Raw genomic sequence first — 288,358 nt, 5'->3', positions numbered from 1 at the left:
TGCCCTTCCTTGTATCAATTTAGAGGACACTGTGGAAGCTGCACTCTGAGCTCTTTCCCTGGGCCTGTCCATTGTTCTTTCCAGCAGATTTGATGTACAGGCCTCTCCAGGTCGAGATTCAAGGCTGCAATGAGCAGGATGTGGATGGAGAGCAAGATCAACCCGCTCCTTTAAGAACTGGCCGGCACCATTGTGTCTGTGTTCCATTGCTGACTGACATCACATGAGCTTCGCCAGTGCTCTGAGGTAGCGCCTCGCTCCTCGGCCTTTGCGCCTTAAGACAGGTGTGTAGTGCCTGATTTAGCACTCCAATCATCTCCAGTGGTGATAAAAAGCCAAGTTTGCAGTCGGAGGTGATAGTTAGCGCCAGGCACTAAACTTTGCGCCTGGCCGATAATTGCGCCCCAAATGGGGAGATACTGAATTTCTCCCCCCAGATTCTTTAGGGAAAGCTGAACCGTATTATGGTTTGAGTCTGCCCTCAACCCGTGCTGCCCTCTGCTGTCTTTGTTCTTTTCCACTGTATTTGGTGTGTTTTCCACCATCTCCATCCTATTCTCTGCTCCGCAATTTTCTGCCTCTTCCTGCGCTCTTTTCTCCTTCAATTTACCAGCTGTGTCCTCTGACTGCTCCGCTCCTCCGGCCGTTCCACTCACACCTCCTGCTCCTTCTCCCATCTCATCACTCATAGAGCTACCTTTGCCTCACACTCACAGCGGGTGGGGCCTTTGTGACACACCCCACAGCCCTCCGCCTTGCAGCTCCAAGCGATGTGTCCAGACTTGCCGCAATTTTAACAATACAAGTCCAGACAGTTTCTTACAAGATGGTCGTGTCCAAGACAATAATAACAAACCTTCACTTGGTTATCATGCAGTACTCGGAAGTAATGCTCGCCATCCATTGTCTCGAATTTCATGCTGTATGGTAATGACTTCACCCCCTCTGGGAACCGTACCTTTACGTTAACGGGTTCCATGTTCCTGGATAGTACCTCCTCTTTATTGCTGAGCAAATTTTAACGTCCCACGACTCCAACTTTTTGATTAGCACATCGTCCTCAATATAAACTGGCAAGTTTAAGAATGAGACCACCACCTCTTCCGAATATAGCAGATACCTCCAAGAACTTATCGCCAACCTTCAAACTGAGTAAAAGTCTTTCCACCTCCTCTCGGCCACTGACCGTCACCTCGAACCCAACATTCGGCTTTGGTTGGCAGGCAAAGCAGCTTCCCTCGCCACAGTCCTCATGTACCGCTTGGATAATATCCCAAGCTCGTATCTCCTTATCCTCGCACTGAACCACCACCGTGTTTTCTTTTCCAAACCTCCTGGGGTCCCGGCCCAAATCTTTGGGCCTTTTTCTTTCCCTTCCAACCACAGTTTCTCCCCTGATTGAATTCATCTTGGGAACACTGTCCTCCGAGGGGCCGGCATTCCGGACCCCTCAGCAACCATTTGGCTGCTATTTATGGGCCAAAAAGGCCCTAAAACCTGAAAAAAAAACTTTTTACAAGCTCACTCCAACTCCTTGCAGCAATCAGGCAGCCAGCAGCACCTGCTCACTCCTAGCCCCTCCCACCTAGAGAGTGCTACCCATTGAGCAACAGCTGACACTTGAGTGGAGGAACCACCCTGGAATGCAGATGGTTCCTCTTGTAATGGATGGCATTGGAGCAGTTTAGACCAGAAAGATAACAATATTTTACCTTTAATAATCTAATATTTTTGAAATGTACTGGGGAGGGGTGCTAATACTCTCAACGGAAAGTATTCCTTCTAGACATTCCTTTCTCTTTAATATCATAAATAAATACTGAACATTCTAAGTTGGTTTATAACAGGGAGATTTTCCTGGCTCTGAGCATCAGCGCACCAGATCACTGCTGCACACCAGATCACTGCTGCACACTAGATCACTGCTGCACACCAGATCACTGCTGCGCAGTGGATCATTGCTGCGCACTGGATCACTGCTGCGAATAACAGAAAATCGGCGGGGTTAGAGCGCACACCTGTGAAGGATCCCACTCAAATTTTCTCCCAATTAAACGAAAACAGCAAAACTGTACGGGTTCCCTAACAGAAATGCATTCCGACGCACTCGATTCTGTGATGTTGGCTGCTCCCAGGCGATTCAATGCACCAGAGTGCAGAGTCAGGAACATCTCCCCTTATATCTTACACAATGGAATTCATTAGTCTGCATAGGTTGGAACAGACAGAAAAACAGACCTAGGAATAACAACAGAAAACGCTGGAAAAACCCAGCAGGCCAGGCAGCATCCATGGAGAGAGAAACAGAGTTAACGTTTCAGGTCAATGACCCTTCGTCAGAACTGGAAAAAAGCAGGAAATGGAAAGCAAGTTTAGGGGCTGGGAAAAGGGAGAGGGGATGAAAGAACAACAGGGAAGGTCAGTGATAGGATAGAAAGCAGGAGAAATTAAGAGACATTGAGAGACACTAAGAGATATTCAAGGCAAGAGGAGGTGGTAATGGGACAGGTTAAGGAACAAAGGATGGCTCTAGATGAGGTGTGAATTGCGCTGGCAGAATGAAGAACAGCTGCCATGTGGGAGGGAAGAAAAAAGGGGCCAAACAAAAAGTGTGGATAAAAAAAAAGAAAATATATATATGTGACAGGGGCCAAGGTTATGATCTGAAATTGTTGAACTCTATGTTGAGTCCAGAGGGTTGTAGAGTGCCTAATCGAAAGATGAGGTGCTGTTCCTCGAGCTTACGCTGAGCTTCCGTGGAACAATACAAGAGGCCGAGGACAGTGAGGTCCGAGTGGGAATGGAGTGGTGAATTAAAGTGTCAGGCCACCGGGAGCTCGGGGTCCCCCTTACGGACTGAACAGAGGTGTTCCGCAAAGTGGTCACCTAATCTGCATTTGGTCTCCCCAATGTAGAGGAGACCATCGTGAGCAGCGTCTCTGTTCCGTTTTTGTAGGTGAAATTGTAAACATGTCCTTTATACACACGGTTACAATTTCACAACTAATATCAAACAGAGGACATCTCCTCCCTAACGTGACTACAGACCAAGATAGATAATAGCTTTGACCTTTATCTTAATAACTTTCCAGAAATTATACAGACTCAACAGAGCTGCAAATTTAATATGGGAATTTGAATTGTGTAAAGGTTTGCTTTATTTGAATCTGATTAACAATGCTTTTATATATTGGAGAACAAAACATGATTAGATTGCATGGGTCAGATTTCTGTCCTTGTCATCTGAGCATTATAAAGAATGCATGGCCCGAGTGGAGTGCAGAGAGGAAAATCTGTCGGGGAGACAGATATTGGGATGTCTCACACAGGTATTGGGAACCCCCCACCGCCACCTGATTTTCCTTGGCAGGAAAAGCAGAAGGGTTCTGTAACAAAAGCAAAACACTATGGACGCTGTAAATCTAAAATCAAAACAGAAAATGCTGGAAATACTCAGCAGGTCAGGCAGACTCTGTGGAGAGAGAAACAGAGTTAACGTTTCAGGTCGATGACCTTTCGTCAGAACTGGAAGAAGTTCTGTAACAGATGCGTGAGCCTCACCACCGGATTTTTCTCAATCTGCTCCACCGAGGCAATGCTTAACACTCAGGCAATAAAGACAAAACTCTACCCCCATATATCTGTAGAGGTACAATACTGTTATAAATGATTTTTAATTTTTATTTTTTAACAGAGGTCAGTGCAGGATGGGAAACGAAAACCTCGGAAAGACAGGTAACCTCACCGTATTCTTCCAATCTAAGAGCACAACGCAGTTATACTACTTGGAATCCTGCATGGGGAAGATTTCCTCTGTTTGCTATCTGTAGTGAAACTGTAAACATATTATTTATACATGAATTCATAAACTTGGTAAAAGTAACAAATGGAGGAAATCGCCCCTTCAGGTCATCGAAACTTTCCCTTTGTAACATGTAGCATTTCCTCACGAAATGATACGGGTAACAAGAATACATTTTCTTCATGGCACACTGGCTCAGGGTCAGTGCCACACTCCTGTGATTCTCCCCACACAGTAGGTTTCTGATCTTGGCTAGGTTGTCAGAGACAGGCTGAGAAGAGCGAGTGCTTCCCTTTCAGGATAAAAGGAACACTGGGATGTGAGCCGCTCCAGGATTCTCCCAGCCGTTTCCTTGTGGCCAGGTAAATGCATGTCTTACAAAAAACAGATAGCAGCATGGGGGAGACAGCAAAATTAGTAGGAAGAAGAGAATTTTCCTTTTAGAAAATACAATGTTGTTTGATGAGTCTAGTGCGTTTAGTGAGCTCACGGAATCAGTCTCTGATAATGGTGCCTAACTATATAACAGGAAAAATCTTCTAAAATCTTAATTTGGATATTAAATTACACCATGGTAAAAAGTAAGATTCTGGCAGATTTTCACCACATGTTTAGAGTTACATAATTAAAAAAACACTGTTAGTGGTTAACTTTATATTTTGTAGAGGTTTGTAATAATTTCCGAAATTTAACAAAAAGCCCTCCCCCAAAGTGAAAACGATTGATTCTGGCTATTTTATTTTTCAATACATGTATCTCTGCAAATAAATTCTAACGTGAACCATTAAATAATATTATGATGTTGCATCTTAACAGTAGATCTCAGGAAATAACTCAAGGAAAGGAACTTGAACTAGCAAGAAGAAAACTAAATCAAACAGCTTACAGTCCCATATGAATTCCTTCCCAAATCTTAATTAGAGTAAATGCTTTAAAGTTTTAGTGTTGTGTAGCAATAATTTCTTACGCAGAATGAATCCCTTAGTAATTCCATTTGTTTCAGTGCGATCTGCAAGGCTGCACCTTTTCTGCACTCATGCTCTTCCTGTTAGTTATGATTTCTTTATTAGTATTTTTCCTCGGATCGTTACGTGTTGACCATTAGCGAAAGCTTGTTGGGATTTCATATTGTAGCTTCACTTGTTTTCTTATGGATTTCCTTCCCAATAGTTCACCGAGCTGAGCCAGTAAATAGTGAAGTCATATGGACCAGGAAAGTCCTATTGAATTCTGTATTGAATTGACTGCTCTCAGCCAGAGTGGCAGTAGAGAGGCTACAATTAGCCTCAGCAATCCTGGCTTAGGAAGAGGAAAATTGAGCAAGGTCCCTGCCCCTGATCTGACTATTTTCTCCGATAGCGACTCAAGCTGCATATATACATATGGATTTCAGGTGGGGACAGAACCAGGCTTGGTTGTGATATCTACAAGTATCAAATAGCTGCAGACAATCACTGTCTATGCTCCCACTTGAAGTATGCCCACTTGGGAGAGGCGCCTGAGGTCAATCAGAGACCACAGAACTGTACCGTCAAAACGAGTCAATGCTGTCAGGAGAGGAGTGGAGGAAAATAGAAAAAAAAACTTAAATTTTAATTGCTGGATTCCTAAATACTTATATTAAGGAGAATAATTATCCTTCGTAAGAACATGTCAGTTGATAGCTAATGAATTATCAACAATGTGCTAAGCGTTTAGAGATTGTCAAAGTCACCAAAGAGCCCAAATAGCCTGTGGTGACAGATGAATAATCTCACTTCAAATGTACAGAACATTCCTCTTAACTTACAGTTTCGTTGAGAATTGAGTGCTCATAGGCTGTTTGATTTACTTTTTTTTTGAAACTTTTTGATTTGTGTTTATCAAAGTGAGCAACTCTGACTATTTCCGGTACCCGGTGTCAGCATCAAGTATTCCCAAGCCAGGTATATCATAGTTACGTGCAGAGTAAAGCTCCCTTTGCCCAGTGAGGTGCCTTAGCTTTAACCTCGGAAGAGCATCCTCCATTGCACCAGCGTGAAATGGTTTCCATTTGCCACATTTTATCTGAGTGAGGATGCTAAATTGGCGTTGAATAGTGATATGGGGATAAAATTCAGTTTCGACAAGGAAGCAAAATGGGTGGTACTAGATTGGCCATCCATTATACACCCCACCCATATTTCCTTTCCATTGACTTCAATCTGTCAGGGTGTCTAGCAGGCAGCTGAGTCATGACCACCCGTTTTAAGCCCCCCGTCAAAGCTGAATTTCACCCCCATGGACTCATTTCACATTAATGCTTCATAAGGCTAGTCCAGGATAAAATTCTGAACTGTTAGTTCATTCTTACAGGCCCAGTTTTAATTGTTTGCTTCACTTACTCAAATATGTGCATTACCATTCCCCTAGGAAGTTGCAAGACGCAAGGAATGAATTAAACAAATTAACTAAGGTGATATAATTACAGTTAATATATTCATTATTTTCTCTGTAGCCAAGTTAAGTTGCTGGATGCAGATGATCGTTACTACAGACAAATTACACCCAGTGATTCAATCTCTAAGGATAACGATATTGAATCAACAGAGAGAATGCCATCTTCAAAACTCAGATCCACAACACCCACCCGCTCCAACAGGTAGATCTCCAGACTAGTGAAAATGTGTTACAAGTTGTAAAAATGTAAAATCCATTTAAAATGACCATTAATGAGAAAGCAAGTTTCAAGTCAACATGTCCTACCCTAACTCATTCTTATCCAGGCCTCAAAACCGTGGGACTCTTTGCCGCTCTCAGTCTCACCTTCCTCCTACAATCTACTGGCTTTTAAAATCCAAATTCGAGCACGGATTTTAACTCGGCCCACCCTGTAGAAACGGGAATAACGTGGGCCACAGCATCCAAAGGCTCCAACCCCTCCGCGATCAGCTCCCTCGCCCACCCCACCCCCCCCCCCCCATCCACCCCACGGACCTATTTGCCTGCCACCAGATATTGCACCAGCCCAAAGCCGGCAAGCTGCATGCATCAGGATGCCCGCTCAGGATGTATATCTCACCGTCGGCATGGTAATGAACTGCGGCCCTCAAGATGGACTGGGCCTCCCACCAGCAGGAGCAGGTGGGTGTTCTGCCCACAGCCTGCCTCTTCATTGCCTGGAGTTAAAATCTACCCCCATCGGTGTCCATTAACCACTACTTCTTGATTTATTTTGGGAAAGTGAACTTGTCACTATAGAAAAGAGTTCCATTTTGTTGAGAAATGATTATCATGAACTTCATTAATTCAACCATAAAAAACCATCATTATAAAGTTATCAGTAGGTAGAAAATTCTGTCAAATGGATTCATGTGTGTTGTGAAATTTTACGTCTGCATGATTTTAGCTCAACCAGAAAAATAGATTTCAAAGCAATTGACAATTTTGATCTTATTTGCACACATTTGAGTGGCAGGAATCCTTTACATGAAGTAGCATCAAACTTTATATTTTATGTGACTATCATGGATTTCTTTGAGTTCATAGACTTGTTGAAACCATTTTTGCTGTAGCAGTATCGGTAGTGTAATTGGTGCATGACAGTTTGAAATATTGGAAGGATATTCTGGCCAGTTTTGTGAAGATCTTGCAGGCCCAGACCATGTTCAAATTACTTTTAGTTATATCCGTTGACTGCAAATAACCTTACGATTTCCAAAAGACAATGAAAATGGGAGCGAACCCATTAATCTGTCGAGAGGTATTCTGAGACAATGACACCCCACCCCTCTTCTTCACAGAATGAGTGATTGGTAGCAACCTGTAGTACCCTAAATTATAGAAAGTTGTGGTAGGGTCCCAGAATATTCTTACTTTTGTTTAGATTTTTTCCTGTTATTACTTTCTTAAAGATATATTAATGAACCAAACCAAATTTATTGGAGGTAATTTTAACTTGTATCATTGGGTGAGGTGTAAAACAGGCTGCCGATTCGCTATTGCCTGTTTTTTACCTGGGGATAAAGGTTAAAATTAACCCCAATTGTATTTTTCTTTTCAATTCTCTTTTTCACTGTATTAGCCTGGATTCACTTATATTAGCCTGGAAATCACTGTTGCCGATATTAGCGGGCAAACACATAGCATGTTCTTATGCCATTCCTTGGTCTGCTATTTTAATGCAGGCATTAACACATTTATATATCTTAAAAGAGTTAAAGCCCAAGTTAAAATAGCAGACCAAGGAATGCTATAAGAACACATTCATTATTTGTCGCTAACTGTCATTCAAGGCTCTCATGCCTCTGATTTATCTTTGTAATAGCCAGACGAAACAATGAGCTGTAACTTTCCATTTGTGAGTGTATGTTTTGTATATTTTGTTTTAGGAAAATAATAAAGTGGTTTAATTCCTCTCACAGAAAAACACGTACTCCACAATATTCCCTTTAGTTATCAGTAAATGGTTCCCATGACAATGTGTACGTTTTCTATATGGACTTAGACTCTTTCCTCCATGGACAAAATGTGAATCATAGATAATCCAATCTATTTTATCGTCAGGGAAATAATACGCTTATTCTGTCAGTCAGAAAAATATGTTTCAAGGGAACATTGGGGCTTTCTATTAAGATTATCTTGAAGTCAATTATAAAAGGGTGATAACCACATCTGCACAGCTGTAGGCTGTGTTTCACTGCACATTTACACAGGAGGGTTCATTACCGCATGATATCTCCCTGCAAACATCTAATACAAATGTAATTGAGCATGTGGCTAGATATATGATAAGCTCAGACTTGAATCTTTCTTGGGATTTTCATTGGTCCTATGGACATAGAAGTGCTGGTGTCAATAATCGCTAAATTTGTAAAAGGTAAACAGCAAATTTGTATGTTCTTTTAAACCATCTCTGTATATGCATCAACAGGATTGTTACCTAAACTGACATTTACCAACTTCCTAATTGCAATGGCCAACTAATCTCACAGTGTTACATAGGGGCAGATTCTGCAAAGCTTTGTGCCATGACAGCAAAGTGCCACAAGTGCAGGAGATCGCAGAGGTGGAGGAGTAGGCCCAGTGCCCATTTCTTATTGTGCTGCAGTTCTGCAATCTGCTGCATATTATGTGCTAATTTGCTTGCCCTGTTTCATGCCTGAGCCTCATTAAGGCCCCAGATTTGATGCAAAAATATTTAAATGAACACCTGCCACAATTCCGAGGGATTAGCCTCAGTTTTGCTCTTTTTTTCTTTAGCACCTATTCGGAATGGGAGCAAGGGGAACTCTGTGGGTGATGGAGCTCTAATATGGTAGCGGGCTTTGTATGCTTTGTTTTTAATCACCAAATGTTTCCATATTTCTGACATTATAACTATTTTTTAAAAAACCTTCCATACCTTTTTTTAGCTCCTAACAGTCAAGTTTTTTCAAATCGAGTACTTCATGGTTAAGGTGGTACAAGATGAAAGAAAGCATGCCAGGGAGATTAGCAATCACCAAACCATATTTGCTGATCTTGGCACAACCACCAACCAAAGCCCATGGACAACTGCCTCAGCCAGCTTCGGGTCAGCAGGGAGCCATTTGCAGCTCTTTGCCATCTGCAGCAAGGACACCTTTCAGCTAAATTGCCACATAGGGAGAGCACTGCTATCACTGTTACGCCTGCAGCTCATTCACAGCGAGCACTACAATATCAGCAAATGTGCTGCTCACATATGGATGAAACAGGTGACTGATGCTTTGGTCAGCATGGCCAACATTTTCATCTTCTTTTCGACTGAGTAACATGACATGGCTGTCCAATGAGACTTCCAGCATTTAAGTGCTACTGCATTACCCAAAGTACAGGGGTTACTGGAGGCTGCCATATGCTCAGCCTGTCAGTAAGCAACCACAGTTGTGTTACAGTGCTTTGGTACTGAAGCCCTTAGAACATGTGACTGTGATCAGACTTTAAAATGTATGTTGCAGCTTGAATGTGTGCCCTGCTGAGGAATGTCTATGTATGAGATGCACTGAGAGAGCTGTAAGGCTGTGAGAGAGCCTGGTATGGGTGAACAATGCATGTGAAACAGGTTCACAGACAATATTTTGTGCCATACACTCTTGAGTCATCTATCTGATTTCTTAAAGTATGTTGTCTTTTCCTGCATTTGTTCCTGGATCCTGAAGGTACAGTATAGTGTTAAGCCTGACTGCTACCTCCTATCATACATGGTGTACAGCTGTCTCATGGAGAAGATGCTCAGGCGGGGAAAACAGAGCAAGCCTCACCTTACACCCATTTCATGCAGCAACAGATTCAGTTCTCCACACATCGGACATGAATTGGGTGCTTTGCCCACAGACTCTGTTCCATGTTTCTACATTGGGTTTATATGTCTTTGCTTTTGTCCTGTCACGTCTTTACCCTCCATTCAATCTTCGAAAAGGCTGACTACATTCTAAAACTATGTTCAGCTTTTCCAAAGCTTAGAAGAATTTTTGACCCTCTGTGCAGCTAATGAACAAGTGTCTGCCTTCCTTTCAGCTGGGCGGTGCCAGCTATCCTACACTTTTCATCTGCATGTTTTCTCCACCAGGATAAGTTGTGTTGGAAGAATATTATAATCATATAAATGAACTAACCTCATGGCCATGATATTTACAGGGAAGCGTAGAGGGAGCGGAGGGCGCGTGTTTGTGGCCAGGTAGCCCAGAAAAGCTTGGTATGCAGAGGTCATGCCGAATTTAATGGCAGGATCTTATTAGCCTATTTTTACTCTGTTTCCCGCCCGGCAGCTTGCCAGATTGAGAGGCTGGTCGACTGCCGGGCTGCTAAGCCAGCGGTAGAAGATCCCCAGCAATCGGAGAAGATTAAGAACATAAGAAATAAGAGCAGGAGTAGGTCATACGGCCCCTCGAGCCTGCTCCACCATTCAATAAGATCATGGCTGATCATCGACCTCAACTCCACTTTCCCGCCCGATCTCCATATCCCTTGATTCCCCTAGAGTCCAAAAATCTATCTATCTCAGCCTTGAATATACTCAAAGACTCAGCATTCACAGCCCTCTGGGGCAGAGAATTCCAAAGATTCACAACCCTCTGAGTGAAGAAATTCCTCCTCAGTCTTAAATGGCCTACCCCTTATCCTGAGACTATGCCCCCTAGTTCTAGACACTCCAGCCAGGGGAAACAACCTCTCAGGATCTACCCTGTCAATTCCACTCAGAACCTTGTATGTTTCAATGAGATCACCTTTCATTCTTCTAAACTCCAGAGAGTGTAGGCCCATTCTACACAATCTCTCATCATAGGACAGTCATCTCATCCCAGGAATCAATCTAGTGAACCTTTGTTGCACCACCTCCAAGGCAAGTATATCCTTCCTTAGATAAGGAGACCAAAACTGTGCACAGTACTCCAGGTGTGGTCTCACCAAGGCCCTGTACAGGTAGACTATCCCTTATCCGAAAACCTTGGGACCAGCTGTGTTTCGGTTTTCAGAATTTTTCGGATTTCAGAAGGTTTTCATCTCCGTATCTGACAACAAACACTGTTGCTTAGCAACAGCTTGTAAACACTCGGGCCCTGCCTTGGAAGCATCTCTGAAGTTGTTGCTAAGCTACAGAGACTCTTTCCACAGCCTGACTGTTTAAAAAAATGCTAGGGGAAGAAAAAAAATGCTAGGGGAAGATAAAAAACCTAACAAAACGGCTGCTGATTTCTGCCATTAGATCGAGGTTTCCGGCTCCCCCTGCTCCGTATCTGAATTCCTTGACTTAGCGGGGGTCTGGGGCTCGACTGCCACCGCCAGTTGTGGGAAAGCCGGATATCGGCTGACTCCTGCACTAAGCTGGCCCGCAAATCAGGTCGGAGGGGGGGGAAGAAAAGACTATCAGATGGGCCGCTGTATTGTTGGGTTCACTCTCCCGGTACCTCCTTCACACTGCCCGGCTCGGCCTGCAATCTCCTACCCAGGAGGGAACTCTGTGACCCTCTGCCCTGCTCACAAGGAAAGGCAGAGCTCCCGGACCACTACTGTCATGTTTGGCGCCACTCGGGTCTTGTCGTGCGCACGACTTACACGCCACAAAAAAACTTTCGGTTTTTAGAGGTTTTCGGTTTTTGGAAGTGCGGATAAAGGATAGTCTACCTGTACAATTGTAGCAAGACTTCCTTAATCTTATACTCCAACCCCCTTGCAATAAAGGCCAACATACCATTTGCCTTCCTTATTGCTTGCTGTACCTGCATGATAACTTTCTGTGTTTCTGTTCTTCCTACCAAAGTGAATAACCTCACATTTCCCTACATTATACTCCATCTACCACCTTACTGCCCACTCACTTAGTCTATCTATATCCCTTTGCAGACTCTTTGTCCGGAATTTTGCCGGTCCTCAGAGTGTGGGATTGGAGGCGGGACCACTGTCAAAATGGCAAAGATTGACAGCGGGCAGGAAACCCGCTGTCAACCTGCCTCCAATCAATCTTCCCAAGTGTCGGGTCCCCGATTTGCACATGGACCCGACACCTAGTGGCGGGATGAGGATTATAGCCACTTACCTGGCTGTTAACAGGTACTTGATACTTGTTAACAGGCTCTTTTTCAATTTTCAATTTTGCCGCTTCTGCCTCCCCGATGTCCGGACACCACATTTGCGACCTTCCAATTCGCTGGGACCATTCTAGAATCTAGGGAATTTTGGAAGATCAAAACCAATGCATCCACTATCTCTTCAGCCACCTCTTTTAGAACCCGAGGATGTAGGCTGTCAGGTCCAGGGGATTTGTTGGCTTTTAGTCCTATTAGTTTCTCTAGTATTTTTCTCTACTTTTATTAATTACGTTAAGTTCCTCACACTCATTAGACCTTTGGTTCCCTACCATTTTTGGTATAGATTGGGGCCTGGTCAGGGGGCTCAGAGCAAGGAGGGAGAGTCCAATCATGGGAAGGGGGAGATCGCGGTGGGGGAGATCGTGAGAGGGAGAGATTGCAGTGGCGGGGAGAAGAAACTCGGGGTGGTGGAGATTCTAGGGGGGAGAGATCGCGGGGAGGAAGATCGATGGGTGGGAGATCGCGGGGAGGGAGAGATTGCATGGAGGGAGATCGGGGGAATGGGGAGATTTCAGGGAGGGAGAACCTGGGGAGGGGGCGATTGCGGGAAGGGGGCGATTGCGGGAAGGGGGAGATCGTGGGGAGGGGGAGATCGTGGGGAGGGGGAGATCGTGGGGAGGGGGAGATCGCGAGGAGGGGGAGATCACGGGGAGGGTGATCGTGGGGAGGGGGTTATCGCGGGGAGGGGGAGATCGCGGGGAGGGAGATCGTGGGGAGGGGGTGATCGCGGGGAGGGAGATCGTGGGGAGGGGGTGATCGCGGGGAGGGGGATCGTGCGGAGGGGTGATTGCGGGGAGGGGGAGATCACGGGGTGGGAGATCGTGGGGAGGGGGTGATCGCGGGGAGGGGGAGATCGCGGGAAGTGAGATCGCGTGGAGAGAGATCATGGGGAGGGGAAACCGCGGGGTGTGAGATCGCGGGGGGGAGATCATGAGGAGGGGTGATCATGGGGAGGGGGAGATCGCGGGGAGGGAGATCGTGGGGAGGGGGAGATCGTGGGGAGGGGGTGATCGCGGGGAGGGAGATCGTGGGGGAAGATCGCGGGGAGGGAGATCACAGGGTGCAAGATCGTGGAGAGGGGGAGATCGCGGGTAGTGGGATCGCGGGGAAAGAGGGATCGTGGAGAGGGGAGATCGCGGGAAGTGAGATCGCGTGGAGAGAGTTCATGGGGAGGGAAATCGCTGGAGGGAGATCGCAGGGAGAAAGATCACGGAGAGGGGGAGATCGCGGGGAGTGAGATCGTGGGGAGAGAGATTGTGGGGTGGGAGTGACGTAAGAGGCACTTGGCCTGAGTATTGAACAAAGCTTTAATCAACTGTTTTTCAACAGGGAGATCTAATTATGTCCTTCACTAGTTCCTGTTAAAGAATGTCCTGAGCAAGCTGGGCCCATGCCTGAGTATTTATACTCTCCCTGGACAGCGCCACCAGTAGGCCGCCCAGGATTCCTTCATAAGTCATTTCCACATGAATGACAAGATTCATGTCAGGGAGTGATCGTGGGGAGGGAGAGATCATGGGGAGGGGGAGATTGCGGGGAGGGAGTGAGCGCGGGGAGGGAGAGATCACGGGGAAGGGGAGATCGTGGGTAGGGGTAGATCGTGGGGGGGGAGAGATCGCGGGCTGGGAGATCGCGGGGAGGGAGAGATTGTGGGGTGGGTGATCGCGGGGATGGAGAGGCCGCAGGGAGAGGGAGCTCATGGGGAGGGAGATCGTGGTGTGGGAGATCGCGGGAAGGGAGTTCGCCGGGATGGGGAGATCGCGGGGAGGGAGATCGCAGGGAGGGAGAGTTGTGGGGAGGGAGATCGCAGGGACGGAGAGTTTGCAGGGAGGGGGAGATCACGGGGAAGGAGATCGTGGGGTGGGAGATCGCGGGGACGGAGAGTTTGCAGGGAGGGGGAGATCACGGGGACGGAGATCGCGGGGAGGGAGATCGTGGGGAGGGAGATCGTGGGGTGGGAGATCGCGGGGAGGGAGATCGTGGGGTGGGAGATCGCGGGGAGGGAGATTGTGGGGATGGGGAGATTACGGGGAGGGAGATCGCAGGGAGGGAGATCGTGGGGTGGGAGATCGCGGGGAGGGAGATCGTGGGGAGGGAGATCGTGGGGAGGGAGATCGCGGGGAGGGAGATTGTGGGGATGGGGAGATTGCGGGGAGGGTGATCGCGGGGAGGGTGATCACGGGGAGGGAGATCGCTGGGAGGGAGATCATGGTGAGGGGAGATCGCGGTGAGGAGAGATCGCTGGGGGGAGATCACGGACGGGGAGATCGTGGGATGGGGAAATCACGGGAGGGAAATCTTGGGGAGCTGGAGATTGCGGGGAGGGAGATCATGGGGTGGGAGATCGCGGGGAGGGGAGATCGCGGGGAGAGAGAGATCGTGGGGTGGGAGATTGCGGGGAGGGAGATCACGGGGAGGGAAGATCGCGGGGAGGGAGATCGTGGGGAGGGGGAAAAACGCGGGGAGGGGAGATCGCGGGTAGGGAGATATCGCAGGCTGAGAGGTCATGGGGAGGGAGATCACGAGGAGGGGGAGATCACGGGGAAGGGAGATCACGGGGTGGGGAAGATCGCGGGGGCGGGGAAGATCGCGGGGGCAGATCGTCGGGAGGGGTATCGCGGGGAGAGAGAGATCGTCGGGAGGGGTATCACGGTGGGAGAGAGATCGTGGGGAGGGTGAGATCGTGGGGTGGGGGAGATCGCGGGGTGGGGGAGATCGCGGGAGGGAGATCTTGGGGAGCGGGAGATCGCGGGGGGGAGATCGCAGGGAGGGGAGATCATAGGGAGAGTGTGATCGTGGGGTGGGAGTTTGCGGGGAGGGAGATCACGGGGAGGGGTGATCGCGGGGAGGGAGATATTGCGGGTTGAGAGATCGCAGGGAGGGAGATCGCGGGGAGGGGAGCTCGCGGGGTGGGGGAGATTGCGGGGGGCAGATCGTGGGGAGGGCTATCGCGGGGAGAGAGAGATCGTGGGGAGGGGGAAATCATAGGGAGGGTGAGATCGCGGGGAGGGCGAGATCGTGGGGAGAGATCGCGGGGAGGGGGAGATCATGGGGAGTGGGAGATCGCGGGGAGGGAGATCGCGGGGAGGGAGATCGTGGGGACGGGGAGATCGCTGGGAGAGATATCGCAGGGGAGAAATCACGGGGTGGGAGACATCGCGGGGAGTGAGATCGCAGGGAGAGAGATCATGGGGAGGGGAGATCGCGGGAGGGAGATCGCAGGGAGAAAGAGATCGTGGGGAGGGGGTGATCGTGGGGAGGGAGAGATCGTGGGGTGGGAGAGATCGTGGGGAGGGGGAGATCGCGGGGAGGGGGAGAACGCGGGGAGGGGGAGAACGCGGGGAGGGGGAGAACGCGGGGGGGGAGAACGCGGGGAGGGGAGATCGCGGGGAGGGAGATCGCGGGGAGCGGGAGATCGTGGTGGGTAGATTATTGGGTGGGGGAAATCGTGGGGAGGGGTGATCGCGGGAAGGGGGAGATCGCGGGGAGGGGGAGATCGCGGGAAGAGGGGATCGCGGGGAGGGAGAGATCGTGGGGAGGAGGAGATCACGGGGAGGGTGATCGCAGGGAGGGGGAGTACGCGGGGAGGGGAGAATGTGGGGAGGGTGATCGTGGGGAGGGAGAGATCGTGGGGAGGGAGAGATCGTGGGGAGGGGGAGATCGCGGGGAGGGGGAGAACGCGGGGAGGGGGAGAACGCGGGGAGGGGGAGAACGCGGGGAGGGGGAGAACGCGGGGAGGGAGATCGCGGGGAGGGTGATCGCGGGGGGAGATCGTGGGGAGGGGGAGATCGCGGGGAGGGGTGATCGCGGGTTGGGATTCGTGGGGAAGGGAGATCGCGGGGAGAGGTGATCGCAGGGGGGGATTCGTGGGGAAGGATGATCGCGGGGAGGGATGATCGCGGGGAGGGGGAGATCGCGGGGAGGAGATCGCGGTGAGGGGAGATCGCGGGGAGGAAGATCGCGGAGGGGTGATCGTGGGGTGGGGGTGATCGTCGGAAGGGGAGATCGCGGGGAGGGAGATCGCGGGGAGGGAGATCGCGGGGAGGGAGATCGCGGGGAGGGAGATCGCGGGGAGGGAGATCGCGGGGAGGGAGATCATGGGGTGCAAGGTCATGGGGAGGGGGAGATCGCAGGGATTGAGGTCGCAGGGAGAGAGATCGTGGGGAGGGGGAATGCTGGGAGGGAGATCACAGGGAGAGAGATCGCGGGGAGGGGGAGGTCTCAGGAAGTGAGATCGCTTGGAAAGAGATCGTGGGGAGGGGAAATCCTGGGAGGGAGATTAAAGGAAAGAGATCACGGGGAGAGGGAGATCGCAGGAAGTGAGATCGCGGGGAGGGAGATCGTGGGGTGGGAGTGACGTAGGAAACTACAAGGCACTTGGTCTGTGTATTAAACAAGGCTTTAATCAACTGTTTTTCAACATGGAGATCTAGTTGTGTCCTTCACTAGTTCCTGTTAAGGAATGTCCTGAGCAAGCTGGGCCCATGCCTGAGTATTTATACTCTCCCTGGACAGCGCTACCAGGCAGGCCACCCAGGAATTTCCACGTGAATGACAAGATTCATGTCAGGGAGTGATCGCGGGAAGGTAGAGATTGTGGGGAAGGGGAGATCGTGGGGAGGGAGTGATCGCAGGAAGAGAGAGATCGCGGGGAAGGAGAGATCGTGGGGAGGGAGAGATCGCGGGGATGGAGAAATCGCGGGGTGGGAGGGAGAAATCGCGGGGTGGGAGAGATCGCGGGGAGTGAGATCGCGGGGAGAGAGATCGTGGGGAGGGGATATCACAGGAGGGAGATCGCAGGGAGAGAGAGATCGCGGGGACTGAGATCGTGGGGAGGGGGTGATCGCGGGGAGGGAGAGATCGTGGAGAGGGAGAGATCGTGGGGAGGGGGTGCTCGCGGGGAGGGAGATGGCGGGGAGGGAGATCACGGCGGGGAGATCGCGGGGTGAGTGATCGCGGGAAGGGGGAGATTGTGTGGGGGTAGATCGTCGGGTGGATGAGATCGTGGGGAGGGGGAGATCGCAGGGAGGGGAGATCGCGGGGAGGGGAGATCGCGGGGAGGGGGAGATCGCGGGGAGGGGGAGATCGCGGGAAAGGGAGATCGCGAGGTGGGAGAGATCGCGGAGAGGGGGAGATCGCAGGGAGAGAGATCGCAGGGAGGGTGAGATCACAGGGACTGAGATCATGGGGAGAGGGTGATCGCGGGGAGGGAGAGATCGTGCGGAGGGGGAGATCACGGGGAGGGTGATCGCAGGGAGGGGGAGTATGCGGGGAGGGGAGATTGTGGGGAGGGAGATCGTGGGGAGGGGGAGATCATGGGGAGGGGGAGATCGCGGGAAGGGGAGGTCGCGAGGTGGGAGAGATCGCGTAGAGGGGGAGGTCGCAGCAAGAGAGCTGGTGGGCAGGGGCAGATGACGTGGAGGGGTATTGCAGGGAGAGTGATTGCGGGGAGGGTGAGTGCGCGGGAAGGGGGAGATCGTGGGGTGGGAGAGATCGCGGGGAGGGAGATTGCAGGGAGAGAGATGGTGGGGAGGGGGAGATCGCGGGGAGGGGGAGTTCACGTGGAGGGAAATCGCGGGGAGGGAGATCGCGTGGAGGGAGATCGCGGGGTGGGAGAGATCGCGGGGATGAGCAGATCACAGGGAGAGGGAGATCGTGGGGAGGGAGATCGCGGGAAGGAGTGAGATCGCAGGTTGGGAGATCGTGGGGAGGGAGATGGCGGGGAGGGGGAGATCGTGGGGCAGGGCAGATCGTGGGGAGGGAGAGATAATGGAGGGAGAGATCATGGGGAGGGAGAGATCGCAGGAGGGAGATCATGGGGAAGGGGAGATTGTGGGGAGGGGGAGATCGCGGGGAGGGGGAGATCACGGGGAGGGGGAGATCACGGGGAGGGGGAGATCATGGGGAGGGGGAGATCGCAGGGAGGGGGAGAACGCGGGGAGGGGAAGATCACGGGGTGGGGGAGAATGCGGGGAGGGGGAGATCACGGGGGGAGATCGTGGTGACGGGGAGATCGCTGTGAGGGGAGATCGTGGTATGGGGAGATCGCGGGGAGAGTGATCACTTGGAGGGCGAGATCGCGGGGGTGTAGATCATCGGGTGGGGGAGATTGTGGGGAGTGGGAGATCACGGGGAGGGAGATCACGGGGAGGGTGTGATCGCGGTGAGGGAGATCGCGGGGAGGGGGAGATCGTGGGGAGTGGGTGATCGCGGGGAGGGGGTGATCGCGGTGAGGGAGATCGTGGGGAGATTGTAGGGAGGAGAGATTGCGGGGAGGGGGTGATCGCGGGGATAGAGATCGCGGGGAGGGTGATCGCAGGGAGGGGAGTTCGCGGGGAGGGGGAGATCGCGGGGGGGAGATCATGGGGAGGGGTGATCACGGGGATTGAGATCGCGGGGGGGAGATCATGGGGAGGGGTGATCATGGGGATTCAGATCGCGGGGAGAGATATCGTGGGGAGGGGAGATCGCGGGAAGTGAGTTCACGTGGAGAGATCGTGGGGAGGGGAAATCCTGGGAGGGAGATCGCAGGGAGAGAGATCGCGGGGAGGGGGAGATCGCAAGGAGTGAGATTGTGGGGAGAGTGATCATGGGGTGGGAGTGACGTAGGAAAACTACTTGGCACTTGGTCTGAGTATTAAACAAAGCTTTTATCAACTGTTTTTCAACATGGAGATCTAGTTGTGTTATTCACTCGTTCCTGCTAAAGAATGTCCTGAGCAAGCTGGGCCCATGCCCGAGTATTTATACTCTCCCTGGACAGCGCCACCAGCAGGCCGCCCAGTATTACTTCATAAGTCATTTCCGCATGAATGACAAGATTCATGTCAGGGAGTGATCATGGGGAGGGAGAGATCGTGGGGAGGGGCAGATCGTGGGGAGGGGCAGATCGTGGGGAGGGAGATCGTGGGGAGGGAGAGATCATGGGGAGGAGACATCTTGAGGCGGGAGAGATCGTGGGGAGGGAGAGATCGCAGTAAGGGGGAGATCGCGGGGAGGGGGAGATCGTGGGTTGGGAGATAGCGGGGAGGGAGATCGCGGGGACGGAGAGATCGCGGGGACGGAGAGATCGCGGGGAGGGGAAACGACGGGGTGGTAATCACGGGGAGGGGAGATGGCGGAGAGGGAGATCGCGGGGTGGGGGAGATCGCGGGGGGCAGATCGTGGGGAGGGGTATCGCGGGGAGAGAGAGATTGTGGGGAGGGTGTGATCATGGGGAGGGTGAGATCGCGGGGAGGGTGAGATCGCGGGGAGGGGGATCATGGGGAGGGTGATCGTGGGGAGGGAGAGATCGTGGGGATGGGGAGATCGCGGGGAGGGGCAGAACATGGTGAGGGAGATGGCGGGGAGGGAGATCGCGGGGACGGGGATGGCGGGGAGGGAGATCGCAGGGGGAGATCGTGGGGATGGGGAGATCGCGGGGTGAGTGATCGCGGGGAGGGGGAGATTGTGGGTGGCAGGTCGTCGAGTGGGGGAGATCGTGGGGAGGGCGATCGCGGGGAGGGGGAGATCGCGCGGAGGGGAGATCGTGGGGAGGGGAGATCGCGAGGAGGGGTGATCGCGGGAAGGGGAGATCGCGGGACGGGGAGATCGCGAGGTGGGAGAGATCGCGGAGAGGGGGAGATTGCAGGGAGAGAGATCGCAGGGAGGGTGAGATCACAGGGACTGAGAACATGGGGAGAGGGTGATCGCGGGGAGGGAGAGATCATGGGGAGGGGGAGATCACGGGGAGGGTGATCGCAGGGAGGGGGAGTACGCGGGGAGGGGAGATTGTGGGGAGGGAGATCGTGGGGAGGGGGAGATCGTGGGGAGGGGGAGATCGCGGGGAGAGATCACGGGGAGGGAGATCGGGAGGGAGATCAGGGGGAGATCGCGGGAGGGGGAGATCACGGGGAGGGTGATCGCAGGGAGGGGGAGTACGCGGGGACGGGAGATTGTGGGGAGGGAGATCGTGGGGAGGGGTAGATCATGGGGAGGGGGAGATCGCGGGAAGGGGAGATCGCGAGGTGGGAGAGATCGCGGAGATGGGGAGATCGCAGCGAGAGAGATGGCGGGCAGGGGCAAATCACATGGAGGGGTATTGCAGAGAGAGTGATCACGGGGAGGGTGAGTTCGTGGGAAGGGGGAGATCGCGGGGTGGGAGAGATCGCGGGGAGGGAGAGATCGCGGGGAGGGAGATTGCAGGGAGAGAGATGGTGGGGAGGGGGATATCGTGGGGAGGGGGAGATCGGGGGGAGGGGGAGATGGCGGGGAGGGGGAGATCACATGGAGGGAAATCGCAGGGAGGGAGATCGCATGGAGGGAGATCGTGGGGAGGGAGGGATCGCGGGGACGAGCAGATCACAGGGAGAGGGAGATCGTGGGGAGGGAGATCACGGGAAGGAGTGAGATCGCAGGTTGGGAGATCGTGGGGAGGGTGATCGTGGGGAGGGGGAGATCGCGGGGAGGGGGAGATCGGGGGGAGGGGGAGATGGCGGGGAGGGGGAGATCAAGTGGAGGGAAATCGCGGGGAGGGAGATCGCGGGGAGGGAGATCGCGTGGAGGGAGTTCGCGGGGTGGGAGAGATCGCGGGGACGGGCAGATCACGGAGAGGGAGATCGTGGGGAGGGAGGGAGATCGCGGGAAGGAATGAGATCGCAGGTTGGGAGATCGTGTGGAGGGAGATGGCGGGGAGGGTGAGATCGTGGGGCGGAGCAGATCGTTGGGAGGGAGAGATAGTGGAGGGAGAGATCGTGGGGAGGGAGAGATCACAGGAGGGAGATCACGGGGTGGGAGAGATTGTGGGGAGGGGGAGATTGCGGGGAGGGGGAGATTGCGGGGAGGGGGAGAATGCAGGGAGGGGGAGATCGTGGGGAGGCGGAGATCGCGGGGAGGGGGAGAATGCGGGGAGGGGGAGAACGTGGGGAGGGGAGATCATGGGGCGGGGGAGAATGCGGGGAGAGGGAGATCGTGGGGACGGGGAGATCGCTGTGAGGGGAGATCGTGGTAAGGGGAGATCGCGGGGAGAGTGATCGCGGGGAGGGGTGATCGCGGTGAGGGATATCGTGGGGAGGGGGAGATTGCGGGGAGGGGGTGATCGCGGGGAGGGACATCGTAGGGAGGGATATCGCGGGGAGGGGGAGATCGCGGGGAGGGGGTGATCGCGGTGAGGGAGATCGCGGGGAGGTGGAGATCGCGGGGAGGGTGTGATCGCGGGGAGGGACATCGCAGGGAGGTAATCGCGGGGAGGGGGAGATTGCGGGGAGGGAGATCGCGGGGAGATTGTAGGGAGTGGAGATTGCGGGGAGGGGGTGATCGCGGGGATGGAGATCGCGGGGAGGGTGATCGCAGGGAGGGGAGATCGCGGGGAGGGGGAGATCGCGGGGAGGAGATCATGGGGAGGGGTGATCGCGGGGATTGAGATCGCGGGGAGAGATATCGTGGGGAGGGGGAGATCGCGGGAAGTGAGTTCACATGGAGAGATCGTGGGGAGGGAAAATCCTGGGAGGGAGATCGCAGGGAGAGAGATCACGGGGAGGGGGAGATCGCAAGGAGTGAGATTGTGGGGAGAGTGATCGTGAGGTGGGAGTGACGTAGGAAAACTGCTAGGCACTTGGTCTGAGTATTAAACAAAGCTTTTATCAACTGTTTTTCAACATGGAGATCTAGTTGTGTCCTTCACTCGTTCCTGTTAAAGAATGTCCTGGGCAAGCTGGGCCCATGCTCGAGTATTTATACTCTCCCTGGACAGCGCCACCAGCAGGCCGCCCAGTATTACTTCATAAGTCATTTCCACATGAATGACAAGATTCATGTCAGGGAGTGATCACGGGGAGGGAGAGATCATGGGGAGGGAGAGATTGTGGGGAGGGGGAGATTGTGGGGAGGGGGAGATCGTGGGGACGGGGAGATCTTGAGGAGGGAGAGATCGCGGGGAGGGGGAGATCGTGGGGAGGGGGAGATCTTGAGGAGGGGGAGATCGCAGGAAGGGGGAGATCGTGTGGTGCGGAGATCGCAGAGAGGGGGAGGTTGCGGGGAGGGGGAGATCGTGGGTTGGGAGATAGCGGGGAGGGAGATCACGGGGACGGAGAGCTCACGGGGAGGGGGAGATGAAGGGGTGGGAAATCACAGGGAGGGGAGAGGGCGGAGAGGGAGATCGCAGGGTGGGGGAGATCGCGGGGGGCAGATCATGGGGAGGGGTATCGCGGGGAGAGATCGTGGGGAGGGTGTTATCATGGGGAGGGTGAGATCACGGGGAGGGTGAGATTGCAGGGAGGGGGGTCGTGGGGAGGGGGAGATCGTGGGGAGGGAGAGATCGTGGGGAGGGGGAGATCGCGGGGAGGGAGATCGCGGGGAGGGGGCGATCGCGGGGGTGAGATCGTGGGGACGCGGAGATTGCAGTGAGGGGAGATCACGGAGAGGAGAGATCGTGGGAAGGGGGAGATCGCAGGGAGGGGGAGATCACAGGGAGGGGGAGATCATGAGGGGGAGATTGTGGGGAGGGGGTAATCGCGGGGAGGGGGAGATCGCGGGGACGGAGATCGTGGGGAGGGAGAGATCGTGGGGAGGGGGAGATCGCGGGGAGGGGAGATCGCAGGGAGGGAGAGAACGTGTGGACGAGGAGATCGCGGGGAGTGAGATCGCGTGGAGAGAGATTGTGGGGTGGGAGTGATGTAGGAAACTACAAGGCACTTGGTCTGTGTATTAAACAAGGCTTTAATCAACTGTTTTTCAACATGGAGATCTAGTTGTGTCCTTCACTAGTTCCTGTTAAAGAATGTCCTGAGCAAGCTGGGCCCATGCCCGAGTATTTATACTCTGCTTAGACAGCGCCACCAGGCAGGCCACCCAGCCATTTCCAAATGAATGACAAGATTCATGTCAGGGAGTGATCGCGGGGAGGGAGCGATCATAGGGAGAGATCGCGGGGACTGAGATCGTGAGGAGGGGGTGATCGCGGGGAGGGAGAGATCGTGGGGAGGGAGAGATTGTGGGGAGGGGTTGATCGCGGGGAGGGAGAGATCGTGGGGAGGGAGAGATTGTGGGGAGGGGTTGATCGCGGGGAGGGAGAGATCGTGGGGAGAGATCATGGGGAGGGGGAGATCGCGCGGAGGGGGAGAACGCGGGGAGGGGGAGAACGCGGGGAGGGGAGATCGCGGGGAGGGGGAGATCGCGGGGAGGGGGAGATCGCGGGGAGGGGAGATCGCAGGGAGAGAGATCGCGGGGAGGGGAAGATAGCGGGGAGTGAGATCTCGGGAGAGAGATCGTGGGGAGGGGAGATCGCGGTGAGGGGAGATCGCGGGGAGGGTGATCGCGGGGAGGGGGAGATCGCGGGGAGGGGAGATTGCGGGGAGGGTGATCGCGGGGAGGGGAGATTGCGGGGGAGATCGTGGGGACGGGGACTTCGCTGTGAGGGGAGATCGTGGTGAGGGGAGATCGTGGGGAGAGTGATCGCTTGGAGCGGGAGATCGCAGGGGGTAGATCATTGGGTGGGGGAGATCGTGGGGTGGGGTGATCGCGGGAAGGGGGAGATTGCGGGGAGGGGGTGATCGCAGGGAGGGAGATCGTGGGGAGGGTGATCAAAGTGGGAGATTGTGGGGAGGGGGAGATCGCGGGGAGGGGTGATCGCGGGGAGGGGTGATCGCAGGGAGGGGGTGATCGCGGGGAGGGAGATCTCGGGGAGGGTGATCGCAGGGGGAGATCGCGGGGAGGGGTGATCGCGGAGGGGGGGAATTGTGGGGAGGGGTGATCGCGGGGAGGGGTGATCGTGGGCAGGGGGAAATGGCGGGGAAGGGGAGATCGTGGGGAGGGGGAGATCACGGGGAGGGTGATCACGGGGAGGGAGATCATCGGGGGTTGATCGTGGTGACGGGGAGATCGCGGTGAGCGGAGATCGCGGGGCGGAGATCGTGGGGAGGGCTGATTGCGGGGAGGAAGATCGCAGAGGGGTGATCGTGGGGTGGGGGTGATCATGGGAAGGGGAGATCGCGGGGGGTAGATCGTGGGTGGGGGTGATCGTGGGAAGGGGAGATCGCGGGGCTAGATCATGGGGTGGGGGTGATCGTGGGAAGGGGAGATCGCGGGGGGGAGATCATGGGGAGGGGGTAATCGCGGGGAGCAAGATCGTGGGGAGGGGGAGATCGCGGGGATTGAGATTGCAGGGAGAGAGATCGTGGGTAGGGGGAATCCTGGGAGGGAGATCACAGGGAGAGAGATCACGGGGAGGGGGAGGTCTCGGGAAGTGAGATCATGTGGAAAGAGATTGTGTGGAGGGGAAATCCTGGGAGGGAGATCACAGGGAGAGAGATCGCGGGGAGAGGGAGATCGCGGGAAGTGAGATCGCGTGGAGAGAGATCGTGGGGAGGGAGTGACATAGGAAACTACAAGGCACTTGGTCTGGGTATTAAACAAGACTTTAATCAACTGTTTTTCAACATGGAGATCTAGTTGTGTCCTTCATTAGTTCCTGTTAAGGAATGTCCTGAGCAAGCTGGCCCATGCCCGAATATTTATACTCTCCCTGGACAGCGCCACCAGGCAGGCCACCCAGGCATTTCCACGTGAATGACAAGATTCATGTCAGGGAGTGATCGCGGGGAGGGAGAGATTGTGGGGAGGGGGAGATCATGGGGAGGGAGAAATCGTGGGGAGGGGGAGATCGCGGGGAGGGAGTGATCGCAGGAAGAGAGAGATCGCGGGGAAAGAGAGACCGTGAGGAGGGAGAGATCGCGGGGAAGGAGAAATCGCGGGGTGGGAGAGATCGCGGGGAGTGAGATCGCGGGGAGAGAGATCGTGGGGAGGGGAGATCGCAGGAGGCAGATCCCAGGGAGAGAGAGATCGCGGGGACTGAGATCGTGGGGAGGGGGTGATCGCGGGGAGGGAGAGATCGTGGAGAGGGAGAGATCGTGGGGAGCGGGTGATCGCGGGGAGGGAGAGTTTGTGGGGAGGGAGAGATCGTGGGGAGGGGAAGATCACGGGGAGGGGGAGAACGCGGGGAGGGAGATCGCAGGGAGAGAGATCGCAGGGAGGGTGAGATCACAGGGACTAAGATCATGGGGAGAGGGTGATCGCGGGGAGGGAGAGATCGTGGGGAGGGAGAGATCAGGGTGAGGTGATCACAGGGAGGGGGAGTACGCAGGGAGGGGAGATTGTGGGGAGGGAGATCGTGGGGAGGGGGAGATCGTGGGGAGGGGGAGATCGTGGGGAGGGGGGATCGCGGGGAGAGAGATCGCGGGGAGGGAGATCGCGGGGAGAGGGATATCCGGGAAGGGGAGATTGCGAGGTGGGATAGATCGCGGAGAGGGGGAGATCGCAGCGAGAGAGATGGCGGGCAGGGGCAGATCACGTGGAGGGGTATTGCAGGGAGAGTGATCGTGGGGAGGATGAGTTCGTGGGAAGGGGGAGATCGCGGGGTGGGAGAGATCGCGGGGAGGGAGATTGCAGGGAGAGAGATGGTGGGGAGGGTGAGATCGCGGGGAGGGGGAGATCGGGGGGAGGGGGAGATCATGTGGAGGGAGATCGCGGGGTGGGAGAGATCGCGGGGACGAGCAGATCACAGGGAGAGGGAGATTGTGGGGAGGGAGATCACGGGAAGGAGTGAGATCACAGTTTGGGAGATCGTGGGGAGGGAGATCGCGGGGAGGGGGAGATCGGGGGGGAGGGGGAGATGGCGGGGAGGGGGAGATCACGTGGAGGGAAATCGCAGGGAGGGAGATCACATGGAGGGAGATCGTGGGGAGGGAGATCGCGGGAAGGAGTGAGATTGCAGGTTGGGAGATCGTGGGGAGATAGATCATGGGGAGGGGAGATCGCGGGAGATCGCAGTGAGAGAGATCGCAGGGAGAGTGAGATCGTAGGGACTGAGATCATGGGGAGAGGGTGATCGTGGGGAGGGAGAGATCGTGGGGAGGGGGAGATCGCAGGGAGGGAGTGATCGTAGGGAGGGGGAGTACGTGGGGAGGGGAGATTGTGGGGAGGGAGATCGTGGGGAGGGAGATCGTGGGGAGGAGTAGATCGTGGTGAGGGGGAGATCGTGGGGAGGGGGGGACCGCAGGGAGAGAGATCGCGGGGAGGGGAGATCGTGGGGGGGGGGGATCGCGGGGAGAAAGATCGCGGAGAGGGGGAGATCGCAGGGAGCGAGATGACGGCCAGGGCAGATCGCGGGGAGGGGCATTGCAGGGAGAGAGATCGCGGGGAGGGTGACTTCGCGGGAAGGGGGAGATCGCGGGGTGGGAGAGGTCACGGGGAGGGAGATCGCAGGGAGAGAGAGATCGCAGGGAGGGAGAGATTGCGGGGAGGGAGATCGCGGGGGGCAGATCGTGGGGACGGGGAGATCGCGGTGAGGGGGTGATTGCGGGGAGGGAGATGGCGGGGAGGGAGAGATCGTGGAGTGGGAGAGATCATGGGGAGGGAGATGGCAGGGAGGGAGAGATCGCGGGGATAGAAATGGCGGGGAGGGAGAGATCGTGGGGAGGGGGAGATCGCGGGGAGGGGGAGATCGCGTGATGGGGAGATCATGGGGAGGTGGAGATGGCGGGGAGGGAGATGGCGGGTAGGGGGAGATCGGAGGAGGGAGATCGCGGGGAGGGGGCGATGGCGGTGAGGGGGAGATCACGTGGAGGGAGATAGCGGGGAGGGACAGATCGCGGGGAGGGGCAGATCACAGGGAGAGGGAGATCGTGGGGAGCGAGATCGCGGTTAGGAGGGAGATCGCAGGTTGGGAGATCACAGAATCACAGAATCACAGAAATCACACAGTGCAGATAGAGGCCATTTCGGCCCATCGAGCCTGCACCGACACATATCCCACCCTATCCCCGTAACCCCACGTATTTAATCCCCCTAACACTAAGGGTCAATTTATCATAGCCAATCAACCTAACCCGCACATCTTTGGACTGTGGGAGGAAACTGGAGCACCCGGAGAAAACCCACGCAAACACGGGGAGAATGTGCAAACTCCACACAGACAGTCACCCGAGGCCGGATTCGAACCCGGGTCCCTGGCGCTGTGAGGCAACAGTGCTAACCACTATGCCATCGTGGGGAGGGAGAGATTCTGGAGGGAGAGATCGTGGGGAGGGACAGATCGCAGGAGGGAGCTCATGGGGTGGGAGAGATCGCAAGGTGTGAGAGATTGTGGGGAGGGGGAGATTGTGGGGTGGGGGAGATTGTGGGGAGGTGTGATTGTGGGGAGGGGGAGATTGTGGGGTGGGGGACTTTGTTGGGAGGGGGAGGTGGTGGGGAGGGGGAGACTGTGGTGAAGGGTACATAGAAACATAGAAACATAGAAGATAGGAGCAGGAGTAGGCCATTCGGCCCCTCGAGCCTGCTCCGCCATTCAATGCGATCATGGCTGATCATCCAAATTCAGTACCCTGTCCCTGCTTTCTCCCCATATCCCTTGATCCCTTTAGCCTTAAGAAATATATCCAACTCCTTCTTGAATATATTTAATGAATTGGCCTCTACTGCCTTCTGTGGTAGAGAATTCCACAGGTTCACCACTCTCTGGGTGAAGAAATTCCTCCTCATTTCTGTCATAAATGGCTTACCCCCAATCTCTCCTCATACGTCATTCCTGCCATAGAGTCATAGAGTCATAGAGTTATACAGCACGGATAGAGGCCCTTCGGCCCATCGTGTCCGTGCCGACCATCAAGCCCTGTCTAATCTAATCCCATATTCCAGCATTTGGTTCGTAGCCTTGTATGTTATGGCATTTCAAGTGCTCATCCAAATGCTTCTTCAATGTTGTGAGGGTTCCTGCCTCCACAACCCTTTCAGGCAGTGAGTTCCAGACTCCAACCACCCTCTGGGTGAAAAAGTTCTTTCTCAAATCCCCTCTAAACCTCCCGCCCTTTACCTTGAATCTATGCCCCCTAGTTATTGACCCTTCTACTAAGGGAAAAAGCTCCTTAGTATCCATCCTATCTATGCCCCTCATAATTTTGTACACCTCAATCATGTCCCCCCTCAGCCTCCTCTGCTCCAAGGAAAACAAACCCAATCTGCCCAGTCTTTCTTCATAGCTGAAGCGCTCAAGCCCTGGTAACATCCTGGTGAATCTCCTCTGCACCCTCTCCAAAGCGATCACATCCTTCCTGTAGTGTGGCGAGCAGAACTGCACACAGTATTCCAGCTGTGGCCTAACCAGTGTTTTATACAGCTCCATCATAACCTCCTTGCCTCAGCTAATGAAGGCAAGTATCCCATATGCCTTTTTTACCACCTTATCCACCTGTTCCGCCGCCTTCAGGGATCTGTGTACTTGCACACCCAGATCCCTCTGCACCTCCATCTTGCCTAGGGTCTTACCATTCATTGTGTATTCCCTTGCCTTGTTAGTCCCCCCAAAGTGCATCACCTCACACTTTTCTGGGTTAAATTCCATTTGCCACTGTTCCGCCCATCTGACCAACCCATCTATATCGTCCTGCAGACTGAGGCTACCCTCCTCACTATTTACCACCCTACCAATTTTTGTATCATCCGCGAACTTACTGATCATACCTTTCACATTCATATCCAAGTCATTAATGTATCCCATCCCAGGTATCAGCCTGGTGAATCTTCGCTGAACTCCTTCCATGGCAAGAACATCCTTCCTCAGATAAGGTGACCAAAACTGCACACAATACTCAAGATGTGGGCTCACCAAGGCCCTGTACAACTGCAGCAAGACATCCTTGTTCCTGTACTCAAACCCTCTCGCTACGAAGGCCAACATCCCATTTGCCTTCTTAACCGCCTGCTGCACCTGCATGCTTACCTTCAGCGACTGGTGCACAAGGACACCCAGGTCCTGTTGCACTTCCCCTTCTCCCAGTCTATTGCCATTCTGATAATAATCTGCCTTCCTGTTTTTGCCACCAAAGTGGATAACCTCGCATTTATCCACGTTATATTGCATCTGCCATGCTTCTGCCCAATCACTCAACCTGTCCAAATCATCCTGGAGTTTCTCGGCATCCTCCTCACAGCACACACGACCACTCAGCTTTGTGTTGTCTGCAAACTTGGAGGTATTACATCTAGTTCCCTTGTCTAGATCATTAATATATATTGTGAATAGCTGGGGTCCAAGGACCGATCCCTGCGGTACCCCACTAGTCACTGCCTGCTACTCGGAAAAAGACCCGTTTATTCCAAGTCTTTGCTTTCTGTCTGCCAACCAGTTCTCTATCCAAGTCAATACCTTGCCCCCAATCCCATGTGCCTTAACTTTACACGCTAATCTCTTATGCGGGACCTTATCGAAAACCTTTTGAAAGTCCAAATACACCACATCCACTGGTTCTCCCTTATCTATTTAACCAGTTACATCCTCAAAAAATTCCAGTAGATTAGTCATGCATGATTTACCTTTTGTAAATCCATGTTGACTTTGTCCGATCCTATCACTATTTTCCAAGTGCTCTGCTATTACATCTTTTATAATGGACTCTAGCATTTTCCCCACTACCGATGTCAGGCTTACCGGTCTATAATTCCCCGCTTTCTCTCCACCACCTCTTTTTGTGGGGAGGGGTAATTGTGGGGAGGGTTGATTGTGGAGAGGGGTGATTGTGGGGAGGGGAAGATTGTGGGGATGGGGAGACGCGGGGTGGGGGAAATCGCGGGGAGGGGGAGATCGAGGTGTGGGAGAGATTGTGGGGAGGGGGAGATGGTGGGGAGGGGGAGATTGTGGGGAGGAGGAGAATGTGTCGGGGGGAGAGATCGTGGCGGGGGAGAGATCGTGGCGGGGGGATAGATCGTGGCGGGGAGAGATCGTGGCGGGGAGAGATCGTGGCAGGGGAGAGATCGTGTCGGGGGGAGAGATCGTGGCGGGGGAGAGATCGTGGCGGGGGAGAGATCGTGGCGGGGGGAGAGATCGTGGCGGGGAGAGATCGTGGCGGGGAGAGATCGTGGCGGGGGAGAGATCGTGACGGGGGAGAGATCGTGTCGGGGGGAGAGATCGTGGCGGGGGAGAGATCGTGGCGGGGGGAGAGATCGTGGCGGGGGGAGAGATCGTGGCGGGGGAGAGATCGTGGCGGGGCAGAGATCGTGGCGGGGAGAGATCGTGGCGGGGAGAGATCGTGGCGGGGCAGAGATCGTGGCGGGGGGAGAGATCGTGGCAGGGGGAGAGATCGTGGCGGGGCAGAGATCGTGGCGGGGGAGAGATCGTGGCGGGGGGAGAGATCGTGGCGGGGCAGAGATCGTGGCGGGGAAGAGATCGTGGCGGGGAAGAGATCGTGGCGGGGGAGAGATCGTGGCGGGGGAGAGATCGTGGCGGGGGAGAGATCGTGACGGGGGAGAGATCGTGGCGGGGGAGAGATCGTGGCGGGGAGAGATCCTGGCGGGGGAGAGATCCTGGCGGGGGAGAGATCCTGGCGGGGGAGAGATCCTGGCGGGGGAGAGATCCTGGCGGGGGAGAGATCCTGCGGGGAGAGATCGGGGCGGGGGGAGAGATCGTGACGGGGGAGCGATCGTGGCGGGGGAGAGATCGTGGCGGGGAAGAGATCGTGGTGGGGGAGAGATCGTGGCGGGGGAGAGATCGTGGCGGGGGAGAGATCGTGGTGGGGGAGAGATCGTGATGGGGGAGAGATCGTGACGGGGGAGAGATCGTGGCGGGGGAGAGATCGTGGCGGGGGAGAGATCCTGGCGGGGAGAGATCGTGGCGGGGGAGAGATCGTGATGGGGGAGAGATCGTGGCGGGGAGAGATCGTGGTGGGGGAGAGATCGTGGCGGGGGAGAGATCGTGGCGGGGGAGAGATCGTGGCGGGGGAGAGATCGTGGCGGGGGAGAGATCGTGGCGGGGAGAGATCGTGGCGGGGGAGAGATCGTGGCGGGGAGAGATCGTGGCGGGGGAGAGTTCCTGCGGGGAGAGATCCTGGCGGGGGAGAGATCGTGGCGGGGGAGAGATCGTGGCGGGGGAGAGATCGTGGCGGGGAGAGATCGTGGCGGGGGAGAGATCGTGGCGGGGAGAGATCGTGGCGGGGGAGAGATCGTGGCGGGGGAGAGATCGTGGCGGGGGAGAGATCGTGGCGGGGAGAGATCGTGGCGGGGGAGAGATCGTGGCGGGGGAGAGATCGTGGCGGGGGAGAGATCCTGGCGGGGAGAGATCGTGACGCGGGAGAGATCGTGGCGGGGGAGCTATCGTGGCGGGGGAGAGATCGTGGCGGGGAGAGATCGTGGCGGGGGAGAGATCGTGGCGGGGAGAGATCGTGGCGGGGGAGAGATCGTGGCGGGGGAGAGATCGTGGCGGGGAGAGATCGTGACGGGGGAGAGATCGTGGCGGGGAGAGATCGTGGCGGGGAGAGATCGTGGCGGGGAGAGATCGTGGCGGGGGAGAGATCGTGGCGGGGGAGAGATCGTGGCGGGGGAGAGATCGTGGCGGGGGAGAGATCGTGGCGGGGGAGAGATCGTGGCGGGGGAGAGATCGTGGCGGGGGAGAGATCGTGGCGGGGGAGAGATCGTGGCGGGGAGAGATCGTGGCGGGGGAGAGATCGTGGCGGGGAGAGATCGTGGCGGGGGAGAGATCCTGGCGGGGGGAGAGATCCTGGCGGGGGAGAGATCCTGGCGGGGAGAGATCCTGGCGGGGAGAGATCGTGGCGGGGGAGAGATCGTGGCGGGGGAGAGATCGTGGCGGGGGAGAGATCGTGGCGGGGAGAGATCGTGGCGGGGGAGAGATCGTGGCGGGGGAGAGATCCTGGCGGGGAGAGATCGTGACGGGGGAGAGATCGTGGCGGGGGAGCTATCGTGGCGGGGGAGAGATCGTGGCGGGGAGAGATCGTGGCGGGGGAGAGATCGTGGCGGGGAGAGATCGTGGCGGGGGAGAGATCGTGGCGGGGGAGAGATCGTGGCGGGGAGAGATCGTGAAGGGGGAGAGATCGTGGCGGGGAGAGATCGTGGCGGGGGAGAGATCGTGGCGGGGGAGAGATCGTGGCGGGGGAGAGATCGTGGCGGGGGAGAGATCGTGGCGGGGGGAGATCGTGGCGGGGGGAGATCGTGGCGGGGGAGAGATCGTGGCGGGGGGAGAGATCGTGGCGGTGGGAGAGATCGTGGCGGGGGGAGAGATCGTGGCGGGGGAGAGATCGTGGCGGTGGGGGAGATCGTGGCGGGGGGAGAGATCGTGGCGGGGGAGAGATCGCGGCAGGGGAGAGATCGTGGCGGGGAGAGATCGTGGCAGGGGAGTGATCGTGGCGGGGGAGAGATCGTGGCGGGGGAGAGATCGTGACGGGGGAGCGATCGTGGCGGGGGAGAGATCGTGACGGGGGGAGAGATCGTGGCGGGGAGAGATCGTGGCGGGGGAGAGATCGTGGCGGGGGAGAGATCGTGGCGGGGGAGAGATCGTGACGGGGGAGCGATCGTGGCGGGGGAGAGATCGTGGCGGGGGAGAGATCGTGGCGGGGAGAGATCGTGGCGGGGGAGAGATCGTGACGGGGGAGCGATCGTGGCGGGGGAGAGATCGTGACGGGGGGAGAGATCGTGGCGGGGAGAGATCGTGGCGGGGGAGAGATAGTGGCGGGGGAGAGATCGTGGTGGGGGAGATATCGTGGTGGGGGAGAGATCGTGGTGGGGGAGAGATCGTGGCGGGGGAGAGATCGTGGCGGGGGAGAGATCGTGGCGGGGAGAGATCGTGGCGGGGGAGAGATCGTGGCGGGGAGAGATCGTGGCGGGGGAGAGATCCTGGCGGGGGAGAGATCCTGGTGGGGGAGAGATCCTGGCGGGGAGAGATCGTGGCGGGGGAGAGATCGTGGCGGGGGGAGAGATCGTGGCGGGGAGAGATCGTGGCGGGGGAGAGATCGTGGCGGGGGAGAGACCGTGGCGGGGGAGAGATCCTGGCGGGGAGAGATCGTGACGGGGGAGAGATCGTGGCGGGGGAGAGATCGTGGCGGGGGAGCTATCGTGGCGGGGGAGAGATCGTGGCGGGGAGAGATCGTGGCGGGGGAGAGATCGTGGCGGGGAGAGATCGTGGCGGGGGAGAGATCGTGGCGGGGGAGAGATCGTGGCGGGGAGAGATCGTGACGGGGGAGAGATCGTGGCGGGGAGAGATCGTGGCGGGGAGAGATCGTGGCGGGGGAGAGATCGTGGCGGGGGAGAGATCGTGGCGGGGGAGAGATCGTGGCGGGGGGAGATCGTGGCGGGGGGAGATCGTGGCGGGGGGAGAGATCGTGGAGGGGGGAGAGATCGTGGCGGTGGGAGAGATCGTGGCGGGGGGAGAGATCGTGGCGGGGGGAGAGATCGTGGCGGTGGGAGAGATCGTGGCGGTGGGGGAGATCGTGGCGGGGGGAGAGATCGTGGCGGGGGAGAGATCGCGGCAGGGGAGAGATCGTGGCGGGGAGAGATCGTGGCAGGGGAGTGATCGTGGCGGGGGAGAGATCGTGGCGGGGGAGAGATCGTGGCGGGGGAGAGATCGTGGCGGGGGAGAGATCGTGACGGGGGAGCGATCGTGGCGGGGGAGAGATCGTGACGGGGGGAGAGATCGTGGCGGGGAGAGATCGTGGCGGGGGAGAGATCGTGGCGGGGGAGAGATCGTGGCGGGGGAGAGATCGTGGCGGGGGAGAGATCGTGGCGGGGGAGAGATCGTGGCGGGGAGAGATCGTGGCGGGGGAGAGATCCTGGCGGGGGAGAGATCCTGGCGGGGGAGAGATCCTGGCGGGGAGAGATCGTGGCGGGGGAGAGATCGTGGCGGGGGAGAGATCGTGGCGGGGGAGAGATCGTGGCGGGGAGAGATCGTGGCGGGGGAGAGATCGTGGCGGGGGAGAGATCCTGGCGGGGAGAGATCGTGACGGGGGAGAGATCGTGGCGGGGGAGCTATCGTGGCGGGGGAGAGATCGTGGCGGGGAGAGATCGTGGCGGGGGAGAGATCGTGGCGGGGAGAGATCGTGGCGGGGGAGAGATCGTGGCGGGGGAGAGATCGTGGCGGGGAGAGATCGTGAAGGGGGAGAGATCGTGGCGGGGAGAGATCGTGGCGGGGGAGAGATCGTGGCGGGGAGAGATCGTGGCGGGGGAGAGATCGTGGCGGGGGGAGATCGTGGCGGGGGGAGATCGTGGCGGGGGGAGAGATCGTGGCGGGGGGAGAGATCGTGGCGGTGGGAGAGATCGTGGCGGGGGGAGAGATCGTGGCGGGGGGAGAGATCGTGGCGGTGGGGGAGATCGTGGCGGGGGGAGAGATCGTGGCGGGGGAGAGATCGCGGCAGGGGAGAGATCGTGGCGGGGAGAGATCGTGGCAGGGGAGTGATCGTGGCGGGGGAGAGATCGTGGCGGGGGAGAGATCGTGGCGGGGAGAGATCGTGGCGGGGGAGAGATCGTGGCGGGGAGAGATCGTGGCGGGGGAGAGATCCTGGCGGGGGAGAGATCCTGGCGGGGGAGAGATCCTGGCGGGGAGAGATCGTGGCGGGGGAGAGATCGTGGCGGGGGGAGAGATCGTGGCGGGGAGAGATCGTGGCGGGGGAGAGATCGTGGCGGGGGAGAGATCGTGGCGGGGGAGAGATCCTGGCGGGGAGAGATCGTGACGGGGGAGAGATCGTGGCGGGGGAGAGATCGTGGCGGGGGAGAGATCGTGGCGGGGGAGCTATCGTGGCGGGGGAGAGATCGTGGCGGGGAGAGATCGTGGCGGGGGAGAGATCGTGGCGGGGAGAGATCGTGGCGGGGGAGAGATCGTGGCGGGGGAGAGATCGTGGCGGGGAGAGATCGTGACGGGGGAGAGATCGTGGCGGGGAGAGATCGTGGCGGGGAGAGATCGTGGCGGGGGAGAGATCGTGGCGGGGGAGAGATCGTGGCGGGGGAGAGATCGTGGCGGGGGGAGATCGTGGCGGGGGGAGATCGTGGCGGGGGGAGAGATCGTGGAGGGGGGAGAGATCGTGGCGGTGGGAGAGATCGTGGCGGGGGGAGAGATCGTGGCGGGGGGAGAGATCGTGGCGGGGGGAGAGATCGTGGCGGTGGGAGAGATCGTGGCGGTGGGGGAGATCGTGGCGGGGGGAGAGATCGTGGCGGGGGAGAGATCGCGGCAGGGGAGAGATCGTGGCGGGGAGAGATCGTGGCAGGGGAGTGATCGTGGCGGGGGAGAGATCGTGGCGGGGGAGAGATCGTGGCGGGGGAGAGATCGTGGCGGGGGAGAGATCGTGACGGGGGAGCGATCGTGGCGGGGGAGAGATCGTGACGGGGGGAGAGATCGTGGCGGGGAGAGATCGTGGCGGGGGAGAGATCGTGGCGGGGGAGAGATCGTGGCGGGGGAGAGATCGTGGCGGGGGAGAGATCGTGGCGGGGGAGAGATCGTGGCGGGGAGAGATCGTGGCGGGGGAGAGATCCTGGCGGGGGAGAGATCCTGGCGGGGGAGAGATCCTGGCGGGGAGAGATCGTGGCGGGGGAGAGATCGTGGCGGGGGAGAGATCGTGGCGGGGGAGAGATCGTGGCGGGGAGAGATCGTGGCGGGGGAGAGATCGTGGCGGGGGAGAGATCCTGGCGGGGAGAGATCGTGACGGGGGAGAGATCGTGGCGGGGGAGCTATCGTGGCGGGGGAGAGATCGTGGCGGGGAGAGATCGTGGCGGGGGAGAGATCGTGGCGGGGAGAGATCGTGGCGGGGGAGAGATCGTGGCGGGGGAGAGATCGTGGCGGGGAGAGATCGTGAAGGGGGAGAGATCGTGGCGGGGAGAGATCGTGGCGGGGGAGAGATCGTGGCGGGGAGAGATCGTGGCGGGGGAGAGATCGTGGCGGGGGGAGATCGTGGCGGGGGGAGATCGTGGCGGGGGGAGAGATCGTGGCGGGGGGAGAGATCGTGGCGGTGGGAGAGATCGTGGCGGGGGGAGAGATCGTGGCGGGGGGAGAGATCGTGGCGGTGGGGGAGATCGTGGCGGGGGGAGAGATCGTGGCGGGGGAGAGATCGCGGCAGGGGAGAGATCGTGGCGGGGAGAGATCGTGGCAGGGGAGTGATCGTGGCGGGGGAGAGATCGTGGCGGGGGAGAGATCGTGACGGGGGAGCGATCGTGGCGGGGGAGAGATCGTGACGGGGGGAGAGATCGTGGCGGGGAGAGATCGTGGCGGGGGAGAGATCGTGGCGGGGGAGAGATCGTGGCGGGGGAGAGATCGTGACGGGGGAGCGATCGTGGCGGGGGAGAGATCGTGGCGGGGGAGAGATCGTGGCGGGGGAGAGATCGTGACGGGGGAGCGATCGTGGCGGGGGAGAGATCGTGACGGGGGGAGAGATCGTGGCGGGGAGAGATCGTGGCGGGGAGAGATCGTGGCGGGGGAGAGATAGTGGCGGGGGAGAGATCGTGGCGGGGGAGATATCGTGGTGGGGGAGAGATCGTGGCGGGGGAGAGATCGTGGCGGGGGAGAGATCGTGGCGGGGGAGAGATCGTGGCGGGGAGAGATCGTGGCGGGGGAGAGATCGTGGCGGGGAGAGATCGTGGCGGGGGAGAGATCCTGGCGGGGGAGAGATCCTAGTGGGGGAGAGATCCTGGCGGGGAGAGATCGTGGCGGGGGAGAGATCGTGGCGGGGGGAGAGATCGTGGCGGGGAGAGATCGTGGCGGGGGAGAGATCGTGACGGGGGAGAGATCGTGGCGGGGGAGAGATCGTGGCGGGGGAGCTATCGTGGCGGGGGAGAGATCGTGGCGGGGGAGAGATCGTGGCGGGGAGAGATCGTGGCGGGGAGAGATCGTGGCGGGGGAGAGATCGTGGCGGGGGAGAGATCGTGGCGGGGAGAGATCGTGACGGGGGAGAGATCGTGGCGGGGAGAGATCGTGGCGGGGGAGAGATCGTGGCGGGGGAGAGATCGTGGCGGGGGAGAGATCGTGGCGGGGGAGAGATCGTGGCGGGGGGAGATCGTGGCGGGGGGAGATCGTGGCGGGGGGAGAGATCGTGGAGGGGGGAGAGATCGTGGCGGTGGGAGAGATCGTGGCGGGGGGAGAGATCGTGGCGGGGGGAGAGATCGTGGCGGTGGGAGAGATCGTGGCGGTGGGGGAGATCGTGGCGGTGGGGGAGATCGTGGCGGGGGGAGAGATCGTGGCGGGGGAGAGATCGCGGCAGGGGAGAGATCGTGGCGGGGAGAGATCGTGGCAGGGGAGTGATCGTGGCGGGGGAGAGATCGTGGCGGGGGAGAGATCGTGGCGGGGGAGAGATCGTGGCGGGGGAGAGATCGTGACGGGGGAGCGATCGTGGCGGGGGAGAGATCGTGACGGGGGGAGAGATCGTGGCGGGGAGAGATCGTGGCGGGGGAGAGATCGTGGCGGGGGAGAGATCGTGGCGGGGGAGAGATCGTGACGGGGGAGCGATCGTGGCGGGGGAGAGATCGTGACGGGGGGAGAGATCGTGGCGGGGAGAGATCGAGGCGGGGAGAGATCGTGGCGGGGGAGAGATCGTGGCGGGGGAGAGATCGTGGCGGGGGAGAGATCGTGGCGGGGGGAGAGATCGTGGCGGGGGAGAGATCGTGGCGGGGGAGAGATCGTGGCGGGGAGAGATCGTGGCGGGGAGAGATCGTGACGGGGGAGAGATCGTGGTGGGGGAGAGATCATGACGGGGGAGAGATCGTGGTGGGGGAGAGATCGTGGCGGGGGAGAGATCGTGGTGGGGGAGAGATCGTGACGGGGGAGAGATCGTGGCGGGGAGAGATCATGACGGGGGAGAGATCGTGGTGGGGGAGAGATCGTGGCGGGGGAGAGATCGTGGCGGGGGAGAGATCGTGGCGGGGGAGAGATCGTGGCGGGGAGAGATCGTGGCGGGGGAGAGATCCTGGCGGGGGAGAGATCCTGGCGGGGGAGAGATCCTGGCGGGGAGAGATCGTGGCGGGGGAGAGATCGTGGCGGGGGGAGAGATCGTGGCGGGGAGAGATCGTGGCGGGGGAGAGATCGTGGCGGGAGAGAGATCGTGGCGGGGGAGAGATCCTGGCGGGGAGAGATCGTGACGGGGGAGAGATCGTGGCGGGGGAGAGATCGTGGCGGGGGAGCTATCGTGGCGGGGGAGAGATCGTGGCGGGGAGAGATCGTGGCGGGGGAGAGATCGTGGCGGGGAGAGATCGTGGCGGGGGAGAGATCGTGGCGGGGAGAGATCGTGACGGGGGAGAGATCGTGGCGGGGAGAGATCGTGGCGGGGAGAGATCGTGGCGGGGGAGAGATCGTGGCGGGGGAGAGATCGTGGCGGGGGAGAGATCGTGGCGGGGGGAGATCGTGGCGGGGGGAGATCGTGGCGGGGGGAGAGATCGTGGCGGGGGAGAGATCGTGGCGGTGGGAGAGATCGTGGCGGGGGGAGAGATCGTGGCGGCGGGAGAGATCGTGGCGGTGGGAGAGATCGTGGCGGTGGGGGAGATCGTGGCGGGGGGAGAGATCGTGGCGGGGGAGAGATCGCGGCAGGGGAGAGATCGTGGCGGGGAGAGATCGTGGCAGGGGAGTGATCGTGGCGGGGGAGAGATCGTGGCGGGGAGAGATCGTGGCGGGGGAGAGATCGTGGCGGGGGAGAGATCGTGGCGGGGGAGAGATCGTGGCGGGGGAGAGATCGTGACGGGGGGAGAGATCGTGGCGGGGAGAGATCGTGGCGGGGGAGAGATCGTGGCGGGGGAGAGATCGTGACGGGGGAGCGATCGTGGCGGGGGAGAGATCGTGACGGGGGGAGAGATCGTGGCGGGGAGAGATCGTGGCGGGGGAGAGATCATGGCGGGGGAGAGATCGTGGCGGGGGGAGAGATCGTGACGGGGGAGAGATCGTGGCGGGGGAGAGATCGTGGCGGGGAGAGATCGTGGCGGGGAGAGATCGTGGCGGGGAGAGATCGTGACGGGGGAGAGATCGTGGCGGGGAGAGATCATGACGGGGGAGAGATCGTGGCGGGGGAGAGATCGTGGCGGGGGAGAGATCGTGGTGGGGGAGAGATCGTGACGGGGGAGAGATCGTGGCGGGGAGAGATCATGACGGGGGAGAGATCGTGGCGGGGGAGAGATCGTGGCGGGGGAGAGATCGTGGTGGGGGAGAGATCGTGACGGGGGAGAGATCGTGACGGGGGAGAGATCGTGGCGGGGAGAGATCGTGACGGGGGAGAGATCGTGGCGGGGGAGAGATCGTGGCGGGGGAGAGATCGTGGTGGGGGAGAGATCGTGGCGGGGGAGAGATCGTGGCGGGGGAGAGATCGTGGCGGGGGAGAGATCGTGGCGGGGGGAGAGATCGGGGCGGGGAGAGATCGTGGCGGGGAAGAGATCGTGGCGGGGAAGAGATCGTGGCGGGGGAGAGATCGTGGCGGGGGGAGAGATCGGGGCGGGGAAGAGATCGTGGCGGGGAGAGATCGTGGCGGGGGAGAGATCGTGGCGGGGGAGAGATCGTGGCGGGGGGAGAGATCGTGGCGGGGAGAGATCGTGGCGGGGGGAGAGATCGTGGCGGGGGAGAGATCGTGGCGGGGAGAGATCGTGGCGGGGGAGAGATCGTGGCGGGGGAGAGATCGTGGTGGGGGAGAGATCGTGGTGGGGGAGAGATCGTGGCGGGGGAGAGATCGTGGCGGGGGAGAGATCGTGGCGGGGGGAGAGATCGGGGCGGGGAGAGATCGTGGCGGGGAAGAGATCGTGGCGGGGAAGAGATCGTGGCGGGGGAGAGATCGTGGCGGGGGGAGAGATCGGGGCGGGGAAGAGATCGTGGCGGGGAGAGATCGTGGCGGGGAGAGATCGTGGCGGGGGAGAGATCGTGGCGGGGGGAGAGATCGTGGCGGGGAGAGATCGTGGCGGGGGGAGAGATCGTGGCGGGGGGAGAGATCGTGGCGGGGGAGAGATCGTGGCGGGGCAGAGATCGTGGCGGGGAAGAGATCGTGGCGGGGAGAGATCGTGGCGGGGGAGAGATCGTGGCGGGGGAGAGATCGTGGCGGGGGAGAGATCGTGACGGGGGAGAGATCGTGGCGGGGGAGAGATCGTGGCGGGGGAGAGATCGTGGCGGGGGAGAGATCGTGGCGGGGGGAGAGATCGTGGCGGGGGAGAGATCGTGGCGGGGGAGAGATCGTGGCGGGGAAGAGATCGTGGCGGGCGAGAGATCGTGGCGGGGGAGAGATCGTGGCGGGGGAGAGATCGTGGCGGGGGGAGAGATCGTGGCGGGGGAGAGATCGTGGTGGGGAAGAGATCGTGGCGGGGGGAGAGATCGTGGCGGGGAGAGATCGTGGCGGGGGAGAGATCGTGGCGGGGAGAGATCGTGGCGGGGGAGAGATCGTGGCGGGGGGGAGAGATCGTGGCGGGGGAGAGATCCTGGCGGGGGAGAGATCCTGGCGGGGAGAGATCGTGACGGGGGAGAGATCGTGACGGGGGAGAGATCCTGGCGGGGAGAGATCCTGGCGGGGAGAGATCGTGACGGGGGAGAGATCGTGACGGGGGAGAGATCCTGGCGGGGGAGAGATCCTGGCGGGGAGAGATCGTGGCGGGGGAGAGATCGTGGCGGGGAGAGATCGTGGCGGGGAGAGATCGTGGCAGGGGAGTGATCGTGGCGGGGGAGAGATCGTGGCGGAGAGAGATCGTGGCGGAGAGAGATCGTGGCGGGGGAGAGATCGTGGCGGGGGGAGAGATCGTGGCGGGGGAGAGATCGTGGCGGGGGGAGAGATCGTGGTGGTGGGAGAGATCGTGGCGGTGGGAGAGATCGTGGCGGGGGAGAGATCGTGGCGGGGAGAGATCGTGGCGGGGGAGAGATCGTGGCGGGGAGAGATCGTGGCGGGGGGAGAGATCGTGGCGGGGGAGAGATCGTGGCGGGGAGAGATCGTGGCGGGGGAGAGATCGTGGCGGGGAGAGATCGTGACGGGGGAGAGATCGTGGCGGGGGAGAGATCGTGGCGGGGGAGAGATCGTGGCGGGGGAGAGATCGTGGCGGGGGAGAGATCGTGGCGGGGGAGAGATCGTGGCGGGGGAGAGATCGTGGCGGGGGAGAGATCGTGGCGGGGGAGAGATCGTGGCGGGGGGAGAGATCGTGGCATCGTGTGGAAAGATCGTGGCGGGGGAGAGATCGTGGTGGGGGAGAGATCGGGGCGGGGAGAGATCGTGGCGGGGAGAGATCGTGGTAGGGGGAGAGATCGTGGCGGGGGAGAGATCATGGTAGGGGGAGAGATCGTGGCGGGGGAGAGATCGTGGTAGGGGGAGAGATCGGGGCGGGGAGAGATCGTGGCGGGGGAGAGATCGTGGTAGGGGGAGAGATCGTGGCGGGGGAGAGATCGTGGCGGGGCAGAGATTGTGGCGGGGCAGAGATTGTGGCGGGGAGAGATCGTGGCGGGGGGAGAGATCGTGGCGGGGGGAGATCGTGGCGGGGGAGAGATCGTGGTAGGGGGAGAGATCGTGGCGGGGGAGAGATCGTGGTGGGGGAGAGATCGGGGCGGGGAGAAATTGTGGCGGGGAGAGATCGTGGTAGGGGGAGAGATCGTGGCGGGGGAGAGATCGTGGTAGGGGGAGAGATCGTGGCGGGGCAGAGATTGTGGCGGGTGAGAGATTGTGGCGGGGAGAGATCCTGGCGGGGGGAGAGATCGTGGCGGGGGGAGATCGTGGCGGGGGAGAGATCGTGGCGGGGAGAGATCGTGGCGGGGGGAGAGATCGTGGCGGGGAGAGATCGTGGCGGGCAGAGATCGTGGCGGGGCGCTATTGCTGGAGGATCGGCTGATTGTGTGACAGGTTTGGTTGAGTAGCTGGGGGGGCAGCACTCCTGCTCATCCTGGCCCACAAGCAGTGCTTGGATAAGAACTTACCTGCTGGATCTGGCAGCTTCCGCCTCCTTTTAGCTGATGTGTTTCCCGACTCCTGGGAAACCCGGCCCGCAGCCGTTAAATTCAAATGGCTTCTTAAATCTGTGGAACGGAGCCTGATTTAAATATTATAATCAGAGACTTGCCTGATCAGATGAATTAGTCAGACCCCCTCAAACCCACCGCGGTTAAACCGGAAGTAGGTGCGTTCAAGGCAGACTTCCGTTGGGTTTCACATTTTTACCAATTTAAAACCCCCCAACCCTCTCTTGCCCATCAAGGGGGTTAAATTCCCCCCATAACTAAACCGAGGTCAGATCACTACATTACCTGGTGGTGCCATTACCATTGTAACGGAACAATATAATCAGCTGCATAGTTCTGGAATAATCTGATACTAAGTGTATACACAAAGCCAGGAATCCTTAAATCATAATTCAGTCCCAAGCAAGGGGCTGGATTTTAATTCAGGAGTGGGTTGGGGTCGTGTAATCTGCATTTCGTGTTATCCACACGAATCTAAATCTATGTGGGAGATTGATGCGATTTTAACTTAATTGGCCAATTGAGTTCCAGCGTGTGGGAACCCATGGCAAATGAGTTTTTCCAGTCTGAAAATCGCCTCCGATGATGTCATAATTGCTGCTGCATTTAAGGTCTGCAACAAGCCTTGCTTCTTCTGCAGACTGCCAACCTTTTGGCCTTTCATGCTACAGGGACCTGGAGGCAGAATGGTCAGTGAAAGACCTAGGTCTGCTCCAAGGTTTGACGACGTTGCCCTGCAGGCTTTAGTTGAGGGAGCAAGAGCTCATAAAGAGGTGCTCTTTCCTTCTTCAGGGAGGAAGAAGCCTCCCCAGCAGACCAAGGCTGAGTGGCTGCAAGTGGCAGAGGAAGTCAACTCCTTATCAGTTACCCGCAGAACATGGATTCAGCGCAGGAAAAGATTTCATGACCTTCTGCGCATTGGAAAAGTGAGTATGAATTTCCCATCATCCGCAATCTGATCCCCATTGCCTTTCCTCACCAGCACTCAGCTTTAGCAATCTCTTCCTCCACATCCCACTTGACACTGACATCCATGCACCCTTACCCATTCCCTTTCTCCCTATGGTCACATTCACCTAACTATTCGACTATGCAGCCCTCACACTCCCTATCACTGTGATGCAATTACAACTTACAACACACAGGGAGGGCCCTGGGTCTTGCCACCTCACTCCATCTTTGTCTCCTTCTAAGTATCTATGCTATGGATTCTCTACACTCACTCCTTCATTCTCACTCACACTCCACTTGTCTCCCTCATTGCAGGAAAAGAGAGCTCACAATAAGAGGGAAAGAGCGAGGACAGGAGGAGAGCCACCCTCAGTAGCACACCTCACCCCCTGGGAGGAGGCTGTCCTGGAGATTGTCGGAGTGGAGGAAGAGGCGCAGGTGGAGGATGGACAGACAGGTGCATCACAACAAGCTGGTGACAGAATAGTTTTCCATCTCACTCAATGACATTGCATGAGTCGCTGATAATGATTCTGAAGCTCTAACAGATGGACTTATGATCATCTACAATATGCAATATGCATGTAACCTTGGCATCACATCTCTGACTCCTTTACTCCCCCACAGGACCATCGCAAGCACCCATCCCCACTATCCAGGAGGAACAGCCTGAGCCTCCAGACTCCTCAGAGGAAGCTGCAACCTCTGAGGGCGCAGCGTCAGCAGAATTCAGCACACCCAGCACCAGCGCAGGCACTCACACCTCAGTGGGACCATTGCGAGATAGAGTAGTGTTGTCACCTGGTGTATCACAGCTCACAAGTGAACATCAGCAGATTGTGGAGACAGGGACAGCAGTGGAGAGTCCTAGTCAGAGGGCGCAGGACTCTGCCAGCTCGGCTCAGCTGCATGTTGACCCTCTGCCTTTGGGTCCATCCATAAGATCAGCGGTGCTTGAACTCCAGGAACAGATGCAGGAGTCTCTGGCAGGTTTTGTCTCCAGGGTCGCTGCGAGTGTGGAGCGAATGGAGGTGAGCAGAGCCTTTGTGGAGTCATTGGCGCATGAATGCATCACCATGGAAAGGATGGCAACCTCCATGGAGGTGCTAAGTTGCCAGAGTGCAGAAAACATGGTGAGTGTTCAGAATAGAATGACATCTCTGGAGGAGCGATGGTCATCTATTGAACAGAGAAACCAGACCTTCATGGAAGTCCTTCTGAGTAGGACTGCCAGTGCAGACACGGGTCCCCATGGCCCCCCCCCCCCCCGCCCTGATGTACAGCAAGGTGCTCTCAAGCCACTTGCAAGCGCTGAGGGGGACCTGACCCATGAGAGGGAAGTTGGTGGCAGACATCAAGGAAGTGGGGGCTCCTCTCCAAGCGCTCACACTTCCATGCCACTGCAGAGCCCTCGGTCAGAGCCCCACCACAGTCCACACCCAACTGAGATCAGCGTCTCAACCCCTGCACAGCCGCAGGAGCAGCAGACTGTTGACGAGCCCTCACAAGTTCGCAACCCCAGAGGACGCCCGCCAAAGGTGTCGAGACAGGAGCAGCAGGAAAGTGAGCAAGGGGCCTCCACATCTGCTGAAGCCACAGGGGAAGCACCACGTAGGAGCATGCGTAAGAGAAAGATAATGCACAAATAGTCACATGGGTAGTCACTTGGGTGAAATTTGATGTTTTCTGTGAAAAAGCCATCAGATGAATAATGTAAATAAAAAATCTGATGGCTACTGCTGTAGTTGTGACGTGTGTCATTTCGCGAATGGGACTTTCACATTGAGGGCTTAGGATTACTTGCAATTGTCAGTATGGTGGTCAAATTGCTAGGAATCCGCTGGTCCTTGGCCATTGTCGATGCTCAGGTAAGAAGCTGCAAGGCAAAAGTGCTTGATTGGCTAGGCTAAGCAAATCTGGCCAAGATGTGTGCGTTCCTTGCATCCCGGGCAGCAATGTGGTCGCGCGCTGGCGTCTTCTGGCCTGTGCAGCTTCAGATGGGTGAGCAGCAGCTTGGCGCTCCTGCTGTTGCTGCTGCTGTTGGTGGTACTGTTGTTCATGGTTCTGCTGCTGCCAGGGCTGGTCTTCGTCTGAAACTGATGTCCAGGAGGAAAGGAAATAAATGGTTCCCATGCTTCTGGTATATGCCTCAGTTGAGGAAGCGCTCAGTGAAGGTGGTGAGAGGGGTTTCCCAGGAGGTCACACTGGAGATGGGTGTCAGGCTCCAAACATCCACAGCTGTGGTTATGCCTTCTAAAAGTTCCCCCAGACCTGAGACTACAAAGTCCTGCCACATGCAAATGATGGCTGATCAAATCGCTTCTTTAATGGTTGACCTGCAGCTGATAGTCAGCAATCCAATTGTGCTCCCGCCAGGTTTCACCGTCGTGTTTCAGAACAGGCGTGTTTGGTGTGGGAAAAGGGTTAAAATCGCAATGGCCTTTCAAAATAGCCTCATAGAGGCAATTCAGTGCTTGTTAAGGGCTTTAACGGCCTATCCTGCCTCTTGGAGGCGGGACGGAGACGGGACCATTAGACACGAATTAATGAAAATTGCGTGAAAATTGGTTGGGCCCACCCGCCAGTTTTTGCAATTTTAACCCCCCACACGCCTCCAATCTCGCCTCCATGGCCCAATGAAAATCAAGCCCAAGGTGTCAAGTATGCAGGTGTCTCCAGAAGAATCCATTTAGACCTAGACACAGAGAGCAAACATTTTCCTCACATCCACATCTATCCATGCTCAGTTACCAGTTTGTGCTGTTTGTTGATCTCGTCCAGATGGTACAATCGACTTCCATGTTCCTGGGTTAGAAAGGGGAAAATTCAGCCGATTTGACAACATCCAAGAAGAATATGATTGGGCTTGGGTATGATCCTATCCATGACTGAAGATGCTGTCGACATTCATTGTCTGGACGCACAACAAAAGTCAGAGAACATCTGTGGGTCATCTATGCCAACTTACTTCAGTGCCTTCATGAGAGAAAGGCAGCAAAGTAAAAGGTGGAGTGGGTTATAAAAAAAAGGGGAAGCACCAACTTCAAATACATGGCTAATAATTGCAAATCTATAGTTGATTGACTGGCAGAGTCCAAGGGGTCAGCCGTGGATAGGTTGAGGGGGGCAGGAAGGAGGTTGGCAAGATTAGCCCCCAACAGGCAGACTGGATGGGAAGTTCAGCAAGAAAGGAGGATGGGGCATTTGGCTTTGCTGCTCATAAGGAAGCAGCAATGGGTGCTTCAGTGGCCTTTCAGAGAAAGCCAAGAGAGGCACAGATGATATCTGTGGGCTTATCAAGGGGGATTCAAGCCTGGGAATGTGGCAGGAGCGTAGGAAAGCAGAGGAATAGAGAAGGGCTGGTGTAGGGATTTGGGGTGGCAAAGTACCCAAGAGGGGAGAAATGAAAGGTGGCATGACTAAGGGGAGGAGAGAAGGGCCTGAAAGGGGTCAAGGGAAGAGAAAAAAAGGGAGATGGCGGTTATGGGCTCGAGTCCAGAGTGGGAGCCAAAACGAGCACGTGAATGGAAACAGGAGAAATTCAGGTTACACAGGTACGGCAAAGATTAGGACCGCTATGTCTTGGTTGTAAACAAAGGATAGGGAGGAGACGATATAAGAGAGTCCAAAGTTAAAGTCAGAGGTCCCGTGATGGGATGAAGTTAAGGGAGAGTTAAAGTGGTGATCGCTTTGCCAAACACCTTTCTTTCTGCAAGTATGACCCTGAGCTACCTGTAGCTCACTACTTTTAACTCCCCTGTTTTAATTTAATTCTCAAGTTTTCTACCTTTTCCATCTCTCCCATTCTCTTGCATTTCCCCAGGCCTCCCACTTCCTCAGCTATTTACAAAGCCTTTGTCCCCAATAATAACCCAGACGCGTGTTGGGAGCGGCGGGGTCCGATATCGCATGCGAAACCCAGATAAATTCATCGCGTCTGTCAGTGGCATTTTAACATTGCCATCTCACCATCGTTTTACTTCTGGGTTTGGCGTCGATTGTGCGGCAGCGGGCGTGTGCGAACCCGCGTGACGCGATCTCAACTGGAGTATTTAAAGGGCCAATCCAAAGATGGAGTTTGGAGGATTTGGGAGCTGGAAGCAAGAGAAGATGAACTGTGAGAACGGATTCAGTACGGTCAAGGGCTGAGCCCTGCTTCAATGATGCCTCCCTTGATGTACTGCTGGGGTAGTGAGGAGCCGAAGAGAGCTACTCTCTCCGATGAGAGGAAGAAGCTAGCTGTTGCCACAAAGAAGCATGGCTGGAGGTGACCGAGGAGGTCAACAGCAGGAGCATTGTGCCACTCTCCTGGATTCAGTGCAGGAAGTGCTTTAATGACCTAAGCAGGAATGAAAAGGTGAGAACAGTTGCACATTTTCCTATATCCTGCCGTGCGCATCAACACCCCCCCCCCCCCCGCCCCCACCGCAACAACTCTGCCTTGTCAAGCCTACTCCATCACTGCACTCCTCACATCCACTTAACCTGCAAGCGCACCCATCCTTCTCTTTCTATACACTTCCTCACATCACAATTTATCCATCCATCGCCGCAACTCACCCTCATCCTTAAGCAATTTGATGCCTCTCCTTAATAGTCACCCTCATCAAAGGCACTCCATCCATCGGGTGAACATAGGCCATTACAGTCACTCATAGGTCTGCTCTTTCCCCCATTGCAGGAGAAAAGAGCACAGAACAAAAGGGAGAGGTAGAGAACTGGAGGTGGTCCTCCACAGATCACACAACTGATAACTGCACAGGAGAAAGAAAAGAAAGACTTGCATTTATATAGCACCTTTCACGAGCACCGGACACCTCAAAGTGCTTTACAGCCAATGAAGTACTTTTGAAGTGTAGTCACTGTTGCAATGTGGGAAACGCGGCAGCCAATTTACACACAGCAAGCTCCCACAAACAGCACTGCGATAATGACCAGATAATCTGTTTTTAGTAATATTGATTGAGAGATAAATATTGGCTAGGACACCGGGGATAACTCTCCTGCTCTTCTTCAAAATAGTGACATAGGATTTTTTACGTCCACCTGAGAGAGCAGAAGGGGCCTCAGATTAACGTCTCATCTGAAAGACGGCACCTCTGACAGTATAGCACTCCCTCAGCACTGCACTGGAGTGTCAGCCTAGATTTTTGTGCTCAAGTCCCTGGAGTGGGACTCGAACCCACAACCTTCTGATTCAGAGGCGAGTGTGCTACCAACTTTTTTTTTTTTATTAATGTACTTTATTGAACATTAAGAACATTTACAACATCGTGATCATTTCATTGTATGATACAAATCAAATCTGCCGCTCTGCACAGCCATTCCGCCACCACATTTTAACATCAAAACCTGAAGTTTAATTTGTCTCCCGTAACATGTATTAATCGATTGTACTTTAAAAATTGGTTGTAAAATACTATCTTTAAATTCCTTTCTGAATAAAACATCCACAGAGCCTTATAATGATCTTTTAGCTTATATTTAAAATACTCTTTTAGATTGATCCTCCTCCCTTTAAAAAACAGAGCATTCCTTCTTTGCACAATCACGAATCTAGCCAAACTGAACATTAAATTAATTGCCGCTCCACTAGACTCGGGCAGACTCTCCTGCAATCCCCACTTTGTTTTAAAAAGTGCTCAGAACAACTCTTCCAAAAACTTGTATTTGACTTCTGAAGAAATCTCTTCACCCATTTGATTCTAAAGGATTTTTTCTTCAAATCAATATCTGGGAAATTGAGTCCTCCCTGATTTCTCCGTCCAATTATGGTATTGTAAGCCACCAAGGCTGGTTTCCCTTCCCATAAAAACCTCACACAAGCCTCTCGGATGGACTTTTCTGCCCACTCAGGAATATCCTCCACCGTCAATAAGTACCATAGCTTAGATAGCAGGAGAGCAGTCACCACTGTCACACTTCCTTGCACATTCAACCACCTTCTTTCCCATCTTCCCAAAATCTTTTTAATTTTCATAACCTTCGGTTCCCAATTTAATCGATCCACTTCATCCGTCTTTCTTGCACCCCATATGCACCCCCCAGAACTTCCAAAACCTCCACCACCTTAAAGGGACTTTCCCCCAACCATTCCCCCCTACCCCTTCCTGCAACCAGGCATTGGGACTTACTATAATTCACTCTGGCTCCTGAAGCTCTACAATACTCCTTCACTACATCCATAGCTTTCCTAACTGACTACCCATTTCTGAATGTTAAGGTTGTGTCATCTGCATATTGGTGTATCACCGACACCAGCCCAGAACTGGGAACCACAATCCCAACTACACCTTGTTTCTTTCGCATCATGTAACCTAATGGTTCTGCTACCAATGTGTACAACAATGGGGACAGGGGACAACCCTGTCTCACTGATCTCTGTATCGGAAAATACTTGGATAAAAAACCATTACATTTAACACAGCTAAATATGTTTGAATAAAAAATCCTTATCCTCTCAATGAAATTTTCCCTGAAACCAAATGCTTCCAAAACCTTCAATAAAAACTCATGAGAGACCCTATCAAAGGCTTTTTCTTGATCTATCTTTAATACATAAGCCTCCCTCCCACTCTCTTCCATGAGCTCTATCGTATCTCGGATTGAGACCACAGAGTCTGCGATGTCCCGGCCTATGACTCCATAGGACTGAGAGGGCAAAACTATCTGTGGCAACACCTCCTTCAAATGATTTGCCATAACCCTCGCCAAGATCTTATACTCCACATTTAATAATGTGATGGGCCTCCAATTCTTCAGATCCCGTCTATCCCCTTTTTTTTAATATGCTAAGCTTATGATACCTCTCCTCATAGATGGGGCCAGGCTTCCCTCAATTTTAATTTCCTTAAAAACTTCTAAGAGCAATGGACTTAAAATCTCAAAAAATTCTTTCTAAAATTCTGCACTTAGTCCATCGGACCCTGGGCTTTCCCCCCCCCCCGCCCCCTTCATTCCACTTATTGCTACTTTTATTTCCGCTAATCCTACTTCTTTGTCACACATGCTTCTCTCATCCTCCTTTAAACCCTCTTCAATAAAAGCAGTAACTTTCTCCATCGCCAAATTGGAAATGTCTTCTTTTGTATATAACTCTTGATAAAAGCTGCTAGCCACCTCTAACATCTCCCCAATTTCATAAATGATCTTCTCCCCAACCTTCAACTCTCCAATTAATGATAATCTCTGTCGCAGCTTCTCTTGCTCTAGAAAATATCTAGTGCATCTTTCGCCCTCCAATGCATCTCTAGCCCTTGCACGGAGAATGGCCCCCTTGCATTTTTCAGCTTGCAATAATTCCCACTCTTCCTTTAGCACCCGGAACTTAGTCTCAGCTCCCTTATCCCCTCCGTCAACTGCTTTACAGACATCCGTAAACCTTTTGTTTATATTCTCTTCTCGACGCCGGTTAGCTGCCGCTCTCTTTTTCCCATAACGTACCATAAAACTTTTACCTCATATTTGAAATTGTCCCACCAAACTCTTCTTTCTTTCAAGAACAAAGGTACCTTCCGAGCATTCTTTATTATATTTAAAATCCCTTCTTTATAAGCAATTTCTTTCAGGTATTGATTGTTTAAAATCCACACCCCTGAACCGATCTTAACTCTGCTGTTCCTAATTCTAAGAACCAAAGCTGAGTGATCGCTAAAAAATACTTTTTTATAATAAATCTCCATTACCTCAGAACTTAACCCTTCCCGCATTAACACAAAATCTATTCGGCTCTGTTTGAAAACATCACCCACCCAACCTGATCTGGCGAATTCCCTTTTTATGGGGTTCCGGTCCCTCCATAAGTCTCTCAAATTTAAATTTGCCATCATTTTTACAATCATCCCTCTGGAGCTATCATCCTTAAAGGTCATCTGGGCTGAAATGTCCATCCGAGATAAAAATATATTAAAAACCCCCACTATACAAGGATTTTCCACCTCTGCCGCTTCAGTGAATAACCCCCAAAAAAACTCGCAACGCTTGCAATGGTCGTTCGGTGCATAGATATTAAAGAGATCGCAATTAAATTCCTCCATTTTTACCCTTAGCTGTAAAAATCTCCCCTCAGTGTCCTTGTCCACCAAGGCAACGTTCTCTTTTATGGACAGACTCACCAAAACAGCCACCCCTCTACGGTTATTGTTTGCACAACTTGCAAACACCTCTCCTTTCCAAACCTTCTGAACTCTTTCTAGGATATCCTCATCCCAAAAGGTTTCTTGCAGACACAACAAGTCCGTGCCTTTAAAACCCTGCAACAACTGCTGCAATTTCTTCTCACCCCTCAGTCCGTTCACATTAATCAAGACCAATGTAATCATGACTCCAAAGAAGGGAAGTATGCCTGATAATCTCCCCATCATTTAATCTCTGGCCCTTCCCTCCTCACATGCTCCTTTCCAACATTTCGGCCAGCTGTTGCGTTTTTCTGCAGCCTCTGACTCTTTTTCACCTCCTGTTTGAACCTTCCCTGCTGTTTCAGCCTCTTCCTTGCATTAAGTTTGGGCAGGAGCTGCCCTTTCTCCCTCCTTCTGCCCCTCACTAACCTTTCCCTTTCCACATGATGCCACCCCACCCCCCATTTCCATGTCTCTGTCCCCCTCTAATTCCTCACTCTCAAGCTCTTCTGTAACCTTCTGTGCCTGCTCCCCGTCAGATACATAATCCTGCTCCTCGTCAGATACATCATCTCCCATAGAGAGTCTTCCTGCTATCGCGGTTTCTCCAACAGTGCCGCTCCCTTCGACCTCTTCTCCACCTCTGACCCTTGCTCCCTGATCCTTCTCTCTATGGGACAATGGCGCACCTATATTGTTCCCTTCTGGCGTCTTTGTTTTGCCGATCCTGTCCTGCTGCCCTTTTAAGGCTCCTGCCTCTTGCACCCTCTCCTTGTCTTGCCCCCTCCTGCTCACCTAGATGTCCAACTCCCCGTCCGATTCTTTAGGGAGAGCTGAACCGTATAAAGGCTCGAGTCTGCACTCAACCCTTGCTGCCCACTGCTGTCTTTGTTCTTTTCCACTGTACTTGGTGTGTTTTCCACCATCTCTGTGGTATCTTGAGGTGGCCATAGATGGAGACGGACACCGGTTAACTCCGTAACATGGTTTAATCAACACTTGCACATAAAAGCTTCTGCCATGAGGCAGCCAAAAACAAAGAGTACAACCAGTACAGTTCAGACTTAACTCAGGAGACCAATTGCCACAGCACCACCTGGTGGATCAGGTTACTCATAACCTCCCAGGTTACTACACTCCTCCCCCCTTAAGATTGCCATATGCAATTCTTAAACAATAACCCTTACTAGGTACTACGTTTTAATTAACCAGTATGCTCTAACCATGGTTAACCCCTGACTAATTTAACAGGTTTGTATAAGTCTTTCTGGTTGCTTGCGAATCCTTTGTGAACGTCTTAATTCCACTTGTGGTGGATTCTCAGATTCATTCGCACTTGATATTGGAGTAGTCTCTGATGTTGGTTTTACTCTGTCCTGCTGTGGCCTGGCAGTGCCAGTGTCCACTGGCACCTTATAAGCCGTGCTGGGTCCTGGAACAGCTTCCTCTACTGCCCTTTGTTCCACCTGAGGCAGTTCCCCCTGCTGCCGGCTGAAAAGCTGATCCACCTGCCGACAAACCCCTCGACCATCCCCTAGTAACACGGAGTACGACACAGGTCCTGTAATGTCCTGGATTAGTCCTAGTATCCATTTAGGTCCATAGCCGAAGTTCCGGGTGTACAGAGTCCCCTATGGTGAAATGGCGAGCTTTAGTATGTTTGTCATGGTACACTTTTTGGTTTGTTTGTTTTGTCTCACACCCAGATCTCAAAAGCAAGGTTATCAGGTCTAACGTGCACTGCAACTTTCTCCCCATCATCAACTCAGCCGGAGAAAGCCCCGTGGTAGCTTGGGGTGTTATACGATAACTAAACAAGGCTCTATTGAGCTTGGTCTCCAGGGTGTCACCTGAGCTCTTCCTCATGAGCTCCTTTAAAGTCTGCATGGCTTGCTCGGCTAACCCATTTGAGGCTGGGTGATATGGAGCCGAGGTGACATTCCTTACCATGAATTCTTTGCTCCCTTCACTAACAAAACACTGTGCATTGTCGGATACAATCATTTCTGGAATACCATGCGTGCTGAAGCTGTTCCTGAGACAATTCAGTGTGGCATCAGTCGTTGCAGAGCTCACTGGATAAACGTCGATCCACTTTGAGTGAGCGTCTACCAGCACCAAAAACATTTTGCCCCTAAAAAGGTCCCGCATAGTCTATGTGAATTCTCTTCCAGGGTTTGCTGGGCCACTCCCAGGGATGGAGTGGTGCCCCGGCAGGTGCTTTCCTCTGTTCCTGACATATAGTGCATGACTTTACCTTTGACTCAATTTCAGCATCCAAGTTAGGCCACCTCAGGTAGCTCCTAGCCAGTCCTTTCATTCTAGTCATTCCTGGGTGTGATTGATGCAACTGTTCCATCAAAGTAGAGCGTCCCCGCTCTGGGACTATGATGCGTGCTCCCCATAGCACACATCCATCTTGGACACTGAGCTCGTGCTGTCTCTGTCTGTACGGCGCGAACTCCGGTCCCTCACGGTGATCTGGCCAGCCTTTCAACACATACTCACGGACCCTTGACAGAACGGGGTCCTTGGCTGTCCAGCCCTGGATTTGCGCTGAAGTCATCAGGGGACTGATCTCCTGATCCAGCATCAGGACGTGCTCCTCAGGGGAAGTACTGCGAGGAGATTTTGAGAGGGGCAGGCGGCTGAGAGCATCTGCGTTCCCGTTTTCCTTGCCGGCTCTGTACGTGATCACATATTCATAGGCTCTTAGTATTACTGCCCATCTCATTATTCTCTGTGATGCCATTTGAGGCACCGCTTTCATCTCATTCAGTAAGCTAATATGAGGCTTGTGGTCAGTACTGATTACAAACTTCCTCCCATATATGTACTTATGGAATTTCTTTACTCCAAATATAATGGCTAACCCCTCTTTATCAAGCTGTGAATAGTCCTTTTCCGCAGCTGTGAGCGTGCATGAAACAAACCCGATGGGCCTTTCCGCTCCATCTGGCATGCGGTGGGCCAACACTGCCCCCACTCCATAGGGTGATGCGTCGCAGGACATTATCAGCTCCTTCATCTCATCGTAATGCACCAACAGCCTGCTGGACTGAAGTAGCTCCTTTGACTGCTGAAACGCTTTCGCTTGCTCTGGCCCCCAACGCCATGGCTCCTCCTTTCTCAGCAGTTTGTGCAGGGGTGCCAGCAGCATCGATAAGTTTGGAAGAAACCGGTTATAATAATTCAGGAGCCCTAGATAGGCTTTCAGTTCAGTCACTGAGGTGGGTGCAGGTGCATCCTGCACTGCCCGCACTTTCCCTGGTAATGGATGGAGGCCTGTGGCATCCACCCGATGTCCCAGGAATGTAACTTCCTTCTCCATGAAACTACACTTACTCCGTTTCAGGCATAGCCCCGCCTCTTCCAGCCGCTGTAGCACTTTGTCCAGTGTTTTTAAGTGATCCTGATCGTCACTTCCTGTTAGCAGAATATCATCTAAGTACACGGCCACCTTTAGAATGCCCTGCAGAATGCCCTCCATAGTCCGTTGGAATATTGCTGGGCTAGAACTGACACCAAATGGTAACCTGGCATACGTGAACAGCCCCTTGTGCGTGTTCACCGTGATAAACTTTTTTGATTCTTCGTCTAGCAATATCTGCTGATACGCATGACTCCTGTCCAGTTTGCTGAATCTTTCTCCCCCAGCGAGCGATGTTAACATGTCCTCCATTCTCGGAATGGGGTACTGTTCCAGTGATGATACTCTGTTCACTGTTAACTTATAGTCCCCACACACCCTTGCGTTACCGTCGGGCTTCAATACCAGGACTATTGGTGCCGCCCAGTCTGAAAATTTCACTGGTTCTATTACTTTGTCCCTTAGCAGGCGATCTAGTTCCGCCTCAACCTTGGTTTTCATTGCAAAAGGTACCGACCTTGGTTTAAAGAAACGAGGCGTGGCACCACTGGCTACATGAATCTTGGCTGTGGCTCCCCTTAAGGTGCCCAGTTCATCCTTGAACACTAACTCATGCTTCATCAGCACTTCTTGCAGTGCCTCTGTACTGTCCTCCATTTTATTCATTGCCTGCCAGTACACACTCAACTCACTGATCCACCCTCGCCCTAACAGGTTTGGCCCTGACCCTGCTACCACTACCACCGTAAGCTCTTTGGTGACTCCTTTGTGTTCCACTTGTACTTTGGCCGCCCCCAAAATGTCCACCTTCTGTCCTGTGTAGGTTTTGAGACTAATGGGGCATGTACCTAGCTCTGGTACTTTTGCTTCCCCCCATAGCTTGGCGTACTCAGTCTGCGACATTATGGTTACGCTACATCCGGTGTCAATCTCAAACTTTACTTGACCTCCGTTCACTATCAAATACTGAGTGAGAGGGGGTACGTTGGGCCTTGAAGTGTCTATACTGTATACAGTGAAAACCTCCTCACTAGACTCTTCCTCCTCTTGTATGTAATTTGCCCGCTTTGTGTACTTCTCCCTCCCCCCTTTTGCATGCTTTGCCCCTTTAGCACTGCTTCTCTCACTCACTGCCCTTTTACAGACTTTCTTTAAGTCCATGGCTTGTGCTTTTTTAAGTGCCGTCTCAAACGTTAATCCTTCTTCTGACAGCAACCTTTGCTGTATACTGTCATCGTTAACTCCGCATACTAGTCTGTCCCTTAACATGACTGTGAGCGCATTTCCAAAATTACAGTCCTGTGCGAGCTTCCGAAGCTCCTCCACATACTCAGTAACGCTTTCTTCCGGCCTCCTAATCCTCGAATTGAATTTCCATCTCTGTACTATTTCACTAGGTTTCGGATTGAAATGATTCTTTAGTAGACTCACCAACTCGTCAAAAGATTTTTCTCCTGGCCGCTCCGGGCTCAGCAGATTCCTCATCCGTGTATAGGTTTGCGCTCCCACACAACTCAGTAAAATGGCCCTTTTCTTTTCAGCACTGTCCACCTCGTTTGCCATAAAGAAATGTCTCAGTATTTCAATATACTCCTCCCAAGACTGCGACTTGCTGTCAAAAGGTGCCACGGAGCCTACCGTTCCTGCCATCCTTGGAGTCCGGTCACTTCAGCCAAAAAATCAAACTCCGTTTCAACTCCCGCGGCCTAGCCTCGTGCTTTTCCGACTAGTTTGCTAACCAACCCGAGCACCTCTTCCGAATACTCCCTAACTATGACTGATCCACCAAAACTTTTCCGTCCTTTATTCTCGTCGCCATATGTGGTATCTTGAGGTGGCCATAGATGGAGACGGACACCGGTTAACTCCGTAACATGGTTTAATCAACACTTGCACATAAAAGCTTCTGCCATGAGGCAGCCAAAAACAAAGAGTACAACCAGTACAGATCAGACTTAACTCAGGAGACCAATTGCCACAGCACCACCTGGTGGATCAGGTTACTCATAACCTCCCAGGTTACTACAATCTCCATCCTGTTCTCTGCTTGGCAATTTTCTGCCTCTTCCTGTGCTCTTTTCTCCTTCAATTTACCAGCTGTGTCCTCTGACTCCTCCGCTCCTCCAGCCGTTCCACTTGCACCTCCTGCTCCTTCTCCCATCTCCTCATCACTCATAGAGCTTCCTTCTGCCTCACACTCACAGTGGGTGTGGCCTTTGTGACACACCCCACAGCTCACCGCCTTGCAGCTCCGAGCGATGTGTCCAGACTCGCCGCAATTATAAGAGTACAAGTCTGGACAGTTTCTTACAAGATGGTCGTGTCCAAGACAATAATAACAAACCTTCACTTGGTTATCATGCAGTACTCAAAAGTACTGCACTCCTTCCAGTGTCTCGAATTTCATGCTGTATGGTAATGGCTTCACCCCTCTGGGTTACGTAACGGGTTCCATCTGCTACCCGTGTTCCTGGATAGTATCTCCTCTTTATTGCTGAGCAAATTTTAATGTCCCACGACTCCAACTTTTTGATTAGCACATCGTCCTCAATATAAACTGGCAAGTTTAAGAATGAGACCACCACCTCTTCCGAATATAGCAGAGATACCTCCAAGAACTTATCGCCAACTTTCAGACTGAGTAAAAGTCTTTCCACCTCCTCCCTGCCACTGACCGTCACCTCGAACCCAACATTCGGCTTTGGTCGGCAGGCAAAGCAGCTTCCCTCGCCACAGTCCTCATGTACTGCTTGGATAATATCCCAAGCTCGTATCTCCTTATCCTCGCACTGAACCACCACCGTGTTTTCTTTTCCAAACCTCCTGGGGTCCCGGCCCAAATCTTTGGGCCTTTTTCTTTCCCTTCCAACCACAGTTTCTTCCCTAATTAAATTAATCTTGGGAACACTGTCCTCTGAGGGGCCCGGCACTCTGGACCCCTCAGCAGCCATCTGGCTGTTTTTTATGGGCCAAAAAGGCCTTAAAACCTGAAAACAAAAACCCCAAAACCCACCACCAATTTTTTACAAACTCACTCCAACTCCCTGCTGCAGTCAGGCAACCAGTAACACTTGCTCACTCCTAGCCCCTCCCACCTAGAGAGTGCTACCAACTGGGCCACTGGCTGACACACAGTGCTGGAGATCAGTGGCGTCTCGGCATCCCTGACCATCGGAGATGGGGAGCCCGCAGCTACCTGGTGACAGAATCAAATATAATGTCATACAACACTCAGTCATGTTGACTTGATTTCAGCAGGGAGTGAAATATGATCATCTTCATAATGTTAAGTTGCAACATTCTTACCTTGCCAGTATTAATTGATATCTTTTATCTCCGACAGGGCCTTCATGCATGCAGCAGGAGTCCATGGACCTCAGAGGAGATGATTTGTTCTGAGGATGCACTGTCACAGGACTCATGCTTACCATCCACCAGCTCAGATACTCACACTTCAGTGGGGCCAGTTAGACAGACAATTGGGTTTTCACCTGGTGACTCACAACTTACAGGTGAACAAGACCAGACACAGGGTCAGCTGAGGTCAGTGCACGTTAAAGAACGCAGCCCTCTCCAAGTTCTGTTCAGCTGGACACAGATGCTGTATACCCGGGAGCTGTTGATAAAATGGATAATCATTGAGGAGCAGCAGGCAATGTGTGATGTTATAAATCTCATCATCAAAAAACTACTTATGAAATAACGCTGGACGGCCAGCTGGTGGCACCATCCAAGGAGTATAAATACTCGGGCGTGGGCCCAGCTTTCCAGGGACATTTTGTAAGACAAGGAGCTAGTGAAGTACAACTAGACCTCCATGTTCTGAAACAAGTTGATTAGAGCCTTGCTTTATACTCAAACCAAGTGCGTAGTGAGTTTTATTATGTCATGTGATGTACTGGCAGGCCTTCCAAGCACACTGACCACCAGAGAATGGAGAAGTCTGCCTCAAGCATAAGTGAGTTGATGTCGCAGGGTATTGCGATGATGTCTTCTTGCATGATTAGAGTGGCCAACTCTGTGGAACATCAATCATTGCAATCAAATGCACCAAAGTGCTCTCCAGCAGGATGGTAGGAGTGAAGGCTGACCCATGAGAGGAATGATGGCAACAGGGGACATAGAAGTGGGGACTCCACTCAAAATGCTTCCACTTCTAACCGGTTGCCACCCACCCCCCCCCCCCCACTCCCCACCCCCCCCCCCCCGCCACCCCCCACCCACCCCCCGCCTCTGTCAGTACCTGACATGCTGCCTCGTGTCTCGATGGCCGAGTCTGCCCCTGCACAGGTGCAGGTGGAGCAGTCTTTGGCAGGGCCCTCACGGGCTCCAAAACCCAGAGGGCATCGGCCAAGAGCATCTCATCATTCAGAGCAGGGATCTGAGCAGCCGGCCTCTACCTCTGCTGAAGCCACAGGGTTTGTACCACATCGGAGCGGTAGGAAAAGGAAGAGTGAAGCTTTGTAGTTGCACAAGGGTAGGCACATGGGTGTATGAGAAAATGTTATGTTGTAAAGTTTCCGTTCTTTCGTAGAACCACATAAATTTTATTAGTTTGCACCACTTTCCCATCTTGCCCTTCAGTACGTACAAGCTAGGGTCTCCAGAATGGTTGTGGTGTGCTGTGCTCTGCACAGCATTGTGCATAGAAACATAGAAACATAGAAGATAGGAGCAGGAGTAGGCCATTCGGCCCTTCAAGCCTGCTCTGCCATTCAACGAGATCATGGCTGAGGTTTGGACCTGCAGGAGGAACAAGTCTGTGGACAATTCCGAGGAGGCGGAGGAGGAAGACGAGGAGGAGAAAGGTGATGTGGGCAATGCAGCATCCATCTAGCCCATTCTTAGTTGCTGGGTGGCAAGTCGCCTTTTAACTTGCTTGATGTTGAATGGGAAGACATGAATTGACGGGGACCAATGGGGGGATGTGAAAGGGGTGGTGGGTTGTTTGCAGGACTGTTTTGTGTCAGTAGCGTGGAGGGGCGTGGGCAGGAAGGTTGGACGTCGCATGTGGTTCTGATGTCCACTGATGCAACCTAGTGCACCTTGCAATAATAAGGGCATCCCGGGCAGCAATGTGAGCAACTGGTGCTGCAGACATATCTTTTTGTGGTTGCACACCAACAGATTGGAAGCTGTTGTGGTTCACAAATACTCCTGGTTGATCTGGGGTTGTGCAGATTGCCACATGTGTGAAGTCGATGACGTCCTGCTCCTGTGGGAAGCTAGCCAGAGCCGCAAACCCAAGCGCCTGCTCATGCTGGCATCGCAGGCGAAGTTCACATGATTGCCCGCCTTGGCAAACAACTCATCAGTCACCTGTCTTATGCATTTGTGGATCACTGACTGGGAGATCCTGGATATGTCTCCAGCAGAGCCCTGGAAGGATCTGGAGGAAAATCGGGTGGCTCTTGGCTATCTACCTGAACTCAGGTAAGTGTGGGAAAGTGGGCACCGGGGGATCTCATGGTAGGGAAGGGGTGAGTCCATGACAAAGCAGGCATCAACTTTCCTTGTGGGACCCAGAGAAGCATTTCTTATCTTTTGTGGCCTCTTCATCTTCCCGTTGGGTTCTGATTGGCTTTCACCTGGCGTAAAAGCCACAGCGGCTTCCCACTCAGGGCTCAATGACATCATCAGACCAATCTGCATATTTAAGGAAAGACCCCACTGGCTTTAGATGGCGGCTCAGATGCCTGTCCAGAAGCCTGAGTGAAAGTCGTGATTGGCGAACCCAGGCAGCTTTTTGACGGGTAAGTAGCCCAGGGCATTTAACTGCCCACCCACCTGGTTTCTGCTGGGCAGATAGGGTTAAAATTGCTACTATTTTGTTTAATTTATAATCAACTGGAACTGTGGTTGGGTTGAGTCAGGTTAGTAGATGAGCGACAGCTCGCATCTCAACAAGACAAGATTATAGAACTTAGCCACTAATGTAGGATTGAGGCTCATTGAAGCTATATATGAAGGGGGAGGGACTATAGACTTTAAATATAGAAAATCAGAGTCTGGATGGTTTTCATGAAGTAAGAATTACAATAAGGAAAAGTAAATATATGCAATGTACAAGGAGGTAAAATCACACTGCACGATGTTAGTAGCAAATGTTAATGTATTCATATTAAATTCCTTTGTCCACTAGTTTAACAAAGGCTTTAACCCCTTTATTTTGATTAACTGGGAAAGATCTCTGAAAGATACCTCAGTTGCAGAAAAATGGAACACTTTGAAAACTAAAATGTTGGGATGGAAGATAAGTACATGTATCCAAGATAAATGGTGCTTAAAATGGGGCAACCTTATCAAAGTCAGTCAAATATTAAATAAGATAAGCCCAGAACATTATATCGCAGTAAGCCATGAGATAAAAGGTAATTTAAAACCGACATCAGGAAGAATTTCTTAACTCAAGAATGATAAATATTTCAAATGGTCTGCCAGACAGACTAGTAAAGGCAAAAATATGGGGGTTGCTGATGCTCCAACTGGATGCTGTGATGGGAGAGTTAGAGCCTTTTCCCACCCCTGACTTTTCTTATGTTCTTATGCTTATAATGACCGGAGGAAATAGGCATAAATGCCTTCACTAGTCCTCACAACCAGCGCAATCCTTTCCCACAGCAAGCTTGCTAAAAAAATTAAAAATATATCATTTGGTTTGGGCATGTGATGACTTAAAATATAATAGGGGGCATATACTTATTTTGAAAGAACCAGTTTAAGCACAGTAGAACAGTAAGGGAGAGATATATATTTTGACAGATTCAGTTTATGCATGGTAAAACAGTAAGGGACCAAATTTCTAGTTGGGCTGATAGCCAGATTGCCCGTGTTGACTAGAATTCAAGCGTAGTGGGACTCTTGGAATTTCAGGCACTAAGGGCTGGATTTTGTCAATGGAGGGACTGCTGCTTGTCATGTCAATGTCCCGCCTCCATCCTCGCCTGACCATTCCGAGGGATTTTCCCCTGATTGAGCTTGTTAAGCCCGCCCAGCAAGCTCAGCAAGCCAATTAGTGAAGAAGTCACTGACAGATCACGTCAACGTCAGATGTGCTATCTGTCAAGACTTCTTGAAAGAAGAAATGACAGCGCTTGACAGCTCTGTGAAGCTGTCAAACACTGACATTCTCTTGAGTTTGATTTGTTTTTGTGGTGAGGACTGAAAAAACATTGTAAAAAAGTAAATTTCAGATGTCTGATGCATCGGAGGGTCCATCAGCCATCACCTGAAATTGACAAGGTGGATGTCCGCTCTCCCAATCCAGCACGGCTAAAGGCTACAGAAGAAAAAAAGGTAAGTGAACACTTTTTTAAACTTATCGCTCACCTTGCATACTTACCACTCCATACTTGCACCCATCACTCACCTCTACACCTTACTTCCAGGTGCCTCCGACCGCCGCAGACCTCCTCCACGTCTCCTCCAACCCGGCGGGGTTCTCCGAGGACGGGAAGCCTTCACCTGTGAAGGTAAATGGCACTAATCCCTTTTTCTACCTGTTAACAGGCAGTTAAAAGGATTAAAAGCCTTTCCCGCCTCCAAGAAACGGGACCCGAAGCTGCACATCTTCCCGCCTCCTGGCAAAAGGGCACGGAGACGGGATGGGGGCGGGTTTGCCACCCGTCCCCAATTTCTCCGATTTTACGTGCTGTCCCGCCTCCATGCCCGCCTCCTCGGGGCTTGGAAAATCGAGCCCAATGTGTCTACGGTAAAATGTATTGAAGGCTAGTTGTTAGTGCTGAAATCACTGCAGTAAGGAAAGAACTGATTGTTCCTTAAGTTATGACCATAATCTAAATTTAAATCTTTTTCTTCTTAGATTGTATCAGATTTGCCTCAGCATAATATAATTAACCCATTTATTACATCTATAGTATTTGGAGCACCAGCACGTTTGATTTAGAACCATTGCACATATAATAAACCCTTGGAGAGAGGCAGAGTTTGCAGGAAAAATAGATAACTGTATTATCTCAGGCATCACATACACACACACAGGACCTAGTTGTTGTAAACCTATTTGTTATCTCTCTTCCATCAAGTGCATACATTGAAATATTCTGTAACTATTTATTGCAGAAGTCCAGTTTCAAGTCTTGTATAATTGCAAGGTGAAGATCCAAGATCATGGTGCAGGACACCACCACAGTTCAAATGAGTACAAGAGAAAACAAGATAAATCAGGATGCAATAATTAGATGACACACAGCTTAGGTTTTAAAAGCCCGAAGACTGTAGGAGGAAGGGAAAACTAAGGGAGGTAACGAAGCCTTAGGAAAAAATGAGCTTGAGTAGGAGTCAATGCAACATCCCTTGATTTCAACACAATGGGGATGAAGGAAGAGCATTAAGATGGCATATTGAAGTGTAGGAGGAACAAGAGAGCAAAGCTTTCACTTGCATCCTATCCAGGAGTGTAAGAGAAGTTAAAGAGCCTTCCCAGCTATAGGATCATTTTTTAAATTTTGCATCGCCAATTTTCTCTCGCTCTACTGAAAGCAACGTGCCACCCTCCGGTACCTCAACCAAATAGGCATTAGTTATAGAAACAAAGAAACATAGAAGATAGGAGCAGGAGTAGGCCATTTGGCCCTTCGATCATCCCAATTCAGTACCCTGTCCCTGACTTCTCCCCATATCCCTTGATCCCTTTAGCCTTAAGAAATATATCCAACTCTTTCTTGAATATATTTAATGAACTGGCCTCCACCGCCCTCTGTGGCAGAGAATTCCACAGGTTCACCACTCTCTGGGTGAAGAAATTCCTCCTCATTTCAGTCCTAAATGGCTTACCCCTTATCCTTAGACTATGACCCCTGGTTCTGGACTCCCCGGCCATCAGAAACATCCTCCCTGCATCTAGTCTGTCCAGGCCTGACAGAATTTTATAGGTTTCGATGAGATCCCCTCTCAATCTTCTAAACTCCAGTGAGTATAAGCCCAATCGACACAATCTCTCCTCATACGTCATTCCTACCATCCCAGGTATCAGCCTGGTGAATCTTTGCTGCACTCCTTCCATGGCAAGAACATCCTTCCTCAGGTAAGGCGACCAAAACTGCACACAATATTCAAGGTGCGGTCTCACCAAGGCCCTGTACAACTGTAGCAAGACATCCTTGTTCCTATACTCAAACCCTCTTGCTACGAAGGCCAACATACCATTTGCCTTCTTAACCGCCTGCTGCACCTGCATGCTTACCTTCAGCGACTGGTGCACAAGAACACCCAGGTCTCTTTGCACTTCCCCTTCTCCCAATCTATTGTCATTCAAATAATAATCTGCCTTCCTGTTTTTGCCACCAAAGTGGATAACCTCACATTTATCCACATTATAGTGCATTTGCCATGTTTCTGCCCAAACACCCAACCTGTCCAAATCGTACTGGAGTTTCACGACATCCTCTTCACAACATACCCTCCCATCCAGCTTTGTGTCATCTGCAAATTTGGAGATATTACATCCAATTCCCTCGTCCAGATCATTAATATATATTGTGAACAGCTGGGGTCCTAGGACCGATCCTTGCGGTACCCCACTAATCACTGCCTGCCACTCGGAAAACGACCCGTTTATTCCAACTCTTTGCTTTCTGTCCGCCAACCAGTTCTCTATCCAAGTCAATACCTTGCCCCCAATCCCATGTGCCTTAATTTTGCACGCTAATCTCTTATGCGGGACCTTATCGAAAGGCTTCTGAAAGTCCAAAAACAGAAAACAAAGAGTTGGGATAAATGGTTCGTTCTCGGGCTGGCAATCAGTAACTAGTGGTGTTCCGCAGGGGTCAGTGCTGGGACCCCAACTCTTTACAATCTATATTAACGATTTGGAGGAAGGGACCGAGTGCAACATATCCAAGTTTGCCGACGATACAAAGATGGGAGGGAAAGCAGTGAGTGAGGAGGACATTAAAAACCTGCAAAAGGACATAGACAGGCTAAGTGAGTGGGCAGAGATTTGGCAGATGCAATATAATGTTGGAAAGTGTGAGGTTATGCACTGTGGCAGAAAAAAATCAAAGAGCAAGTTATTATCTAAATGGAGAGAAACTGCAAAGTGCTACAGTACAAAGGGATCTGGGGGTCCTGGTGCATGAAACACAAAAAGTTAGTATGCAGGTGCAGCAGGTGATCAGGAAGGTCAATGGAATCTTGGCTTTTATTGCAAGGGGGATGGAATATAAAAACAGGGAAGGCTTGCTGCAGTTATACAGGGTATTGGTGAGGCCACACCTGGAATACTGCGTGCAGTTTTGGTTCCCATATTTAAGAAAAGATATACTTGCTCTCGAGGCGGTTCAGAGAAGGTTCACTCGGTTGATTCCAGAGATGAGGGGGTTGACGTATGAGGAAAGGTTGAGTAGGTTGGGACTCTACTCATTGGAGTTCAGAAGAATGAGAGGCGATCTTATCGAAACATATAAGATTGTGAGGGGGCTTGATCGGGTGGATGCGGTGAGGATGTTTCCACTGATGGGTGAGACTAGAACTAGGGGGCATAATCTTAGAATAAGGGGCTGCCCTTTCAAAGCTGAGATGAGGAGAAACTTCTTCACTCAGAGGGTAGTAAATCTATGGAATTTGCTACCCCAGAGAGCTGTGGAAGCTGCAACATTAAATAAATTTAAAATGGAGATAGACATTTTCCTAGCAGATAAGGGAATTAGGGGTTACGGGGAGAGGGCAGGGAAGTGGACGTGAGTCTAGATTCAGATCAGCCATGATCCTATTGAATGGCGGAGCAGGCCCGAGGGGCCGTATGGCCTACTCCTGCTCCTACTTCTTATGTTCTTACCACATCCACTGGTTCTCCCTTATCTATTTACCAGTTACATCCTCAAAAATTCCAGTAGATTAGTCAAGAATGATTTACCTTTTGTAAATCCATGTTGACTTTGTCCGATCCTGTCACTGCTTTTCAAGTGCTCTGATATTACATCTTTTATAATGGACTCTAGCATTTTCCCCACTACCGATGTCAGGCTTACCGGTCTATAATTCCCCGCTTTTTCTTTACCACCCTTTTTGAATAGTGGGGTAACATCAGCTACCCTCCAATCCATGGGTACTGTTCCAGAGTCTATCGAGTTCTGGAAGATGACCAGCAATGCATCTACTATTTCTAGGGCCACTTCCTTAAGTACCCTGGGATGTAGATTATCAGGCCCTGGGGATTTATCGGCCTTCAGTCCCATCAATTTTCCTAACACAATTTCCCTACAAATACTGATTTCTTTCAGTTCCACCATTTCATCAGACCCTATGTTCCCCGGCATCTCTGGGAGATTATTTGTGTCCTCCTTTGTGAAGACAGAACCAAAATACGTATTTAGTTGGTCTGCCATTTCTTTGTTCCCCATTATAAATTCCCCTGATTCTGACTGCAAGGGACCTACGCTTGACTTCACCAATCTTTTTCTCTTCACATATCTATAAAAGCTTTTACAGTCAGTTTTTATGTTCCCTGCAAGCTTACTCTCATAATCTATTTTCCCTTTCTTAATTAATCCCTTTGGCCTTCTTTGTTGAATCCTAAACTGCTCCCAATCCTTGCTTGTTCTGGCCAGTTTATATGTCCTCTCCTTGGATCTTATGCTATCCCTAATTTCCCTTGTTAGCCATGGTTGAGTCACCTTTTTTGTTTTATTTTTATGCCAAACTGGGATGAACAAATTCTGTAGTTCATCCATTCGGTCTTTGAATGTTTGCCACTGCCTATCCACCGTCAACCCTTTGAGTGCCATTCCCCAATCAATCCTACCCAACTCGCTCCTCAGACCATCGTAGTTTCCTTTATTTAAATTGAGGACCCTAGTCTCTGAGTCGACGACTTCATTCTCCATCTTAATAAAGTATTCGATCATATTATGATCACTCCGACCCAAGGGGCCTCGTACAACAAGATTGCTAATTAATCCTTTCTCGTTACATAATACCCAGTCTAAGATGGCCTGATCTCTGGTTGGTTCCTTGACATATTGGTCCAGGAAACCATCCCGTACACACTCCAGGAATTCCTCCTCCACAGTATTGTTACTAATTTGGCTGGCCCAATCTATATGTAGATTAAAGTCACCCATGATGACTGCTGTGCCCTTATTGCACGCTTCTTTAATTTCCCTTTTAATGCCATCCCCAACCTCTGCCTTACTGTTTGGAGGTCTATATACCACCCCCACTAACGTTTTTTTCCCCTTAGTATTTCTCAATTCTACCCATACAGATTCCACATCATCAGAGCTAATATCCTTCATTACAATTGTGTTAATCCCTTCTTTAACCAGTAATGCTACCCCACCTCCCTTTCCTTTTTGGCTATCTTTCCTGATTATCGAATACCCCTGGATGTTGAGTTCCCAGTCTTGGCCATCCTTGAGCCACGTTTCTGTAATCCCAACCAAATCATATGTGTTGAACATAGGGAGGGAAGTCCATCATAGCTAAGCCTAATCCTGTCCTCATTAGATATCCACTCATTTATTCCTAGCAAGGACTCTGATAGCAGTCAAGAGCCACAAACTTGACTGATTTCCCCCTCCCTAACCCAAGGTGCTGAGGCCAATTGTAACTCCAGCTGAGATGAGCTCTCAGTATTGAAGCTTAGACCTTCCTGTTCTGTATGGCTCAACTGCTCATTGGGTAATCTCGCTGACTCGTTAGGAAAGCAATATTCAAACAGTGGCTCGATTTGTACTTGAGAAAGAGTTAAAAGTTGCTGAGGGAAATAGTAATGTTTGGCTCAAAAAAGGAAAGTAAGTTCCCTGGAGGCAGCATTAGCAATTGGATGTCATCTGAAAATGTAAACCCAAGACTGACAATAGATGAAGAAAGAATCAGGGTGGAGCCATCAAAAGCAGGAGGTGGTAGTTGTTGGTTGGAAGACATATAGGGCGGCTTCCCAAATTGGTGTTCTTGACAAGAAACAATGCTCAGTGCGAGTGCTGGCTGAGAAATTGCACACCCACAGCCTAATTGTCCATCTAATTTAATTTGGAATTGGAAAACCACAAATGTAACACCCCTATTTAAGAAAGGAGGGAGACAGAAAGCAGGAAACTATAGACCAGTTAGCCTAAAATCTGTCATTGGGAAAATGCTGGAGTCCATCATTAAGGAAGCAGTAGCAGGGCATTTGGAAAATCATAATGTAGTCAAGCAGAGTCAGCATGGTTTTATGAAAGGGAAATCATGTTTAACAAACTTGCTGGAGTTCTTTGAGGAGGTAACGAGTAGGGTGGACAAAGGTGGGCCAGTGGATGTGGTGTATTTGGATTTCCAGAAGGCAGTTGATAAGGTGCCACATAAAAGGTTACTGCATAAGATAAGAGCTCATGGAATTGGGGGTAATATATTAGCATGGATAAAGAATTGGCTAACGAACAGAAAGCAGAGAGTCGGGATAAATGGGTCATTTTCCGGTTGACAAACGGTAACTAGTGGGGTGCCACAGGGATCGGCACTGGGGCCCCAACTATTTACAATCTACATTAATGACTTGGATGAAGGGACTGAGTATAATGTAGCCAAGCTTGCGGATGATACAAACATGGGTTGGAAAGCAAGTTGTGCAGAGGACTCAAAGAATCTGCAAAGGGATATAGACAGGCTAGGTGAGTGGGCAAACATTTGGCAGATGGAGTATATTGTGGGAAAGTGCGAGGTTATACACTTTGGCAGGAAAAATAAAAAAGCAAATTATTATTTAAATGGAGAGAGATTACAAAATGCTACAGTACAGAGGGACCTGGAGGTCCTTGTGCATGAAACACAAAAAGTTAGCATGCAGATACAGCAAGTAATCAAAAAGGCAAATGGAATGTTGGCCTTTATTTCAAAGGGGTTGGAGTATAAAAGCAGGGAAGTCCTGCTACAACAGTACAGGGTATTGGTGAGACTACTCCTTGAGTACTGCGTACAGTTTTGGTCTCCTTATTTAAGGAAGGATATACTTGCATTGGAGGCAGTTCAGAGATGATTCACTAGGTTAATTCCAGAGATGAGGGCATTGACTTATGAGGAAAGTTTGAGCAGGCTGGGCCTATACTCATTGGAATTTAGAAGAATGAGAGGTGATCTTATTGAAACATATAAGATGCTGAGGGGGCATGACAAGTTAGATGCAGAGAGGATGTTTCCCCTCGTGGGGAAATCTAGAATGTGGGGGCAGAGTTTTAGAATAAAGGGTCGCCCTTTTAGAACTGAGATGAGGAGGAATTTCTTCTCTCAGAGGGTCGTAAATCTGTGGAATTCTCTGCCCCAGAGACTGTGGAGGCTGGGTCATCAAATACATTTAAGGTGGAGATAGACGAATTTTTGCAAGATAAGGGAGTGAAGGGTTATAGGGAGCAGGCGGGGAGGTGGCTTTGAGCCCAAGATCAGCCATGATCTTATTGAATGGTGGAGCAGGCTCGAGGGGCCAAGTGGCCTATTCTTTCTCCTATTTCTTATGTTCTTATGTAAATGGATAGTAAATCAGGGATTATGTGCCCGTGATTTCCTGATCAGCATTTCCTGCAAACACCACTTTTCACCAATAGCAACCTGGTTTTATTTTTATTCATTATGGGATGTGGGCATCGCTGACAAGGCCAGCATTTATTGCCCATCCCTAATTGCCCTTGAGAGGTGGTGGTGAGCCGTTTTCTTGAACTGCTGCAGTCTGTGTGGTGAAGGAACTCCCACAGTGCTGTTAGGCAGGGAGTTCCAGGATTTTGACCCAGCGATGATGCAGGATCGGCAATATACTTCCAGTCAGGATGGTGTGTGACTTGGAGGGGAACTTGGAGGTGGTGGTGATCCCATGCGCCTGCTGCTCTTGTCCTTTTAGGTGGAAGAGGTCGTGGGTTTGGGAGTTGCTGCCGAAGAAGCCTTGGCAAGTTGCAGCAGTGCATCTTGTAGATGGTACACACTGCAGCCATGGTACGCTGGTGGTGGAGGGAGTGAATGTTTATGGTGGTGGATGGAGTGCCAAACAAGTGGGCTGTTTTGTCCTGGATGGTGTCGAGCTTCTTGAGTGTTGTTGGAGCTGCACTCATCCAGGCAAGTGGAGAGTATTCCATCACACTCCTTACTTGTGCCTTGTAGATGGTGGAAAGGCTTTGGGGAGTCAGGAGGTGAGACACTCACCGCAGAATACCTAGCCTCTGACCTGCTCTTGTTGCCACAGTATTTATGTGGCTGGTCCAGTTAAGTTTCTGGTCAATGGTGACCCCCAGGATGTTGATGGTGGGGGATTCAGCAATGGTAATGCTGTTGAATGTCAAGGGGCGGTGGTTAGACTCTCACTTGTTGGAGATAGTCATTGCCTGACACTTCTGTGGCGCGAATGTTACCTGCCACTTATCAGCCCAAGCCTGAACATCATCCAGGTCTTGTTGCATGCGGGCATCTGAGGAGCTGTGAATGGCACTGAACACTGTGCAGTCATCAGCGAACAACCCCTTTTCTGACCTTATGTTGGAGGGAAGGTCATTGATGAAGCAGCTGAAGATGGTTGGGCCTAGGACACTGCCCCGAGGAACTCCTGCAACGATGTCCTGGGGCTGTGATGATTGACCTTCAACCACCACAACCATCTTCCTTTGTGCTGGGTATGACTCCAGCCAATGGAGAGTTCCCCCTCCCGATTCCCATTGATTTCAGTGTTGCTAGGGCTCCTTGACGTTCAGTGCCATTCACAACTCCTCAGATAATGAAGCAGTCCATGGCCGCATGCAACAAGACCTGGATGACGTTCAGGCTTCGGCTGAGAAGTGGCAGGTAACATTCGCACCACACAAGTGCCAGGCAATGACTATCTCCAACAAGCGAGAGTCTAACCACTGCCCCTTGTCATTCAACGACATTACCATCGCCGAATCCCCCACCATCAACATCCTGGGGGTCACCATTGACCAGAAACTTAACTGGACCAGCCACATAAATACTGTGGCAACAAGAGCAGGTCAGAGGCTGGGTATTCTGTGGCAAGTGTCTCACCTCCTGACTCCCCAAAGCCTTTCCACCATCTACAAGGCACAAGTAAGGAGTGTGATGGAATACTCTCCACTTGCCTGGATGAGTGCAAATCCAAAAACACTCAAGAAGCTCAACACCATCCAGGACAAAGCAGCCCACATGATTGATACCCCATCCACCACCTTAAACATTCACTCCCTCCACCACCAGCATACCGTGGCTGCAGTGTGTACCATCTACAAGATGCACTGCAGCAACTCGCCAAGGCTTCTTCGACAGCACCTCCCAAACCCGCGACCTCTTCCATCCTAGAAGGACAAGGGCAGCAGGGGCATGGGAACACCACCACCTCCAACTTCCCCTCTAAGTCACACACCATCCTTCATCGTCGCTGGGTCAAAATCCTGGAACTCCCTACCTAACAGCACTGTGGGAGTACCTTCACCACACGGACTGCTGCGGTTCAAGAAGGCGGCTCACCACCACCTTCTCAGGGCAACTAGGGATGGGCAATAAATGCTGGCCTTGCCAGCGACGCCCACATTCCATAAACGAATTTTAAAAAAATCACTGAATTTAAATCCCCTGGCTGCAATTTGAACTCACGTCTCTGGATGATTAGTCCAGGCCTCTGGATTATTAGCCCAGTGACATTATCACTGTGCTACCGTTCAGCCCATATATATTTAAAGGTTGAACCCAAAACAAAATTTGCATTGCCCCATTGAAGGATTGAAAAAGAAGCCCCAATTTACTGATAATAGAATAAATGGCGCATGAGAAGCTTGGTCTGTGTCACACTTGGATAGGGAGCCGAAAATCCATTGAGACAGCAGCTGTTAAAGGGCTACAGCTCAACATTAAAGGGGAAATTGTGTTGGTTACAGAGAAATAAACGAATTTGTCACAGTGGAACAACAGAGGAATATGGGCAGCACTGCTATTGTTGATGCTGAAACATTGGATGTCATGCTGCAGGAAGTACACCAAAGGAGGGTGGCTCTTTCTGGGACTGAAGGCCACTTGCCAGTAAAAGCACAAATGAAAGCTTCATGGAGGGAAGTTGCTGACCGAGTCAATGCACTCACCCAGGTCCTTTTTACCTAGTTGCAAAGGAGAAGAGGTTTGCTGGTATCAGGAGGAAGGTGAAGGTAATTGTATTCCTCAATTTTCTCTCATTCCTTGTGGGGCCCAACAATCATAGCACAAATTTAACTCGGGAATTTCCACACCCTCGATGGAGTACCACCTTAAGCATTGTGCACAATCATTGCCCTTTTTCACACACTTTTTCAGTACGGCAAAGCTGCATGGCACACTATTGATGGGAGTGGAGAGAGCAGCAAACAGATGCTGATGCACCCAGACCAAGTTGGTCCTCTGTTTTAGGGAGTTTTTCAGTGGAGTCAGCAGCCACAAGTGCAGATGATAGCCCTATTCATCAGGGCCGTCCCATGCAGTGTTTCTTCTCCTTCAAATAATGCAGACACCATGGACTGCCACACAGTGAAGGGACCATGGCTGCTTCCTGGATAATGCCCAGTGACATGTATAATGATGTTTCTCTGGTCTAATAACACCTGAACAGGAATTGAGTGCACGCCCTTTCTAGTTATGCAGGCCATGGGGTTGGCATAAAGAGCCTTAATACCCACATGAGTGCCATGTACAATGGGCTTTCATTCCATGGTAACCTTCACTTCTAAGGAAAGAGCTGTTCCTATTGCAGATGTTGTCTGCAGCTTATCCTAAAGCAGATGGTACAGCTCTGTGGTAGCCACTGTAGTGAAGTGAAGACAACAAAGACAAATCTGCTCTGACATGTTCATGTAAATGTGGAGGGGTCTATAAATGCAGGTCCCAGAGTAGTAACAGGTGCAGACCAAATGTCTCAGGTGTCATTGCACCTGCATTTGTTTGCTTCTCAATATCTCCTCTTCCTCATCTAAATCATGCAGCATATTTGAGGCTCCAACTGCCAATCCTCACCACTTTATATAGCGCAACTTAAATGTCAGCAGTAACCAAGAATAATGGAGGAAAGGAGAACCCACAGAACTGGCTAACTACCCAGCAAAACCAGCTAATGCATGAGCAAGATGCAGAAAAATGTAATTGAAAACACAAAAGCAGTAAAGTTTTGCCATCAACAGAAACTTTCTGAGGCCATCAGCTCAAAGTCGTGAGATTCAACCAGGGACTCTTTCTAAACATCATTTAAATATGGAAACGAAGCATGCACATGCCAGCAGCACTGCCTCATTTCCTCACCTCAAATTGCCTGGTTTTCCAACCCATGACCAATGCTAGCAAGGCACTATGCTTTGGGTGGAACCTTGGAAATCTAGGCTGTGGTGTTAATACAGAGGAGAAATTTCAGACGTTATTTTACGGAAAGCATTGAAAACCATCTGAAAGGAAAGAACTCTTCTTCCTCAAGTATAAAATGGTTCCAATTGAAAAACCCACTGTACCACTATTGTCGTCAAAAACAACAAAAACTTGTATTTATATAGTGCCTTTAACATCATAAAACATCCCAGAGTGCTTCACAGGAGCGCAATCAAGCAAAATCTGACACTGAGCCACATAAGGTGATATTAGGGCAGATGACCAAAAGCTTGGTCAAAGAGGTAGCTTTTAAGGAGCGTCTTAAAGAAGGATACAGAGGCGGAGAGGTTTAGGGAAGGAATTCCAGAGCTTAGGGCCAAGGCAGCTGAAGTACTGGCTGCCAATGGTGGAGTGATTAAAATCAGGGATGCCCAAGAGGCCAGAATTGGAGGAGCGCAAATATCTCGGAGGGTTGTAGGGCTGGAAGAGATTACAGAGATAGGGAGGGGCGAGGCCATGGAGGGATTTGAAAACAAGGATGAGAATTTTAAAATTGAGGCGTTGCTTATCTGAGAGCTAATGTAGGTCAGCGAGCACAGGGTGATGGGTGATCGGGACTTGGTGCGAGTTAGGACACGGGCAGCCGAGTTTTGGATGACTCAAGTTTACGTAGGGTAGAACGTGGGAAGCCAGCCAGGAGTGCGTTGGAATAGTCAAGTCTAGAGGTAACAAAGGCATGGAGGAGAGTTTCAGCAGCAGATGAGCTGAGGCAAGGGCGGAGTCGGACGATGTTACAGTGGTGGAAATAGGTGGTCTTCATGGTGGCGTGGATATGTGGCCAGAAGCTCATCTTGGGGTCAAATATGACACAGTCTGGTTCAGCCTCAGACAGTTGCCAGGGAGAGGGATGGAGTCGGTGGCTAAGGAACAGAGTTTGTGGCGGGGACCGAACACATTGGCTTTGGTCTTCCCAATATTTTGTTGGAGGAAATTTCTCCTCATCCAGGACTGGATGTTGGACAAGCTGTCTGACAATTTAGAGACAGTGGAGGGATCAAGAGAGGTGGTGGTGAGCAGGAAGAGAAGCTATTGCAGGTGATTCTCTGGCTACGACTGGATAGATAAGAATGGAACCAGGCGAGTGCAGTTCCACCCAGCTGGATGATGGTAGAGGGGCATTGGAGGAGGATGGAGTGGTCAACCATGTCAAAGACTGCAGACACGTCGAGAAGGACAAGATCACATAAGATGTCATTTGTGACTTTGATAAGAGCCATATCGGTACTGTGGCAGGGACGGAAACCTGATTTGTGGGATTCAAAAATGGAGCTCCAGGAAAGATGGACATGGATTTGGGAGGTGACAGCAAGTTCAAGGACTTTGGAGAGGAAATGGAGGTTGGAGATGGGGTGGTAGTTTGCAAGGACATAAGGGTCAAAGGTTGTTGTTTTGAGGAGAGCAGTGATGATGGCAGATTTGAAGGAGAGGGGGACAGTACCTGAGCAGAGAGAACCGTTAACAATATGAGCTAACCTGGGAGCCAGGAAGGGAAGTTGGATGGTCAGCAGTTTAGTGGGAATAGGGTTGAGGGAGCAGGAGGTGGGTGTCATGGACAAGGTGAGCTCGGAGAGGGCATGAGGCGGGATAGGAGAGAAACTAGAGAAAGATACAAGTTCAGGGTTAGAGGAACCTTAGGAAACCTGGTTGTTGACAGAAAAAGGCTGTGCCACAACAATCACCACAATGTCGCCTGACCATCTAAATAATAAGCAGAAAAAAGCGGGGGGTGGGGGGAAGAAATTAAGAAAATAGTTTGAAAATGGCTTGCAAATGCTCCTAGTAATCTTCAGGCAGACTGGAAAACCATGCTCCCATATAAATACCATCAGCAGGACTTAATTTCAATATTAAAATTAACATCTAACGTCAGGCAGGAATTTTCTGTGCCCTTGTAACTTGGAACCAGAAATTTGCGTCATGGGCAAAATAGGTGGAGATCCCGCTTTATGGAGCCCCATCTCGATTTTCAATTGATAACGTCGACTTGATGTCCAAAAAATGGTGTTACCAATTGAAGAATCTATCTTTTTAGACTACAGCTGACCTGCAACCGATCCATTGCAAAAGTTAGTGCTGAATCTATGGTCAGAACAATAACAACTCGCGTTTATCAAGTATCAGAGTTAATATGAGGCTCTTTGCTTCAGCCACAAAGTGACTATGTTGGCACCAAAATTCTTATGGCTTTGGTAGGGCATAAACATATGCCACTATACAACAGGGGTTGTATAGGTTGTATAGACCAGCAAGGCTGATGTTGGGATATTAAAGGTCGATTGCTGTGTTTCATTCTGCTGCTGGAGGCTCATAGCCTTACTTTAAATTGGTCTTTTGTCAAACATTTTTGTGTTCTTAATGTTGAGGTTACAAGCTTCATTTGGAAGTCTCCCTTGAGACTTCTTCTTGTATAGGGAGAAGGCTGAAAATGTTTTTCCTCATGGGGAATACTGTCTATGTGGTTATGATGGAGCAGGAGGAATAGTAGGTAACCTAGGCAGTCAGGTACATAAAGACAGCACTGCAGGACATCTAGACCCTCCTCGAGCTACCCAACCATCAGGTATATGGCCCCAGAAGATTATTCCCTAATATATCCGAGAAGTTGTGTCAGTTGGCCTGTGTTCATAGGATGTTTGTAGATGTTCTTGGAGTTGTCTCGCATTGCAGAGATGCTCTCTCAGATGGTGCTTTGAACTTGGATGGCATTGAACTCTATGGGCTCGATTTTGTTACGGGGTGGGCTGGGGTCGTGTAATCTGTTTTTTGTGTTAGCGATTCTAAATCGATGTGGGAGAATGATGCGATTTTAACTTAAGTGGGCAATTGAGTTTCAGCGCGTGGGAACCCATGGCCAAATTCGTTTTTTCAGTCTGAAACTTGCCTCTGATGACGTCATCATTGCTGCTGCATTTAAGGTCTGCAACAAGCTTTGCTTCTTCTGCAGACTGCCAACCTTTTGGCCTTTCATGTTAGAGGGACCTGGAGGCAGAATGACCAGCGAGAGACCTAGATCTGCTCCCAGGTTTGGTGACGTCGCCCTGCAAGCTTTAGTGGAGGGAGCAAGAGCCAATAAAGAGGTGCTCTTCCCTTCTTCAGGGAGGAAGAAGCCTCCCCAGCAGACCAAGGCTGTGTGGGTCCAGGTGGCCCAGGAGGTCAACTCTTTGTCGATAACCCGCAGAACCTGGCTTCAGTGCAGGAAGAGGTTTCATGACCTTCTGCGCACTGGAAAAGTGAGTATGACTTTCCCATCACCCTCAATCTGATCCCCATTGCCTCTCCTCACCAGCACTCAGCTTTAGCAACCTCTTCCTCCACATCCCACTTGACACTGACATCCATGCACCCTTACCCATTCCCTCTCTATGGTCACATTCACCTAACTATTCGACTATGCAGCCCTCACACTCCCTATCACTGTGATGCTATGAAAACAACTTACAAAACACAGGGAGGGCCCTTGGTCTTGCCAACTCACTCCATCTTTGTCTCCTTCTAAGCATCTATGCTATGGATTCTCTACACTCATTCCTTCATTCTCACTCAAACTCCACTTGTCTCCCTCATTGCAGGAAAAGAGAACTCACAATAAGAGGGAAAAAGCGAGGACAGGAGGAGGGCCACCCTCAGTAGCCCAGCTCACCCCCTGGGAGGAGGCGGTCCTGGAGATCGTGGGAGTGGAGGACGATGCGCAAGAAGGGGATGGACAGATGGGTGCATCACAACAAGCTGGTGACAGAATAGTTTTCCATCTCATTGACATTGCATGAGTCGCTGATAATGATTCTGAAGTTCTAACAGATGGACTTATGATCATCTACAATATGCAATATGCATGTAACCTTGGCATCACATCTCTGACTTTTTCCTTTACTCCCCACAGGACCATCGACAGCATCCGTCCCCACTAGCCAGGAGGAACAGCCTGAGCATCCAGACTCCTCAGAGGAAGCTGCAACCTCTGAGGGCACAGCATCAGCAGAATTCAGCGCACCCAGCACCAGCGCAGACACTCACACCTCAGTGGGACCTTCGCAAGATAGAGTAGTGTTGTCACCTGGTGTATCACAGCTCACAAGTGAACATCAGCAGATGGTAGAGACAGGGACAGCAGTGGAGAGTCCTCGTCGGAGGGCGCAGGACTCCGCCAGCTCGGCTCAGCTGCATGTCAACCCTCTGCCTCTGGGTCCATCCACAAGATCAACGGTGCTGGAACTCCAGGAACAGATGCAGGAGTCTCTGGCAGGTTTTGTCTCCAGGGTCGCTGTGAGTGTGGAGCGAATGGAGGAATCCATTGCAAACATGAGCAGAGCCTTTGTGGAGTCATTGGCACATGAACGCATTACCATGGAAAGGATGGCAACCTCCATGGAGGTGATAAGTTGCCAGAGTGCAGAAAACATGGTGAGTGTTCAGAATAGACTGACATCTCTGGAGGAGCGATGGTCATCTATTGAACAGAGAAACCAGACCTTCATGGAAGTCCTTCTGAGTAAGACTGCCAGTGCAGATACGGGTCCCCATGGCCCCCCTGATGTGCAGCAAGGTTATCTCAAGCCACTTGCAAGCGCTGAGGGGGACCTGACCCATGAGAGGGATGTTGGTGGCAGACATCAAGAAATTGGGTCTCCTCTCCAAGCGCTCATACTTCCATGCCACTGCAGAGCCCTCGGTCAGAGCCCCACCAGCGTCCACACCCAACTGAGATGGGCATCTCAACCCCTGCACAGCCGCAGGAGCAGCAGACTGTTGGCAAGCCCTCACAGGTTCGCAACCCCAGAGGACACCCGCCAAAGGTGTCGAGACAGGAGCAGTAAGAAAGTGAGCAAGGGGCCTCCACATCTGCTGAAGCCACAGGGGAAGCACCACGTAGGAGCATGCGTAAGAGAAAGATACTGCACAAATAATCACAAGGGTAGTCACTTGGGTGAAATTTTATGTTTAATATTAAAAAGCCATCAGATGATTAATGTAAATAGAAAATCTGATGGCTACTGCTGCAGTTGTGGCGTGTGTCATTTCGCTAATGGGACTTCCACATTGAGGGCTTAGGATTACTTGGTATATGCCTCAGTTGGGGAAACGCTCAGTTAAGGTGGCGAGAGGGGTTTCCCAGGAGGTCACACTGGAGATGGGTGTCAGGCTCCAAACTTCCACAACTGTGGTTATGCCCTCTAAAAGTTCCCCCAGACCTGAGACAACAAAGCCCTGCCACCTGCAAATGATGGCTGATCAAATATCCTATTTAATGGTGGAGCTGCAGCTAATAGTCAGCAATTCAATTGTGTTCCCGCCAGGTTTCACCGTCGTGTTTCAGAGCAGGCGTGCTTCACGTCGGAAAAGGGTTAAAATCACCAAGGCCTTTCAAAATGGGATAATAGAGGCAATTTTGTGCTTGTTAAGGGCCTTAAGGGCCAATCCCGCCTCTTGGAGACGGGATGGAGACGAGCAGTAAACACGATTTCTTGAAAATTGCTTGGAGGCGGGATGGAGGTGGGTTGGGCCCGCCCGCCACTTTTTGCAATTTTAACACCCCACACGCCTCCATTCCCGCCTCCACGGCCCTGTGAAATTCAAGCCCTATATATTCACACGTACATATTCATTGATTTAATAAATTCAATTAACAGTCTAAACCTAAAATGAAATCTGATGTGATTCTCTGTCACTTATCAAGGACTGGAGTAAGATGGTGTGGAATAATTTCATAGCTTAAAAATAATTACCAGACAGGATTTTCTGTTCAGTGACCTAGGTGCATTACTGAACATTTACCTAGGTGTTAAGGTTAGTGAAAACATTGGTGGCAGTTTGGGAATTGGGACTCATCAATAAGAGTGATCCAAGATATTAGAGCCAAAAAAAAACCTGGAGGAAAGAAGGGCAGAAAAGACATAAAAAGTGTTAACAGACCCCTTTAGTGACAAAAACTGTACACAGTGGGAGAAAACCAGTGCTCAGCAGAAGCTCACTATTTCCCCCGGGGACTTTTGTTCTATCATTCTGCCTACACATCCTAAGATCCTGCTTGCCTTCTTTACTGCTGTTAAACACTGCGCTGATGTTTTCAATGAGTTATCCACCAGTCCTGCCTGGTCTCTCTCCTGTGTCATACCCTATAATTCTCATATTCTCTCCATTTATTCCCCTTCCTCAGTCTTGGCACTTTCTATTTGTTCACAGTAAATAACATCTACCACTTATCAGCCCATTGTATTTGGACCATTATTCCTCAGTTCTGTATCATCAGGAACTTGCAAAGCTTTATTGCTGTCTGCATTTCCAAATCATTCATATACAATGTAAACAATAATGACCCAAACAGTGACCTTTGAGGCACCCTGCTGATCTTCCATTCTGATGCAGCTTCATGTATAACTACCCTTCGCTTCTTTTAATTGAGTCAATTTCCAATCCACTCCAGAAATTGAGTGAAGTCAGCATGAAAATTGGAGCAGCCACCTCTCTCATTCTGCTGTATCCTCCTGAGCCAGATCCCACCTAAAAAGTAATGGAAATAGCACTTCAATAACCTTCATTCAGAATCCAACACTTCAGACAACACAGCTTTTGCATTCAGACCACTCTCTAACTAAATGTGTTTCTAAATGTGTTTCGCATCCCTTTGGTCTCTATTGCGATAAGTAGACAGAACAGGTTTTCCTGGTCCCACGCCTGAGCATTTTGGATCACCTGCGTGCAGGGAATGAAGGAAAATTAGACAGGGAGGATAACATCCAAAGCCAAACCATCCAAATATTTTTGTCCATTTAAATTAATGGACGGTAAATCAGACAAGCTCCCTTATGGCTCCCTGCCCAATTTTCCGCCATTCACTGAGCCCAGGTGACTCAATACACCTCAGTATAGGAATAGCCACAGGGAGAGCAGTGCGGGCAGAATGGCATAACTGCCTCATGTAGTAGGTGACAGAGCTGCCCTGTTGCCTCTTTGGTGAAGTACAAGGTCAGAAGCAGGTTTGTGTAGGCATAATGTTAAAAAAAAACACTGTAAAAAGTATTTCCCAGCTGCTGAAATTGCTAATGATATTTTCCAGACTCAAAGGTCTCACTTTCACCTATCTCGACTAATCCTGGCAACAACTGCACCTTATAATGCTCAGTCTACTTTACCCTGAGTGCATTACGAGTGTAAAAACAGGAAACTCATAACTGCCCTCATTATAACATATGTGAATGAAGGCACTTGGGAATGAGCAGGCAGATTGCCGGAAGAGCCAAGAGGTGCAAAGGGACTTGGAAGGAGTGATTTTTTTAGCAGGCAAGGCTTCTGCCCGAATTTCCTACCACAGGTATTTACTTGCCCCAAATATTCTCCAGAAATACGCCAAAGCCAATGAGATGTTTTGCACCTGCCTATCTACCTTTACTTTTATCCCAGTGGATCTTCCAGGTTGAGGCTGGTTATGATGTTGGTGATGGGCTGCTGGTGGTACACCCCCTGCCGACAGGGCACTTGCCTCAGGTGGGGTGGGGGGGGGGGCGGGCAAGTTGGCTCTGACACTTGCTGCTGTGTAGTGTGGCTAGTGATGCCAGCTGAAGGAAAAAAATAGATATTTTAAAACTTTTTTTTTAAACTCCCACTTTACATAGTGCGATGCAGTCTTTTAAACTTTAAGTCCTCTTTCACCTCCTTAGCAATACTGGACAGCATTCCTGATGCCCAGCATTGCTGAGGTGTTAATAACAGAAATTATGGCAGATGATGTACTACCATCATTAACCTCTCATCTGAATATGCCCACCCAAACGTGAGCAAATGTTTTCTGAGTCCGCCGTCAGTTCCGGCAGAAAATCCTGGAGAACCAGGGAACAGCTATTTGCCACCAAAACAGGCAACAAAAAAAACAGAAATCTGGATCATTCCCTTTACCCCCTTACATGCAATCGCTCTGTATGTTTTTTTTCTTTATTTGTATTTGCTGCTGTTTTGTAAATTCAAACTTTAAGAAAAATACAATTTAACAAATCAGGAATCTCATGGCATCTAATCTTCTTGCCCTGTTTCATACCAGTTTTGCTACAGTATTGATTGATGTCACTTAATATTCTAGGGGCTAGATTTTCAGTTGCTTGCGCCAGCAGTTAGCGCCTTAAGAGAAGTGATTTTCGGGCGCTATTCGTGTAGCGCCCGGGCGCAGCGCAGTTTGCGCCCCGCCCCAAATTAAGTTGCCCGTTAGCGCCGGCGCAAAGTTTAGCGGCCGGCCGGATGCGCGCGCAGAAAATGACGTCACATCCTCGTGCAACGCCCTTTGGCCGCCCCGAATCCAAACTTCAGTCGGACCGCCCCGTTGTGCGGCTGGCGTCCAGAGCGTTTGTAAAATGGAACGCAACACACCCTGGGGAGCGCAAATTAAAGGGCACTCCTCCTGCACTATAAACGGCAGTCTGCATGTGTTGTGTGGAAGGATCCAGTGTGTTGTTGTGAACGGTATGTTTCCGGCCGCCGCCTCCGCCTCCGCCCCCGCCGCCGCCGCCGCCACCTCCACCCCCGCCGCCGCTGCCTCCACCACCGCCGCCGCCACCACCACCGCCACCACCACCACCACTCTTCCCCTTTAAGAGCTCACTGGCACCAGAGTGTCTGCCGTGCACTGCGCCCGAGCTCGGGCGCTGCGCTCTGCACCGCCGGCTTAGCGCCTAAAGATAGTAGTGGAACGCCTCTTTTAGCGCTCCACCAACCTCTTAGGGCGAAGCCACTGAATTTCCGGCAACGGGGCGCTACTTTGGGGCGGGCGCTAACTTCGGGCGGGCGCTAAGGTTAGCGCCCCAAAACTGTCTATACTGAAAATCTAGCCCTAGGTCTTTCATCCAGTCAGTGAATAACCCAGAATGACAACATGATATCACAAGATTGCACCAGTTGGATGATGATCCTAAAAAATGAAGCAGCCATCCAATCATTAACCAGATTATTATTCCCCTGCTTTCTTTCTTTCAGATGCTGATTGACCTGCTGTATATTTGCAGAATTTTCTGTCTGTTTCAGATTTCCAACATTCCCAGTTGTCTTTTTACCTGTAATATCTCTCTGCCAATGGAGCCATTGTACCTGAAAGCAAATTCTTCATGCAATCTTCATTTTCTGTCATTTAGTGCCACAAAAATCAGCCTTGCTCCAGTCTTGTGAAACAGATATTGGTGTGTCTCCTTCTGCCATTTCAGGACACTGCTACTGCTGTGTGAGAGAGCTGTGAAACACAGCTGGTAATTATGTTGGCAAAAATGCTGCTCTGTAAAGTGGCTGGTTAAAACTGCTTCTGTTTCCCAAATGAGTACAGATATGTAAATAGCTTTTGAATTAATCTGTGCAGCTAAAAAATTAGCTAGATTTGTCTGTTTCCATCTATGTCTGGATTGTGCTAATACTCTTTCCACTTGTCCTATGTCTCTTGTCCTATGTTCATTGTATTTTGTGTTCCAATTCAAATTCATGAAAATGCTTACCAGACAGAATCTCCTCTCATAACCCAGCTTCAGGTGGTGCAGAAACAACAGCTGTATACTTATTTTGGCATGTATGGCTGCCAATTTATATCAACATTTATTTTGGTAGATGTTCTATGAATAACCTTTCCAAAGATAACAGAGATGTGAAGAGACATTATTCTGTGGTTGGGTCACACAGAGTTGAACAGGAGGATGAAACATTTCCGATATGTGAGTACAATTTCCTGCAGTAAATGTACGCCTAATTATTACATTTGACTTCAATCCTTAGACCATCAGTTCCAAAAGAAGAAAGTCAAGATGAAGATAATCCATATGACTATCGAAAACTGCTTCGCAAAACATCCCAAAGGAATCGTCTTATCGAGCAGTGTTAGTTTATAATCTTACAGCCTCTTCCCTTGTGTGCTGTTTAAATAGATTTCTGGCATTGTCCCATAAGTTAACTGTTGTACATATGTTCATACTGTGCAGTAATAGCAATAGCCACATGTATTAGTAGTTTGCTTGAGTGTAATCAAGACACAAATAGTAAAATGTTTTGTGTTAATTTATAAGCTGAATCTTTCCATGGTCATAATTAATATTCTTTGTGAAAATGTAAAGCCAAATATTAATATTTCAAAATGGAGAAGTGAAGTAAGCTGACTCATGTTACAGTAATTTAAATAGTAGGAAATATGAGTCACTCAAGGAAAGAAACAAATTAAATTGTATTTTTTAAACAGAAAATGTGTGGTTCTCATGCTATACCTTATTAAATGTGATCTTCTGTGATCTGCCTGTTTCTTCCTCAAAGCAATAGAAAGAGAAACTACAAGTTCTCCTCCTGTACTGATACAAACACACATACCCACCTACCCCAATACAGAGATATGTTATTTTTACACCAAAGTTTGCACTAAATTAGAGATAGATGCAGTGAGGATATATATTGTGGATCAAAGATTTATGCAGAAGCAAACTACCAAATTACACCAGCTTCATAACTTAGGAAAGCCAAAGATATGGATGAGTTGTGATTTAACTTTCCAGTAGACCCACAGCACATGTTATATAAAATACAATATTCCACATATTAAATAGTCAGATACAGTACAATATTACGAGAATGACAGAGCTCGGAAAAATGCTTTAAGATGACCATTATTATTATACCAGACTGTGGAGCTGATTTTTTTTATTCAATGGCATGGAAACAACGGCGCTCACTGCGGACCTCGAAGAAAGCTGCCCACAAAGATCTAGCGATCTCTGTGCCGTGAATTTCAGCTCTCCCGATGTTAGTTTGACTCTGGCACCAAATCAAGTGAATTGCCAGCATCCAGCAACAGTGATGTCATCAAGCAGGCTAACCAGCCAATCATATTGAAGAATTCTCACAGACAGCAAACCAGGAAGTAAAATGCACCATTTCTAATTTACTTTTATCAATTTTACAGTGAGCGAAATAAAGACTGGGACATACATATAGGATTAAGGTAGAAACTGAAATATCATAAACAAACTTTTAAAAAAATTAGATTAAAAACCATGTAATTCTTATATTAATGGAAAAATCTGACATTCCACAAATATAAAATTAGCTTTTCTGGGCCAGAGTGGTTGTTCAGCAGTCAATACACCATTAAATCTAAGTTACACCTCTTTCAACAAGGCTTAACTTTTCCAGGGTAGGTGGGGGGGAGGGCTTAACAGTGATGTTCCAGCGTAATAGGGGAAGTTTTCATCAGAAACTACATTTCAGTGTGATTTGAATTGATTGGCGGCTCGAGGGAGTTCCACAGCGCAACCTGTGGAGGAGCAGGGAATGATTGACAGCAGCTTCTGGATTTCTCTGTTTATCTGCACATGCGCAGATTCCAGAAGTTGCCGTCAACTTCAGAGGAGTAATGGAGGCGAACGCTGACAGTTTTGCTGTCATTACCACCGCAAAATCTGGGCCATTGTGTTTACTGTTTTGGTTTCTTCAAAGATTTGAAGTTATTTTAGATCATACATAGGAAGAAATAACTTGTATTATAAAGCACCTTTCCCGACCTCAGGACATCCCTAAACACGTTACAGCCAATGAAATGCTTTTGAAGTGTAGTCACTGTTGTAATGTAGGAAATGCAATTGGGCACAGCAAAGTCCCACAAACAGTAGGATAGGCGAGATTAATTTGTCTTAACAGCGTAAATCCTGCAACTTCATGACACACAATGGGGAGGCTCATGGTGAGATAGTAATTTTTTTGGTTTTGTAGAGGCTATCGGTGGAGCAGCATACACCATACAGCAATTTGTGGAGAATTGGAACTCATGGTGTATCTCTTCTTCACCACAAATTGTTGGATTTATTATGAACTAATAATGGCGCGTGCCATGAACACGCCATTGTTTTTCCAAACACAACAACTTGCATTTATATAGCAGCTTTAAAGTAGTAAAACGTCCCAAGGCGCTTCACAGGAGCGTTATCAAATGAAATTTGGCACTGAGCCACTTAAGAAGATATTAGGACAGGTGACCAAATGCTTGGACAAAGAGGCAGGTTTTAAGGAGCGTCTTAAAGGAGGAAAGAGAGGTAGAGAGGTGGAGAGGTTCAGGGAGGGATTTCCAGAGCGTAGGGCCTTGGCAGCGGAAGCCGCGGCCGTCAGTGATGCAGCGATTAAAATCGGGAATGCACAGGAGGCCAGAATTTTTAAATCTAGATGTTGCTGGACTGGGAGCCAATGTAGGTCAGTGAGCACAGGGGTGAAGAGTGAATGGGACTTGATACGAGTTAGGATACAGACTGGATACAAACTGCAGAGTTTTGGATGAGCTCCAAATTTATGTAGGGTGGAAGATGGGAGGTTGGCCAGGAGAGTATTGGAATAGTCAAGTCTTGAGGTAACAAAGGCTGAGGGTTTTAGTAGCAGATGACCTGAGGCTGGGCCCTTATCACATGCTTTTGTGATACATCTGATAGCAGACACAGGCCCTAATTTTTTGGGGTGGTAGCGGGCGCGATTGGTGGCGGGTTGGGTGGGAAACTTGTTATTTTTGACAGTGGGTTCATCCCGCCTCCACGTGACCCGACCGGCAGCGGCGGGTAACCCAACTGAGATGATTAACAGCTAGTTGTCACACCATTAACAGGCTTTTTTAACTTACTTTTTAAATTTAACTGTATGGCCATGGCAACCACGCTGCTCGGGAAGCACGTTTGTCAACCTGAAGCAGGAATTCCGTGGCCATTGCTCCAGTTGATTACTTGGCAGTATCAAAGGTACAGTACAAGCTCCCACCTGACAGATCATCACTTTCCTCAGGTTGAAGCTGTTGCTCAGTTCATTTCCAGCACAGATTCTGCAGGCTTTTCACTTTCCACTCTTCCCTCATTGGAAGAACTCTCTCACCATTGACAGAATGCTTCTGTCATCTGTACTTGACCTGCCATCTATTCCATCAACATGGGTGCCCGTTATACTGTCTCACTATGGTCCTCAGAATCGGACCACGATGAGCCCCAACACCAGCAGCACCAGGCACACCAGCAACACAAACCTTCTCCGCAATCACTTGATGCTGCACAGGACAGAGGGCATCAGCACCCGAGCACATTGCTGCGCGGGAGGCCATGGATGGCCTCGTCATTGCCAGATTTAGTTAACTTTATGCTGTACACCCATATGGCTGCCACGTGATGTGCCAGGTTGACACCACCCCACACCAACACCATAAAGCATCCCTACAATGACCAAGCCATTCCTTTCACACTCACCACCATTGCTGGAGGTACCGTTATGTCTCACCATTTACTGCAACTCACTAAGCCACTTCCAAAGGTGCACACAAATCTGCCCAAGACCAGAAAGTGTTGAAAATAAAGATTTTTATGTTTGACACCACATTAACAGAAACTTTACATAAACATTGGATAAAACACCCAAGTGGCTACCCTTGTATGTTGTTAGTTGGTATGATTGCACTAGGAAGAGGGCGAGTGTGAGCCAAGTTTGCGGATGATACAAAGATGGGTGGGAAAGCAAGTTACACAGAGGACTCAAAGAATCTGCAAAGGTATATAGACAGGCTAAGTGAGTGGGCAAACATTTGGCAGATGGAGTATAATGTGGGAAAGTGTGAGGTTATCCACTTTGGCAGGAAAAATAAAAAAGCAAATTATTATTTAAATGGAGAGAGATTACAAAATGCTACAATTCAGAGGGACCTGGGAGTCCTTGTGCATGAAACACAAAAAGTTAACATGCAGGTACAGCAAATAATCAAAAAGGCAAATGGAATGTTGGCCTTTATTGCAAAGGGGGTTGGAGTATAAAAGCAGGGAAGTCCTGCTACACCTGTACAAGGTATTGGTGAGACCACACCTTGAGTACTGCGTACAGTTTTGGTCTCCTTATTTAAGGAAGGATATACAGGTACACTATCCCTTATCTGAAAGCCTTGGGACCAGCTGAGTTTCGGTTTTCGGATTTTTTCGGATTTCAGAAGGTATTATTATAAGACTGGGATATTTGTATTTAATATAAATTGTAAAAGTTCAAGCTACCTCTTGCGACTGTTCCGTGTCTCATTCCCCTTCCTGCTTCTCTGGAAAGCCAGATGTCGGCTGACTCCTACTAAGCTGGCCCGCAAATCAGGTCGGGGGGGAGAAAAGAATATCGGACGGGCCACGGTTCAGGTCGGGGGGGTCCGGGGAGGAGGGTCCGGGGGGGGGGGTCGGGGTCGGGGGGGGGTCGGGGTCGGTCCAGGGGGGGGGTCGGGGTCGGGGGGAGTAAAGAATGTCGGACGGGCCGCGGTTCAGGTCGGGGGGGTCCGGGGAGGAGGGTCCGGGGGGGGGGGTCGGGGGGAGAAAAGAATGTCGGACGGGCTGCGGGTCGGGTCGGGTCGGGTCGGGAGAAAAGAATATCGGTCGGGTCGGGGGGGGGGGGGAAGAAAAGAATATCGGACGGGCCGTGGTTCAGGTCAGGTCGGGGGGGGGGAGAAAAGAATATCGGACGGGCCGTGGTTCGTGTCGGGTTGGGGGGGGGGTGGAGAAAAGAATATCGGACGGGCCGCGGTTCAGGTCGGGTCAGGAGAAAAGAATATCGGACGGGCCGCGGTTCGGTTCGGGTCGGGCGGAGAAAAGAATATCGGATGGGCCGCGGTTCGGGTCAGGTCAGGGGGGGGGGGAGAAAAGAATATCGGACGGGCCGTGGTTCGTGTCGGGTTGGGGGGGGGGAGAAAAGAATATCGGACGGGCCGCGGTTCAGGTCGGGGGGGTCCGGGGAGGAGGGTCCGGGGGGGGGGTCGGGGGGAGAAAAGAATGTCGGACGGGCCGCGGTTCAGGTCGGGGGGGTCCGGGGAGGAGGGTCCGGGGGGGGGGTCGGGGGGAGAAAAGAATGTCGGACGGGCCGCGGTTCAGGTCGGGGGGGTCCGGGGAGGAGGGTCCGGGGGAGAAAAGAATGTCGGACGGGCTGCGGGTCGGGTCGGGTCGGGAGAAAAGAATATCGGTCGGGTCGGGGGGGGGGGAAGAAAAGAATATCGGACGGGCCGTGGTTCGGGTCAGGTCGGGGGGGGTTGGAGAAAAGAATATCGGACGGGCCGTGGTTCGTGTCGGGTTGGGGGGGGGGGTGGAGAAAAGAATATCGGACGGGCCGCGGTTCAGGTCGGGTCAGGAGAAAAGAATATCGGACGGGCCGCGGTTCGGTTCGGGTCGGGTCGGGGGGAGAAAAGAATATCGGACGGGCCGCGGTTCGGGTCAGGTCGGGGGGGGGGAGAAAAGAATATCGGACGGGCCGTGGTTCGTGTCGGGTTGGGGGGGGGGGAGAAAAGAATATCGGACAGGCCGTGGTTCGTGTCGGGTCGGGGGGGGGGGGGAGAAAAGAATATCGGACGGACCGCAGTTCAGGTCGGGTCAGGAGAAAAGAATATCGGACGGGCCGCGGTTCGGGTCGGGTCGGGTCGGGGGGAGAAAAGAATATCGGACGGGCCGCTGTATTGTTGGGTTCACTCTCCCGGTACCTCCTTCACACTGCCCGGCTCGGCCTGCAATCTCCTACCCAGGAGGGAACTCTGTGACCCTCTGCCCTGCTCAGCGTAAGTCGTGCACCACTCTGGTCATGTCATGCGCACGGCTTACGCTGAACAAAAAAACTTTCGGTTTTTAGAGGTTTTCGGAAGTTCGGATAAAGGATAGTCTACCTGTACTTGCATTGGAGGCAGTTCAGAGATGATTCACTCGGTTAATTCCAGAGATGAAGGGGTTGACTTATGAAGAAAGGTGGAGCAGGTTGGGCCTATACTCATTGGAATTTAGGAGAATGAGAGGTGATCTTATCGAAACATATGATACTGAGGGGGCTCGACAAGGTAGATGCAGAGAGGAGAAATCTAGAACTCGGGGGCATAGTTTCAGAATAAAGGGTCGCCCTTTTAGAACTGAGAGGAGAAGGAATTTCTTCTCTGAGGGTCGTAAATCTGTGGAATTCTCTGCCCTGGAGAGCTGTGGAGGCTGGGTCATTAAATACATTTAAGGTGGAGATAGACAGATTTTTGCAAGATAAGGGAGTGAAGGGTTTTGGGGAACGGGCAGGGAAGTGGCTTTGAGCCAAAGATCAACCATGATTTTATTGAATGGCGGAGCAGGCTCGAGGGGCCAAGTGGCCTATTCCTGCTCCTATTTCTTATTAAAATGGGTCATGAATGTCACCAGACCCACTCCATTTAACTGGGCCGGGTAATGTGCTGGGTGGGCTTAATAGGCCCTATTAACGCATGTTCATTTTCAGCAGCGGGATGGCAACCGGCCGTGGCCACTGCCCACACCGAACCTAGCGAGGTCAGCAACATTTTGGCCACAGTGGCTGAATACGTGTAATGAATGGTCATCAGTCACATTCAAACCCTTTTCCAGATTTTGATAATGAACACCTTTCATCGCACACACATGTACAAATATCTCCCTTAAAGTATAAATATATTTTATTGAATTGTAAGAAGAATGAATTAAAACAAAAGTGCAAACCTACATTTTCCATGTTCCAGAGCCACACAGGCAAGGTGGCTCTATTATCTACAAGTTGAAAAAAGATTGACCAAGCAGTTGCCTTTCTTAACTAGGAGTGCACAATAGAATAAAATGCAACAACCATGAATTTTTAATTAGTATGAGGATGAAAACTTTTCATGTGTTTTAAGTCCTGGACTATGTCCTAACATTTTTTTAATTTCAACTTCTTTGAATAGTTTTGACCGGCGAATAAAAATGTTTTATCTTGTTTTATTTGGGAGGAAACCTCTATGAAAATTATGAAAGCTTGTGTTTGCAAATTGTTAGATACTGGTTTACTGCCTAATTGTGTACCTAGAATAGGGAATTTCTGCTCTGGTATAGAGTGTAAGGAGATGGTTGAAGGTTAGTCTCTGGAGGTTGGTTTTGGAAGAAACAAGAGGATAAGCAGATACTGTGGTTGATATGAAATTGTATGCTGACACACCTGCTCCCCACTGAACTGACCTCACTCGATAATACAAGGTCAGCTCACTTAAATATTGGTGGCATTCCTGGCACCTAACACATAACACACTGGGAATGCCATAGGAGTCAGGTCAGCCATTAGTAGCTATTAAAGGGCTGCTGACTTCACAGAGACCTCTTTCAAAAATAGGTCATTTGAGACCAAATAAAAGCTGGGTCAGTAATGAGGAAGAAGTATTGCACAGGAATATGTGGAGTTGTAAGGAAAGCCAAAAAGCAAGACTCGAGACTATGCTACCTGCTCCACATGCAAAACCAAAAAAGCAGAAGAAGATTAGACAACTGAACATGTGGTTGAAAGAGTGGTATAGGAGAAAGGGTCTTAGGTTTGTTAGGGCCACTTTTGGAACAGGAGATAACTGTACAGAAGGGAAAAACATTACCTGAACTGCACTCTCACCAAGATTATATAGAGCTGATGGTGAGAGTTTAAACTAATAAGCTTGAGGGCGGGGGTGTGGGGGCACGGTTGTAGATACAGTACTTATCTTGGAAGTGATGAGGGAGGGTTAAGAAAAAGTATAGTTGAGGAAAGAATATGGAAGAAGTAGAAGGGAAGAGTGTACCAAGATGTAATAAATGGATAGGGTTAAAGTACCTATAGATGCATTTGGGATGGTCTATCAATAAAATCATGGAACTAGAAACACTAATTCTGTGGGAAGATATGATACCATAACTTAGACACAAATGTGGCTGCAGCTGAGACAGTACTGGGACTAAACATTTCAGGCTATAAAGTGTTCAAAATAGATAGAGAAAACAACAAGGGAGGATGAATGGCATTACTAAAGAAGGAGATGACTGCAGCATTAAAAAGAAAGGATGTTATTGAAGGTGGTGTTCAAACTGGGCCTCTCCGGATTGAACTGAAAAACAAGAGCTCTGCAATAATATTGAATGTTCATTCCAGACTGCAAAATAGGGAGAAACAAACAGAGGGAGAGATTTGCTGACAATTCAGAGAAGCTTGTAATACTTGGGGATTGTAACCATCCAGAAATTGACTGGGTTTGACCAAGAATGATTGACAAAATGGGGGGAGGTCTGTAGAATAAAATTCCAAACTGGTTTCGGAGTCAGTATGTTGCAAATCCAGTGAGGGAAGATGGAATACTAGACTTGGTTCTGGGTAATGAACTGTGGTAAGCAAATGACCTGAATATTTAGGGGTCAGTGATCAGTATATAATTAAGTTTACAGTCAGAATAGGTAAAGAAAAAGAGTTGAAAGCAATAGTTTGGACTGAAAGAGAAAATATTTTAGAGGAATGAGAAGGGTATTTAATCTAGATTAACTAGATGGAAAATATTGTATTGCAGATAAAACAGCAGAGTAGCTGTGGAAAATATTTAAATAATAGGTGGGTAAGATACAGACTAAAAGTATCTCGAGTTGAAGTAAAGCGTTGCATCAAAGTCCAGAGTTCCATGGATAAACAAGCAGAATATAACAAAGTTCAAGAAGAAAGAATATGATAAAATTAAGGCAAATAATAAAGAAGATAACTCAAGAAAAATAGCAAAAGCTGGGAAATGAAAATTAGATTAGAAAGGCTAAGAAACTATATTAAAATAAGTGGTCATTAACATAAATGATGATAGCAAAAGCTTTTATAAGCACATGAGAAACAAGAGGACAAGGAAGCGGTGGATCAGGCAGGGTCAGAGATCCTTAACAAGTACTTTGCCTCTGTATTGACAAAGAAGTGAAGGAAGGACTGCAGGATCCAGAGGAAGCACGAATAGATAGAAATAATGGCCCAGAATTTCTGGTCGAATGACAGCGAAAGCCGTCATTCTGCCTTTGAAACTGACCACAACTTTGGGATTTGGTGCATGCGGAAAATCCAAAGTTGCGGTCAGTCACTGATAGCTCCAAAACAGGCTGCGCTGTGCGCTCCCCACCCCGGCAATCTGTGTAATCAGCCAAATCATTGAAACTGACAAAAACTTCGGCTCTTCCGCAGTAAGTACGCTGTTAAATTCCCCACTAAAAGTTAGACCCAAAGGGATTAGGTGTGACTGGGGTTTTAGCAGCGTATTGACTGCTAAACAAAGGTTATGGGCCTGGACCACTTGAATTGAAGGTCGGAAAACCCAAAGTTCTCAACACAGGGATCGCGAAGATCCTTGTGTGAAGCGTACTTTGGGGCCGGCAGCAAGCGAATGCCTTTATTTCGCTGCAGACCACAAATTCTGGACCATTAAAAACAATAAAATGGTTTAGTGGGTGCTACAAATTCAGATCTGCCTTCGATACCTTCTTGGGTTCAGTGGCATCAATCACTCCCATATATAGATCCCATACCCCTTATATACTGGAATAGACTCACACTGCCCAATATCTACTTATAGAATAGAGAAAGCCAGGGGTGTAACAATGGTACCCCCTTGTTTTTGTAGGTCTGGGGAAAATATAGTACCAGCACGGCTAGTATCTCTGTGCAAGTCAGAACTTCACAGTACCCTGTCACTGTTGCCATCTTTACAAAGCACCAGCACAATTATATGGATTCTAGTTAGAACCTGCCATTCACATTTTCAGGACATTCCAAATTGCATCACAACTAATGAATTACTTTTTCTGAAGTGTAGGCATCATTTTAGCACTAACCCCCGACCGTTTTCCCAGTGATGGTGAAGAAGTTTAAATCCCTGTTTAATCCCCCTTTCGGAAAAAGACCCACTTATTCCAACTCTTTGCTTTCTGTCTGCCAACCAGTTCTCTATCCAAGTCAATACCTTGCCCCCAATACTGAGGCCTGGGTGTCCTTGTGCACCAGTCGCTGAAGGTAAGCATGCAGGTGCAGCAGGTGGTTAAGAAGGCAAATGGTATGTTGGCCTTCGTAGCGAGAGGGTTTGAGTACAGGAACAAGGATGTCTTGCTGCAGTTGTACAGGGCCTTGGTGAGACCATATCTTGAGTATTGTGTGCAGTTTTGGTTGCCTTATCTGAGGAAGGATGTTCTTGCCATGGAGGGAGTTCAGCGAAGATTCACCAGGCTGATACCTGGGATGGCAGGAATGACGTATAAGGAGAGATTGGGATGATTGGGCTTGTACTCGCTGGAGTTTAGAAGAATGAGAGGGGATCTCATTGAAACTTATAAAATTCTGACAGGACTGGACAGACTAGATGCAGGAAGGATGTTCCTGATGGTCAGGGAGTCCAGAACCAGGGGTCACAGTCTAAGGATAAGGGGTAGGCCATTTAGGACAGAAATGAGGAGGAATTTCTTCACCCAGAGAGTGGTGAACCTATGCAATTCTCTGCCACAGAAGGCAGTAGAGGCCAATACATTAAATATATTCAAGAAGGAGTTGGATATATTTCTTAAGTCTAAAGGGATCAAGGGGTATGGGGAGAAAGCAGGGACCAGGTACTGAACTTGGATGATCAGCCATGATCGCATTGAATGGCGGAGCAGGCTCGAGGGGCCGAATGGCCTACTCCTGCTCCTATCTTCTATGTTTCTATCCATTTAAGAGCAGATAAATTGATCTCGTTGCTCTATTGGACAACCCACTGTGGTGACAGATCACATGGTTTACACATGCAGCTGAAAATAGTGATATGGCGGGAAAATGAACAGTGGGAGTTGTCCCAAAGAACTTTAGGAACCCACAGTTCCCCCACAGCAATACTTTTTTTTAGCATTTTAATGATCTACAAATCACCTCTCAAGCTTCTTTTCACCAATAAAAGCACTTTAAATATGCCAGGTTCTCTTCATAATTTAGAGCTTTGTCCCAGAGTTTATCATGTTGTTCTTTAAACCCATTCCATTGATGTGGTTTTGAAGGTAGCATAAGTAAACCTATACATACCAGTCCAAATGTGCCCTTTCATGGGTTATAAAGGGTTAAAGCGGGTTGTTTTTGACTATCAATTGCCTTGGAGATATATCCCAGCACTTGAATTACCTTGTTGATAAAAAAACATTCTTTCAAAGGATGGCCGACAATCACCTTTTCCTATTCTTTACCACCTGTAAAACTCGAATATTCCGAGTAGTTTCAGATGTGGTGCATATGTGAAAGGATTTATCATATAAAACCGTCAAATCACGAACTGCACACAAAACAAAAGCATTTGAATTAGCTGGGGACTCTCGAGGCCGTTCGTTTGTTGAATTTAGAATAATTGTGTTAAGCCTTTCCCACCACAGCCAAGAACACGCCAGTTCTTTCCAAAATGCAGCAATATTGCTTCATGATGCTGTTCTAAATCACCCAGCATATATCATGTGCCTGTGCCGGCCTCATACACGTTATAGTATTTAAATTAAACGAGAGTGGAGGGGCGATGAAACCAGCATAAGCACAGAAAACTAAATTCGGACTCAAAAATTGTTAAACTTGTTTTTTTTTACGTGTGTGTGTGGGGGGAGGGGGGGTCTTCGTGAGATTAGAATTGCAACAACACGAGAAAATCGCTCTGCGAACGAGTTTGCCTTGTTTTAAAAAGGAGACGCCGGTTTTATATTTTTTTTAACTGGAATGGATATAAAGTGGTGTTTCTATTATTATTTTTGGTCCGGTGCACAACACCAGACAGATCACGAGCAGCGAGTTCGCATTCAGACTTCATCATAATGAATGTGACTGAACCAATCGGCCGGCTGCAGCCAGCCAGCGCGGCGCTGAAGGCGGTGCCGGAGCTGGCGGGCTGTCTCCTTCTCTCCCTCCCTCTGACTGACGTGAGCCGCCCAGCGGGAGAGCGAGTGAAGCCTGGTCCACTGGCCCCGAGGGCTCGACATCCCGGCCAGACTCGTGACTCCTCCACAGGCTCCGGCGGCCACGTCTCTTCACATCTGCCAAACACGGGGGACGGACTGGCTGACTCATTGATATTCACACCCCTGCCCCGCATTACGTCAGAACACCTCGAAACCTTTCCCAGTTAAAAAAAAGAGAAAGTTTGTGTTTCAGAGCTGGATACATTCCTGAAGCGGTCTCCATCCCATCCCATCCCGCCTTCCTTTCCTCTCTCTCCCCTTTTGCGCGCCAAAGATTACTGGGTTTCGATGCAAAGTAGCTGAGATCGATCCGCGCTTCAGAGAGCGATTAAACCAAACAAACAAACACCACCCAACCTGGAGCCTTTCCCGACCCGAGGAATATCTGCTCGAGGAGGTGCGAGCGGGGCTCCAGCAGCGGCCGCTGCCCCCTCTCGGTTAGCCGGTGTCTGGAGGAACGGCCGAGAGTCGGGCGCGTTCAGCACCAGCTGCCGGACAGCTCCCTCCCGCTCGGATGTGGCTCTGAGCTCCGGATGAGAAGCGCTGTCACTCTTGCACAAGCTCAGCGTGCAAATGGCATCTCTCGGCTTCTTCTCCAACGAGTCGGGACAGCGGTCCGGCGCCGGGGACAATTCGGCTGCAGGTAAATCAAAGGCAACACGTGTAAGAAGCTGTTCAAGGAGGCGGGGAGGCAGAGAGAGAGAGAGAGGGGGGTGGGGAGAGTTCAAGGAATCGGAAGCCACAGAGCAACGATCGGTTTGAAAGCTCTTCTCCCCTGGGTGACAGAACAAAGTAGACTTCATATGATTTCTAAATAAATAAATCCACCGTTTGGGTTTTATTGAGTATTTGTTTCCCAATAGATCGGCTGCGTTTACGGTGTAGTGACCCAAAACAACTTAATGGGCTTTGGAAAATAACAACAGAAAATGCTGGAAAAACTCAGCAAGTCAGGCAACATCCGTGGAGAGAAATTAATGGGCTTTGGGTTGTTCGGTGAATGGAACAGGTTGTTTAGAGTATGGATAATATGATCCAAAGGAGATGCAGGAAGCCGCTATCTGACACCAACAACATCTAAAACATCACTTACTGTGTGCAATAAGAAGCTCCTTTTATTAATATCGCAATTTGTATGTTTGTATTTATTTCCTGCAACTGCTATACACGGGATATTCATCCCCTTCGGCTAAAATCTCCAAGGGCAGAATTAGCTTACAGTTTTTTAAATTCAATTTCTGAAGCTCGATTTAACTATTGACTGATAATTTCCTATATAATCCATTCTATTGCAACCATATCATCGTTTAACACCCTTGACTGTATAGTGGAGGGAAACTGGCCATAAAGGGTCTGATTAGGCACTTAATTTTTTTTAATCATCCATCTGTAAGAGCTATTGTTTTGATTTATTACTTTTACAAATGACTTTTTCAAAGGATGCCCCAGTTTCTGTCCATCGTAAATCCCAGCCAAGCGGCCCAATCCAGCTGAGACCCACCGGCTCACTGACCACTCGGTGAACTCTTGCAGTTTCACTGACCGATTTCAGTGTGCAGTTTTTAGCGGGAATATACACAGCGATCTTGTTGACTAGGGGCCCTTCAGAGCAGCTTTTCTTCAGCCGTTTCAGATCGAACTGAAGTGACAGGTCTATGAGCCGAAATCGGTGCACAGGTAGAACCAACAAAAGGAGGGGGGGTGCGGTTTAATATATTGGTGATTGTTTTGTGTGTTTTACAGCCCCAGCCTGGTGTCAGATGGCTCAAAAGTTCACAGGCGGCATTGGAACAAAGCTGTGTGGTGAGTGTTATCATTTGACTCTGTTCGCATCGGCTTACGCGAAGTTTAGGATCAATTTACCAACCCCTTCATTGATTTTTTAAAATATGTATATTCTTTTGGCGGAGTTGCGAGGGCTGCCAGTATGAGTGAACTGGATTAAAACGCCCAGTTGAAGTGACCTGCTGGTCGGAGTCCCCTCCCCTCCTTCTATATTAACCTACCTACGAAGGGGTAATTTACGTCTCAGACTGCAAGGCCTCTCCTAGTCCAAGGCAAAACCCCCAATTGAAAATAGAAGTAAAAAACATCAGTTGGTATTCTGGGAAGTTGAATATCAGGATAATTTAAGGTGACAGTTCCCCCAAATGGACCAGATCGGTGATTTCCCAAGTGTCGATTGCTCCGACGTTGCCTCATCTTTTAAGCCAGAACAGGATCTGTGCGCGGTGATTGCAGCGAATGGGCTGGTTTTCTATCACACATCGTGAATCCCAAGAGCTACTTGTTCGTTAAATGGAGAGGTGAAGAGATTTAATACCCGGGTAGCTGGGTTACAGGCAACATTGTAAGAGATCAGCACCGCCAAAAGACCAAAGTGTCCTATTCAACATCAATGCTCTAACAACTGAGCAGTTGATGCAATAAAACTACTTCGATTTCCTTGGACTGCAGCAACCCACATTTATATTTGAAAATTATATTTTCTTATTTTGTGCTGGTTTCCAAAAGATGGTTACTTACGAAAAGTTACACGCCTTTCCATTAATAACTGCCCGCAATTGTTATAGAATCATCGTCAAAGCTTTTGTCCAGAGAGCAGAAAATCGAATAAAGAACTTTAAATTGCCAAGGACTGCGTTCGATGTTTGGTTCTTGTGATAAAGCAGAAATAGAATGTTTGCTCTGGTGCAGCATCTGGTTTAAGTGATGCCCAGAAGGACAGTCCTTTTCACATGTCACCAATATAAGAATTCATGGTAAAGCTGGTGAACGTTGTTACCGTTTCAGTCTCAACATTTCAGATTTTAGTGGGTGCAAACCTATAAAATAAACGTATTCTGTCCAAACAATACCAGCAAAAAAAAACATTTGTTAAACTGGAATATTCTTTGCATTATTTTGCCATGCTTCATCAGAGGCAATATTAATTTAAATTAATACATTTCTCACTTTTCTTTCACAATTATTTGATTTTATTTTTACTCTTGAAAATGGAACAACTGAATTCTGTTCCTTGTCAGTGACGTCTCAGACTGTTTCATCTAAGCTAGCAGTAGATAATTTCAGTCAATTTGTCAGACTGGCTACCCATTTCTGTGAGATGTTTTGAGTGCAGTACAGCAAAAAGAGATTCTTTTCAGCATTGCGTTGTCAAGCTATGCTGTTTGCAATCTTGGTCTGCCTAAGCAGACAAACAATCATTACACTACCACTAGCCTACCCAGATGCATCATTATACCACTGCCAATGCATGCAGCCATATCTAAACTCAAGCACTACCCTTCCAGACAGAGTTATTGTACCACGACTCTACTCCGATAGAATGTTATACATCCACTATTCTACCCAGCCATTATCCTAGCGTGACACACTATTACACAATCACTACTCTCCTCAAACACATCATTACATCACTATCACCCAACAATGACACAATTTTAGGCAATCACTAGCTTATGCTGACCCGCCACTACATTAGCATTATCCTACCCAACATACCATCATACCACTGCTACCCAATCCACACACACCACGATACCACTACTATCCTACTCAGACACACGATTGTACCCCTACCCTATGCAATCGCAGCACTACACAACCACTGCCCTACCAAGATACACTTGTATACCTTGATTATCCTACACAGCCAAAACATTCGATCATTACCACCATATCCAGATGCAATAGTGTCACTACAATAACTGCTGAATATCCGCCCACCTCATGTTGTCGAACTCTGTATATTGTTTTTCCTGGAAAACTACAAAAGTTCACTTTTTCCATAAATAAAAAGTAGAAACACAACATACAAAGAAAACACAATCTCCCAATGATAATATTCAGAACTTCAGCAAAACAGGCAGTCTCTGAAAGAAAATCCACACTGAGACCCTCTACATCCTGTCACCACATCCTCTGAGAAATGGCACAGCTTCGAGGGGCTTTGCTTCCATCGCAGCAGTAATGAATGAGTACACCAATGTAATTGTGATCAGCAATAGTATCATTTGTTAGAATGTCATATTCTGACCTCATCACACACAATTAATGAATATTGTATATCATGACATCATTAATTTAACCATTCATGGTTCACTCTGTGTTGGTAGTGCAACAGTTTGGTTTTAATGTTCCAGTTAAGTTTAAAACATAGTGAGCCTACAGGGTAGATTCACCAGCATGATGCCAGTGATGGGGAACTATAGATATGAGGAGAGACTTGAGATACTGGGGGTACTTCCACTGGAATGGAGACATCTAAGAAGAGATTTACTGGAGGGTTTTAAAATTATGAAGGGTCTTGATAGAGTGAATAGGGAAATATTATTTCCTCTAGTTATCAATTTAAAATTGTCACTAAGATTGTGAGGAGAGAGTTTAGAAGAAATTTCTTCCTGTGGATATATTTTTGGAGCATGGGATGTTTTGTCACAGGGGACTAGTTGAGGCAGAAACCATTGTAGCTTTTAAGGGAAAATCAGATGAATATTTGAAGCAGAGGAAGATCCATGACTATGGGGAGAGAGCAGGACAATGGGATTAGTTACAGATTTCTCTAGCGAAGAGCTAAGACAGCCACAATGGGCTGAATAGCTTTCTCCTGTGCTGTGACCTTCTATGGTGCTAATTCCACTAATAATTATAAACAAACATATTAAAAGTTAAGATTTTCAGTTAGTTTACAATGTCCGCTTTGAAAAGCAAGTAGAAGAAGAAAGCATGCTAGGGACCCTGTGGGTGGGTTATTTATGGAATAAGCAGACTTGATGTCACAACGAACTGCAACACTTGTTATTTATGCTTGCTGGATAAATCTATCCAACAGGACTTTCTGTGTCCATGTACATGGACATCACTGTGTGCATCACTATGTCTGTAATTGTGTTCAGCAGTAGTAACATTTGTTTGAATATTTTGACCTCATTACACACAATTAATGAATATTATGTATAATAGCATTAGCTTAACAAACAGTCATGGTTCACTCAGCATTGTTAGTGCAATACTTTGTTTTATACTGAACTGGACTTTACTAGGCATTCTTATAAACTTTACACCATATTCTGTTTTCTTTCAAATACTATAGGAACGTCTGTGGCGTATAAATAAAAATATTTTAAAATGCAGCTGTCATAATGATGGGAAAGCTTCCAGGGTCAAATCTGGGTCTGTATTGAGTTAACTGATCTCAGCCAGGATGGCGGTGGGAGCGCTACAGTAGCTCAGCATTCCTCAGTTAAGGAAGGGGGAAAAACTCTGTCCGGTTTCCCACTCCTGATTGCCATCCAGTGACTCCTGTTGGAAAGTGTAGACATCAGGTGATGACCAGGATTCATGGCCCTGATGCCTCCCACCCTCTTCCCCCACTGACACTGTCTATGCTCACACATGAGGACTGGCTGAGACACTGCTGGGCTGAGCCACAGTGGACCATGTCCCAATTTTCGTCCAATTGAGGAGGGGGAGAAAAAGAGTGACATAAAGTAAAAGAGCTGTGAGTAGCACGTGAATGTGAATAGCATTGTGAATCTTCTGTTTTTGCTTTCAATACCAGCATTCTTGTACGGTGATGGGCAGAGGCCCACGGATGCTGTTGTTAAGGAGGAAACAGCGGCCCTGGAAACCAATCTGGCCTGTACCTGCAGGAAAACCCCGTGTGCTTGTCAAAAAGTTCAAATCAACTTTTCCGTCCTGCATGCAACAGGTAAGATACTCTCTGAAAATAATGGACTACCTTCAAATTTAATTATTTGGCCTTGTTCTTGATTATTTGTGGACTACATGGATAGATTGACATCATTACAGTGATAGACTATGGCTGCAAATCTAAGTTGGTGTAATGCAAAACATTATAGATTTTGAATCCTGTTAGGTAAGGCCAGAGGGAGGAAACGGCTAATATTTCTGGACAAGTATTTTTGGAGTTCCAAGTGTGAGGCCACGATTGAAAGCTGTTATCTACCGGGCACTAGATTGAGACTAACTAAACTCACTTTATCTAGAACTTTTAACAGGCATTATATTATCAAGATATTGATCTTATCTATGTTTATTGGCTTCTGACCCAGGTTGTAGATTGAACGGAAAACATTGCGACACACTTATAGAATACAGCCAAGTCAGAAAATTCAAAAAAGTATTACTAATCTAATGTGTTGATAAAACTATACGGAAACATTTTTCTCCATTGCTGTACTACAGATGCTGCAAAATATCTGGAAATATTGTGTAGCAAGAGTTGTATTTGCATTGCCTTACTCTCCTTATAGTGTGTCGCCCAGGATGTGGAGACCTATTCACCATCAGCACCACATTAGAAGTCAAGCCAGTTAGGAATAACATTAACATCATTTTATTTATTACTGACCATTCATGTTGATTTTGCTAACATACTTCCAATAAGTGCTGGAGGTAACAGCAAGGGAACTAGCTGGGAATGTAGCAACAAGTAAGGCACAGTGGCTAGAAGGCAAGAATATATAAAAAGAGCCTGAGAGAGTCAAAAGATAAGATGGGGAGAAATCAAAGGTTGATTAACTGAAATGCTTTGTGGTGAATGAATAACTCTGCACTGGAATAAGTGAGAGAAAGCAGCAAGTACTTTGAGAATCACTAAACTGTTAATTAATTTAAGTCCTTATTTACAGTATCTCAATGAGAATGAATGGACTCACAAAGCTAGTGAATAGACTGGAGTATTTTTTGTTTGTAAAAATTCACTACAATTCCTCGTTACAATTTATTTATTGATTAGTGTCAGAACACTAAACTCTAACAATCTGACATAACAACAGAAAATGCTGGAAACACTCAGCAGGTCAGGCAGTATCTGTGGAGAGAGAAACAGAGTTAACCTTTCAGGTCTGGGACCCTTCGTCAGAATTTCAGATTTCCAGCATCCGCAGTATTTTGCTATTATCTAAAAATCTGACCCTGTACTTGTTTTTAAACTGGAGTGATACTGTCTTTAAAGGGATCTCATCTTCACTGAAGAGGTAAGAAAGTAATTATCAATTCAAAGAAGGATCTGAAGAAAGTTTTAGCTGTATCCATAGTAGACAGAGGGTAAAAGACAACATAACATCCAAAGGGATGAGTCGGGAAAATACGACAGGATCAGGAAATAGCAGAGGTGTTAACTAATGAAGTCTTCATGAAGGAAGGCCTGACAGATTCTGGATCCAGTTATTTTGATACAATATGCAAACATCAGTAAAGCATCTGCTGTGAAGAAACTCAAGGAATTACAAGTAAACATAGCACCCAAACTAGACTAGACGCACTTTATAAACCTCAAGGAACTGAGAGTGGAAATAGCCACAGCAATGGTTTAGGAGTCCAGTAAATACAGGAGATGTAGTTGAGGATTGGAGGACAAAAAAAAGTTCAATTCCTGACTTTTCTCCCAGTGGGACCCTAACCCACCAAAATCAGAAATTTAAGCATGCGTTGCATTCATTTAAATGATCAGAGAGTCATGCACAGCAAGTATCCAAATTTCCAATATACACTCCAGTTGGAAAAGGCTAGCTGCCAGGTGTGCAAAGTCGGTCAATTAACCCTTTGCTGCCCTCCTGTTGGAAAGTTACTCTTCAAGTGTTTTCCTGATATACAGAAAAAAATGAGGTATGGATTTGGGAATTACACAGAATGTGATCAGTGTTCATCTGAAAGGGCAGCATCACCTCATTAAACTCCTGGAATTTGTTGAGGATGGACAAATTCAGTCAAACGGATATAATTTAATCAGGACTTTCCGAAGGCATTTGATATAGTTACATATGTGAAGCTTTTACAAAAGACTGAGACATGTGGAATTAATTGTAAATTTGATAGTTTGAGACTGACAGCAATATGAAGTAGAAAATGGTGATGCATGGAAAAAACTGTTACTGGGAGAGTGGCTGGTAAAATTCGAAAGGGATCTATTCTGGGTCCCCTGCTGTTGAAACTGTTCATAAAGTGTTGTGGAGGACCGTATTGTAATATTGTTTAAAAGTGCTGATAAGAGGTTGGGATAACCAAGCTATTTGATCCTGCGATGAATACAAGAGGGATGGATAGCTTTGTAATGGGCCCAGAGCAGTTAAGGAAATGGAGCCAGGATGATGGATGAACTGTAATGTAATTAAATGAATAGTATGTACATCATCAGTTAACAACTTTCAGAAAGAGCTGGATAAATATCTGGTTACGGATGGGATTGATGATTAACCGAATAAATACAGGTAGAGATTATCGATAGAGTGTTGTGTGAAATTTGATAAAGCCTGAGCTGTAGGGACTCTGGAAAGGTCATGTCAATCAATCACAAATGAATAATCGATAATGTAAGGTTAGATAAATATTCTGAAACTTGACTTGATGTAGGGGAAACCTTTGTATCATTGCTCAGGAGCTTAAATGGGTTGAGTTCCATAATAAAGTGAGCTGCTTATGGTCTGTGGAAGGAGCAGGAACAATAGTTCAAAATGGCCTTTTTTCATTCCACATTTATGGTCCTATCCAAAAGCATTTGAAGAACGTCTTTTCTTTATTTAGAAATACAAGATGCAATGAGAAATTTGTTGAAATGTGCCATTTGTGCTGTTATGACAAAAACCACACGTAGCTTTTCTGGCTCTTTTCTCCTCAAACAAAAATGTTGCCAAACATCTTTCATGTAGACAGTAACCTTTAAAGGTCTTAATTTGGGTTTTCTCATCCTGCAGGAGATAGCTCCACTAGTACACACTTATCAATACTTTCCACATCGCCAACACACAAGGGGAAAGCAAGATTTCCTCGTCAATATTTGTGGCCACATCAGAAATGTACTCCTTATAAATAGGTTTGTGATTTCACTATAAACAGCCCACAGAGTAAATCTTCCCCCCAAGGTGACTGAGAGCAAGAAATATGTTATAGAAATGATTCAAACTTTTATCAACAATTTGTTTATTTTACAAATATTGTTACATGAAAATGATGTAGAGGGAGAGTTCTGACGAACAGCTTAATAGACAGTATTTGGGCCTCTACCTTGAAAATGTGACCCAAATATTAATCACCAATCGTAGCAACCTGTTATGCATCTTGGAATTGAATTGAAAAATATACTGGCAAACCTTGAGATCCCTGATTCCACATATAAATTCAAAAGAAGAAATCAAAGCACGATGAGATTAAGACGATAATTAGAAAGATCAAAGGCAACACACTAATAATATTAATGGATGAAAGGTGCACCCAGCCAAGCATGAAAGATCTGTTAATAGACACAACTGTTAGAGCCAGTAATAGGTTACATACAGAGGCTGCTTCATGTGTTTCCAGTGTGGACTGGTAAAGAGCCACAATTTGCCTGAAATTTCTCCACATGAGGCAAATGAGCTACAATTTCTTATTTACCAAGTGGATCAGCTTATTGCAGCATCAATGAATATACAGTAGAATGAGTGCTTTTTTACCACCAGCAGTGTCATGTATCACTGAGTTCACAATCACGGCTGTGTTGCTGTGAAGTGACGGGAGGGGGTAAAGGGAACAAAAGGGTAGTTACTGAGGAATTCTTGTGGATCGTCTGGTGCTGGCATTGCCACAAGTCTAGAAGTTTTTATATATATATATAGGAAACTAGAGTGCTTGATATCCAACATGATTATTAAGAATAAAAAGAGTATGCAAATCAATGACGCCAGAAGATTGAGGCTGTGGCAGAACTTGTTCTCAGCCCATTTGAATCAAAGGAGCTGCCAGAAGATTGTTCAATAACTACGGTGATTTGAATATTTGAATATACGGTGACTATGACAAAGGTAAACAATCCCTCCTCGTCCATCTTGACTTGTCTGTAGTCTTTGGCATAGTTGACCACTCCATCCTTCTCCAACGCCTCTCCATTGTCATCCAGCTGGGTGGGACTGCACTCGCCTGGTTCCATTCTTATCTATCTAATCGTAGCCAGAGAATCACCTGCAATGGCTTCTCTTCCCGTTCCTGCATCGTTACCTCTGGTGTCCCCCAAGGATCTATCCTTGGCCCTCTCCTGTTTCTCATCTACATGCTGCCTCTCGGCGATATCATCCGAAAACACAGCGTCAGTTTCCACATGTACGCTGACGATACCCAGCTCTACCTCACCACCACTTCTCTTAACCCCTCCATGGTCTCTAAATTTGAGCAGAAATTTTCTCCAATTAAATATTGGGAAGACCAAAGCCATTGTTTTCGGTCCCCGCCACAAACTCCATTCCCTAACCACTGATCCCATCGCTCTCCCTAACATCTGTCTGAGGCTGAACCACACTGTTCGCAACCTTGGTGTTATATTTGACCCTGAAATGAGCTTCATACCACTTTTCCGCAGCATAACTAAGAACGCCCATTCCCACCTCTGTAACGTCGCTCGTCTCCGCCCTTGTCTCAGCTTATCCACTGCTGAAACCCTTTGTTACCTCTGGACTTGACTATTCCAATGCACTCCTGGCTGGCCTCCCACATTCTACCCTACGTAAACTTGAGGTCATCCAAAACTCGGCTGCCCATGTCCTAACTCGCACCAAGTCCCGTTCACCCATCACCCCTGTGCTCGCTGACCTACAATGGCTCCCGCTTAAGCGACGCCTCGATTTCAGAATTCTCATCCTTGTTTTCAAATCCCTCCATGGCCTCGCCCCTCCCTATCTCTGTAATCTCCTCCAGCCCCACAAACCCCAGAGATATCTGCGCTCTTCTAATTCTGCCCTCTTGAGCATCCCTGATTATAATTGCTCAATCATTGGTGGTCGTGCTTTCTGTTGCCTAGGCCCTAAACTCTGGAATTCCCTGCCTAAACCTCTCCACCTCACTACCTCTCTTTCCTCCTTTAAGACGCTCCTTAAAACCTACCTCTTTGACCAAGCTTTTTGGTCACCCACCCTAATTTCTCCTTATGTGGCTCAGTGTCAATTTTTTTTGTCTTTTAATAATCCTGTGAAGCACCTTCGGGCATTTTACTACGTTAAAGGCGCTATATAGATACACGTTGTTGTTGTTGTTTTTATTTAGAAGGGTCTGGTTCCATATTATGGGAATTATAGATCTGTTACCTTGACATCTGCAGCAGCCAAGATTTTGAAAAATATTGTAATGAAATTATTTAATAGTATTTTCCCCATGACCGGTTTGTGAAAGGTTGATCATATTGACCATATTCATTGCAATTCTTTGAACATGTAACACAATTGGTGGGTGAGGATAATGTGGCTGACCTGATGGTCTGAATTTTCCAATCGGCAGAAATCCCACCAGATTGAGGACAGCCCCAACCAAAGGTGGCTGGAAGGATTCTAGCGTGTATTACATAGAATTAACAGCACAGAGACAGGCCTTTCTTCCTAACTGGGCTGTGCTGGTGTTTATGTTCCACACGAGTCTCCTCCCACCCGACCTCATATAACCCTAACTGCATATCCTTCTAGTCCTCTCCTCCCGCATGTGTTTATCTAGCTTCCCCTAAAAGGAATCTATGCTGTTCACCTCAACTACTCCATGTGGTAGCAAGTTCCACATTCTAACCACTCTCTGGATAATGAAGTTACTCCTGAATTCTTTATTAGATTTATTGGGGACTATCTTATATTTACGGCCACTAGTCTTACGGCTACCCTATCAAACCCCTTCATAATTTTAAAGACCTCTATTAGGTCACCCCTGTGATTGACCAGTAAATATGCATAATAGGAATCGGAGAGTGATGATCAATGTTAGCAGTTATAATTCAGCCAAAGAGTGCCCAATTGATTTACCCTAGGAATTATGGTATTGTGGGGGACTACGGTCTCCCGCGTAAAGAAATAGGCAACACAGCGAGCTACAAGAAATAGGTCTTTACTCCAACTCTCACAATACAGTACTGAATTCGCGAAGCCCGCGAACCTGTGATGACTCACGGATTGGTCACCTGCTGGAACCTGATTGGTTTTCCTTCTCTCAGCAGCAGGCAAGTCTGAACGTGCCTTATTCCTCTCAGCTTGCAACTGTCTTGCGGGGGGAGGGGAATACAGCAGTTAAAAGGGGGTTATACAGGTTTATCTACATACACAGTGTTTCCCCAATGTGGCAACGCCACATACGCCCCCCCCAGAATCTTCCTTAACTGTAAAAGTCAGTCTCTGCGGAGGTTTGACCAAGCGGCTGTAGTAGCCATCTGGCGTGTGAGGAGGGCTGTCTGGGAGGTCGGCCGGTTGGTTCGTCGGCTGGTCTGCCAGTGGGCTGGCTGGACGGGCTGCCGGCGAAGGTGGGGCGGCGGCCGGGAAGTAAGGTTCTGGCATGTCTTGGTCCTCTTGTGGGGCCGCCGCCAACGCGGGGGGTCTGCCCCGCCGTGGGGGAAGAGCCAGCCGAAACGGGAAGCTGAGGTCCAGGTGCGCCGGTTTGAGGCGGTCTCCTGAAATAAGGTCCGGCTTCCCGCCGACGTCGATAAGAAAAGCTTTGTCCCCCGTCTCCAATACTGGGAAGGGGCCGGTGTATGGTGCCTGCAGCGGGCCTCTGTGCGCGTCCCGGTGCACGAAGACGAACTCTGCATGTCGTAAGTCTCGAGGCACGTAGGACGGCTGCGGGCCGTGTTGCGAAGTGGGCACTGGACGGAATTGCTAGGCCGCGTCCTGGTGCAGGGAAAGCTGTCTGGCGGCCGACCACGGCTCCGTTGTCAGGGGGAGGAAGTCGCCTGGTACTCTGAGCGGTTGGCCGTAGACCATCTCGGCCACGGAGGCGCGGAGGTCCTCTTTGGGCGTGGTACGCAATCCCAGGAGAACCCAGGGTAGTTTGTCGATCTAGCTGGTGTCGGCCAGGCTGGCGTGGAGGGAGGCTTTCAAAGAACGATGAAAGCGCTCGCAGAGCCCGTTGGCCTGCGGGTGGTAGGCTGTTGTCCTGTGCAACTTGGTGCCGAGGCCGGCGATGATGGCATTCCACAAGTGGGAGGTGAACTGGGGGCCTCTGTCCGAGGATATGTCGGTCAGCACGCCGAACCGGGCCACCCATGTCGAGACGAATGCTCGCGCGACGTCGGTCGTGGTGGTGGAGGCGAGGGGAACCACCTCAGGCCATCTGGTGGTGCGGTCGACGATCGTGAGCAGGTGTGTAAAACCATGCGACGGCGGCAAGGGGCCTACCAGATTGACGTGGACGTGGTCGAAACGCCTCTCGGGCACCGGGAAACACTCCAATGGCGCCTTGGTGTGCTGCTGGACCTTAGCGCGCTGACACGGCATGCATGTGTTGGTCCAGTCTCTCTAATCCTTGTGGAGTCCAGGCCAGACGAACTTGGCGGACATAAGTTTCTGAGACACACGCATCCCTGGATGTGAGAGGCCGTGGATGATGTCGAAAACTCGCTTGCGCCAGGCGGATGGAATGACCGGCCTAGGCGAGGGGACTGAGACGTCGCACAGGAGGGTTGTGCCGGCTGCGTGGAAGTGGATGTCGGCCAGGGTGAGGCTGGTAGTTGACGTCCTGAGGGCCTGGATCTCCGCGTCGGCAGCCTGGTCTCTCGCCATGCTGGCGTAGTCGACGCCCAGGTGCACTGCGTGGAGCGAGGGTCTTGAGAGGCAGTCGGCCACCAAATTGTCCTTGCCGGCGACGTGGCGGATGTCCGTGGTGAACTCCGAGATGAAGTTGAGTTGGCGCTGTTGGCGCGCGGACCAGGGTTCGGTTACTTTGGCCATGGCGAAAGTGAGCGGCTTGTGGTCCACTAATGCGGTGAACGGCCGGCCTTCCAGAAGGAAACGGAAGTGCCAGATTGCCAGGAACAGGACCAGGAGCTCTCTGTCGAACGTGCTGTAGGCCTGCTCGTTCTTGCGCAGCTGTCGGCTGAAACATGCCAGTGGCTGCCACGCGCCTTCGACCCACTGTTGCTGGACGGCGCCGACGGCGTAATCCGAGGCGTCCGTGGTGAGGGCGGTCTTGGCACCCGGGATGGGGTGGGCCAGTAGTGTGGCGTTGGCCAAGGCGCTTTTGGTCTGGTGGAAGGCTGTCGCCATCTCGCTGGACCAGGTGAGTTGCTCTTTGCCCGTTTTGCCCCTGCTGGCTTCGTAGAGGGGGCGCATGAGTGCGGCGGCCTTGGGCACGAACCGGTGATAGAAATTGACCATCCCCAAAAATTCCTGCAGCGCCTTAACCGAGGTGGGCTGGGGAAAGTCCGCCACCGCCTGCACCTTGGAAGGTAGGGGAATGGCTCCCCTTGGCGAGATTCTGTGGCCGAGAAAGTCAATTTGGGCTGCTCCGAACTGGCATTTGGCCGTATTGGCTGAGGCGCTGGAAAAGGGAGCGCAAATGCGCGATGTGCTCGGCCTTGCTGGTGCTGGCCACGAGGATATCGTCCAGATAAACGAACAGGAAGCTCAGGTCCCGTAGGACGGAGTCCATGAGCCGTTGGAAGGCCTGTGCGGCGTTCTTAAGCCCGAAGGGCATGCGCAGGAACTCGAACAGTCCGAAGGGGGTGATGACCGCCGTCTTCTGGACGTCTGCGTGGTGGACGGGGACCTGATGGTAGCCGCGAATCAGGTCGACCTTGGAAAAGACGGACTTTCCTGCTAGGTGTGCCGAGAAGTCTTGGATGTGCGGAATGGGGTATCTATCGGGCGTGGTGGCGTCGTTGAGCCGTCTGTAGTCGCCGCAGGGGCGCCAGCCACCGCCCGGCTTGGGCACAACGTGGAGGGGGGACGACCAAGGGCTGTTCGAGCGGCGGATGATGCCCAGTTTTTCCATCATGGCGAATTCTTCCTTGGCCACCGCCATCTTGGCTGGGTCCAGGCGTCTGGCTTGAGCGAACACTGGTGGTCCCGTAGTGGCGATGTGATGCTCGACCCCATGCTTGGCTGCCACGGCTGAGAAGGTCGGTTGTGTGAGCCTCGGGAAATCTGCGAGTAGGCGGGCGTAGTCGTCATGCGCCGGGGCGGAGCAGGACCCGACGAGGGCCGGGCTATTGCTCTGCTGGTAGGCCAGTGAAGCGAAAGTTGCTGCATCGATCAGGCGCCTGTCGCGGACGTTGACCAGGAGTCCGTGGGCACAAAGAAAATCGGCGCCCAGCAAAGGATGTGCTACCGAGGCCGTCACGAAATCCCACGTAAATCGCTGGCCGTTGAAACAAACCTCGGCCCGTCGCTTTCCGAAAGTAGCGATGGCTGTGCCATTTGCCGCCACGAGGGGTGGGCCGCTGCGGCCTGCCTTGATGTCGAGCTGGGAGGCAGGAATTATGCTGCATTGGGCTCCGGTGTCGCAAAGGAATCTGCGTCCTGAAAGAGAGTCGGTTATGTACAGCAGTTTACCTGCGGTGCCGATGGCCATCGTGGCGGCGGGGGTGCGGTTGAGCGGGCCTAGGCGGCGGCGCGGGGCTGGTACATTGGGCCGGGCGGCCATCTTGGTTTGATTGAAAGAGCAGGGTGCTCTGCAGCGTTGGGCCTTGTGGCTGAAACGCGCGTGGTAGTAGCATAGTTCTGCAGCCTGGCGTGGCGGCGCGCGCTCGGTGGTGTCGGGGAGCCTCGCGGCTACACAGCCGAGTTGGGCGACGGCGAAAACTTTGTCCGCGGCGGCTGCCAGTTGTACGCAGTCCGTGATCGGGGACCCCGCGAGGGCAGTCTGTACCTGCTGAGGAAGCAGGCTGAGGAAAAGGGCCCGAAACAAGAAGCACTGTGGTTCAGAGCCCAGGAGCGCAAGCATCCGGCTCATCAACTGGCTCTGGGTAGAATCGCCGAGGCCTGGTAGTGAGAGAAGCCTGCGGGCCCTCTCCTCCCCGGACAGGCCGTAAGCCTGCAGCAAGCGGTCCTTAATGGTTGAGTACTTGCCGGTCTGTGGTGGGTTCCCCAGCAGGTCGAGAACTTCGGCGGCGGTAGAGCTTGCTAGTGCTGAGACTACGTGGAGGTACCTTTCTTCATCGTCTTGAACCCTACGAAGGGTGAATTGAGCCTCCGAGTGCGCGAACCAAGCTGATGCTTGGTGTTCCCAGAAGGTGGGGAGCTTCAAGGACGCAGCGCCGGCCGACATCAGGCTGCTGCTGGTTGCCATCGGGTCGTTGCTGGCCTCTGTAAGGCTGCGTGAGTCGGGGGCTTTGGCCGCTGACATTCGGGGTCACCAATGTGGGGGACTACGGTCTCCCGCGTAAAGAAATAGGCAACACAGCGAGCTACAAGAAATAGGTCTTTACTCCAACACTCTCAATACAGTACTGAATTCGCGAAGCCCGCGAACCTGTGATGACTCACGGATTGGTCACCTGCTGGAACCTGATTGGTTTTCCTTCTCTCAGCAGCAGGCAAGTCTGAACGTGCCTTATTCCTCTCAGCTTGCAACTGTCTTGCGGGGGGGAGGGGAATACAGCAGTTAAAAGGGGATTATACAGGTTTATCTACATACACAGTGTTTCCCCAATGTGGCAACGCCACAGTATCCACAATATTTTTTTTAATTCATGTTTGTGAGGTGACACCAATGTACTAGTTGATAGGTGACACCAAGCTGTATGGGATGTTTGCGGGGGGGGAAAAGGATAAAATTCAAAGAAATAAAAACAGAAAATGCTGGAAACATTCAGCGGGCTAGGCAGCATCAGTTTCAGGTTGATGACCTTTCATCAGAACTTGAAGATGTTGGAGATGAGCAGCTTTTAAGCAAATACAGAATCAGGAAAAAGGGGGCAGGAAAACAACAAAAGGGAGAGGTCTGTGATCCACATATCTTAAGCACAGAAGGAAGCCATATAGCCCATTGCATCGATGATCGATCTCAGAAAACACTATTCACTTTACTACATAGCCAGTGGCACCCCAGCGCAATAGTGCAATTTGGCAGAGGCTTATGCCTGGACATAGAGAAGGACATCAGGGCCTTCTGGCTGCTATCCAAAAACAGAAGCCTCAAGGCCTCCACCTTCTATGTCTCCCTTCTATTGACCTTGTGGAAGGGAAAAATGTACCTTCTGGCTGGCTGCAAGACTTTGCATCCAGGCCATTCTCAGCTCCTCTGATCTGAACAGGTTGGGCACAAAGAGGATGGCCCACTACCAGTGGGAACGCCTATAACTCTATAGATGGGCCATCACCAAATGAAGACCAAGGAAAATGGGGCAGGAAGCATCATGTGATCACTTTCAACTTATTAGCATGGGATCGCCATGATTAACTTGCTGGGAATCCTGGAAGTACCTGGACAACACAAAGGGGGAAGAAGAGATCTGACATTATAGTTTCTGCATGTTTTTCCTCTGCTTTGTGCTAGGGGATAAGCATTCCCCAGGTGCAAACCAAATGTATATCAGCCCTGTGGTCTCCAAGATCACCCTGCATCTCTTTGCAAATCCCCTCGCCACATTTTTGAGAGCCCCCACATCCCTTATTTCTTTCCAAGTTTCCCTTCCCTCTATGTCTCTGAGATCTTGCTCCTCATTGTTTTGAAATATGTCCTTCCCAGTGCAATGTCAGATTCACGTATCTCCTCCTGCCCACTCTATTTTCTTTCTTTTGATCGATGCTTTAACAGTTTTGTAGCTTTGCTGTCACAGAAAGCAAGGAGCACTTTATTGGCAAGACTGCCTTAATCCTTAATGCCAGGGCTATCACTCTATTCCCTTTGCAAGCACACAGGAAGATCAGAGAGTTCTGCCCTTGTCACGGAGAGCAAAGCTAAGTGGAAGTTGCAGCACAACATGCACAGAGAGAAAGACAAAAGTGGGCATGGGGTGGAGTGGAGCGAGTTTAAGGTAGACATGGGACAAACACCAGGGTTGAAACTGACCGTAGGAAAAATTTGGATCAGACGTGCATTGGGTAAGCAACAAGGTCAGATTCATTGAAAACATTTACAAATTAGTAGGAGTTCACATACTGCCATGTATATGACAAGTATTCAGTTAAAAAGACACATAGAAATTACTGAATATAGTTACCAAACTTCCCATCCATGTTGTAATCTTCCTAGCTTGGACATACATTGGAAGATAATAAAATGTGCCACTTAAAAGTCTAGATACAGAAGCAAAATTCTCCTTATGGTTCCGAGTAATTTGGTGCTCAATGAAGCATCATATTAAGATGAAAATTTTAAGATTGCATTGTTGTATCAGGGTGGCAGGTCCAGTAAACAACTACTGAATACAGCAAATCCAACCCGGCCAATTACCGCCCCATCAATCTACTCTCAATCATCAGCAAAGTGATGGAAGGTGTCATCGACAGTGCTATCAAGCGGCACTTACTCACCAATAACCTGCTCACTGATGCCCAGTTTGGGTTCCGCCAAGACCACTCGGCTCCCAACCTCATTACAGCCTTAGTCCAAACATGGACAAAGGAGCTGAATTCCAGAGGTGAGGTGAGAGTGACTGCCTTTGACATCAAGGCAGCATTTGACCGAGTGTGGTATCAAGGAGCCCGAGTAAAACTGAAGTCAATGGGAATCGGGGGGAAAATTCTCCACTGGCTGGAGTCATACCTAGCACAAAGGAAGATGGTTGTGGTGGTTGGAGGTCAATCATCACAGCCCCAGGACATCACTGCAGGAGTTCCTCAGGGCAGTGTCCTAGGCCCAACCATCTTCAGCTGCTTCATCAATGTCCTTCCCTCCAACATAAGGTCAGAAATGGGGATGTTCGCTGATGACTGCACAGTGTTCAGCGCCATTCACAGCTCCTCAGATAATGAAGCAATCCATGCCCGCATGCAACAAGACCTGGACGACATTCAGTCTTCGGCTGATAAGTGGCAGGTAACATTCTCGCCACAGAAGTGCTAGGCAATGACTATCTCCAACAAGCGAGAGTCTAACTACTTCCCCTTGACATTCAATGGCATTACCATCGCCGAATCCCCCACCATCAACATCCTGGGGGGTCACCATTGACCAGAAACTTAACTGGACCAGCCACATAAATACCGTGGCAACAAGAGCAGGTCAGAGGCTAGGTATTCTGCGACGAGTGTCTCACCTCCTGACTCCCCAAAGCATTTCCACCATCTACAAGGCACAAGTAAGGAGTGTGATGGAATACTCTCCACTTGCCTGGATTAGTGCAGCTCCAACAACATTCAAGAAGCTCGACACCATCCAGGACAAAGCAAGCCGTTTGATTGGCACCCCATCCACCACCTTAAACATTCACTCCCTCCACCACCGGCGTACCGTGGCTGCAGTGTGTACCATCTAAAAGATGCACTGCAGCAACTCGCCAAGGCTTCTTCGGCAGCACCTCCCAAACCTGCGACCTCTTCCACCTAGAAGGACAAGGGCAGCAGGTGCATGGGAACACCACCACCTCCAAGTTACACACCATCCTGACTTGGAAGTATATCGCCGACCCTTCATCGTCACTGGGTCAAAATGCTGGAACTCCCTCCCTAACAGCACTGTGGGAGTGTCTTCACCACACGGACTGCAGCGGTTGAAGAAGGCGGCTCACCACCACCTTCTCAAAAGCAACTAGGGATGGGCAATAAATGCTGGCCGTGCCAGCGACGCCCACATTCCATAAGCGAATAAAAAAAAACCAATGGGGGAAAAATTCAGTATCGCCCCGTTTGGGGCGCCATTATCGGCCGTGCGCAAAGTTTAGCGCCTGGCGCTAATTATCGCCTCCGACAGCAAACTTGGCTTTTATCGCCCCTGGAGGTGATTGGAGCGCTAAATCAGGTGCTTCACACCTGTCTTAAGGCGCAAATGGCGAGGAGCGAGACGCTACCTCAGAGCGCGGGCGAAGCAAGGAAGAGCAAATCAAAATGAACCTGCAAAGTGCTGCGCCGTACCCAAAACTCATTCACACAGCGTTGAACCTCTCCAGAAGTCTCTCTCTCTCTCTCTCTCTCTCTCTCAGAATGTGTGGTGCAAAAATGTCACCAACAAAAAAAGGCAGGAAGCAGCCGCCTTTAAAAAGCGCTCCCCCAGTCCCTTTCTGACTGCAAAACGCTCCCCTCAACCTGTAGTTGCTAGCGGCAGGCGGTAAGGCAGGGGGCGCCACTCAATATCCGGTCCGGGGCGTTGCGCACTCGACTGACGTCACGATCTGCCGGCGCAGGAGATTGTGGCGGTAGTGTTTAGCGCCACCGCAAAATGTCTAGTTAATTTTGCGAGCGGCGCAAACATCGCCGCGCCCGGGCACTAGTTGCTTTGCGCCCCATTAGCGCCCTCTTAAGGCGCTAACTGGAGGCGCAAGCAACTGAATTCTTCCCCCAATATATATGGTGTATGAAAGTAGTGCCAGAATTTCATTGCTGTCTTGATGTATATGTATAATTAAAAATGTCCAGCCAAGTGCAACAATGAGTGATCAACTCTTTTGGCAGTATCCAATGTAGCCAAATGGCAAGTGGCTTGTCAATAGTTGATCTGTTACTTTTGTCAATTTCATGGCTGATGATGCCATTAGAAATATAAGCACAATATAAAAAAAAAGCTGTGACATTGTGACGGGAGGCATGCGATGTAGCACCGTCTTGTCTCTGTATTGCAGATAAGATCCTGTTAGTCAATATTACAATTGATCCTAAACGGCAACATCCATGTATATCGTGCCTTTAATGTGGATGTCCCAATGTACTTCACTGAGGCCAAAGAAAGAAAGATTAGGAGGGGTGGCCAAAGCCTGGTCAAAGAGTTGGTTTTGAGAAGAGTCTGAAAGAAAGAGAGGGTAATAAAGAACCAGGGTGGTTTAGTGAGGGAATTCTAAAGGCTGGGGCCTAAGAGGCTGAAAGCACAGCAGCCAGTTGTAGGGCTGGGGGGAGGGGAGTGCTGGTGCACAAAAGGCTGGAGTCAGAGGAATGGAGAGTTCAGAGAGGCAGGAGGAAGTTACAGACAGGGAGAGGCAAGGCCATGGATGGACTTAAACACAAGGATGAAAATGGTAAATTTGAAGCATTGGGAGACTATGAGCCAATGTAGGTCAGTGTGGATGGGCGGGGGACGGGGGGGGGGGCGGGGCAGTGATGGCTGAGAAGGACATAGTGCAGGGTAGGATAACAACAGCAAATGTTTGGTTGAGCTGAGCTTTATGGAGGGTGGAGGATGTGAGGCCAGCCAGGAGAGATCGAGTAATCAAATCTGAAGGTGACAAATGCATGAAATCAATGCAAAGGAAACTCAGGCCGGGTATATAAGGGCAACCCATCCTCTACCATCAGTTTTGCTCCCCGATTGAAGGTGAATTATATCCCTTTGTTCATTTGATACACCCCCTTCCTACTGTGTTCATTGACCTACCGATACTGCCAACACCACCTCCCTCACCTTGAAACCACAACTTACATTTCTATTTGTTCCTCGTCTAACAGAATCTCTCAGCGCGCTTCACAAGAGGGGCAGTTGGTCATTGAGCAGAAGTTAACAGTAACTGGGTGGAGATGACAGATGGGGAAAGAGGTAACAAGGTTTTGGAAGATATTCCCAGACAGTAGAGGGCTGCAAGATCTGCCTCTGATCGTGATGAGAAGTGGGTGAAGTGATTCCGTGCAGTAATGAGCAGTCAGAGGAACAGAGGGTGTGGGCTTAGGTGCACCTTTCGTAAAAAATATTCTATTAGCATGCATTGAAGAATCTACAGGTAGTGTGCACTGAGGTGTATGTATTCGTAATGCTGTGATTGTTTATTTTATCATCCCTTGTAAATATATTTACTTTTTTATGAATGACTGCTTGTTCAAATTCTACAATCTGGAGCCGTTAACATGGCATGTGAATCTTGTGATAACACAGAGCAATTCCCTTATTTTGTGATTTAATGAAAGTGAAAGATGTCATTTCTAGGAAAGGAAATGTGTTAGTAATTTAACACCCAGCCTCGGCATCCAAGAATTCCTTCAAGGTGAGGTATTGCACCACTTGGACACAGGGGAACACTCCTTGCACTGTATCCCAACATGGTTCCTTAATCCACATCTGAACATCACCTTGACTCTGTTCGATGTTCGATAATCATGCAGTGTATCTTTAAATATAATTTGGGCTCAGGCCTGTTGAATCAGACACAATTACATATATTTGTATTTTAAAAATCAGTTTAACCTCAATGATACACTTCACACGTACCAGCAAAGCATGCAACATTTCATAGTAGTAAGAGGACATTGCATTACTTTCTGCTATGAGGCAACTTAACTTACGGGATAGAATAATGATCATCCCAGGAGTGCGGCCAGTCAAGGCCTTCTGTGGAGGATTCACTGCAGCTTTCAATCTAGGAGCAAACCCTCTCTCTTTATACCTTTTCTTCATCGTCACTTTTCTTATCCTGCTCCAGCAGCAACTTCTCTTTGTTTCCCAGAGTTTACATAAACTTTATTGCATGAAGAAAGGATGTCATATTTAAGGAAATGGTTCCCTTTTGTTGAATGAACACTCTGGTATCCTTGCAATTTCGATTATTAAGTACCAGTTACCCGATCATACAACACATCTTCCTGCAGCCAATTGTTATTCAACATGTGGATCTGCTAACTCTAAGTTTGATTACTGTTCATTCTTAGGAACCTGTCCCCTTCCAAGTCTGTCTGTCTCATCCTGTAGTGCAATATTTCATTGCAGAGACATACCCTATTTGTTTTTCCAACCTCAACATTCTTATCATTGCCTAACCACAGATTCCACTTCCTTATTCATTCACACACTCAAAGACATCCGTTTAATTCATTTCCTTGCACACAATTGTAAAAGGGTAATTATGCACTGATTAGTTACTTTAAGACACGAGAATCATTGAAACTTATAGCCCAGAAGGAGGCCATTCGGCCCCTTCGTGTCTGTGCTGGCTCTTTGAAAGAGCAGTTGTGCTTAGTCCCACATCCCCGCTTTTTGTCCGTAACTCTAAGTTCCTCATCCTCAAGTACCTGTCCAACTCCCTTTAAAATTATTTATGGAATCATCTTCCACCACCTCTTCAGGTAGAGCATTCCAGATCCCGACAACCCTCTGAGTGAAAAAAATTCTCCTCATCTCCCCTCTAGATCTTTGGCCAATGATTTTGAATCTCTGACCTCCTGGTTATTGACCCACTCGCCAGAGGGAACAGTTTTTCTCTATCTACTCTATCAAAACCTCTCATTATCTTGAAAACCTCCTATTAGGTCACCTCTTAAGCTTCTCTGTTCCAAGGAGAACAGTCCTAACTTTTCCAACCTCTCCTCATAACTGAAGTCCCTCATTCCCGGTAAACCCCCTCTGTACCCTTTCTAAGGCCTTTACATCTTTTCTGAAGTGTGGTGCCCAGAATTGGCCACAATACTCCAGCTGAGGCCTAACCAGTGATTCATAAAGTTCTAACATGATCTCTTTGCTTTTATATTCTAGTCCTCTGTTTATAAACCCAAGTAACCCATCTGCTTTTTTAACCAGCTTATCAACTTGCTCAGAAACTTTTAAGGATTTGTGTGTATGGACACCAAGGTCTCTTTGCTGATCTATACTTTTCAAAATCTTGCCATTTATAGTATACAGGTACACTATCCCTTATCCGAAAGCCTTGGGACCAGCTGAGTTTCGGTTTTTGGAATTTTTCGGATTTCAGAAGGTATTATTATAAGACTGGGAAATTTGTATTTAATATAAATTGTAAAAGTTCAGGCTACCTCTTGCGACTGTTCCGTGTCTCATTCCCCTTCCTGCTTCTCTGGAAAGCCGGATATCGGCTGACTCCTACTAAGCTGGCCTGCAAATCAGGTCGGGGGTCGGGTGGGGGGAGAAAAGAATATCGGACGGGCCGCGGTTCAGGTCGGGGTCGGGGGGGGGTCCAGGGGGGGTCGGGGTCCGGTGGGGGGGGTCGGGGTCGGGGGGGGGGTCAGGGTCAGGGGGGTTCGGGTCGGGGGGAGAAAAGAATATCGGACGGGCCGCGGTTCGGGTCGGGTTGGGAGAAAAGAATATCGGACAGGCGTCGGGTCGGGTCGGGAGAAAAGAATATCGGACGGGCTGCGGTTCGGGTCGGGTCGGGGGGAGAAAAGAATATCGGACGGACCGCTGCAGCTATCGGACGGGCCGCTGTATTGTTGGGTTCACTCTCCCGGTACCTCCTTCACACTGCCCGGCTTGGCCTGCAATCTCCTACCCAGGAGGGAACTCTGTGACCCTCTGCCCTGCTCAGCGTAAGTCGTGCGCTACTCTGGTCATGTCGTGCGCACGACTTATGCTGAACAAAAAACTTTCGGTTTTTAGAGGTTTTCGGTTTTCGGAAGTTCGGATAAAGGATAGTCTACCTGTACTGTCTTTCCATATTAGTCCTCCTAAAGTGCATCACTTCACACTTCTCCACATTGAACTCTATCTGCCATGCTTCTGCCCATTTCACCATCCTGTCTGTCATTCTGAAGTCTACAACTATCCTCATCACTATCTATTATGTTGCCAAGTTTCATATCATCTGCAAACTTTATAATGCTGCTCCCTACACCCAAGTCTAGGTCGTTTATAAAAATTAAAGAGCAATGGACCCAAAACTGACCACTGCACATTGTGGCTTAAGGATCATATCATCATGTTTGATGAATAAAAGTTAAAATTTACACACATAAATCATAGCCTAGCAATGCTAAACTAGAAGGTTCTCTCATCAATCAGAGCCTCAGAATTTCTGCAGCTGTCCCGATTAACCCTTCCCATACTGGTCTATTACAATCTCCGAGGCCTAGAAATTCAGTTGGTTGCGCCAGCTGTTAGCGCCTTAGGAGGAGTAGATTCCGGGCGTGAGGCGGCTTGCGCCCGGGCGAAGCGCGAACTGCGCCTCGCCCCAACTTCACTAGAGATTTAGCGGCGGCGCAAAGTCTTTGCGCGCGCTCAGCTGTGCGCGCAGATCATGACGTCATTTCCTCGTGCAATGCCCTTTGTGCGCCCCCAACCGGAACTTCAGTCGCACCGCCCCATTGTGCGCCTGGCACCCCTAGCGACTGTGAAGTGGAACGGTGCTCAGCCGATGCGGGGCGCGGGGGGCGCAAATTAAAGGGCACTCATCCTGCAATATAAAACGCTGCCATTTTGCAGCACACCTTCTTGCGAAACGGATCTTTGGAGAGAGACCAAGGTAGATAGCTTTCTGCTTTGGCCCAACACTCGGACAGGTACTTCTGGCTTCAGGCCACAGCTTTCAAAAAGTTTTTGCCTTCATTGACATCTCATTGTTTGCCAGCATATTATGGGGGCTGCAATGGGTGTAAACGCTGGCTTTCTCAATTACATCCAAAGGGCTCAGAGACGCCATGAGAGACTGGCAGCCCTGGCTAGATGGAGAGGGGGCAACAGGCGTCGGCAAAAGAGGCCTTACCCACCCAGGGTATACCGCCAGCAGTTCTCCTATCTCCAGATGTCTGAGGAGCAGTGTGTTCGGAGGCTGCGATTCAGAAGGGACGTGGTCACAGAGATCTGCCAGCTGCTTGCCGGTGATCTGCAGCCACAGCTGAGGTGCAGGACGTCTCTGTCGGTGGCAGTGAAGGTGACGGTGGCTCTCAACTTTTATGCCACCGGCTCCTTCCAAGACGCTACTGGCGACATTGCCAACATCTCCCAGTTCGCCGTGCATTGCTGCATCCGCCAGGTGACCAATGCCCTTTTCAAAAGGAGACGTCAGTTCATCTCCTTCTCCATGGCCCTTGCCAAGCAGCAACAGCGTGTGCAATGGGCTTTGCAGCATTCACGGGCTTCCCCATGGTGCAGGGTGCCATTGACTGTACGCATGTGGCTTTGCGGGCACCTCTGGAGAATGCCGAGGATTACCGCAACCGGAAGGGCTACCATTCGCTGAACGTACAGCTGGTGTGTGACCACAGGCAGCTCATCCTAGCTGTCAATGCCCGCTTTCCAGGCAGCAGCCACGATGCCTTCATCCTCCGACAGACTTCTGTGGCAGACATGTTCCAGGCCCAGCCTCACCCACGAGGATGGCTTATCGGGGACAAAGGCTATCCTTTGTGTACCTGGCTGATGATCCCGCTCCGTGCGCCCAGCACCCCTGCTGAAGAGCGATACAACGAGAGCCATCAATCGACCAGGAACATCATCGAACAAACAATCGGCGTCCTGAAGCAACGGTTCCGCTGTCTCGATCGTTCCGGGGGAGCACTGCAGTATTCGCCGGAGCGAGTCTCCCATTTCATCGTCGTTTGCTGCATGCTGCACAACCTGGCTATCCGCAGGACTCAGCCACTGCCACCACACATTGGAGCACCACCTGAGGAGGAGGAGGAGGAGGGCAAGCACAGGAGGGAGGCACAAAGTGCAAGGGCCGCCTGTCGCCGGCTTATTGAACGTCGGTTCTAGGCCCCCTCTCAGGGACTGGCTTGTGCCAATGTCAGCAGATGAATGTAGCCGCTCCACAAGCCCTCAGCCGAGCAGGGCAACCAGGACTTAACCAAAAAACCATGCACACTGCAATTTAACAACAAAAATTTATTGAAAACCTCTGCCCTTCCCACATTACATGCTCATGTGGAGAAGCCCCCTCCAAAAACACAAAAATACCAGTCTCGGCCTTACAAAAAGAAAGAAAGACACCAGTCTCGGCCTTACACAAATAAAGAAAGACACCAGTCTCGGCCTTACACAAATAAAGATAGACACCAGTCTCGGCCTTACACCCAAACAACTGCACAAGTGTCGGCCTTCCAACAAGCACCAGGCATTTATGCATACCTCTACTTTTTGCCCTTCAAGGGCGATGCCTTGCGCATCCTTGCCTGGCCCCTGCCCGCCCTGCTGCTCCTCCTCAATGGGAGCCCAGTGGCTGCAGCAAGGCTGGGGGAAGGCTGCTGAGGGGCAGATGGCGAGACGGTAGATGCCCTTGGGGGTCGGCCTGCACCAGCTCTGGCCTTGGAGGGGCCGGCTGCTGACTGCTCCAACTGTGGCTGGGCGGCAGCAGTCTGTCCAGCAGCTCGTGGCAGCTGCATTGGCGGAGTGGCAGTGTCGGCTGCAGGAATGGTGGCAACCTGGCAGATCGCAGGTGCTCGCTGGTCGCCTGACACATTGGCACTCGCACGGGCCAGCAGTGCAGCATGCGCAGCAACCAGCTGAAGGAAAGATTGCTGGGCTGCTGCTGCGCGGCAAGTGCCCTGGCGAGGCCTGGCTGATCCAGCGAGGGTGGCAGCAGTTAGTGCCCGTGTGGCCCTGGTCTGTGTCCGCAATACACCAGCCAGTGAATGGACGGCACGACTGAGCACTTGGCTAGAAGCCGACTGTGCTGCCGTGAAGTCCTGCAGACTCGTGGCCTGTGCTGCCGCGATGTCCTGCAGACTCCTGGCCTGTGCTGCATTGATGTCCTGCACACTCCTGGCCTGTGCTGCATTGAATTGTTCCAGACTCCTGGCCTGTGCTGCACTGAATTGTTGCAGACTCCTGGCCTGTGCTGCACTGAATTGTTGCAGACTCCTGGCCTGTGCTGACCCGAATTCCTGCACACTCCTTGCCAGTGACTCTATGGAGTCAGGCATCCGTGCCACTGCAGCCATGAGCTCATTGTGCCTGCGCTCAGCCTGGACGGCCATTTCCTCTAGGAGGCGCACCTCCTCTGCGCTGACCATCGCAGGACTGGAGGCCGCACTCACCCTCTGGGGTGAAGTCCGCCGAGCTTCCCCACCCCTCCCGCGTTGCTGCAGGCCGCTGGGCCCCGGAGCTTCACTCTCCTCCGACCCTTCCCCCTGGCTCCCCTCCAGGGAAGACGTGTCCTCTACATCGGCATGGGCTGGCGCAGCTGAGGGTGGCACTGATGGGCCGGCTTCCTCTTCCTCCTCCTCGTCTTCCGAAGGGCTGACAGTGGCAGCTTGAGGGCCCGCCTCCTCACCTGGCGATTCACCATCTGAAAGCAGGAAGGCACAAGAGTAGCTTTAGAGTGAGGACAGGGCGGCAGCAAGGGAGGCATGAGTGGTGCCATTCACCGCATTGGTCGGACAGTGGCAAAGGATGCTGATCTGATGCGCAAGTGGAACGAGAGAGATCCAAAAGGCCCTTACCATTGGTGCCCAGAACAGGGTCAGCATCTCCAGTGGTGACGGGGCCAATCAGCCGGCCTCCCATAATGCGCTCCACACGCTGGTCGAGGTCGGAGAGCTCTTTGATGTCAGGACGGCCTCCCCCGGTCTCAGTTTGGTTGCACCGGTTGTGCGCAACCTTGGCCTGCAAGAGAAAGGACGGCCTCTAAGTACAGTGTGTAGCCCTGATCTTGTCTGCACTGCCTCCCATGGTCGATTAGCTTGTACAGTGTGTAGCTCTGATCTTGTCTGCACTGCCTCCCATGGTCGAATAGCTTGTACAGTGTGTAGCCCTGATCTTGTCTGCACTGCCTCCCATGATAGAATAGCTTGGACAGTGTGTAAAGTGCTGAATGTGCAAGTGATTTTCATGCCAGTCCCATAGCTGCTGGATGAGGGCTGGCCATTAGGGCTTTCAGGTCCCTTTGCCCATAATGTGAGGTGCACATGCAAGGATGAGGAGGACACTGGAAAGGGTACTCAACCTTTCAACCCGAGTGAGGTCGTTGAACTTCTTCCGGCATTGCACAGCAGTCCTGGCAACCACGCTGTTGGAAGAGACCCTGCTGGACACCTCCCTCCAGGCTTTCCGGTAGGCGCTGGGCAGCGGCCTCTTGCCACCTTCTGGGTACAAAACATGGCACCTGCGCTCCACTCCGCCAACCAGCACCCTCAGGTCACCGTCGCTAAAGCGCTGCGCTCTCTCCCTGGCCTTCTCCATAGTCCTGGGCGTTGTACAGGTGAAGCTGAAGTGGCCAGGCCTAGGTTGAGGGCTGCAGTGTGCAGGGCGTGGCAGGCAAACAAATCGACCCTCCCCCTTTAAGAGCTGACCGGCGCCAGAGTGTCTGCCGTCAATCAAAAACTCGCCGCACCTGCGCTGCGCCCGGCCTCGGTGGTATCGCTCAGCACCGCCGGCTTAGCGCCTAAAGATAGTCGTGCATCGCCTGTTTTAGCGCAGCAGCAACCTCTTGGGGCGTTGCGACTGAATATCGGCGAAGGGGGCGCGACTTTGCACCGGGCGCAAACCTTAGCGGCCGCCCGACTTTACCGCCCCAAAAGTGGCTATACTGAATTTCTAGGCCCATATCTTTTATCCATCAGCTGCACCTCAACACTTCTATTTAAACATAAGCCAGGTTTATGATTTCTGAGTGATAATTAGTGTGAACTCATCTTAAGGCTGGATTGCCATTGTCCAAACCTGCTTCATTTACATCTGTCAGTGAGAATAGTGACTATAATATGATTGAATTTGATATTCGCTTTCAGAGGGAGCAGGTAGAGTCACAAACCAAGGTTTTAACTTTAAGTAAGGCAAACTTTGAAGAGATGTGAAATGAGTTGACCACAGTAAACTGGACTGAACTGTTAATGGGTAAACCTACAAACGGTGGGAAGTATTCGAACAAGTATTTGGTGCAATAGAAAACAAGTACGTACACCTAAAAGGCAAAGGCTCTACTTGTGTAGTTGAGCAACCATGGTCAAGAAATGAGGTAAGAGACAGTATCGAGCTAAAAAAAAAGGTTTACATAAATGCAAGGAAAAGTGGAAAACAAGCTGATCGGAAGAGCACAAAGAGATACAAAGAAATTAATAAGAGGTGCAAAAAGGAAATATGAAAAAAACTTGCAATTGATATCAAAGCTAACAGCAAAAGTACATTGTTTCTGTTTTCACAGTGGGGGAAGAGGACAAAATACCAGCAGTACAAGAAAACCTAAATATAAGTTAAGGGGAGGAACTTAGTGGATTTAATATCAGTTTTTTTTAAATGGTAATAGGGAAAATAATGAAACTGAAGATTGCCAAATCTCTGGGACCTGATGGTTTCCATTCCAAGGTATTAAAATAAATAAGTGAGTCAAGTTCGTGTGGTAATGTAATGGCTGCTTTTATTTCAGACTCTCTGGAACAATCCGTTTTGATATAACAAACAGTGTAAGAAGAGATCCTTGGAGTGGACACTGACGACACCCAGCTCTACCTCACCACCACCTCTCTCGACCCCGCCACTGCCTCTGATTTGTCACACTGCTTGTCCGACTTCCAGTACTGGATGAACATAAATTTTCTCCCAACTATATTGGAAACTCCGAAGCCATAGTTCTCAGTCCACGCCACAAACTCTGTTCCCTAGTCACCGACTCCATCCCTCTGCCTGGCCATTGTTTGAAGCTGAATCAGACTGTTCACAACCTTGGCAACCTATTTGACCCTGAGATGAATTTCCGACCCCATATCCACTCCATCACCTACCGCCTACTTCCACCTCCATAACATCGCCTGTCTCCGCCCCTGTCTCAGTTCATTTGCTGCTGAAATGCTCATCCATGCCTTTGTTACCTCTACATTTGACTATTCAGCCTCCATCAACTTGAGCTCATCCAAAACTCTGCTGCCCATATCCTATCTCGCACCAAGTCCCGTTTGCCCATCACCTACTGTGCTCGCTGACCTACATTGGCTCCCAGTCTGGCAATGCTTCGATTTTAAAAGTCTCAAACTTGTTTTCAAATCCCTCCATGGCCTTGCCCCTCCCTATTTCTGTAACCATCTCCAGACCTACAATCCTCCGACATCTCTGCGCTCCTCCAGTCCTGGCCTCTTGCGCATCCCGATTTTAATCGCTCCACCATTGGCGGCTGTGCCTTCAGCTGCCTAGGCCCTAAGCTCTGGAATTTCCTTCCTAAACCCCTCTGCCTCTCGACCTCTCTTTCCTCTTTTAATATGCTCCTTGAAACCTACCTCTTAGACCAAGCTTTTGGTCCTCTGTCCTAATATCTCCTTATGTGGCTCATTGTCAAATCTTGTTTGATAATGCTCGTGTGAAGCACCTTGGGATGTTTTACTACTTTAAAGGTGCTATATAAATGCAAATTTTGTTTTTGTATTTGCTACAATATGCTTACTGCTATCAGGGGCACTCTAGTATTCAATTACCAACATGCAGGTGCAGTACACATCAGTGAGGAAGTTGAAAATGCAATAGTCATTATTTTCCAAAGCTTTTTAAATTCAGCAATTGTGCTTCTGGTTTGGAAAATTGCTAATTATTTACGAAGGGAGAGAGAAACCAGGTAATACTGTTACGTTAACATTAGTTTTGGGGAAGTTACTAAGATCTATCATGAGGGACAGAGTCATGCCCTGAAGATGCGACAGGCACTATATCAGTGCAATCCTTTCTTTTAAATCATACATTTATGAAACAAATGAAAATGAAGGACAAAAAAGATCAGCCGGTCCATCGATCCTGTTCCATACTGTCATGTTATAACCACCAGAATTTGTTAAATTCCAGAAGTTTCAGCAATTTGGAAGCAGATAACTAGAGCATAGCAGTTTTTCTACAGTGCAAGCTGACGAGCTGGGAGACAAAAAACTGAAGTGCTACAGCTCCACCACTGATGGGAGGTTTTAATTACAGCGTGACCTGTTTACATGGCAGTTTCCATTATAAATCTGGACACAGAAATGGGAAAAGTTGACTCCAAAGTGTGACAGAAACTTGACAATAGGATAATCAGGAGGTGCACACAGGCATAAAATTTTTAATTAGGTGTAGATATTGGCTTAATTAGATTCTTCTCAAATACCGTGGTCTCCTTATCTGAGGAAGGATATATTTGCCTTAGAGGCGGTGCAACGAAGGTTCACTAAATTGATTCCTGGGATGAGAGGGTTGTCCTATGATGAGAGATTGAGTAGATTGGGCCGATACTTTTAGAAGAATGAGAGATGATCTCATTGAAACATGTAAGATTCTACGGGGGATTGACAGAGGTTGTTTCCCCTGGCTGGAGAGTCTAGAGCTGGGGCATAGTCCGAGGATAAGGGGTTGGCCATTTAAGACTGAGATGAGGAGGAATTTCTTCACTCACAGGGTTGTGAATCTTTGGAATTCTCTACCCCAAAGGGCAGTGAATGCTGAATCTTGAGAATATTCAAGGCTGAGATCGATAGATTTTTGGACTCTAGGGGAATCAAAGGATATGGGGATCAGGTGGGAATGTCGAGTTGAAGTAGAAGATCAACCATGATCTTATTGAATGGCGGTGCAGGCTCGAGGGGCCGTATAGCCTACTCTTGCTCCTAATTCTTATGTTCAAAATTGTTTATATTGCAAATCGCACCTAAATTAATGCTAAAATTGTCACTATTGTCCTGGTAACATCTGTGGAAAAATATCATCTAACTTTAAGAAATCTGAAACCATTTCCTTTCTAGGATACTTAACAGGATACTCCTGCTCTTTATATAGTGCCACGGGATCTTTGACACCTACCTGTACACAAGGCCTTGGTTTAATGTCTCGTGAAAGATGGCACCTTGAATAATGCAGTACTCTCTCAGTACAGCTCTGAAGTGTCAGCCTAAATATGTGCTTAACTCCAGGATTGAGGTTTGAACCCACAACATTCTGACTCAGAGGTTAGAGTGCTATCAATTGAGGTGGTACTAGATAACTTAAGTAAAGACAGCTCTTCCTGTAGGATAGTTTGGCACAGTGTAAACCAGTAATCATTGTCTTTTTGCTGAAATGTGCATTAATAGTATGTCAAAGTATACACGAATTTTTTACCCACTGCCCAAGATGCTTAAACATCTATTTTTCCGAGGACAGTTCTTCATATATTTTAACAGAAACCATGTTGACTGATATTGTTTCTATGCATATATAAGGAGTCTATTTGGAACCATTCAAAAAAGTGTTTTTCATGCAATGCAATTCTGCAGAGTCCTGTATGTCTGTGAATTCAAGGGAACCCAATGATATGCATAGAAGTTTGCATGTGAATTTTTGGAGATTTTGACCTAGAAATTGGGTTGGGGCGCAAAAGTTGCCTGAGCGCAGGATTTAGCGCAGCGATTGGAGTAATACCGATCGCCAGAAATTCAGTTTCAGTGCCGCTCGAGGGACACGGGGCGAGGCTCGAGGCGCTCCGCGTCCCTCTTAGGGCGCTGAAACTGATTATCGCAGCGCAACGTGCCGCTGCGGCACGGCACGCTGCAGTACTGCAGGCCTTCCTCCCACTGTTAAGGGGGAGGTGCCTGCAACAGTGCGATCCCTGCTCGCGAGTGCCGGCAAATGAGCCCGGCACCAAGGAGAAGTGCCGGGCTCTCGGGAAACAGCCGGCAATGCCACGGGGAGGGGGTTGTTAGGAGGCCGGGGACGGAGGTGCTGGCAGGCGGCCGCCAAAAAAGCGGCCGCCCTGCACCTCCACCTTAACTTGCGCCGCTGCCGGCACAGTAAGGCCCCGTGAACCGGGCGCGGGTAGCGAGCGGCGCAACTGCGGCGTTCGCTACCAAATATCGCGAACGGGGCACGAATGGGGCGCTGCGCACACCGATGACGTCATCGGTGGCGGCGCAGCGCAAATGCCTAATGCCACCATTAGCGCCCCTACTGAATATCGCGGGAGACGCAGCCAGTGGCGCTACAGCCACTGACTGCCTCTTTAGGCGCTAACAGGTGGCGCTACTCACCCAATTTCTCCCCCTTTGTTTCTAAAACAATGTGAAATATCTCAGTGGAAATCATTGGGTTCCTGACTTCATGGAGTTTCAGGGACTTAAATGAAAAATGAGAAATACACGCCGTGAAAACATACAGGCCGAGTTATAACAAAGGGTCTGTTTTATAAGGAAGGAGGAGCTTTACATATTTCAAAAGTGGAACCATTCTCACTAACTAAATCAAATATTGTGACAGTGACAGGATAGCCAGGATATTAAAATGTTTGTTTCACTGCAGAGTACATTAAAAAGTCTCTAGAGAAAAATAAATCTATCAGAGTTAAGTCACCATACTGCTGTCATTTGCTATTATCATTTGCTGCTTTGTTAAATTTAGTGTGTGTACAGAATGTGCACAGGATCTGTGTATTTTCTGCAAAGCTCTGTGAAATATTTGGCCTGAAAATTCTTGGACCCACTGTGAAATGGCAGCACAAATTGGTCGGTAAGTACCCAGGGGATGAGAATTTGGGTGGGATCCAGAAATGCCAAGTCTCCACCCAGAAGACTATTGGCAGGCAATTTGCCCAGGGGCCTGGGGTGGGCGTAACTTCTACCTGCACCAAACACGGCTTGTGACATCAGCGGAAACGAGGCCAAGGGAAGGCCTTTCCCATGTGGAATTTCCTCAGCTCCCGCATTTACTCTGCCCAGCAAACTGGACACCAGGAACAACTTAAGAGTTTGGGTCGGTGTGCCTGCAGAAGTGGGGCTCCATCGGAGTCTCCAGGCTGGGGCATGTCCTGGAAGACCCCAGAAATCCTGGACTTGCATGTTTGGATTGGCCCTCCTACAATGGGGATTGATCAGCTTGCTCACCTGCACTTTTGAAGAACATGGGAAAGTCAATGGAGGTTGGTGAGGATGGAGGTGAAAAGAGTGCAGGGCTTAGTATGAGATAGAATGTCAACTGGAATTTTAACAAAAATCAGATGCCAATATTGCTGTTCTAGGTACCATTCATCATTTGTGAAAAACAACCAGGTTATTTTTGAATATCAATAATAATGTTGGCAGATCAATGTTTTGTGTGTTAAAAGTATGTTAAATCTGTAAAACCCATCTGAACCACCAGATAGACCTTGGTTTAAGTTTTCATTTGAAAGGCAGTGCCTCCGACAATGCAGATTTTCTCAGTACTGCAACAGATTGTCGGCTGAGATTAGAGCACTAACCCTTGGATGGGGCATGAACCTTCAGTCATCTAACCTGAAGAAAGACGAGTACTAATTGAGCCAAGCCCATTATAAAATATTTGGACAGACTTGGGCTTGTTAAACGTTCATGATATATAATAGCTAGAAGTACATAGAAACTCCTCCATATGTTACATTTATCCCATTGATAAAGTCATGTACGTGCAATGACTTTGCCATTGGGATAAATGTAATGTACTGAGGAATTTCTACACACTAGCAGCTGGGTAACATTTTAATAATATTACTGGATTTGATATTTTGTTGAGCACTGATTAAAAATGACAATATAAAAATATCATGTCAAAAAAAGAGTAAGACTTAATGCTACGGGGGCAGTGGTAAGAGTGTATCAGATAAGAAGGCATGCAGATGGAGGAATGTCATCTGAATGCACGAACCATTAGTTAACAATAATCACTACTGGTAAATATTAGTCTATAAAAAAAATCTCAGTACAATGTCACACTAATTGTAAGAAATTTTTAACAAAACGGAAGTTCTTGGTGGCAGAACGAACACTATGGCGTGTTTTGCAATAATCATGGGAAAACATTATAAAGGGTAGAATCTTTTGAGTTTAATTATTTTATTTCATCGGCATTCCAGGATTTTCTTGCTGTTCATGCAAATGCCACTCTATTCTAGTTCCTATGTTATACACACTAGTGCTCCACAAGGAACGTTTACGTCTCCCCTTCCCTTCCCTGGGTTTTCCCCCTTCCCCGACCTGAGGCCTGCCCAAACGTCCTCCCAACCGCTTACCAGAGTGCTAGAGACCATTCCTCCTGGTCCCCGATGACGGCCTCCTGCCACCAGACATCCCACTCCTGGCCGTCGGCTAGCTGCCACTTCCCGCTGGGTTCGAGCGGGAGACTGACAGGGCCTACACAGATGAGGCCCGGGAGTTAAAATCTATCCACCTCGGCCTCTGCCTGCACAAGTAAAACTGAAGTCAATGGGAATCGGTGGGGGGGAGGTGGGGGCAGGGGGAAACGCTCCACTGGCTGGAGTAATACCTAGCACAAAGGAAGATGGTTGTGGTGGTTGAAGGTCAATCATCACAGCCCCAGGACATCGCTGCAGGAGTTCCTCAGGGCAGTGTCCTAGGCCCAACCCAACACCCATAAATGAAAAAAACTCCCACCCCAAGTTAAAATAGGGGCTATGGGAATGTGTTATCAGGGAAGGTTATTGAAACAAATATTGAATTTGGGTTCAGGAACGAGCTAATTATGTTTCTGGAGAAAGAGGATAGATGTATGTGACGAGAGGATGGGATGGTTAGATTGAGATCAATCCAAAAAAAAAAGCAGAACAGTTAGGCCAAATGTCTTTTTTTTGTTCCTAAAATTTCCTATGTTCCTTATCATTTATGTGGACTTCCGTAAGCCATTTGAGCAGCTAATAAAAAGATAATGGGCAGGATTTTCATTGGGCCGTGGAGGTGGGATTGGAGACGTGTGGGGGTTTAAAATCTCAAAATCGGGGAGCACAAACCCATCCCGCCCCAACCCACCTCCATGCCAGTTTCAAAGGAGGTGAATACCTGACCTGTGCTGGGACCCGCCTCCCCGAGGTGGGAAGGGGATTAGTGCCAATTAATTGCCTGTTAACAGGCAGTTTTTAGCGTAATCCCTATTTTTATTGCTGAAGTGTGGGATTCCCGACGGCTCCAAACCACGCGAGGTGGACCATCGGGCTGAAGGGCTTGGAGGGTTCGAGATGTCCGGTGTTCAGGTGAGTGATGGGTGCATGAGTTCAGAGGAAAGTGTGTTTGGTGTGTGTAAAGTGTTTAAAGAAGTTTTACTTACATTTACTTACCTTTATAGCCTTCCTTCCTTCAGGTCTCGGGAGTCCCTAATCTCACCGGCACAGAAAGTGGAATGGCTGCGAGCTGTCAAAAGTTGCAGCATTCAGCTTTCTGTTCCGGGGAGATCTCTAAATCAACCTGAGAGGAAGGAATTAACTTGGAGTACAGCTTATCAGTGTTTGACAGCTTCAAACAGCTGTCAAATGCTGATATTGTTGGCCTTCGTAGCGAGAGGGTTTGAGTACAGGAACACGGATGTCTTGCTGCAGTTGTACAGGGCCTTGGTGAGACCACATCTTGAGTATTGTGTGCAGTTTAGGTCGCCTTATCTGAGGAAGGATGTTCTTGCCATGGAAGGAGTTCAGCGAAGATTCACCAGGCTGATACCTGGGATGGCAGGAATGACGTATGAGGAGAGATTGGGTCGATTGGGCTTATACTCACTGGAGTTTAGAAGAATGAGAGGGGATCTCATTGAAACTTATAAAATTCTGACAGGACTGGACAGATTAGATGCAGGAAGGATGGTCCCGATGGTCGGGGAGTCCAAAACCAGGGGTCACAGTCTAAGGATAAAGGGTAAGCCATTTAGGACAGAAATGAGGAGGAATTTCTTCACCCAGAGAGTGGTGAACCTGTGGAATTCTCTACCACAGAAGGCAGTAGAGGCCAATTCATTAAATATATTCAAGAAGGAGTTGGATATATTTCTTAAGGCTAAAGGGATCAAGAGGTATGGGGAGAAAGCAGGGTCAGGGTACTGAATTTGGATGATCAGCCATGATCGCATTGAATGGTGGAGCAGGTTCGAGGGGCCGAATGGCCTACTCCTGCTCCTATCTTCTATGTTTCTATGTCTATGTTTCATCTGTCAAAAGCTTTTGACAGATGATATGTCAATCTGTGACATCACCTGTTGCCGGGTGGCCCTTAAGTGGCCTGCTGAGCCCATTGGGCGGGCTCAACAAGGTTAATCAAGTGAAAATCCAAAGATGTGCGGGTTAGGTTGATTGGCTATGATAAATTGACTCTTAGTGTTAGGGGGATTAAATACGTGGGGTTACGGGGATAGAGTGGGATATGTGTTGGTGTAGGGGTTACGGGGATTGGGTGGGATATGTGTCGGTGCAGGCTCGATGGGCCGAAATGGCCTCTATCTGCACTGTGGGGTTTCTGTGATTCTGTGAAAATCGCATGGGTTGGCCACAACTCGATGGAGGCGGGACTACAACCCCGAAAGTTGTAGTCCCGCCTCCTACACGCCTCCTCAATCAAAATCCAGCCGCGTGGCTCAAGTAATGCAAAGGCATCTTACCAGTTAGATAGGATATTAAATTAGTCAATGAAAGTCGCATCTCATTTAAGGGAACTAGTAGATTTATTTGAAAAAGCTGAACAGGTTTTTGAACCAGAAGTAAAGTGAGGGTATGCATTTGGAGTTCAAGCTGGAGAACAGTCGACATAATCTATGAACAGAGTCATAGGAGCAGAAATAGTCAATTAAAAATACTCAAGAAGGACAGGGTAGAAGTCATTGGGTGCAATATTTGATTCAGAAAGCTGGAATTGAGCTAGAAATGAGGCTCAGATTGAAAAAAAGAAAGACTTGCATTTATATAGCGCCTTTCACAACCACCGGATGTCTCAACGCGCTTTACAGCCAATGAAGTACTTTTGAAGTGGAGTCTCTGTTGTAATGTAGGAAACACGGCAGCCAATTTGCACACAGCACGGTCCCACAAACAGCAATGTGACGATGACCAGATAATCTGTTTTTGTTATGTTGGTTGAGGGATAAATATTGGCCAAGACACCGGGGATAACTCCCCTGCTCTTCTTCGAAATAGTGCCGTGGGGGATCTTTTATGTCCACCTGAGAGATCAGACGGGGCCTCGGTTTAATGTCTCATCCAAAAGACGGCACCTCCGACAGTGCAGCACGCCAGATTGGGTGTTCACTTTGACCTAAATAGTCCAAATATTGAAGCTTGGATTTTACTGAATTAAACTGAGCTTCCACAATTGAAAAATAAATTTATTTAGAAAGAAGTAAATGTACAGCTGACTTAAAATCTCTTGAGTTAAAGGAAAATCACAGAGATTCATGTGCAGAGTTATTAAATAGTTATCTGACTACTGTCATTTTACATTTTGAAGATTCTGGTCCAAAAATCCATGGCTGTTCCAGCATACTCACTCTGTAACTTCGGCAGAATGGCTAGAAGCTAGGCCGAGACCCGGATATTCTGGGTCCTGGATAGTGCAGAGGTTTCTGGGATGGCCTGTTAGGAATAGAGCCTCCACTCAGCCCAAGCACTGCCATTGACGTAGGGAGGTGGGGCCGGGGGCAGGGACTTTGAATGTCAGAGTTTCTGCGCCCTGGGTTTTCATTGGGACCTAGTATATGGTCATTGGAGGTATTCCTGGTGAGACCAGGTGTACCTTCCTAACGGGACCAGAAATGGGGCCCACCCAGGAGTTCAAGCCTGGAATCCAGGGAACAAGGTGCAAGACTTTTCTCTGCAGTTTTTAAAGCAGCTTCCTTACAAAAAGGGGGGCACTCAGTTTTTCCCATGGGACCCGGCACACCCTCTCCCAACCTGGCACTCCTTGGCGGGCACTCCATTTGTGTCCCTAGTGGCGCGGGCACCCACCATTTCTCTTCTTCTTAGGCAGTCCCTCGGAACTGAGGATGACTTGCTTCCACACTAAAAATGAGTTCTCAGGTGACTGATGAGTCCAATGCGGGACCTACAGTCCCTGTCACAGGCGGGGCAGACGGTGGTTGAAGTGGCGGGTGGGTGGGGTGCTTGGGTTGACGTGCGCTCCTTCCGCTGTTTGTGCTTGGCTTCTGCTTGCTCCCGGCGAAGAGACTTGAGGTGTTCGGCGCCTTCCTGGATGCTTCTCCTCCACTTTGTGCGGTCTTGGGCCAGGGAATCCCAGGTGTCAGTGGGGATGTTGCACTTTTTCAAGGAGGCTTTGAGGGTGTCCTTGAAGCGTTTCCTCTGCCCACCTGGGGCTCTCTTGCTGAATCGGAGCTCCGAGTAGAGCGCTTGTTTTGGAAGTCTCGTATCTGGCATGCGGACGATGTGGCCCGTCCATCGGAGCTGATTGAGCGTGGTCAGAGCTTCGATGCTAGGGATGTTGGCCTGAGCAAGAACACTGATGTTGGTGCGCCGATCCTGCCAATGGATTGGCAGGATCTTGCAGAGGCAGCGTTGGTGGTACCACTCCAGTGCTTTGAAGTGCCTGCTGTACATGGTCCACGTGCTGATTATGCAGGCCTTGAGTGCAGACCAGGCACTGTGGACACTCTGGGCTGGATTTTCATTGAGGAGTCAGGTAGGAGGCGGGACTACAACCTTCGGAGGTGTAGTCCCGCCTCCATCGAGTTCTAGCCAACCCACGCGATTTTGACTTGATTGACCTTGTTGAGCCCGCCCAGCGGGCTCAGCAGACCAATTAAGGGCCACCCGGCAACAGGTGATGTCACAGATTGAAATTTCATCTGTCAAGACCTTTTGACAGATGAAATATCAGCATTTCACAGCTGTTTGAAGCTGTCAAACACTGACAATCTGTACTCCAGGTTAATTCCTTCCTCTCAGGATGATTTAGAGATCGACCCAGAACAGAAAGCAGAGGCTGCAGATTTTGACAGCTGGCGGCCATTCTGCTTTATGTGCCGGTGAGATGAGGGACTCCCGAGACCTGAAGGAAGGAAGGCTGTAAAGGTAAGTAAAGGTTAGTAGAACTTCTTTAAACACTTTACACAGACCAAACATACTTACCTCTGCACTCATGCACCCATCACTCAACTGAACACCGGACATCTCGACCCCTCCAAGCCCTTCATCCCGACGGTCCACCTCACTAACTTGGCGTGGTTTGGAGCCGTTGAGAATCCCACATTTCAACAATTAAAATAGGGATTAGGCTAAAAACTGCCTGTTAACTACCTGTTAACAGGCAGTTAATTGGCACTAATTCCCTTCCCGCCTTGAGGAGGCAGGTTCCAGTGCGGGGCGGCTACCCGCCTCTTTTGAAACTGGCATGGAGGCGGGTTGGGGGCGGGATGGGGTCAGGACCCCCGATTTCGGGATTTTAAACCCCCACACACCTCCAATCCCGACTCCACGGCCCAATGAAAATCCAGCCCTCTGTGTCTCTGAATCACTGGGAGTCGTCAGGCTGGTTGTGAGGCGCAGGCTGAATAGAGCTTTCTTAGCAGGGTCTTTGAGTGCTCCAGCGTTGATTTTCCTGCGGCATTGCTTCTGTTGCCGCCACTGTTTTGGGACTATGTTGATGGAGATGACAGAGCGGATTAGGCGGTGGTCTGTCCAGCAGTTGTCAGCTCCTGTCATGGCGCGGTGATGCGGACGTCCTTGCGGTCTCTCACTAGGACGATGACGTAGTCCAGCAGATGCCAGTGCTTGGAGCGAGGGTGTTGCCATGAAGCCTTGTACTTGTCTCTCTGATGGAACAAGGTGTTAGTTATGACAAGGCCATGTTCTAAGCATTTTGTCAGGAGGAGGGTACCGTTGGAGTTGGCTTTTCCTACTCCCTCTCTGCTGATCGCACCTCCCCAGAGGTCTGTGTCCTTTCCAACTCTTACGTTAAAGCCGCCAAAGAAGATCAGCTTGTCGCCCGTTGGGACTCAGGACAGGGATTATTTGAGGCTGGAGTAGAATTCCTCTTTGGTCTCGTCTGTGACTTCCAGTGTTGGGGCGTATGCACTGATGACCGTAGCGCACTGGTTCCGGACTAGGGTGAGCCGTAGATTCATGAGGCGTTCGTTTATTCCACAAGGGGAGTCTCTGAGACGTTCAACTAGCTCATTTTTTATGGTGAAGCCTACCCCTTGGAGGCGGCGTCATTCTTCAGGTTTGCCTTTCCAGAAGGTGTAACCACCGCCTTGCTCCTTGAGCTGGCCTTCCCCTGCCTGCCGGGTCTCGCTTAGGGCGGCGATGTCTATGCTGAAACATCTGAGCTCCCGGGCAACGATAGCAGTACGGCGTTCCGGTGACCCCTTGAGGGTCCTGACATTCCAGGTCCCGAACTTCATTTTAAAGGGTGGAAGATGCCTGTGCGTGAATTCTTTAATGTGGGATGGCCGTTGCACACCAGCTACCACACAGGCTTGACAGAGCAAAGTCTTGGTCCAATGGCAAGGGGATCCAAGACGATTGGACACCAGGCTCTGCTACATCAGCCTAGCACACACACACAAACATACTCCTACTGTCCTACTCCCTCCTTCCCGCAGATCCTCTCTGCCTGGGTTTCATAGGCTGCAGTGTGGTCCTCCCGACCCCGCTGCTGGTCCACGCTGCGCCACTCCTGGGCATCGACCTCACTGCTGGGCTCGTCCTTGCCCCTGGGCCTCGTCCTCGTCCCTGGGCCCCGTCCTCGCCCCTGGGCCCCGTCCTCGCCCCTGGGCCCCGTCCTCGCTCCTGGGTCCCGTCCTCGCCCCTGGGCCTTGTCCTCGCTCCTGGGCCCCGTCCTCGCACCTGGGCCCCGTCCTCGCCCCTGGGCCCCGTCCTCGCCCCTGGGTCCCGTCCTCGCCCCTGGGCCCCGTCCTCGCCCCTGGGCCCCGTCCTCGCCCCTGGGCCCCGTCCTCGCCCCTGGGCCCCGTCCTCGCACCTGGGCCCCGTCCTCTCCCCTGGGCCCCGTCCTCGCCCCTGGGCCCCGTCCTCGCCCCTGGGCCCCGTCCTCGCCCCTGGGCCCCGTCCTCACTCCCGGGCCCCGTCCTCGCTCCCGGGCCTTGTCCTCGCTCCCGGGCCTTGTCCTCGCTCCCGGGCCTCGACCTCGCTCCCGGGCCTCGACCTCGCTCCAGGGCCTCGACCTCGCTCCCGGGCCTCGACCTCGCTCCCGTCCTCGCTCCCGGGTCCCGTCCTCGCTCCCGGGCCCCGTCCTCGCTCCCGGGCCCCGTCCTCGCTCCCGGGCCTCGTCCTCGCCCCTGGGCCCCGTCCTCGCCCCCGGGCCCCGTCCTCGCCCCCGGGCCCCGTCCTCGCTCCCGGGCCCCGTCCTCGTTCCCGGGCCCCGTCCTCGCCCCCGGGCCCCGTCCTCGCCCCCGGGCCTCGTCCTCGCTCCCGGGCCCCGTCCTCGCCCCCGGGCCTCGACCTCGCCCCCGGGCCTCGTCCTCGCTCCCGGGCCCCGTCCTCGCCCCCGGGCCTCGTCCTCGCCCCCGGGCCCCGTCCTCGTTCCCGGGCCCCGTCCTCGCTCCCGGGCCCCGTCCTCGCCCCCGGGCCTCGTCCTCGCTCCCGGGCCCCGTCCTCGCCCCCGGGCCCCGTCCTCGCTCCCGGGCCTCGACCTCGCTCCCGGGCCTCGTCCTCGCTCCCGGGCCTCGTCCTCGCTCCCGGGCCTCGACCTCGCTCCCGCGCCTCGACCTCGCTCCTGGGTCCCGACCAGCATTTACAGGAAAATTAAGGAACCTCTGCCTGTCTCCAGAAAGTTCATGAGGATCAATGGTTCTCAGGGGACGTGATTCTAGTGTAAGTGCTAGAATTGCTGGCCCTGGATTTCCGTAGCCTCTATTTTCCTAGTACCCCAGTCTTATTCTAATGAGCAGCATCTCATGTTTAACACTAAGGCTTTGACACTGTATTTAATTGATCTGGATTGTCACCTTAGTCATACTTCATAAAGTCTATTTTCTGACAGTATACCCAAAGCTCTAATAAATTCTCTGCGGACAGAACCATGCATCTTTCCACTGTAATATGTTTAGGTTTTAATGTTAGTAATGATTTGGCAACATTAATAGGACAAATGCTTAATGTGCTTGTATGACATTCCTTTATCTGCTACTTTAGCAGATGGCGTAAGCAACTTAAAATAAGTGGATTAATGCCTGTGTTATAATAGTAGGTAGTTACGCACTTACCTGCTAATATTGCCAACAGTCATATCTGGGCTCAGATGGCATCTTCCATTTATTTACATTTCTATTTTGATTTGATTTATAATATTAGATAAATAGGTATTTTAGAAACAGAGGCATTATCCAGTCGATGGTGAATAAATGATTAGTTAATATGGTTGTTCAAGTAAATGGATTTTTGGCTCCTAACGGGATAGCTATGAGGTTAAGTTTGAGAGCTGCGCATCATTCAACATCAGTTGAGAGTGTTTTGTCAGATCTCAGCCAGAAGCATTCCTTCCCAGATGAGGAAGCCAATTGACATAATTAGATTCAGCCCACTCAGACATCATCTCCTGCTGGCAGCTAATGGATGGTCATTGATACCAGATGTGGAGGTGACTGGAAAGTCTTGTCTCCTTCCCTGAGGAGCAGTGTTAGGGGGCATACTGCCAGGACATGTAAAGGGGATAAAATGGAAAACCAATTAAGTTGTTTTTCTTCTCGTTCTATCTCTACAGACCTCCTGCCAGCATGCAATGGGGAAGGAGTAACTTTCGCTTTCTTGGAACAAGTTTTGGACATTCTACTTGAATACATTTTGAAAACATTTGACAGATCGACAAAAGTAATAGATTTCCACTACCCTGATGATCTCCTCGAGGGATTTAACTGGATGCTGGATGAACAGCCAAACTCTTTAGAAGACATTTTGGTGACTTGCAGGACAACACTAAAATATGCTGTGAAAACAGGTATCGAGAGGCATGAACTCAGAACTCTTCATTGTGTGTTGTGAGCCAGAGTGTAATGTAGATTTCTTTTTAGTGTAATTTTTGCCTAATTATTACTGTACAGTTTGGTCAACAGATAAAGCACATGTAATAATTGTCACAAACATTTCACAACGGTTTCCTTTAAATCATCATAGCACATTACTTTTAAGATGGATGATACATGGTAACAGCAGATAAAAACTATGTGACTGTGGCAACCCAGCTGAGAAATGGTATAACTCATCACACGGGTTTTCTGGATTGGTGTATCATTCACTGCATGAACTCATGGCCTGAATTCACGGTAGTGTGAAAATCATTATCTACTCCACTGACAGGCTATTTATCAAGAGCATTCACTCTGCAAGCCTGGTAGCACTATCTACAAAGTACTTGGTTCCAATCCACAGCATCATGTGGGTTGAATCCCAGTCTTGAGCGACATTCAGGCTCTTTTGTCTTTGTTGACTGAATTTTTGGCAGTGCGCAAGAGTTTTGAGTGCTACCTGTCATGGAGACGGGGGAACGGAGAGGAGGAAGAACACAAAAACTCAGAAGGGAGGAGTAGACATCCTCCCAGCCTACTGCTTTCCAGTTAGTTTATTTGCTGCTTCCCAAGTTTTGTGAGATGTGTCCCCACCCTAGAAACAATGGGTTAGGCCTCGCTCAGAGATGCATAGCTCCTCTTAACTAACCACTGAGCACCATTGACCACCGATCACCCAACCTCGCAGCATGGCGGGAACAAGCAGCAGTGGAAGACCTAGCAGGGGAAGAATGGGGACTATAAAATGTAAAATACGCACAGTGAGTTTAAAGTTACTGCCACTTTTTTAAAAATGCTTTTGACTATTGCCCATCCAATTTTATGAATTTTCCTCCCATTTTGGAGATGGGAACAAGCTGTCATACTTCACCATTCCCCAGCAAAGGGGATGGTCAACCTACCCACATCTAGGCCTCTCCCAATCATGCTCTTCAGCTAGTCAGTTATGGGTGCATAAATGGTGATTTGGCCATTAGTTTTCCTTGTCTCCTTATGTGCGTGGCATCTGCTCACAGCTTCCTCCAAATGGAACTGCTTTGATCAGCAGCTTACAACGCAGGAAACAGCAGATGTAATTCTTTTGTTTCACCATTCTATGGTAGAATGGAGTGAAGAAGTATCTGCTACACACCCTACTTTTTATTATTAACAGGCTCTGGGGTGAATGGGTAGATACAGAGAAACTATAAGCTCTGGTGGTGGAATCTAGAACAAGGTGGTACAATCTCAGAATTAGAGCTGGGCCATTTAGGAGTGAAATCAAGAAGCACTTTTTCATTCAAAGGGTAGTGGAAATCTGGAACTCGCTCCCCCAAAACGCTGTCGATACTGAGTCAATTGAAATTTTCAAAACCGAGATCGATAGATTTTTATTAGGTAAGGCTGCCAAGGGACAGGTAAATAAAATTGAGGTAGAGATCAGCCATGATCTGATTGAATGGCAGAATAGCCTTGAGGGGCTGAAGGGCCTACTCCTGTTCCTATCTAATAACTGAGATGAACACATTAGTGTTTTTCCCATTTATTCCTCTGTTTTTAGAAACGTGTTCTCACTTGCAGCTTCTGCATTCATCAATGAGCAGGGATCAGTTGATGGTCAAAGAGAGAAATACACTGTAGCCCGAGTGGACAATGGTTTTTTTTCAGCTTGTATATTGAGTAGATGATTTGATTGTAGCATTGAAGAAGCACTGAGGCTTAGGGCTGCATCAGTAAATCTGACATAAGCAATGTCTCCAACCCATGTTTAACATCCTCTCCTGATAATATTCCTTTAAGAAGTGTCGACTAGCTGACTTGACAGTTTCTCAGCTGGCACAGTAAATAAAAACCAGAACCTTGGAACAATCTGTTCCTTTATTTGTATACTTAAAATAACAACCAAAGCCAATTATATTGCTGCTCTTTCACACATTGGAAGGTCTAAGCTTGGCCTTCCAGGTCATTTTGCTATAGCTGTCCTTTAACACACAGACAGATTTTAAAAAACCTAAAAGGCCAAGTGTGCACGACGAATGTTAATGAACTTGCATCACCATGGTTACGAAGAGCTAATAAATTATAAGTATCAACTCATTTGCAATAGTTATACAACATAATGGCCCTCTTCACACAAGAACAACACAATTCTCCAATGCTGAATGGTATAATAGCTTCTTTCATTGCATTACAATAAGTTGAGATCCATTTTAAATTATTTCAACTTTCTGATATCATTGTCGCACTTCAATCTTTTTAAACACATGGGCAAAATTTTCCAAGAGCTTGTACCAGAAGGTCATCGCACTGGTGGCGCTGGGTCTGGGACAGCATTGCCCATGGTGTTTAAAAAGATTGAACTGTAACAAGGACATTAGAAAGTTGGAATGAGTGCCATATGGTCTTGGAAAATATGGCAACATTTCTCTCTCACAGATAAGCCACACTGCACCTTCGGATCTGAGAATGTATGTCTGAGGCTGCTTAGCCCAGAGTTAACAGTTTAATAGTAGCACCAGGAGGGGGGATTTGTTTAGCTTTCTCACCAAATCTTCTGTGGATCTAAAAGATGGAAAACACTGAGGACCCAACTTGTAAAAGCTAAAACAACTGATCGAATTCCATTACAATTAAAGAACTCAAAAAACAAGGAGAGAAACAGCTACAATTTATCCTTTTCAAGCGCTAAACTTTCTTCAGGGAAACTAATCAAGCTAACTCCTTCCTCCATTTTCTCCTCCTATACAAGGCTTTCACACTAGCTGTCCTACTAAAGGACTGGTCAGCTGTGCTCCAGGCATGACGCTCAATGTTTCTCTGCTGCAAAATCAAAACAGATTTTTATACCATATTTTCCATTGCTTTACTTCTTCAAAGAATATCAAACAGAATTTAACAATCTTATCAATTTAGCACACAATGAGCTGATGCCTTGTAATATCTGCATTGCCCCACCTCCAGCTTTCACACATACCACCCAGTCTGTTTTAACGTGCTAATAATCGTAAATAACCTTTTAGCCTGCTATTACACTGGGATGAGTGCACATCAAACATATCTGAAGAGATTCCATGGAATGCTAATGAGACGGTAAACATACGTTGCCTGAAATCCAAGCTCCACAGCGCCTGTTGACAATCTAGTACACAATAATTAAAAGTACAAATCTAATGCACACACAGATCAAAAGAGAACCATGTCTTTATGCCAGATGTGTCTCTGGGCAGCCATTTAACAAAGCAAGTAGAATCCATGTTAGATTCAACCTACCAGGTATTTGAGCCTGATAAGACACAAAAAAACCTATGTTTGACGCAGTTATAGATATTTTGAAGCCCTTTATATTCCAGTGTTACTGCCAATGACAGCCTGAGGTTGATGAGAATGCTGTAATATAAATGATGCAGTACTGCCATCGCTGCAGGTGGCGTTCTGCCGCTCCTTGGGAGTCGGTAGTTGTCACTAGTTTTTGCATTGCTCGTCTGTATGATCTTTCCCCAGCAGCCACAGTTGCCCTTGCCCAATCGTGCACACGTATCGTTGTTTCTGTGTTGTCCCCCAGAAATGTAGAATCTGCTACACCGTGTAAAAGGGACAGATTCCACTGCACCAGCCGCTCTGATGTATTACAGAAATGTTTCTATTTTAAGCAGTTTTGTAATACAGAGGGAATATCAAATACTGAGCTTGGTATTGAAACTTTTTACTGCAATCAAATTATGTGTTTGTTAAAAGTTGAAATTATGGTGCATTATACTTGTATCCTAATGCCAGGTTGAACCACAATATTTCTTTTCCAACAGTCATGCGTGGACCAGCTTTCACCCTTATAGTGCACTAACTTTACAGCATTGCTCCTCCCACGGGGAATGTCCAACAGCTAGAAAAAGAAAGTCACGAATCATGACTTTCAAACAACTGTGTGTGTGCAAGGTAGTTCATTGGTTGTCAGTCCTGTGCCATGGAATGTACAATGCAATATAAATGGAGCAGATTCAAAAGTCAAGGACATTATAGAATGGATTGTTCTCGTGGTTCTATGAGACAAACATACTACAGGAAACTTTGTGATATCTGGCACCGACGGGACCGGCGTGTTGCCGATCTATCAAAACTGCCAGACATACAAAGTTAATGTTGAAGCATACGGAGGTTTTCATCTCCGTATCTGACAACAAACACTGTTGCTTAGCAACAGCTTCTAAAGAGTCGGCTGCAGCTGCAAGCATCTCTAGCTGAAGCTGTTGCTATAGCTACAGACCTTGCAGTGGCTGACTGGGGGAAAAAAAGAACGAGATCTAAAAAAACTTACAGAAAACAGCTCCTGATTTTTGCCATTAGATCGAGTATTCCGGACATACAACCTCCGGATAAACCAAAGTTTCCTGTATATTATAACAGACTTCATTAGAAAGGGCCTTTTTAATTCAACACACTTAAGGAAAACAGCCACAAATTAAAATTAATATCCAGCTGTTATTGTTTGTTCACAGGTCATCCCAGATATTTCAACCAGCTTTCAACAGGATTAGATATGGTTGGCCTTGCTGCTGATTGGCTTACCTCCACTGCTAATACTAACATGTAAGTGTGCCTTTGTTGCTGTGAATTGTATAAAGTGCCTTGTTTTGTATCGAGGGTCAGCAATTAATTTTACACCTCCTCAACCTGTGAGATAGCAGAATTCATTTGCTCTGTGCAACTGTATTCCCAGTGAAATTATTTGTATTACAATATGAAAGAAAAGCACATATATGGACGTTGGGTGAGGACCAGAACAGATTCAACTGTGAGACCTGTCCTTGGTTGATTACCTTGCCAACACTCGAAGCCTGAGCACTCCCATGAAAAATGGCCGACTGCACCCATGGAGCCTTCCCCAAACAAGAGTGACCATCTTCAGGACAGGAAGGGGATTTTATTTTTAAATATTACTTCTATTGGACTCTGACAGCTCTCAGTTTCTGAAAGAATATATGGCTCCTATGCAATGAATTTGTTCAGAGAGGACCCGTTGTCAGAGTTCAATGTGTTTTTAAAAATTTATTCATTAATTTACAGGATGTGGGCATCGTTGGCAAATCCCATCCCTAATTGCCCTTGAGAAGGTGGTGGTGAGCCGCCTTCTTGAACCGCTGCAGTCCGTGTGGTAAAGGTACTTCCACAGTGCTGTTAGGGAGGGAGTTCCAGGATTTTAACCCAGCGACGATGAAGGAACAACAATATACTTCCAAGTCAGGATGGTGTGTAACTTGGAGAGGAACTTGCGGCTGCTGCCCTTGTCCTTCAAGGTGGTAGAGGTTGTGGTTTTGGGAGGTGCTGCCGAAGAAGCCTTGGCGAGTTGCTGCAGTGCATCTTGTACACTCTGCAGCCACGGTACGCCGGTGGTGGAGGGAGTGAACATTTAAGGTGGTGGATGGGGTGCCAACCAAGCGGGCTGCTTTGCCCTGGATGATGTCGAGCTTCTTGAGTGTTGTTGGAGCTGTACTCATCCAGGCAAGTGGAGAGTATTCCATCACACTTCTTACTTGTGCCTTGTAGATGGTGGAAAGGCTTTGGGAAGTCAGAAGGTGAGTCACTTGCTGCAGAATACCCAGCCTCTGCAATCATCACCGAACATCCCCACTTCTGACCTCCTTATGCAGGGAAGGTCATTGATGAAGCATCTGAAGATGGTTGGGCCTCAGACAGTGCTCTGAGGAACTCCTGCAGCAGTATCCTAGGGCTGAGATGATTGGCCTCCAACAACCACAACCATCTTTTTTTGTGCTAGGTAAGACTCCAGCCAGTGGACAGTTTTCCTCCTGATTCACATTGACTTCAGTATTACTAAGGCTCCCTGGTGCTACATTTGGTGGAATGCTGCCTTGATGTCAAGGGCAGTCACTCTCATCTCGCCTCTGGAATTCTGCTCTTTTGTCATGTTTGGACCAAGGTCTGGAGCCGAGTGGTCCTGGCGGAACCCAAACTGAGAATCGGTGAGCAGGTTATTGGTGAGTAAGTGCCGCATGATAGTACTGTCGGCGACACCGTCCATCACTTTGATGATGATTTAGAGTAGGCTGATGGGGCTGTAATTGACTGGATTGGATTTGTCCTGCTTTTTGTGGACTGGACATATGTGGGCAATTTTGCACTTTGTCGGGTAGATACCAGTGTTGTAGCAGTACTGGAACAGCTTGGCTAGAGGTGCGGCTATTCCTAGATGTAAGTAATCCTTTCAAATAAAATTACCATCATTTTCTGAAGATGGTCACTCTTGTTTGGGCAAGGCTCCATGGGTGCAGGCAGCCATTTTTCATGGGGAGCTCAGGCTTTGAGTATTGCCAAGTTATTCAACAAAGGACAGCCATCATAGTGGAGACTGTTCTGGTCCTCACCCAACATCCACAAATGTGCTTTTCTTTCATACCGTAATGGTTATGTTCTAGGCTTCACGTATATATTGGTGTTAAATTACATGGACCTTTATGTGACAGCAGCACTGACTTCACAAAATCTGTTTTCAAACTGTTTCCTGTCGGAGTATCGTCAAGACACAGTGAACTGATCATCACACTGACAACGTGTGCAAGTGATGCAGTCCTACCGTTGACATGATCTGCAATATTGTATTGTGTGTTTGTAAGCAATGGGTTGCAAAACACTAAACAAAGTTTATATTGAGCGGCTCTTTGTGTGTGTGTGAAAAGACCAATTTCAAGCATGATAGATTGTACTGATTATGCACCTGTAGCAGCTTTTGTCGGGATCAACTTGTATTTCTCGAGCACCTTTTAATGTAGAAAACATTCCCAAGGAGCTTCACAGAGGTGTAATGAAAAAAATGGATGCTGGGGCAATGAAAGAAATATTCAGAGAGGCCATCAAAAGCTTGCTCAGAGAGATAGATTTTAATCTATTTTAACAGAAGAGCGGGAGAAGCAGAAAGATTTAGAAAGGGAATTCCAGAGTGTGAAGCTTAAGGACTGGAAGTTACAACCACCAATGTTCAGGCGTCGGCAGGTGATGCACAAGAGGTCATTATCAAAGGAAAGGAAAGAAGAGATTGGAGGTTGTACTACTGGAGGAGGTTACAGATAAGGAGGGACAAGGACATGGAGGGACCTAAATACAAGGATGAGTTTTTTAAATTTACTGCACTGGGGGACCAGGAGCCATTGTAGGTCAGCGAGGACAGAGGGATGGGCAAGCAAGACTTGGTGCAGGATAGGATATGGGCAATAGATAAACAGAAGCTTACGGAGGGTAGAGGATGGGAAGCCAGCCAAGAAAGCATTGCAGTAATCGAATCTGAAAATGATAAAGGCATGGATGAGAGTTTCAGTGGCAGATGGGCTGAAGTAGGGGCGGAGGTGAGCAATATTATGGTGGTGGAAGTAGGCAGTCTTTATAATGGAGAGGATATGGGGTCAGAAGCTCATTTCGGGGTCAAGTAGCACACCGAGGTTGTGGACAGTCTAGTTCAGCCTGAGACAGCGGCTGTGGAGGGGGACGGAGTCAGTGGCAAAGGTACGGAATTTGTGGTGGGGGTTGAAGACAATGGCTACAGTCTTCCCAATGGTTCACTGCAGCTAATCCAAGACTGAATGTCAGAGAGACAATCTGACAGCGCGGAGGCAGTGGAGGGGTCGTGAGATGGTAGAGCTGGCTGCCATTAGCATACATGTGGAAGCTGACCCCGTGTCTGTGGATGATGTCACCAAGGAGCGGCATGTATACGAGGAAGAGGAGGGGTCAAGAATAATTATCAAAGAACAGCAGATTGCGATTAGCCTGGATTGTATTATTTTTATGTCCCATTATCACTTCTGTAACTTCATTGCAAAATTACTGCTGTAGATATCTCCAAACTACTGCTGCTTGCAAACATACACACATCATGCACCCCCAGGTACATTGACATGCAAAACACCCATGAATACACAAACATGCATATACATCACAAATTAATGCATGAACATACATACTAAGACACAGACATGCACACATCACACACACATCCAAGCATGCTCATTTCCACACATGCACACACACGCATGTGCACTGCATCCATGCACACAGAACCAAATGCACACACAGTGCATGCACGCACATATACACACAAACACAAACAAATGCGTTCAAACACATCAATGCGCACACAGACATATGCATGCGTACACATATTTATTCCTCTTTCATTACTTATTTTCTTTTTTTCTCTTAGTTACACATGTACTCATTGCACTAACTGATTAGACCTCACCAAGCTGCTAAGCTTGCTGGCAGTTAAAATAAATTGCATAATGCACAATATTGTTCACTTCAGATTAGGGGGGAGAAATTGGGTGAGTAGCGCCACCTGTTAGCGCCTAAAGAGGCAGTCAGTGGCTGTAGCGCCACTGGCTGCGTCTCCGGCGATATTCAGTAGGGGCGCTAATGGTGGCGTTAAGCATTTGCGCTGCGCCGCCACCGATGACGTCATCAGTGTGCGCAGCGCCCCATTCATGCCCCGTTTGCGATATTTGGTAGCGAACGCCGCAGTTGCGCCGCTCGCTACCCGCGCCCGGTTCACGGGGCCTTACTGTGCCGGCAGCGGCGCAAGTTAAGGTGGAGGTGCGGGGCGGCCGCTTTTTCGGCGGCCGCCTGCCAGCACCTCCGTCCCCGGCCTCCTAACCCCCACCCCCCGCGGCATTGCCGGCTGTTTCCCGAGAGCCCGGCACTTCTCCTTGGTGCCGGGCTCATTTGTCATTTGCCGGCACTCGCGAGCGGGGATCGCGCTGTTGCAGACACCTCCCCCTTAACAGTGGGAGGAAGGCCTGCAGTACCGCAGCGTGCCGTGCTATTCACAATCTATATCAATGATTTGGACGAGGGGACTAAATGTAACATTTCCAAATTTGCTGATGATACAAAGCTAGGTGGCAGTGTCAGTTGCAAAGAGGATGTGAAGAGGCTTCAAGGGGATCTCGACAGGCTCAGTGAGTGGGCGAGAACATGGTAGATGGAATATAATGTGGATAAATGTGATGTTATCTACTTTGGTAGAAAAAACATAAAGGCAGAGTATTTCCTAAATGGTGTAAGATTAGGGAATGCAGATGCTCAAAGGGACCTGGGTGTCCTTGTACATGAGTCACTGAAAGTGAATGTGCAGGTGCAGCAAGCCATTAGGAAGGCAAATGGTATGCTGGCCTTCATTACAAGTGTATTTGAGTACAGGAGTAAAGAAGTCTTACTCCAATTATATAGGGCCTCGGTGAGACCACACCTGGAGTACTGTGTACAATTTTGGTCTCCTTACCTAAGGAAGGATATACTTGCCATAGAGGGAGTGAAAAGAAGGTTCACAAGCAGGAATCGGTCCTTGGACCCCAGCTATTCACAATATATATTAATGATCTGGACGAGGGAACTAGATGTAATATCTCCAAGTTTGCAGGCGACACAAAGCTGGGTGGGCGTGTGTGCTGTGAGGAGGATGCCGAGAAACTCCAGGATGATTTGGACAGGTTGGGTGATTGGGCAGAAGCATGGCAGATGCAATATAACGTGGATAAATGCGAGGTTATCCACTTTGGTGTCAAAAACAAGAAGGCAGATTATTATCTGAATGGCAATAGATTGGGCGAAGGGGAAGTGCAACGAGACCTGGGTGTCCTTGTGCACCAGTCGCTGAAGGTAAGCATGTAGGTGCAGCAGGCAGTTAAGAAGGCAAATGGGATGTTGGCCTTCGTAGCGAGAGGGTTTGTGTACAGGAACAAGGATGTCTTGCTGCAGTTGTACAGGGCCTTGGTGAGACCACATCTTGAGTATTGTGTGCAGTTTTGGTCGCCTTATCTGAGGAAGGATGTTCTTGCCATGGAAGGAGTGCAGCGAAGATTCACCAGGCTGATACCTGGGATGGCAGGAATGACTTATGAGGAGAGATTGGGTCGATTGGGCTTGTACTCGCTGGAGTTTAGAAGAATGAGAGGGGATCTCATTGAAACTTATAAAATTCTAACAGGACTAGACAGACTAGATGCAGGAAGGATGTTCCCGATGGTTGGGGAGTCCAGAACCAGGGGTCACGGTCTAAGGATAAGGGGTAAGCCATTTAGGACAGAGATGAGGAGGAATTTCTTCACCCAGAGAGTGGTGAACCTGTGGAATTCTCTACCACAGAAGGCAGTAGAGGCCAATTCATTAAATATATTCAAAAAGGAGTTGGATATATTTCTTAAGGCTAAAGGGATCAAGGGATATGGGGAGAAAGCAGGGACAGGGTACTGAATTTGGATGATCAGCCATGATCTCATTGAATGGCGGAGCAGGTTCGAGGGGCCGAATGGCCTACTCCTATCTTCTATGTTTCTATGTAAGATTGATGGCGGGACTGTCGTATGAGAAGAGATTGAGTAAACTAGGCCTGTATTCTCTTGAATTCAGAAGAATGAAAGGGGATCTTATTTAAATATACAAAATGATTATAGGGCTTGATAGGATAGATGCTGGGAGAATGTTTCCCTTGGCTGGGGAGTCTAGAACCAGGGGCCACAGCCTCAAGATAAAGGGTAGGCCATTCAGAACTGAGATGAGAAGAGATTTCTTCACACGAGGGTGGTGAATCTTTGGAATTCTCTACCCCAGAGGACTGTGGAGGCTCAGTCATTGGGTATATTCAAAACAGAAGTCGATAGAATTCTGACTAGTAGGAGCATCAAGGGATATGGCGATAGTGCCGGTGAATGGAGTTGAGGCAGAAGATCAGCCGTGATCTCATTGAATGGCGGAGAAGGCTCGAAGGGCTGAATGGCCTCCTCCTGCTCCTATTTCTTATGTTTCAGCATCGGTGCCAGTGCTCTGAATTCCACACCACCTTGAGAACAAGAACACCATCACCTTTACAGACATGGTTAATAGGCACACAATTAAAAAAAACAGGACTTTTAAGGCCTCCTGATCCCCAGACATATTGCATGTGGGCATAAGACAAGTGAATGCAGTCCACTAATTAGGGACAATCAGATTTGTTAAACAGATATTTGTTTCAGCCACAGGAGGGATCTGTGAGCATTTTCAGTCACTTTGTATGCAAAGAGAGTATTCTATTAATAGTTTACTCAGGTCATTAGACATAAAAGTTATGTAAATTAGTAAGACAATGCATAACTGGAATAATCTGTTGCTGTTTTTCTCCCAATTTCAAGGTGACAGAACATGAATATATTAAGACATTTTACAAGTGTTTCCTGAAACTGTGATGTATTGTATACCTTTTTGCAGTCTTCACATTTTACAGTCCTTCAGGGGACTAAGCCTGTTAACATTGTTGAGTATTGTATTGTACGCAATTTAAAAAAAAGAATTCTTCCCTCTTGTCCTGAAGGCGCTGACTGTTGTTGGGGGACAGTTCTAGGAGGCGGGTTTCCCTCTGACACTTCAACCGAAAGTCCATTCTTCGTCTGGACCTGGACGATGAAGCCCTCAACTTGGGGAGACCAGGGAGGGTGGTTTCATGGCCCAGTGTCTGCAGGGGGACCACAATTTGACCGGAAGCAAGATCCCATTGGAAATTCCGGGACTTCCGGGGGCAGGCCTGTAGTATCTGTGCGCATATTATCATCCAGTGTAAATAAAGGAATACATCAGACAGCGGATTTCCTACCTTTATGTGCTTAGAAACATCAGGGATGCTTCTGAGTCTCTGGCATTCCCCTTGCTCGTGCTGCAGTGGGGGCGGGGGGGGGGGGGGATTTCTGCATTCCACGGCCAGTTTCTGCCAAATCTAGCAAAAGAAGGCACCGGGGAAGCTTTTGAATTTTGGAATCACGACACTAGAGCCACACACATCCGCCCGCGATGTAAATCAAAATTCCTCATCTCTCCCACACACCCCCCCTCCACCCCAGCTCCTCACCTCGAGTTGGGCAGGCGCCCCAGCAGAGCTCAATCCTGTCGTCACTTGGCATCCACAAAGAGGGGGTCAGTGGATACAATCAAGAGTGTTTTAACCCTGCGTCACCCAGAGGACCAATTATAATAGCCCACCTGTTGCACAGGCTAACATCAGATAATCCAACAGAGGCCAAGGGTCAAACCTGAGACTTGTTTTTTATTCGTTTATGGGATGTGGGTGTCGCTGGCAAGTCCAGCATTTATTGCCCATCCCTAGTTGCCCTTGAGAAGATGATAGTGAGCCGCCTCTTGAACCGCCACAGTCAGTGTGCTGAAGGTACTCCCACAGTGCTGTTAGGGAGGGAGTTCCAGGATTTTGACCCAGCGACGATGAAGAATCGGCAATATATTTCTAAGTCAGGATGGTGTGTGACTTGGAGGGGAACTTGGAGGTGGTGGTGTTCCCATGCGCCTGCTGCCCTTGTCCTAGGTGGAAGAGGTCGCGGGTTTGGGAGGTGCTGCCAAAGAAGCCTTGGCAAGTTGCTGCAGTGCATCTTGTAGATGGTACACACTGCAGCCACTGTACGCCAGTGGTGGAGGGAGTGAATGTTTAAGGTGGTGGATGGAGTGCCAATCAAGCAGGCTGCTTTGTCCTGGATGGTGTCGAGCTTCTTGAGTGTTGTTGGAGCTGCACTCATCCAGGCAAGTGGAGAGTATTCCATCACACTCCTTACTTGTGCCTTGTAGATGGTGGAACGGCTTTGGGGAGTCAGGTGGTGAGACACTTGCCGCAGAATACCCAGCCTCTGACCTGCTCTTGTTGCCACAGTATTTATGTGGCTGGTCCAGTTAAGTTTCTGGTCAACGGTAACCCCCAGGATGTTGATGGTGGGGGATTCAGCGATGGTAATGCCGTTGAATGTCAAGGGGCGGTGGTAAGACTCTCACTTGTTGGAGATAGGCATTGCCTGGCACTTCTGTGGCGCGAATGTTACCTGCCACTTATCAGCCCAAGCCTGTTGCATGCAGGCATAGACTGCTTCATTATCTGAGGAGTTGTGAATGGCACTGAACACTGTGCAGTCATCAGCAAACATCCCCATTTCTGACCTTATGTTGGAGCGGAGGTCATTGATGAAGCAGCTGAAGATGGTTGGACCTAGGACACTGCCCTGAGGAACTCCTGCAGCGATGTCCTCGGACTGTGATGATTGACCTTCAACCACCACAACCATCTTCCTTTGTGCTAAGTATGACTCCAGCCAGTGGAGAGTTTTCCCCCTGATTCCCATTGACTTCAGTTTTACTAGGGCTCCTTAATGCCACACTCGGTCAAATGCTGCCTTGATGTCAAGAGCAGTCACTCTCATCTCATCTCATCTCACCTCTGGAATTCAGCTCTTTTGTCCATATTTGGACCAAGGCTGTAATGAGGTCGGGAGCCGAGTGGTCTTGGCAGAACCCAAATTGGGCATCAGTGAGCAGGTTATTGGTGAGTAAGTGCCGCTTGATAGCACTGTCGATGACATGAGATCTTGGCCCAGAAATTCGGGTCGGGGGCTTCCCGGGGATGCAAGCCCCCGACCTGCACTTACCTTGCGCACCGGCAGTTGAGCTCTGGGCTCCCGTGGAATTCCGCTCCGGGGCCTGGCCCAGCTGCTGGCGCGCTGTGCTTGCGTGTCCCAGGGGCGTAGTTAGTGCGATGCGTCCCCTGGGATCACGTGAGCCATGGGCAGCCAATCGGAGGAGGGAAAAGCCCATTCATAAGATTGACAGGTAGACCTGTCAAAACTTATAAATACTACAGGCCCAAAATAGCAGTAAACCTTCAAATAATTTTTTTTTTAAATCACACTTTTTAAATAAACTATAAATTACATTAAATAACTATTTTAAACAATAATTTAAATATTAAAAAATAATAATTTTATATTATAACAGGGCTAAAAATAAACTTACCTTGCTTTAAAGTATTTAAAAATAATAAACCTGTGGAAAAAATGTTTTTAATTTTAATTAATTGACCACTTACCTTGCAAAAAGCAGGCCTTACGCCTGCTTTTTAAATGTGTAAATCCTGCAGGCTTACCCTCCCGGGAAAACCTGCAAAAAAAACCTAAGTTCAAAGCGCACGCGCAGCTTCCCCTGCGCGCGCGTTCGACCTCTGAACCTCTTCGTTTAGAGGATCGGAAGTGCCGGTTTTCCGCGCATGCGCAGTGCATGCAGGAAACCGGCAATTCCATTCGGCCTACGGGTGAGTACCCCGTGCGTACTCACCCGGGGAGAGGCGAATTTCTGGGCCAACGTGTTTGAAGACATTTTCTCTGCTCATTGTATCCTCTTGTGTCTCGCACCAATTCCTGGCTGAGGGTTGGCTCTGCACCTCCAATTTGGTGGAACCACCATTGACTGCGAAAGCATATGTGCCCATGCTGTGGGCAGGAGGATGGTGGCAATGCACTCACATATTTTGGTGAATTGTGCTGATTATTTACGCTGCTTGTGGAGAGTTCTGGTACCCCACTGTCCACCCAATAAGGGCTGAAGCCTAATGACCAACTAGTGATTATCGTTCTGGGGGGAGGAGGAGTAAATACAGCCTCTTTGACCTTGTGGTGGTCCCAAGATGGCAACGGAAGTTCAGAATGAAGTCAATCCTTTGTGGCAGATTTGATAATTCAATACGTGAACCAAGCAATTCTGCAGTACTCCAAGACACTATAGACGATTGGCCAGCTATCATGGCTCATTGGTGGAATTTGGAGGAGTGGACGGTTTTAGCTAGTTAATTCCAGCAGTTATTCTGTGCACACTACTCCCACTGCTACTAATACCACTGCTGTTAGACGTGCAGAATTATCCCTCGCCCCGTCCAATAGGTTAGAGAGTTCGGACCTGAGACTTATGAGAAATTACACCAGACACACAGGTTCTGTCTTTAACCTTTTATTGTTCCTAAGACAGAAACAAAACCCCAACCACTATTCCAGCAGTTCACCAATAATATTACAGGAAATCAGACATACAGCCACCCGCCGATGATCGGTCCAGCATTGATTGTAGGTCCTCCTAAGCGAAAAGACTGGCCAGGCTCCTCCTGCAGTGCTGATATTCTTTAGCCACTGTGCTTTATACAGCTTTCCTTGCGTTTTGCATTAAATCAATCATTCAGAGATGGTGAAATGTTCCTTTAATGTTGGTCTGAGCTGTTTGAGCTGTCAAACTTTCACACTCACACATCCTGTGTGGCTATTACTCAGTTTGTCCTTATCACAGCCCAAAATTGTTCATTCGCTCCGAAAGTTTACAAAAGTGGCAGAAAACCACTTGAGTTCATGAGTTACGTCGCATTCTGCATTACAAAACTTCACAAAGGTTTGACTTCTCCCCTATAAACTCAGAAAAAGCCATCAGAGACACTTGTCTAGAAATCTAAGGGGGTTTGTTTATCTCTGTTGTCTATCACTACCCCCTACAGTCACAACCATGCTTCCTGCCTTATCAGTGAAAGACTGCTTGTTACATTCACCAATTATATTTCACTTTAAAAAACCTTTCTGCCTGGCAAAGCATTTCAAGAAATATAAAAAATTAAGGGTCTGTATATACTTTCTACACCCCTACTAATACCACCGCTACTGATACCACTGCTACTATTGCCACTGCTACTGATAAAACCGCTACTGATACCACTGCTACTGATACCACTGCTACTATTAGCGATGCTGCTGATACCACTGCTACTATTACCACTGCTACTATTACCACTGCTACTATTACCACTGCTACTATTACCACTGCTACTAATACCACTGATACTAATTCCACTGCTACTAATACCACTGCTAATACCACTGCTACTATTACCACTGCTACTAATACCACTGCTACTAATTCCACTGCTACTAATACCACTGCTACTAATTCCACTGCTACTAATACCACTGCTACTATTACCACTGCTACTAATACCACTGCTACTATTACCACTGCTACTATTACCACTGCTACTAATACCACTGATAATAATTCCACTGCTACTAATTCCACTGCTACGAATACCACGGCTACTAATACCACTACTAATACCACTGCTACTATTACCACTGCTACTAATACCACTGCTACTAATACCACTGCTACTATTACCACTGCTACTATTACCACTGCTACTATTACCACTGCTACTATTACCACTGCTACTAATACCACTGCTACTAATACCACTGCTACTAATACCACTGCTACTAATACCACTGCTACTATTACCACTGCTACTAATACCACTGCTACTAATACCACTGCTACTATTACCACTGCTACTATTACCACTGCTACTAATACCACTGCTACTAATACCACTGCTACTAATACCACTGCTACTAATTCCACTGCTACTTGTTAGATCCGTGTATCTTAATGTTGTGTCCTTCAATAATCAGACAACAGACTGCAGGGAACGATTCAACAGGTGTTTACTGAATGAGGGTTACTCTAGAACTAACTGTACAGATCACTACTCGAGGTTTATATACAGGTGTGGTCACTGCCGGTACTACAGTATACAGGAGCTGTAAAAAGTAGTTCTCTCCCTTAAAGGTACATACATTACAATTCCTCCCCTTTTAGATTAACAGTACCATAACACTCATTTAACAATTAAATATCAAACTAATTACAATTAACACTTTTAACATGCAACATTAGCTGAAAATAGTCTATTTATAAATTCAGTCTTTGGGGAGGCTTCCTGATCCTTTCTGGATAGCGCCTTTCCCGAGTGTCTTGCTCTTGGTGCGGAGGCGATTCTGGCCCCCTGTCATCGGTTGGTTCATCAGCTTCCGATGCTACTGTTTCTGGGGTAGATGCGACCTGTACGTCGGGTTCATCACCAGGTACGTATGGGTGAGGCATGGGGTTGACTTGTTCCTGTGACTCTAGGATCTGGTCAGCATGGCATCTCACGATGCTCTCCCCAACGTCCACTGTGTACATTAGTGGGCCCTGCCGTGTGCATATCGTTCCTGGCTGCCATTTTTCTGTTCGGTAGTCGCGGGCCAAGACTGGTTGCCCTACATTGAAGCTCCTTGTTGGCTTCTCATGGATGTGCTGGAATTGCTTACTCTCAACATCTCTTCGTACGTTTGGTCTGAGCAAATCCAGGCGAGATCTTAACCTTCGGTTAAAGAACATCATGGCTGGGGCCTGGTTGGTGACTGCATGTGTCGCATTCCGGTAGGCGAACAGGAAATTGTCCACCTTGTGCTGCAACGGAATGTTGTCATTGTACATAGCCTTTATTGCCTTCTTAAAGGTTTGTACGAACCTCTCAGCCAATCCATTTGTGGCTGGATGATACGGGATGGATGTGTAATGCCTTACCCCATTCTTTTTCAAGAACCTCCGGAACTCTTCGGACACAAACTGTGGTCCGTTGTCGGAGCAAATCTGTTCTGGCAAGCCATTCCTGGCAAAAATGGTCTGTAGGACTGCAATAGTTTTCTCCATGGTGGTGGAGGATATTTTGATGACCTCCGGCTATTAAAAACATTGAGTCCATGAATGGACCAGCAAAATCAATATGCACCTGTTGCCATGGAGATGAGGGCCACTCCCATGGGTGTAGAGGGGCCCGTGGTGGTGCATTTTGGACTTTCTGGCATCCAGAGCAGCTCTTGGTCAGGTCCTCGATTTGTTTATTGATTCCCGGCCACCACACATAAGCCCGAGCAAGGCTTTTCATTTTTACCCCTCCCAGATGACCCTCATGAAGCTCATTGAGCACTCTCTCCCTTAACTTGGGTGGAATTACCACTCGGGATCCACACATCAAGGTCCCCTGGCATACTGACAGCTGTTCTCTTCTGGATGAGAATGCTGGCAACAGTGAGTCGCCAAGTGCTAGCCATCCCTTCACCGTCAAATCATATACCCGAGACAGTGTCGGGTCATTTCGGGTCTCCTTCTCTATACCAGCGTTAGTTACTGGCAAGCATTCAATTATAGTCGAATGAAATATTTCGACAGGATCCACTGCTGGTGCTTCCTCCGCAGTAGGCAGTGGCAGGCGTGATAGCCCATCAGCGTTTCCATGCTGTTTCGTGCCCTTATACTCGATTTCATATTGGTGCACCCCTAGAAAAAGGGACCATCTTTGTAGCCGTTGCGCAGTCATCACCGGAACGCCCGTCTTTGGTTTAAAGATGGAGACAAGTGGTTGGTGGTCAGTCAGCAAGGTGAACTTCTGCCCGTGCAGATAGTGATTGAACTTTTTCACTCCCCACACTAGGCTGAGGGCCTCCCTGTCAATCTGGGCGTAGTTACACTCGGCTGAGGTTAGTGATCGTGACGCAAAGGCTATTGGCCTCTCTGAGCCGTCCGAGAATTTGTGCGACAGCACCGCTCCAATGCCGTAGGGTGACGCATCACACGCCAACCGAATTGGTAGTGCTGGGTTGAAATGGGCCAATACCTCTTTCGATGTGATTAGTGTTTTGCTCTTCTGGAAAGCTCGTCTACATTCATCACTCCACTTCCATGGCACCCCAGTTTGCAGTAGGGTGTTCAGTGGGTGTAGTATTGTAGACAAATTTGGCAAGAACTTATGGTAGTAGTTTACCAGCCTGAGGAACGACCTCAGTTGTGACACATTTTCCGGTGCTGGAGCCTTGACTACTGCCTCAATCTTCTCTGGGGACTTATGTAACCCCTCTTTATCGATAACGTGGCCACAATACGAGATCTGTTTTCTAAAAAACTCGCATTTGGGGCGGTTAGCTCAGAGCCCATATTTCTGCAATCTAGTGAGCACCTGCTCCAGGTTGGCAAGGTGATCACTGTCATTTTCGCCCGTGACCAGGATGTCGTCCAAATAACACTGGGTCCCTGGGATCCCTTGCAGGACTTGTTCCATTGCCCTCTGCCAAATAGCCGGAGCTGATGCTACCCCGAATACCAGCCGGTTGTATTGGTAGAGACCTTTATGGGTGTTGATTGTGAGGTATTTTTTTGATGCTTCTTCTACCTCCATTTGCAGATACGCCTGGGCCAGATCAATCTTAGTGAAGCGTTTCCCTCCAGATAGCGAGGCGAAAATATCTTCAATCCGCGGAAGTGGATATTGTACGGTGTGAAGGACCGGGTTCACTGTTACCTTAAAGTCCCCACAGATGCGAACCTTCCTTGGTTCCCCAGGCGTGCTGCTCAACGACTTTTTCATCACAGGGACGATGGGTGTAGCCCACTTGCTCCAGTCTACCTTGGACAGTACACCTGAATGTTCCAGACTCTCCAGCTCTGCTTCGACGGCTGGGCAGATCGCATAAGGTACCGGTCTGGCCTTAAAAAATTTTGGGCTTGCGTTTTCTTCAATTTTAATCATCGCTGTCATGCCTTTTAGTGTTCCGAGTCCTTGCTGGAACACTTCTTTCGCGTCAGTTAGGATCTTTGACAGTCGCCCAGGTGTGACGTCGTCATCCTTTTTGTCAGCCACAGTCAGTGCCTGTATGGAATGCCAATCTAGCTGTATCTTCCGGATCCATTCACGTCCTAGTAGTGCTGGTCCTCCATCTGGCAATACATATAGGTCCATTTTTGGTGTTTCCTTGCCGTTATATATAACGTTCACCCTTATTTTTCCTTCGGGATAGACTTTTTGCTCCGTGTACGTCTTCAAGACAATCTTTGTATCTCTCAAGGGTATATGTGAGAATAGCCGCTTGTAGTCCCTTCGGTTTATGATTGTTAGGGCTGATCCTGTGTCCAATTCCATTTTCAGTTGGACTCCTGCTATCTTGAGCGTGACCTAGATAGTTTGGTGATCCTCCGTTTTGATCACATTATGTAGTTTCAGACAACCCAGCTCCTTGTTTCCGGAGTCTGTATCACTCTTCTGTTTGTCTGAACTACTCTCCGTCACCTTAGGTACCTTCTTGCACTTCTCCTGTGGAGATTTCTTGCTGCTGGTTTTCTTTCCCGACCTGCAGACTCTTGCTATGTGTCCTACTTTTCCACACTGTCTGCACACTTTGTCCTTGAACCAGCAATCATTATGGTCGTGTGTTGTTCTGCCGCAGCGATAGCACGTCACTGTTCCGTATGACATTTCATTTGTGCCATATTCTTGCGGTCTCTGTTGTATCTCTGCAGTGCCCCGTGCTGCTGCTTCGTGTGATACTGCAATGCTGAAAGCCTTGTCCAGCGTAAGATCCTTTTCTGATAGAAGCCATTTCTGGGTTCCTTCACTTTGAAGCCCACACACAAACTTGTCCCTTAAAGTATCTGCTAGTCCCGTTCCAAACTGGCAGTGTTTCGATAGCTTGCGCAGTTCCGTTAAATACTCAGCATTACTTTCATCTTTATGCTGGTTCCTTTTGTGAAACTTAAATCTTTCTGCTATCAGCAGCGGTGTGGGGTTTAAGTGGTCCTGTCGGATTGACACTATGTTTTCAAAATCCTTTTCTACTGGCTTCTCTGGGGTTACTAGGTTTCGTAGTAAGCCATACGTTTTTGCACCCATTGAATTCAACAACACCAGCGCTTTCTTGTCATCTGGCACTTCATTCACCTTGCAGTATACTTCTATGCGTTCGACATATGTCGTCCAATCTTCGACTTCGTTGTCGAACGCTGTGATACTGCCACTCTTCGGCATTTTTGGGTGTGGTTAGACTGGCTTAAAATGGCGTCTCCCGCGCTTTCCTTTCTTCCCCGCTGCGGCTTAAAATAGCGTCTCCCGCGCTGCTGCCAATGCCGCTCTCGGCGGTCCTCGTGGCAAATGGCGACGCCCTGTGGGTTTCGTGCGCTGCTCCTGCGCTGCTGCCAACGCCGCTCTCTGAGGTCCTCGTGGCAATGGAAGCGCCTCGCGTTTTCCTGCGCGCCTCTCTCCCCCGTTGACGCTGCTCGGCCCTTGAACACCGGCTGTGCTCTGCTCTCTCTCGCCTCTCTCCCCCGTTGACGCCGCTCGGTCCTGAACACCGGCTGCGCCCTGTGCGCTCTGCCCTCTCTCTCTCCCCCGTCGACGCTGCTCGGCCTTTTTCTGTGCCGATCGGTCGGGCTCTAGCCCGCCGCTGTCTGGGAAGGGTCTGCGCAGTACCTGTTGCCAGCCCGTTTCGCTGGACCACCGTGACTGGAAAGCCAAGCCTGGCTCTCGACAGCCTCCCCTGCGATGCTCAAAACTCCGCTGGATGACTGGGCGGTTGCCCGTGGTCGATGCCCGTGCTTCTGGACTCGACCTTCTTCCACTGTTCTCCAGGAGCGAATCCCTGAGAGGTGATGCAGAGTTGCAGGTAGGTTCGAATCTGCCACGTCGCCAATGTTAGATCCGTGTATCTTAATGTTGTGTCCTTCAATAATCAGACAACAGACTGCAGGGAACGATTCAACAGGTGTTTACTGAATGAGGGTTACTCTAGAACTAACTGTACAGCTCACTACTCGGTTTATATACAGGTGTGGTCACTGCTGGTACTACAGTATACAGGAGCTGTAAAAAGTAGTTCTCTCCCTTAAAGGTACATACATTACACTACTGATATCACTGCTACTATTACCACTGCTACTAATACCACTGCTACTAATACCACTGCTAGTATTACCACTGCTCCTGATACCACCGCTACTGATATCACCGCTACTGATACCACTGCTACTAATACCACCGCTACTAATACCACTGCTACTGTTACCACCACGACCAATAACACCGCTACTGATACCACCGCTACTGATACCACCGCTACTGATATCACCGCTACTGATACCACTGCTACTAATACCACCGCTACTAATACCACTGCTACTGTTACCACCACGACCAATAACACCGCTACTGATACCACCGCTACTGATACCACCGCTACTGATACCACCGCTACTGATACCACCGCTACTAATACCATTGCTACTAATACCACTGCAATAATACCACTGCTACTGATACCACCGCTACTGATACCACCGCTACTAATACCACTGCTACTGATACCGCTCCTACTGATACCGCTCCTACTGATACCGCTCCTACTGATACCGCTCCTACTGATACCACTGCTACTGATACCACTGCTACTATTAGCAATGCTGCTGATACCACTGCTACTAAGACTGTCTGTGTGGAGTTTGCACATTCTCCCCGTGTTTGCGTGGGTTTCCTCCGGGTGCTCCGGTTTCCTCCCACAGTCCAAAGATGTGCGGGTTAGGTTGATGGCCATGATAAATATTGGCCCTTAGTGTTAGGGGGGATTAAATATGTGGGGTTACGGGGTTACGGGGATAGGGCTTGGGTGGGATGGCTGTCGGTGTAGGGACCGGGTGCTAGGGTTTGGATGATCAGCCATGATCTCGTTGAATGGCGGAGCAGGCTCGAAGGGCCGAATGGCCTACTCCTGCTCCTAGTTTCTATGTTTCTATGCAATACCACTGCTACTATTACCACTGCTAATACCACTGCCACTGATACCACTGCTACTAATACCACTGCTACTAATACCACTGCTACTATTAGCACTGCTGCTGATACCACTGCTACTAATACCACTGCTACTAATACCACTGCTACTGTTACCACTGCTTCTAATACCACCGCTACTAATGTCACTGCTGCTGATCCCACTGCTACTAATAACACTGCTTCTAATACCACTACTACTATTACCACTGCTACGAATACCACGGCTACTATTACCACTGCTACTATTACCACTGCTAATAATACCACTGCTACTAATACCACTGCTACTATTACCACTGTTACTATGACCACTACTACTAATACCACTGCTACTATTGCCACTGCTACTAATACCACTGCTACTGTTACCGCTGCTACTATTGCCACTGCTACTAATACCACTGCTTCTAATACCACTGCTGCTGATACCACTGCTGCTGATACCACTGCTGCTGATACCACTGCTGCTGATACCACTGCTGCTGATACCACTGCTACTGATACCACTGCTGCTGATACCACCGCTGCTGATACCACCGCTACTGACACCAGTGCTGCTGACACCAGTGCTGCTGACACCAGTGCTGCTGACACCAGTGCTGCTGATTGTGGTAAACCACTGTTTGTATTCCACTGTGTACATGCCTGGACATGCCTCGGCTGACTCCTCCCACAAGTCCTAGTATAAAGGTGACTGCTCCCCAGCCCCTTTGTATTCTGGACCGGTCGACCACTCGAGGCAGACCTTCATTCTTTTGTTAATAAAAGCCTTTAGTTACTCTCTTAACTCTCAGTCTTTTATGAGTAATTGATAGCGCATCAATTTTATTAACAAAATTTTTATAATGGAGAAGATCCTCACACCAGCATGCCTGGACTTAGATCATCGGGAGGCGGACTCATCCACCAAGTTTACTCACTGGCTTAAGTGTTTCGAAAAATTCCTGACCGCCTCCGCAGCAATCAAATCGGACGAGGACAAACTGGATGTCCTGACCTCCAAAGTGAACCACCGAGTGTACTCGGTCATCCAAGACGCGACCTCGTACGCGGACGCTATCAAGCTCCTCAAGGACCAGTACACGCGCCCAGTGAACGAAGTGTATGCCAGGCACCTTCTGGGGAGTCGTAAATAACAACCTGGGGAATCGACCGTGGAATACCTTCAGGCACTGTCTGTGCTTGGCCGGGCCTGTGGTTGTAAGGATGTAAAGGCCGCCGTGTACACAGAGGAACTTATCCGGGACGCTTTTGTAGCGGGCCACAGATCCAATTACACCCGACAGCGACTGTTAGAGCAGAGTGACCTCGACCTCAACAAGGCCTCTGAGCTCGCACTATCACTGGATGCAGCCTACCGGGGCATGGATGCCTACTCCTCTGCACCGTGGACGCCGCGGGGAATGACAGCCTGGGACACGGTAGGACCGCCTCATAGCGCCGTGCCACCCCAGCCACACCCCAGCAACGGCCCAACTACCGCAGCAGTGTCCCAAGGCCAGACAGCAGTGCCCCAAGGCCAGAAATGCTACTTCTGTGGCCAGGCAAAACACCCCAGAGCGCGCTGCCCGGCGAAAAACGCGATCTGCTCGGGCTGCGGGAAGAAGGGACACTACGCTAACGTCTGCAGGGCCAAAGCCACCCCGAACCCCAGCAGCGCCGCGTGTGGGCCATGCGGGCCGCCATCTTGGGCCTCCCCGGCCATGTGCGAACCACCGGTACAGCAGCCATTTTGGACGCCTCCAGCCACATGGGGATCATGGACGCCGCCATCTTGGACGACAGCCGGAACGCAGCAGGCCCCCAACACCGCCTCATCTGATACCCGCAGCGACACACCGACCCCTACGCTGGCATCCGTTACACTGGACCAAGCGAGACCGCACCAGCTGGCCAGCTCCACAATGGACATTAAGGTAAATGGCCACGATACAATCTGCCTTTTTGACTCTGGGAGCACGGAGAGCTTCATCCACCCCGACACGGTGCGGCGTTGCTCTCTCCCAGTCCTGCCTGCGCACCAGCGGATTTCTATGGCCTCCGAGTCCCAGTCGGCGGACATCGGCGGCTACTGCGTAGTGACACTCGTAGTAGACAGGACCGTGTACGATCATTTTAAACTTCTGGTCCTGCCCGACCTCTGCGCTGCCGTCCTGCTGGGGTTAGATTTTCAGTGCCACCTTAAAAGTGTTACGATGGCGTACGGTGGACCCCTACCCCCACTCACAGTCCGCAGCCAGCAGCTCCCAAATTGCCCGCCGTGCACCAGGTGCAACCTCTCCACACTCAGAGTCACCCCCCCCCCCCCCCAACTGTTTGCTAACCTCACCCCCGACTGTAAGCCCATCGCCACAAAGAGCAGGCGATACAGTGCCGGGGACAGGGTTTTCATTAAAACCGAAGTGGAGCGGCTCCTGAAGGAAGGGATTATTGAGGGCAGCACCAGCCCCTGGTGAGCCCAGGTTGTGGTCGTTAAGACCGGCGAGAAGCAGCGCCTGGTCATCGACTACAGCCAGACAATAAATCGCTACACCCTACTGGACGCCTACCCACTCCCCCGCATAGCTGATATGGTCAACCAGATCGCGCAGTACCGCGTCTTCGCGACCATTGACCTGAAATCAGCGTACCACCAGCTCCCTATCCGCCCTGAGGACCGCCAGTATACTGCCTTTGAGGCAAACGGCCGCCTCTATCACTTCCTTAGGGTTCCCTTTGGCGTCACCAACGGGGTCTCCGTCTTCCAAAGGGAGATGGACTGGATGGTAGATCAAAATGCATTGCAGGCCACTTTCCCATATCTGGACAATGTGACCATCTGCGGCCGTGACTTGCAGGACCATGATGCAAACCTCGAAAAATTTCTCCGCACCGCCCAACTCCTGAACCTGACATATAACAAGGAGAAGTGCATATTCCGCACAAACCGCCTCGCCATCCTTGGCTGTGTTGTGGGACACGGAGTCATCGGCCCCGACCCCGACCAGATGCGTCCCCTTATGGAACTCCCACTGCCTCAAGGCCTTGAAGAGGTGCCTAGGGTTTTTCTCCTATTATGCCCAGTGGGTCCCCTACTATGCGGACAAGGCCCATCCGCTGATCAAGTCCACCTCTTTTCCCTTGACGGCAGAGGCCCGCTTAGCCTTCCACCGTATCAAGGAAGACATTGCCAAAGCCACCATGCACGCAGTGGACGAATCCATCCCCTTCCAGGTGGAAAGCGACGCGTCCGACTTTGCCCTGGCCGCTACCTTCAATCAGGCGGGGAGACCCGTGGCCTTCTTTTCACGAACCCTCCAAGGCCCGGAGACCAGACACTCCGCTGTTGAGAAGGAGGCCCAGGCGATTGTGGAGGCTGTGCGTCATTGGAGGCACTACCTGGCCGGAAAACGATTTACCCTGCTCACTGACCAACGTTCAGTTGCTTTCATGTTTAACAACAAGCAGAGGGGCAAAATCAAAAATGACAAGATCTTGAGGTGGAGAATCGAATTTTCCACCTACAATTACGAGATCTTGTACCGGCCCGGGAAGCTCAATGAACCCCCGGATGCGCTATCGCGTGGCACCTGCGCCAGCGCGCAGATCGATAGACTGCGGGCCCTCCACAATGACCTCTGCCACCCGGGGGTCACCAGGTTCTTCCACTTCATCAAGGCCCGCAACCTGCCTTACTCTATTGAGGAGGTCAGGACCATGACCAGGAACTGCCAAGTCTGCGCTGAGTGCAAACTGCACTTTTATAGACCAGACAGGGCCCACCTGATAAAAGCCACTCGCCCCTTCGAGCGCCTGAGCGTTGATTTTAAAGGGCCTCTCCCTTCCTCCGACCGCAATGTGTACTTCCTCAATATTATTGATGAGTACTCCCGTTTCCCGTTCGCCATCCCCTGCCCGGACATGACCAGTGCCACGGTCATTAAATGTCTGAACGACCTCTTCACCCTGTTCGGTTTCCCCAGCTATATCCATAGCAACCGGGGCTCATCGTTTATGAGCGACGAACTCCGTCAGTACCTGCTAACTAGGGGTATTGCCACAAGCAGGACCACCAGTTACAACCCCCGGGGGAACGGACAGGTGGAAAGAGAAAATGCGACAGTTTGGAAGGCCGCCCTGCTAGCCTTAAAGTCTAGGGGCCTTCCAACCTCCCGCTGGCAGGATGTGCTCCCCGATGCGCTCCACTCTATTCGGTCACTGCTCTGCACTGCCACTAACGCCACCCCTCATGAGAAAATGTTTGTCTTCCCAAGGAAGTCCACATCGGGGACATCGCTACCGCCATGGCTGACGTCCCCAGGGCTGGTCCTACTGAGAAGGCACGTGAGGACCCATAAAATGGACCCCCTGGTCGAGAGGGTCGACCTCCTCCACGCCAACCCCCAGTATGCTTACATTGCATACCCGGACGGGCGGGAGGACACAGTCTCCATAAGAGACCTTGCACCCTCGGGGGCCGCAGTAACCCACTACTCACTACCACCCCCCACCCCCCCCCACGATCCGATATCCATCCCCAGCAGACGGCAGGCCTGGGCCCAGCGACCCGCTCGACACCTACGAGGACGACACGCCTGTGCCACAGCTTACGCGGGACTCGACGCCGGAAGCTCCACTACCCCTGCCGTCGCCACGCCGATCACAGCGGCAGACAAGACCTCCGGAGAGACTCCAATACACTAACTTTTAATACACTTCACCCCGCCGGACTCAATTTTAAACAAGGGGTGAATGTGGTAAACCACTGTTTGTATTCCACTGTGTACATGCCTGGACATGCCTCGGCTGACTCCTCCCACAAGTCCTAGTATAAAGGTGACTGCTCCCCAGCCCCTTTGTATTCTGGACCGGTCGACCACTCGAGGCAGACCTTCATTCTTTTGTTAATAAAAGCCTTTAGTTACTCTCTTAACTCTCAGTCTTTTATGAGTAATTGATAGCGCATCACTGATACCACTGCTGCTGATACCACTGCTGCTGATACCACTGCTGCTGATACCACTGCTGCTGATACCACTGCTGCTGATATCACTGCTACTGATACCACCGCTACTAATACCACCGCTATTGATACCACCGCTACTAATACCACCGCTACTAATACCGCCGCTACTGATACCGCCGCTACTATTACCACCGCTACTATTACCACTGCTACGAATACCACTGCTACTGATACCACTGCTGCCGATACCACTGCTGCCGATACCACTGCTACTAATAACACTGCTACTATTACCACTGCTACTTTTACCACTGCTACTTTTACCACTGCTACTATTACCACTGCTAGTAATACCACTGCTAGTAATACCACTGCTAGTAATACCACTGCTAGTAATACCACTGCTACTAATAACACTGCTAATATTACCACTGCTACTAATATCACTGCTACTATTGCCACTGCTACTATTGCCACTGCTACTATTACCACTGCTACTTTTACCACTGCTACTTTTACCACTGCTACTAATACCACGGCTACTATTACCACTGCTACTATTACCACTGCTAGTAATACCACTGCTAGTAATACCACTGCTAGTAATACCACTGCTACTAATAACACTGCTACTAATAACACTGCTAATATTGCCACCGCTACTGATACCACTGCTGCTGATACCACTGCTACTGATACCACTGCTGCTGATACCACTGCTACTAATACCACTTCTACTAATACCACTGCTACTAATACCACTTCTACTAATACCACTGCTACTAATACCACTGCTACTAATAACACTGCTACTAATAACACTGCTAATATTGCCACCGCTACTGATACCACCGCTACTGATACCACCGCTACTGATACCACCGCTTCTAATACCACTACTACTAATACTACTGCTACTTATACCACTACTACTAATACCACCGCTACTGATACCACTGCTACTACTACGACAAAGACTAATACCACTACCACTTCTACTACTACCACAACTTGCATTTATATATTGCCTTTAATGTAGAAAAACATCCCAAAGCAACTCACTGGATGTTTCTAAGCCTTGCTTGTGCCTAAGCTCTTTGGACTTGAGTAAATAGACTGTGTCCCGATGGGAAGAGTCCGGATCAGACAAACAAAAATCTCCCTGTGTGGATTTCTCAGTAACTTTGTTTGGCGTCTTTTCAACCGGGTGATGGGTTTCCACTTGTCAGACACCTGGGTGACTTAAAAAAGAGTCATTAAGATTAAATAATTTAGTTGAATACAGTAGCAAATGGATTACATCATGGCAAACTGTGGGATACAATATCTGCACTTCTGACACTGTCCATGACTTGCTCACTCTGTAAGTACTCTTGAGCACTGCAGTCAGTCTCACTCCAATAGAATGATATGTTTTTCACCTATAGTTTCTTTTTCTAAATTTATACAAATTGAATGTCGATTTCCCTGAGTTGTCGACTAATGGAATTCAATTCCAAGTTTCTTTCATGCACAATGACCTTGGAAAGACACATTGATCCCCTTGTGGCTGAAATAACTTTTTAAACAAGGTATTTTATTTCCGATGTATTTTACAACAATGAGATGTTCGAGATTATTTCCCTTTAATTTTGAGCTGCTGATATCCAAATGCCTCTTGTGTTGTTGCACATGATGACATACACATAAGCTATTCTCCATTACCGAAGGCCCCCTCACCTGAACAGTTAGTCCTCCCAGCTCCACAGCAGCTTCAATGACCGTTTCTGGCCCACTCCTGATCGCCTCCCTCCCGATCGCCTCCCTCCAATTTCCGAAATCGGGAGAGATGCTTAACGGGCGACTGATCCCATATTGCCCGTTTTATACTATCGCCCAACGTCAAAATGACCCCCAGTTTCTGTTTTATACAGACTCATCTTATCAGCTCTATGCTGTGTCATGTTACTTTAGGATCAGCTGCTTGGGAAACCGAGTTGGGCCAGCCCCCAGGAGCATTTTGTCCACTGAATACACACACTGCAATGCTTTTATTAATGAGAAATCAAAAAATTCAGTTTCCATGAATAAACAAGTACCAGCTCCATTCAGAGCACGTTTTGTTTTTCACATGCTGTGCTGTTTATTCCTGGAAAAGATACTGCATTACTTCCTTACCTGACATTCTTTTGTTAAATGATACGGGTGCATAGGAGCTATCTTCCTTTATCTGGAGGTACTGTTGGGTAAGGGGACTGTGGTGTCTGGAGCCGGTGGTGGCGTATTTGATCTTCCCTCTTGTATCAGCTTGTCCCTCCTTCTACAGGATGTGCTGTGGGGTCAGTAAGGCGGAATTTGAAAGCTAAGGCCTCTACAAAGTTGGGGGTGGGGTTGGGGGGGTGGGCATCCAGATTCATAGAGTCATAGAGTAATACAGCACGGATAGAGGCCCTTCGGCCCATCGTGTCCGCGCCGGCCATCAAGCCCTGTCTAATCTAATCCCATATTCCAGCATTTGGCCCGTAGCCTTGTATGCTATGGCATTTCAAGTGCACATCCAAATGCTTCTTAAATGTTGTGAGGGTTTCTGCCTCCACAACCCTTTCAGGCAGTGAGTTCCAGACTCCAACCACCCTCTGGGTGAAAAAGTTCTTTCTCAAATCCCCTCTAAACCTCCCGCCCTTTACCTTGAATCTATGCCCCCTAGTTATCGACCCCTCTACTAAGGGAAAAAGCTCCTCAGCATCCATCCTATCTATGCCCCTCATAATTTTGTACACCTCAATCATGTCCCCCCTCAGCCTCCTCAGCTCCAAGGAAAACAAACCCAACCTGCCCAGTCTCTCTTCATAGCTGAAGCGCTCCAGCCCTGGTAACATCCTGGTGAACCTCCTCTGCACCCTCTCTAACGCGATCACATCCTTCCTGTAGTGTGGCGACCAGAACTGCACACAATATTCCAGCTGTGGCCTAACCAGTGTTTTATACAGCTCCATCATAACCTCCTTGCTCTTATATTCAATGCCTCGGCTAATGAAGGCAAGTATCCCATATGCCTTTTTTACCACCTTATCCACCTGTTCCGCCGCCTTCAGGGATCTGTGTACTTGCACACCCAGATCCCTCTGACCCTCCGTCTTGCCTAGGGTCTTTCCATTCATTGTGTATTCCTTTGCCTTGTTAGTCCCCCCAAAGTGCATCACCTCGCACTTTTCCGGGTTAAATTCCATTTGCCACTGTTCCGCCCATCTGACCAACCCATCTATATCGTCCTGCAGACTGAGGCTACCCTCCTCGCTATTTACCACCCTACCAATTTTTGTATCATCCGCGAACTTACTGATCATACCCTTTACATTCATATCCAAGTCATTTATGTAGACCACAAACAGCAAGGGACCCAGCACCGATCCCTGTGGTACCCCACTGGCCACAGGCTTCCAGTCACAAAAACAACCTTCGACCATCACCCTCTGCCTTCTGCCACTAAGCCAGTTTTGTATCCAATGTGCCAAGGCACCCTGGATTCCATGGGCTCTTACCTTCTTGACCAGTCTCCTGTGCGGGACTTTATCGAAGGCCTTACTGAAATCCATGTATACCACATCCACTGCGTTACCCTCATCCACACACCTAGTCACCCCCTCAAAAAATTCAATCAAATTAGTCAGACATGATCTTCCCTTGACAAAGCCATGTTGACTATCCCTGATTAATCCTTGCCTCTCCAAGTGGAGACAAATTTTGTCCCTCAGGATTTTTTCCAATAATTTTCCTACCACTGATGTTAGGCTCACTGGCCTGTAGTTCCCCGGTTTTTCCCTACTACCCTTCTTGAATAATGGTACTACATTAGCGGTTCTCCAGTCCTCTGGCACATCCCCTGTGGCCAGAGAGGTCCTGAATATATGTGTTAGAGCCCCCGCAATCTCCTCCTTTGCCTCACACAGCAGCCTGGGATACATTTCATCCGGGCCTGGGGATTTATCCATTTTTAGGCCAGCTAAAACCGCCAATACCTCCCCCCGCTCGATGTTAATATGTTCGAGCATATCACAGTCCCCCCGCCCTATTTCTATGTCTACATCGTCCTTCTCCATAGTGAAAACAGACGCAAAAAATTCATTCAGAACCCCTCCTACATCTTCCGGCTCCACACACAGATTGCCACTTTTGTCCCTAATGGGCCCTATTTTTTCCCTAGTTATCCTCTTACCCTTAATATACTTATAAAACATCTTCGGATTTTCCTTTATTTTGCTTGCCAGTGTTATTTCATGGCCCCTCCTTGATCTCCTAATTTCTTTTTTAAGTATCCCCCTGCACTTTTTGTACTCCTCTAGGGCTTCCTCCGTCTTTAGCCTTTTGTATCTACCAAAAGCCCTCCTTTTTTTCCTAATCCATTCCCGTATATCCCCTGACATCCAAGGTTCCCTGTGGTTTTTGGAACCACCCTTGACCTTTACGGGAACATGTTGCCATTGTATGATCTCAATCTCCCTTCTGAAAGCCTCCCATTGCTCCGATGCGGATTTTCCTACAAGTAGCTGATCCCAGTCCATTTTGGCCAGATCCTGCCTTATCCTATTAAAATCGGCCTTCCCCCAATTTAGAACCTTTATTTCCGGCCCATCCCTGTCCTTTTCCATGGCCACCTTAAATCTTACCATATTATGGTCACTATCACCAAAGTGCTCACCTACTAGCACTTTTTCCACTTGGCCGGCCACATTCCCTAGAATTAGGTCCAGTACCGCCCCCTCTCTTGTAGGACTTTCTACATGCTGGCTCAAAAAGCTCTCCTGGATGCACTTTAAGAATTCTACACCCTCTGAGCCTTTCACACTCTGACTATCCCAGTTAATATTGGGGAAGTTGAAATCCCCCATTATTATTACCCTATTATTTGCACATTTCTCTGAGATTTGCCTACATATCTGTTCCTCTATCTCCCCCTGACTGTTTGGAGGCCTATAGTACACTCCCAGCAAAGTGCTTGCCCCCTTTTTGTTTTTAAGCTCCACCCATATGGCCTCATTGGAGGACCCTGCTAATATATCATCCCTCCTTACTGCAGTAATTGACTCCTTAATTAATATTGCGACACCCCCTCCTCTTATACCTCCCCCTCTGTCTCGCCTGAAGATTCTGTACCCCGGAATATTGAGCTGCCAGTCTTGCCCTTCCCTCAACCATGTCTCCGTGATAGCAACAATATCATACTCCCATGTGTTTATCAACACCTTCAGTTCATCCACCTTATTCGCAAGACTCCTTGCATTAAAATAGATGCCATCCAGCCTTGCCCTTATATATTTGCCCTGTCTACCAAGCTGACTTGTTTTTTTCTCTATAATTGGCAGCACATCCCCCCCTATTTCAGCTCCCCTCTGTATCCCATCCCCCTGCCAAGTTAGTTTAAACCCCCCCCAACAGTGCTAGCAAACCTCCCCGCAAGGATATTTGTCCCGCTCTGGTTCAGGTGCAACCCGTCCGACTTGTACAAGTCCCACCTTTCCCAGAAGCAGGCCCAGTGATCCAGGAAAGTAAAACCCTCCCCCCTACACCAACTCTTTAGCCACGCATTCATCTGCTCTATCCTCCCATTCCTATACTTACTAGCACGTGGCACTGGGAGTAATCCAGAGATTACAACCTTTGAGGTCCTGCTCTTTAATCTGTTACCTAGCTCCCTAAATTCTTGATTCCTTTGTACTTTCCCAACCCTAAGCAAACACCATACCTTAGCATGTAAATTCTGCGCTCCCACGCTCCCAGCGCTGAGCCATGCTCAGAGGGATTGTTCATCAGAGATTGTGCTACAACATTGTTGATCCTTTCGAAGATGGCTCAAATCTGGAATGCACTGCCTGGAAGGGTGGTAAAAGCAGTTTCAATAATAACTTTCAAAAGGGAATTGGATAAATACGTGAAGTTGAAAAAATCGCAGGGCTATTGGGGAAGAGCAGGGGAGTGGGACTAATTGGCTAGCTCTTTCAAGGAGCCGACACAGGCACGATGGGCCGAATGGCCTCCTTCTGTGCTGTAGCATTCTATGATTCTAAGTGCTGAACTTTCCCTTACATGCTCTACCTGATGTGTGCCCACAGGCGCTTAATCCACATGTTTGTGAGGAGAGGAGGCAGGAGCTTTGTTGTGGCATGAGGGTACATTTTCTCACTCCGTATATTGCAGGGGGGTCTTTCGATCCTTTGGGGGCAAGGCCACATTATTTAAGACTGACAAGAGTCAGTATTGCGCTTCACTGTGCCTTCTGGAGTATAGAGTAGCATCCATCCCCTAATGAATACAGATGGGAGGTGGATTGGAGGTTACTGAAGTGACACGTTTGTTACTATTTGATAAATGTAAACCATTAAATAGAAGATCTTCAGGCTCACTGCACTTTGTAAACCTTTCAGCAGTTCTTGTGAAGTTCTCACTGTGCTGCAGACTTGTGATATCAGATGTGAGCCGTGTACTCCGTTATCCTCTTCACACTCAGATAACACTCTCTACATTGGTCGATAACTGCAGTTCAATCTCCTACTGTTCTTGCCTCGTTCATTTGAAAGATTTTGTTCTCCTCTAACTATTTTATTATTTATATTTTAATTATGTTTGTTTTTCTTTCCTCATTATTTTTACCAAATAAGTTCTGTGGACCTAAACGCCAGTCAGTTCCTTCCAGAAAGGGGGAAGCAAAGTGGGAGAAATAAATTTTTTAAAACTGGGTGGTGAGGCCTACAATCCCTCTGAGCATGGCTCAGCACTGGGAGCGTGGGAGCGCAGAATTTACATGCTAAGGTATGGTGTTTGCTTAGGGTTGGGAAAGTACAAAGGAATCTGGACGCCTCAACCCCACCCCCAACTTTGTAGAGGCCTTAACTTTCAAACTCCGCCTTACCGACCCCACAGCACATCCCGTAGAAGGAGGGACAAGCTGATACAAGAGGGAAGATCAAATACACCAGCACCGGCTCCAGACACCACAGTCCCCTTAACCAACAGTACCTCCAGATAAAGGAAGATAGCTCCTATGCAAACTTTGTAAACCTTTCAGCAGTTCTTTTTAAAAACTTGATTTCCATTTCCCTTGCCCCGCCCCTGCTGGGACAGATTATGTTGAGGAGGCAGGGCTCAGCAAGCTGCCTCATTTCCCTGCCTTTCACCACTGATTCGGCCATTTCTGGGGACCACCAGGAGAAAGGCTATGCTAGTCCCTGGAGCAGCTGTAGCACAATTCCTGATGCTCCTTATGGAGGGAGTGGGCCCCATTGTAGGCCCCCATCATGCCTCAGAGCCATACCTTTTTAGGTTTCCTTGATCTTCAGGGCTTTTCTGCAAAATTTAAATGGCCCCACCTCTTCAGGGTCGTGATGGACTCCTGCTTGCTGGTGGGAAGCCCACCAAGAGTTTGCTCTGCATAACTGATGAACCCTGACCCATTGTACAATTAGGGTGCTGGTCAGAAGTCCCTCCCTGACACTCCTCTGATGAGAAGAGGAAAATCAAGTCTTGGATGAGCCAGAACTTCTTCCAATTAAATGACAGCAAGACTGAAGCTATCCTGTTCAGTTCATACCAGAAACTCCAAACCATCACCCCAATTCCATCCCCTTCACTGGCTGCTCACTGAAGTTAAACCTGACAAAGTGTAAAATCAGAAAATGCTGGAAAAACTCAGCAGGCCAGGCAGCATCCGTGGAGAGAGAAACAGAGTTAACGTTTCAAGTCAAAGACCTTTTGTCAAAACTGGAAAAAAGCAGGAAATGGAACAGATTTTAAAGCAAGTTTAGGGGCTGGGAAATGGGGGAGGGGATGAAAGAACAAAAGGGAAGGTCTGTGATAGGATGGAAGGCAGGAGAAGTAAAGAGGCATCAAGAGATAGTCAAGGCAAGAGGAGGTGGTAATGGGACAGGTTAAGGAACAAAGGATGGCTCTAGATGAAGTGTGAATTGCGCTGGCAGAGTGAAGGACAGCTGCCATGTGAGAGGGAAGAAAAAAAAATCAGTGATCTCTTCGACCTTGATCTGGGCTTCAAATCCCACATCCAGTACATCACCGAGATTTATTTCTAACTTCCAAGCATTGCCTGACTCTGTCCCTACTTCATCCCCACCGCCTGTAAAACATTTATTTATACTTGAGTCTTGACAAAGGGTTTCGACCTCTATTTCTCTCCACGGATGTTGCCTAGCCTGCTGAGTTTTTCCAGCATTTTCTGTTGTTATTTCGGATTTCCAGCATCTGCAGTATTTTGTTATCGTATTTATACCTTCGTCACCCCCAGGCTCAATTTTTCCAATGCCCACCAAGTCAGCCACCAGAGCAGCACCTACACAAGTTCCAACCAATCCAGAACATTGCCATTCACACACATCCTATCCCATACTAAATCCCATTTGCCCATCATAACTGTTCTCACCAACCCCCATTGATTCAAAATTGACATCCTTGTTTATAATGTCCTCCACGGCCTTGCTCCACCCAACCCCGCAAGCTGCTTCAGCCCCACATCCCGCGTCACACTCTCTGCTCTTCTGAGTGTGGCCCTCCGTGTCTCCTCCCCACTCTACCATTGGAGGCAGAGCCTTTAGCTATTAGAACCTTGCATTCTGGAATTCTCCTCATTCCTTGAAACCTTTCTCTCTCTACCTTCAAAAGCATCCTCATGACCTACCTCTTTGACCAGGAGGAATGGTGCAAGGGGGAGGGATTCAAATTCCTGGGACATTGGAACCGATTCTGGGGGAGTTGGGACCAGTACAAACTGGACGGTTTGCACCTGGGCAGGACCGGGACTGATGTCCTAGGGGGAGTGTTTGCTAGTGCTATTGGGGAGGGTTGGTTTAAACTAAAATGGCAGGAGGTTGGGAATCTGTGCAGGGAGACAGAGGAAAGGGAAGCAAGGATAGAAGCAAAAGACAGGAAGGAGAAAAGCAAAAGTGGCAGTCAGAGAAAGCAAGGGTTTAAATAAAACATGGCCACCATAAATAATAATTCTAAAAGGTCTAAGAGTGTTAAAAAAAAAAAACAAGCCTGAAGGCTTTGTGTCTTAATGCGAGGAGCATTCGTAATAAGGTGGATGAATTAGCTGCGCAAATAGATGTAAACGGATATGATATAATTGGGATTACGGCTCCAGGGTGACCAAGGCTGGGAATTCAACATCCAGGGGTATTCAATATTCAGGAAGAACAGGCACAAAGGAAAAGGGAGGTGGGGTAGCATTGCTAGTTAAAGAGGAGATTAACACAACAGTAAGGAAGGATATTAGCTCTGATGATGTGGAATCTGTATGGGTAGGGCTGAGAAATACCAAGGGGCAGAAAACGTTAGTGGGAGTTGTATACAGACCCCCAAACAGTAATGCTGAGGTTGGGGGTGGCATTAAATGGGAAATTAGAGACGCGTGCAATAAGGGCACAGCAGTTATCATGGGTGACTTTAATCTACATATAGATTGGGCTAACCAAATTAGTAACAATACCGTGGAGGAGGAATTCCTGAAGTGTATACGGGATGATTTCTTGGACCAATATGTCGAGGAACCAACTAGAGATCAGGCCATCTTAGACTGGGTATTATGTAATGAGAAAGGATTAATTAGCAATCTTGTTGTGTGAGGCCCCTTGAGCGGAGCGATCATAATATGATAGAATTCTTCATTAAGATGGAGAGTGAAGTATTTGACTCAGAGACTAGGGTCCTGAATTTAAATAAAGGAAACTATGATGGTATGAGGTGCGAGTTGGCTAGGATGAATCGGGGAACGTTGCTTAAAGGGTTGACGGTGGATAGGCAATGGCAAACATGTAAAGATCGCATGGATGAACTACAGAATTTTTTCATCCCTGTTTGGCATAAAAATAAAACAAAGAAGGTGACTCAACCGTGGCTAACAAGGGAAATTAGGGATAGCATAAGATCCAAGGAGAGGACATATAAATTGGCCAGAAAAAGTGGCAAACCTGAGGATTGGGAGCAGTTTATGATTCAGCAAAGGAGGACAAAGGGATTAATTAAGAGGGGGACAGTAGAGTATGAGAGTAAGCTTGCAGGGAACATAAAAACTGGATGTAAAAGCTTCTATAGATATGTGAAGAGAAAAAGATTGGTGAAGTCAAGCGTAGGTCCCTTGCAGTCAGAATCAGGGGAATTTATAATGGGGAACAAAGAAATGGCTACCAATTAAATACATACTTTGGTTCTGTCTACACAAAGGAGGACACAAATAACCTCCCAGAGATGTCGGGGAACATAGGGTCTAATGAGAGGGAGGAACTGAATGAAATCAGTATTTGTAGGGAAATGGTGTTAGGGAAATTGATGGGATTGAAGGCCGATAAATCCCCAGGGCCTGATAATCTACATCCTAGGGTACTTAAGGAAGTGGCCCTAGAAATAGTAGATGCATTGCTGGTCATCTTCCAAAATTCTATAGACTCTGGAACAGTTCCCATTGATTGGAGGGTAGCTTATGTAACCCCACTATTCAAAAAGGGTGGTAGAGAGAAAACGGGGAATTATAGACCAGTAAGCCTGACATCGGTAGTGGGGAAAATGCTAGAGTCCGTTATAAAAGATGTAATAGCAGAGCACTTGGAAAACAGTGACAGAATCGGACAAAGTCAACATGGATTTACAAAAGGTAAATCGTGCTTGACTAATCTACTGGAATTTTTTGAGGATGAAACTGGTAGGATAAGGAAGAACCAGTGGATGTGGTGTATTTGGACTTTCAGAAGGCTTTCGATAAGGTCCCGCATAAGAGATTAGCGTGTAAAGTTAAAGCACATGGGATTGGGGGTAAGGTACTGACTTGGATAGAGAACTGGCTGGCAGACAGGAACCAGAGAGTTGGAATAAACGGGTTTTTTTCCAAGTGGCAGGCAGTGACTAGTGGGATACCGCAGGGATCGGTGCTAGGACCCCAGCTATTCACAATATATATTAATGATCTAGACGAGGGAACTAGATGTAATATCTCCAAGTGTGCAAACGACACAAAGCTGAGTGGGCGTGTGTGCTATGAGGAGGATGCTGAGAAACTCCAGTATGATTTGGACAGGTTGGGTGATTAGGCAGATGCATGGCAGATGCAGTATAATGTGGATAAATGCGAGATTATCCACTTTGGTGGCAAAAACAGGAAGGCAGATTATTATCTGAACGGCAATAGATTGGGAGAAGGGGAAGTGCAACGAGACGTGGGTGTCCTTCTGCACCAGTCGCTGAAGGTAAGCATGCAGGTGCAGCAGGCGGTTAAGAAGGCAAATTGTATGTTGGCCTTCATAGTGAGAGGATTCGAGTACAGGAGCAAGGATGTCTTGCTGCAGTTGTACAGGGCCTTGGTGAGACCACACCTTGAGTATTGTGTGCAGTTTGGTCACCTTATCTGAGGAAGGATGTTCTTGCCATGGAGGGAGTGCAGCGAAGATTCACCAGACTGATACCTGGGATGGCAGGAATGACATATGAGGAGAGATTGGGTCAATTGGGCTTATATTCACTGGAGTTTAGAAGAATGAGAGGGGATCTCATTGAAACTTATAAAATTCTAACAGGACTAGACAGACTAGATGCAGGAAGGATGTTCCCGATGGCGGGAGAGTCCAGAACCAAGGGTCACAGTCTAAAGATAAGGGGTAAGCCATTTAGGACAGAGATGAGGAGGAATTTCTTCACCTAGAGAGTGGTGAACCTGTGGAATTCTCTACCACAAAAGGCAGTTGAGGCCAATTCATTAAATATATTCAAGAAGGAGTTGGATATATTTCTTAAGGCTAAAGGGATCAAGGGATATGGGGAGAAAGCAGGGACAGGGTACTGAATTTGGATGATCAGCCATGATCTCATTAAATGGCGGCGCAGGCTCGATGGGCCGAATGGCCCACTCCTGCTCCTATCTTCTATGTTTCTATGTTTCAGTCGCTTCCATTGAATTGTTGAAGGTGGCAGGACAGGTGAACAAAGCAGTTAATGAAGCATATGGGATCCTGGGCTTTATAAATAGAGGCATAGAGTACAAAAGCCAGGAAGTTATGCTAAACCTATATAAAACACTAGTTCGGCCCAGCGGGAGTATTGGGTCCAATTTTGGGCAGCACACTTTAGGAAGAATCTGAAGGCTTTGGAGATGGTACAGAAGAGATTTACTACAATGGCTTCAAGGATGAGGGATTACAGTTACATGGATAGACTGGAGATGCTGGAGTTGTTTTCCTGAGAGCAGAGAAGGCTAAGAGGAGATTTGACTGGTGTTTAAAATCATGAAGAGTAAATAAAGAGAAACTGTTTCCAATGGCTGAAGGGTCAATAACGTGAGGACACAAATTTAAGGTGATTGACAAAAAAAAATGAGGAAAACTTTTTTATGCAACAATTGGCTAGGATTTGGAATGCACTGCCTGATAGGGTGGTGGATAAAGATTCAATCGTAGCCTTCAAAAGTGAATTGGAAAAATACTTGAAGGAAAAAAATTGCAGGGATATGGGGAAAGAGCGGAACAGTGGGATTAACTGGATTGCTCTTCGAAAGTGCTGGCACAGACTTGATGGGCCAAATGGCCGCCTTCTGTGCTGTAATATTCTATGATTCCCCTAATCATCTCCCACTTGCTGCTCAATGTCTGGTAAACTCCTCCCATCCCGCCCACCCTCTGTAAAGTGCCTTGTGACTACATTAGTGCTAATTGTTGTTGTTCTTAAAAAGTCTTCATTTATCCACTAGAAAGTAATATGCTTCATACTAATGTTTTATTTTATTTATTATGAATTATCTTCAGGTTTACATATGAGATCGCACCAGTGTTTGTCCTGTTGGAATACATCACCCTGAAGAAAATGAGGGAAATGATTGGCTGGCCAGGAGGATGTGGAGACGGAATATTCTCACCTGGTATATAACCCTTAAAGGTCTCTCGGGGACTCAGTTCTCTGGTGCAGTTGAATTAAGAAGAAGAATATCCATGGAATGGTGTGTCACTTGTCACTGCGTTAAAAAGGAAAAAAGGGCTAGACGTTTGTGCAACCAGTCTCTTCCAAACCGTTGTAAAATGTATAGGAATCTAGATTGGACCTTTTAGAATTTTATCCATTTTTAAACAGATGAGAGAAGTTTATAATAAAAACAGAAAATGCTGGAGATACTCAGCAGGTCAGGCAGCATCTGTGAAGAGAGAAACAGAGTTAACGTTTCAGGTCGATGACCTTTCGTCTGACGAAAGGTCATCGACCTGAAACATTAACTCTGTTTCTCTCTTCACAGATGCTGCCTGACCTGCTGAGTATCTCCAGCATTTTCTGTTTTTATTTCAGATTTCCAGCATCTGCAGTATTTTCTTTTTGTATGAGAGAAGTTTATGTTCTGCTCAGAGTCCGCTTAAGTCTATAATTTCAACTAGTTTGAACATAGTTAGCAAAATTTGGTGAATAATTTCTCAACATTTACTAATAACAACTAAAGATTTAGGCCTGGAATGTCCTCGTCATTTTTGGTGCAGCATTAGCATAAGGGCCGCGATGCAGCTGTTTTTTTCCGAGGTAATAAATGGGAAAGTAATTTTCGCTGGTTTTACGCCAGGTCCTCGCTACGTTCGAACTTCTTCAATCAGTTGTGCTGCTCCAGAGTTACATCCGCTCAAACGGAGTTACATTAGCCTCCACACAAAAGACCAAAGAATGCTGGTCTCCTGCATTTACACCTGTTCTGTAAACTTGCTGCCAAAATTTTAGGTGCAGCAGAACCCGAAGTCACTATTTCTGATGTTTTAAATCACTTTTTTTGGAAGATTTAAAAAAAAAAATTCTCCTGACTGAGACCTTGCCTATATTTTCTAGATCTTTGAATGCATTTTATGGCATCAGAATTTGTTGCATTAAAAAGAAAAAAGCTTCCACAATTGCATTTTCTTAAACATGCTTTACTTAATGTGCATTAATGATGGTTTGATGACTTCAAGCTTTAATTTTACTGACTAAAAAATAAATATTCCTGACTGCCCCATCAAAATGCATAAACCAGTAAATTACTCGTTAAAATAGCCAAACTATTCAACAGCAAATTTTATGTAATCAGATTCAATGATGCTTAACCTTTTATGAAGAAACTCTCACAAAATTGCCCAGTTGCTTTCACTGTTTGGTTCCATTTCATTGAGAGTAATTTGAAGCCAAACCACAAGAGTCATTCAAACACCCCCAGGCACATGTTTTGCTGGAGTTCAGTCTGGCTATTAGATTCAACACTTGATGAAAGCAGACTGCTCCATCTTGTTGGGGAGAGGGTGCCAGGAGAGGCTGTCCGGCATCTGTATCAGTATCATAAGAGCAGCTCCAATTTGCCAGTCATGGAGTGGTGCAAACAATGGCAGCGGTGCTTGTCTATGACTCTAAACCAACCATCCACCCTATCCAGCTGATGAGAGAATAGCAGGGCAGTGCTGAGTGGAGGGGGTGACAAAGTGGCAATACAACAAGTGGTTAGTTGATTTTTTTTAAACGTAGTTAAAAATAATATTCTCAGTTTCACTATAGCTGCCTGACCGTTCAATCAAGAGAATTCTTTATAATTGCAAACTGTACCCTAAAGGTATTGGCACTGTTATTGCCACTTATAAATGACACTTTTTTTTAGACTGATCCATTTGAAATCAGGTCAAGGAGAGTGAGAAGGCTTGTGGCATTGTAAATGATTTACTCCTGTGAGCACAAAGGGGGTCAAATTTAATTCTGGCGGAGGTGTAAAATGGGTGGTAGCGGAACGGCCGCTCGTTCTATACCGCGCCCGAATGTCCTTTTCATTGAAGTTAATCAGGTGGGTGTATAACGGCCGCAGATCCCCAACCACATGTTTTACCCCCAAAATTCTTTGTTATTAGGTACACAGAGACCTGCAGGAATAACTGAATACAGTATAAATGATCAAGCAGAGTGTTCAGTCATTCTTGGTTGTCCATGAATCGTTTAGCCAAAAGATGAGGTCATGCATGCAATTGGAATTTGAAAGCATTTTAGTCATTTCATCTGACATCCCAGGCTTTTCATTTTAAGGGGTGGGGGGGGGTGAAGCTGCAAATGTTTCTTTTACTGTCCAAAAAAACCCAATTATCCAGTATCGTGTGATTGAAGATGGAGTTCATGTCTCGTCTGGTTATGGGGCTCGATATTCCACTCAGACACTTATAACTCAGGCTCTATAACACACACTTTTTCAATTCTTGCATACCCTTTGTTTGGAAAAAATATAAATTTACACTCATTTTCAGAATAATAAATTTCAAAGAAATTTGTTTCAACAATTTTCTGCCCTTATACTCATGTTCCTTTCATCTGCTTGGGTTCCTTTTACTAAATAAATGCTAGTTAAATGTTAGTAAACTTGATCTGCTGTTATAACACATTTCATATCGTGGAAAAATCTCTAGATTGTTTTGGTTCCTTAGCCTGACCTGGATTAAGCCTGGCTTATTAACAAATGCACGCCACAAATCAATGAATTTTATTTTACGCACATTAACTTTGGTTTATTTAATTAAAAGGAAAATAATTTTATTGTGAGTAAAACAAATTCAAATTCTTCACTTTGCAAAACTGCTATATTTTAACTGTTAGATTGTTGAAATACTAAATTACTTCATTTACTTATTCATGTCAGTGATTTATATAAATTTTCAACCCAGGATATACCTTTTCACAAAGAATATTTCTAGAGATTTGTCATTATCTTGAAATATTGTGTGTAAACTCAGCCATAATTCAGGGGTTTACTGTAAGCTATGTGTTCACTTCTGTACTGTAGCTGTGTAGTTCTTCAGGAATTGGACGTGATTGCATTGTTAATGGATAGACTGTAATACAGTTACAGTACCAGCTTTGACCACACAGTCTTTCTCAGGCTTTTATTTAGATACACATCTTGATCTTTCTCTTATCACTTTGCAGGGTCAGATAACTTTATTTCGCCAGCTTAAGGCAACCAGTTGATGCTGGAAAGCTCCATTTCCTTGCCAGCTCCAATTGTATGCGGCATATTTTGAGTGAACACGCAGCAATATTCCCTTTGTTAGCTTACAATAAAGTTGGAAACTCGGTGGGGCCGATATGCGCTTGGTAGGCCTGCCGTTAACAGGGCGGTAACGGACCCAAAATGGGGTCGATAGCCTTACCACCTCGTTCACCTTGACGATGCGTCGAGCACCATTTTGAAAGCCTACCAACGGGCTCTCAAAGTACCTGCCTGCTTAAGGCAGTAGGCCCCTCTTAACAAGAAAATGAGGGCTCTAGGTGCCCAACTGTCAGTTTAGGTTGGAACTGGTCGGAGCGTGCGCTGTGCATGCTCCAATCAGATTAATAGAATCACAGAATGGTTACAGCACAGGAGGCCATTCAGCCCATTGAGCCCCTGCTGACTCTCTGCAAGAGCACTTCAGCTAGTCCCACTCCCCTACCCTTTCCCCGTAGCCCTGCAATTTTTTTTCCTTCAGGTACTTATCTAATTCTCTTTTGAAAGCCACGACTGAATCTGCCTCCATCACCCTTTCAGGCAGTGCATTGAAACTTATAAAATTCTAACAGGACTAGACAGACTAGATGCAGGAAGGCTGTTCCCGATGGCGGGGAGTCCAGAACCAGGGGTCACGGTCTAAGGATAAGGGGTAAGCCATTTAGGACTGAGATGAGGATGAATTTCTTCACCCAGAGAGTGGTGAACCTGTGAAATTCACTACCACAGAAGACAGTTGAGGCCAATTCATTAAATATATTCAAGAAGGAGTTAGATATATTTCTTAAGGCTAAGGGGATCAAGGGATATGGGGAGAAAGCAGGGACAGGATACTGAATTTGGATGATCAGCCATGATCGCATTGAATGGCGGAGCAGGCTCAAGGGGCCGAATGGCCTACACCTGCTCCTATCTTCTATGTTTCTATGCATTCCAAATCCTAACCACTCGCTGCATAAAAATATTTTTCCTCCTGTCACCTTTGGTTCTTCAGGCAATCACCTTAAATCTGTTGTCCTCTGGGTCTTGACCCTTCCGCCAATGGGAACAGTTTCCCTCTATCTACTCTGTCTAAACCCCTCATGATTTTGAACACCTCTATCAAATCTCCTCTCAACCTTCCCTGCTCTAAGGAGAACAACCCAGCTTCTCTAGTCTATCCACGTAACTGAAGTCCCTCATCCCTGGAATCATTCTCGTAAATCTTTTCTGCTCCCTCTCCAAGGCCTTCACATCCTTCCTAAAGTGCGGTGCCCAGAATTGGACACAATACTCCAGTTGAGGCCGGACCAGTGTTTTATAAAGGTTCATCATAACTTCATTGCTTTTGTACTCTATGCCTCTATGATGGAGCCAAAAAGTTCAGCAAAGATAAGTTTGAATTTATATTTGTGGGATCTGGAGGAGCAGAAGTGCTTTCGGCCCCACAAAATTAATCTGGGCTGCTGACGTCCTGGCAAACCCCTCCACTCCAATATCTGGTTGTAGATAAAGCTGAGGAAAAAAAGACAGTGAATGAGAGCATGCTGCAGAACAAGAGCTGTGACCTGACAGCTACCAGATCCTAAAGTGAGTTTGAGTATAAGGCAGTAATTCATGGGGAGAGGAACAGAATTAACTGGTGTGGAGTAAGGTATGATCCAAACGCTAGTTTAACTAAACTACATTTCTTCACTGTTTATTTTATGGGTAACAGTGATGTCAACAATGCATACATGACAGTATCACATAGTGTTGATACACCCAGAAAAATTGGGCCATTTTCTTAAAGGAAGCATTGGCCATTTAAGGCACAAGATTAGAATGAACAAAATGGTGGAAGCAGGATTCAAACCACATCCAAGATGAACTGCGGCTGATATTTAAAGCAGTAAATGAATTATCGTGTCAGTGTGTCAGATACAAATTGTTATTCTTTAACATCTTTATAATGAAAACTGATTGTACCTCATATTCTACTTCAGGTGGAGCCATATCAAACATGTATGCCTTGCTAATCGCACGCTACAAGCTGTTTCCTGAAGTTAAAGAAAAAGGAATGGCTGCCATTCCCAAACTGATTGCCTTCACATCGGAACACGTATGACTTTTACTGTTTCATGTTCTTGTTAAAACGTTCTTCTAATCGATATCTCTCATATGTACTACAGTGGAGGCCCCTTAAGGAAGCAGCATTACCCCATCCCAGCCACATCACGAGGACTGTCCTTTTATTTAGTGTTTCCTATTAAACAGTCATTGATGAACATTTGCAGAATAAACTGGCGTCTGCATAAATGCTCCTTTTAAACATTCCCATTAGCAGACTGTCATTTGGCTTCTACAGCAAAGCTACCCTACTGCTTCGGGATGTACTGCAGCCGAAAACAATATTGTTCCAATGCCTGCATGTGAAAGGTCATTTATTTAACTAATATTAATATTTAGCCCTATGACAGGATAAACACCAATCACTATTAGAGTTACAGTATTATGTTTGCTTATTTTTTAGTAACAAGGTATTTTATTCAATAACTGATTAAGGTCCCAATAAACAATTACGAATCAGACAGCAGTAAAATCACTAACCTCTTCCCCTCCTCCACCTAATAACCCATTTGCACATTCAGAGAAATAGGTGTACACAGTACAACACTTGGCGGTACATTCAAACATGAACTCTGCTCATTAATGAAGGAATTAATTTAAAGTTACTGCTCTGCTGAGAGTGTCAGTGAAGAGGCTGTTCATGGAATCGCTGGAGGTGAGCCTTTAGTGAGGGGTTGGTGTCGGTGGAACATCTTTAGCTAGCTCTGTAGTGCATCTGCTGGTTGGGGATACGATCTTGTGTGCGAGGATCTTTGAGCTGTCATATCAGTTGTTCCAGCACCCACTGATACCAGTAGGAACAGAAAAGGCATGAAGAAATTCAGGAAGAAATATGCTGGCAGCTGCGTCACCCATTAAGCATGAAAATTCTTGTGGAGGATGAAGGACATGGCTAGCGAGGGCACAAGCAATTCAGATTCACAGTTAAATTATGCTAAATAATAGTGAAGACATTATTACAGCACTCTTTGGTAGGAAACAGTACTGTCTTCTTCAGATACTCAGGACCTGAAAATATGCAGGGTGTGATCCCAACAGTTACGTTAAGGGATCGAGCCTGCCAGTTACTGTAATGATATCAGCAAATAGCGATGGTATTTGCCTGTTTGATTATGATGCCTTACCAGCATATTTGCCTGATTGATTATTTATGCCTGACCAGCAGAGGGCATGTGAGAGACAAGCAGTTTAGTTTTAGTTTCGTTTTAGATGGATCTCTAAGATGGTGTCTCCTGTAATGCTGTTAACTGAGTTGTACATACTTTAGATTAAAAGACATTCTCTTTCATAAATGTCTCGTCATTGAACCCACAAAGAAATCAATACATGGTGTCAGAAGTGATTGAAAGAGATGAAGAGGAAAAATCTGAAGTTAAATCAGCTCTCCACATATTAGCAAGCCAAAAGAGAACATCGTTACTTACCATTGGAGAATAGCTAACGAAGTGAAAAATGGTAGGATTACACCTACCGGCGAAGCTTCAGTTGACAGGTAATGTGGCTGAAAATTGGAGGAGATTCAAACAACGTTTGGAGTGGTATTTAGCGGCAATCGGAGCTGACGAGAAAAGTGATTAAATGAAAGCTTCAGTCTTCTTACATGTCGTGGGTGATGAAGCGCTGGAGGTGTATAATAACTTCACATTCGCTGCTGATGGAGACAAAATGAAGCTAGATAAAATAATGGAACAGTTTGAGGCCTACTGCATACCTAAACGTAACGTGACGTTTGAGAGGCACAGATTTTTCACGTGTACAGAAAACGGGAGAGACTATTGATCAGTATGTGACTGAACTGAGAAACCGAAGCAAAACGTGTGAATTTGGGGGACTGGCAGACTCGCTGATAAAAGACAGACTGGTGTGTGGTATTCCAGATAATGGTCTAAGGGAAAGACTGCTAAGAGAGCAAAATCTAGACCTGGGAAAAGCCATAGCACTGTGTAGGGCTACAGAGACTGTGAAGTCGCAGGTAAAAGAGCTGTTCAGTGACAGTAGCTGCAACGTGGATGCAGTGAGAATGAACGGACACAAACCGTTTAACAAAAAGAGCGCCAATGTGAAAAAAGAGGCGTGGCCAGCGAACAAAAATGAAAGGGGCAATCGAAAGTCATGTAGTCGATGTGGTACACAGCATACACCAAAAAAGTGTCCAGCATATGGTAAAACATGCAATAGTTGCAACAAAAACAACCATTATGCCCGTTGCTGCAAGAACCAAGCGCAACAAAGCAAGGTCCATGCAGTAGATGAAAGCGAGATAGAGGAGTTCTATGTAGATGTTGTGTCTGAAAACAAAAAAGAAAAAAGAGACTGGATGTTGACACTAAAAGTGAATGACATACACATTCCATTTAAATTGGATACTGGAGCACAAGTTAATGTGATATCAGAGACTGATTTTAAGAAAATTAGACCCAGACCAAAGATACATGGAATAAAAGTGAAAGTGACAGGATACTCAGGTACTAATATACCAGTGAAAGGAAGATGCATTGTCAAAGTGACACACAAGGACAGAGAGCACACGCTAGCACTCATCGTGGTGCCAAAGGATGTGCAGGCCATACTAGGTTTAAAAGCCTGTGAGAGACTGAACCTGGTAAAGAGAGTCCTCGTTGTGGAAAGCGAAGGAGAGACAGTCTATGATGAACTCATGAAAGAGTACAACGACCTATTTCAGGGTCTAGGCTGCCTTCCAGGAGAACACACGATCAGAGTAGATAAAAGTATGCCAACGGTCATACATCCATGCAGAAAAGTTCCGTTTGCTCTTCAAAAGCAACTGAAGGCAGAGTTGGACAGGATGGAAAGCCTGAACGTGATTCAGAAGATAGATGAGCCAACTGAGTGGGTGAGTTCCCTCGTCGTTGTGGACAAAAAGAATGGAAAGCTCAGAATTTGCCTGGATCCAAGAGACCTAAACAGAGCAATAAAGAGAGAGCACTTCAAGCTTCCTACGCGTGAGGAAATCATGTCACAGTTTGCAAATGCAAGGTATTTCAGCAAGTTAGATGCATCATCAGGATTTTGGCAGATGAAACTGGACGAGGCAAGTTCAAGACTGTGCACGTTCAACAGTCCATTTGGCAGATACAGATTCCTAAGGTTACCATTTGGCATAGCCTCAGCTCCTGAAGTGTATCACAAAACTATCCATATGATCTATGAGCACCTGGAGGGAGTTGATACATCAATGGATGACATCATAGTATGGGGAACCACGAGAACTGAGCATGACGAGAGACTGAAAAAAGTGCTGTAAGCAACAAGGAAAACAAACCTGAAGCTGAATAAAGAAAAATGCCAGCTCGGGGTGACAGAACTGACATTCGTGGGAGATATTCTTAGCAGTGAGGGCATCAGACCAGATCCCAGAAAGGTGTCCGCCATTGAGAATATGCCAAAGCCACAATGCAAAAAGGACGTGCAGAGGTTTAATGGAATGATCAACCACATGGGTAAATTCATATCCAACCTCTCAGAAAAGATGGCGCCACTGAGAAGACTAACTGAAAAGAACATAGAATGGGAATGGAATCATGAGCATGAGAAGTCATGGAGCGATCTAAAGAAACTGCTCACAGAGGAACCAGTTCTGAGGTTTTATGACCCAGCGAGACCCATCAAGATATCATCAGATGCATCACAGAGTGGGCTCGGTGCCGTTCTTCTGCAAAAATATGATGACTGGCAACCTATTGCATATGCATCGCGCTCAATGACAGACGCGGAGACGCGATATGCTCAAATAGAAAAGGAGCTGCTCAGCATCACATACGCCTGTGAAAGATTTCACCAGTTTGTGGCAGGACAAGCAATCAGTGTAGAGACTGACCATAAGCCCTTGATTGCATTGTTCCAAAAGCCACTAAATAGCTGTCCGCTTAGAATACAAAGAATGATGACCAGGCTGCAACGCTATACACTGAATGTTGCGTACACACCGGGTAAGCTGATGTATACAGCAGACACGTTGTCCAGAGCTGTAGCCCCAAGAGAGCCCGCAAACACCAAAATGGATGAAAAAGTGAACGCCTACGTGGACATGATCACAAGTGCACTGCCCATAGCAGATGCAAAAATGGAGCTCATAAAGACTGAGACAAACAAAGATGAAACAATGAGACGACTGAGGAAAAGCATCTTGGATGGATGGCCCAACATGAAGCAAGACTGCTCACCTGACATGGCAGAGTACTGGAACTGCAGGGCGGAACTATCGGTGGTCGAAGACATCACCTACAAAGGAAGTAAAATAGTTATCCCAAAGAGTCTGAGAAAAGAGATGCTAAAAAGGATCCATGGAGGACATCTGGGAATCGAAAAGTGTAAGAAAAGAGCATGAGAGGTGATGTACTGGCCACGAATCAACCAAGATGTGACAAATGAGGTGTCAAACTGCACAATATGCCTGAAATATCGAGCAAGCAATCCGGTAGAACCACTAAAGCCACACCCAGTGCCAGACAGACCTTACCAGAAGGTAGGCGCTGACCTATTCGTATGTCAAGGGAAGGACTATCTTGTAGTCACAGACTATTACTTCCTGTATCCAGAGGTTTGTAGACTGTACACCACCACTGCAGATGCTGTGATAACATGTATGAAAGCCATATTCTCCAGACATGGCGTGGCAAACGAGGTGTTCACAGACAACGGACCCCAGTTTTACAATGCAAGTTTCCGACACTTTGCCAAAGAGTGGGACTTTGTCCACACAACGTCAAGTCCTCACTTTCCACAGTCCAATGGACTAGTGGAAAAATCGGTCCAGACAGTGAAAAGACTGATGTACAAGGCAAAAGACAGTGGAACTGACTTGTACCAGATCATGCTTGTATACCGCACAACGCCGCTCAAGTGTGGTATGTCACCAGCCCAACTCCTTATGGGATGTCTGCTAAGGTCAAACCTACCCATCCCAGAGAACCTCCTGAAAACAAAAGAGGGGGAGAAAGTGAGGACGTTCAAAGAACAACAGAAAGAAAAGCGAAAGTACTACTATGACAGAGGAACACAAAACCTACCTGAACTCCACACTGGTGACCAAGTAAGGTTCAAAGACAAAACAAACATATGGACTCAGAAGGGAACTGTCCTGAGTGAAGTTCAACCAAGATCATACACCATTCAGACAGATGAGGGTGCTGTTCTGAGAAGAAATCGTCGGGATCTTCTCATGGGACCAGCCACAGCAGGTCAAAAGACTGATACTGTTGAACAACCTGATCACACAGCAGGTCAAAAGACTGATACTGTTGAACAACCTGATCACACAGCTGAGAAACCATCATCTGAGGCAACAACTCAGATTCAAGGACAATCAATCAGAAAATCTTCAAGACACGTGAAGCCTCCTGAGAGACTCATTGAGCAAATTTAAGGACTCTTGTTATAGAAGGAAGTAATGTTATCTTATTCTTTCTTCAAGTTCTAGGTATTTACATATTTCATGTGAACACACAAAACAAGGTTAAAAAACCTTGATCATGATAATGATAATGTAAGTTCATTAAGTGTTACAGTTAAAATGCAGAGTAATACAAAGAAAACATGTTGTTAGATAAAAGTAAAATACTTTTGTTTAAAGAAAGGGAGATGTAATGATATCAGCAAATAGTGATGGTATTTGCCTGTTTGATTATGATGCCTTACCAGCATATTTGCCTGATTGATTATTTATGCCTGACCAGCAGAGGGCATGTGAGAGACAAGCAGTTTAGTTTTAGTTTCATTTTAGATGGATCTCTAAGATGGTGTCTCCTGTAATGCTGTTAACTGAGTTGAACATACTTTAGATTAAAAGACATTCTCTTTCATAAATGTCTCGTCATTGAACCCACAAAGAAATCAATACAGTTACTTCCCAGCACTGACCCCACCGGTGTATTCAGAGTCACTGGAGGGCACCTGGTTTTCATGGTGCCAAGGATGCCTGCAACACTATGGGCACATCTTGGGTACCTGTCTGCCCACCCACTAACTGGTTGATGTGCTTCAAGCCCACCCCCTCCCCTCCCTCCCCCCTTCAGCCCTTGCAAAGGGGACCAATAGTAAAATGATGATCCTCTAGGCCACTGGCCTTGTATTCTTTTTTTAATTAATTTCTTCAGAGATTGAGACCACTTCCCTAGCCTGGACCCATTCCCTTCCCCACCACCCCCCCCCCCCCGCCCCAGTTGTGGGTCCTTCTGGGGGCCGAATACCTCATCCCTTCAGCCTCCAGTGTTCTGCCAAGTCCTTTCTCAGTCGAGGAAGTGGGAACTCCCGGTATGGGGAACTCCTGGTATGGGGAGTCCCTGCCCCCGGCTCCAGCCCCGTGTGGTGGGCGGAGCTGCCACCCCGACGCGGCAAACTGGGAACACCTGGAGTCGGCAGGGCTCCAGTATATCCGGGTCCATGCCATTTTCCCATATGATCTGCTGGACTCCTGCCATAATTATAACAGTATTCCAGCAGAACTCCTGAGGAAAACCGGGGCCTAAATATCTAAGTAATTAAAGATCTGGGGGTTGAATTTGAACAGGGTTTCTCCGGATCATCGGCTCTAACCTCGGCAGAAGGCTGGCGGAAACGCTGGAGAAGCAGTGTACACGGCATTTATGTCATTTCTCCAGGGTTTATGTGGATCTTCCGCCAAAGTTGTGGCGGACGATTGGAAGAACCCTCGGAAATTCAGCCCCCCCCCCCCCCCCCCCCCCCCATGTGCATAGCTTGTGCCGCACATTAAATATGGAGGGTGGCACATTTTATTACTTATCTGGGCTAGAAGAAAAGTCAGCCAGGGTTCTCACTCCTGACTGGTAACTAGTAACTTCGACTTGAAATTGTGTGGTGATCATTGAAGACAGCACCAAACTTCCATATGATGCTCCTGTGGTTGAATAGCCTGGAGATACTCACTATCTCGAATCACACACAAACAATGGCCACTTGGGAAAGTACCAAATGGTGGCCAGTGCTCATGGAACCATATTTCAGTAATAAATCAACAACTTCAAGGGAAGAGAACAGAAAGAATAGAAGAACAAAAATAACTCGGTACAAGGCCCATTGTATACTTGTTAAGTGTCATATGTAGTCACTAGAATCCTATTGATGTTACTCTCTTTGTGTATTGATGTTTACAGAGTCATTTTTCAATAAAGAAAGCAGCAGCAGCTCTGGGGATTGGGACAGATGGAGTGGTTCTGATCAAGTGTGATGTAAGGTAGGTCACATTATACGCAGCCTGCAGAGTTTTCCACTCCTCAAACAGTGAGAGCCTGCTTCTGCTTTCAACCAAATTAGAGGTCTCTGCTGATACGCAATCTGCAAGTACATTCGCTCAGAGCTCTAACTGTAGAGTGCTTGCAGGCAGCACCGCAGTGAAACACAGGCAAAAGATGCCAGTGTGAATTGGAAACTGCAAGCTTCAGAGATGTTAAACCGAGACCCCGTCTGCCTTCTCTGGTGGACATGAAAGATCCCATGGCACTATTTCATTAGAGAGCAGGGGAGTTCCACCAGCCAATAGTTAGCCCTCAATCAACATCATTAAACTTTTATCTGGTCTTTATCACATTGCTGTTTGTGAGGTCTTGCTGTGTGCAAATTGGCTGTCGCGTTTCCTACATTACAACAGTGACTACACTTCAAAAGTACTTAATTGGCTGGTTCAGTATCATCTGTCATTCCCATGAGCAGACCTCACGTCCCCTACGATCTGGAGTGCATCTTCAGCGCCAAATGTCTAACTAAATGATATCATGACCCTTATGACGTAACAGGGAACCCTTGCTCCGTATACTGAAATATCGCACAAGGTGCCACATTTGTTCTCCTTTCTTTGCAGAAGGCAGACTAAAGTACACTATCGAGGCGAGGAACAACTTCAAACCAATAACTGATTCATTTTACATAAAATACATGAATGAACAGAGTTTTCACAATGAGAGCAATAGATTCCCTACATACCTTGGTTATGGAAAATGATAAAGACACAGCTTACTACCTCCACAAATGCCAGCCCATTTCTCTTGCTAAGCTATTCAAAGCTGGCTGATTCAGACCTTTTTTTAAAAAAAAAGCTAGCCTTATCTGCTGCTCCTTGCTGGAACACAGCTCAGTCTGTGTCTGGAAGATAGAGAGACAGGATTCACTGTCCCCAGGCTCAGCTCTGTGAGGTGTTCGGCCCACCGAGCTGTCAATCAAAGTTATCACCCTTTGACGTGTGAGCACCAGGTTCCTCAGCATCTGCCTTAGCTAAGCCCCCTACTATGCAAATGAAATGGAACAACATGAAAAAAGGCCAACAGAATTTGGGGTTTTCTGAGTGGGAGTGTAGAGTACAGAGGTAATGACAAATTCTGTGCTGTAAACTGTGGTTCTATATAGGCTCTCGGATGTCACAGGGGAGCCATCTTCTCAAAGTGGCTTAAAATTGTATATAATTACTCTACTTTTGCTCACTAATTATCACTGCAAATCGCTATGGCAACCAGTTTGATTTCAGGCCGCTGGCTTATTGTTGAGAAAAGAAATGATGAATTTAACCTTACAGCAATATTAAGTTTAAAAGCTTCAGGTCAGGCAACACAGGCAAAACCCAATTTTTTATAGGGTCAAGAAATACAGATTTGGTGCAGCGCTGTCAGGGCCACTGCTCCTCAGGCACTCTGTGTGCCTGGACCACTGAGCACGATAAGGCGAGTTCAACTCATATAAATATTTTTGGTCCAATAGCACATTTTGCACTGTGAGTGTCACAAGGTTTGGGGCCAGAATGCCAGGTGCCAGCAACCAGTGAACAGAAGCAGCAAAGAAGGATGGTTCGAGAAGGAGAGGGCCACTCAGGAGCAAAGTTTGGATTTTTAAATGCAGGTGTCATATTTTGGGATTTTTGATATTTTATTTCTTCATGGAAAGGAATTAGGAATGAGTGAAAATGTTTAAGTGTTGTGTTGTAAAACAACAGAGTGAGTGGCTGACACGGTGTTGTGTTGGAGGCGGGGCAAAACTTGCAGCAAACGGAGTCTATTTAAGCAGAGTCTTTATGCATTAGAGGGGGGAAATTACCCAATCATCTCCATTCTGGCCAGGACTTGTAGGGGGTGATTTTGCCAATAGGGGAGCGTTGGAGGCGGCACTGCAGCTTGTCGGGTTTTAGTCCCGCCTCCATCGATTTGTGGCCAACCAACGCTATTTTCCCATGATTGCCCTGGTTAAGCCCGCCCAGCAGGCCAATTAAGGGGAAGCCGGTGACAGAGAACGTCAGCGTATGACGTTTCATCTGTCAAAGATTTTTGACAGATGAATTGTCATCATTTGACAGCTTTGAGAAGCTGTCAAACACTGGCATTCTCTGATGTTTGGTGAGTTCTTGTACTCTAGGCTCACCAAACCTCTTTCCTGAGCAGAAAGCAGATGGCTGTTGCATCGGAGAATGCAGCAGCCATTCTGCCTTCTCTGCCATGGAGATGCCGGAACCTCCGGATCCCTAACGATTGAAGCCTGCAGGAAGAAGCAAAGGTAAGTAAACTTTTTCTAACACTTTTCACTCACCTCACATACTTACCTCTCCACACTTGCACGCATCACTCACCTCCACAGCGCACTTTTGGACCCCTGCAGACCCACTGCTCGCCTCGCTGACCCTGGCGGGGTTTCCCAACGTCGGGAAACCTGCGCCGCTGCTGGAAAAATAGGGATAATTCTCTTAACTGCCTGTTACGGAGGCGGGTTGGGGGTGGGATGAGTACCCACCCCCAGATTCTGCCATTTTCCCGGCAGTCCCACCTCCAAATCCGCCTCCCCAGGGCTGGCAAAATCACCCCCGTAGTGTCACTTTACATAGCCTATAAAACAAAGTGAATTTGCTGCAGGCATTGACGATGTGTATTAGAGCCAGATGAGTCAGTTCGAGGAATGTCACAATCTACTTCAAATGGAGACAGTGAGAGTCAATTAGCTCTTCCCAGACTTATTAAGACATGATGGTCCCCATTCATTTTGAGAATAGCAGGATATGTCTTGAGACCAAAACCCTAGGGGGAGGAGAGGTAGTCGGGTTTCATTGTCAAATCTAGTGGTAAATTACTGAACAAGGAAGAAGTCATAAAAGCAAGCCCTCCCACTTGCTGGGAACCCAGAGAGATACAAGAGCAGAGATACACGTCGGCAGTGAGTCAGCTAGCTAGCTCTGGAGAGAAAACCTGTCCCAGCGAGGGGAAACTCGCTTACGGCCAGACACAGTCAGGATACAGGTGTCCAGGAAAAGTTAAACAAGCCTGTTTTTTTTTGTTCTTGCGGAGGGTTCTGCTGTTAGTTGAATTAAGGTGAAATTTAATTACAACTGTTACTTTGCACAGTCACTTGTTATCTGTAAAATAAAGCAGCTTAATGAATTATACCTGGCCTTGTCCAGTCCACCTTTGGAAAGATTGGAGACGTGTACATGAGGGTGAATGTGAAGAAATAATAGGGTAATAATAGTAGGGGATTTCAACTTCCCCAATATTAACTGGGATAGTCAGAGTGTGAAAGGCTTAGAGGGTGCAGAATTCTTAAAGTGCATCCAGGAGAACCTTTTGAGCCAGCATGTAGAAAGTCCTACAAGAGAGGGGGCGGTACTGGACCTAATTCTAGGGAATGTAGCCGGGCAAGTGGTAGAAGTGTCAGTTGGAGAGAGCATTTTGGTGACAGTGACCATAATTCGGTGAGATTTAAGGTAGTCATGGAAAAGGACAAAGATAGACCGGAAATAAAGGTTCTAAATTGGGGGAAGGCTGATTTTAATATGATAAGGCAGGATCTGGCCAAAGTGGACTGGGATCAGCTACTTGTAGGAAAATCCACATCAGAGCAGTGGGAGTCTTTCAGAAAGGAAATAGAGAGAGTACAACGCCAACATGTTCCTGTAAAGGTCAAGGGTGAGACCAACAAGCTCAGGGAACCCTGGATGTCAAGGGATATACAAGAATGGATTAGGAAAAAAAGGGAGACTTTTGGCAGATACAAAGGACTAAAAACAGTGGAAGCCCTAGAGGAGTATAGAAAGCGCAGGGGGGTACTTAAAAACGAAATTAGGAGAGCAAAGAGGGGGCATGAAAAAACACTGGAGGGCAAAATAAAGGAAAATCCCAAGGTGTTTTATAAGTATATTAAGGGCAAGAGGATAACCAGGGAAAGAGTAGGGCCCATTAGGGACCAAAGTGGCAATCTGTTTGTAAAGCCGGAAGATGTCGGTGAGGTTTTAAATGAATATTTTGCATCTGTGTTCACTATGGAGAAGGACGATGTAGGCATAGAAATCAGGAAGGGTGATTGTGATATACTTGAACAAATTAGTATTGAGAGGGAGGAGGTACTGGCGGTTTTAGCGGGCTTAAAAGTGGATAAATCCCCAGGCCCAGACGAGATGTATCCCAGGCTGCTGTGTGAGGCAAGGGAGGAGCTTGCAGGGGCTCTGACACAAATTTTCAGAACCTCTCTGGCCACAGGGGAGCTGCCAGAGGACTTGAGGACAGCTAACATAGTACCATTATTCAAGAAGGGTAGTAGGGATAAACCAGGGAATTACAGGCCAGTGAGCCTAACATCAGTGGTAGGGAAATTATTGGAAAAAATTCTGAGGGACAGAATTAGTCTCCACTTGGAGAGGCAAGGATTAATCAAGGATAGTCAGCATGGCTTTGTCAGGGGGAGATCATGTCTAACCAATTTGATTGAATTTTTCGAGGGGGTGACTAGGTGTGTGGATGAGGGTAGTGCAGTTGATGTAGTCTACATGGACTTCAGTAAGGCTTTTGACAAAGTCCCACATGGAAGACTGGTCAAGAAGGTAAGAGCCCATGGGATCCAGGGCAATTTGGCACATTGTATCCAAAATTGGCTTAGTGGCAGGAGGCAGGGGGTGATGGTCGAAGGTTGTTTTTGTGACTGGAAGCCTGTGTCCAGTGGTGTGCCGCAGGGATCGGTGCTGGGTCCTTTGCTGCTTGTAGTGTACATTAATGACTTAGATATGAATGTAGGAGGTATGACCAGTAAGTTCGCAGATGACATGAAAATTGGTGGAGTGGTAAATAGCGAGGAGGGAAGCCTTAGGGTACAGGACGATATAGACGGGTTGGTCAGATGGGTAGAACAGTGGCAAATGGAATTTAACCCTGAAAAGTGTGAGGTGATGCATTTTGGGAGGACTAACAAGGCAAGGGAATACACAATGAATGGTGGGATCTTAGGGAGGACAGAGGATCAGAGGGACCTTGGTGTGCATGTACATAGATCCCTGAAGGCAGCATGACATAAGGTGGTTTAAAAGGCATATGGGATACTTGCCTTCATTAGCCAAGGCATAGAATATAAGAGCAGGGAGGTTATGATGAAGCTGTACAAAATGCTAGTTAGGCCACAGCTGGAATATTGTGTAGAGTTCTGGTCACCACACTATAGGAAGGATGTGATTGCATTGGAGAGGGTGCAGAGGAAATTCACCAGGATGTTACCTGGGCTGGAGCGCTTCAGCTATGAAGAGAGACTGGACAGGCTGGGGTTGTTTTCCTTAGAGCAGAGAAGGCTATGAGGGGGGACCTGATTGAGGTGTACAAATTTATGAGGGGCATAGAAAAGGTAGATAGAAAGGAATTTTTCCCCTTAGTAGAGGGGTCAATAACCAGGGGGCATAGTTTCAAGGTAAGGGGCAGGAGGTTTAGAGGGGATTTGAGGAAAAACTTTTTCACCCAGAGGGTGGTTGGAATCTGGAACTCACTGCCTGAAAGGGTGGTAGAGGCAGGAACCCTCACAACATTCAAGAAGCATTTAGATGAGCACTTGAAACGCTATAGCATACAAGGCTACAGACCAAGTGCTGGAAAATGGGATTAGAATAGACAGGGCTTGATGGTCGGCGCGGACACGATGGGCCGAAGGACCTCTTTCTGTGCTGTATAACTCTGACTCTATCTATCTATGATATCCATTTCAGATCACAAGGCAATGTATTGTTACACCCTCAGGGTAATACTACATATTGTATAATTACCTATCGAGCACTCATGCCTAGGATGTTCGGACCACTTAGGGGAGTGACTAGTACTGCCGTGCCCAAGAGAATTTCTGCGGCATACCTAAAACTAGTAACAATGGGCGTATGCTGAAGTATCCATTCCAAATGTGTGCTTAGCATCTGGAGCTCCACTCAGGTGCACCAGCCAAGTTATGGGGCTTTGGCCGAATGTTTATAGAAAGTGGCGATCCCATAATCCTTTTGCATATTTACTGTTCAGTCTCTATGCAGTGGCTCCATAGTAGGTGTACATTATGGAGCATGGAGGGGGGCCTTGAACAATGCATTATCGACCTCAGATTAATTGACAGAAGTGCACGATGTCAATCATAGTTGTGATAGATCATTTTCCACAATAATAACTCTGTCTGTGAAACAGGAATGTAGTCAAACTCCTCAATGGAGACTTCCTACCCATTCCTAGAACCAGTTTCCTGGGGCTGGTGTTCAGAAATTAGGAAAATCAACTCCCTGCCTGTAATATGATTTTTTTTTAACCAATAGTAGCCAGACACTAACTCTGGGCAGAGACCTCCCTCCTTCAGTCTCTGTGAATGTGTTGAATATCTGCTCATTTTTTCAATGTTTCAGGGCACATTTTTTCCCAATTAACTGTCATTAGTTGAAGAATTCCCCCCACTGCCCCCAATCCCCAAATAATCCTGTATTACTGAGATTAGAAAATGTTTTTTTTCCCACTGGATGCAGGCAAGAGGTGAGCTGGAGTAATACACACGGCAAAACCACAGATTTCAACTGGCTTTTATAAAAGATGCAAATATTTTAACCTCCAATTGCAGATGTGTAACACACTTCAAGATATGAATGTGCTTTTCTAAAATTGCAGAGGGAAAATAATCCCATCAGACCTTGAGAGAAGAATACTTGAAGCCAAGCAAAAGGTCAGTTCGTTTTTTGAATTAAATACAACCCCAATTAAAATTATTGCATGCTTCCTACATTCAATTATAAATTAGGCATGAATTTCCTGTGGACACAGTGGCAGGACAGGACACTCAGCTGTCAGCTGTCAGACATGGTTCTAGTTGTAATCAACCTACCATATAGTCAAGGGCAGGAGGTAAATTTTGCGATCGGTATAAAAATTCAACATCCAGCTGGCTCTTATGGGTTTGGATTTCGTCATGTTACTTTCCGGGGCCAGTTTACACTGCTGCATTGGTATTCCAAAGCCTTTGCTATGGGCTGGTAGGCTGCATTGTATTGATTAGCAATTTCCACCAAGGAATCCTCTAATGTCAACTGTCTTTTTTTGAAAACTATAGCAGACTTCAGTTACCAGGTAGAGAAGGGAAATCCGAGTGAGTTAGCCCAGATACAGTACTTACACACATCTCCCGTGATTGGTAAAAGCCCAGGGGCAGATTACTTGCCCATCCTTTCAGTGAGGACTTACCAAAGGGCAAGGACCAAGAAAAAGCCTCATCGACCCCACTCCTTCCACAGATCAGATATAATTTACGGTATCACAGACTCTGAATCCCTACCCACTCCTTCTCCTGAGGGAAAATTTGTATGATTTTTCCCCGACGCTAGATGTAAGCAAGCAAAAATGTAAAATGTTTTTCCATCCCCAAATTTCCACAGACAGCAACCTCCCTATACTCACAGCAGCACAACACGTTGTGTGTTCAAAAGGGCATTTGATTATCTCAGGCCGTCACATCCATTTGCAACCAGATTCTAATACTCCACTTTTTTGAAGTTGTCAATTATTATATTAACTGCTCGCGCTGGGACTTTCTTTCATGGCATAAATATCAGTGTGACAGTTTTAGACTCGTGTGGAGCATAAACACCAGCACAGGACCTAATGGCCTGTTTCTGTGCTGTAAATTCTATGTACTACTTTGAGTCTCAAGGTTGTAATTTGTTTCATAGTATAAATATCAACGTGATTGTTGAATCAGTCTCAAGGTTGTGCTTGGAATAATCCTGGAACAATCATTCAGCATGTACATTATGATATTATATTGTGTCCTCTGTATGCCTCTCCCAAGGATGTTTGTAACAGGTGCAATGAGAGGAATATGTCATGGATATGCATGAATTGTGACAGTATAGGGGTAATTTCACTTTCACTGCCTGGGCGGTAATCTAGCGGAGCGAATCACGCAACCATGTAGAACCCTGCGATTTCAGAACAGACCCGACACCAAGCGGCGGGGGTGGCTAGTTAAACGCTTGTTAACGACTATTTTGCCAGCCTATTTCTATTTTCTCACTTTTTTAACGGGGTTCACGTCGTTCGGAGACCACGTCAGGTAAGTAGGTCGGGTTCTCTATGTCTCCCCATTGCTGTGAATAGGTGACATCTGCAAAAGTGGTATGAAAGCTACCATTTCACAGCTGGTCATTTTCCAATGTCAGAAGCTTGAGCCTTCAGGACTTGGAAGACACTTTTGAGCTGTGTGGAGAGTGCGGGCTGCAGTAGGCAGCGGGCTGGGAATGAGATACCAACCCCGGCCGCACCGGACCCACCTCGGTCGGTAAAATCGCGGCCTCAGTTTTCATTCAGTTGAAGTCAATGGGATGAAAGTCGGGTGGGTTCCACAATGGGCGGGTGATCCACTTCACCAGGTTACTGCCCAGGTGGTGAAGGTGAAATTAACCTCCAGGGCAAATATCTTTGAATAATTACTTTACAAAGGAGCTGGATGAATGTATGTTTTAAAGTAGGGTTGAAAGTTATACGGTTAAGTATATTATAAAAATCTTCAAATACTCTAAAATTGTAGTGGTAAAATTCTACCTGGTAAAATTGGGGGTAATTTCGCAAGGCTCCATTCTTGGCGTCGAGCTTTACTAGCAGCGGCCATGGTAGCAGATAGGGCTAACCCCAATATTTGATGCACTCACATTGCTAACGAGGCTCAGCACCGGGAGCAGAGCCTCACAGAATAACCCTCATCATCTGTAGAGTACAGGCAGTTAGGTTCCAATTTAAGGGGAGCAATACAGCCATAATCTCAAGACAGTTATCTTTGCTTTGCTCACGACCTGGAGAGCAGAGGCCTGGACTTTCCTTATGGGGCCCACTAAGGAAAGTTTTTAAACTCGTTGGTTTCCCCCTAGCTTTACCCGGCGGGGTGGCTGTGGCAAGTAGTGGTTAAAAACACCATCGAGCTCCCACGTATGTCATGAGACCTCGGTTTGCCTCCATTAATGAGGCTCCCGCCAGACTTCGCCAAAACCAATGGCATTAAAATAGGGAATTAGCAGAAACAGAGTGGGAAATGGAGCCGCTCCATTTTAACTTTGCCCCCCGCTCCTTTCCTGCCAATTGTGGAGAGTTAGAATCCCCCCCCACCCCAACTACCGTTTCAAAACAATAAAAGTCCTGAAACCTTCAATAACTCAGATCGTGAGTTTGACACAGGCTTGATACAACAGCCCCAACCATGCCAATGACCCCGTCCCTGCAACTTGGGATGGGGTTTGCAGCCACTGGCATGGAGGGATAGAGAAAAGGAGGATGAAAGGAGACACTCCATTGGCGGCAGAGCGAGCCCCCAGGAATTTTAGGGCTATGGCAAACTTCCTACTTTGTTTACAAGAGGAAATCTTCCCTCTTTGTTTATGATGTTGGTAAAACGTAGCAACCAAAAAAAATCAATCTGCCATCATGCATTCATTTCTCATGCTCATGAGTTTTAGGGATTTTAAAACTAGGTCATTACAGGGTGTATGAAACAGAACATGTAAGATGTGAGCACTTCCCCAGGAGAGAATCAAGTATCACCACGCAGGCAATTTTCAATGCAGGAGACAATCGTGGGAGTGGAGTTTGTGGCTAAAGAGACAGGCCAGTCTCGACCAGGGTAACTATAAAGGGGTGGAAATTCCACAGGCACTTTTGAGGGGGGTGGGGGGGAGTGTTACAGGCACTGCTTTGCCCTAACGCTGACCCCGTTGCACATCCCGGAATAGGCTCATTCGGATATACGGGGCAGGCAGCCGCGCCTATAGCGGCACAAAGAGGCACCAGCCCCACTCAGGAGGCAGAATGAGTTTTAGGAACCCTGCCCTTCCAAAAATAAGGAGCCTGAGGCCCACATTGGATGAAAGAAAATTGGCTACAGGAATAGTTCCTGCTGAATCTATCAGGGACAAGCTGGGAGGAATTCCTGGGGTAGTCCAGGAACTCATCCAGACATGCTTCCAAAGTGCTGGGTGAACAAAACCGGGCAAGCAGAAGAAGCGTCCGCCCACCTTCCCTTGGCACGTGATGTGTGGGGCAAGTTTACAATGATGGAAACCCAGTGGATTTGAGTTCTGTCCCAAGTTGGAGCCCCCACCCTCCAGCTAAATTTGTATATCAGTTGCCACCCTCCCTCACAAGATAGTAAGATTTACAGGTTTACATTTCTTCAGAATTTTAAAAATAATAATAATGGGCAGAAACATGATCCAGGATCTTTTCTCTTTTATGTTTCCCAGGATTGTTGGGGTTTCCCCCAGGGGTGGGACTGTTCATGCTATGGGCTGCCATTGAAATGAGGTGTGAGATACCATACTTGGCCCTGCCACCTCATTTTCCTCCAACTAGAAATGCACCCATTTTGAGGGGGTGCCCAGAAGAAGTGGGCTTTAGGCCCTGTGCCAGGCCCTGCTCCAATCTGAGCACCTTAGAGGGGTGGGCAGCAAAGAACAGAGGAGCGGAACAGAACCCAAGCTCCCTTTGTCTTTCAGATCAGGGGTCAGTGCTGGAGGCCTGCTGCTGTATACAAAGGAAAAATATTCCTATTATCTGGTCGCTACATCAGAGCATTTTAGTACTTTTAACAATTCATGTGACTGTCTTTAATCAGTCTCCTTTTATTTTGTCCAGGGCTTTGTGCCGTTCTTTGTAAATGCTACGGCTGGCACTACGGTGTACGGCGCCTTCGATCCTCTTGCAGCTATCGCTGATATATGTAACAAGTACGAGATCTGGATGCACGTTGATGTAAGTGAGTCCGTCCACATAAACCACCTTCATTGGAGCTGTTATCCAGTTCGCACATTCCAAACTGATTGATCGGAGCTCTTCACTGAGTCTTGTGCTTATAAATGTTCATATTCCTGATGACACTTAAATAATTAGTAATAAGTTTTACAATTCAGTGCTCCCACCTTCACACAGCAGGAGAGAAGGTCAGGAATGCAGGTGTAGAGGCCTGCGTACCTCCTTGCCTGGATGGGAAATAGTGTAGGGCATCAATCAGGTGCACTGACCTCTCAAGCTCAAATTCCCAATATATGCTGCTGTCACAAAAAGTGCTAAACCTTAAACTTTACCCCAACATCTGTAGCATTTCATTGTAAAACCATGGAATGGAAGGGCTACTTGCACTTAGGTCAGGTCAGCATCATAGAAACATAGAAGATAGGAGCAGGAGTAGGCCATTCGGTCCCTTGAGCCTGCTCCGCCATTCAATGAGATCATGGCTGATCATCCAAATTCAGTACCCTGTCCCTGCCTTCTCCCCATAGCCCTTGATCCCTTTAGCCTTAAGAAATATATCCAACTCCATCTTGAATATATTTAATGAATTGGCCTCTACTGCCTTCTGTGGTAGAGAATTCCACAGGTTCACCACTCTCTGGGTGAAGAAATTCCTCCTCATCTCAGTCCTAAATGGCTTACCCCTTATCCTTAGACTATGACCCCTAGTTCTGGACTCCCCGGCCATCGGGAACATCCTTCCTGCATCTAGTCTGTCCAGGCCTGACAGAATTTTATAGGTTTCGATGAGATCCCCTCTCAATCTTCTAAACTCCAGTGAGTACAAGCCCAATCGACCCAATCTCTCCTCGTACATCATTCCTGCCCTCCCAGGTATCAGCCTGGTGAATCTTCGCTGCACTCCCTCCATGGCAAGATCATCCTTCCTCAGATAAGGCGACCAAAACTGCACACAATACTCAAGGTGTGGTCTCACCAAGGCCCTGTACAACTACAGCAAGACATCCTTGTTCCAAGTGGATCTTACTGTTACAACTAATTAACAACACGACTGTATCTGTCACAATCTGGTCTCGCTTTTCCTTCGTATTTTCTTCTCTTCCCCTTCTTTGAACCTGATTCTCTACCTCATTATTAACCAATTCCCATTTACCTTTCCTTCCTCTGTTTCTTTCCTAGTATTCTCCATTACAGCCTCCTCTATAAGACGTTCCCATCCCATAATGTGAACAATGATGTCTATAATCACGGATTTAGCTTGCCTTCGACAGATTGCAGTATCAGCAATATCTACCCCACCCTGTCCAACCATCTCATCTCTGCACAATGTAGAACACCAGAAATATTTTAAAGAAGTAAAAACAAAAGCATTGAATAGTATTTGGTGTATAATATTCCAAAGAATTGGAGTGGGGTATAAACTGCGAAAAATAATCTGACAGTGGCTTTAACACATGGGTGGTAGGTTATTCAGCCCGTGCCACTGAACTATTATGTGAATAGGTGGGGGGGCATTAGTTAAAGGAGTGACTCAGGCATTTGGCTGCATTTGTGCTTTATGAGTATCTGGCTTCCTGGCTGCTTTGTGTTGCAAAAATTATACAGCAAGCCTGGCTTCTGACCTGCGGAAGTATGTGAAACGCTGCTTCAAGATGCCAATAATATGGTCTACAATGATCCTAGTAGCTGCATGGGCCTTGCACTACCTGCATTCTGCTTCTGTCTGTGGCTAGTAAGGGTGCCCTTCACCATGGCTGTAGATGGTTGCCTTGGTCTGCGAGGAGCCACCCTTGCAAGTTGCCTTTACTCTCAAGTAAGCCTGGCAGGTCTTAGAATAAAATAAATGTGACTGCTGCCTGCCAAGGGGGCATTGCCCTGCAAGATTCCAAGTTAATGATCACAGACCATCCAAATATTGATGGAATGGAACTCCCTTCTGATCATGAAGGCCATGGGATTGTGTCTAGCAGCTCGAACAGACTTTAGGGGAATTCAACTATGTGATGAAGTTGGGCAGCCTTGTCTTGCTGCTGTTGCTGTTCAATGGGACAAAGATGACACTGTTGCCCTGTTAAATAAAAACAATCTGTTTGATACATCTACAGACAATACTTTGGCTGGTACCACAGATGTCTTCTGTGCTACCCTGAAACAAAGCATGACAATTGAGGGAAAAGAGGCTGAAACAACATTTGCCTCCATATACAGCCACTTATCATTAGGTTGTCCCGTCCCCCTAAATTTGAGCTGCTAGCCAGATTTTCTGCATCTCCTTTAGGCTCACTACTGGTGCAAAGCCAGAGCTGTGCTGGGAGTTCATTATGTATCTGAGCAGACCCTACAAAATTGCACTCAGTGCACGTTTAGTTTACTTTGTGCTGGCAGCTAGATTCTCTCAGCACAACTTTGGCCCACTGGGGCCAAAAAGTCAGGGCTGAAGACTTTTGGAGCCCTCAATCCATCAATTGCAGGGTAGTTTTTACTTTTTAATTCAAAGGCAATTTTTAACTAAATGCTGGCCTCGTCCCACTTAGGTTACCAGCAAACAACAAAATTAGCCCCTTCTCCTCCACCAGTGTCCCCTCGGCCCATTTCCAGATTTTTTCGCTTGCCTTGAATGTTGTGAAATGTTGGGGTTACAATGATTCACTGTGTGTTTTGTCTTAATTCAGGCGGCCTGGGGTGGTGGTTTACTGATGTCTAGAAAACATCGCTGGAAGCTAAGTGGAGCCGATAGGTAAAGGACTGTGTTGCCACTTTTCCAGATCTATTGCACAGCTTTGGCCTGCTGGTTCTCAGACAGTCTGGCCCTGAATTTCCACGTGGGTGGTCTCAATCTCCCACTGCAACCCTGGTGGGAGATTGATGGAACCCCTGGAGAAACAGTAGAATTTATGATGGAAATTGGGTCATCTCCGTGGAAATTTAAAGCATTTTGGGCTCAATTTTAACTCCCGGACACGAAGCCATAGCAGTGAGGCTTGGCCGACTTTAACGGCCTGGGCCTCATTAACAGCCGCCTTCCAATCGAAATGGCCGGGAACCCAGGTGAGCAGTCTCCGGCGCAAGGTAAGTGCTCTGGGAAGGGAATCCCGCTCGGGGAAGGGGGGAAGCCTGGGACAGGAGGTGTGAGGTTCCTTCGTGGAGCCCAGAGGAAACGAGGAAACAAAAACAAATTACTTCACTCGGCCTCTTCTGGTCCTGGCTCCTGTTCCTGGCAGGTTTGGCCTGGCGGGGAAGCCATCAGTGCCTCAGCACTCAGGCCTCTGGTTAAAATAGCAGATCAGGCCCCAGTGACATCATCAACACCCCCCTCCCCCTCCCCGATCTGCATACGCGACTCCCTTGTGTCTGTAAAGTAGTTTGCAACAGAACATGCTTCTAATTAGTCTTCACGTTGCTGTTACTGCAGGCTGAAAGAAACGACTGGGTTTGAGGAATGTTATTTTCTTACTTGATGGTGTCATAAAATCTGCTGCATCAACTGCACATTCGTGCTAACCTAATAAACTCTATAACTGGGGAGTTGACTTAATGGATATTGTCTGCAGGCAGATTTAAATCATGTGACTTCTACGCTGCTGTGGCCAGCCCACTAGATTTTATGGTAATTGTGGGAGGTCTGGGTTGTCTTATGGTAATATGCTTTACTTTGCGAGTTACCATCACGGTATTAGTAGCTTACCTGTGCCTGTCTCCGCCCCTGCCTCAGCTCATCCACCGCTGAAACCCTCATCCATTGCTGAAACTCTCATCCATGCCTTGGTTAACTCTAGACTTGACTATTCCATTGCACTCCTGGCTGGCCTCTCACATTCTACCCTACGTAAACTTGACGCCATCCAAAACTCGACTGCCCGTGTCCTAACTCACACCAAGTCCCGTTCGCCCATCACCCCTGTGCTCGCTGACCTACAATGGCTCCCGGTTAAGCAGCGCCTCGATTTCAAAATTCTCATCCTTGTTTTCAAATCACTCCATGGCCTCGCCCCTTCCTATCTCTGTAACCTCCTTCAGCCCCACAAATCCTCCGAGATATCTGCGCACCTCTAATTCTGCCCTCTTGAGGATCCCTGATTATAATCGTTCAACCTTTGGTGGCCGTGCCTTCTGTTGCCTAGGCCCTAAGCTCTGGAATTCCCTGCCTAAACCTGACCGCCTCGCTACCTCTCTTTCCTCCTTTAAGACGCTCCTTAAAACCTACCTCTTTGAACAAGCTTTTCGTCACCTGCCCTCATTTATCCTTATGTGGATCGGTGTCAAATTTTTTGCCTTAAAATACTCCTGTGAAGCGCCTTGGAACGTTTTACTATGTTAAGGGTGCTATATAAATACAAGTTGTTGTTGTTGTAGCCTGTCGGAGCCCATTTGGCTCACCCAGAGTTTAATCTTCAAAGATGTTGTCACTACTTGTGATGTTTATCATCGACTGGTCCCTCAGCCTAATTGGTGACTTATAATAGGGATAGGGTGGATGAAAATGCATCTTTTTGTACACAATATCTGGCTGTGGTGCAAATAAAAGCATTATCAGGGTCAGGTTCAGATAAACAAGACTTGAAGCACTAACACTGCAGAAGAAGTCACATTTACCGAGAAATTCAACTTGCACTCAAAATTGAGCGTTGTGTCTGTGCCGACCTGAGGCTCGAGCCAGATTTGGGTTTGGGGCTCATTTAAATGCTGCCGAGGAGCTGTGGGCACCAGACGGGCATCCCGTTACAGCTCACACCGGGGCGGGGGGGGGAGGGGGTTGCATTTTCTGGACATTTTTTTTGAGGCCCCCAGTAGTTCCTTCAGGGAACACTGGTTAGTCCTCTCAATACCTGTTTGCGCTTTAATTTAACGATGGGTCCTACAACCAGGGTAGGATCCCGATTAGCATATTTGAGCAGCCTTACGCCTATTTCAGACGGCCAAGCTGCTCGACCAGTTACAGGCCTGCCTAATATCGCATCGACGTGCGTTAGGTGTTTAAGGGGTGGTCGAGGTGCCACCCCCCCGTCCCGTCGATTTCCAATTGCTGACTAACTGCTTTTCCAGCGCAGAATGGTGGCTGTGAGTTGTCTTCTCCCCTTGGTTGATTTATGTTTATTAGTTTCATTAATAAATACAGTTTATATTTTTATTTCCAGGGGCAATTCTGTCACTTGGAATCCACACAAAATGATGGGAGTTCCGCTTCAGTGTTCTGCTCTACTTGTTAGGGAAGAGGTAGGGGCTGTTTTATTGCAAAGGTCATTGACTATGACTCAGTAATGCAGTTGGAAACTGTAAATGTCATTTACATATACAGACCAGGATGTTCCCAGATGTAATCTCTGCTTGGTGCTGACATTGATAATCTTACCCAGGGTGGTGGTAGAAGCACTGCAATTGGCCACAGCACTCCCAGGACAGCTAGGAGAACATCAACCTGGGCTTTCTGTTCCTGCTTGTTATTTAGTGACCCAGCTGGAAAATGCATGTGCATGTTCGACAACATTGGCTGAGTATAGTATGGAGCTCGAGTGTGACGTTCCTCACAGTCAAATAGTCTGCTGCCACTCACTGTCTTGGTACATCCATGAAGATCTGTCACTTAGACAAGGCACAATGACCGAGGGCTGTCGGGGCCTGTGCAATTGTATTCCAGAAAAAGTCATCAGGCCTGAAATTCCAGGACTCCCACTTTCCTGGGAGAAATGCAGTGGAGTGGAACTCTCAGCTGCTGCTGGACTGGGACACAGATCTCCTAAACTGTGGGGCATGGGGGTTATTAATATATTCAGTGCACCAGAAGCACCCGCCCGATCCCACCAGTAGGAGAATTTGAACAGTGCCCTGCGCTCCAAGGACGGTCTTGAAGCCTGCCAAAGGCTGAAAAGATGGCACGTAAACTTTATATCTGCTCCCAAGGGAGCAATCATTGAATCTTACAGCACAGAAGGAAGCCATTTGGCCTGTCGTGCCTGTGCCAACTCTTTGAAAGAGCTGTCCTATTTAGTCCCACACCCCAGCCTTTTCCCCATAATCCTGCCGATTAATCCTCTTCAAGTACATGCCCAATTGCCTTTTGAAATGTTCTATGGAATTTGCTCCCATTTCACCCTTTCAGTTAGTGTGTTCCAGCTCTTAACAACCCTCTGTGTGGAAAAAATCCTCCTCATCTCCCCTCTACTTCTTTTGCCAATTATTTTAAATCTATAACCTCTGGTTACTGACCCACTTGCCAGAGGAAGAAGTTTCTCCCTACTTGCTCTATCAAAACCCCTTATTATTTTGATATCAATTAGATATCCCCTTCTTAACCTTCTCTGCTCAAAGGAGAACAATCCCAGCTTCTCCAATCTCTCCACATAACTGAAGTCCATCATCCTGGTAAACCTCCTCTGTACCCTCTCCAAGGCCTTGACATCCTTCCTAAAGTGTGGTTTCCAAAATTGAACACAATACTCCAGCTGAGGCCTAACCAGTGATTTGTAAAGGTTTGCCATGACTTCCTTGTTTTTGTATTCAATGCCTTTATTTACAAAGCTTTCTTAATAGAGTCATACAGTCATAGAGTTATACAGCACAGAAAGAGGCCCTTCGGCCCATCGTGTCCGTGCCGGCCATCAAGCCCTATCTACAGTATTCTAATCCCATTTTCCAGCACTTGGTCCGTAGCCTTGAATGCTATGGCGTTTCAAGTGCTCATCTTTATCAACTTGCCCTGCCACCTTTAAGGATTTGTGAATATGCACCCCCAGGTCCCTGTGCTATTGCACCCCCTCAAAATAGCACCATTTAGATTATACTGTCTTTCCATGTTGTTCCTCCCAAATTGCATCACTTCTCCCTTATCCACATTAAATTGCATCTGCCATGTGTCTGCCCATTTCACCAATCTGCCTAAGACCTCCTGAAGTTTGCTACTATCCTCCCCACTATTTACTACGTTGCCAAGTTTTGTATTATCTGCAAATTTTGAAATTGTACTCCTATACCCAAGCCCAGGTCATTTATATATAACAAGAAAAACAATGGTCCTAATCCCGACCGCTGGGAGACCCCACTGCATACTTCTCTCCAGTCAGAAAAACATCCGTTCATCACTACACTCTGCCTCCTATCCCTTAGCAAAGGGGCCTCTTTTTGAACATCATTAATCCCTTCTGGAATCGATTATCTTTGGTCCTGGTAGTCTTGGGATCCCTCATAAGGCCCTCTACGAAACTTCCACCAGGCCTCAGTTGGGCCTTATGGGGTATAATAGCTGAAATTTCTGTGGTAGCCAAGGAATACCCCTAAACATGCCCCCTTGACATGAGGAGACAGTCAGAAGACTCGTCCATTCTTCCTGACTGGAATTTACGACGCTGGTTACAAGGAGTGGAATCCTGGCAAAATCTGGTTTCACCCCAAATTCCAACACCCCCACCACCCCAACCAGTAGGCAATGTGCCTGCTTTCCACCCTCTCCAGCCCATGGAATTTGGGGCCAGTGGCTTTAGGAGATGAAGGAACAAAAGGGGAAAATTGAGTGTCCTCATTTAGAACCTAGCTTGGCTCAATTGGTAGCACTCTCACCTCTGAGTCATAACGTTGTGGGCTCAAGTCCCACTCCAGGACCTGAGCACATAATCTAGGCTGATAGTTCGGTGCAGTAGCAAGGCAGTGCGGCATTGTTAGAAGTACCGCCATTTAGATGAGACATTAAACCAAAGCCCTGTCTGCCTTCTCAGATGGATGTAAAAGATCCTATGACAGTGTTCAAAAAGCAAGGAGTTCACCCTGTCTCCTGGCCAATATTCTCAGACATTGCTCTGTACAAATGATCTGCTGTATTAGCCTACATAACAACAGTGACTGCACCATTGGTTGTGAAGTAGTTTGGAACATCCTGGCGATGCGATATGAATGCTTTCTAACTCTAAGACAGAAGAAAAGAAAGTTTGTGGAATGCATACTGGTGTTTGTGAGATATTTTCTACTTGCTGTTTAGAGTGTTGTCAGATCAAAAATTCTACAGCTCGAAGATTTCTTAACTTCCAAACTCTTCTCTTAAAAAATGTTGGATTGTAATTAGAAAATGGCACCACCACTCATCGAGGGTGAAAGTGGTCTTTGGTGAAAGTGCAAAATGGTCGATTGCAAATCGGCATTTACACCGCACCGGATTTTCTTTCCTATTGAAGTCAATGAGAAAGAAAATTGGGCTCGGTGTAAAACGGGCTGCTGAGTCACTATCGCCCATTTTGCGCTATCCACCTCCATTGTCTAAACAGGTAGCCACACACTGGGATAGACTGTGCTGCTGGCAGCTACCAGCACAGAGTCATCTGTGGCATTTCTCCCTGTTAGTAGTAATGAAAATGGCTTCCCACAAGATCTCTGATTGTCTCCCTCTCCTCAACACCAATGGCAGGAATAAAACCTCTTGAGAATTGGGCAGGTTAGTCTCTCATACCAACCTAACTTTTTGATTTTCCCCATAGTGTGGAGCTATAGCTGGCAGTGGAGGTAAAACCAGCTGGAGGCCCAGTTCTGTCATTGTCATAATACAGTCTGTGCATATCTTCTTTATTTTTTTTCTCTTTGATTACATGAACTGCAACAGATGGAAAAAGTAATGCCACAGCATAGGAAAATGGGACAGGTGGGAGAAGTAATAACAGGAAAATGGGATATAAATGGGAAAAGTAATCCCAAAGCAGAGATTCCTGGAATAAGTAGGAAATTCGAAGCTTGTGCTGTCAACCACCTACCATTCAAATACGGTGGGTCTGAATCCCAAACCGAAATCTGTATCTCACAGGGCGCCCCTCCCTAACCAGCAAAAGCTGCTCTTTTGGGTCCAGTTATTTGGAAAAACAGACATTAGTGACTCTGATTATTACTATCAAGCATCTGGACTTCATGAAGAAGTGTGACATTTTAAATTTTCTTACATAATGTTATTTTTGTCACAAAAGTAGAAAATCAGTTAACATTTGGAAGCTTCACGAGGGGAAAAATTAGATAACAGTAAAGTTAATTTAAAGAGATAATAAAAATTGTGGAAACCAGGGACTGGTCCCGAGGAATCCCGAGGAATGATTCAAAGCCAGGTTAATTCATGGGAACATTTATTACATTCAACAATACTTTATACAGATCACTTAATTTTTGTCTGTGTTGTTTAAGCCAAGCTAATTAAAATTTATTTCTTACTGATTTTCAATAAGGTTCTATTGATGAGCACATCAGGTAAAGGCAGCAGGCTATCAGTTCACAGGTGTTATTGGCTTAAGAACGGATAAGGGAGAGAAGTTTTTTTTAATATGCAATTTTGTTTCCTAGTCACAATAAATTGTAAATGTCACAATATCATGTAGCTAGTGCATTCCAGTCATGTTCATTTCCACCAGAGACATTATTCATATAAAGTTCAAATAGTTCCAGGGGCTATAATCTATTCAAATCTTACAATTAGTTCTTTTCTGCAATATTTAACTCAATTTTCTTCTTACATGGCTGTTTTGTTTGTCAGCCGTGGCTCAGTGGGTAGCACTCTCACCTCGGAGTCAGAAGGTTGTGGGTTCAAGTCCCACTCCAGAGACTTGAGCACAAAATTCTAGGCTGACACTCCAGTGCAGTACTGAGGGAGCGCTGCACTGTCGGAGGTGCCATCTTTCGGATGAGGCTTTAAACCGAGGCCCCGTCTGCTCTCTCAGGTGGACGTATAAGATCCCATGGCACTATTTCGAAGACGAGCAGGGGAGTTATCCCCAGTGTCCTGGCCAATATTTATCCCTCAATCAACAATAACAGAAACAGATTATTTGGTCATTATTACTTTGCTATTGGTGGGAGCTTGCTGAGTGCAAATTGGCTGCCGCGTTTCCTACATTACAACAGTGACTACACTTCAAAAAGTACTTCATTGGCTGTATCGCGCTCTGGGACATCCAGTGGTTGTGAAAGACGCTATATAAATGCAAGTCTTTTTTTCTTTATTTTTGTATTTTTTCACTCTCCATTACTATCTCTATCTTCTTTCTCTCCTTCCCTTTTCTCATACATTCCTTACATTTTCATTGTTATTCCATCTTCTTCATTGTCCTTTTTAATTCTAGTTTGTGGCGGAGACCACATAGGGACAATAACACAATTCACTATGTATAGCCAATGTTGTTATCGCTCCACGTTATGTACGGAACTTGGTTGGGTTATCGGGGCAGGGTCCCTTTAAGAGTCGTCGATTGTGTGATGACGTCATAGCCCTGCGATGAGGCCGAGTCCCTCAGTCCATGCGGAGAGTTAATAAAGCTAACACGCGTTTTTCTTTGCTGCTACGAAAGTCTCGCAGCCTGTTGATTTCCAGCGACTCCTACAAGTTCATCATTGTCGTTCTTACCCACCCCCACCCCCCCAATCCATCCGTTTGCCCTCAGTCATGACGCTAACCACTATTACAGTGACACATGTACTTTGCACTATTTTAAACGCACATTGGACAGGATTTTTAGTGTTAACTAGCACAAGTTTTGCCCTCGGTTTTACCATGATGGAGAGTAATAGTATTCACATGCCCCTGGCTGGCACGTTAATGATAGTAGGAGACTGTAGCTGGGTATAGATTGTGATGTTTGAAGGAATGTTTAGGTCCCATATGTTATCCTGAGAATTCTGCCTCTCAGGATAGTGGAGGGATCGTGTGGCAGAGTCAGTACACCATTAACAACTGCCTTCTAGGTTTAAAACCTTCATTTTTTTTTAGATTCTCAATTATATACATCAGTGGACTTTGCTTTGCTTTGCTTTGTGAGGTCTAGCTGGCACAACTCATATTCACACTTGTTTGATCCTTTTACAGGGGCTGCTTCAGAACTGTAATCAGATGAATGCTTGCTACCTCTTCCAACCTGACAAACAGTACGATCTGTCCTATGACACTGGAGACAAGGCATTGCAGTGTGGGCGGCATGTGGATATTTTTAAATTGTGGCTGATGTGGAGAGCTAAGGTAGGCGTTTCAATTAGTTATTTTTCATTAATTATTATTTCTTCAAGTGAACAAAGTAGAGAGCATGGATTGTGATAAGTGTGATGGATTTTTCACATTCACTTTTATGAATTTGGTATTTTATTGTATGCAGTGCATTGACCACTGAAAACCGGTTTGGTGTACCAATATGTAATGCGGAGTCAGACCCATGATTCCCGCACACAGTAGGGCTGTGCCAGCATTGCTGTTCATCGGATGCTGCACGTTCCTGTGCCCCAATGAGCAGACCTCACACAATAGAGTACCGTCAGCTCACATGAATACTTTAATATTGCTCCAAATGCAGTGCTCAGGACATATTGAGAGAGCACTAAGGTTGGTGGGGGGGAGCAAGATTCCAGCCCATCTGCTGCTGAAACCCTCATCCATGCCTTTGTCACTTCCAGACTAGACTGGATGACACCCATCCTCCATTTTTCATAAACTTCAGCTCATCCAAAACTCTGGTGCCCGTATCCTATCCCGCGCCAAGTACCACTCACCCATCACCCCGTCCTTGGTGGCCTACATTGGCTCCCGGTCCCCACTTGCCTCAAATTTAAAATTCTCATCCTCATGTTTAAATCCCTTCATAGCCTTGCCCCTCCCTATCTCTGTAACTTCTTCCAGCCCTACACCCCCCAAATCTCCGTTCTTGTAACACTGGGCTCTTGTGTAGCCCCACTTCCCTTTGTCCCATCATTGGTGTCCTTGCCTTCAACTGCCTAGGGCTCACGCTCTAGAATTCCCTCCCTAAATCCTTCTGCCTTTCCACCTCTTTCTCCTCCTTTAAGACCATCCTTAAATCCCACTTCTTTGATCAAGCTTTTGGTCACCCCTCCTAATATCTCCTTCTTTGGCTAAGTATCCATTTTGTTTCTGATTACGCGTCTGTAAAGCACCTTGGGAAGTTTTTCTACATTAAAGGTGCTATATGAATGCAAGTTTGTTGTTGTTTCTCCAGCAGAGAACCATGCTCGGAAGAATCCAGGCTCTTTGAGAGGAAATGGTTAGATGCTTCACCCTAATGAAGTGCATCTCCTACAAGCCAGTTTATGAAATGGATTGATATGGGCTTGGGAGCAGGTCTGCTATCAGCCCTCTTGAATGGTGCGTGGGATGAAGTCATCTGTAAAATTAGGAGGGAAATTAGTTAAAAGAACAACGCAAGTGAATGTGTAGGCAGACAATAACAGAGCCTCCATTTTCTGATCGTTTTATTATTTGAAATGATATAGCTTTGTGGCATGTTGCAGCACCACAGAATGCTGGGACATGGCATTACAATTCAGCCTATTCCCAATGTTCCTTAATTCTCCACAAAAGTCACTTTCCGTGGGCAAACCTGCACTTCCTAGGACTCAAAAATGTGCCAAATATCTGTGACAGCAGACCATGGGGCAAACAATGGGACATATGTTGGAAATGGTGTAGGATACCATTCTATTCTTCCAACCTCTCCAAACCAGCAGGAAAATATCAGACTGACAGAACAGGCAGCTCAGGCTAAAGCTACTGATTCATCTTTATTGAAGATGAAAATTGATATTGGAGGAAAAAGATAAGCCAGCAGATAAAAACAATGCACTCCTTAAAACAGTTTTCTGAGGTCAACAATGTAAGCAGATCAGAATCCTTATAAACTTTTTGTTTCCAGAATTATCAACTGAGTTTGTGTACCATACATGGGCTTATAGGACATTGGAGTCACGACTCGTTGCTGCAATGCAGCTAAACAGATTAATATGTCAATTCAAGCAATTGCCACAGCTGTCATATTTACTCCCAACCTGCACTGTTTCAGAGACATAAGAATACCCGATGTCAAGTAGATTCTTACACATTCAGGTCAAAGCATACTCTGCTACAATGGGCTAGAGTTTTGCGATTCAGCAGGACACCCAGATAGAACAGCTATTACAGTCTGACTTTCATTGACGCACACTGGGATTATAATTTTTGTGATTAACTTCCTTGGAGGCCCGCAGCATTTTCAGAGGCTTCATTTTAATATTCACGGCGAGGTGCCTGTGCATTTGGGGTGCTGACAGGCACGTCTCCGATTGGGAGGGGAAGGGCCAGGAAATCCATCAGCTCTTCCTTGGATCCAAGGCAGCATTTTCTATTGGTGGGGTGGGGTGGGGTGACCTGGGGGGGGGAGGGAGGGGCGCAGAGCATCTGGTATCGGGCGAGTCCTTTCATTAAATAAACTTACCTCTCATGTTTTCGGAGCAGCCTCCAGCGGTCCCTTTAAGGACTGGTGATTAGGCTACTCTACGTAGAATGCCACTGGGCGGAGCTTGCGCAGTGTACACCTGCCCATTGGAACTCCACAATGGCATCATGGCATCCCGAATAGCATAACTTTATAAGACTGCCGCCTGTTTCCCGGCCTGGGTCAAAGAGGGAGCGGGCAGGATATTGGCGATAACAGGGAGCTAAGACACCTTTCGTGATTTTTGTTCTCACTGTCCAGTTCCTGCCAAAAAGTGGGGCTGTAAGTATTTGTAACACCAAAATTCTGATTGGTCCCCTTGGAGGGCAAGACCAGATTTCTGATTGGTCCCCTTGGGTGACAAGACACATCAGCAGTTTGTCTGGAATGTGTAATTAGATCCTGCCTGCCTGAGTAATCAAGTACTTTGCAATGTGTAATATGATCCATTCATTGTGACAGCCAGCTCCAGAGCTCAACAGTGCGGTTAGGAGCACTCACACTGACGAGTTCAGATAGGAAGGGGTGAGACCATAGAGGGATTTTAACATGAGGATGAGAATTTTAAAATCAAGGTGTTGGTGGACAATGTTCCCCCTAATATGATAAATTCAGGAAGCTTCCCGTGTCCTGGACACCCATGTGTGCAGGAAGTGTCGTCGGCTGGAGGAGCTCGAGCTTCGGGTTTCGTAGCTTGAGCAGCAACTGGCGTCGCTGCATGTATCCATCAGGCTGAGAGCTATGTGGATAGCACATTTCAGGCGATGGTCACCCCGCAGTGTAAGAGTGTGCAGGTAGAGAGGGAATGGGTGACCGTCAGACAGACAAGGAGGACCAGGCAGGTAGTGCAGGAGTCCCCTGAGTGCAACTCGCTTTCCAACCAGTATTCAGTACTAAATACTGGTGAGGGCGATGGTTCCTCTGGGAAGTACGGCACCACAGGTGGCTCAGCTGTACGGGGTGGGGGGGTGGGAGGAGGAAGATCGGGAAGGCAATAGTGGTAGGGGATTCGATAGTTAGGGGAACAGACAGGTGCATCTGCAGCTGCAGATGTGACACCAAGATGGTATTTTGCCTCCCTGGTGCCAGGGTCAAGGATGTCACTGAGCGGCTGCAGAACATTCTGAGGGGGGAGGGTGAACAGCTAGAGGTCGTGGTCCATATCTGTACCAATGACATAGATAGAAAAGGGATGAGGTCCTGCAGGCATATTTTAGGGAGCTAGAAAAGAGATTAAAAAGCAGGACCTCAAGGGTAGTAATCTCTGGATTACTCCATGGACTCATGCAATGTCAATGAGAGAGATGAAAAACTATTCTGTCACCAGCTTTCTCTGATGCACCTGTCTGTCCGTCCCCCACTTGCGCATCGTCCTCGAGTCCCACGATCTCCAGGACCGCCTCCTCCCAAGGGGTGAGGTGGGCTATTGAGGGTGGCCCTCCTCCTGTCCTCGCTCTTTCCCTCTTATTGTGAGCTCTCTTTTCCTGCAATGAGAGAGACAAGTGGAGTTTGAGTGAAAATGAAGGAGTGAGTGTAGAGAATCCATGGCATAGATGCTTAGAAGGAGACAAAGATAGAGTGAGGTGGCAAGACCAAGGGCCCTCCCTGTGTGCTGTAAGTTGTTTTCATAGCATCACAGTGATAGGGAGTGTGAGGGCTGCATAGTCGAATAGTTAGGTGAATGTGACCATAGAGAGGGAATGGGTAAGGGTGCAGGGATGTCAGTGTCAAGTGGGATGTGGAGGAAGAGGTTGCTAAAGCTTAGTGCTGATGTGGAGAGGCAATGGGGATCAGATTGAGGGTGATGGGAAAGTCATACTTTTCCAGTGCGCAGAAAGTCATGAAATCTCTTCCTGCACTGAAGCCAGGTTCTGTGGATCAGGGACAACGAGTTGACCTCCTGGGCCACCTGGATCCACACAGCCTTCGTCTGCTAGGGAGGCATCTTCCTCCCTGAAGAAGGGAAGAGCACCTCCTTATTAGCTCTTGCGCCCTCCACCAAAGCTTGCAGGGCGACGTCATCAAATCTGGGAGCAGACTTAGGTCTCCTGCTGCTCATATTGTCTCCAGGTCCCTCTCACAGCAAAGGCCAAAAGGTTGGCAGCCTGCAGAAGAAGCAAGGCTTCTTGCAGACCTTAAATGCAGCAGCAATGATGACGTCATCGGAGGCGACTTTCAGACTGAAAAAACTAATTGGGCCATGGGTTCCTACACGCTGGAACTCAATTGCCCAATTAGGTGAAAATCACATCATTCTCCCACATCGATTTGGAATCGGGTGAATAACACGAAAAGTGGATGACACGACCCCAGCCTGCCCCAATGACAAAATCGAGCCCAAGGTGTTCAGGAAAGATAAGGAAGGAAAGGAGGTTGGGTGGCAGTATTGGTTAAGGAGAATGTTACAGTGCTGGAGAGAGAGGATGTCCTGGAGAGGTCAATGACACAATCTATTTAGTTAGAGTTAAGAAATAGTAGATGTGCCATTACACTACTAGGTGTATTCTATAGGCCACCAAAAAGTGGGATAGATTTAGAGGAGCAAATTTGCAGGGAAGTTAGAGAGGTGCAAGAACTACAGAGTAGTGATAATGGGGGACTTCAATTATCCTAATTCAGACAGGGATAGTAATACGTAGTGTAAAGGACAGAGAGGGGGAAGAATTTCTGAAGTGTGTTCAGGAGAACTTTCTTGATCAGTATATTTCCGGCCCAATGAGGAAGGAGGTATTGCTGGATCTGGTTCTGGAGAATGAACTGGGTCAAGTGGAGCAAGTGTCAGTAGGGGAACATTTAGGGAACAGTGATCATAGTATCATAAGGTTTAGATTAGCTATGGAAAAGGACAGGGAGCAATCTAGAGTAAAAATACTTAATTGGAGGAAGGCAAATTTCAGTGGGTTGAGAACGGATCTGGCCCGGGTAAATTGGAATCAAAGTTTGGCAGGCAAAACTGTAATCGAACAATGTGCTGCCTTTAAAGACTGGTGGTTCGGGTACAGTCGAGATGCATTCCGATGAGGGGGAAAGGTAGGGTAACAAAAGCCAGAGCTCCCTGGATGACGAAAGAGATAGAGAGTAAGATGAAGCAGAAAAAACAGGCATATGACAGATTTCAGGTTGAGAATACATGAGAATCAGGCTGAATATAGAAAGTTCAGAGGGGAAGTGAAAAAGAAAATGAGGGGCAAAGAGAGAGTATATAAGAATAGATTGGCAGCTAACATAAAAGGGAATTCAAAAATCCTCTATAGGCATATACATAATAAATGGGTAGTAAGAGGAGGGGTGGGGCTGATAGGAGACCTACGCATGGAGGCAGAGGGCATGGCTGAGGTATGAAATGAGTACTTTGCATCTGTCTTCATCAAGGAAGAAGACGCTGCCAAAGTCATAGTGAAAGAGGAGGTAGTGGAGATACTGGATGAGATAAAAATTGATAAAGACGAGGTACTGGAAAGGCTGTCTGTACTTAAAGTTGATAAGTCACCAGGAGCGGATGGGATGCACCCTAGGATGCTGAGGGAGGTTAAAGAGGAAATCGTGGAGGTACTGGCCATAATCTTCCAATCCTCCTTAGATACGGGGGTGGTGCCAGAGGACTGGAGAATTGCAAATGTTACACCCTTGTTCAAAAAAGGGTGTAAGGATAAACCCAGCAACTAGAGGCCAGTCAGTTTAACCTCAGTAGAGTGAAAGCTTTTAGAAACGATAATCAGGGACAAAGTTAACAGTCACTTGGACAAGTGTGGATTAATTAAGGAAAACCAGCATGGATTTGTTAAAGGCAAGTCGTGTTTAACTAACCTGATCGAGTTTTTTGATGGGGTAACAGAGAGGTTTGATGAGGGCAATGCGGTTGATGTGGCATATATGGATTTCCAAAAGGCGTTTGATAAAGTGCCACATAATAGGCTTGCCAGCAAAGTTGAAGCCCATGGAATAAAAGGGACAGTGGCAGCATGGATACGGAATTGGCTAAGTGACAGGAAACAGAGAGTAGTGGTAAACGGTTGTTTTCCGGACTGGAGGAACATAAACAGTGGTGTTTCCCAGGAGTCGGTACCAGGACCACTGCTTTTCTTGATATATATTAATGACTTGGACTTGGGTGTACAGGGCACAATTTCAAAATTTTGCAGATGACACAAAACTTGGAAGTATAGTGAACAGTGAGGAGAGTGATAGACTTCAAGAAGACATAGACAGGTTGGTGAAATGGTAGACACGTGGCAGATGAAATTTAACGCAGAAAAGTGCAAAGTGATGCAATTTGGTAGGAAGAACGAGGAGAGGCAATATAAACTAAAGGGTACAATTCTAAAGGGGGTGCATGAACAGAGAGCCTGGGGGTATATGTGCACAAGTTGTTGAAGGCGGCAGGGCAGGTTGAGAACGTGGTTAAAAAAGCGTTCGGGATCCTGGGCTTCATAAATAGAGGCATAGGGCTGGAGGCATAGGCATAGAGCATAGCCCTCAGGATTTTACCAGCCCTGAGGAGGCGGTTTTGGAGGCGGGTCGGGTGGTAAAATGGCTAAAAATGCTGGCGGGTTCCGATCCCGCCGTCAACCCGCCTCTGTGCAACTTTTCCAAAGGCGGGCTTGCAGACCCGTTCGGTCCCACCAACAAGTGGCGGGATAGGCCCTTAACGCAGTTAACTGCCTGTGTAATCCTATTTTGCCTGCCCTTTTAAATTTTAACCACATTTTCAGCGTGTTCCATGTCGTTCCCAAACCATGCCAGCTAATTGTATCGGGTTCACAAGTGGCTGGCTTCTTGACAGCTGCAGCTCCAGCATAAAAACGGAGCTCTCAACAAGGATCAGTTGCAGGTGGCAGAACTTTGTTTTTTCAGGTCTTGGAAAACCTTTTGCAGGTCTACTGATCTTGGAAGTGGTGTGGCTGAGATCCATCTCCACTGTCACCTCCTGGGAAAACCCTCTCCCCACATTGACTGAGCGCTTCTTCAACGGAGATATCTACCAGCAGCATGGGAACCATTTATTTCCTTTCATCCTGGTCCTCAGATTCGGAGGACGAGCAGCCGCGGCAGCAGCAGAACCTAGCACAACAGCAGGAGCCCCAACCTCCTTTACCCTTAGCCTTGGGCCTTGAGCTAGACATTTCAGGAGTATCAAACAATTAGCAAAGTATTCAGAGGTAGAAAATGAACCAAGGCTGCTTGGAGCCCTTAAAAGCAGCTGGATAAATGACGTCAGCAGAGGCGAGTTTCAAACCCAAAAGACTAATTAGGCCAGGGGAGCGCACATGCAGCGACCACCTGACCCGCACCCAACCCGCCTCCATTAGTAAAATCGCAGCCAATGAGTACAAAAGCAAGGAAATTATGATGAACCTTTATAAAACACTGGTTCGGCCTCAACTGGAGTATTGTGTCCAATTCTGGGCACCGCACTTTAGGAAGGATGTGAAGGCCTTGGAGAGGGTGCAGAAAAGATTTACGAGAATGATTCCAGGGATGAGGGACTTCAGTTATGTTGATAGACTAGAGAAGCTAGGGTTGTTCTCCTTAGAGCAGAGAAGGTTTTGAGGAGATTTGAAAAAGGTATTCAAAATCATGGAGGGTCTAGACAGAGTTGATAGAGAGAAACTGTTCCCATTGGCGGAAGGGTCGAGAACCAGTGGACACAGATTTAAGGTGATTGGCAAAAGAACCAAAGACGACATGAGGAAAAACTTTTGTACACGGCGAGTGGTTAGGATCTGGAATGCACTGCCTGAAAGGGTATTGGAGGCGGATTCAATCGTGGCTTTCAAAAGGGAATTAGATAAGTACCTGAAGGGGAAAAAAAATTGCAGGGCTACGAGGAAAGGGCAGGGGAATGGGACTAGCTGAAGTGCTCTTGCAGAGAGCCAATACGGACTCAATGGGCCGAATGGCCTCCTTCTGTGCTGTAACCATTCTATGATTCTAATACAAAAGCAAGATATCGCGGATGCTGGAAATCTGAAATAAAAAGAGAAATTGCTGGAAATACTCAGCAGGTCAGACAGCGTCTGTGGAGAGAGAAACAGAGTTAACGTTTCAGGCCGATGACCTTTTCACAGAATCACAGAAAGCCCACAGTGCAGATAGAGGCCATTTCGGCCCATCGAGCCTGCACCGACACATATCCCACCCGATCCCCGTAACCCCTACACCAACACATATCCCACACTATCCCTGTAACCCCAAGTATTTAATCCCCCTAACACTAAGGGTCAATTTATCATAGCCAATCAACCTAACCCGCACATCTTTGGACTGTGGGAGGAAACCGGAGCACCCGGAGAAAACCCACGCAAACACGGGGAGAATGTGCTAATGAAAGGTCAATGACCTGAAACGTCAACTCTGTTTCTCTCTCCACAGGTGCTCCCTGACCTGCTGAGTATTTCCAGCACTTTCTGTTTTTACTTCAATGTTCCTCCTAATTTTTTTTGGGTGCGCGGTCCCTTTAAGGGGCTGCATGGGACCTCCAGACAGCTGCGTGGCCACGCATCTTAGCGAGCACAGGGGTGATAGGTGAATGGGACTTGCTGCGTGTTAAGATACGGGCAGCGGAGTTTTGGATAAGCTCAAGTTCACTGATGGTGGAAAATGGGAGGCTGGCCAGGAGAACATTGGAATAGTCAAGTCCAGTAAATAATACATAAATGTAATGTTGTACATGTTGTAGGACCAACACACAATACGCTCTCATTTTTTAAAAATTCATTTATTTATTGCCCATCCCTAGTTGCCCTTGGGAGGGTGGTAGCGAGCTGCCACCTTGAACCGCTGCGGCCTGGGGCGGGGGAGGAGAGGGAGAACATGGTGCAGGTGTAAAGGAGGTGCGGGTGGAAGAACGTGATCCAGGCCTAATAGAGGGCGGGAGAACGTGATCTATCTTCCCATCTGGATCACGTTCTTGCTCTCATTTCCCCCCCACCCCACCCCCACCCCCTTTAGACCTGGATCACATTCTTCACCCCTCCCCACTGTTCTCACTGTGCTCTCCCCCAACAAGTTCCTGACCTTCTCTTCCCGAGTTCCTGGCCTTCTCCCTCCTCCCCAACTCCTGACCATCTCCCCCCTCTCCGAGCACCTCTCTCCAATCCCCTCTCCTCCCTCCTCCGATCTCCTATCTCTCTTTCTCTCTCTCTCTCCGATCTCCTCTCTCTCTCACCCCTCCAATCTCTCTCTCACTCCTCCAATCTCCTCTCTCTCCCCACTCCGATCTCTCTCTCCCCACTCCGATCTCTCTCTCCCCCCTCCGATCTCTCTCTCCCCCCTCCGATCTCTCTCTCCCCCCCCTCCGATCTCTCTCTCCCCCCCCCTCCGATCTCTCTCTCCCCCCTCCGATCCCTCTCTCCCCACTCCGATCTCCTCTCTCTCTCCCTCCTTTGAACTTCTCTTTCTTCCACTCCCTTTTGATCCTCTCTCTTCCCCCCACCCCCGGCCACCAACGAATCCCCTGACCTCCTCCGCACAGAGCCGAGGAAAGCATGGTGGTGCAGGGCGCAACTGTGGCACTGTTGGGTACTGCGCATGCGCCGCTCCGGTATACCACATGCATGCGCAGTAGCCTGCAAAGGCGTTCGTGCAAATCATCACAGCGAAAAGTGGATCAGTAGAGGGAGCAAAATCAGCCCCATTATCTGAGTAAACAAACATGCCATTGTGTCCTAACAGGAGAATGTCTATAGGGAATCCGTAGAAACAGAAGTGAGTCATCTTTCTTTAAACCTGTCAACAACACTCTAAATGGGGTTTATGTATTCCTGACGCCCCTTAAACACAAAGGGGGAAAAATTCGGTTGATTAGCGCCTCTTGTTAGCGCCCTCTTAGGACGCTAACGGGGCGCAAAGCAAGTACGTCTGGGCACGGCGATGTTTGCGCTGCTCGCAAAATTGACCAGACATTTTGCGGTGGCGCTAAACACAACCGCCACAATCTCCTGCACCGGCAGATCATGACGTCAGTCGAGCGTGCAATGCCTCGGTAGCGTCCCGGACCAGATATTGAGTGGTGCCCCCTGCCTTTCCGCCTGCCACTAGCAACGGCAGGTAGAGGGGAACGTTTTGCAGTTGGGAAGGGACTGGGGGAGCACTGTTTAAAGGTGGCCGCTTCCTGCCTTTTTTTGTCGGTGACATTTTTGCACTACGCATTCTGAGAGAGAGAGAGAGACTTCTGGAGAGATTCAACGCTGTGTGAAGGAGTTTTGGGTACTGAGCAGCATTTTGCAGGTTCATTTTGATTTGACCTTCCTTGAATCGATTTAGAAGAGACTACAGGGGCTGCACTCTTAGCTCTTTGCCTGGGTCTCTCCAGAATTGATGTACAGGTCTCTCCAGGCCGAGATTCAAGGCTGCAATGAGCAGGGTGTGGCTGGAGAGCAAGATCGACCCTCCCCTTTAAGAACTGGTCGGTGCCAGTGTGTCTGTGTTCCATTGCTGACTGACTTCACATGAGCTTCGCCAGCGCTCTGAGGTAGCGCCTCGCTCCTCGGCGGTAGTGCCTTAAGAGAGGTGTATAGCACCTGATTTAGCGCTCAAATCACCTCCAGGGGCGATAGAGGCCAGGTTTGCAGTCGGAGGCGATAATTAGCACCAGGCGCTAAACTTTGCGCCCGGCCGATAATTGCACCCCAAACGGGGCGATACCGAATTTCTCCCCATAGACAAAGCGTTCTCTTCAGAATGCTTCTTGCAGAAACCCAGTTAGTGACACATTTGTTGCACTACTTGGCCTTGCTGCAAATTCATGTAAAAAGATAAAATGTAGAATTTCTTCTGAATTGAGACAAGCTGTGGCTAGGATCCATCACACATGACTAAATTCTGCATGGCGTTACCGTGAAGAAGTAGTGAGAAAAGACCAGCCACTTTCCCACAGTAGGAGAGAGTCACCCTTAATCTCTGCTACTTACCTCCTGTGTTGGAGTTTCAGAATGGGACTGGTCCACATCTAGCCTCCTCCTCCTCCGCCCCACCCACACTTGCCTGTGGCTGGTTTCTGGTACAGAAAGACCCAACTAGGAGAAGCAGGGAGCAGACAACTTCCAAAGGTGCTCGATGGTTTGTAAATGTGTTTGCATCACGACTGACGAAAGGCAAACTGATCTTTCACCTTTCTTGCAGGGCACCATGGGATTTGAGGCACAGGTTGACAAATGTTTGGACCTCTCTGATTACTTGTACAATAAAATAAGGAACAGAGAAGGATTCGAAATGGTGCTTGATGGGAAAGTATGTTTGAATTTGTTTTCATTTACTGAGGCAGAAAAATGTTTGACAAGTTTAAGATGAAACTCCATCAAATGGAGGACATGTGAAATCCTATTTAACACTAAATATAAATGTGTTGTTAAATGCAGTTTACTCCAGCTGCCACGTGCAAGCAGTTCTGTTCGCGTATAGAACCTACATAACAAGTCCTGTTATATTTTGATAAAGTAGAGCAGATATTTTTTTCCAGTTGTGCTAAACTGTGTATTATTTCTGTCGCTGAGCCAGCTTTCAGCGTTCTGAGCTGCCCTTGACCACCTAAGCTGTTTCTCGTGCCTCCGAGCTGCTGTCAGCCTCACTGAGCTGCCCCTGAGCTAAACAATCTGCCTGTTCCCTCTGAACTGCCTCTGACTCCACGTGACTCCACGGAGCTGCTTGGCAGCCTTCTGATCCAGCTGAACGGCCTCTGCGAGGTGGGAGGAGGGTGGGCTACCACATCAGCAGTTGTTTTGGTATAAAACAAAGCCCAAGTAATGCAACATCTCTAGCGTGGCAGTATTGATGAAAATAATAACCTCTTGCCATTCATTGCTGGATTGCATCTCAAACCTTGCTGTCTGATCTGTAAGTAAAGAACAATTACAGCTCCAAGGCAAAAGATATAATAACTACTTCCACCTCTTAACAATCGAGCTAAATGGAATACCAACTTAGAGAGACAGGAATTGAGAGCCTCGCCAGGTGCGAATGCTGGGGTGGGGGGGGGGCAGTGGAGAACAGAATTGGGGGCGACGTATCTAGTGAAGCTCAACACCAGCAGTGCAGCCTCACAACTCCTGCTCTAGACTATCAGAAAAAGCACACAGTCGCAATTGTAAAATTAAAAGAGTGACAGCCAAGCGTCAGAAGCAGAGTAATAATCCAATAAATGTAAAATTCAGTGCAAGATTCAGAGTAACAATCAGCATAACATGGTTGAATTCCATATTCAGTTAGAGGGTGAGGAGGCTGTATCTCAAACAAGCGTGCTAAGCTTGAATAAAGGAGACTATGAAGGTATGAGAGCGGAATTGAGTAAAGTGGATTGGGAAAATAGGTTAAAGGATAAGACGATACATGATCAGTGGTGTACATTTAAGGAGTTATTTTACAAATTCCAAAAAAAGTATATTCCACTGAGAAAAAAAGGGTGTAAAAGAAAAGACAGCCATCCGTGGCTAAGTAAAGAAATTAAGGATAGTATTCGACTAAAAACAAGGGCATATAAGGTAGCCAAATCTAGTGGGAGGATAGAGGATTGGGAAAACTTTAAAAGACAGCAAAAAATAACAAAAAGATTGATTAAGAAAGGGAAGATACATTATGAAAGTAAATTAGCAAAAAATATAAAGACAGATAGTAAGAGTTTTTATAGTTATATAAAAAGAAAAAGGGTGGCTAAAGTAAATGTTGGTCCCTTAGAGGATGAGACCGGGAAATTAATGGTGGGAAATATGGAGATGGCAAAAACACTGAATGAATATTTTACATCAGTCTTTACAGTAGAGGACACCAAGAATATCCCAACACTTGACAAGCAGGGGGGGGAGGAGCTAAATACGATTAAAATCACTAAGGAAGTAGTACTTGGTAAAATAATGGGACTCAAGGCGGATAAATCACCTGGACCTGATGGCTTACATCCCAGGGTTTTGAGGGAAGTGGCGGTAGGGATTGTGGATGCATTGGTAATAATCTTCCAAAACTCCCTGGACTCAGCAAAGGTCCCGGCAGACTGGAAAACTGCTAATGTAACACCCTTATTTAAAAAGGGCAGTAGACAGAAGGCTGGAAACTATAGACCGGTTAGCCTAACATCTGTGGTAGGTAAAATTTTGGAGTCCATTATTAAGGAGACAGTAACAGGACATTTGGATAATCATAATTTAATAGGACAAAGTCAGCATGGTTTTATGAAGGGGAAGTCATGTTTGACAAATTTGCTGGAGTTCTTTGAGGAAGTAACATATAGGGTGGATAAAGGTGAACCAGTGGACGTAGTGTATTTAGACTTCCAAAAGGCATTTGACAAGGTGCCACACGAAAGATTATTGCTTAAGATAAAAAATCACGGGATTGGGGGTAATATTCTGGCATGGATAGAGGATTGGCTGTCTAACAGAAGGCAGAGAGTTGGGATAAATGGTTCATATTCAGACTGGCAATCAGTAACCAGTGGTGTTCCGCAGGGGTCAGTGCTGGGTCCCCAACTCTTTACAATCTATATTAACGATTTGGAGGAGGGGACCGAGTGTAACACGTCAAAGTTTGCAGATGATACTAAGATGGGAGGGAAAGTAGTGAGTGAGGAGGACATAAAAAACCTGCAAGGGGACATAGACAGGCTAAGTAAGTGGGCAGAGATTTGGCAGATGGAATACAATACTGGAAAGTGTGAGGTTATGCACTTTGGCAGGAAAAATCGTAGAGCAAGTTATTATCTTAATGGCAAGAAACTTGAAAGTACTGAAGTACAAAGGGATCTGGGGGTCTTGGTGCACGAAACTCAAAAGGTTAGTATGCAGGTGCAGCAAGTGATTAAGAAGGCCAATGGAATGTTGGCTTTCATTGCTAGGGGGATAGAATATAAAAATAGGGAGGTATTGCTTCAGTTGTACAAGGTATTGGTGAGACCGCACCTGGAATACTGCATACAGTTTTGGTGTCCATACTTAAGAAAGGACATACTTGCTCTCGAGTCAGTACAAAGAAGGTTCACTCGATTAATCCCGGGGATGAGGGGATGGACATATGAGGAGAGGTTGAGTAGATTGGGACTCTACTCATTGGAGTTCAGAAGAATGAGAGGCGATCTTATTGAAACATATAAGATTATGAAGGGGTTGGATCGGGTGGATGCAGGGAGGATGTTCCAGATGATGGGTGAAACTAGAACTAGGGGGCATAGTCTTAGAATAAGGGGCTGCTCTTTCAAAACTGAGATGAGGAGGAACTACTTCACTCAGAGGGTGGTAGGTCCATGGAATATGCTGCCCCAAAAAGCTGTCGAAGCTACATCATTACATAAATTTAAAACAGAAATAGACAGTTTCCTAGTAGAAAAGGGAATTAAGGGTTACGGGGAGCGGGCAGGAATTTGGACATGAGTCTAGGTTCGGATAGGTCATGGCCCTGTGGGTAGCGGAGCGGGCCCAGGGGCCGTGTAGCCTGATCCTGCTCCTGTTTTCGTGTGTCTAATGCTGTTAGGCTCAGGAGATAGTCCTGTCATAGTGGATTGGCGGTTAGGATCAGATCAGCCATGATCTTATTGAATGGCGGAGCAGGCTCGAGGGGCCAATTGGCCTACTGCTGCTCCTATTTCTTATGTTCTTAATTAAGATTTAAAAAATTAGAGCGAGACAGTAACAATTAGAGGATGAATAAGAATAACAATCAAAGTAAAAATCAGAGTGGGAATCCGGGGGAAGATTTCCTCCACTTCATTATTTGTAGTGGAATCAAATACAATGGCCCTGAAATTAGGATCGGGAGCTTGCCGCGCGTGCAAGCCCCCGATGTGCACTCACCCGGCGCGCCGACATCTGAAGCCCGGGCCTGCTTGCATTTCCTGTCACTGGCCCGGTTCAGCTGTCGGCGCGCTGTGCTTACCTGATCCAGCGGCGTAGTTAGTGCGATGTGCCGGCTGGGATCAGGTGAGCACTCTGCAGCCAATCAGGGGAGGGGAAACTTCATTCATGAGTTTGAGAGTAAGAACTGTCAAACTCATGAAAAGTATGGGCTGCCAAAACACTACTTAAACTTTAAATAAAATTTTAAAAAACATCCCACTGATTATATTAACTATAAATAAGTTTTTAAAAATATTTTAAACAATTAATCAAATTTTTGAAAAAAATAAATTTTTTAAAAATAGGGTCTAAAACTAAACTTACCTTACTGTAAATTCTTTAAAAATAAAAAACCTGTGGAAATTTTTTTCCTAAATTGTACTAAAAGACCACTTACCTGTAAAACTAAGTACTTACGTCTGGTTTTTCCACGCGTAAAAACCGGAGGCCTTTACACTCTGGCAACTCTGGGGGAAAAAAAAAAGGAATTTCAGCGCGCACGCACTGCATCACAAGTCGCAAGCGTTCTGCCTCTTAACCCCTTGGGTCAGAGGACAGGAAATGCCGGTTTTCAGCGCATGCGCTGTGCATGCTGAACACCGGCAATTCCTCCGGGCACACGCGTGAGTACCCCGTCCGTACTCACGCGTTGTGACAGGAATTACTGGGCCAAACAATTTGTGCTTTTGCTACATAACGCACACAGCGGAAACCATCTCTTCAGTACATAAGAAGCTGAATAAAAGCATTTGAAGGAATATTGTTTAAATATCATTTAATGAAGGGCTGGATGTATTCCGAAATGCTTTAAGTACTTGCTATTCACTTTACGCAGTTTAATCCTCAGCTTCCTCCCGTTCTTACCTAATCATTTTTGCCCTGTTTCTGTTGTTCAGCCACAGCACACCAATGTCTGCTTCTGGTATTTGCCTCACAGTATTCGCCACCTACCAGATAATGAAGAACGAAGGAGTTTGCTCATGAAAGTAAGCCCGTTTTCATTTATTTTGTGTCAATACAAATACAATTTAGGGTCTGCAATCTATAGAAGAATAAGATGAGGCAATTAAGCTGGATTCCTGTTGTGTAAAGGTGAGGGGAAGGGGTTGTCTCAGTGAGGTAATTGTATATTGCAACGCAGGTCATTCTAGAGAATTAAAACAATAAGGTGGGAGCACCAATATGTGACATCACAGCAGTGGTTGAAAGAAATTTGATCCTACGTCATTGAGCTCATGATCTCAGACCTATCACTGTTGTAATGTATTCATCCAGACACTAGAGGGGGAAACTAAGGGGGTTATTTTGGTGAAAGGGTGAAAAGAGGCACTAATGGGTGCTATGCTAATAAGGCACACCTGTTTGAAAGTCTGGATTTAGCATGCAATTTTGGTCCTAATTGCTGATTACCATCATTTGAACTTGCCTGGAGGTGCTAAATCAGACACCTGCAGGTTTAGCACTCAAGTGCTGATTAGACGCAATTTTCGTGGAGCGGTATATGTGGGCTTCATGCATCCACTTCCACTGGAGGTGTGGAGTGGGCTGGCTGGCACACAGCGGCAGGTTTTAGGATGGCTCAGGGACCAAGTGAGAGGGCACAGAGGTTCTCGGATGCGACACTGGAGGTCCAGAGGAGGAGGGACACTAGCAGGCAATTTAAGTGGCAATCAGCTGCTTTATGATCCTCCGGGCACCTGTTCCTAGTGCAAGCTTCAAGTCCTTTACCAAGATGGCATCTTGTGCTAAATACGGACTAAACCGGTGTTTCAGCTTACGACTCCATCTTGGTTACCTCGGAGGCTCTTTAGCCCCTCCCCCCCACCCCTGTTTTCTGCTGAAATAAAGATCATATGGTGATTGAGATACTTGTAACAACCAAGGAATTTTTCTGCAAATAAATAATCAGTGTTTATAGAGACAACATGACATTGTGGTGGCAAAGATGGTACATGAATGTTAATGAGAGGTTTATGGATAATATGGAGGAAGTAAGGAAAAATTCATGAGGTACAAATGTGATTTATTAATTCCTGTACATTACCCAGGTTTCCCTTAGCTGTAGGCCCTTCACAAATCCACTGTATCCCATGTATCTATAGCCAAGTAATTGTACAGTTCTTCTAGTAATCTGGACTCAGGATTACCTCATATACCCCATTCGACTTATATGATAACCTTATTCCAGTCCCTTCATGGTGGGAGAAATGGGTGAAACAATTCGAGTGCACTGTGATGAGTTTTGATATCACTAATATTATGTGAAAGAGAGCTATGCTTTTACATTTTGGCAGAAACATTTGCAAGATATATTTGGCATACTGTCCAGTACTGGAAATGATGCAGACCATAATATGGCCACGAAAGCCCTAACTGATCATTCAATCCCAAGAAAAATACAATATATGAATTAATCATATTTGAACGGGCTGAAAACACAAGAATAAATCTGCTGATTTTTATGACATGCATTAAGCATAGATTAAGCAGCAAAATCTAGTTTCATTGATGCAGGTCAGGAAACCAAAACCAAAATGAAAGTAGGATGTTCTTCAACAATGTTGTCCTTCAAGTCCTGAGAGGGTGTGCATTATGGATGAGCTACTAGAATTGGTGAAAACACTTGAACGATCTGAAAGTTGTGCACAGATGTGGATTCTAAGCAACACATCACTATCAACTGGATGAACTACATCATGCAAGCCAAAATCATAGCCAAGTCAGTGGTTTTATGACTGCAGTGGAAAATTCACCCATAATGTCAGTGGCCTGCAAATGACAAAAAATGTTGTGATTGTGATTCATAAAATCACTTCTCCTGGTGTTGTCAGTTCTCTAGGCGCAGTAACTTACTGTTCCCATTATAGCACTGTTGCAAGGACTATAAATTAAAAGTCGCATGTTAAAGTGGAAAGACACTTGTGATCACATCCACCTTCAGATCAACCAATCACTATTTACTAAACAGTGATGGCTCATCTAATGTCCTTCAGGGAAGAAAACCTGCCATCCTTACCTGGTCTTGTCTAATGTGACTGTAGACCCACACCAACGTAGTTTATTTACCAGAATGATTCCGGGGATGGGGGATCTTAGCTACAAGGACAGGTTGGAGAAGCTGGATTTATTTTCATTAGAGCAAAGGAGGTTGAGTGGTGATTTGATAGAGGTGTACAAGATTATGACGGGTTTGTATAGGCTAGGCAGGGAAAGGCTGTTCCCACTAGTTGATGGTACAAGGACTATGGGACACAGATTTAAGGTTTTGGGCAAGAGATACAGGGGGGATGTGAGGAAAAACTTTTTTACGCAGCGAGTGGTGAGGACCTGGAACTCGCTGCCGATGGAAGTGGTGGAAGCGGAGACACTCAATGTTTTCAAGGGGAGACTGGATAGGCACTTGAGGGAAATAAACTTGCAGGGCTACGGGGATAGAGCGGGGGAATGGGACTGACTGGATTGCTCTACAGAGAGCCAGCACAGACTCAGTGGGCCAAATGACCTCCTTCTGTGCCGTTATGACTCTATGGCCTAGAAATTCGGTGGGCTGCGCCACCAGTTAGCGCCTAAAGAGGGCACTCAGTGGCTTTAGCGCCACTGGCCACGCCTCCCGCGATATTTAGCTGGGGCGCTAATGGTGGCGTTAGCCTGTTGCGCTGCGCCGCCACCGATGTCGTCATCGGTGTGCGCAGCGCCCCGCTACCGCCCCGATCGCGATATTTGGCAGCGACCGCCTCTGTAGCGCCGTTCGCAAATGGCGCCCGGTTCACGGGGCCTACCTGTGGCGGCAGTGGCGCAAATTAAGGTGGAGGTGCGGGGCGGCCGTTTTTTTCGGTGGCCGCCTGCCAGCACCTCCGTCCCCGGCCTCCTGATCGCCCCCCGCGGCATTGCCGGCTGTTTTCCGAGAGTCCAGCACTTCTCCTCGGTGCCGGGCTCTTTTGCCGGCACTCGCGATCTCCGACCGCGCTGGTGCAGGCCCCTCCCCCTTAAGAATGGGAGGAAGGCCTGCAGTACCGCAGCGCGTCGTGCCGCAGCGTGTGGCGCTGCGGCACGTTGCAATATTCAGTTTCAGCGCCCTAAGAGGGACGCGGAGCGCCTCGAGCCTCGCCCCGTGTCCCTCTTGGGGCGCTCAAGCTAAATTTCCGGCGGTCGCTAATGCTCCAAACGCTGCGCTAAATCCGGCGCCCAGGCTAGCTTGGCGCCTCGTTTGCGGCTCCACCCAATTTCTCCCCCTATGACTTTTAACTACCCTTGGAAGTGGCCTAGCAAGCTATTCAGTTGTATCAAACCACCAACGGTTCAAGCAGAAGGCGCACCACCTTCTCAGGGAACTAGGGATGGACAATAAGTGCTGGCCTGCCAGCGACACCCACATTCTGAGAACAATTTTTTTTTCTAAATTTGACTCTGATAGACCAATGGAGATCCATGTTGATGCCAGTTGGGTGAGCCATCCTTATGCAAAAAAACCATCATCAATGCCAGTCGTTCACTCAGTTCTGCAGAGTAACACTACAGCCAGATTAGGCGTGAAGCGTTGTCAATTGTATGGGCTGTGCAATGATTCCACCTCTATATCTATGGTCAACAATTTATGGTGTTTACAGATCACAAGCCTTTGATCCCCATATTTTCCAAGACAGCAGAACCTTCCAGAATCCAGCACAGGTTGTTAAGATCCAGATATAAGGCATGATGGTTAACAATTTCATTGAATCTGGTATACCTGCTTATCGCATATCATACATCCAGATTAGAATGCAGCCATAAACTGTTATTCAGGGAGAGCTGATGAGTTCATAAAATTTGCAGTTCAACATTTTACACCCAAGGCAGTCACTAGCTGATGTTAAACAAGCGATATGGAATTTTGCATGTTATATCTTAGAAAGTCTACTTATTTGATTTTTAAAAAAGGATATGCATCAAGAGTTTCCTTTTTGAAGCCATGCCACTGTAAGTATGATGTGGTGCAATTTCTGTCCCCACAGCAGACTCGCCTTTTACTCTGGTCAATTTCCTAGGGTCAGCCTAATTTAATGATTTTTGGTGGATTTCATCCAGGGCTTGCTTGGCAGGAGTGCATAAAGTATTTGCTACTGCAGGACTCTGACACCTGCGACAGCTTAAAGGGGCGGGCCGTGCTCCTTCAGGCCATCTGGACTCTGCTACATCCAGCATGAAATGCCAATGAGGGAGTGTGAGTCAATCATCACGCAATCAGTTTTATTCCCTGGAGTGGGCCTTCTCATTTATAAAAGGCCCCCACTGGCCCTAGCAACAGGTGTTCATTATGTCCAGTGTTGCTACTGTAGCAACGATGCAAAATGTGACATATGACATCACTACATATTACTGCCTTATTTAGTTAAGCCTTCACCGTCTAATCGATGGGTGGAAAACCGGTGTAACTGGAGATGAACATCCTTCCTATTTTGTCAGCCTATCTTAAAGGATGGAAGGGATGCAGTGCATTCATTCAGACTAGAGGGGCAACAAAGACTATGCAATAAAAGAAAAAAGACTCGCATTTATATAGCGCCTTTCACAACCTCAGGACGTCCCAAAGCACTTTACAGCCAATGAAGTACTTTTGGAGTGTAGTCACTGTTGTAATGTAGGAAATGCGGCAGCCAATTTGCACACAGCAAGCTCCCACAAACAGCAATGTGATAATGACCAGATAATCTGTTTTTGTGATGTTGATTGAGGGACAAATATTGGCCAGGACATCGGGAATAACGTTTTATAAATATATTAAGAGTAAGAGGATAACTAAAGAAAGGGTAGGGCCTATTAGAGATCATGAGGGTAATCTGTGTGTGGAGGCGGGAGACGTTGGTAGAGTTCTTGATGAATACTTTGTGTCTGTTTTCACAAAGGAGAGGGGCGAAGCAGACATTGCTATCGGGTGGAGGAGTATGAAATATTAAATGAAATAAACATAGTGAGAGAGGAAGTATTAAGGAGCTTAGCAGCTTTAAAGGTGGATAAATCCCCAGGCCCGGATGAAATGTATCCCAGGCTGTTAAGCGAAGCAAAAGAGGAAATAGCAGAGGCCCTGACCATCATTTTTCAATCCTCTCTGGCTTCAGGTGTGGTGCCGGAGGACTGGAGGACTGCTAATGTGGTGCCCTTGTTTAAAAAGCAAGAAAAGGCTAGACCAAGTAATTACAGGCCAGTCAGCCTAACCTCGGTGGTGGGAAAATTATTGGAAAGAATTCTGAAGGACAGGATAAATCTTCATTTAGAAAGACACGGATTAATCAAGGATAGTCAGCACAGATTTGTTAAGGGAAGGTTGTGTCTGACAAACTTGATTGCATTTTTTGAGGAGGTAACAAGGAGGGTAGATGAGGGCAGTGCGTTTGATGTAGTGTATATGAACTTTAGCAAGGCTTTTGATAAGGTTCCAGACTGGTCACGAAGTTAAAAGCCCATGGGATCCAGGGCAAAGTGTCAAGTTGGATTCAAAACTGGCTCGGAGACAGGAAGCAGAGGGTAATGGTTGATGGGTGTTTTTGTGACTGGAGGGCTGTTTCCAGTGGGGTTCCGCAGGGCTCAGTACCAGGTCCCTTGCTTTTTGTGGTATATATCAACGATCTTGACTTGAATATAGGGGGTATGATTAAGAAGTTTGCAGATGATACTAAAATCGGCTGTGTGGTTGATACTGAAGAAGGAAGCTGTAGACTGCAGGAAGATATCAATAAATTGGTCAGGTGGGCAGAACAGTGGCAAATGGAATTCAATCCGGAGAAGTGTGAGGTAATGCATTTGGGGAGGGCTAACAAGGAAAGGGAATACACATTAAATGGTAGGACACTGAGTAGTGTAGAGGAACAAAGGGACCTTGGAGTGCATGTCCACAGATCCCTGAAGGTAGCAGGCCAAGTAGATAGGTGGTTAAGAAGGCATACGGAATGCTTGCCTTTATTAGCCGTGGCATAGAATACAAGAGCAGGGGAGTTATGCTTCAACTGTATAAAACACTAGTTAGGCCTCAGCTAGAGTACTGCGTTCAGTTCTGGTCACCACATTACAGGAAAGATGTGATTGCACTAGAGAGGGTACAGAGGAGATTTACGAGGATGTTGCCGGGAGTAGAGAATCTTAGTTATGAGGAAAGGCTGGATAGGCTGGGTCTGTTTTCCTTGGAACAGAGGAGGCTGAGGGGGAGACCTTATTGAGGTGTATAAAATTATGAGGGGCATAGATAAAGTGGATAGAAAGGACCTATTTCCCTTAGCAGAGGGGTCAAAAACCAGGGGGCACAGATTTAAAGTAATTGGTGAAAGGTTTAGAGGGGATTTGAGGGGAAATTTCTTCACCCAGAGGGTTGTGGGGGTCTGGAACTCACTGCCTGAAAGGGTGGTAGAGGCAGAAACCCTAACCACATTTAAAAAGTACTTGGATGTGCACTTGGGATTCTCTAACCTGCAGGGCTACAGACCAAGAGCTGGGAAGTGGGATTAGGCTGGATAGCTCTTTGTTGGCCGGCGCGGACACGATGGGCCGAAATGGCCTCCTTCCGTGCTGTAACTTTCTATGATTCTATAACTTCCCTGCTCATCTTCGAAATAGTCCACCTGAGAGAGCAGATAGGGCCTCGGTTTAATGTCTCATCCGAAAGACAGCACCTCCGACAATGCAGCAGTCCCTCAGCACTGCACTGGCGCGTCAGCCTAGATTTTTGTGCTCCAGTCCCTGGACTGGGACGTGAACCCACAACCTTCTGACTCGGAGGCGAGGGTGCTACCCACTGAGCCGCAGCTGATACTATCACCTGATTATATCACCTGCCAAAATCAAGAACTTTTCCTGCAAATAAAAATATGTTTATAAATACAAACAAGACATCCATGGCAAGGTGCAAAACAGAGGCCAAGAACCACACTCATCCCCACACCAGTCTTGTACATCAGTCTGTGTTAGGTTCGTGGCAGCATTAGCAAAAGCCTAGGGATGTGTTAGCTGTAGTCTCATGCTCACTAGCACCAGTATCTGGACTGATTCCACCTAAATGAATTTCATATAGAACCCATACAGCCAAAGGAGTGTGAGGATTTCCCATTAATTTGGATTCGTTTCAAATCCAGGTCCCAGAGATGAAAAGCTAGTGTTCAAACTCTACGGGGCTGATTTTAGTCTCCATCGTTCCATTTGTTGGTGGGAATGGGACAGGAATGAAACCAAAATCGCAATGAAAACTCACCGCTGCCTTCCCGTCCACTTCCATTTTGGTCCCTGCCTTGGAACTAGGCAGCCAAGGCTCCCACCAGATACGGACGGCAGCTTCATGATGAACATAGAACCCAGTGCAGTTTTGATGGATAAGCGCACAGCATCCGTACTGCATGTGCCCTACCCACTATAACATAGAATGTGGCCGAACCAGAATCCTTTAAAGGCTGGAGGCTGCTGAAAAACGAGATGTTGCATGGTTTTTGGAACATTTTTTGGGGAGTTAGGGTGAGCAAAATAGCTCTGATTGCACTGTCAAAAAAGCACTGCACCTGTTTACTCATTTTCCACGGCCCCCCTCCCCCACAGCCCGGCCCTCCCCTTTCGGCTGGACCTGCCAGCTTTGATCCACAGATGGGCCCCAGAATTCCTGTCCCCCCTTCCCAGTTATTGGGCTGACTGTCTATGCTGGAACATGTGAACAGCTCACTTGTCAAATTCAGATGAGCTATGAGTATCGAAATAGAGCAGGCTTCTCGCTGGTCACATTGAGCAGCCTGCCCCCTGGTGTACACCACAGATCAACATTTGTCCTTATGTGCCCTTCAGTTCCTCGCTGAAAGATCATTTCTAAAATTTTACTTTTACATAATCACCTAGAACTGCCTGTGTTACCAGTCATATTGGAGCGTTCTTTTCTGGTTTTCACACTCTGGGCGAGGAACTGAACAGACCACCCACTCCCAGTCCTCTCTCAATGCCACTCAATCACCAAAGGTCTGCTGCCTGTATCTAGCTAGTAGAAGCTGGACAAGCGCAGAATGCAATTGATTTGAGCCTCTGATTTTTCTGCCTCCCTCACATCTGCTCACTTTCTCCAATGTTCACAACCTCACTGTTTGCCACCTCGGCATCCTATGACCCTGAGCTATGCGTCCGACCCCATATCCTCTCCATGACAAAGACCGCCTACTTCCACCTACGCAACATCGCCCGTCTCTGCCCCTCCTTCAGCTCACCTGCTGCTGAAACCCTCATCCATGCTTTTGTTACCTCCAGACTTATCCGAAGCTCTCCTGGCCGGCCTCCCATCTTCCACCCTCCGTAAACTTGAACTCATCCAAAGGTCTGCCCGTATCCTAACTCGCATCAAGCCCCATTTACCCATCACCCCTGTGCTTGCTGACCTACATTGGCTCCCAGTCCACCAACATGTCAATTTTAAAATTCTCATCTTGGTGTTCAAATCCCTCCATGGCCTCGCCCTTTCTTATCTCTGTAACCTCCTCCAGTCTTACAACTCTCCGGGAACTCCACATTCCTGCAACTTTGGCCTCTTGTACTTCCTTCATCCCAGCAGTGGCAGCCGTGCCTTAAGGCGTCTAGGTCCTAAGCTCTGGAACTCCCTCCTTTAACCTTTCCTCCTTTAAGTTGCTCCTTAAAACCTACCTCTTTGACCAAACATTTAGTCGCCTTTCCTAATGTCTCCTTCTTTGGCTCTGTGTCAATTTTTGTCTGATTCTGCTCCTCTGAAGTGCCTAGGGACATGTTTGCTACGTTAAAGATGCTGTATAAATGATAGTTGTTGCTATTGTTGACTTGGCTGAGAGAATGTGGGGAACTGCATGTGCAAAAGCCCCTCCCTTCCATTTCCTGGCACAGTACATTGATGCAACAATATTCTGCACTTCTGGATTTATAGAAAGAATGCAGATAATCCAAAGATTTTAGAGGAAAATAAAGAGACTGTACAAAAACACAAGAGTATTCTCAGTTTGCAGCTGGCCTTCCTGCTCTGTTGGTGAAATAGTGATTTTATTGAATGTGGGTGTGTGGTGGGGGGTGGGGTAATTGCTCTGTTTAGCTCTGTTTAGCAGCCACTGCTTTCAAGAGGAGAAGGGACAAAAAGTCTGGTTCAGCCTGAGACAGTGTCCAGGGAGTGAGGTGGAATAGGTGGCAAGGATGTGGAGATTGTGGTGAGGGCCTTCCCAATGATTCAGATGGTTTGGTGGTTCAGCCTTCTGGTGGTATAGATCATTTTATTTGTTGTGTGGTTCGTCTCAAGCTCACACCATGTATATCCTATAAGGTTCAAACTTCCAGCCAACAAGCGTCAGCCTTGGCTCACTGATAGTACTCTCGCCTCTGAATTAGAAGGTTTTGGGTTCAGGTCCCACTCCAGAGATGTGAGCACATAATCTAGGCTGATACTTCAGTGCAGTTCTAGGGGAGTACTGCACTGTCAGAGTTCCAGATGAAATGCTAAACTGAGGCCTTGACTGACCTCTCAGATAGACTTAAAAGATCCCATGGCACTATTCAAAGAAATCAGGGGGGTTCTCCCGGTGTCCTGACCAATATTTATCCTGCAACCAATATCACTAAAAACAGAATATCTGGTCATTTATCGCACTGCTGTTTGTGGGACCTTACTGTGTACAAATTGGCTGCGGCGGTTCACTACAATTTTTTTAAATTCGTTCCTGGGATGTGGGCGTCGCTGGCAATGCCAGCATTAATTGCCCATCCCTAATTGCCCTTGAGAAGGTGGTGGTGAGCCGCCGCCTTGAACCGCTGCAGTCCATGAGATGAAGGTACTCCCACAGTGCTGTTAGGGAGGGAGTTCCAGGATTTTGATCCAGTGACGATGAAGGATCGGCGATATACTTCTAAGTCAGGATGGTGTGTGACTTGGAGGAGAACTTGCAGGTGGTGGTGTTCCCGTGCTCCTGCTGCCCTTGTCCTTCTAGGTGGTAGAGGTCATGTTTCGGGAGGTGCTGTCTGTAGTGTATGTACCTTTAAGAGAGAACTACTTTTACAGCTCCTGTATACTGTAGTACCGGCAGTGACCACACCTGTATATAAGCCTTGAGCATGCCTCTGTACCCCAGTCTTGAGACTACCCTACTCCAGTAAATACCTGTTGATTGTTAAGTTACCGCATCCGTGTGGTTATTGAAAAACGTCATACTCTCAGAATCACGGATCTAACAGTGGCGACGAGTGTCGATTCGAATCTACCTGCAACTCTGCATTTCCCTTCGAGGATTCGCTCCGGGAGGGCAGTGGAAGAAAGTTGAGGCCAGAAACATGGGCGTCGACCACGAGCAACCGCCCAGTCGTCCGGCAGAGAGTGAACATCACAGGGGAGGCTGTGGAGAGCCGGGCTTGGTTCCCCAGCCACGACGATCAGCAATAGACTGACGACAGGTACAGCGCAGACCCTTCCAGGACAGCGGCGGCTGGAGCCGACCGATGGCGGAGAGAAAGCTGAGCAGCGTCGACGGGGTAAGACAGAGGGTGAAGCGCACAGGGCGCAGCCGGGGGTTGAAAACCGAGCGGCGTCGAGGAAAAACAAAATGGAGAGAGAGAGGGTAAAGCAACAGCCGGGTTCAGGACCGAGCGGCGGAAACGGGAAAGGTGCACAAACAAAAACAAAAAAAAGAACGCGCAGAGCACAGCCAGGGCTCAAGGGCTGAACAGTGTCCGCGGGGAGAAGAAGGGAGAGCGTGGGAGACGCCATTGAGCCGCGGAGAAGAAGGAAGAGCGCGGGAGACGCCATTTTTAGAAGCCACAGTGGAGAAGAAGGGCGAGCGTGGGAAGGAAGGAAAGCGCGGGAGACGCCATTTTGTGCCAGCGGAGAAGAAGGGGAAGCGCGGGAGACGCCATTTTTGACAGTTAAATCACACCCAGGGATGCAGAAGAGTGGCAGTATCTCTACGTTCGACAATGAAGTCGAAGATTGGGCAACATATGTGGAACGTATTGAGGTGTATTGCAGGGCGAATGAAGTGCCAGATGCTAGGAAAGCACTGGTTTTGTTAAATTCCATGGGTGTAAAAACTTATGGGTTACTGCGAAACCTAATACCCCAGAGAAGCCTGTGAACAAGAATTTCGAAAGCATAGTAGAAATCCTACAGGACCACTTAAACCCCACACTGCTGCTGATAGAACGATTTAAGTTCCATAAAAGGAACCAACACAAAGACTAAAGCAATGCTGAGTACTTAACGGAACTGCGCAAGCTATCGAAACACTGCCAGTTTGGAGTGGGACTAGCAGATACGTTAAGGGACAAGTTTGTGTGTGGGCTGCAAAGTGAAGGAACCCAGAAACGGCTTCTATCAGAAAAGGATCTTACGCTGGACAAGGCTTTCAGTATGGCAGTATCACACGAAGCAGCCGCAAGGAGCGCTGCAGAGATACAACGGAGACCGCAAGAATATGGCACCAATGAAATGTCCTATGCAACAGGGAAGTGCTATCGCTGCGGCAGAACAACACATGACCAGAAGGATTGTTGGTTCAAGGACCAAGTGTGCAGACAGTGTGGAAAAGCAGGACACATAGCAAGAGTCTGCAGGTCTGGGAAGAAAACCAACATTAGGAAATCTCCACAGGAGAAGTACAAAAAGGTACACCAGGTGATGGACAGTAGTTCAGACGAACAGAAAAGTGACACAGACTCCGGAAGCAAGGAGCTGGGTTGTCTGAAACTACATAAGGTAACCAAAATGGAGGATCACCAGACTATCTGGGTTACACTCAAGATAGACGGAGTCCAAGTGAAAATGGAATTGGACACAGGATCAGCCCTAACAGTCATAAACCAAAGGGACTACAAGCGGCTATTTTCACATATACCCTTGAAAGCTACAGAGATTGTCTTGAAGACGTACACGGGGCAAAAAGTCTACCCCAAAGGAAACATAAGGGTGAAAGTGATATATAAAGGCCAGGAAATACCTAAAATGGATATATATGTATTGCCAGATGGAGGACCACCACTGCTAGGACGTGAATGGATCCGGAGGATACAATTAGATTGGCATTCCATACAGGCACTGAAGGTTGAGGCCAAAAAGGATGATGACGTCACACCTGGACGACTGTCAAAAATGCTAACTGCCGCAAAATAAGTGTTCCAGGAGGGACTCGGAACACTAAAAGGCATAACAGCAACGATTAAAATAGAGGAAAATGCAAGCCCAAAGCTTCTTAAGGCCAGACCAGTGCCTTATGCGATCAGACCAGCTGTCGAAGCAGAGCTGGAAGGGTTGGAACGTTCAGGAGTACTGTCCAAAGTAGACTGGAGCGAGTGGGCTACACCCATCATTCCTGTAATGAAGAGGTCGTTGAGTAATACGCCTGGGGAACCAAAGAAGGTCTGCATCTGTGGGGATTTTAAGGTGACAGTGAACCCAGTCCTTCACACGGTACAATATCCGCTTCCACGAATTGAGGATATTTTCGCCTCGCTATCTGGAGGTAAACGCTTCACCAAAATTGATCTAGCCCAGGCGTACTTGCAAATGGAGGTAGAAGAAGCCTCGAAACAATACCTTACGATTAACACTCATAAAGGTCTTTATCAATACAACCGGCTGGTGTTCGGGGTAGCATCGGCTCCGGCTATTTGGCAAAGGGCGATGGATCAAGTCCTGCAAATGATTCCAGGGACCCAGTGTTATTTGGACGACATCCTGGCCACGGGCGAAAATGACAGTGATCACCTCGCCAACTTGGAGAAGGTGCTCACCAGATTAAAGGAATATGGGCTACGAGCTAATCGCCACAAGTGCGAGTTGTTCCAGAAGCAGATCTCGTATTGTGGCCACGTCATCGGTGAAGAGGGGTTACATAAGTCCCCTGAAAAGATTGAGGCAGTAGTCAAGGCTCCAGCACCGGAAAATGTGTCACAACTGAGGTCGTTCCTCGGGCTGGTAAACTACTACCATAAGTTCTTACCAAATTTGTCCACGGTATTACACCCACTGAACACCCTACTGCAAACAGGGGTACCATGGAAGTGGAATGACGAACGTAGACGAGCTTTCCAGAAGTGTAAAGAATTGATCACATCAAAAGAGGTGTTGGCCCATTTCAACCCATGTGATGCATCACCCTATGGTATTGGAGCGGTGCTGTCGCACAAATTCCCAGACGGGTTGGAGAGGCCAGTAGCCTTTGCGTCTCGGTCACTAACCTCAGCCGAGCGCAACTACGCCCAGATTGACAGGGAGGCCCTCCGCCTAGTATGGGGAGTAAAAAAATTCAACCACTATCTGCATGGGCAGAAGTTCACCTTGCTGACTGACCACCAACCACTTGTCTCCATCTTTAATCCTAAGAAGGGCATTCCAGTAATGATGGCACAACGGTTACAAAGATGGTCCCTGTTTCTAGGGGCGAATCAATATGAAATAGAATATAAAGGCACGAAACAGCATGGAAACGCTGATGGGCTATCGCGCCTGCCACTGCCTACTGTGGAGCAAGCACCAGCAGTGGACCCTATCGAGATATTTTATTCGTCAATAATTGAACGATTGCCAGTAACGAACGCGGATATAGAGAAGGAGACCCGCAATGATCCGATGCTGTCTCGGGTATATGATTTAACGGTGAGGGGATGGCCAACACATGGCGACTCACTGTTGCCAGCATTCTCATCCAGAGGAGAACAGCTGATGTGTGGATCCAGAGTGGTGATTCCACCCAAGTTAAGGGAGAGAGTGCTAAATGAGCTACATGAAGGTCATCTGGGGGGAGTGAAAATGAAAAGCCTTGCTAGGGCTTATGTGTGGTGGCCGGGAATCGATCAACAAATCGAAGACCTAACCAAGAGCTGCTCAGGATGCCAGAAGATCCAAAATGCACCACCACATGCCCCTCTACACCCATGGGAGTGGCCCTCATCTCCATGGCAACGGGTGCATATTGATTTTGCTGGTCCATTCATGGACTCAATGTTCTTAATAGCAGTGGATGCTCATTCGAAGTGGCCTGAGGTGATAAAAATGTCCTCAACCACTACAGAGAAAACGATTGCAGTTCTACGGACCATATTTGCCAGAAATGGCTTGCCAGAGCAGATTTGCTCTGATAATGGACCACAGTTTGTGTCCGAAGAGTTTCGAAAATTTATGAGAAGGAATGGGGTAAGGCATTACACATCCGCCCCGTATCATCCAGCCACAAATGGATTGGCTGAGAGGTTCGTACAAACCTTTAAGAAGGCGATAAAGGCCATGTGCGACGATGAAATTCCACTACAGCATAAGGTGGACAATTTCTTATTAGCCTACCGAAACGCGACACATGCAGTTACCAACCAGACCCCGGCCATGATGTTCTTTAACTGAAGGTTGCGATCTCGTCTGGACTTGCTTAGACCAAATGTGCAAAGAAATGTTGAGGATAAACAATTCCAGCACATCAGTGAGAAGCCGACAAGGAGCTTCAATATAGGACAACCAGTCTTGGCCCGTGACTACCGAACAGAGAAATGGCAACCCGGAACGATATGCACACGGCAGGGGCCACTAATGTACACAGTGGATGTCGGGGAGAACATTGTGAGACGCCACGTTGATCAGATCTTAGCGTCACAGGAACGAGTCAACCCCATGTCTTGCGTACTTGAGGATGAACCTGACATACCGGTAGCATCTACCTCAGAACCAGTAGCAGTGGAACCCGATGAATTAACCGATGAAAAGGGGCCAGAATCACCTCCGCACCAAGAACAAGAACCTCAGAAAAGGCGCTATCCCGAAAGGATCAGGAAGCCGCCCCAAAGACTGAATCTATAAATGGACTATTGTTGTTTAATGTACATGTTAAAGTGTTAATTGTTATTTGAATATTATGGGTACTACTAATCTAAAAGGGGAGGAATTGTAGTGTATGTACCTTTAAGAGAGAACTACTTTTACAGCTCCTGTATACTGAAGTACCGGCAGTGACCACACCTGTATATAAGCCTTGAGCATGCCTCTGTACCCCAGTCTTGAGACTACCCTACTCCAGTAAATACCTGTTGATTGTTAAGTTACAGCATCCGTGTGGTTATTGAAAAACATCATACTCTCAGAATCACGGATCTAACACTGTCGAAGAAGCCTTGGCGAGCATCTTGTAGATGATACATACTACAGCCACGGTGCAACGGTGGTGGAGGGAGTGAATGTTTAAGGTGGTGGATGGGGTGTCAATCAAACGGGCTGCTTTGTCCTGGATGGTGTCGAGCTTCTTGAGTATTTTTGGAGCTGCAGGCAAGAGGAGAGTATCCATCACACTCCTGACTTGTGGCTTGTAGATGATGGAAAGACTTTGGGGAGTCAGGTGCAATAAGTCAGTTGAAAAACTGCACACACGGAAGCTTGAATGGGCCTCGCAGCCCCTTAAAGGTACCGCGCACCCCAAAAAAAATTATCAGGAACATTGGTCAGGAGGTGAGTCACTCGCCACATACTATCCAGCCTCTGACCTGCTGTTGTAGCCACAGTATTAAGCTGACTGGTCCAGTTAAGTTTCTAGCCAATGGTGACCCACAGAATGGTGGGGGATTCGACGATGGCATCCTGTTTGTCAAGGGGCGGTGTCTAGACTCTCTTTTGTTGGAAATGCTCATTGCCTGGCACTTGTACACCCTCAGATAGACTTAAAAGATCCCATGGCACCAATCAAAGAAATCAGGGGAGTTCTCTGTGTCCTGACCAATATTTATCCTGCAACCAATATCACTGAAAACAGAATATCTGGGCATTTATCTCACTGCTGTTTGTGGGACCTTACTGTGCACAAATTGGCACGAACGTTACTTGCCACTTATCAGCCCAAACCTGAATGTTGCCCAGGTCTTGCTGCATGCGGGCACAGACTGCTTCATTATCTGAGGAGTTGTGAATGGAACTAAACACTGTGCGAACATCCCCCATCTGATCTTATGATGGAGGGAAGGTCATTCAGGAAGCAGCCGAAGATAGTTGGGCCTAGGATACTGCCACACTCGGTCAAATGCTGCTTTGATGTCAAGGGCAGTCACTCTCACCTCCGCTCTAGAATTCATCTCTTTTGTCCAAGGCTGTAATGAGGTCTGGAGCCGAGTGGTGCTGTCGGAACGCAAACTGAGCATCGGTGAGCAGGTTATTGGTCTGTAAGTGCCGCTTAATTGCACTGTTGACGGTACCTTCCATCACTTTGCTGATGATTGAGAATAGGCTGATGGGGCGGTAATTCATTAAAAGAGATTATCTGGTCATTATCACATTGATGTCTGTGGGAGCTTGCTGTGCGCAAATTGGCTGTCACGTTTCCTACATTACAACAGTGACTACACTTCAAAAAGTACTTCATTGGCTGTAAAGTGCTTTGGGACATCCGGTGGTCGTGAAAGGCACTATTATTGCAAGGTACTGACTTGGATAGAGAACTGGCTGGCAGACAGGAAGCAAAGAGTTGGAATAAATGGCTCTTTTTCCGAGTGGCAGGCAGTGACTAGTGGGGTACCGCAGGGATCGGTGCTAGAACCCCAGCTATTCACAATATATATTAATGATCTAGACGAGGGAACTAGATGTAATATCTCCAAGTTTGCAGATGACACAAAGCTGGGTGGGTGTGTGTGCTGTGAGGAGGATGCCGAGATACTCCAGTATGGTTTGGACAGGTTGGGTGATAGGGCAGATGTATGGCCGATGCAGTATAATGTGGATAAATGCGAGGTTATCCACTTTGGTGGCAAAAACTGGAAGGCAGATTATTATCTGAACGGCAATAGATTGGGAGAAGGGGAAGTGCAATGAGACCTGGGTGTCCTTGTGTAACAGTCGCTGAAGGTAAGCATGCAGGTGCAGCAGGCGGTTAAGAAGGCAAATGGTATGTTGGCATTCGTAGCGAGAGGATTCGAGTACAGGAACAAGGATGTCTTGCTGCAGTTGTACAGGGCCTTGGTGAGACCACACCTTGAGTATTGTGTGCAATTTTGGTCGCCTTATCTGAGGAAGGATGTTCTTGCCATGGAGGGAGTGCAGCGAAGATTCACCAGACTGATACCTGAGATGGCAGGAATGACGTATGAGGAGAGATTGGGTCGATTGGGCTTATACTCGCTGGAGTTTAGACGAATGAGAGGGGATCTCATTGAAACTTATCAAATTCTAACACGACTAGACAGGCTAGATGCAGGAAGGATGTTCCCGATGGCGGGGGAGTCCAGAACCAGGGGTCACAGTCTAAAGATAAGGGGTAAGCCATTTAGGACAGAGATTAGGAGGAATTTCTTCACCCAGAGAGTGGTGAACCTGTGGAATTCTCTACCACAGAAGGCAGTTGAGACCAAATCATTAAATATATTCAAGAAGGTGTTAGATATATTTCTTAAGGCTAAAGGGATCAAGGGATATGGGGAGAAGGCAGGGACAGGGTACTGAGTTTGGATGATCAGCAATGATCGCATTGAATGGCGGAGCAGGCTCGAGGGGCCGAATGGCCTACTCCTGCACCTATCTTCTATGTTTCTATGTTTAAGTCTTTCTTTAATTGGCTGGATTGGATTTGTCTTGCCTTTTGTGGATAGGACACACCTGGACAATTTTCCACTTTGTCAGGTAGATGCCAGTGTTGTAGCTGTACTGGAACATCTTGGCTGGAGGCGCGGCTAGTTCTGGAGCACAAGTCTTCAGCACTGCAGCCAGGATGTTTTCGGGGCCCATAGCCTTTGCAGTATCCAGTGCGCTCAGCCATTTCTTCATATCACATGGAGTGAATCGAATTGGCTGAAGACTGGCTTCTGTGATGGTGGAGACCTCAGGAGACCGAGATGGAGCATCCACTTGGCACTTCTGACTGAAGATGGTTGCGAACGCTTCAGCCTTGACTTTTGCACTCACGAGCTGGGCTCCGCCACCATTGAGGATGGGGATATTCATGGAGCCTCCTCCTCCTGTTAGTTTAATTGTTCACCACCATTCACAACTGGATGTGACAGGACTGCAGAGCTTTGATCTGATCCGTTGGTTGTGGGATTGCTTAGCTCTGTCTATAACATGCTGCTTCCACTGTTCAGCATGGATGTAGTCCTGTGTTGCAGCTTCCCCAGATTGGCACCTCATTTTTAGGTACACCTGGTGCTGCTTCTGGCATGCTCTTCTACACTTCTTATTAAACCAGGGTTGGTCCCCTGGCTTGATGGTAATGGTAGAGTGAGGGATATGTGGGGTCATGAGGTTAGCGATTGTGCTGGAATACAATTCTGCTGCTGCTGATGGCCCACAGTGCCTATTTTGAGCTGCTAGATCTGTTCTGAATCGATCCCATTTTGCACGGTGTTAGTGGCACACAACACGATGGAGGGTGTCTCCAGTGTGAAGACAGGACTTCGTCTCCATAAGGACTGTGCGGTGGCCAATCCTAACAATACTGTCATGGACAGATGCATCTGCGACTGTTCGATTGGTGAGAATGAGGTCAAGTAGGTTTTTCCCTCGTGTTGGTTCTCTCACCATCTGCCGCAGGCCCAGACTGGCAGTTAAGTCCGTCAGGATTCGGCCAGCTTGCTCAGTGGTGGTGCTACCAAGCCACTCTTGGTGATGGACATAGAAGTCCCCCAGCCAGAGTACATTCTGTGCCCTTGCTACTCAGTGCTTCTTCCAAGTAGTGTTCAACATGGAGGGGTACTGATTCATCAGCAGAGGGAGGGTGGTAGGTGGTAATCGGCAGGAGGTTTCCTTGTCTATATTTGATCTGATGCCATGAGACTTCATGGGGTCCGGAGTCAATGTTGAGGACGCCCAGTGCCACTTCTCCCACTGTGCTGCCACCTCTGATGGGTCTTTCCTGCCGGTGGGACAGGACATAACCAGGGATGGTGATGGAGGAGTCTGGGACATTGGCTGAAAGGTATGATTCTGTGAGTATGACTATGTCAAGCTGTTACTTGACTAGTCTGTGGGACAAGTCCCCAGATGTTAGTGAGGAGAATTGAGCATTACGGCAGTGGCTACACTTCAAAAGTACATAATTAACGATAAAGCGCTTTGGGACATCCTGAGGTCGTGAAAGACACGATATAAATGCAAGTCTTTATTTTCTTCCTTTATCATCTTTGACCCGATTCTGTCTCACAAGATCATTAATTAAAGGGGGATAAGCATTTAGATAAATTTAGACTTTGGGATAAGTTTTGGAACAGGATTCTGTGAAGCTGAATCTGACCTTTGAATTTAACCAATGCACAATCAGAAAAGAGCCTTCACTGAATATATAATCACACTGGGCAGTGATTCATACTCCAACACTCAGTTGCCAAACATTCTCTCCAAGTTTAAAAAAAATACAAGGTGATAGCAAAGTTTAGTGGGATGAAAACAATGGTGTCATGCATCCACAAAGAAGGATGCTTCAGTAAATGGAGATAAATATCAGCCTAGACTGGTTTTATATAGATCACATTTTCATTTTAGAATAAATTGAAACCCTCTTCTGAATGATGCTCCTTTCTACAATTCTATCATTGCTTACATGCTACATTTCAAGATGTACTACACTTGTGATTTTACAGACACAATTAGGTAGTTCCATATATTATTTCCCTGGAGATCATTCTATCTTCTTATGCCTTATGCTTCATCTTTGAGCTTTGCTTTCACCTTTCTCCATATGTCATAATATGTAGTGTTAATTTCATGTACTATTGACAGGAAGGATTTAAGATAACCCAGTTAGTGTTGTTTGTCCTTACGCTGTCAGCTCGGCCTTCTTTATCAGAATAACATGCCCTAAAGTCATTCATCATCTTCTTGCCACATCTTTCACTCCTATTCATGCACCTACTTGCCATATCGCTGGTTGTGCATATCACAACATACATTTGAGTTTTCTCCTCTTCTACAACCACAGGTCACATTCTGCTGCAGTGATTTTCAAACGTTTGTGTGTTGGGGATCACCTGCAAATATTAACAAGCTCCCAGGGTCGTCCTCCTCAAACTTCTGAGAGACCAGAGTCGATTCATATTCCCGGGCAGGAGCACGGCCTGCCGAGCAACCGGCCCATTCGGGAGCTGTAACAAGGAGGGTTGATCTATTTTAACAGCTGGGCCTCATTAGCATGTCGCTTGCTAAATTTCCGATCAAATTGGCCAGGAAGTCGCTGGGAAGCAGCTGCCCGGCTCAAAGGTATCTGAGGGGAAAGCCTGGGGCGGTTGAGGCCCAAGGTTTCCTTGTGGAGTCTGGAGGAGCATTCCTGCACCTGCTGGCCCACAAAGAAACCTGTAAAAAATTTAAAAATGTACACTTACCTGGGCCTCTGCTGCCTTTGAATCCAGATCCCGATAGCTTTGGCCTGGCGGGGAAGCCATCATTTCTCCCCCACTCAGGCCTCAGGTAGAAATAACAGTTGGGCCCCAATGACATCATCAGAGCCCGATCTGCACATTAAGAGAAAAAGCCCCGCTGGCTTTGCGCGAGTGTCCTTGCTGCCTACAATTTAAAATTTCAGTCTGCCAGGTCGGAGTGGGTAGGTCCCCTGTTCCATTTTAACTAACCTCCCCTTCCCACCTCGTGCAGGGAGTTAAAATCAACACCACCAGTGTCGGCTACCCAAAGGAAAGCAATTGTTATTGCAAAAAATATTTTTTGTTAGTATACCGGAACAGAAATAATATGGTGATATGTCAATAATTGATAAAAATAAGAAATCTGATGACAGATGGACCTCCTAAATCTCATCGACCCCTCTAGAGTCCGGGGATCCCTATGTTTTACTGTGTTCATACCAATTACTTGTGGTTTGCTTCTGTCTGTGATCACGTAGTATTCAGAAACATCAAGAATTAGCATGCTAGTAAATCCAATTGCTGGATTCTATTAAACCACAGTCTCTACTTTATTGTGATATATAAACTTACAGCTATATAGTGCCCCAAGTGATATTGTTTAGATGGTAATGGATCAACCATGACCAATATGTGAGCAGCTGAGAAATTCAGATTTGCTACATATTGGTATTCCATTCACAACCAAGAGTTGAAATGTGTTAAAACTCCTAAAAAGGAGACAGATCCTAACTTGTTGTTTGCTGTTTTAGGTGGCTCCACAGATTAAAACTAGGATGATGACATTTGGGACCACAATGGTAAGTTATCAGCCACAAGGTGACAAAGTTAATTTCTTCCGCATGGTCATCTCAAACCCAGCGGCCACACAAGAAGACATTGATTTCCTCATTGAGGAAATAGAGCGACTTGGACAGGACCTGTAACTGCAAGGTTCAAGACATCTGCCCTAATACAATGGAGATGTTGCTATTGTGTGAATGTATTTCATTGTTTACCTCCCCCAAACTAGTCTTGTTTGACATTAGCCCTTACTGCAGGGATTGGAGCTGAAGACTTCCAATGTGGAATTATGGGTGTTAGAAGTTATTTAATGCAATTATACATTTTCTGAAGTTAAAAAAGGTGCAAGTCATCAATGATATGTCACACTTCAGGCAAGTTGTCCTAAGGCATTAAATACTGAAACGATGTATTAACAGTAAATAGAGCACTTTAGAATCCATTTAGATATTTTGTTATGATCCCTCGGCAGTACTCCTTCAGGCACACATTACACACCAATAACACGCACCATTTCAGTTGTTACTCATGAAAGCCTCGATTTACAAAGCATTTTAGGATAGTAAAAGTGCAGGTTACTGCAATTTTCATGGATCTACAAAAGATTCAATAATAGAGGCTTGTTCCTTATTTTACTCTCTTTAACTAGGTGTGATAAAATCATTTAAAAGGAGATCTGTGCTTCAGCTCTGTGAAACCTTTATTCTATTATTTAAGCTATGCATTAAAGTGTCAAATTCAAATATTCTATTTATTTTGATAGAGAAAAAAATGCTTCAATACTTTTAATTGCCATACTTGAATTTGTGAGTTCAATGTTTGAAATCTTCAGACCAGGAGTTTACACATGCAATGTATAGCTGCGATGTTGCTCTTCATGCTGTAAAGAAATGGCAAATGACAACTCTGTTGACAACTGGATAGTGATCAGTGTCTGTGAAAGTGTTTCCTTTGTAGAACGTTGAGTAATGTCTAGTTCACCTCAGATTGAGGCTGTGCACTTTAGAATCAACGGTACTGTGTTGAATGACAATGTTTTAATGTACTAGTATATTGTTATCACACTCGGTACATTTGGGTTTGGTAACGGGAAGCTTTGAATTAAAACTCTGACTTGGTCCTCCACACCCAACATGGTCAAATATGCATTCAATCTTATAAGCCAGCTATGCTATATAGTTTGTGTCAATCTGAAGGTCTTGGCTACGCATGAGCGCAAAATGTGCCACGTAAAAAAATCAGCCAAAGCACACTGAGGCAAGAAGTGAGAACACTGCCAAGGGGTAGTCTCAAGCCACTTGGGCTTCACTCATGCTGTAATATAACAGCAACCAGTGCGAAGGCACATTTAAAAGGTACACAGACAGGTCCATCTAGAAACTTAGCAGCTTATTTTTGAATGGTTTTAATATTAGCTCAGAGCTGGCAATCTGGTCAGCTCTCTCCTGACATTAAAGTCGAGCTGGCCTTCAGGAGCTGGTAGGCATAGCCTTTTATCTGTGCGCACACAGGTTCAAAATAGCAGAAGGAAAACTTAACACTGATATCAAGAAGTTCTTTTTTACATAAAAAGTGGTCAACCCTTGGAATGGACTCCTGGACAAAGTAATAGAAGCAACAAATGGCCTCATCCATATCTATCTTGTATTCTTGTGGTGCGTAGAGTCCCAGTCTCCCAGGATGAGGATCAATAGGAACCAGCAGTATAACTTGGTTTTGCCAACCCCATGTCCTACTCTGAGACCAGCAACAGTAGCTTAATGATCTCCTAAGTATAAGTACTACCATTTCTAAGTAAGCACAAAATAATCATCTCCTTCACTGTTTTTAATCATAGAATTTTACAGTACTGAAGGAGGCCATTCAGCCTATTACACCTGTGCTGGATCTCATAAAGAATGATCTCCTAAATCCCATTTCCCCTTGCACTTCCCTGTACCCTTTATTTTTTTTATTTTCCAAGTATTATTCCCCTTCCCTTTTAGAAGCTATCCTGGATTCTGCTTCTACCACTGTTTCTAGTCAACTATTCCATGTCCTAACATCCCTCTGTGTAAAAACTTTTCAACTAACCTCTCCCTTTGTTCTTTTGGTGATTTTAAATTTATGAAGGTTGAATTTCCTAATCGTCTGCTGTAACTTTGGCACAAAATCCGCGGAAGACCTGGAGAAATAGCGTGAACGCCATTAATGCCATTTCTCAAGGGTTTCCATGGATCTACAGTGGATGATTAAGAGAATCCCTGTGGAAATTAGCTCCATGCTCTCCATTGTTATGGATGCAAGCCCATTACAAACAATACTTGAAGCTACTGCTTTCAAAAAACCAATGATAAGCTAAAATGCTTAATGCTGACCTATTCCCGTTTACAGAAATACCAGTCTTTCATTAAGAGCCCTAACCCATCCCCTCACCTGGAATTAAACAATACAACAATCCTACCTTCAGTTTCTGGGCTCAAGAATCAGGTCTAGACTTCCTGATGACTCATCTCCATCGGTGGTTTCCCAGATTGGATTCTTTCCCGGTACCTGCCTTGATATTGGTTGTATTATTTTGCATGGATGTCCCTTTTTGGTAGTTGTTCGTCCCTTCTGGTCAGATTATCTCAGTGGCATGATCACATTGCTATTGTCAGACCATAAAATATTATTCAAATCTGGCAAAATATATCTATTTTCAATTAAAATACTCATGTTTAGCAAGATTGGGATTAAAAAAACGAAAGCTCAGTTCTGGCCCCATCCTGGTAAAGCAGTCTTTGCTCAGACATGTGTAGCAGGTCCATGTCTAAAATGGATATAGTGATTGTCTTGTGATGCCTACAGCTACATTGGATGTGTACAGTACCTACTGTATAAAAACTGGATGTGCTGCACCAAACTACATGTCATTTGTATGGGGACATGCACCATTTGTATGGTAGAGGTATGCCATTTATATAGTATTTTTCTGAGGCACCAGCTAAATGAATACTGCCTCCTCCATCATCAGCAAATAGCGCTTACTTGATTTGCAAAATGCATGCAAAATAATTGGCACTGAGACATTCCTGAGCCACATAGTACACAACTATTACACATCACCCTGTGTGGACTGTACATTAAGTAATTTAGGTGATCATCAGAGACCAACTGCACAAAATGCTCTTGGCGTATATATTTTTAAATATATAATCACTTACCCAAAAATATGCTTAATGATCCTCCCTAAGAAGAGTACGAGAGCACTACACGTTTTCATTGCAATACTGTCTCCAGAAGATAGTGAAAAGCGTTATCATAAAAGATCAGTGCCCAGAATGATAACATTACAAACAGCCTCAAGGTCTCCTTAACACCGCTTTACATATTTGTGCTAAAAGGGTGATCAGAAGAACAAAGGGAGATCTGGAAAAAAGCATAGCAGTTGAGGCTAAACATAACAGTATAAAAAAAATTCAGTACACAGCAGAAAGAAGGCAGTCAGAGAAGAAGTGAAAATCATAAAAAGTACAGAAGGACTCAAAACTGAGGATGAGCATGAAATAGTAAATATTCTGAATTCTCCAATATATTCACAAGACAAGGGAATGACATGAGTAACATGTCTTTCCCAAACAGATTTCCCAAGTAAAATCAATGACTTCAATATAAATGAGAATGACGTCCTAGAAAGGCTGAAAGGGAAATCCCCAGTGACAGATGACATTTACCCAGGAAATTTATGAGTCACTGACGATCATTATTAGAGAGTCACTGGTGGTGCCAGTAGATTGGAAAATGTGGTGTCCATATTCAAAAAGGGTGACAAAACAAAGGCAACGTCAAACCCATTAGTCGTACTTCCATTCCATGTAAAATAATGGAATCAGTTACCAGGAGTAAACCTGAGGATCATTTGTACAATAACAACATAGTAAACATAGCAGTGAACATGGAATCAGAAGGGGAAGATCCCGCCTGTCAAACCTCCTCAACTTCTTTGAGGAAGTGAACAACCTAACTGAACTGTGGGAGGCCCTATGACATAATTTACCTCGACTTCTGAAAGTTTTTTGATAAAATTCCACACAAAAGGCTATTAATGAAACTCAATGCTGTTGGGAATCAGGGTAAGCCCCTAATTTATTAGGTTAAAAAAACAACGAGGACTTGTTAAAGGAGCTATGTAAGAGTGGGGGCAAGTACTGAATGGGGTGGCTCAATGCTGCGACTACTGTTTCTAATGTTCATAAATGATATGGATTCACAAAATCAATGAAAAGTGGTCAGATTTGCAGATGGTACCAAATTAGGAGGGACAGTGGAATTGGAAGAGGCAGCTCAGAAATTACAGTGTGTTGGACCAGGTATGTAAATGGACAGAACAATGGTAGATGAAATTAATGCAGACAAATGTAAAGTACTGCTCATAAGAAGGAAATATAGTCTACACACATACTCTTACGAATTGTGTTGAAATAGTTAAGTATGAAATTGAAAGAGACTTAGGAGTCTGAATAGATCTGATATTAAACATGTCCATCCAATGCAGAACAGCAATCAATAAAGCCAATTGGATGATGAACTCCATAGCCAAAACAGTAGAATATCAGTCGGAGGAGGTAGTGATTAAACTGCGTCGTGCTCTAGTCAGGTTGCACCTTGAATTCTGTATCCAGTTCTGGTGACCAAGAAACAAGCTCTGGAGGCAGTGCAGAGAAGAGCCACAAGTCTGATGTAGCAGGTTCTAAGTTATTGGGAAAAACTGGAGAAACTCAGCCCAGAAAGGAAGTCTCCGAGAGGTAATCTTATGAAAATAAATAAGATGTTTCAGGGTCAGGACATTTAATCCAGAATATTACTTTAAATTGTGGGAGTATAGAAGAAAGAGACACCGGTTCAAACTGGTGAATGGTAATTTTAAGACTGATATCAGGAAACATTTCTTCACACAAAGAATGAAAAACTTGTGGAATAAATTTCCGGATGGAGTAGTGGAAGCAAAATCCCTGGAGTCATTTAAGAAACAATTGGATGTACAATGGTGGGATGTTAGGATCTCTCTGGGTGGATGAATTAAGATGGGCTGAATGGCCTTTTTTGTAATTATCTTGTGATCTTGCACATATGCAATTATTCTAGCATTACTGCTAACATTCAAATCTCTTCTATAAATTAGATGAATTCAGAAGCATAGTGTGAAACTCCACAGTAGACATGGTAGAGTAAGCTACAATTTGGACATGCTGCTGCCTAATCTAGTTCAAAGCTTGCTCGGCCATTCACTAAAAAGTACTTGGAGCACTTTGCTAATCTGATTATGCCACTGTTGCACTAACATCTGTGAAATTCTACATTGTTCACACTGACCTCATACGTTGCATTGTGCTGAAACATTACCAGTTGCTGATCCCATTTAAACTTGCAGCTTTAGCTTATTAAGACTGACTGTGAATTAGTATTTGTTGGGTTGGAGATGACCACTGACTGAACAAACTGTGTAACTGTCTTAGTCATGTCCATTTAACAGGCTAGGATGTGCATTCCATGTATTTAGCAGGATCTACAGAGTCAATCAAAAAAAAAAATTAAAAAATCTTATTGTGCAGTGACTTTCTTGCATCTGATGTATATTTTGCAGCATTCCTGCCAATATGGAACTATGTGTTGGAATCTGAATAGTAAGCACTGTCCTGTGTCTATGCTGTTAAGATGCTTGTTGTATATCCAACCAGCTACAGGTAGAGTATTACCTGTAATAAAGAACTTGAGTGTTGAATACTTTGTCTTTAATTTTTCAGGAAATGCAGTTGAGAGCATGCTGAGGTTGGGAAATGGATATTGTGTTACAGCAGATTCATATTCTACACACAAAAAATTGTAATGTGCAGACGGTGTGGCACAAGAGGTTAGAACTTTAGACCCAATTTGTATGCAAAGTCACAACCAAGCTTGTAATGCTTTAACCAAAGTTAATGACTGGAAGAAGACAGTCATCATGTCATTGTAAGGCACAATCAGGCTCCTGTTACTTTAATTAGATGACTTTACGAGCTCCAAGAAAACATATGAAGGCTGATTCCCCTGCCAAGGAGCAGCATGCACAGGGAGCAGTTTGGGAAGTCCTGATTTTCTATCTAATAATTTAAATGAATAGAAAACTAAGGGCCAGGGGCCACAATTTCCCGACCTACACTCCATGTGAGCACTACTCCTCGCCAGGAGCTTCCGATCAGGGAATCGGCTCTACTGACATCACATGCAGTGCAACACATTTAAAGAACAGAAGAACATAAGACATAGGAGCAGGAGTAGGTCATTTGGCCCCTCGAGCCTGCTCCGCCATTCAATAAGATCATGGCTGATCTGATCTTGGCCTCAACTCCACTTCCCTGCCCACTCCCCATAACCCTTGACTCCCTTATCGTTCAAAAATCTGCCTATCTCCACCTTAAATATATTCAGTGACCCAGCCTCCACAGCTCTCTGGGGTAGAGAATTCCACAGATTTACGACCCTCAGAGAAGAAATTCCTCCTCATTTCCGATTTAAAAGGGTGCCCCCTTTATTCTGAAATTATGCCCCCTAGTTCTAGATTCCCCCACGAGGGGAAACATCCTCTCTGCATCCACCCTGTCAAGCCCCTTCAGAATCTTGTATGTTTCAATAAGATCCCCTCTCATTCTTCTAAACTCCAATGAGTATAGGCCCAACCTGCTCAACCTTTCTTCATTAAGACAACCCCTTCATCTCCGGAATCAACCTCGTGAACCTTCTCTGAACTGCCTCCAATGCAAGTATATCCTTCCTTAAATAAGGAGACCAAAACTGTATGCAATACTCCAGGTGTGGTCTCACCAACACCCTGTACTGTTGTAACAGGACTTCCCTACTTTTATACTGCATTCCCTTTGCAATAAAGGCCAACATTCCATTTGCCTTCCTAATTAATTGCTGTACCTGCATGCTAACTTTTTGTGTTTCATATACAAGGACCCTCAGATCCCTCTGTACCTCAGCATTTTGTAATCTCTCCCGATTTAAAAAATAATTCGCTTTTTTATTTTTCCTACCAAAGTGGATAACCTCGCATTTTCCCACATTAAACTCCATCTGCCAGATTTTTGCCCACTCACTTAGCCTATCTATATCCCTTTGGAGATTCTTTACGTCCTCCACACAATTTGCTTTCCCATCTATCGTTGTACCATCAGCAAATCTGGCTACATTACACTCAGTCCCTTCATCCTAGTCATTAATATAGATTGTAAATAGTTGAAGCCCCAGCACTGATCCCTGTAGCACCCCACTAGTTACAGTTTGCCAACCTGAAAATGACCCATTAATCCCGACTCTCTGTTTTCTGTTAGTTAGCCAATCCTCTATCCATGCTAATATATTACCCCAAACCCCGTGAGCTCCTTTCTTGTATAGTAATCTTTTATGTAACACCTTATTGAATGCCTTCTGGAAATCCAAATACACGACATCTACTGGTTCCCCTTTATCCACCCTGCTCGTTACATCCTCAAAGAACTCCAGCAAATTTGTCAAACATGATTTCCCTTTCATAAAACCATGCTGACTCTGCTTGACTATATTATGATTTTCTAAATGTCCTGCTACCACTTCCTTAATGATGGACTCCAGCATTTTCCCAATGACAGATGTTAGGCTAACTGGTCGTTAGTTGTCTGCTTTTTGGTAGATTACAACCAATGCATCCACTATCTCTGCAGCCACCTCTTTTAAGACTCTAGGATGTAAGCCATCGGGTCCAGGGGACTTGCCCACCTTTAGTCCCATTAGTTTGCCTGGTACTCTCTCTCTAGTGATAGTGATTGTTTTAAGCTCCCCCCCCCCCACCTCCCTATAGCCCCTTGATTATCCATTATTGGGATGCTTTTAGTGTGAAGACTGATACAAAATATTTGTTCAAAGTCTCCGCCATTTCCCTGTTTCCCATTATTAATTCCCCAGACTCATCCTCTAGAGGACCAACATTTACTTTAGCTATTCTCTTCCTTTTTATATACCCGTAGAAGCTCTTACTGTCTGTTTTTATATTTCTTGTTAGCTTACTCTCATAAGCTATCTTCTCTCTATCATTTTTTTAGTCGTCCTTTGCTGGTTTTTAAAAATTTCCCAACCCTCTGGCAAAAGGTAAATCATGCTTGACTAATCTACTGGAATTTTTTGAGGATGTAACTGGTAGAATAGATAAGGGAGAACCAGTGGATGTAGTGTATTTGGACTTTCAGAAGGCTTTCGATAAGGTCCCGCATAAGAGATTTGCGTGCAAAGTTAAAGCACATGGGATTGGGGGTAAGGTACTGACTTGGATAGAGAACTGGTTGGCAGACAGGAAGCAAAGAGTTGGAATAAAGGGGTCTTTTTCCGAGTGGCAGGCAGTGACTAGTGGGGTACTGCAGGGATCGGTGCTAGGACCCCAGCTATTCACAATGGCCTAGAAATTCAGTTGGGCGCGCCAGCCGTTAGCGCCTTAGGAGGAGTAGATCTCGAGCGCTAGGCGCTTAGCGCCCGGGCGCAGTGCGATCTGCGCCTCGCCCCATCTTCAGTAGACATTTAGCGCCGACGCAAAGTCTTAGCGCGCACCCTGCTGCGCGCGCAGATCATGATGTCATTTCGTCGTGCAACGCCCTTTGTGCGCCCGGAACCGGAACTTCACTCACGCCGCCCCATTGTGCGCCGGGCGGCCCTAACGACTGTGAAGTGGAACGGTACACAGCCGAGGCAGGCCGCGGGGAGCGCAAATTAAAGGGCACTTACCCTGCACTATAAATGGCAGCCATTTTGCAGCATTCACTCTTGTGCAACGGATTTTTGGAGAGAGACCAAGGAAGAGAGCTTACTGCTTTGGCCCAACACTAGGACAGGTATTTTTGGCTCAGGCCAGAGCTGTGCAATTCTCTTTGCCTTCATTGAGATCTCAGTGTTTGCCAGCATATAATGGGGGCTGCATTGGGTGCCAACGCTGAGTTTCAGCCTTATGCCGGAAGGGCTTACAGACGCCGTGAGAGAGTGGCAGCCCTGGCTAGACGCAGAGGGGGCAACAGGCGTCACCAAGTGAGGCCTTACCCACCCAGGGTATACCGCCAGCAGTCCTCCTATCTGACCATGTCTGCCGCGATGTGTGTTAGGAGGCTGCGATTCAGAAAGGAGGTGGTTGCAGACATCTGCCAGCTGCTGCACAGAAATCTGCGTCCACAGCTGATGCGCAGGACGTCTCTGTCGGTGGCAGTGAAGGTGACGGTGGCTCTCAACTTCTATGCCACCGGCTCCTTCCAATCGCTAACATCTCCCAGTTTGCCGTGCATTGCTGCATCCGCCAGGTGACCAATGCCCTTTTCAGAAGGAGACATCAATTCATCTCCTTCCCCATGACCCTGGACAAGCAGCAGCAGCGTGCAGTGGGATTTGCAAGAATAGCGGGCTTCCCCATGGTGCAGGGCGCCATTGACTGCACGCATGTGGCTTTGCGGGCACCTCTGGAGCATGCCGAGGATTACCGCAACCGGAAGGGCTACCATTCCCTCAACGTACAGCTGGTGTGTGACCACAGGCAGCGCATCCTAGCTGTCAATGCCCACTTTCCAGGCAGCAGCCACGATGCCTTTATCCTGCGACAGACAACTGTGGCTGACATGTTCCAGGCACAGCCTCACCCAAGAGGATGGCTTATCGGGGACAAAGGCTATCCTTTGTGTACCTGGCTCATGACCCCGCTCCACGTGCCCACGACCCCTGCTGAAGAGGCATACAACGAGAGCCATCAAGCGACTAGGAACATCATAGAACAAACAATCGGCGTCCTCAAGCAACAGTTCCGCTGTCTGGATCTCTCCGGGGGAGCCCTCCAGTATTCGCAGGAGCGAGTCTCCCAATTCGTCGTCGTTTGCTGCATGCTGCACAACCTGGCTATCCGCAGGACTCAGGCACTGCCACCTCACGTTGGACCACCACCTCCGGAGGAGGAGGAGGACGAGGAGTACCAGCCCAGGAGGGAGGCAGAAGGTCCAAGGGCCGCCCGTCGGCGGCTTATTGACCGTCACTTCTAGGCCCCCTGTCAGGGAATGGCTTGTGCCAATGAAAGAACATGATTGCAGCCGCTCCGCAAGCCGTCAGCCGGTTAAGGCAACAAACACTTCAAAGATCAAACATGGACAATGTGAATAAATAAAATGGTTTATTGTACAAACTCAGGGCCCTTCCCACATGAAAACCAAAAACAGACGAAACCCCCAAAAATCACTCACACACATGACTCACTCCCACAACCTGGGGAGCATTAACAAAAGATGTAAACAAAAATGGCCTTCATCCTCGGCCTTCACAAAACACACATTCCAGAAAACACAACATTTGGACACACCCTCTACTTAGTGGCCCGCGAGGGCGATGCCTTCTGCAAACTTTGGCGGCCCCTGCACGCCCTGCTGCTCCTCCTCAAAGTGAGGCCATTGGCTGCTGCAAGGCTGGGGCAGGCTCCTGAGGGGCACATGTCGTGACGGCAGATGCCCTTGGGGGTCGGCCTAGACGAGGGCTGGCCGTCGAGGGGCCGGCTGGTGAATGCTGCAGCTGTGGCTGGCCAGCATCAGTCGCTGCAGCAGCTCCTGGCAGCTCCACTGGGGGAGTGGCAGTGGCGGCTGGAGGAATGAGGGCAAGCTGGCGGATGGCAGGCGCTCGCTGGTCGCCTGAGACACTGGCACTCGGCCGGGCCAGCACTGCAGCATGCGCACCAATCTGCCGAGGGACAGACCGCTGTGCTGCTGCAGCGCGCCGGGTGCCCTGGCGATGCCTGGCTGACACAGCGAGTGTGGCAGCAGTGAGTGCCCGTGTTGACCTGTTCAGTGACCGCATCAGAGCACCCAGTGACTGCACGGCACCACTGATCACCTGGCCACTCGCTGCCTGAGCTGCCCCGAATTCCGCCCGACTGGTGGCCTGTGAGGCCCCGAACTCGGTCACACTCCGAGACAGGGACTCGATGGCCTCAGGCAACCGTGCCACTACCCCCATGAGCTCCGTGTGCCGGCGCTCCGAGTCCGCGGACAAGTCCTCGAGGCGGCGCATCTCCTCGGCGTTGGCCGTCTCCGGACTGGAGGCCGGACTCTCCCTCTGGGGAGAAGGCTGCCGAGCTGGCCGACCCTTCCTGCGTTGCTGGATGCCGCTGGGCCCAGCAATTGGACTCCCCTCCGACCCTTCCCCCCTCTGGGGAGAAGGCCGCTGAGCTTCCACCCCCCTCCCGCGTTTCTGCAGGCCGCTGGTCCCAGGAGCTACCCTCCCCTCCGACACTTCCCCCACGCTCCCCTCCAGGGAAGACGTGTCCCCTACATTGGCATGGGTTGCCGCGGCTGAGGGTTCCCCTGATGGGTCGCCTTCCTCTTGCTCCTCCTCCTCCTCCTCTTCTGAGGGGCTGTCACTGGCAACTTCAGGGACCTCCTCCTCACCATCTGAAAGCAGGAAGGCACAAGAGTAGCTTTAGAGTGAGGAGAGGGCGTCAGCGAGGGATGCATGAGTGGTGGCATTCAGCGCATTGGTCGGACAGTGGTAAAGGATGTAGATCTGATGCGCAAGTGGGACGAGAGAGGTCCAAAAGGTGATGTCCTTACCATTGGTGCCCAGAACAGGGTCGGCATCTCCAGATGCAACGGGGCCAATCACCCGGGCACCCATGATGCGCTCCACGCGATGTTGCAGCTCGGTGAGCGGCTGGATCTGGGGTCTGCCTCCCCCGGTCGCAGTCCGGCTCCTCTTATTATTGGCCAGCTTGGCCTGCAAGAGAAAGGACGGCCTCTAAGTACAGTGTGTAGCCCTGATCTTGTGTGCACTGCCTCCCATGGTCGAATAGCCTGGCCAGTGTGTAGCCCTGATCTTGTGTGCACTGCCTCCCATGGTCGAATAGCCTGGCCAGTGTGTTAAGTGCACAATGTGCAATTGATGTTCATGAGTGTCCCATAGCTGCTGCATGAGGGCTGGCCATTAGGGCTTTCAGGTCCCTTTGCCCATAATGTGAGGTGCACATGCAAGGATGAGGAGGACACTGGAAAGGGTACTCACCCTGACAATCCTGGCGAGGTCATTTAGCTTTTTGCGGCATTGGACACCGCTCCTGGGGACCTCGCTGTTGGATGACACCTTGGTGGCGACATGCCTCCAGGCTCTCCGGTAGACGCGGGCCAGCGGCTTCCTGCCATTGTCCGGAAACAAAATATGGCGTCTCTTCTCCACAGCACCAACCAGCACCCTCAGATCAAGCTCTGAGAAGCGCTGCACTCGTTCACGGGCCTTCTCCATGGTTTCAGGCGCTATTTGGGTCCAGCAGCAGTGTTCAGGCCTAGCTGCAGGGCTCCACTATCCAGGGCGTGGCAGCAGACCAAATCGACCCTTCCCCCTTGAGAGCTGGCCGGCGCCAGGGTGTCTGCTGTCAATCAAGAAATGGCCGCACCTGCGCTGCGCCTGGCCTCGGCGCTCTCGCTCAGCACCTCCGGCTTAGCGCCTAAAGAGAGGCGTGCATCGCCAGTTTTAGCGCTCGAGCAAACTCTTAGGGCGAAGCTAATGAATATCGGAGAAGTGGCTTCGAATTTGCGCCGGGTGCAAACTTTAGCGGCCGCCCGACTTTACCGCCCCAAAAGTGGCTGTAATGAATTTCTAGGCCAATATATATTAATGATCTAGACGAGGGAACTAGATGTAATATCTCCAAGTTTGCAGATGACACAAAGCTTGGTGGGCGTGTGTGCTGTGAGGAGGATGCAGAGAAACTCCAGTATGATTTGGACAGGTTGGGTGATTGGGCAGATGCAGTATAATGTGGATAAATGCGAGGTTATCCACGTTGGTGGCAAAAACAGGAACACAGATTATTATCTGAATGACAATAGATTGGGAAAAGGGGAAGTGCAACGAGACCTGGGAGTCCTTGTGCACCAGTCGCTGAAGGTAAGCATGCAGGTGCAGCAGGCTGTTAAGAAGGCAAATGGTATGTTGGCCTTCATAGCGAGAGGATTCGCGTACAGGAGCAAGGATGTCTTGCTGCAGTTGTAGAGGGCCTTGGTGAGACCACACCTTGAGTATTGTGTGCAGTTTTGGTCGCCTTATCTGAGGAAGGATGTACTTGCCATGGAGGGAGTGCAGTGAAGATTCACCAGACTGATACCTGGGATGGCAGGAATGACGTATGAAGAGAGATTGGGTCGATTAGGCTTATATTCGCTAGAGTTTAGAAGAACGAGAGGGGATCTCATTGAAACTTATAAAATTCTAACAGGACTAGACAGACTAGATGCAGGAAGGATGTTCCCGATGGTCGGGGAGTCCAGAACCAGGGATCACAGTCTAAGGATAGGGGGTAAGCCATTTAGGACTGAGATGAGGAGGAATTTCTTCACCCAGAGAGTGGTGAACCTGTGGAATTCTCTACCACAGAAGGCAGTTGAGGCCAACTTATTAAATATATTCAAGAAGGAGTTAGATATATTTCTTAAGGCTAAAGGGAATAAGGCATATGGGGAGAAAGCAGGGACAGGGTACTGAATTTGGATGATCAGCCATGATCGCATTGAATGGCAGAGCAGGCTCGAGGGGCCGAATGGCCTACTCCTGCTCCTATCTTCTGTGTTTCTATGTTTCCCCTGCAGTAACTCTATGGTTGACCAGTTTCGTGTACCAATAATAGCACTTCTTACCCAGTTCTTTGTACTCTCAATAATTTAGAGATCAGATAATGGGAAAAATCTAATATCATTCTCATGCATTATAAGATGCTTTCTCGAGGACAGAGTTTAGCTGCATTGCTGGAGGAAGATGAGACTGGAAAGCTGAAGGAAAAAAAAAACAAGACAGGCTCATTTCACATCCTCTTGTGTTATAAAGAAAAGAAAACTTGTATTTATATAGTGTCTTTCCAGACTTCAGAATATCCCAATGAAGTACTTTTTGAAGTGTAGTCACCGTTGTAATGTAGGAAAATGGGGCAGCCAATTTTTGCACAGCAAAGTCCCACAAAGAGCAGTGAGATAAATGACCAGACAATCTGTTTTAGTGATGTTGTGTTCTGAAGCTGTCACTGGTTGTTAAGCAGAAACATTTTCCATTCTCCACTCCTGTTATCCCTCATCTTATGAAATGCAAAAAAAAATGTAATTCAAAGCAAGTTGTGAATAACTGCCCCTGTTTAACTTGTGGCCACAAAACTGGAACTGTTCATGATGAGTCTGAAAAGAAAGAACGACTTCCATTTATATAGCACCTTTCATGACCACCAGACGTCTCAAATGAAGTACTTTTTGAGTGTAGTCACTGTTGTAATGTGGGAAACGCGGCAGCCACAAACAGCAATGTGATAATGACCAGATTATCTGTTTTTGTTATGTTGATTGAAGGATAAATATTGGCCAGGACACCGGGGATAACTCCCCTGCTCCTCTTCGAAATAGTGCCATGGGATCTTTTATGTCCACCGTTTAACGTCTCATCCGAAAGACAGCACCTCTGACAATGCAGTATTCTCTCAGTACTGCACTGTAGCTAAAAGAAAATTTACCTTTTATTTTACTATCCTATATCAATAATGTGTTTGCAAAACTGTCTCAGGGGAGGAGAATTATATCAAAAAAATGTACATTTAAGTGAGGAAAAACTTACAAACTATGCCTGCTGTGCAAAATTGGTTTCTTCTATTTTAAATTGTGTAGAACCTTTGGCAGATTCTCCTGCTGTTTTCAATCCCTCTGCAGAAAGCCAAGAAAACATTTTTCTCTGCTTCAAGCCGCAGGAAGCTGCAAATAATTCTAGATAATGGTGTCCCACTGCATAAATATTTATTTTCCTAAAATGAAATTGCCATGAGTCGTTAGAGCTGTAGGTGGTGCTATGGCTGCATGTTACAGATGCTGTGCCATTCTGTCAGCGTCCCTGACAGCTCACACCTGCTTTTCTCGTTTATTTAACCTTTAGGCTTAAAAATTGAATTATAGTTTCTGCAAGAAGTGTAAAATCAAATGTAAGATTTGAGCCTGAGGTTTGTCCAGTGCAATCTTCCTAAGTGAACGGCAATAGATTGGGAAAAGGGGAAGTGCAACGAGACCTGGGTGTCCTTGTGCACCAGTCGCTGAAGGTAAGCATGCAGGTGCAGCAGGCGGTTAAGAAGGGAAATGGTATGCTGGCCTTCATAGCGAGAGGATTCGAGTACAGGAGCAAGGATGTCTTGCTGCAGTTGTACAGGGCCTTGGTGAGACCACACCTTGAGTATTGTGTGCAGTTTTGGTCGCCTTATCTGAGGAAGGATGTTCTTGCCATGGAGGGAGTGCAGCGAAGATTCACCAGCCTGATACCTGATACCTGGGATGGCAGGAATGACATATGAAGAGAGATTGGGTCGATTAGGCTTATATTCGCTAGAGTTTAGAAGAATGAGAGGGGATCTCATTGAAACTTATAAAATTCTAACAGGACTAGACAGACTAGATGCAGGAAGGATGTTCCCGATGGCGGGGGAGTCCAGAACCAGGGGTCACAGTCTAAAGATAAGGGGTAAGCCATTTAGGACAGAGATGAGGAGGAATTTCTTCACCCAGAGAGTGGTGAACCTGTGGAATTCTCTACCACAGAAGGCAGCCAAAACAAGTAAAGGAGAGAGAGAGGGGGGAAGGAGAGAGAGAGGGGGGACTGAGAGAGAGAGAGGGGGAAGGAGAGAGAGCGGGGGGAAGGAGAGAGAGAGAGGGGGAAGGAGAGAGAGAGGCTTGGCAGTTGAGGCCAACTTATTAAATATATTCAAGAAGGAGTTAGATATATTTCTTAAGGCTAAAGGGATCAAGGAGTATGGGGAGAAAGCAGGGACAGGGTACTGAATTTAGATGATCAGCCATGATTTCATTAAATGGCGGAACAGGCTCGAGGGGCTGAATGGCCTACTCCTGCTCCTATCTTCTATGTTTCTATGTTTAAAAAAATATCCTAGCCAAGCAGTTAACTAGAAGAAGAAAGAAAGAAAGACTTTTTTTTATTCATTATGGAATGTGGGCATCACTGGCAAGACCAGCATTTATTGCCCATCCCTAGTTGCCCTGAGAAGGTGGTGGTGAGCCGCCTTCTTGAACTGCTGCAGTCCATGTGGTGAAAGTACTCCCACAGTGCTGTTAGGGAGGGAGTTCCAGGATTTTGACCCAGCGGCGATGAAGGAACGGCAATATACTTCTACATCAGGATGGTGTGTGACTTGGAGGGGAACTTGGAGGTGGTGGTGTTTCCATGCGTCTGCTGCCCTTGTCCTTCTAGGTGGTAGAGGTCACGGGTTTGGGAGGTGCTGCCGAAGAAGCCTTGGCGAGTTGCTGCAGTGCATCTTGTAGATGGTACACACTGCAACCACGGTGCGCCGGTGGTGGAGGGAGTGAACGTTTAAGGTGGTGGATGGGGTGCCAATCAAGCGGGCTGCTTTGTCCTGGATGGTGTCGAGCTTCTTGAGTGTTGTTGGAGCTGGACTCATCCAGGCAAGTGGAGAGTATTCCATCAGACTCCTTACTTGTGCATTCTAGATGGTGGAAAGGCTTTGGGGAGTCAGGAGGTGAGATACTCGCCGCAGAATACCCAGCCTCTGACCTGCTCTTGTTGCCACAGTATTTATGTGGCTGGTCCAGTTAAGTTTCTGGTCAATGGTGACCCCCAGGATGTTGATAGTTGGGGATTCGGCGATGGTAATGCCATTGAATGTCATTTATATAGCGCCTTTCACAACCACCGGACGTCTCCAAGCGCTTTACAGCTAATGAAGTATTTTTGAAGTGGAGTCACTGTTGTAATGTGGAAAATGTCCCTGTTTATTGTATACATTCTGGGGTCTCAGATCACATACACAGCCATGCTTAGTGCCAGGGTTACTGGGCCATGCAGAGAGACATGTGTCTAATTCTTGTGCAGTACACCAGCCATGATTTAATAAAGCACTTAAGTTTAACATTGTAATCTTGAACACTTTAAACCTCTTCTGCTGATTGGTAACTGAAGGCAGCTTCCTACCAGATGGAAATGATGAAATCTGATCCAGGTGTTCTGCAGATTCCCAGAACAAAGGATAATGCTGAAAAATGAAAGCACATACAAAATGAAGCAATACAACACATGCGCATATACACACGTACGTGCAGACTCTCTTGCCAAAGTATGGGCAGGGTAGATGATTGAAAGAGAGCATCAAAGGTCACTCATTACCGCTGTTTAGTTTATATCTTGCCAATTTTTACATTTAAATTGTCTCATTTCTCAGTATTTTTGGCATGTCTACAGGGAAATTTATAGTTCTTTCCGCAGCCGTGGCTGAGGAGTTCCCGATGGAAAAGATTCTTGGCTTGTGTGACCTCAACAGCTTTGCCACCAAGACAATTAGCCACTAATTATGTTAAAGTGGGTGTGTCCACATGTCAAAATCAATCTAAAACTAGCCATTCTTACGCATGTGATCTCACAGATATGTTAAACTCTCCACTGGAGCTGCTGTCACTTCATGATGTATTGTGTGAACGTCATCAAATCATCTTAAATAAGCCTCATTGGTTCTCAATACTGATATGATGCCATCAAACTGTCCCCCAGCTTTAAGTCAAAATCAAGAATAGCCTTCAGCTAATCACACTGAGCTTCCCTAATAGCTCATAAGTTTATGTATAGCTGAGTCATACAAAGCAGGCAAGTCCCAGATTCAATGCCCTGTCAGAACTGATCACAGCTAAACTATGGTAGGGGCACTTATATTTGTGTCAAGGAAGGGAAAAGTGATTGAGATACCTTCTTCTGATCACCATCTACTGAACCCTGCTGTAAAGAGGCTGTGAATGGGCATTGCGAGAAGGTAGGGTCTAGCGTGACTGCAATGCCCTCTGGTCAAATAGCCTGACAACATTCACACAACAATGCTCCCACATGAATAATATTCACGTGAATAAGGTACTGGAAAACTAACAGTGCCTGGAGAACTGTAGCTCAGCAATGAGCCAAGAAGGAAGAACATTGATGGAGGCTAGATTATGTGCTCTGGAACCTAATGTAGATCAGTGAGGGTAGGGATGATGGACTTGGTGCAAAAGTGGCTACAGAAAACAGAGTTTTGGATGAGCTGCAGTTTACAGAGTGTGGAGGATGGGCGGTCATCTAGGAGAGTATTAGAATAGTCAAGTTTCAAGGTAACAAAGGCATGGATGAGGATTTCAGTGGCACATGGGCTGAGGTTGGAGATTTTTGCGGAGTTGAAAGTAGGAGGTCTTTGCAATGGAAAGAATGTGGGGTCATAAGTGCAAATCGTGATCATATAGGACACCAAGCTTGTGAACAGTCTGATTCAGTTTATCCAAGATTAAATGTCGGCCAAGCAGTCTGACAACACAGAGGCAATGGAAGGGTAGAGCTGGGTGTTGTCAGCGTACATGTGTTGTGCAGATGATATCGGCATGGGCAGCATATAGATGAGGAACAGGATGATGCAGAAGGGGCCAAGGATAGATCCTTGGGAGACTCCGGACACGCACTCAGATATCTATTCAATTCTCGCTTCAATTTTTGCATGCTATCTGACTCCACTGTGTAGTTCATTCGACACATTCACCACGCATTGCATAAAGTAAATTTAAACTGTCTGCGCCTTCCCTTGTCTAAGTTTGAGCCGAAGTCCCCTGATACTAGGTCTGTGGCAATCTTGAACATATTATGGGGACTAAATTTATCTATTCCCTTAAGGGTCTTGAATTCTTTAATAATATCCCTCCAGAGAAAACAATCCCAGGCTCTTCAACCTCTGCTCGTAGCTTAAATGCCTTAAGCTAAGTGCCAGTTTATTTTCCTTTTCTGACTGCTTCCAATGCATAGTTATCTTTGCTGTAGTACAAAGAGCAGAATCATATACAGTAGTCCAGGTGCAGTCATTTCACTACCTTCAATAGACTCATTGCCACCTTCTGGGATTTGTTCTCTTCTCCTTAGGCAGTCCCTCGATGACTTGCTTCCACACTAAAAATGAGTTCTCAGGTGACTGATGAGTCCAATGCGGGACCTATAGTCTCTGTCACAGGTGGGGCAGACGGTGGTTGAACGGGTGGGTGGGGTGCTTGGGTTGACGTGCGCTCCTTGCGCTGCTTGCACTTGGCTTCCACTTGCTCCCGGCGAAGAGACTCGAGGTGTTCGGCGCCTTCCCAGATGCTTCTCCTCCACTTTGTGCAGTCTTGGGCCAGGGATTCCCAGGTGTCAGTGGGAATGTTGCACTTTTTCAAGGAGGCTTTGAGGGTGTCCTTGAAGCGTTTCCTCTGCCCACCTGGGGCTCTCTTGCCGTGTCGGAGCTCCGAGTAGAGCACTTGTTTTGGGAGTCTCGTATCGGACATGCGGACGAAGTGACCCGTCCATCGGAGCTGATCGAGCGTAGTCAAAGCTTCGATGCTGGGGAAGTTGGCCTGGGCAAGAACACTGATGTTGGTGCGCCTATCCTGCCAATGGATTTGCAGGATCTTGCGGAGGCAGCATTGGTGGTACCTCTCCAGTGCTTTGAGGTGCCTGCTGTACATGGTCCATGTCTCTGAGGCATACAGCAGGGCGGGTATCACTGCTGCTCTGTAGACCATGAGCTTAGTGCCGGGTTTGTTCCCCTGTCTATAGGGCTCTGGTGAGACCACACCTGGAGTATTATGTACAGTTCTGGTCTCCTTACCTAAGGAAGGATATACTTGCCATAGAGGGAGTGCAACGAAGGTTCACCAGACTGGTTCCTGGGATGGGGGGATTGTCCTATGAGGAGAGATTGAGTAGACTAGGCCTATATTCTCCAGAGTGTAGAAGAATGAGAGGTGATCTCTTTGAAACACACAGAATTCTTACAGGGCTTGACAGGGTAGAAGCAGGGAGGATGTTTCCCCTGGCTGGGGAGTCTAGAACCAGGGGTCACAGTCTCAGAATAAGGAGTCGGCCATTTAGGACTGAGATGAGGAAAAATTTCTTCACTCAGAGGGTGGTGAACCTTTGGAATTCTCTACCCTAGAGGGCTGTGGCAGCTCAGTCATTGCATATATTCATAAGACAGAGACCGATAGATTTTTGAATATTAAGGGAATCAAAGGGATATGGGGATAGTTCAGGAAAGTGGAGATGAGGTAGAAGATCAGCCATGATCTTATTGAATGGCAGAGCAGGCTCGAAGGGTCAAATGGCCTACTCCTGCTTGTATTTCTTATGTTCTTATACATCCAAAGATCCATTTTGCTTTCTTTACTGCTACTGCACTATTACTACTTTAAAGGTGCTATATAAATGCAAGTTGTTGTTGTGGTGGTGAGGGGAGAGGTGAAAGTAAGAAGTGCGTGCTTACACCATCTGCAGCTTGTGAGTCGGAAGAGATTGCGGGATGGCGGAGAAGTGGAATGAGAGAAGGAGGATTAGGTATGCAGATACCATCATCATTGAGCCACCCAGCCCCGCCAGTGGCCACGGCCTCAGTGATGCCCCTTCCCACGATGGCCAGCACTGTCTCCTTCATGGGGGTTAAAACATGCAGGCGCGCTTGTCCTCCTCCAGTTCTTTCCTGCACCACCTCCTCCTGCAAGAAAGAGCAAGGCCTTCAACAGTGAAGTGATCAGGATGAAATGAATGGAGATGGGACCTCGACTTGGCTCTCTCCCTCCATTTACAACATTCAGGGACTTTACCGTTGCTACCCCAAGCCTACCACTACCTTTCACCAGGGTGGATTGGAGGGAAATGTAGCGGGAATGGGGGCCCTAGCAGCATTTACATATGGTGGGCTGGGACGGGGTGGCAGAGGGAGGAAAGTCATGGTTAAGGGATGTGGCATTTGTCCTTGCTGTTTGATTTTGATGATGTCTATTGTGATAGTGGTAAATCAAAAGAAAAGATTTAACTCAGTTAATGAAGGAGAAGCATTGTATAAATTCAAAGTGTTTGGCAAAATTGAAAAGCACAAAAGTACATGAACATGAACATGAAAATCTTGAAGGATTGACTGAACATTAATGGTAGGCTTCACATTTACTGTTAGATGAAGGATAGTGGAAGGATAACTGAATTGCCCTTTCACCATGTCCTTCATTCAGCCTTTCCTGTTTGACACGTGTGGCTGTTCATTACTGCTTAATGAGTCCCTTCCGCTAATCAACTTTCATCTATTCACTCAAATGCCATGGATTTTTTTAACTGTTTATTATCCGTGTAAATTCATATGTACAAGTTAAATCCAGATGGAAATATACAGAACATACATTCACCCAGAAATTTGGGTCGGAGGCTTCTTGCAGGTGCAAGCCTCCGACCTGCACTTACCTAGCGTGCCGGCCATTGTGCTGTGGGCCCGCGTGGGATTCCGATCCTGGGGCTGCTCCAACCGCCGGCGCGCAGTGCTTGCGTATCCCAGGGGCGCTGTTAGTTCGATGCGTCCCCTGGGATCACGTGGGCCATGGAGAGCCAATGGTAGCAGGGAAATGCCCATTCATAAAATTGACAGGAAGAGCTGTCAAAACTATAAATACTATAAGCCCCAAAACATAACTAAAACTTCAAATAATTTTTTTTTTAAATCACATTTTTAAAATAACTATAAATTACATAAAATAACTATTTTAAACAATAATTTAAATTTTTGAAAAAATTAATTACATTTTCTAACAGGACTAAAAATAAACTTACCTTTCTTTAAAGTATTTAAAAATAATAAACCTGTGGAAAAAAGTTTTAATTTTAATTAATTCACCACTTACCTTGTTAAAAGCAGGCCTTGTGCCTGCTTTTTAAAAGTGTAACTGCTGGAGACTTACCCTCCCGGAGAAACCTGGAAAAAAAACGTAAGTTCCAGGCGCACGCGCTGCCTCTCCGGCATACGCGTTCGACCTCTGAACCCCTTCCTTTAAGGGAACGGAAGTTCCGGTTTCCCACGCATGCGCAGTGCATGCATGAAACCGTCACTTTCGCTGGGCCTACGGGTGAGTACTCAGTGCGTACTCACCCGTGGAGACCCGAATTTCTGGGCCATTATGTATTTTATTGTAATTTTCTATTACAAGTAACAAAGAGACATCTCATCAATATTTAGAGAAGTAAGATAACTGCTCCTCCACACCCGCCCCCTCCACTCCCAGCTGAAATGAGTGGTCATGTCAAAGATGGTGAGAAAGAGGGAGTACAAATCCTTGTCCTTGATAACTATACCCACCTATAACAATTCTTTTTGTTCAGATGTCCATCTCCTCTCAGGAGTCCTCAGGTGGGCTGTCAATCATATTGTATTCCGCATGTGATAGATGGCTCCTAGCCTCAAATTTGCAAAGTATGTCAACAATCCTATAAAACCCAGGATAATCTTCCACCAACAATAACAACTAGCATTTATACCGCATCTTAAATGCAGCGAAACATTCCAAGATACTCCACAGCAGCACAAGGGCAAAATGGGCAATGAGTCAAAGGAGCGATTAGTACTGGTGACCTAAAGCTTGCTCAAACAGATGGATTTCATAGAGGATCTTAAAGGAGGATAAGGATGGGGAGGCAGGGGGGTCTTAATAAAGGAATTACAGAACATGGGTCTAGGTAGCTGTCAATGGTGGGGCGAAAAGAAGGAGGGAGCCACCAGAGGCCTGAGTCAGAGGAATAGAGAGTTTAGGGGGGTCATAAGGTTAGAGACATGGCCGAGACAGGGAGGGGTGAGGATATGGGGAAATTTAAACACAAGGATTCAAATTTTTAAATATAGGTGTTGGAGGACTGGGAACCAGTATAGGCGAGGACAGGGGTAATGGGTGAACAAGACTTGGTGCGGGTTAGGTTATGGGTAGCAGAGTTTTGCAAGAGCTGATGATTACAGGCAGTGGAGGTGCTTTACAGTAGTCTAGTCTGCAGGTGGCAAATGCATGAATGAGGGTTTCAACCCAGATGGGCTGTGGTAGAGCCACAAGCAAGGAATATTACGGAGTTGGAAGTGTTCGTGATGGAGAGAATATGGGGTCAGAAGCTCAGCTCAGGGTGGAACAGGGCACCAAGGCTGTACACAGGCTGGCTCAGCCTGAGACAGTGGCCAGACAGTGGCATGGAGTCAATGGCAAGTGTACAGAGTTTGTTCAGGGATCAATGGCAAAGATTTTAGTCTTCCCAATGTTTGCAAAGAGGAAAGATGAGTCTGGGGAGTTGTGACCATTTATCCAGTACAAGAAGTTGTACCAAAAGGTATTTTATTTAATTATACATCTAATCTGTGGCCAAATCAGAGTCACCGACCCCGTCCCATCAATGCTATTTTAAAGGTGCTCTACCCACAACCAACTTCATGTATACACCTCGCTTTTGACCATTCTTTTCCACAGTGGTTCCTGTATTCCCATTTGGTTGTCCATCTTAAGTACCGACATAACTGCACCAAAGGGTTCCAGGTACTTGTAGAGATCCATTCTAAAGTGTAAGGGGTGAAATTCGATAGTGCAAAAAAACGGCTGCGGGCACCGCAATGCGAGGTATGCCTGCGTCCATTCTGAAAGCGCAGGCAGCACGTCAATGATAGGAACGCTCTGCTGACAGGCTGTCCGCTCAGCAGGGGGCTGAAGTACGTGTCGCTGGAGCAAGGCTAGCTTTACTTAAAGCTAGCCTACTCCTCTTCAAGGCAGTCTGCAGCATTTTAAAGCTGAACTGCCTTCTGCACATAAAAAAATTAAAAATCCTTCAGAACTAAGCTGTCTGCAGCTCTTAAAGCCGAGTTGCCTTCTGCACATCAAAAAATGCAAAAAGTGCTTCAGCACTAGCACAAATGGCTCAACAAGCCAAGGAAAGGGCACCCAGGGTCTTGGACGCAGCACTCAAGCTTTGTGCAGAGGGTCAACGCTGAAAGAGAAGTCCTCTACCCACAGGCGGCTAGGATGCCATCCAGAAAGAAGGATGTGGGACCAGATCGCCAAGGCAGTCACTGCCAGCAGTGTCACCCTCAGGACCTGACTCCAGATCCAAGGTCGTCCCATCCTCTGTCATCGAATTACAGTATGCAGATGACGCTTGTGTCTGCGCTCACTCTGAGGCCGAACTCCAAACCATCGTCAACACCTTCACCAAAGCCTACGAGAGCATCCATAAGACAAAGGTCCTCTACCAACCTGCCGTTGCCACTGAGGGATCACCTGGATAACACAATACACAGGAGCCATTTGATTTGATCACTACACTGTTGAAATGTTAGTACTGCCGGAGCTCAAATCAAACAGTGGCTGATTGTCTGCAAATCTGGAACGTGAAGATAAGTGTTTTTACACCATGTCAATTGGGGATTTATTTTCCCTGTGTTGTCTGCATTTCAGAATTGATTTTAGATCAGTTCCACACTCATGTTTGACACAAATTTTAAGCTGCAGTATAAAAAATATTACTTGAAAATAAAAGTCCAGCCAGCTACACTAACTAACCCCATGAGAATAGTTCACAAGATGTATCTATATTGAAGAGAAGGTGGATACCTCAGTACAAGGAGCAGGAGATGAACCAATGGTGGTTGTACCTGTAGGAATTAACATCATAAGAGAGACACAGTCAGATGTACTCAAAAGTAGGTTTTGGCATCTTGGATAGAAACTGAAGAAAAAAATGGGTCATTTTCAGTCTTTGGTGGATGTTATGAATACCCAAGTAGAGTTTTTTTCAGGAAATGAGTGATTGTCCAGATGTTGCTTTTCAGAAGGAATTGCATATTAAGATAACTGACTTTTTTTGAGGGGGTGGACAGGGTGGTAGATGAGTGACAGGATCTACTTCAATCTGGCAGGTGTCTGTAGACTAGAAAAATACCTAGCCAGTTTTTAGTTCCCATACTTGGAGAGGTGGGGGAGATGCAGTAATGCTAAAAGGATGTCTGAGCTATAAAGGAAACAAGTGGGTAAAAAGAACAAAGGGCAAAAATGAGAGGGGGGAAATAATAAAGAGAGGAAAGCAAAAGTATTTTATATTAACATTAGGAGCAAATGAAACAAGTTTGCAGATTGGAAACTTATGTGTTGAAAGAAAACTGAAATGTAATAGGAATAACAGAGGCCTAGTTAAACCAGGATGTTGAGTGAAAGAATAAAATACCACCATACAGAACCTATAGGAGGGACAGGCATAACATGGATAAGACAAAATCATGAAAGTAATTATTGGTTATGGTTATAGACTGAAGGAGAAGATAAATAAGGAAGTGTTTTTGAAGATTAGCTGAAAAGCAGAACAATAATCATGGGGAAGTAGTGAGGGTAAATTTTCCAACTCCACACCCCCAATACAGTGCCTTTGCCCACCAGGATTACAAATGGAAAAACCGCATTTGGCTGCCCACGATTTTCCATCTGTTAGAATTAGTGGATGGAAACTTTAGGCTGTGCAGACACGATTTCCTGATAAGCACTCCTGATGGGCAAGGCTCCCCACCAGGAGTGTGAAATTAGAACATTTAACCTACAAAGAAGAGTATTGGGAATGTGCAGGAGGCCTACAAAATATAAAAACTGGATGAATGATAAAGATAAGCAAAAGTAAATATCATCTTTCTTTTTGAGTTGGTCAGGGATACACAGCAGGGATGCCTTCCTTTTACTATTGTAATAGCTTTGGAACCACTAGTGATTACAATTGGGCAGACCATCTGCTTTCAAGCACATAATTAAGGGTTAAAGTGTACAAAATATGCTTGATGACATATTACTGTTAGCACAGAAGCCATGGTCATCTCTTCCAATCTATTAATTTTGATTCAGGATTAAGGCCTGATTTCAGAGCACAAGGTTATCTTCAGAAGGTTAGAGAGAATCCAGTTAAATAGCACCAGTCAGGTTGAGCGATGTCTTCTTATCAGGTCTCCTAAGGGAATATTTTACTTGGACGTAATCATTGTCTGAAGATTTATTAGAGGTTAATATTTCTAAACTGGCAAGCATTAGGAAGGACCTTGAGGAATGGAAAGTTCTCTGTCTCTCATTGTGCAGTGATGTGAGTATTCTGATGATCGTAATGTACAGGCTGAACAGTGCCGTGACACTGCAGGTAGACTGGTTCAGGAAAATCAAGCACATGTTTCCGAGGGGAAATCCCCTAGATTGAGTTTATTTAAGCCGTAGAAGGACAAAACCATGTGGTGATTGGGCCTTCAAACAACAATATATATTGCAATGGGTCCTCCCTCTCTTGGGCTATCTTGGCTGGGTGGAACTGGAGAAGAATGCAGCATCCAAAATCATATCACTGAAGGATTTATTTTTATACCTCTAGCATAGGTTTAAAGTCTCAACATGAAATAATATGCTTCTCTCTGAATAATTGTGTTTGTACATCTTTACCTGACTAATTGCTAGGTAAATGATAGCAAGACCACTGTCCATGGGTTTACTGAAATGCATCACATGCCACAACGTGATTCTCCTTGTTTTCAGTGGGCCGATTGAATCAAATTAAGGCTCAAGTTATAAACCAACAGACAATTTATTTAATAGCAAAACACTGTGGATGCTGGAAATCTGAAATAACATCAGCAAGTGCAGGAAACACTCAGCAGGTCAGGCAGCATCGAGGAGAGAGAAACAGAGTCAACGTTTCGGGTGGAACCCTTCGTCAGATTAATTTAATATGGAACAAGTAAATGAAAAGTACACAGTGTAAAAGAGTGTATTTATAGTAATTTACAAACTTTTCTATCCTTTGTGATCTATCGAAACAGCAAAGACATTTTTCCTGGGCTATTTTTCAACATAACTAGATCCCTGAAAATGCTTGCTCACTTCTGCAAATGATATGCAAAACATAGCCACAGAACCACACTAACCTGGGCCTTCTGTTGGCTGTACCTTAGACAACACCAGATATATTCACATTCAGAAGCCCTGGCCACAAAACTGTCCATCAAAGGACTACAGCCAATCATAGACCCTGCCCCTTCTCACAAGTTTCGAGCACAATAATCAATCGAAATCATTGCCCTAGGCTGGCTTAGCTCCTTGATCTGTGCCAGATAACTTGTACTAACTGTTCAAGAGTCGGTTAAGACATGTCAAAACAAAAGACATTAACAATCTCTAGCACTTCTAATTACATAGATTGGCTGAAATTTTGTGATAGTCAAAAACAGACAATGCTTGTGGAATAGGCCTGGAACTTCTTTGATTCAGAAGCTTTGGAATGAAAAGCTTGTCCATTTAAATAGTTAACATATTACTCTCTCTATTGTCCAACAAGAAAAAAAGCTCAAACACATAACCATTGACTACCAGGGCGAAGTGTATATTCCTCTGCTTTACAGAAATAGCTCACAGAAACCAGAATTAACCCTGTGTGTACCCACAATAAAGAAAACAACCCATAAGCTAAGACAAACTAACATAATTCATTGTTCTTACAGTGGTGGAAAGCTGGGTGTCATCACTGTGCATATGAATGTTGATCCCATGGTTGCAGATAAGGGTATCGAGAGGCAGCATGTAGATTAGGAAAGGGAAAGGCCCAAAAATTGAAAATTGGGGCAGTCTGGAAGAGACTGTGTGGACATGGGAGGGAGCATCATTGCAGGAGATATGCTGTCTACTATGGAAAAAGTAGGAAAGGAACCATGAAAAGGTGATGTCTTGGAGGTAGATCACAGAGGAGAGGCTATGGACTAATCAATGATTTAATAGTCTGAGAGATGTCAAAGAGGGCAAGGAGAGATAGTATGCTGCAGACACAATCACACAGGATACATATCCCTCAACCAACACTATCAACACAGGTTAACTGGTCATATATCTTATTTGCTGTTGGTGGGACCTTGCTGTAGACAACTTTGGAATGGTCTGAGAATGTGAAAGACACTATATAACTGCAAGTTCTTTCTTTCATCTTGTTGAATAGTTTGGCTGGGGAGAGTTCAGTGCTGTAAAATGGAAACCAGAATGAAGGCATTCGAACAGGGACAGGTAAACGCAAGCTCCATTCAGAAAGCCTGGAAATTGACATCTGTGGAGGATACGTCCTCCCATGTATTAGTTCAGGACTCAGTTTCTTTTCCTGGGTCGGATATTGTAGAACTGTGTTGCCTGTGTCAATCAAGGGGCACAACATCATTTTAATGAGACAACGGGGTGGGGGGTGGGGGAGGGGGGGTTGCTAGTGCTGTTGGGGAGGGTTTAATCTAATTTGGCAGGGAGATGGGCACCAGGATGTAGCATCAGAAGGGAGAAACAAAGTGCACAAAGGATTGGGAGAGACAGCTAGCACTAGAGTAAGAAATAGTACGGTATTAGTTGGGGTCAGACTAAGAGTGAATACAAGACGGTCTAAGATAAATTTATAGGCTGCGATTTCACCAAACATGGCAAGTCCGGTGCGGCCGGAGCAGATAGCGGCTTCAAACCCTGCTCCCGTCTTCATCCCATCTCTTCCAAGTGATTTTGCCCTGATTGGGCTTGTTAAGCCCAGCCTGCGGGGTTCCCGGCCAATTAGAAGAAGCGGGTCTGATGACATCATCTGATGACACGTCATCAACTGGTTTCCTTAAAGGGCCCATGTCCACATTCATTTTGACAGTTGTGCTGTCAGTGTTCTGAAGCATTGAGGTGCTGCAAACACTGACAAGCACTGCACAAAGGTGCACGGCTCCACCCAGGCTCTCCCATGACTCCCTCCATATGTTTATGGAGGAAGTCACAGCATGCAGGGAGGTTCTCTTCCCTTCCAATGGGCAGAAATCAGTTCCCTTTTAAAGAGGTTGGTTTCAAACGTCAGTATGGTTTGAAGTTGGTCCTATTGGCTTTGTCCACATTTGGTTCGTAAGCACCACATTTAGCCAGAACCCAAGATGAGCCAATACTGACATGGGTGCCTGGCTGAGTTTTGCAAATGGCCTGGCCCCAGACACTCCAACAGGGTTGGGCTCACATCTCACTGGTGGGGTGCAATTCCTGCTCTGTTATTGTTACAGCGGCGGAACGGGATAATTACGGATATTTGGGGCTAAATAGAAAATCGCCTTAAGAACAGGAACCACAGGGTAGCCATTATTAGGAAGCTTCAGATTGGAAAAGAGTTACAAGTGGTTTAGTCCAGAAGCCTTGGGACCCATGCTATTTGTGGTACACGTCAATGATTCGACCGAGGAACAGGAAGGAAAATCTCCACGTTTGCAAATGATACAGAAATAGGAACCAGGCAAATAATGAATAACAATTTAACCAGATTCAGAGGATTTAAATCTTTTAAGTAACTGGAATAATTGGTGGCAGATGCAATTCAATGTGGATAAGTGTTTCTAGCTGCCTTACTAACTATTTAGCAAAGAGAGATATTTTGCCTTAAAAAGAATAAAGGTACAGGGCATTAATCTGGAAATAATGTAGAAGTTACAGCAGATAACTCTACCAAACCATTAGCACAGTGTTTAGTTGCAGCGAAAAGACAAATAAGGTAGTCAGTTGCATTAACAGGATGACAGAGAACAAATCAAAAGCTGTTTTATACGACACTGCTCAGGACACATCTGGAGTACTGCATACGTTCTGGCCACCCTAATCATAGGAAGGATATCATTGTTCTTGAGAGGGTACAGAAGTGAGCAACAAAGTTGAATCCAAGTCTCAGCAATTGCTGTCCAACGTTACCAGGCGAGGACACTGACACAGACATTATTAATGGGTTCGAGAGACAATTGGATTTATTTATGAAGAGAGAAGTGTTTGAGGGATATGGTGAGAAGGTGGGGTGCAGCAATGATAAATGACCAGGTTTATGCCTGGTGGGCATTTCCTGTTTCTAAAGTATTGTATGTTCTTTTGAGACATTCATGTGTTTTCTCTCACAAGACTGCAGTTGGAGCTGCTTTGAAATTTACACTTCTACACTTTTGGAGGAGAGGACATGGTTATGTCTATGAATGAGAACTTATTATATTGATAATCAATTGCTACATACCATTTCTCTCTATTTCAATAACTAGACAAACAAACAGCAATTACTATGTACATGTGGCAGACATATTGGGCATGTACTTAGCATAACTCCTTTGAATGTGTCACTTTGTTCACATCTTTCCAGCGACTTTGGAGCATGTGTTTCTCAGCCTGTTTCAAAGTTACTTCAGAAACTGATGTCAAAGGGCAACTTGGTGGGAGGATTTTTAGGAAGTAACCATAATCCTTTCACAATCAACTATCGTCTGAGTCTCTGCGATATGTTTTTTGAATGAAAGTCTTTCAGAAATGATTAAATCATAGGTAGGAAAATAATTAAAACAATTATTTGACCAGCGTTTAGTCAATCATGGCAAAACAAAGCTGAATTGTTTGTATTCCTGTTTCCCTTAGGTTATCTCACTTCTTAGTTTATGTTCTCAAAATAAACATTCTTCATTTCTCAAGGACATTTTCTCCCTAAAGCTCATAGGCAAAAAGCTTTCCTTTAGAGATGGTTTTGTTCCCTGCTGCTCATACAAACTGCTCAATTATGGACGAGGTCTGTAGACAATGCCACAAATCCAAGACTCAAACCTGGCAATGCATTCCTGCATTGTGTAGTCACACTGTGTCTGTGTGTTCCTTAAACAGACTGAAGACCTGATTTATTATGTAATTGCAATCAATCATCATAATTCACCACCGCCACCTTTAAACCATTGTAAATAGAACCAGTCTGACAACAGTAAATCTCAATAATGACTGTTATCAATCTGTGGAATAAATGGGGAAATAGAAAAAAACTTGAATCTTACATTTTGGGATGCAGACCCCGACAGCCCCTTTAAGGACCATTGGTGCGGCTGCCGCGCGCCTGAAAAGGCTGACCACAGCATGCATAGTGGCAAACTAATTTCAAAAAGGGGATTGAAATAGGAGATAGACTCCAGATTTGCATAATCAATTGGCCTGATGCCGGTTTCAGGCAGGTACCCTGGACGACTACAGGGAGCCCTTACCAATATGGCATGTTGTGTACTTCTGGTGAGGAATGAGCGTGAGCACACTGCACACCATGTTAGGTCCTGCCACGCCTGTTTTTCACCTGAAAAAATGGGCGGCACAATCAAATATCTAGCCCTGTATTCCACATTATCCCATTCACCGACAGAACCATTAATCACGGTACTGCGATGTTACACTCATGCGACATGCTGTTCTGAGGAACACTCTTTGAGGTAGTTTGAAGTCATAATCAGACATTCAAGTGTAGTTACTGAATCACATAGTTGTCTTTATTTCAGATTTCGAGATGGTTTCCCAGGTTATAAGAAGTCTAGCTATAGCTAAAATTAATACCCTAATTGTGGTATGCTTTATTTGCTTGATATCTTAATTTTAATTTCCTTTTTAAAAATTCAAAAGATCTGCTCTTTACCTTTCAGCTCATATCTAAGTTCAGCCATCAATTTATTTGGCTTTTTCTTCGAAGAATTCACAAAATGCTCAGCATTTAAAACACCTTGAAGTTTGCTGAAGCTATAAATATAGTAACCATGTTAAACATGAAGTCGTATATATCTTCTGCCTTGATATATAATCGCGTGACGCTTTATGCTCCCTGGGGGAACATATGTCAAGGGTAGCGTGGTCCAGGTCACAGGCCGATATACAGACACCATGACTGTTGCCTCATATTGGCAAACTGACAGTGCTCCTGACTGTTCTTTTTCAATCACATTATCATTGGCATAGAAAAATACAAATTAAGCTGTTAACAAAGCCAAGAACAGAAATGAAACACTGTGTAAGAAAATATTAAGTGTTAGAATTGCTGATTACTACTTTCCAACTGACTAAACATCATCTGTCACACCTGCCTAATCCTGCTGCTTTGCAGATTTCTGCACAATTGGCTGCACGAAGGCTGGCCGTTAAAGCTGTTGGTAGCTGGTGTGAAACATAGTTGGCCTGCTGCGAAGTAATGTTGAGCTAATGAAGTCTGGCTCCTCTCTTTATGTGCAAAATGCTCTCCATCTTTCCTCAGATTCTATTCAACTGCTGTAACTTGCTTTGCTGCTGTTTTGTTACAAGTGTGAAGTACTCCCACTGCTTCACAGCACAGTGTAAGTGCTGGAAACTGGCACTCTCCATAGAAGTGTAGAATTTACAGCACCGAAGGAGACCATTTGGCCCATTGTACTTGTGCCAGTGGCGGCTCTTCCAATGGATCTTCCTCCTGTCATCACATTCCCTTCTTTTTGGGGCTGTGATATTTCCCTCTTCACCACAGATCTTGCCATCATCATCTTCACTCTGCTCCTGGGAAGGGGATCCTCTGTTCAACTCCAAGGGACTGGATGTGTCTTTGGTCACATGAAAGAGAATTTTCATTAATTGTGTGCTGAGCCCCCTCCTCTACTCCCTCTTCACCCACGACTGTGTGGCTGTTCATGGTTCCAACACCATCATCAAGTTTGCGGATGATACCACGGTAGTAGGCCAGATCACCAACAACGATGAGTCAGCCTACAGGGAGGAGGTCCAGCATCTCGTGAAGTGGTGCGCCGATAACAACCTGGCCCTTAACATCAAGAAAACCAAAGAAATCACTGTGGACTTCAGGAAGTCTAAAGGCGGAAGTCACACCCCCATCCACATCAATGGGGCTGTGGTGGAAAGGGTGGACAGCTTTAAGTTCCTCGGAGTCCACATCACGGAAGACCTCTCCTGATCCCTCAATACCTCCTCTCTGGTGAAGAAGGCCCAGCAGCGCCTATATTTCCTAAGGAGGCTGAAGGGATGTAACCTGTCACCCCTGATCCTCTCTAACTTTTACCGCTGCACAATAGAGAGCATCCTGACAAACTGTATCACAGTATGGTATGGCAGCTGTAGCTACTATGACCGGAAAGCCCTGCAGCGGGTAGTCAAAACTGCCCAACGCATTACCGGCACCCGGCTACCGACCATAGAGCACATATACCAGAAACGCTGTTTACGGAGGTCACGGTCCATCATCAAAGACCCTACCCACCCCAGCCACAGTCTGTTCACCCTCCTGCCATCTGGGAGACGCTACAGATGCATTCACACCCGTACGACCAGATTTAGGAACAGCTTCTTTCCCAGGGCTGTCATCCTACTGAACTCCGCAAATAAACTCTAAAGCCTGCACATCTACCAATGCACTTTATTATGGTTATGTTTATGTTAATGTATTACAAGCCAAATGTATGTTGAATGTTTAAATGTCTTAATCTAAATGTACACTCTCGGGAGCCACAAGCCTACATTTCGTTGTACTGCACTTGTGCACTAACAATGACAATAAAAAAGTTGATTTGATTTGATTTGATTTGAATAAATATGGATTCATTGATGACAGAAAACCCATAATTGATTTATTTACTTCAAGCACAGCAACAAACATGGGCACAGGACAGTAATCATGTGATTTCAAAGGCTACTACATATTATGGAAAGCTGAGAATATAGAAACTTTGCCATGATAGTATTTGTATATTGACTTATTTGAGTCAATTTTTAAAAATAGTTTGTAACAATTACCAGAACTGGAAGAATTAGCGATGTGCTGGCCCACTCATCCAAAAAACTGAACAGTTTAGTAGACTTTTTTCTGACCTATAAGGATCCTTTGTGACCTATGTAGCTAGATGTTTTAAATTTTCAAAACCACGGGTGAAGGGCCACGGCAGGACACTGCCAAGGTTGAATAGAGTAAAAAGAGATGAGGTAAATCAGGAACTATTGATTAGGTGATGTAAACTTGGTTTCTAAAAACCTAAAGATTCCAGGAGGAAGAATCCATTACAGATATTTTTCTCTCTTAATTTTATTTAGACAGTAACTCAAGATGAGGATAAATTCACGAATCCCACTCTTAGCTACAGTTTGTTCGACCTGTCTCCAATCTCTGCTCCAGGCAAGCACAGGCCTCCATTGTGGGTGAAGAATAGGTGAATTTACCTGCTAGATCACATGCACTGGCAATTCTCTGTCACCACACCCAAGTGGGCATCCTTCATGTAGGAACCTAGTCAGTGAGGATCAAGAGTCTGTTTGACTGTCAAGGGTACCACAATCTTAGAAATGAATAAGAAATTGTCTGAAAGGTAGAAAACAACAGGTGCTTAGTTATGCCAAGCGTGAGAGGAAGTTCTGAGTGGAATGCCTGAAGGCTCACTGTTTCTAATTTACTTCAATGATTCGGATTCAAAAACTGAATGCAAATGAGTCAAGTTTGCAGATGATACTAAATGAGATGGAGCAGTGGAAACAAAGACGGCAGCTCAGGAATTACAGAATGAGTTTGACAAAATAAGCAAGTGAGTCAAACAATGGCAATTGACACTTAATGCAAACAGGTGTAAAGTACTGCACATAGGAAGGGAAACAGAAGCAGCACATGCATTCCTTGCATGAGGTTGAAATAGCTGAGAAAGAAGTTGAAAGAGCCATGGGAGTCTTAGTCGACACGTCCAGCCAATGCATAGCAGCAATTAACAAGGCCAATAGAATGTTAAACTGCATAGCCCGATAACAAGAGAATACAAGTCAGAGGAAGTTGTTATAAAAACTATACAGTACTGTGGTCAGATCAGACCTTGAGCATTGGGTTCAGTTCTGGTCACCAAGAAACAAAGGAGACAATCAAGTCTTGGAGACAGTGTGGAGAATTAAATTGTCAGTGTGGGACATGAGATCACAGATTCAAACTAGTAAAAGATAAATTGGAGATTAATATCATGAAGTACTTGTTTACACAAAGCGTGATCAACATTTGGAATGGAATCCTATTCCAAGATGAAAACACTGGAAACACTGAAGAAATAATTAGATGCTAAAATGGGGGATTGTAGCAAAGTTCCCTTTAATTTTATTTTGGGTGCACGGCCCCTTTAAGGGGCTGCGCGGCCCATTCCAAATACTGAGCATGCACAGTTTTTCCCATTTAAAAGCCGGTGAGCCGGCAACGCTGGAGCTGCAGCGTTCGCTGCCACGCAGCTTAAAGGGAACGTTGGATTGTAGTGACTTTTTGGATGAATGAATTAATCTGGGCCAAATGGCCTTCCTCTAACTAATAGGCCTAGAAATTTGGGCAGTGGCACAAAACAGGCGGTATCAGATCAGCCACCCATTATGCACAGCGCCTGATACACTGACGAATTTCTAGACCATTATCTTCTGAACCAAGACGAGAGATTGAACCTTGGACCTTCCATTTGTATGACTCAGTACCACAGAGCACATTTACCATTGTGGGGGATGGAGAATGGCTGTTTTATTGGGGGTAATTTTGACTTTCTCTTATCTGGAAGGAGGAGAGCATGCCAGTGGATCTCAGAGACGCCATAATTGCGACAATCTTCAAGAAAGGTGACAAGTCCGATTGCGGTAATTACAGAGAAGTTTCCCTGTTGTCTGCCACAGGGAAAATCATTGCAAGAATCCTCCTTAATCGCCTTCTCCCAGTGGCCGAAGAGCTCCTCCCAGAGTCACAATGCGGATTCCGCCCACTAAGGGGCACAATGGACATGATCTTCACCGCACGTCAATTGCAAGAGAAATGCAGGGAACAGCACCAACCGCTGTACATGGCCTTCTTTGATCTCACAAAGGCCTTCGACACTGTCAACTGTGAGGGATTATGGAGCGTCCTCCTCAAATTCGGCTGCCCTCAAAAGTTTGTTACTATCCTCCGCCTGCTTCACGACAACATGCAAGCCGTGATCCTGACCAACGGTTCCACCACAGACCCAATTCACATACGAACTGGGGTCAAGCAAGGCTGTGTCACGCACCAACGCTCTTCTCGATCTTCCTTGCTGCAATGCTCCATCTCACCCTCAGTAAGCTCCCCACTGGAGTGGAGCTAATTTACAGAACAAACGGGAAACTGTTCAACCTCCGTCGCCTCCAGTCCACATCCAAGGTCGTCCCATCCTCTGTCGTCAAATTACAACATACAGACGACGCTTGTGTCTGCGCTCACTCGGAAGTCGAACTCCAAACCATCGTCAACACCTTCACCGAAGCGTACGAGAGCATGGGCCTTACACTAAACACCCGTAAGACAAAGATCCTCTACCAACCTGCCCCCGCCACACAGTACTGCCCCCCGATTAACAAAATCCATGACAAGGCCTTGGGCAACGTGGACCACTTTCCATACCTCGGGAGCCTACTGTCAACAAGGGCAGACATCGACAACGAAGTCCAACACCGTCTTCAGTGTGCCAGTGCAGCCTTCGGTCGCCTGAGGAAGAGAGTGTTTGAAGACCAGGACCTCAAACCCGGCACTAAGCTCATGGTCTACAGAGCAGCAGTGATACCCGCCCTGCTGTATGCCTCAGAGACATGGACCATGTACAGCAGGCACCTCAAAGCACTGGAGAAGTACCACCAATGCTGCCTCTGTAATATCCTGCAAATCCATTGGCAGGATAGTCGCACTAATGTCAGTGTTCTTGCTCAGGCCAACATCCTCAGCATCGAAGCTTTGACCACGCTCGATCAGCTCCAATGGACAGGTCACATCGTCCGCATGCCCGATACGAGACTCCCAAAACAAGCGCACTACTCGGAGCTCAGGCACAGCAAGAGAGCCCCAGGTGGGCAGAGGAAACACTTCAAGGACACCCTCAAAGCCTCCTTGAAAAAGTGTAACATCCCCACCGACACCTGGGAATCCCTGGCCCAAGACCGCACAAAGTGGAGGAGAAGCATCCGGGAAGGCGCCGAACACCTCGAGTCTCTTCGCCGGGAGCAAGCGGAAGCCAAGCGCAGGCAGCGCAAGGAGCGCACGTCAACCCAAGCACCCCACCCACCCGCCCCTTCAACCACCGTCTGCCCCACCTGTGACAGAGACTGTAGGTCCCGCATTGGACTCATCAGTCACCTGCGAACTCATTTTTAATGTGGAAGCAAGTCATCCTTGGTTCCGAGGGACTGCCTAAGAAATTTTGACTTTGGGCAATAGTGTAAAACGGGCGACAGCGAGTTGGCAGCCCGTTTTACATCTCTCCCGATTTTTATTTCCATTGACTTGTATCGCAGTCAAAAAAAGGCCTGCTTATGCAGCTAGGGAACATAAGAATTATCAGAAGTTTGATTTCAGACCAGTTATCTACATCTAGGCTGACTAGCAGTGTTGGCAATCTGGCCAATTGCCCCAGCCTATGATGAAATATTGTACAGTACTTCTGTTGGATATTCCACTAATTTTGACAATTTATTGTGGTTGTCTTGCTTGACCAAACTCATTGAATTTTTTGAAGAGTTAATGTTGTATCCGTGTGTTAATGGAGACACGGAATGCCGGAGTTGGTTTAACAGGTGTTTACTGAGCAAAGTCTGGAGGTGAACTAAAAGATACAAGGCACTATACAGGCTTATATACCCGAGTGGTCACTACCGGTATTACAGTACACAGGGGCTCTTAAAGGTACATACACTACAATTCCTCCCCTTTTAGATAATTAGTACATAACATTTTAAGTAATCATTAATTAACATGTTTACAAGAACAATAATCTACACATTTGCTGCAGTTAATCAATTATAGGTCAGTCTCTCTGGAGGCTTCCTGACTCGGTCCGGATAACGCCTCGGTGGTGTAGTAGTTTTCGGTGGTGTAGTAGGTTCTTTTGGCAAGGTCGATTCGGCTTGAATGCCAGTGTCAGGTTCATCTGGTTCCAGTATCACCGGATCAGAGGTAGATACTATGGGTATCTCTGCTTCATCATTAGGCGTATAGAGTTGTGGTGTAGGTTGTCCCTTTTCGGATGACTCTATGGCCTGGTCAGCATGGCGCCTTATTATGCTTTCTCCAATGTCCACGGTATACATCAGCGGTCCTAGTCATGTGCAAATAGTTCCAGGCTGCCATTTCTCGGTACGGTAGTCCCGGGCCAAAACTTGTTGAAATATCTGGAAGGTTCTAGTTGGCCTTTCATTCATGCCTTGAAATTGTCAGTTTGCTACGTCCCTTCTGATGTTTGGCTTGATCAAATCCAGCCGGCATCTTAGTCTTCCATTGAAAATCATCATGGCGGGAGCTTGGTTTGTAACCACATGTGTTGCATTCCTGTACGCAAACAAGAAGTTATCTACCTTATGTTGTAGATTTATGTCTTCATTACCCATGGCCTTTATGGCCTTCTTGAAGGTCTGGACAAACCTTTCAGCTAATCCATTGGTGGCGGGATGGTATGGGGCGGACGTGTAGTGCTTAACCCCATTGTTTTTTAAGAACTTCCTGAATTCTTCGGACACAAATTGCG

The 288,358-nt window shown here is 48.0% G+C and overlaps 2 protein-coding genes across 5 annotated transcripts in view; both read left to right on the top strand.

Moving 5' to 3' along the window:
- myo3a (myosin IIIA) overlaps positions 1-83,108 on the top strand; it is a 722,675-nt gene extending 639,567 nt beyond the window's left edge. For all 4 annotated transcript variants that reach the window (XM_085987739.1, XM_085987740.1, XM_085987738.1 and 1 more), the window contains 3 exons: positions 3,695-3,735; positions 6,279-6,422; positions 82,586-83,108. In XM_085987739.1, the coding sequence (XP_085843865.1) occupies positions 3,695-3,735; positions 6,279-6,422; positions 82,586-82,691 (291 nt within the window). In that variant the 3' untranslated portion in view covers positions 82,692-83,108. The remainder of the gene's footprint in view (positions 1-3,694; positions 3,736-6,278; positions 6,423-82,585) is intronic.
- An 11,414-nt stretch (positions 83,109-94,522) lies between these two features.
- LOC147117092 (glutamate decarboxylase 2-like) lies at positions 94,523-255,904 on the top strand. The gene is made up of 16 exons (XM_085987737.1): positions 94,523-95,206; positions 96,307-96,366; positions 100,127-100,276; positions 138,420-138,653; positions 143,193-143,283; positions 178,727-178,839; positions 183,909-184,024; positions 191,166-191,245; positions 197,928-197,982; positions 201,933-202,049; positions 204,722-204,786; positions 207,185-207,263; positions 212,869-213,018; positions 224,378-224,485; positions 228,969-229,058; positions 250,131-255,904. Exons 1-16 carry the CDS (start codon positions 95,137-95,139, stop codon positions 250,302-250,304), a joined length of 1,752 nt encoding a protein of 583 aa, XP_085843863.1. The 5' UTR covers positions 94,523-95,136; the 3' UTR covers positions 250,305-255,904.
- Positions 255,905-288,358: the final 32,454 nt, after the last annotated feature.

This window comes from Somniosus microcephalus, chromosome 5 (assembly GCF_052327205.1).
Source record: "Somniosus microcephalus isolate GS21.2 chromosome 5, FLI_Smic_1.0, whole genome shotgun sequence".
In the NCBI taxonomy this organism is placed as follows: Eukaryota; Metazoa; Chordata; class Chondrichthyes; order Squaliformes; family Somniosidae; genus Somniosus; species Somniosus microcephalus.
The sequence above is the reverse complement of the archived record's forward strand: the minus strand, read 5'-3'. Positions and strand labels throughout refer to the sequence as shown.

What these genes read in the sequence shown, in the direction of transcription:
- LOC147117092 (XM_085987737.1), top strand. Translation starts at nt 95,137, where the DNA reads ATGGCATCTCTCGGCTTCTTCTCCAACGAGTCGGGACAGCGGTCCGGC. An exon ending in AAGCTAAGTGGAGCCGATAG is followed by an intron (nt 204,787 to 207,184) that starts GTAAAGGACTGT and finishes TTTTATTTCCAG; the next exon opens with GGGCAATTCTGTCACTTGGA. An exon ending in CTCTACTTGTTAGGGAAGAG is followed by an intron (nt 207,264 to 212,868) that starts GTAGGGGCTGTT and finishes ATCCTTTTACAG; the next exon opens with GGGCTGCTTCAGAACTGTAA.